Source organism: Ornithodoros turicata, chromosome 7 (genome assembly GCF_037126465.1).
Source record: "Ornithodoros turicata isolate Travis chromosome 7, ASM3712646v1, whole genome shotgun sequence".
NCBI classification, from domain to species: domain Eukaryota; kingdom Metazoa; phylum Arthropoda; class Arachnida; order Ixodida; family Argasidae; genus Ornithodoros; species Ornithodoros turicata.
Window position 1 is genome coordinate 23,136,816 of NC_088207.1, and position 288,358 is coordinate 23,425,173.

Sequence of the window (288,358 nt, forward strand, 5' to 3'; positions counted from 1 at the left end):
ATATACTTTGGGAATTACGAGTGTCATGTACGCGTTCATATAGTGCTTGTGTAATGATGCTGCGGGGTTGTGGGCCCCTAAATATGGCTATGATAGCTCGCACCGCGTGGTACCCCGACAGAGGCACCTTCGCGGTCGTCTCTCGTCGGTAAGTATGTCGGACACTAGGCTACGACTACCATGGGAATCTGTGGGAATGGAAGGCCCGCCACGGTTGATACCGGGCTCGTCCGCTGGGTTGGGTAGGTGTAGGCGGGAACCGCTGGGACGGGCGTATATTTCTGGCAGCCGTTTAGGGCAGGGTCTGGACACATACTTAGGTAGACGGGAAAGCGGACGGGTGCGTACTGCGACCGGTTAGCTGTTATGATTGTACATAAAGACAGCCGTGGCCGTGGCGGTCCTGGGGTGTCTTCTGTTCGGGAGTACGTAGGGAGTAAAAGTGGTTGTCGTTAGGCAGTAAAATTTCGTCCCTGGTTTTTCTGAGAGTGTTGTGTGTACAGGTGTTATAAATGATAGGGGAATGACAGGAAAAGCGAGACAATGGAAGGAGATGGTTATGAGTGGAAATTATTAGTTTATTCTGTAGCAAAAAATCTGCAAAGTGTTGCTTTGACTTCGTAATGTGACAATTAGTAATATAATGAATTAATATAGACACAATTCCACCCGTATACTATCTCCTTCGAGGAACACTGGTCAATCGGCCACTGGGAAACTCAACAGTAAGTTGTACCGCCGTGGGACATTTCGCCGCGGACGTGGCGGCGCTGGATGGAAGTATGGACCTCCCGCCGCTGGAAATCGCTAGCTCGGTCTCGGTCAGTGGTTATCGGTGAGAGTCCACACCAGCGCGAGTGAGCACATCTGCTGTGCGCGTGTCTTGGATTCGTACCTTCGGGACGAGTCTCTGGCTGTGGATGATCCCTCCGTATAGCTGCTGATCGCCACACACATGCACACATATCTCATTTATATCTGCGTATGCGGTCGAGCCTCGATCCTCTCCAAACATGCGCGTGCGTGTGTTAGGCGGTGGAGTTGGACTGCTCGGCATAGATGCTCGCCCGTGGTAGGCTTAGCTCGCGTACGTTCTCTTTCAGTGCGAACATAGCGATTGAACAGAAATAAAATTTGAAGTGTGTTTAAATGTGTGATGTTCGAAAAAAAAATGTGTGTCTGTCAATTATTGTGTCCGTGTCTCTTTACTCGTCTTATGTATTGCTGGGGGGGGGGGGGATATATTACGAAAGAAAGGAAAGGGGGATATGTTTAATGCATAATCAATATATATATCCATAATAATATATACAAAATAACAATACATAAGATATCTATATATACATATATATCGAATCGCCAGTCCTCGGCGAAGGATTGACGGAGCGCGTGCTAGTCAGCTTATCGCTATAGCTTATCTCGATTATTGTGGCTGCTGTTCTAACCTCGTCCTGCTTTTCAGCATTTCCACATCGTTCCGATGTGGTACACTAATCGTTCTGCTTGTATATTTCAGGTTCTCACCATACATTTCCCCGTGTTATGTTTTTATTTATCCGCTATGTTTCGGTGGAACTGTCTCCCATGCCATTGGTTGCCCATCAAGAATATTATTGTGGCAAGGGCACAGGAATTGGAATAACTGTTTATTCAGGTTCTAGAGCTAGAACAGAGAGAGCAATGGAACGAACGAGACACGATGATAACGATAGCACCTCTTCTGTCTCACAATATCAACGATTCAGAGCTTTTATTTATTGAGATATATATTTAACCACAGGAAGTACCTGGGACCAGAGGAAGAAGAAACTCGCTTAAATCGTTTTTATAATTGATAATGATGAGAAGGTTAGATATGGGTGTGGTGTTCCTTTTTGGTTTTTCTTTTTCGTCTTAGAGAGTGATGGTTCCATCAGCCCATGGTCTCGGAAGACACCTGACTATGCAGTGCAGCTGTTGGTTCTATAACATCAACAGATGTGGTGATATTTTTATCTTTCTTTCGTAAGATTAGATGGCAGCCAAGATTCTATACTGAAACGGCTGAGGCTTCTGGAAGAAAATGATTGCTGCATCTTTAGGATAGGTTGAACTCTCATGCAATTGGTTGCCCATCAAGAGCAATATTGTGGCAAGGACGCAGAGATAGGAGGAACTGATTATTGAGATCATAGAGTATATAGAAGCGAAGAGACCAAGGGAACAAATGAGATGACTACCAGGATAGCAGCTCTTCTGTCTCAGAATATCAACGATTCAGAGCTTTTATTTATTGAGAGATACATTCAACCACAGGAAGTACTTGGGACCAGAGGAAGAAGAAACTCGCTTAGAAAATCATTTTCAAATTGATTACGATAAGTAGGTTAGATATCAGTGCGGTGTTCTTCTGTGGTTTTTCTTTTTTGTCTTCCAGAGTGACAGTTCCACCACGAGCAACCTGCATAGGCCCATAGTCTCTGAAGATCCCTGCCAGCTCTGGAATGCAGCCTCAACAGATGTGGTGATATTTTTACCTTTCTTTCGTAAGATTAGAAGGCAGCAAAGATTCTATACTGAAACGGCTCTGAGGCTTCTGGAAGAAAATGATTGCTGCATCTGCTGGATAGGTTGAACTCCCATGCAATTGGTTGCCCATCACGAGCAATATTGTGGCAAGGACACAGATCGGAGGAACTGTTCATTGAGATCATAGAGTAGCTAGAAGCGAAGGGACCAATGGAACAAACGAGAGATGACGACCACGATAGCACCTATTCTGTCTCACAATATCAACGATTCCGAGCTTTTATTTATTGAGATATATATTTAACCACAGGAAGTACCTGGGACCAGAGGAAGAAGAAACTTGCTTAAATAATTTTTATAATTGATAATGATAAGGTGGTTAGATATGGGTGTGGTGTTCCTTTTTGGTTTTTCTTTTTCGTCTTCCAGAGTGATGGTTCCACCAGCCCATGGTCTTAGAAGATACCGGACTATGGAGTGCAGCTGTTAGTTCTATAACATCAACAGATGTGGTGATATATTTACCTTTCTTTCGTAAGATTAGAAGGCAACCAAGATTCTTTACTGAAACGCCTCTGAGGCTTCTGGAAGAAAATGCTCCATGGAAGAAAATGATTGCTGCATCTTTAGGATAGGTTGAACTCTCACGCAATTGGTTGCCCATCACGAGCAATATTGTGGCAAGGACACAGAGATCGGAGGAACTGTTTATTGAGATCGAGTAGCTAGAAGAAGCGATCAAGGAAACAAACGAGATATGACGACCACGCAAGCACCTGTCTCCCAATATCAACGATTCAGAGCTTTTAGTGAGATATATTCAACCACAGGAAGTACTTGGGACCAGAGGAAGAAACTCGCTTAAGAAATTATTTTTAGAATTGATTGCGATAAGTAGGTTAGATATGAGTGTGGTGTTCTTCTGTGGTTTTTCTTTTTTGTCTCCGAGAGTGACTGTTTCACCACGGACAACATGCATAGGCCCATAGTCTCTGAAGATCCCTGCCAGCTCTGGAACGCAGCCTCAACAGATATTTTTTTCTTTTCTTCCGTAAGATCAACGATTCAGAGCTTTTATTTATTGAGATATATTCAACCACAGGAAGTACTTGGGACCAGAGGAAGAAACTCGCTTAAATCATTTTTATAATCATTGATATATCATTGATTCATATTCATTGATTCATATAATCATTGATAATGATGAGTAGGTTACATTTGAGTGTGGTGTTCCAACTCTGCGGCATTGACAGATGTGGCGATATTGTTTCATACATCTAGAAGACTGGCAAAACAGGGCAGACTGCTCTGCATAATTTCCGCCAGAAGAATGATCACTTAGTGAATAGCAATGATGAACAACATAAAATAAGGCGAGCTAGCTGGCGTGTAGATGAAATAGGCATCATTTTCTCGAGCCTGAAAAGCAAAGGGCACTGACGGAACGAACTGGACACTGGGAATGAATGGATTGAACTGACCATTGAGGGCAATTTTATGGCTGCCACTTCACAGTTCATAGATGAATGAGCATTCTTGAAGGCTGGGCATTTTAAAATGCTTTTTGTTTCGCTGTTCCTTTCTCACCTTTTTCTATTTCAGAAGCAGATACAACCGGGGCGATATCAAGCATGTCTAGCATCTTCCCTGCTACGCTTAACTGCCCTTGGAAGCTTTGGACACAGGGGCGACTAGCTCGGACTTCCCAGGGCAAATCGAAGTATCTCTGTGGGAGTGCAGCCAAAGGAGACAGTGCGACGTGAGTGATGCTCGTGAGTGAACTATAGGCTCGCGAGAATACAGTGGAATCCCGTTAATTTGAACTGGTGCCATGGTCCCGGCAAAGCTGTTTATTTCAGTTGGCGAAAACTAGCTCAGTAATTTGAATACAAGAAAGTGCACAGCAGTTTAGTCGAACGAGTAGCGGGCTGCGCCCGGCTTGGGTAGGGAATCCCGGGCCACTTCTGCAGTTTCTTCGCGATTGCAGATTTGCATTTTGCAGATTGCAGATTTGCAGATTGCAGATTTGCAGATTGCAGATTGCAGATTTGCAGATTGCGATTGCAGATTTTTCGCGACCATGCTCGGGATCCCAGGACAGGATTCTGGTATTGGTAACAGCCTTTGTCACGATTTTTTGTCTCCCTACTAGGCATTCCGTAACTTCGCGCTAATCAAAACTTCAGTTTTAATGAGACACTTTTTATCCAAATTGCGGTGCTGATGCAAATGATGCAAATGCTGATGCAAATGACGGTGCTGATGGAAGTGATTGCCGTAGTCGGCCACGCTCAGGCAGGAAATGTCACGGTTGTCGCAAGGTGAGGGTGTCCTGGGCAGACTTCACAGGCAACGGTGTCGGCAACTGCCTAAAAGCATCTGAGGAAAACTCAAACTGATAATGCCCGTTTGATGATCTCCAATAAAAGGCTCGTTTTTATTCGCAGTTGTCACAGATGCATAGTAGAGCCGGGCGAATAGCAAAATTTCCATTTTGTATAGTTTACGAATATTTCACTTGCACTGCGAATGGAGTCCGAATAATTTCTTAAGATGGCGAATCGAATTCAAAAAATCAGAAAACGCCAAATTCGAATAAGTTTATGAACATACCGCATGATGAAATATTTTGTGGGGTTTCATTGATTAAATGGTGTTCTGCTCCGAACATGTGAGCCTTTTCACCCAGCATAACACATCGTAAGAGAAGTGCATTAGTGGGATGAACTACATTGAATGTCATGTTCCACGCAGACTGCTTTGTGTGAATCTCTTCGTTTCTGCACATATTTCCATCTGTTTGAACATAATTCTGAAAGCTGGGAGCACATTTACTGGAATCTGCTGTGTCAAGAGTACAGTGTTGACCATGAGCTCACAAAATTTGTCGACTTTCATGCCAGAAAATCGTTAACAGTGTAAAGCGGGGTTCACCTAACGCTAGAGTGTAATGAGGTCAAACAGACTTGCAGAATGGAGTCGCACACCGAAATAACAATTGCGGTAACGTGAAGTGGGCTTCACCTAACTCTTGGATATAATAAGGCGAAGCAGAATTGCTATTTCGATACCTCGCTTCAGAACTATTGGAAAAATATTCGAAAATTTTGAATACGGAAACTAGGTTGCGAATAGCATATTCGAATGGCCCCGTCAGATGTTCGTCTCATGTACGAAATTCCGAATAGCTCTAATATACAGGGTGTCCCAGAAAACGTGTCATTGAATTATAATAAAAAAAACTACGCCACCTAGAATCATGCGGTCAACAGCATTTGTTCTTATTAGCTTTTTGCCACCTCCTAATGCGAATGTCATGTACTCGAAGTTTAATTATGTAAATATTTGCGAACTGAACTCGGAAATTTGCCAAGTAAAGGTCACTTTTTTACCCCACCAATATGAAGAGCGTGCCGAATTCACTCAAATTCATGATAATTCACAGTGATATTCACGAGCTATCCCATCGGAAAATAGCCGAATATCATGTTTTTCGGAGCACCGGACCATAGCGCGCGATGACTTCTTGAGCGCAATCGCTCTCCACAGAGCCACATGCCAGCCCACAGAGCGATAGTAGAAAAAGAAACAGTTCCTAAAATTGGGAGAGGGAAAGCATTATCCCAGTCGGACGTGATAAGCCGTTCCTGTTTTATCTCTTTCTGCGATGTCGGGGAGGGCTGGGTTTCCAACCTCCTTTCGTCGGACTGACAAAGATTGCGCTGAAAAATTCATCGTGCGCTATTCTGTGCGACCTCCGTAGAGCATGATGTTCGGCTATTTTTCTCCGATGGGATAGCTCCTGAATACCCCTGTCAATTATCATTAATTTGACTAAATTAGACACGCTCTTCACATTGGTGGGGTAAGAAAGTAACCTTTACTAGGCAAATTTCCGACTTAAGCTCGCAAAAATGTACATAATTAAACTTACGTTACACGACATTCACATGAGGAGGTTGCAAAAACCCAGTAAGAACAAATGCCATTGACCGCATGACTCTAGGTGGTGTAGTTTTTTTAGTATAATTCAATGACACGTTTTCTGGGACACCCTGTATAGTGCCCACCGATTTATTTCATACTGACTTGAGTGCAAAACAGGTTCGACTTCTAAAGATAAATCACTGAAGTTTCAAAAATTGTCAAGCAGCATGAAGTGAATGCCCCCGGCTGCTCATTTTTGAAGAGGCTGGTTTTCGAAAACACTTGTTTTATATTCCCAGTTTGGCCTGTTCACGTGCGCTGCCCTCACCCCTGCAGTCACCCCTCAAACGAGATGAACGGAGGGAGCTCTGGCGCGTGTCACAGGTGTCAACAGCGGAAGCCTGCTTACGGTACCCTGTAAGGATGCACTGCCATTCAATTTGTCATCCAAAGTGCATGCGCCGGCAGGCGCTGCTGCCGTGTCACGGCACTTGTTGCGGTATTGCACTGAGTGGAATTTCAATATGATGGCGAGATTGAAGCAAATTATTTTCTGCAAATAGTCATGTTGAATTATGACAATTCTAGGCCCTGTGGTGGTCCATATAAACACATCATAAGCAACCACATTGACAGTGTTGACTGGGTTTTATTACTAGTGCAGGTCCTTGCGAAGAGCCACGAGCTACCAAACTGTGTGAACTGTGCAGCTACCAAGTGTGGACCTCCGGTGAACATGTACTTCTGGATATTGTCTTTGTGCTTCAAGCACCTTCAGTCAGCAACTACGTGTCATCCCACAGGGCATAACGCCCAGGGCTTAGCACCCTATGGACAACATATTGTTAGATATTATTGTGTAGCTCAGGTTTATTGTGTGTGTGACAAGTACGCAATTGTTTTGTATCATGAACAAACTGACCAGCAGAGACTGGGAGGTATGGGGCATTGCTCTGTACCGGCTGCACCTTCTGCAGGTTTTCCTGGGTTTTCCTCGCCGACAGACAAATGTGGGTGCAGTTCCCATGAAGTCGGCCCAGGACGCACTTCCCCCCCCCCCCATGGCGGCACCGAATGCCACTACTTCCATCCTTGGACGAAATCCTGCTTCAAATATTGCTAACGCATCTTTTGCGTTCCCTTTAAGCTTCACTGCAACATGGCTCGTCTTCGCGCAGATGACATTTGACCATTTTGTATGTTGCATGGATGTTAATGTGTGTGCATGTCACGTGCACAAGCTGTACATACCAAACCAGGACCTACACCAAGTTCAAGTCAGGAAACAAACAAACGCATCATTACTTTTAGCCAGTACAAATTTGTTTAATCATCAATTCAACTCAAAGATCCTGGTATGGTATTGCAACATGCACGTGCCTGTGTGTGCATGTGCGTACGTACGCAAATGTTGATGTGTCTGTTTTTAACGCTACTAAACTTCAGTGGTTGAATGTCATTTGCCGGGCGGACTTTGCTGCAGTGAAGCCATTATTCGGTTTGGTTATTTCAAATGGTCAGGTTGGATCCGCCTGGTTATTTGAGAAGAAATTTTAAAATTATACCCTTGGGTGCGGTGTGTGCCTTCAGATACACCATTATTGATATGGTTAAATGTGAAAGGAGTTTTCTGATACTGAATAGTTGATTGTGAGTATTTATGATGTGCATTTTGTACATGCTGGTGCTATCTGATTATTGCATGATATTTTTGCGTATTAAATAGTTCATTTTGTATGTGCTGAGGCTATCTAATTAATGTATGATTTACTTGTTCCTGCGTATTAAATAGTTAATCGTGAGTAGTTTAATGTCTTCACTTTGATTTGTATGTAGTTATGCTATGTGATTAAATGTGATTTTCATCTTTCTGTACATTAAATTTCAAGTGCTTTGATGATGTGCGACAACGATTCAAGGACCAACACTGCGTTTTTTCACTACCCACTCGATGACAGGCAAGTCACTACCTATTCCATTCTGCCGCTTAGCATAGCATAGCACCACACCTGTGGCACATACGCAGCGTTTTGGCGGGAAGAATTTTTGTTTTTTGAGTCCCATCTTTCTTGTTCATGTATAAGCACTCAACTCTCATCTGCTTCAGAAAAGCATCTGCATGGATACAGTAGAATGGATAATGGAGAGTGGTTGGAGAATCAGTTTTTGGCATAGCAGCTGCACAAGTTCTTTTGTGAAGGGTCAACCAGACGCCTACACAAGCAGCACAGGGATATGGACATGTACTCTGTCACGCCGGGTCCCTGAATGTGTGTGCTTGTGCTGTGCCGCCAATATACCGTTGTTCTACTCCCTTCTCCACTTCCACTTGAGACATCAGCTATCAGTGAATGTAAAGTTACTTCGGCATATCACTCGAACTTCAGAAACAATGTTCATATGTTCGTGTTTTGCGCAGCTAGAGCAGAATGCAGTTCGTGATTTTTAAATACCTATCCCGAAAAATAAAAGCACTGCGTAACAAACAGCCAACGCTTCCGCATTTTGTTATGTTTCACTCGACGCGAATGCAAATCCACAACCATCCAAAACCCCGAAAGTGGGGGAGAGAACAGATGAGAAAGGGAAAGCACCGCCAGCGTCACAGGTCATCCAGGGAGGCAAAAAAAAAAGCAAAACAAAAAGCTACTCAACCGTCGTCCAACGATTGGCCGAATGCTTGAGGTCGCGTGAGTTTCTCCCGACAATATAGAATATACTACACGTTCATCCTCCTGGTCAAACCGCAAAGGTTACCCCAGTTTTCGCGCGCTTTTGCATCGATGGTTATCCGCAGGTTTGTTTGATCTCGTTACTTTCTTTGGAACAGAGAACCACAGAACAAGCATCGGAATAGCGATGGTGCCTAGAGTGCTACCAACGTAGTGGACTTTGTGTACATAGGCCTTTAAAATCGATACGGCGTCGAAGGGCTTTTCCTCCTAAGACAAACGTTGCTTCAGGAGTATTTTGGACGTCGTGCTTCATTCCACGTCCCTGGCTCAAGAAACAGTATATGCGGCTGGACTCTATGTCGAGGACGACGAACATTTAAAGAACGATTACGACGTCTCGTCTCGCGGTCTGAAACAACGTTACGAAGCGACGAAGGGAGGAAAATACTTTAACCTGGTCGGTCAGACCAATACCGACCTATTTCAACAGCCGCGCCTGATGGTATCTGCCGTCGAAATTCGCGTCGTTTTCCTGTTAAACAACGACGAATTTAAACTCATATCGGTCCCCAACGACAAGAAAACGTACAATTACGAGGTGGACATTAAAGAAATGATGTTACACTTGAAAAAGGTGACGCTAGCGCCTTCCCTGTTTTTGGAATACGAGCGGGGGCTTCAGACCACGCCCGCCATCTACGTCTTACGCAGATTGGAAACCAAAGTGCGGAGCTTGAGTGCCAGGAGCTTGGACGCTCACTTTGAAAACGTTTATCCCGAAAGGGTGCCACCCAAATTATGCGTCGTCCTGCTCGCCACGTCCGACTTTCTCGGCGACATCCAATCGAACCCCTACAAATTCCGCCATTACGACCTGTCTCATTCGATGCTCTCCGTGGACGGCCAGCAATTGCGAGCCGAGTACGACTTTAAGAACGACCTCGTCAAAATTCCCTGCTTTTAATTTCTTGCAAGAACTGGGTGAAAAACATTTCAAGTACACTTACGACCAATTTAAAACGAGCGGGTTCCTTCTCTACTTCAACTTGGACGTGGACAAGTATTCTTCGCCTTCGCATTTGAACGAGTGGCGAAAAGGAAACGTTCGCCTGCAATTACGCTTCGCTAAAGCCCTTCCACACGCGGTCACCGTCCTCCTGATTTCCGAGTGTCCCAAGCTGATGTGCGTTGACAAGGACCATACGGTCACCTTCCCATAGAACAAATGTACGAGAGCAAAATCTTGGAACTCGTGTCCCTGAACCTCCTCGCTTCTTCCATGCTGACGGGCATTTGCGCTTCCGACGAAGCCTACGTTTTACGCAAGCCCGGCTACTTAATCATCAATACCGAAGAGCGAAGAAAGAGCGGCCAGCTCTGGGTGCTCTACCTGAAAAACTACGATGGGTCTGCCGTGTTTTTCGACAGTTACGAACTTCCCCCATCGAAGCAAACCTTCGAAAGACTGGACGAATACAACGACCAGTGTATTCAATCTCCTTTTTCGCCTTACTGCGGTCTTTTTTGTATCTACGTAGCCACGCCCATGTCGAAACACTACAACTTGAAAAATTGTGTATCCATGTTTTCCTGTAACCTCGAAGAGAATGACGAAACAATAAAACGACTCTTCGTGAGTGAACTAGTTTCGTAAAATAGTCGTATTTATTTTTTCACGACATACACAAGACGCTTGCGAGACGATCTTCCAACGTGCTGACCCGACGCTCGTCGTCGCCGGTCACCGTGACGTCGAGGGATGTGTGGAGAAGCCAGTAGCGACGGACGATAGGTCGGTTGAAACCCGCGTTGATGAGACACGGGTCGACTGTCTCTCCTCGTCTATACTTTTCCAACAGCTCGAGCTTGTAATCTACGAAACGTTTCATTCTTTTTGCAATCTTCCCACTGACGGTGAACAGACGTAAGGGTATCGTCTTGAGAATCGAGCGAATGTCACCCTCGCAGCTATTGCCATGAATATCATCGCGTAATCGCAGCAAGTCCCGACACATTCGCGTTTGCACAAAGGTTGCAAACCGCTGCTCGGGCGTCATGACAGACGGAATGAGAGTAGACAACCCTTTTTTTATTGATCGTGAGGGGTTATGCATGAATCAGGCTCCAGCTTCGGTTTCGTAGCCGGGAAGACAGCCCAAATACGGACGAAGGCTCGAGTCCAACCAATGGCTGGGGTTTCTCGACCAGAGTCCACCGCAACGACAGGTGGTCAGTCGATCGCCGATCCGCAAAAAGAAGGTGTTCGGAGGAGGCTTGAAGGTTAGGACCAGGGGTAGATCTCCAGTCAGTAGCCATTCGTAATCTGCAAGAAAGGAACGTGGGAAGCACGCGTTTTTTATCTCAAGCACACGTACAATCTTCTTCAGTCACAGAGTGACACTGATGGTCTATCTTCTCCATCTTCCTTCAATAGTCGAAGTCCTTCGCAACGTACGTCGAACGGTACCGTCTGACAGCCGAGAAATGGGCGAATCAAGCGGTCCGTCCAATGCTTTTGCTCTAAAAAAAAAGTGATCAATTAGACGTATTAAAAATAACGAGGAAGCGTACCTTTGGACCACAATCCTCCTCAATTGGTGCAGAAGAAGCGGGTGCTGCCAAATATGTGAGGCGGGAAAAACACTTCACGCGCAGCAAAAGTGTTGTACACTGGAAATGAAACTCTTGACGATGATGACGTCATGGGTATTACTTAAGAGGACCTACCAAGCTGAGCATGATGGTACGAGAATGACGATCAAACGTTCGCTTCGACATTTATAGTAAAGCTTTTCCTCTCCCTCTCTATAACGTCGTTGAACGTGTTTGGACGTGTTCAGACACGCGCGGCGAACTGTCGAAGTCGCCCCTGGACACACTAGTTCCTCTCTCTCTCCCTCTTTATGACGTCATTGAACATGTTTGAACATGTTTGGACGTGTGTAGACACGAACCCTGCAATACGAAAAACGTCACGCAGTACGAATTAGACTGGTGTTTAGTGTGTCGCGTCCAGTGGTTCCTGGGTTCGAATCCCACACTGGGTCTTCTCGTCGTCATATACAAGTCGTCCCAGAGTGTTAGTTAGACATTAGTGTAATGTTTTATTCAACGTCGATGGTATCATTGTCACATGCGACATCGCAAAGAAAAAAGGCGCGAAAGACGGAAGGCGGAGTGGTCAAAGTACAGACGACACCGTCGCAATGCGAGGAGGAGGAGAGCGGTGTAGCGACTATAAAAGGTGCGCTGGTTGTACGACGATTGATGGAATGCCCACGAGGGGCATCCATCCATCCACGACGTGAGTTGTTTCGTGGACCAAAATGTAAGTTGACCGCCTCTGCTGTGAGAGTGTATTCTATGTATGACATTGTTTTTCAGGAACCAATAGCCGCTGTCTCCGCATGATACTGAACACACACACACAGCGACTCATCCCATCCTCTCTCATCATCATCAATCTCAAGCGTTCCTCAACTGAAGGGAAAAGTGACCATTGTTTCGTGAGGGGAAATCTCGTACTGATTTTGTTTGACCACAGTGCCACGCTGTCTCGTATGTCAGTGCGACCCCATCGATGCCATGCTCATGGCCGTAGAAAGAGAGCACGAAGCTAGAATAGAGAATCTCTGTAACAGCCCAGTCGTCCTTTCAGATGACAACGACGACGACAGAGTCAGTAGTCCACCTTTCGTAATACCTGAAACGGACGACGACGAACCCCTAGATGGGCACGACAATGCAGACGAATTGCTCATGTGGGAAGAAGATCAGTCGTATGCAGATTTCATTCCTCTGTCTGGTAGGGTTAGAGATGAATCACCAGATGCAAGCCCAGAATTTCAAAACGAAGCTGAGCCTGTCCAGGGTCGTAGAATCGTTGAATTACGAGAACACGTCGTAGGGAATCGTCCCTCCGTCACGGAGAGACGATTCCTGCCTTTTTTTTGTCACAGATGAGGCATTTGACGGAACGGCTACTAGGTACACGCTTCTTTGTCGCCCGCACGACGACAACGTCGACGATTTGCGACTCTATCTACCGAGCATAGCTCCAGTAATCACGCGCGTCCTCGAAGCTTATCGCATGCCTTTCAAATTTTGTCTGTGCTCGAAGGCGCTCATGGTTAAGGATGGAGCCGACGGGTTGACTTCTCATCTCTTTCACGTGAACCTTCACATGAGAGTGGTTCATAACTGTCAAGAAATCGAAGGCGCAATAAATGCTGCCATCGCAGAGTCTGGTTTCGATTACCTCGAACGACGTCCAATGTGTCGACTTAAAACTAACGCGCTTAAAACCGAAGCGGATTCGGTGCACGGTCGAGCTTCCAGAAATGTTGAAAAGAAAAACAAGAACTCTCACAAACGTCAAACCCCCCACAAACGTCAAACTCCCACCGAATCACGAAAACGAGTGTTTCAAGTATAGCGTGCTGGCACTCTTGCATCCGTCGAGGAACAAACCGAACGATTATGCCAGATACCACAAACACATGAATCCTTCAAATCCGGAGACATGCGTAACGTACTGGCCGCCCTGCTTCCCAGTCACTTATGAAGGCATTACCCTGTGGGAGAGAAAAAACAAAATCTCCGTGTACATCTACGTGTTCGACGAGCAGACGAGTTCGATATCTACCGGACGGGATCCCTGCACGCTCAATAAAGATAAAGTTCATTTGCTCGAGGTTAGGCAGCATTTCTATGGCATTAAAAAATTTAGCACTTTCATGGGACGAAGTGACTATTTTTATTGCGAGAAATGCATGTCCGTTTACGGGACGAGAGATGCATTGCAGCAACACGAACGTCTGTGTCGAGACGTAAATGAAGTGATTCTCGAAATTCCAAAAGCGGGGGAGAGTGTCTCCTTCAACAAGATACAGTACATGCATCCCTATCCCTATTTTGCGGTGTTGGACACGAAGAGCGTCTTGGAAAAGGACGCACTCGTTAAGGACGCCGTGAGTGTGCACAGGATGAGCTCGTACTGCATCGTTGTAGTGAGAAGTTGGGACGGAAAAGTACTAGGCCTAGATGGCTATTTGGGGCTCAACGCGGCAGAGAAATGCTTTCTCTCGCTCAAGCCATTTAGCGATCAAATCGATAGGTTGAACCGTTGTCCCTTACCCTTGGTTATGAGTATGGAAGACCACTTGCAACACGCGAGCACTACACACTGCGAATTTTGTGGAATCGAATTTAAACGACATACGCGAAAGGTGTCGCATCACGACCACACCCGCTTCGTAGAACTCGGTTCTTCCAATTTTGTCACGACGCTGAGTGATACGTGTAACCTTACGCGTCGGAACATTAAAGAACTCGTCCTGTGCGTGCACAACCTGCAGTACGATTTCAGCTCCCTTCTCCGCCACAAGCACGTTCTAAATCTGGGCGAATCGTGGATCTTAGCTTCGAGCTCGGAAAAGATAAGAGGGTTCAACATTGGCGATCCCCCTTCCCGCGATACTACGCGGTTTTTCAACCTGTCCTTGTCGAACCTGGTGTCGCCAGCGGTGGCGAGAGCGCGTTTCATTGTATCCGTCAAATGTATGGTGACCGTTTCCGGCGCCTTCTCAGCAAGGGCATTTGCCCGTACACCTTCGTCGTCAGTTTCGAAGCGTACAATTTGCCCATACTACCGCCAAAGGAAGCTTACAAAAGTGACCTGAATGACAAAAAGATCACCTTACGGACGAGGACTATCAGGACGCCCTCGAGATTTTCGAATTGTTCGAATGTAAGAACCTCGGCGGTTACACGCGTCTCTACGTCACGCTCGATGCTTGTCAGCTCTGCAACGTCGTACTGTATTTCAGGAAGTGTCCATGTGTCCACCATGTCCCTCGCCAGTTACGCGTGGAGCAGCGCTTGAAGCTCACAAATGTCAAACTCGAGCTCATGAGCGATCGCGAGATGTACGAAACGATCAAGAGGGGAATCAGGGGAGGCATTTGTAACAGCTTCCACAGATACTGTCGGGCTAATCACGAGGGGTGTGACGATTACGATCCCCAGCAAGAAAAGACGTTTATCCAGTACCTCGACGTGAACAGTTTGTACCCGTACGCGGTGACTTTCCATCTCCCGACAGGTGGTTTTGAGTGGGTCGATCCTTGGAGGTGGAGCGAGATCAATTTTCTCAACATTCCTCACGATTCGGAAGTGGGTTACGTCTACGTGGTAGACTTGTCGTATCTTGAAGAACTGCACGCGCTCACCAGGGATTTTCCCCTAGCACCCGCACACAGCTGCGTGGACGAGAACGAACTCTCCCCCTACCAGCAGCGCTTGAAACACGCGTTGGCGCTAAACGCCCCTCCCACAAAGAAACTCTTGCTGACGTGCTGCGACAAGGAACGCTACATCGTTGATTATGCATTGCTCGCTCTGTACGTGAGGTTGGGAATGAAAATAAAATGTGTTCACAGCATCCTCTCATTCCGCCAAGACAATTTTTTGCGAACCTTCGTGCAGAGAAACGTCGCGTTGAGGAATGCCGCGACCACGAAATTCGAGTGACTTCTGTACAAAACCATGTCAAACAGTACGGTCGATAAGTCGATACAAAATGTGAGATGCATGAAAAGGTACGCTATAGCCTACGACAAAGAAAGCGCGCTCCGAAAAACTAGCTCCGTCGACAGTCAGCATTTTCACATTCTGAGTGACAAGTGCATCTTGTACAAGATGAAACAATGCCGCATTAAATGCACACACCCCCTTTATGTGGGCTTTGCCATTCTAGAGATATCTAGAGCTTCATCTACGAGTCTCTTTTCTCGCTTGACGTGTCCAGTGCAATTGACCTTTAGCGACACGGACTGCATAATTTTTTCTCTCACGTGTGAAAGCCTGGAAGAGCAGCTGATGAAGATTGAGAGTGAGTTAGATCTGTCTTCCTATCTGCCGGACCACCCGCTTTTCAACGACGAGCACGCGAATCAGATGGGGTACTTCAAAGATGAGATGGGAGGTGGTGTTATTCAGGAAGTCGTAGCCATCCGAGCGAAAATGTACAGCATTCTCTTGGCTGGGTCACACAAACGGATGGCGAGAGCGAAAGGAGTTAAGAAAGACGTGGTGAGGAAACATTTATTGCACGAAGTGTACCGAGATTCTCTGTTCGATGAAAAGACAGTCTCTAAGAAGCAGTGCACCAGCCAGACTATAAAGCAAACCATGTACACCATTTCGAGACTCAAGAAGAGCTTGGTCCCCTACGACGACAAACGCTATCTCGTGGATGCCGTACACTCCTTCCCTTACGGAAGTTGCGAATACGGTAAGCTTTCCTAGTGTTTTGACGCGTATAGGATTACGATAGTGCTCTCTCTCTTTGTGTAGCATCGGAAAACCCGGAAGAGAGCCCGAGAGCGTTGTTGTCAGGCATCGAGTGACCGTGGAACAAAGAGCAAGTCCTTGGTGCGCGCGCATATAATCGAGAATAAAAGTTCTAGTCGAGATATGCTTCTCTTTCTCTCTTTCTCTCGCAGACAGGAGAAGCACGGGTAATCGTGGCAGTGTGGTAGCGGAATGGGTGTACAAAAAGAATGACCATTCCGTCATCGTGCTGGTGCAGTGACCCGTGCAGTGACGACGCTGCGATGAAGATTCCCTGTTCTTTTCTGGCACGTCTGATCATCTCGTAATGCTCCGTTCGTGAGATCAGACATGTCAGGGAGGGTGCAGGCATCTATCAACCAACTCTTTTGTATGTATTCAATAAACATGTTTCAGTGAAAGAAAACACAGAGTCTCGTCAAGGTTAATCGGACTGTTTAATGCGCTGCATGTCAATAACCAAGCGGTATTTCAATAAATTAATGAAGTTCACGATGTAGACTGCTTGCAAATGTCGCTGGTTCCGCAGGTCGTGCTTAATATGAGCGATGGCACGAGCGAGAAGGTCCACAATGTCTGCAGCGATGTAGTTGAATTCTGCATTGGCCAGACTCACAAATTCACTCATCAGTCCCAGGGGTCCGTCAGGAACCATTATGCCGACGTTCTTGTAACGGGCGTAGGTCCGATGCACCATCTCCTGCAGCGGCCCCGGCGAGATCTCTCCTATATTGCCACAGCCTACCATGTCTATCACGTAGCGAAAAGCAGTGATGACGAGCTCGTTGCGGGGACTTTCGCTGCTGAAACATTCCTTCTCCACTTCTTCCCAAGAAGCGTGGGTGCGGGAACAATTTTGTAACGAGTGGTAGCTGTACATCTTGACGAGCGCGGTGCGCGCTGCCTTTATACAGATAAATGCGCGCGCAAAGAAAGGAGGGCCAAACCGAAACTGAGAAGCCACCCGTCGCCGCTAGGTGCGCGCAGCGGGAGGAGCGGAGAGCCGAAACCGAAACAGTCCGCGGTCGGGCGGCGCAGAGGCCGCTAGGAGCGCGCGCATGCGTATCTGCCGCGTCGCGTCGCCCCAGTCAGTTGCTCGGTTGCTCTGGAGTCCCCGCAACCGCTCAGTTTCTGCCTGCCTCTCGGATGGAGCAGTCACACCTTTCGCAGGTGAGTGATTTGCCGCATTGTTTTACCGCGCTCCTTTTCTCGCATGCTTGCCATGCCCCCCCCCATGTTTTGACTTGTTTAGCGGTGACCAACGAGTGATTTGATGATGTTTGACCGCGCTCGTGTTAAGCCTTTTCTCGCCATACGCGCATATTTAGACTTGTTTAGCGGTGAGCAAGCCATTTGTTCGTGTTGACGCATGTTTAGCGATGTGTGCCCAGTGGTTCCCGCCTTGTGTTAGCTGAATAGTGTTGTGACGCTGTGGCTGGCCTAACCGATCAGCCCCGCAAGCCTTTTCCCCCGATGTGTACTGTTTTCTCAGTGCTGTGTAGCAGTATAGCGGTTAGACCTTTTCTATCGCATGCCTAGACTTGTTTATCAGTGCTACCATTTTTACCTGCCGCTAGTATCTTGTTGTTCTGTCTTTCTCGCAGAGAACTATGATGGTGGCACCATCTGGTGTGATGCCTTGAAACTAAGTGGCCACCTGTCGTCAATCTCTGCAACTGCCCGTCGCTAACTACCAACATGGCGGGCGCTGGTCACTCGGACGTTTCGGAGCAGTTTCTTCGTCACGGCGTCGTTGGTTTTCGAATAAATTGTTTCTCTCCACTCTATTTCTATCTATTTTTTTCTTTTTTATGGACACAGGTTGCCAACAACTCACAGCTTGGTCTGGACACGAGATAGTAGCTCCCCAATTACTGTGGTGACCCCCTGGAGGGTGCTGATTAATGCGGGGGGTCCCAATTAGCTCTAATGGCTAATTAAATCGTGTTTAGACGAAGTTGTGAGTTGCAGACAGTCTGTGTCCAGTCATTACTACTGGAAAGATGAGCACTGGCACAGAGTTCTAGTAATAGGTTCTCTACGGTATCTTCATGTGGATCAACGTAGCTTTGATTGCTCATTTTAGCTATCGCTCCATCTTCCGTGACGGTGACGCAAACAAACGACTCGTAGCCATAAGGTTTTTATACGACTTGGCCAAATTGCCGAACATTTAATGTCCGGCTTACACCTTCAGCCTGACACCGAACGCAAGCCTTGAATTTCCCAGCCGTACGGGTGAAATCCGGACAGATGGCAACCCTAAATTGATACGCACGCACGCACACAAGAGCGCACGCCCGCCCTCGGCACAGACAGCATGCATCTATACATGTCTCCACATAGTTAACAGCTGCTGTGATGCGGTCTCCATATTTACGTTTCTACTCCTCTTGTGTTTGCTGTCGTACAACATGTAGCGCTGCTGCATTGTGTCACACTACTTGCCACTCCTAACATCCACGAATATCCCGAAGGCCCACGTTTCCACAGAATGACGGTTATCACTCCCTATTAATGAAAAACGTATAGTTTTCGACAAATCGGGGATAAGGAATCGAGATTATGGAGGGTTAGAGGCGTAGAACGGTCATAATAACCAACCAACCAAGCCAGCGAAGGTGGCCATATCAACATGTGAGCTGCCATGATCGATGCACTGAAAAATGCACCTCGGAACGAGGACTCGCGTTTCAGTTTTGAGTCAAAGTGAACACGTGTGTGCGAAAAGCACTTTGACGCATCCTACATCGTCAGAGCGGACGAATTTCTCGTGACACGGGAAGCTCTGAATGGCACCGTAAGCAAAGAGAAGGTCGCCATGCCTCGCGACGGGCCATAGCTGCGTCCTGTGGCTGTGCCACGAATTTTTGACGGGTGTCCGCAATACTTGAGCACCCCAAAGCTTAAAAGTCGTGCAACGAGGTGGTTGCTAGCAGCGAAACCGTCCTCGAAAAGAAAACAGACGAGTACTGGTGGTACTCGGCTGGTAAGTTCGGCACCTCTCATCGACGTTGGAACAGGATAACACTGCTTTCAAGAGCGGCAGCTAGCCAGATCAAACAGATCATCAGAATATTCATAGAAACCCGCTGAAACGTGTCTCCTTTGTAACACATGACTGCAATGCAGCCTTCATGAGGCCATAATAAGACCCATTCATGAATTTATCTATTCTAGCCTGCAGTGAAGACTGCAACAGGTCATGTCAGGTGTCATGATTCACGTGTCTGCAAAAAATCAGAACTTGACCGAATAAAGCGGAAGCTGCGGGACACACAAAAGAAGCTGTACTCCGTGCAGAGAAAGTTGGCACAGGTCCGTGCAAGGTGTCATGTGTACCTCACATGTATGTCACATGTCCGGGTGCTAGCGTTGGATGCAGTGCGCACTACATCCAGAAAACAGCTCAAGTGCGCATTTTTTGTGAGATGTCGGCTGCACTTCTTTTCCCGCGAAAAGAACAAGAAGCTTAACCTGGCTACTCCCAGATTGCGACCAGCTACAGGAGGCAGGAAAGATTCACCACTATCGGTGAACAGCGCAAATAAGTCTTGCCATCGAAGGCCGTAACCCAGGCAGCACAGCGCGACGACCCAACGTCGGTGCGCCGGCGGCGACCGACCCGACCGGGTCGGCTCCCGACCGTGGTCCGGCATACGGTTTGCAACAGGGGGGTGTTAATGGTCCGTTATCGGCAGCCTGTATCGTACCCCAACGATTTCCCGAGGTGCAGTCAATGCACACTTACGGGTACCTCCTACCCCAGATGATCAACATTGGTAAAATTAATCATTCGAATACTTTCCGTGCAAAAAATATTGAAATCCAGCCCTGAATTCGATTGTTGCAATTTTGCCGTGTTTGCACGTGTATACATCCTGAGTTTTAAAAGATACCGTGGTGCAATTTTTTTTGTGCTTTAGTATACCTACCTGCCAGCACTCCGAGCGCAACTTTAGGCGCACAGATGGAACACTGTATCGTATAAAAAACGGCGAACATGCTCTGTCGCGCAGTTTTGTTCAGACTTCGACGCTTCTTGCTCTTGCTGTAGATATCTCCGCTCGTACGCAGTGGGGCCGCGTTTTAACGCGCTAATCAGCAGTATACGCCTTTGGAGAAGAAGTTTTTGCGTTAGATGAAAGGCCTATCATCGAGCCATATCCTGGCAAAATATATACGAAATCAAGTGGGACCTTTTTGAGAAATACACGCTCAAAATCCATGTTTATTTCGAAATATGCCTAAACGTTCGCGTATTTCAGCACATGCCGCTAGGAAGTATATGCAGAATAGATATATCAGATGAAAAAGCATTAAAAGCTTAGTGAGCTGATACCAAGTATTGCGACCAGGAACATCCATAGCCAGAGATATCAGGCGTCGAAGTGCGCGAGAGGGCATGTTCGCCATTTTTTTATAGCGCACAGCGTTGCACCTGCGCGCTAACATTCGATCTCTGACAGCTGGCCTGTAGGCATAATAAAGCAGCATCAAAACCTTTCACAACGATATGTCTTAACACTCGGGAGGTTATAGGCGTGCAAACACGGCAAAATTGAAACATTCGAATTCAGGGCCGGATTTTCTCGATTTTTTGCACGAAAGCTATTCGGCAAAAATGTTGATCATAATATACGATGAGCTTATAAACATAAAAAATACTGAAGACCCAGGAGGTCGATGGGACCTCCCTGCCTGAACTGACGTGAAACCGGCCCGTAACTAAATTTCAAACGCAGTTACACGTAATAAAATGTAATGAAAATTGACGTGAAGTTCCTAAGCTACTTTAGAAATGTAACAGGTTACCTTCAAGTTATTTTCTACTCCATATATATATATTTTTCAGCTCTTGACCTGTCTATATGGTTAATTCAGACCTTGCTGTCACAATCGGCGATTCAAGACGTTTCAAAATGGGCTTGATATACAAAAATTATATCAGTATCTGCTACGACAAAAGAAGCCTACATTTATAGGCTTCTTTAGGGATGGATTTGATGACTTTAATCTCGTAATAAGGCACATGAAAAAGGAGCACAAAGCAAGTTTATGCTCTACGAGTTGTCCCCTACATACATATCGTAGAACAGTGCCAAGTTTTAATCCTGCTACTCAATGCCCTCTATCATTACCAATACACTGCTTATCGTTAAGATGCGCGATACCTGAGCTTCCTAATGCTCGGCTAGAACATAATTTGTAACATTCACAACATTCATTGTGTAGCAACGGGAGTTAGTCGAGCCGTGCACGTGTCAGCTTTCATCTCAAGTCATGGGGGAGGACTCAACCTGAGATGTTTGTAGAGAATCGAACAAAAGGAACTTTGAACTTTCTTCAAGTTACTTTGACGAACTTAACCCCACACCCCCGAAACAAAAGAAAAAGGGAAAGGAACGAGCTCCTCAAGAAGTTAAGAAGGGTTTGTGCTGCCTGGGAAGCTTTTTAGTCATTCCATGAGGTGCCCCGGAACATTGTTTTTGTCGATTATCATATGTAAGGCCACATTCATGGCCATTGAAGTTCTGTGATATAAAGTCCTCATTACTATAGTGCCGCTGATTGTGATCACTGTTGTTTCGCGATCCATAAAATGTATAATACAATCATAAAATGTAGTTAATTAAAACCTCCATGGCGTTGGAACCACAGTGGAATAGTAGCATGGTGGAGTTCTGCTATACCTAAAATAGTAAATCTGCCATAAATGGCGATTGGTTGCATTGCTGTAGCGCAAGTGGAGTCCTCATTTTTTTCAGACATCAAACGCGATCAAAACACGTACACTAAAGCGTGCCGGAGAGACAACGTGCCGATGAGATAACTGCCTAAATGCAGCGTTAAGCCATTGCTCGCTGGAAGTTCTCCTGCGTCCGCAGCCGATTATACTGCTCAGAGAGCTATATATCGCTGCACGCCCGTAAAATAAAACAAAATTCAAATACGCTGAATAACGTTTAGTTGTGCCCAAAACCACCCAAAGTGGCAAGCTCAGCGCACGCGCGAACATACGGCTACGATGTGCCACACGCGATCGTCACCTCGTGCTGCTTATGCGCGCGCCGCCGCGCGGCAGCTCCGGTCCCTAGGCCAACTTTCCGGAGGAGTTTCGTGACCAGAGAGAGTATCAAAGGACCGTGGTATCAGCTAAGCTAAACGGGTATTTAAGAAACACATACATCAGTACAGTAGCATCTACATCCACATCGAGAGTTTATGGGTTTATAACACTATGTATACCTGCAATGGTTAAATCTAAACGTCCTCACCCTTAAGGCCGGTACCCCAATGCGGTAGAGATATGCGCAACCGCCTGCCGCTTGCCGCGCGTATGCATGCCTCTGCCCGCGAGTCTCCACAGCGAGATCTCTTCGAACGCGAGAGCTTCTGAGGCAGGGGCGGATTTAAGGGTCTGTCAGTCTGTCATTGGAGGGGGGGGGGGGTCTTAAGGAAATTTCATTCTTTGGGGCGCAGCATCATCCAGGAGATAGGGTTTTTACATAGGGAACTCGGCCGTATGGGGGCGGTCGCCCCCCCCCCCCCCCCCCCGCCCACTTAAATCCGCCCTTGTTCTGAGGCAGTGTTCGACAAGATGGGGAGTGACAGAGATGTGGAGTTATTGGCTGTAGTGAACGCTTTCGTTCTTACATCTGAGCTTTTGCGAAATCAACATCACATACACACGAAACGCAGACTTTGGGTTCACTCACTGTGGCGATGGCGCATTTTTTGTTGTTGTGAACATTGTCTAGCTTTCAACTTCCTGACACTACGGCAGGCTTTGCACTTACTACTGCTACACTGCCTACACTTTACTTACCTGCACTCACAAATTTTATTCCAGTGTCGGCTCAAAAAAGTCACTTTAATGACGTTTCGTTTCCTTTATTTCCGTTTTACATGTCGCAGCACAAGGTTTAAACCGTAACATACTCGTCCCCTACGGAATCGAAGCGCACAGGTGATGGCAGACAAAAGAAACCCACTTCGCAAACGGCATGGCACACGGAGCCCAGCGGAAGCGACTTGCATTGGATTGAATATCATTCCGCCGAACGCGCCTAGAATTCACACGTGGAAAGGCTGTGGTCGAATCCGGCCGAATCCACAATATCGAGATGGTCTTGCCTCCGTACAACTCCTTTGCTCTCCCCCATCACTTTCTATCCCAGCTTTTCTTCTAGCCTGCCTACTGAGTCTTAGATTTATATGGTTAGAGGTATGGTATCCGTTTTTAGAGCGTGTTATCTCTTTGGCGCAGCATCCTGTGGGCAACCGGACGACGTAAAAACTGCATCGATCTATAACAGTTTTGTCTTCCAGTTCTGCTTCAGAGACTCCCACTGATTTTCGTGGCTGGTTTTCATATGGTCAAGGATTATACAAGCGAGCTGGTGTAAGCATGAGGCAGGCAACATATCCCTGATGAAACAAGGAAAATTGTGAATGCTAAGCTGTTGTAGATCCATGAAGGTCACCGAGAGACGCGGACGGAGAGGACGACACACACAAGTTCTCACTTGCGTGTGCCGTCCTCTCTGTCCGCGTCTTGTCTTATGTCCATGTATTTCGGTCTTCCTCATGAATATATCCCTGAATTTAAGGTAGACAAAGGGACTAGCCATGTGCTATATGCTTTGTCCACGTACAAAAATGTGTCAGCAGCGTTGACCATTGTTGAAGATCGTAGTCGTTGGCCACACAAGGGAGATTTCCAGTCATACAGTACAACATGCATCAACGCGATATGGCGATTTTTTTTTATTGAAACTGTGCAATAATATCGAAAGTGCAACAAATGGCGCTTTCGTGACACAGTTCTCTAGCGCTCACAGAGACATATCCGCAACCACGTGGGTCAAACGGGAACTTGAGCACAGTCTGCTCCTCCGAACGTTCTAGTTCTCAGAGTCCTAATGTAGTGCACGTTGGCATATTTGCCTTTTATCACGGTGCCGTTCTCCAACTTGATTGGGTTACAACGCTCAGCAGCAGCGTACTCGGCGTTAAAGACGCTGTATCCTCCTTGGAACTGGTGTCGTTGGGCAGCCAGGCACGCCTACGAATACATTCGAAATAATGTGGATATGGTGCTGGTTCCCAACCATTGCACAGAAGACAGTCTTCAAGTCTGAGAAAGCGCCGGACGTACAAAATCTTTCAGACAATTAAGATGGGTGACAAAGGGGCAGGGCTGCCCTTTTCAACAAATCAGGGGAGAGAACAGTGTCATTCAGAAGACTAGTGGATGGTGTTATGCAATGATGTTGGTTTGAAAGGAGCGCGGAAAGCTATAATCAAGGACGCGTTAAGTAGCGGCTACGGGGGCCCGATATTCAACTTTCCGTTATACCATAACACGCGTTAAACCCGTAACTTTGGCCCGCGATTCGCCACGAGCTCTCGCTCGAGCCGATCAAAGCGGCTTTCGTGCGCGCGAACATTAAAGGGACCATGAAAGGATATTTGACAAGCCCGCCATCATTTTTAATTTGTTCCCCTGCACTAAAGCATTCACTTTGTAAAATACGAAGTTCAAAATGGTTCAATTAGCGAAGATATTCTTCAGGGTGACCCAGAAAACGTGTCATTGAATTATAATTAAAAGACTACACCAGCTAGAGTCATGCGGTCAACGGCATTTGTTCTTACTAGGTTTTTGCCACCTCCTGATCTGAAGGTCGTGTAACATAAGTTTCATTATGTAAATTTTCGCGAACTGAACTCGGAAATTTGCCAAGTAAAGGTCACTTTTTTACCCCAACAATGTGAAGATCGTGTCTAATGTATTCAAATTAATGATAATTGACAGGGATATTCAGGGCCTAACCCATGAGAAAAAATAGCCGAACATCATGCTCTACAGAGCTAGCGCGAGGACAAAATTTTCAGCACAATCCTTGTCAGTCCGACGAAAGGAGGTTGGAAACCCGGCCTACACCTACCTTGTTTCGTCTTGTGTTTTTTGAAAAATAAAATATTCCGTAAGAAGAAGGAGAACTGTTACTTTTTCTACGAGGGGCGTAAGTCAAATCGGGACCTTCTGTCTCCTGAGTGCACAAATGGCTCCTGCTACTTCTTTTTCATCATTTTCACACGCGACAGGCCTCCGCATTCACCACGTAGTGGTCCAAAGCTTGTGCAAAACAGAACACACGTGCTAGACAAGATGGCTGACAACGAGGTGAGCGCGCACATCGAACAGCGAATTGTCATGAAGTTTCTCGTGAATGAAGGCGTAAAGTCATCTGAAATTCATAGGCGACTTCAGGTTCAGTATGGCCACGATACACTTAGCTGCAGCAAAGTGTTTGAGTGGTGCAAACTGTTCCGAGACGGCCGTACATCAGTGTAGGACGATCCCGGCCTGGCGGCCCAGAGCCCAGTGCCAGTGTTCCTGAGAACACCCACTTGTGGAGAGCCTGATCTTCAAGGACAGACGGATAACATGTCTCGAACTGGATCGAAAGACGGACCTTTCTGTGGGAACGTTGAACACTATCATTCATGAACACATCCAGTTTCGAAAAGCCGGGCCTCATCACCAAAGGAGTGCTCCTCCTACCGGACAATGCACGCCCGCATACCGCGCATCTCACGACACGCACTTTACAGGAAATTGCTGGGAGTTGCTGCCACATCCCCCTTACAGTCCAGACCTCGCCCCCAGCGATTTCCATCTCTTCGGGCCACTGAAGGCGTTCCTTGGGGGCCGCCACTTCAGCTGCGACGACGAGGTCAAGAATGCGGTCCGACCATGGCTGCTACGCGTCGGTAAGGATTTCTACGCTACTGGCATCCAAGCCCTTGTGAAACGCTGGGACAAGTGCATTAGTGCAGCTGGAGATTACATAAAAAAAAAAGAATTTCTCGCCTACCCTTTTCGCGAAAAATTGCGAAAAATGAAAAGTCCCGGTTTGACTTGAACGCCCCTCGTACTCCATGGGCTGGGTTTGGAACCTCCTTTCGTCGGACTGCGAGCGATTGGGCTCAAAAAGTCGTCGCGCGTTATGGTTCGGTGCTACGAAAAGCATGATGTTCGGCTATATTTTCCGACGGGATAGCTCGCGAATATCACTGCCAATTATCATGAACTTGAGTGAATTCGGCACGCTCTTCATATTGGTGGGGTAAAAAAGTGACCTTTGCTTGGCAAATTTCCGAGTTCAGTTCGCAAATATTTACATAATTAAACTTACGATACAGGGCATTCACATCAGGAGGTGGCAAAAACCTAGTAAGAACAAATGCCGTTGACCGCATGATTCTAGCTGGCTGGCATTGTCAATGCGACACGTGCTATGTAGGGGAAACTGCGAGGAAGAAGGTCACCAGAATGAAGGAGCACAAGGCACAATTGACAAAACCACCAGCAAAGAATCAACGCACCGAACGCACACTTGACGATCACGTGTTAAGAACAGGACATATTTTCAATTTTGACAACGCGACAACATTGACCTTTGAACACAGATGGGGGGTGAGAAAATTCCTTGAATCTTGGCACACTCACAGCGAGATAAATGCCTGTAACAGTCACAAGGGGCCCTTACCAGTCTGTTACATTCCCGTTTTAAGCCCCCGTTTCATTTTCCTGTGCTGATGATGACGCCCGAATAGGTGTCGAAACGTTCACGATTTTTTCTTTTGTCACTTGTTATGCAAGCCAGTGTTACTCCATACTATTAAAGAAACATGTCCCCTGGCTTTTGGTCCATCTTCAGATAAGGTCTTAAAAAAATAATGAGTTAAAAATGAAACCAGATTTTCAGGATTTGTTTGCACTATTACTCAGCATAGTATTGCCCCCGTCCATATTATGCCGCACATACATATGTGAGTACTTTTTGGGCTAATGAACTGCAAGTTACGGCAACAGAAACCTCATATTCGCGTGCACCTTGATAAGGTAACATTGTAATGTGCAACCAATTTGATGAGTAAGATTTGTGCTCATCTCACAAAGTTCTCGCGCTATGGTGGCCACTTCTGTATTGTGCTTAGAAATTAGCAACAGTAATTACTTCGTTGAATCATATCTTATACCCTTGTCGTACGGGCTAATTTAGTATCATTTTCGTGATGTGCACTCGTCCAATCGAATGTCACTTTCACTACATGCCTGCCACAAGGCCCAAGTAAATTTCTACTCCCTTAAGATTCCAACAAATTGTCAACAAATATGTTCCACAAGAAATGTGGCCGCGTCCAGATCGCTACCCAGGGCAGCTTTTACAGGCTGTTAACGAAAGTTATTGCATTTTCTTGTCGCAGAATATTGTGTTGCACTTAAATCGAATAAGCCCGCCGTTGTTTAAAAATCCAGGGCGATTACCAGGTTGTTTTGTTATTCCGCAGTATTTTTACCAGTGTACCTCAAAGCGTGCCGTGGAGGCTACGCCCTCGATACGCCCAACTCACTAAATCCGTTAGCTCATTTCTGCAGAGTGACGAAAAGATGCCGTGTGACAGCACACGGATGACACTAAGTGCAAGTGTCACTCATTGTCTCGGGGGCGCTATCCCTCACAAGATGGTCCGAAGAAAGGGCTTTCCCATCAGCTGCATGGAACGTCCTTTCTCGGCGATGAACAAAAGAAATGAAGAACGAGACGAGCACAGACCGTCCGAAGGAAGTAAAGAGCGTGGTAGCACTTATTATTTGGAAATAAAGATGACCCGTTTTGCCTCCGCCATTTCTTTGTGTCCTCTCCTCTCCGGTGGAGAATAGCAATGTTACAAGCGGTTACGTACCTTAGATGCGAAATTTTGAGGCGTGTCGATTGTATACAGCGCCGTATCGTTCAATCTTTGAAAGTACGTCGACACTGTTTCGTTATCCACACGAGATGACGTACCGGCAGACTGGTAGTAATAGCACGCCTGCAAAGCATAAGAAGTCACACAAGTAAGCAGTGGAGGTCATCATAGAGAGCGCGCACCTAATAGCGCGTGTGCTAGGAGTGACACCCCCAAGAACACACTGTCATCCCAGGGCTATCCTAAGGTTGTCAGATGGGGACAGGTATGGCATCCCTAGGATGTCAAAATCTGATCCTCAAAATGTCATAATACTGCAACTTTGGCATATGAGATGACATCCCCGAGGCTGTCCCTCGCCCATCCTCAGGGACAAATTTAGGACAGTTTAACTACACATGGAGGACAATGCTTTCCCTCAATTCCCTGTTTTGATTTGTGTTCCCATGCAACGCGTTTGCGCTAGCATACGTCTAAAAGATGTCTAAATGTAGACTTTGGGAATGTCTATTAGACGTCTAACGAAGTAGCTCTATTGCTTCGTATCCGTCCCCTAGTCCAGCTAACGTTACGCTAAAATACAGCTAATAGCCGGATAATTGTTCGATCCATTTAGACCATTTTAGACCAAACGTCTAAGATGGGACGGTACTTATCTATCCACTGAGCCGTCATATAGACATGCATTAGCCATGACATCTAAAATTATACATATTTTATACCTAAATTTTGGCACTAGTGGCCCATGTATTGGTTCGTCCAGGTATATGTCACTGACATGCACATGCATTCATATGTGATTCATGCACAAAGGCAACATGGATGTTGGTACAAGATTTATTTCTATGGACATACCGGGCAAACACTGACTTCCAAACATGTCGACAAGTCAGCAGACATTGTGAGCGCTTCTCCTTATTGCAAAGTCACATACCAGCAAATCTTGGTACTCTTCCAAAGCAGATAGTAATGTACATGTACACAAATCGCAGCAATTATATCACTGGTAGCTGCAAGTATTGCCTCTGTCTCTGGGTCCGTGCTTGAGTGCTCCAAATGCAAGCAGGGTAGTTTCATTTTAAATCGAACAACGTGTGAAAGTCGTATTTTTTAATTCGCCCAGAAAAAATATATGTTAGAGGACTGTTCAAACGACGCAAATCGCGACACGTGCGACGCTCGTGCGTGGAGTAGTTTCCGCGTAAGAGAGGGGGAAAGTCTGAGGCTGCTTGAGCACGCTTTCTTCTGGACCGACTTTGACGGGATCTAGCACCGCTAATTTTATTTGTAGGAACTGGAGGTTTTTTTGTGATTATAGGCTACACCATAGACATGGTCGACAGTCACCCACAGAACTCTGAGAGCCACAGATTTTCTGTTAAAAAATGCCAAACTTGGCGTAAACGTTCAAAAAGGCCAAACTTTGTTACCAATTTTCTTCATGACGGAACGTCTGAGAACATCGAGCTTGGTGCCATTCGATAGGACATTTAAAGAGCTTCCGTGCTGTATAGAATTCCTGTTTCTCAGCCCAGTTGTTTTTGTGTTATTAGCTTGAGAATCACACATGGTAGGCGAAAATTGCCAATGTTGCATCTCAATTTTCTCAAAAATGCCATCTTCGATTTCCTTGGTTATTTTTCAAAAGGTGGTGTCATGTCTGTACTTTAGACGCCAAGCGAGACAATCTTATTTTTGCCTGAGAGACGCGCAGCGATTTTTTTTGTCAGGCAGGGTGCACGAGGCTGCGGCCTTGCGCGCCCCACCCACGAGCACGCGACCTTCAACCTCTTCTTTGCTACATGTGTCCCGCTGACGGAGAAATCAATGGCCACACTGCGTGAGCTTGTTGTAGTGTCCCCGGAGCATCACTTCACGTTTACCCAATGGCCTTCCAGTTCCGTCAGGCTCATTCAAACCGTGGGAGAGTACATGAGTTGCCTGTGCGCCCTTGACGAGAAGCCCCAGTTCGACGAACATACCGACAAAGCAATGAGAAGAAACGAAGCGCTTCGTAGAGATCTTTATCCACTGGTAACATCTTAGCTTTTGTTTCAGGTTGCTGCCAGTTCCCCAGGAAGTGTGAAAGTCACATCCTTTTCATTGGTAAAAGAACGAAAAGCGGAAGTTTCCAACAACGTAAAATGTGCCCGTTGCGAGATCCCTGCAGGTGGTGGCTGCTACCATTAAATTAGCATCATCCGATAGCTTTACACGTGTCCTTTCACATGATATAAAGTGAGTGGGTTCAAGTGCATGGATGCCAGAAGGACTACTGAAGACCACACCGAGGGTTTAAGGTACCTACGGCTACCGGAAACGAGGGATTTTAGTTGTACGTTGTTCTGTCGGCAATTTTGATTCCCACGGCGACACTGACACATCTCGGTGAGGGCGAACGGTTATACTTGAGAGCAGCAACTGCCATCACAGCTGTCTTACGGGTTTTGTACCACTCGTCGTGGTTCCGAAATAACGCTACGGAGCATAAAACTAATTAAAGCGAGCACGCACACCTTCGGAACTATCACTTATTGCGCCCAAGTTAAGAGGCGACTGCAACCATGCGACCACAAATTTGTATTCTCAGGTGTTGTAACTTTCTGTCCCCTGTGGCCGTAGTTCTGCCTTCTTAATATTAACTCGCACGACAGCCTCATAGCGTGCGTATGTGCATTGCCTCAAGCACATGTGCGGGAGAATAGTGAATATGCGCACATGCGTATACGCACACGTCGTGCGTGCGACTCCCATGAAAGTGCGTAATAGCAAATTCAAGTCGCCCACGAAAGTATTGCTCTGCGTCTCCAAAGGAAAAAATAAACATACGTACGATAAGTGCAAAATAAGTACATAACGCAACATCTGGGCATTAAATTACAAAGCAAAGACTACGAAGCAAAACGCGCTCGTAAACATACGAGAGAAAGCAAAGAGAGCCTTTGTGTGGAAAAATCGCTCCGCGGAAAGGTAGCCCTACGTCTCAATCAAAAAGAGAAAAAGGTACTTTACCAGCAGCGCAAAGTACCGGCATAATTCTGCCCCTGTGGAATAAATCGTGAAAAATATTCCGGCTTTTTAGAACTAATTAAGATCGAACATGCAAAATTTTCGCGTACCACTCGTGGTTTTGCGATACTAGGCGGACAAAGAATGCGTTTAAACCCAGTCACTTTACATCATGTGAAAGGTCATGTCTAAAGCTATCGGATGATGCTAATCCAATGGTGGCAGCCACCACGTGCAGGGGTCTCGCAATAGGCCCATTTTACGTTTTTCGAAACGTTCGGTTTTCGTTCTTTTACCAATGAAAAGGATGTGCCTTTCACACTAACTGAGGGACTGGCAGCAACCTGAAACAAAAGCTAAGATGTTACCAGTGGGTAAAGATCTCTACGAAGCGCTTCGTTTCTTCTCATTGCTTTGTCGGTATGTTCGTCGAACTGGGGCTTCTCGTCAAGGGCGCACAGGCAACTCATGTACTCTCCCACGGTTTGAATGAGCCTGACGGAACTGAGAGACCATTGGGTAAACGTAAAGTGATGTAAACAAGCTCACGCCGTGTGGTCATTCATTTCTCTGTCAACGGGACACATGTAGCAAAGAAGAGGTTGAAGGTCGCGTGCTCGTGGGTGGGGCGCGCAAGGCCGCAGCCTCGTGCACCATGCCTGACGAAAAAAATCGCTGCGCGTCTCTCAGGCAAAAATAAAAGATTGTCACACTTGGCGTCTAAAGTACAGACATGACACCACATTTTGAAAAATAACCAAGGAAATCGAAGATGGCATTTTTGAGAAAATTGAGATGCAACATTGGCAATTCTCGCCTACCATGTGTGATTCTCAAGCTAATAACACAAAAACAACTGGGCTGAGAAACAGGAATTCTATACAGCACGAAAGCTCTTTAAATGTCCTATCGAATGGCACCAAGCTCGATGTTCTCAGACGTTCCGTCATGAAGAAAATTGGTAACAAAGTTTGGCCTTTTTGAACATTTACGCCAAGTTTGGCATTTTTTAGCAGAAAATCTGTGGCTCTCAGAGTTCTGTGGGTGACGGTCGATAATGTCCATGGTGTAGCCTATAATCACAAAAAACTTCCAGTTCCTAGAGATAAAATTAGCTGTGCTAGATCCCGTCAAAGTCGGTCCAGAAGAAAGCGTGCTCAAGCAGCCTCAGACTTTCCTCCTCTCCTACGCGGAAACAACTCCACGCGCGAGCGTCGCACGTGGCGCGATTTGCGTCGTTTGAACAGTCCTCTAACATATATTTTTTCTGGGCGAATTAAAAAATACGACTTTCACATGTTGTTCGATTTAAAATGAAACTACCCAGCAGTACTTTACACACGTGTGGGGTGGTAGACGGCTGTGGGTAGCAGGAAGGAACGTTTCCGAGGTACACTGAAAATAGAAAAGACAATGTGTGATATCACTATAAATGCCTGTATGTAAAAATGTTGCATGCTGCTTGTTTACTGCAGAACTGCAATTTATGCATATTTTTTATTCAGGCACTATGCAAGTGTCAAGCATTTCCCTATCCATACATGTCGGATCATAGTTGCTCGCGGAGAACCCATTTGATTCCCGACTGACAATTCGAAGTCGAACGATGAGGTTACTAAAGGGACCGTGAAGTGACACATCCTACTCGGCAAATCACAATCTGCACACGTTAAAAAGAAAATTGTGTGACTGAATCTGAAAAATAATCATTCTGACAGGCTGCACGTACATGGCATCAATGACATGAATCAGACGCAGTTCAGACAATCCAACTGTAACTGAAGCTCTTTGGCAACAAAGTATTTACAAGAGACTCACAGAGCATCAGATTAGCGAACTCTTAGAAATCCAGCGATATTGAACAACAGCACAGTCAGATTAGAAAAGGTAATAGTTTGTGTTTACCTAAAATATGATCGTAGCTCCAGCCCAGCTGAAGTGCCACCGAATGGCTTACAGGCCAGGCGTAGTAATCGTGACCTTCATTTCGTGACTCTGCCAGCACCTATAAAGATAATAAAGACGTAAATCCAAGAGGTACCCGAGCCAACAACGTATCCAAACGATTGAATCTTAAAGGGACTGTCGCATCCGGAACCGTGGTTACGAATCCAATACCAATGTGTTCGGAACACTACCACGAGCTATTTGCCAAATTTTCTCCTTCCAAAACGGACCGGGTGATGAGGAATCGAATTTAAAAGATCCGGTTTCGTTTTGATCCACGAAAGCGCCAGCGCCAACAACATCGCGTGACGCAAGGTCGAATCTGGCTAATCCGCTGTGAAGGACGCTGTCGTCTGCCGCAAAGTCTGGGGCTGCTTTGTTTTTTTTTTTTCGGCACGTCGCCCGTATTCACATGTGACACTTTCTGGTGGCGCGGATACTATCGCTACGCTTGCATCCTTCGCGTGAGATGTCGTTTGGAAACTGACGCAGCGTTCCCGACTCCAGGAAAACTTCCTTCGAAAACCTCGATGTTTGATTTCGCACGCCAAGGATACAGCTACAGCAAGACCCCAGACGAAGCGAAAGTTGGAAGCAGCTACATCACTAGAGGGTATCCTGGATGAGAACATCGTGCAAGTGCAACTTGGATTGACACAAAAAAAGGAACGAATTGAAACTTGATGCCGTTCCGACAGTGTTCCACGAACGAAGCGAGCCAGCAACTTCGACAGTAAGTCACAATATCTATATGTAGTTTCCCAATCGGGTCTGTCACCCTTGCGCGTGAGTAACTTAGCAGCAAAAAGACGAAATAAAATACAATAAACAAGTAAAAGAACATGTCATTCATATGAACGTGATTGGCTTTTCTCGTTGTCGGACGCGTTATCATGAAACTTTCCCTGTTACTGAACCTGCGACTTTTGTGGAATGTGGTAGACATGATTGGTTTTCACTGTGATTGTCGCTGCAATACTGCGGTGGATACACCACCAGAAGTTCTGGCCGATGACAGAGAGCTGGGAACAAAGTGTGATGCGTGCGTGTGGTGCGTGCCGTCATTGCACAACTCTGCCGCTTCACCAGCACTGCAGCATATAGGTACTCATCCGGTTCTTGGGCCGCACAAACACTTGGATTGTTTCCTGCGTCGTAGTGTGAATGTCACACTCCGTGGTCATGAGGCTCGTTCTGTTGCGCTAACGCAGCTGCGGCACGTACATCACCAGCGACTTGCAGAAGAAGCGGATCTGTCGAATATTGGCCGTCATCAAACATATATATTCGTCACGGGAGCTATTACTAAAGGCATTTGAACAGCACGATTCGCCACTTCCGCGTTCCGAGTCCGCCATCTCCGTATGTGCCTTCGCCTTCGTCTCCCTGACCTTGCTCTTGCAAGCTGCAAGCTGCGGGGACTCCTCTGGCTCGCCGCGTTCTTATTGGTCAGATTCCATGTGACGTTGCCAAAGATTCTCAGGAGGGAGTTCCGCTTGACGCCCGCATCCGTCGTCTGCTGTAGCGCCGCTTACACACGAATTATGCAAAAAGTATTCCGTCGATCGGGATGGGACTTTCGGAGTCATGGTCAGTGAAGGACGGGGAATCTCATTTCACTGTGGTTTCGAAATCGATCTGTGGTCGATGCAACTGTCCCTTTAACACACACATACGTCAGTCCCATATCTCCATATTGTTCGTCGCCAGTACACTGAACAGACAGCATCGAACGTAACCAAACGACAATCATGTTAACACATTTAGGTCAGTCCCACTGACCAGTGCTCAGAGCACTGGTCAGTGCTCGTCACTCATTCGCAACATCATTCTGCAGAGAAAGAAAACCATATTCAGCTGCTGTGCTCCAGAGCTCTATCGCATGCGATTGTGAACACAAGCAGGCACAAATCTGAAAGCAGATGACAAGAAAGAAAGCAAACTCACCCCTCAAACCTGAAGTACAGAGAACAAATAAAGGATGTCGCCTCCCCGCTACAGCAGCGCTCGTTGTTACGCTTAAGGATATCGCTCATTGCGTATTGGACAGGATGCCGGAACTGTCCAGTTGACCGACAGATTGCAAGAAAACATACGCACGACGCTGGACAAGAAATAAACTTACTGAACTTCGAAACACTACAGTAGCGAGCGTCAGCAGGCTCCAACAGCTCCCCAAGAGCCCATAGTTTGAGATAATTCACACAACACTGGGTACACGACCAATGAGAGTGCAACGTTGTAGAAATTATGCAATGCCAGTCGGCCAATCAGGAGCCTTAACTTTGGCTGACCTTTCGACCGGTTCTGGCTACCATCGACTTCTACCGGATTTCACGCCTACCGCCGTTACCCGATATTCAAAATAACTGAAGCTCCTTTTGGCTAAAAGAAATATTTATTTGACACAAAGCACTGATTCAAAGACCTGATACATGGGTGCACTGTGAATACAAAGTCCACCCCGTTGCAGACGCACTGTAACTAAGTTCGAACTTGAAGCAAAACGAACACAGCTCTTGAAATCCGACGGGGCCCGCGCTTGTTCTTCACACTCCAACTCACGAAGCATTCCAGTTCTGGAGTTGATAGACTGTTCGTGGAATAGTCGTCTCCAGGAACAGCACAACACACGTTGAATCACATCGACGCATGAATAAACCACCGAGCACTTCTACAAACTCTTCTGCCGATTGACATCACCGAAACACGGAACACAAGAGGACGGACGCCGTGCCGACCGATGCGAGCTATTTCGAAACTATGCTGAAACTGCTGAAACAACGGCCGCCGGGACGCTGCACACACATACGCGCGTAAAAAATGCGATTTCAAAACGTTGTCGACCAATCGGAGCGCGCACGCAGTCTGGGCCAATGAGCTTGCAACGTTGCAGATTGGCGCAGTGGTACATACTCTACAGCCGCATCCTCGGTTACCTGAGGAGGACTGGCGTCAGCTCCAGCAACTTAGCAAACAAGTATGAACGCTGACCGTTGCGCTGCGTCGCTGGCGGCGCGCTCTGCCGATGCCGTTTCCAAACTGGCGCCCGAGGGAGTCTTCGCGCTGTCTGTTTTCGTCTCATTGCAGCACTCTTCCGCAGTCACATTTTCTTTTGCCTGCTTGGAACTTTATTCAGACTAGGTTGTTCATGGGGTCAGTACGTGCCAATAACAGTTGAATCTAATCACGTTGAGCCTCACGGTTGCAAGACACACGGTTTCTAGTCGCTCTGTCGTGACAGCAGCAAGAACAAACTATACTTTGATAATATTTCGCAGAACACAGAGGCAACGTTGTGTTATAGCTCCAGCGAAAACGGTTGCATGAATTTGTGATGCAAGTCTAAATGTGGTCAACGTGTGACATGCTTTTAGACGTCTAACGGTAGACGTCTACTGCGAAATATCTCAGCCATGTCTCGTGACCGCCCGTTCTTAGACGTCTAAAGAATGTATAGCGCTATGGACAGGTTGTAGACGTCTAAATTTATCGGTACCCGTAAAGTCTCAAGTTAGCCCATTTTTAAACGTATACTAGCGCACCACGTGTTACCTGGATTATTTTGGTATTTCTGGCACGCACATCCGCCAAGTGCTTACAGAAGTTACATCAAATTGCAATGACACCAAAGTTAAGGCAGCATTTTTATTGTTCCACTGAGAAACAGAATCTTGTCAAGGACACTAAGTCTGAGAAATCCTCGTACTGCCAACTGTAGGGTGGGATAAGCTTAAGCTTGCCCACTCCGTAACCAACTCCGAAAATTCTCTCCCGAAGCCCACACAGATACTGTTAGTTGCTTATAACGTGACCCTCCATAAATTCGAGAGTCCTGCTCGCCTGCTACGCAAAACGAAGGGCGCGCTGTCCATGTTTCTTTCGATTACGCAAAGAACAATACCCAAAGCGAAAAATTGATTGAAGTAGTGCTCTGCTTCATTCTAAAGTCTGTTTCTTACTTCCTTTGATTTGAGACATTCAGGTAGAACCTTTGAAAGTCAAAACAAGTGCCACAGAATCGCGCGTTTTGTTCTTTCCAGGAGAAATCCTTCATGTATCATAGACAGTCATTCCTTTTGGCGGCTGGGAATTTTACGCTGGGCCACGTACCCTATATTTAAGAAAAATGTCAGTCAGGTCCGAGGATCGGCCCAAAAACAAAACAAATGTGCATAGGGAGCAGGTAAACTAAACAATATAATAGTTCTCGTCCTCCTAGCTACCCACAGGGACGGGCACAGGACGTGCCTGAATGACTCTTCACGGACAGTCCGCGAGTGTTGTCCTCAGGATTTCTTGGGGATACACCTCGAAGGACGAGGACACGATGACACTGTAGGGACATCCTGAGGTCCATGTACAACTCAAGTTTTCCTGGGGAACAGTTCGACGATGAGAATAATGAATTTATAACATATAGTATCCATCGAAACTTTGCATTTTGAAGGAACAATTCAATGATATTTTTTGGCTGGTCGCCCCGACCTGCTGACGTTTACTTTGATGATGATGAGATGGGGAGATTCACTAGGGGCAACAAACTCTACCACATTGCCGGTGGTGATGGGGTGAAATATAATGAGCCACCTCACAGTGAGAACCGATGTCCTGCGGAGTCCAAAAAGTTTAGGCGTGTTTCTTGTTTTTAGAGCAATGCGTTGGTGGGCAGTCATGTCATGGATCGGACAGTTTTGTCCTCGTGAGTGGACGAAACTCACAGGCAAAAATTGGAGAAGTCTAGCACTCGCAAGCGAATAAAATAAGTACTTAAAGAGACAAACATTTATTTTACTGAAAAAGTTTTCGGACTCAGTCCGTCCTTCATCGGGTGCGATCGCACCTGATGAAGGACGGACTCAGTCCGAAAGCTTGTTCTTCAGTAAAATAAATGTTTCAATCTCTTTAAATGCTTATTTGAGTGGGTGAACGTCCAGCTAAGTGAGTGAAAGTGTGGTTCTGAAATATTGGCAGTGAGGGCAATGAAGGAGGATCCAGATCACTGCAGTCGCACGCGCTAACGCTTGAGAGGAAGCGTTTCGTCGCATTCAGAAAGCGAGCGCTGTATAATCTCTGGCAAGCATAGATGGGGGATGTCAGTTGCCCATTGATAGGAAGACAGCAGTGCGACAAAACGTCAAACAGTGGAACGACGACGTTCTCTAAGCAGTGGAATGCTTGTCCCTCTCCCGAGCTGCTTCTGCCGTGCTATCAGAGCCCCCCGGCCTCGAGGTCAAAGCGAATGTCCCCAGGGGGAAAATAGGTTGTTTTTTGACGGCAGCGACACTTAGTTCGAAGCTAATCGAGTTTTGTACATGAAATAGTTTCATGACTTCGCCGCAACAACAATACATTGAAGCGATTGTGCTGCAGTCGCTGCTCGAGAAAAAAAAACGCAGATCTTAGGAACAATGTTCGGAACCGGCTCTTCCGGAAACACGTCCGGGCTTCCGGTCTCCGGCTCTGGTGCACTTGTGTCCCGTTGGTGAAGTTTTTGTGTGCGTGTGTGTTTTTTTATGCCTTTTGCTGTTCCCTTCTTATTGAAATCATTGCGGAGAGTGGCGTGGAAGGCCGTGGGCCGTTACCGCGCCGCGAAATGGTGCAACAACAGCAACAAAGCCTTCTGGAATTTCACTTTTCTACTTCCCAACCGCCGATGACGAGAGGTACGTGTGTTTCTCACACTGTCAACTGCATTTGTTGCTGGCGCTGTTGTGCACTTTCGAAATTGCTCTGATTATTAATTCAATGTGGTTTCTGGGGAAACGTACGCCAACTTGTCTGAAACTGGCGAGCACCGGGCAAAGGACAGTTGGCAATGCTGCATACATTTAACCGAAAACCAGTTCGCTGGAGCAACGGAAAAGCGCTTACGCGCAAACGCTCGCCCGTCTAAACGAGTGACGGATTGTCGGCTCCCGTCTCCGATAGGTATGCTGGTTCCGCAAGGTAGGCATGATGGTGCCGAAACTGTAATATAGGTCGGGAAAACTTTAGAATATCGCTAAGAAGAGCCATTAGAGAATACCGTTCTGCAGTTTGTGACATTACATTTAATGTTGCGACCAAATTGTTTTATAGACATACCTAGTGACGAGCACGTGACATCCGTGTCAGCCCCATATACCTCAGGAATTCTTGCCTCTAGGTAACATGTTTTGCATTATATTTCATGCTATGCGCTATAGCCTTTTATAGTGCTATTATAGTTTTACTGGTCATTCAGATACTCAATTGGCTGTTGTGAGAAAACCCACTTTGGATCAAGCCACAAAGAGTTCGGGGAGCTTCAGATAGATAAATACATGTAGGGGGAAAATGTAGAAATGTAGATCTGACTGGTGCGACCAGCTGTTCTTTTTGTTGGCGAACTTCGATTCACTGTATTTCGCAGTTCTTGAGTGTAGTACAAAGAACTGAATGCTACTTTGTGGCAATCAAAAACACACAAACACAAATAAAAACAACAAACAAACCCATCTTACAAATACGGTTTCCTGGTGATTTGACGAGACGTTACACTCAGACCAAACATGAAATATGCCTCCCGTTTCCTAGCAGTGAGTAGTAAGCATTCAACCCAAGTTCTGCACAGAAAATCCACGGCAAGTATTCCACTTTTTACTTTAAAATTATTTTTCAATTATAAATTATAAATATAATATAAACAAATTATAAAAAAAATTTAAATTTTAATTTTGTAAGATTTTTAAAATTTTAAAATAGTGCATAATTTGACTCAATGCAATACTTGTCGTGGATTTTCTATGTAAAACTCAGGTTGTAGAAAAAAAAACTAAACAGAAAGGGTGCAGACAGAGAGAAACAATTTATCTGAAAATTAACGACGCCATCTTGAAAAACGCACTCCACGCATAACGTCATCACCCAAGAATGCATCTGTACGGTTCTAGGGCGTGTACGGTCTATACAGGAGCCGTATTATTTTTGAATCACCATCCCAAGATTCTTTCATTTTTACAACTATAATGATTGCATAAAAATAGGAAACCTACTGCAGAAGAGCACCATGCATGAAAACTGATTCTAGGAATTCCAATGTCTTACTAAATGAGACTTGCAAAAGAACAAGATATCCTAACACGTAACTCCATCAATGGCTAATAAGAGGACTAAGCACTCAACAAATCAACACAGAGTACGGGTAACAAGGAGTGCAGAACGATACATCCATTATCATCCATTACACATCTGATAGCCAGGCATGGAACTGAATCGTAATGCTTTTGTCTCCTGTATGAAGTCGCGCATCTGCACCCTCTAGCGGTTACATTCTCAACTAATCTTGCGACAAAATTATTAAGATTCACGCCAGCACTACTCTTGTTCCCAAGGCAGAAGATAGAAAATGGCTGGGATTCCCGGACAACAGCAACCAGCGCCCGACGTGGGGCATGAAAATCATAAAAAAAGGGGGAAAGTTATCACGTGCGAAAGAATTAGTTACACAACAAATCAGCCCACCACAACAGGAGCGCAGAACGATGCGACTGCTCCATCCAACAGCCAGGCACAGAACTGACTCGTAGTGCTTTTTCTCTTCAAAAAAGTTACACATCAGCAGCCCCCTAGTGGTTCCTTTCTCAACTAATTTCATGGCAAAATTATTAAGAATCACGCCAGCACTACTCTAGTTCTCAAGGCAGAAGAAGATAGAAAATGGCGGGGATGCCCAGACAACAGCAACCAGCGCCCGACATGCACGGGCATGAAAATGGGGACAAACAAAGTGGGGACAAAGTTGGCGAAAGAATTAGTTACACAACACATCAGTCACAAGGAGCGCAGAACGACACGTCCATTCCGTCCGACAGCCAGGCGCAGAACTGAATCATAATGCTTTTTACTCCTCTATAAAGTCATGCATCTGTCCCTCTTGTGGTTGATTTCTGAACTAATTTAATCACAAAATTATTACAAATTGTTTTAGCACTATTCCTATTTAGGGCAGCACTATTGCCACGAATCATCTTCGAGAAACTTCCGGGGCAGGCATGAAACGGTACATCTCTTCCCGGCGCGTACTGAAGAAGAAGCAAGAAGAATCCAGACACATCGCCTGCTCTCTGGCAAATGCACATGCTGTTTCTAGACTTTTCGGCACGACGCTTAAATGCTTGTGCGCTCCAGGCTGGGGCATTCATTCTTTGGACTCAGTTGTGTTCAGAGAGCTATCTCTCTTGTGCTTTTGCTACCAAGTAGCTTAATAATCCGTTTGCTGTTTATTCGACGATTCGCCGGCCCATTTCGCTTCGTGACATTTCTGGTGGAGGTCCGGGGCATCCCTTGTTCAACGGCCTGGAAGACCAACTGTGACAAAGGAGAAGACAGCTTGGCCTGCCTGCAGAATTCTTGGTCCACTAGAACCCCCTAAACGCAAGATGATGATGACTGTGGAGACCACCACACAAGTGGCGCATCCTGTTGCCACGCCCATAACCCCTGCACATTCCCATAGCCCTGAAGACATTCAGTGGGGAATATTACGACGACGTGGACGATTGGGTCGACCACTACGAGCGGATCGCCAGGTTCAACAACTGGAGTGACGACCAGAAGCTCGTCAACGTCTATTTCTCCCTGGAAGGCACCACAAAGACATGGTTCGAGAACCAGGAGACTTCGCTCGCGTCCTGGGACGTCTTTAAAAGCAAACTCCGCAAGGCGTTCGCTTTTCAACAACGAGCTGAACGCGCCGAACATCTGCTCCAGAGACGAATCCAGCTGCCGAACGAAAGCGTTACTGGCTTTGTCGAAGATGTGTTGCGCTCTTCCGGCGAGCTGACCCCAAAGCATCCGAGGAGAAGAAGGTTCAGCGACTCATGAGGGGTGTGAAAGAAGAAATTTTTCGCGCCCTGTCCCGGGATCCACCCGCCACGACCGACGCTTTTCTGGACGAAGCCATCCGCATTGAGAGAGCCCTGCTCTCTCGCGCTACCGTCGACCAACGACACCAGGACTACGAGGCTTTCTCCACGACCGCTGGCCTTGACGTCTGATTGCTCAGACAGCTGATTCGAGAGGTGGTACGCGAAGTAAGAGCTCTCCTCTGTCCTGATAAGGCCCAAGACCGTTTGTCTTCGATCGGTGCGATCATCAAGGACGAGGTTCAGCAGGCAATCCAGACGTCGTCAACCACCAACCCTGACGCCGGAGTACAGAGACCTACCTACGCCACCGTTCTGAGACAGGTGCCACCTACTCGTCCGCCGTACTACGGAAATCGTTGGACACCCCCTCGGCCTGTCCAACCTACTCTGAGCCTCCCGCCACACTCTGAGCCATTCCGTAAAACGGACGTTTGGCGGACTCCCGACTTCAGGCCGCTCTGCTACCACTGTGGAGAGGCCAACCACGTCTATCGCCGATGTTCCTACCGACGCCTTGGCCTTCCCGGTTTTTCACCCGACGCCCCTTGCCACCAGCGCGGTAGTCGCCCCGCCGCAATTGAAGACTATCTACGGCAGCGGAATGCTTCTGCTGGCTCACGACGCGACCTCTCCCCGAGCGTCCCCCACCGCAGCAGGTCGCCAGGGAGAGCACGTTCGCTGTGACCGGCAAGACGACCTGTAGGGCGCAGCCCTAACCGGGAAAACTGAAGACTGCAGCTCCGGGAGGTGAAGCTGCGGACCGATGGCAAGTTACAATTCCTCCAACTCGACGAACAGCAACGCAGCACTGCCACGACGTTCGAAATATTACCAATAACCTGAAAATACTCATCGACGGCCATGAGATGATTGCGTTAATCGATACCGGAGCCGACGACTCCGTTATAAGTGGTACGTTGGCTAAGAAGCTTCGCAAGGTGCAAACGAAGTGGGATGAGCCTGACATCAGGACTGCTGGTGGACACGTCTAAACACCGACTGCAGTCATACACGTGCGTGACATCCAGTACGTCGTCAGCTTCGTCGTCCTGCCGAACTGCCCACGGGATGTAATACTCGTAATCGACTTTCTAGACGAAAATGAAGCACTCATCGACTTCACAGAGGGAGTTCTCTTTCAAAATGCCGGAAACTGCGGAAGACAAGTGGTGGGCACTAATAACCCCGGAGAAGCGCCCAAACGCGGACGTAACCGCCGTGACGAGTCAGCACGTCAACCTGCCTCCCTTGTCGTCAGTTCTTGTGACCGCTACGTGTGACAGAGCACAAACTGGCTGTTTGTTGGCTGAAGGCAACACACAACTTCTCCTCGAACAAGGAATTGGGATAGCAAGAGGAATTGTGTGCCCGTAAGAAACGGAATAGTCGAACTCCTGGTCACAAATTTTCTCCCGGAGCCACAACACTTCGCAAACGGCACGAAGCTAGCCGTCATCGTAGACCAATACTCCACCACGGATGTTTGCCTGATGGATACTGCTCTCATCACGATCACCACGGAACACGAGGCCGAACATTTCGACGTAAACCCTCAACTCAATACAACTCAAAAGCAAACCCTTCTCCAGATGCTCAACGATTTCAGTGACTGTTTCGCTGTATCGTCGAAAGTAAGACAAACACCCATTGCGAAGCACCGCATCATCCCCGAGGAAAAGGCCCGTCCTATTCACCGCATGCCGTACCGGGTCTCCTGCAAAGAGCGAGAAACGATCCGAACGCAAGTAGAAGAGATGCTAAGAGATGACATTATCCAGCCGTCGACCAGTCCATGGGCATTGCCGGTGGTACTAGTGAAGAAGAAGGACGGAACACTCAGGTTCTGCGTCGACTACCGGAAACTCAATGAGATAATGAAGAAGGACATCTACCCGTTACCGCGCATCGACGACACGCTCGATCGCCTTCAAAACGCAAAATTTTTCTCTTCCATGGATCTTAAGACAGGGTACTGGCAAATCGAAGTCGACGAACGGGACCGTGAGAAGACTGCCTTCGTCACTACGGATGGTCTTTTCGAATTCAAGGTTATGCCTTTCAGCCTTTGCACAGCACCAGTGACGTTCCAGCGAGTTATGGATATAGTTCCCGCCGGGTTAAAGTGGCAAACCTGCCTGGTGTACCTCGACGATGTTTTGACGTCTTCGCAAGAACTTTCGAAGAGCATGTTGAACGACTGAAGCAAGTCCTCGAGGCTATCAGAACTGCAGGGCTGACGTTGAAGCCTCAGAAGTGTCGATTTGGCTACGAGGAACTCAGATTTCTCGGCCATCTCGTGAGCAGCGACGGCGTACGCCCCGACCCTGAGAAGATGGCGGCCATCGCAAATTACCCTGTTCCTTCTAACGTGAAAGACGTTCGAAGCTTTCTTGGCCTTTACACCTACTACCGACGGTTCATTCCGAACTTTTCAAGAATTGCGTCACCCCTGAATGCCCTCATGAAGGACGGATTCACGTTTATCTGGACTGAAGCCCAGCAACAGGCGTTTGATGAATTGCACACGCGTCTACAGACTGCACCCATGCTTCGATCCAAACGCCGAAACAGAAATACACACCGACGCAAGCAACGATGGTCGAGCAGCGGTGCTCGTTCAACTTCACGATGGCGTCGAACGTGTCATCGCTTACGCAAGCAGAACGCTAACCAAGGTAGAGAAGAACTATTCGACGATCGAAGGAGAGTGCCTTGCACTTATATCATCCATCGGCCATCACAAAGTTGTGTCCCTACCTGTATGGACGGCCGTTCAAGGTGGTAACAGACCACCATCCTCTGTGCTGGCTGGCTGGTTTAAGGGACCCCTCAGGACGCCTAGCGAGATGGAGCCTCCGATTACAGGAGTATGACGTAACCGTCACTTACAAGTCAGCAAGAAAACAATGACGCCGACTGCCTGTCCCGAGCACCACTCCAGCGACAGGACAACGGTCTCGAGGACGACGACGCCTTCCTCGGTCTAATGAGCGCGACTACCATGTCTACCAAGCAGTACAACGACCCCGAATTGAAGACACTCGTCGACTATCTGCAGGGCCGCGCCGACAATGTTCCTTCCATCTTAAGAAGATCACTCCTAAGTTTTTCCCTATGTAATGGTGTCCTCTACAAAGAAAACCACGCACCACAAGGCGCTACGTGGCTTCTCGTTGCGCCTGGGGACATGCGCATCGAGATTCTTCAATCCTGCCACGACGAACCGTCATCAGGTCATTTGGGATAGAGCCAGACAGTGGCCCGTATAAGGGAAAAGTACTACTGGCCAAAACTGGCCAAGACCGTACACCACTACGTAAGGACCTGCCGGGAATTTCAACGACGAAAAACGCCGCCGGTGAAACGCGCCGTTCGAGCAGATTGGGATGGATCTACTCGGGCCCTTCCCACGTTCGTCTTCCGGAAATCGTTGGATAATTGTCGCCACCGACTACCTGACACGCTATGCTGAGACTGAGGCACTTCCACAGGGCACAGCAACAGAAGTGGTGAAGTTCTTCATTCAGAACATCGTACTACAGCACGGAGCTCATACCGCCTTAATCACCGATAGGGGAACGACATTTACAAGCAGGCTAACACAAGAAATCCTTCGACTCAGCCACACTGGAGGACAACGGCGTACCATCCGCAGACGAACGGGCTCACCGAACGCCTAAACAAAACCCTTGCCGACATGATTTCGATGTACGTCGACGTCGAGTACAAGCCATGGGACGAAATACTGCCTTACGTCACGTTCGCCTATAACATAGCTGTCCAGCAAACAACGGGATTCACACCGTTCCACCGTGCACACGGCCATGACCCATCGACTATGCTGGACGCGATGCTGCCCCACGAACCCAGTGATGAGGAAAACGACGCTCTGGACTTCACGCAGCGAGCACAAGAAGCCCGCCAGCTGGCCAGACTACGCATTGGTCAACAGCAACGCGTCGACGAAAGAAGATACAATTTGCGCCGTCGAGATGTACGCTTCAGTCTACGCGACTTGGTATGGATTTGGACGCCGATTCGACGACGAGGCCTTAGCGAGAAGCTACTCAAGCGCTACTTCGGTCCCTACAAAGTACTTTGACGCATTGGAGACCTGGATTACGAAGTGGCACCTGAGGGCAGCGCTCCCTCTGGACGACCCCCGAGGACTGAAATACTTCACGTCGTTCGACTGAAGCCGTACTACAGCAGGTAGGGCTGTAGACTGGCCGGAAGGAGACAACATGACAAGAAAAAAACAATAAGAAGAAACGGCATCGAGACGATGCCACGTCTACGGAGGGGGCACGATCATTTTCGAGAAACTTCCAGGGCAGGCATGGTACATCTCATCCCGGCGCGTGCTGAAGAAGCAAGATTATTCCAGACACATCGCCTGCTCTCTGGCAAACGCACGTGCTGTTTCTAGACTTTTTGGCGCGACGCTTAACTGCTTGTGCGCTCCAGGCTGGGGCATTCATTCTTTGTACTCAGTTGTGTTCAGAGAGCTATCTCTCTTGTGCTTTTGCTACCAAGTAGTTTAATAAACCGTTTGCTGTTTATTCGACGATTCGCCGGCCCATTTCGCTTTGTGACACTATCAACATGTCAAGACAAGAATGTTCTTTGTCAAAAAAGAAAATATACAAAGCGTCAACAGAGGAAAGCATGCATGTCGGGGCATGTCAGGAGCGCTATTACACGAGGACAAATCGCACGACTGCTGGGCAACAGGAGGAAAGCAAACACAGAAAATAACTTGAACAGAGTGAAAAAGACACTGGCCATCATCGGACACGTACACTACACTCTCTCATTGTAAATCCGCTCGTCACAAAATCCACCATTCACCAGTGACGAACCACACATCCGCACCCCATCAGAGGCAGACGGAACCCCACTGAAGCTACGCTCTTCCACTAACGGCCAACGCAATTGCTAGTAGCAGAATTAACGTATCCACACCTGCCAGTGTCCAAGATACAAGTGAATCCTTGCGCCCCCTGCAGGCTTTGCTCATTGGCCGCGACGTCATCCTATTGTCTCAGGCTACACAGTTTTTCTCCACTAATGTCCAACCTATCGCCTCTGAACAAGGTCCACCTGAAACAATAGAGTCGCGGTATGACGTCATCATGCAGCTGCGTGGCTCAAGGACGCATACCCTCTAGACAGGGGACCTGTTATTTATTGAATCACCATCCCAAGATTATTTCCTTTATTCTACTATAATGATTGCATGGGGAACTATTGCAGAAAAACACCATACATGAGAGGTGATTGTAGGAATTAAGCATTTCATTCCCAAAGTCTTACTAAATGAGACTTATGAGTACAGGAAAAAACAAAATAATGGTTCAGCAAGACATGTCCATCCCATCCGAGAACCAGGCAGATAACTGAATAATGACGCTTTGTTCCTCTTGAACAAAGTCACACACCTGTCCCCCTTGCAGTTACTCTCTGAACTAAATGAATCACAAAATTATTAAGAATCGTTCTAGCTCTACTCCCATTCAAGGCAGCACTATCGACATCGTCAAGAATGTTTCGTTTCGAAAAGAAAAAAAACTACATGTAGAAGGAAAGCATGTCAGAACAGGTCTGCGCATGTCAGCGCACGTTTGTCAGACAACAAGAGGAAAAAAGCGAAAAGAAACACTAACAAAGCAGAAAACCAGCATTAAACTATTTCTAAGCACACGCACTCCTCTGCACAATACACACCATTTTTCTATTGCTACACTTTTTTCCAGTAACGGTCAATGCATTACTACAGACTGCGTGACGTCATCACATCCTGTCTGAAGAAGACAGCGGCAAAGACAAACACTCCTAATATTTATTGAATTGCAAGGTTATTTCCTTTGTCCGACTCCTAATGACGTTCACATTTACAATAAAATTCAACAAAAAAAGCACCATGCATATTTGCCCCAAAGGCTCATCATAGTCATTAGAATCACAACATCAGTAAACTACCACTGCTCTTTTAAAATAAGTGAAACCACTCAACATCATCACCAGGCTTATGTAATACATGACCCTTTCTGTACCCGTATACTCGTTGTCTGAGGCTACACCTGCCAGCAAAAAGGTGCGAAAGCCTGGGGGCAAAGTTTCATTCGCGCACCACAAAGCACAAGACAGAACGCCTTTACGGGAACATGATTGCATTCCCACTATATTAATGAATTTCTATCTTGCATTGCAGTTTAGAAAAACTACTACAAAACAATAATTTTAGGAGCCTATTAAAATTCTACTTTCTATGTGTTGGGTAAGAAGAACTAGCCTCCGTTCTGGTTGAGAGACAGATAACGAATGACCGACCTCGTTTATTGCTCAGCGCGAGCTCCCCGTCCCTTCCGTCTTCCTCCTCCAATGAGCAACATCCTCTTCCGCGGCGCTGGTTGCGTCTGCCTCCAAAGGGTACAGTCGCTGTATCGGGCGCGGGATCCGCTGTCCACTCGGAAGGAGGACCCAGAAGCATCGCGCAACACCGTCATTCCTAGGTATAGACTCGACGACGCGGCGAGTTTTCCAAGTGAGGGAAGGTAAATTGTCGTCCTCTACCACCACGACATCTCCGACCTGCAGTGTGGATCTTGGGGCTGGTGCGGCGTGATGACCTGACCGGAGCAAGAGGAGATACTCCCTTTTCCAGCGTACCGAGAATCGCTTTAAAAATGTGTGTCTGAGTTGAAATCTGCGTCACAGGTGGATGGGAGTAGAGTTCGCTGCAGGTACCTCTATTCTGGGTCGTAGCCTGACTGCGCATCTTCCCAACATGAAGTGTGAAGGAGTCAAAACCTCCCTGTCTTTGATGTCGTAGTGAGGGGTGTAAGGGGCCGACTGTTAACTGCTGCTTCCACCTCTAGTACTACGGTAAATAGCTCTTCATAGCTCAGGCTGGAACGCCCTAGAGAACACCTAAGCGCCTCCTTTATCGTACGAATAACACGTTCCCAGAAGCCTCCCCACCACGGGGCGCATTCCGCAATGAAGTTCCAGTGTATGCGATGAGTACTCGCGTGGGCTAGGATGTCTTCGTTTGTTGCTCTGCGCAGTAGCCTCGAGCAGCACCGGAACGTCTTGGCGTTGTCTGAATATACCGTTGACGGCACCCCGCGCCGAGCTACGAAACGGCTGAAGGCTTGTAGAAACATTTGTGCGGACATGTCCATTGTGAGCTCCAGGTGGACCGCTCTAGTTACCGCACAGAAGAACACCAATATGTATACCTTGGAGTACGTGTCCTCTGGCGCTTTACAATAAAGCGGCCCACAGAAATCGACTCCACTAACCGCGAAGGCGTAGTCTCAGTGATCCGGTCTCTTGGTAGTGGCGCGACAGGGGCACACTCCAGACGGAGCTTCCTGTGTCGACACGGTAGACAAGAATTCAGGACGCGCTTGACGGTCCGTCGTCCCTTCAAGATCCAAAGCCTTGAGCGCAGCTCCGCCAGTATAAGCGGCGCTCCACCATGAATAAGGCGAACATGTGTAGCTTCGATCAGGAGCTCGGTGAACCGATGGCCACTTGGGAGCATGATTGGGTGTCTCACATCCTCTGGCTTGTTAAGCTGCTGGAGTAGACCGCCTACTCTAAGTAGTCCATAATGGTCCAAGAAAGGCTGGAGAGTTAGAACCGCGGAGTCTCGCGGAACTGCACGTCCCAACTTCAACGCGGCAACTTCCTGCGTAAATGATATTGTTTGGACGTTCCTGAGCCAGTAAAGCTCCGCATCATTCAGTTCCGCCGCTGAGAGCGGTCCTGATAGGGGTGTTCCTTATACCCCGGCGTTCCACAAAAACCTTTTGATCCAAGCTGTAATTCGCAGTAACCTGAGAAGGCGCTCGTAGTGCGTAACCTGGAGCAGGGGTTCGGGACTAGGCGAGGGCACCGGTGCTGTCGGACAGGCAGTCAGGTGAGCATTGCTTCCGTTGTCGGTTTTTGGAGTCACGGCCCTAGGTGGCCAGTTCGGTTCTGGAAGCGACAACCATGACGGACCTGACCACCAGGCTAACTTCTGCTGGGCAAACGAGGCTGGTGCTCCGCGCGTGATTAGGTCTGCCGGATTATCGTGACTTCGGCAGTGTTGCCAGGTAGACGTCTCTGTCAACCGACGTAATTCCGACGAGCGGTTCCTGACGAAGGTCTCTTGCCGGTCATTGCCACCAGTGATCCGCTGTAATGCAATGGCGGAGTCCGTCCAAAACCAAGCCATGTAGCTGGAAAACTCTGGAATCTGCCTGATGTAGTCCCAGAGCCTGGCTGCGAGTAAACAAGCAAGCAACTCCAGCCGAGGCAACGACACAGGCTTGACGGGAGCGACGCGGCATTTGCTCATCAGGAGACGTACGGAGTACTGGCCATTGGAACGGGGAGGATGGGTAATCAGGGAGTAGGCGCCTCGCGCCGTCCAATCGAATACGGTTTCTACTGCGCACATATGCTCACTGAGACGGTCGACGCAACCGGTCACGACGGTCCAGTACAGGTCCGAGCCAATCAGTACGCTGATCACAGAATCCAAACCTCCGCTAAGCGACGGCTCATGAGCGAGCTGCATCTCTTTCGTGTGGAGACTGGTTCTTAACTCCGCAGTCATGTCTGCGCTCCTCACAGTGCAGACCTCTGGAACTTCTAGCGCATCAAACGCAACAGACTTGTCCCCGAACAGGCTGCGAAGCTCTACCCTCACCTTGCGGCAATGACAGCGCTGAGGGCGTGCCGAATTCCCAAAGGTGAATACGGTTAGATCCTCTTCGTCGATGCAGGGAAGGCCAAGCTTCAGGGAGATGTCCCTTCGTATGAAGGTTCGGTGACTCCCAGTATCGAAGAGTGCACGCACCTTTATGCCCTCGTTACCTCCCGCTGTCCAAACCGTTGGTGTCTGAAGTAGCGTTGGTGATGGCGAGTCGCTACTGGCCGGGACTGATGTGATGGGTTGCTCATCGCCAGCCGAGGCGCTGAGCACACTTCTAGTAGTGGGACTCTGGTCCGTAGCGGCGTCATCGTTTCTCGTCCAGATATCACATAACACAGACAGGTGACGTCTCGAACAGTGGCGGCACCTCAACCACGTAGCACTGCGATAGCTGCGAGCGAAGTGGCCGTGCTTGCCGCACTTGAAACAGCAGTTCTTGGCTGTCAATCTTCTTCTCTTGTCATCCGTCGAGATGACAGCATGGCATTCCTGAACAGTGTGACTTGCCAAGTTGCAGAGCGGACAAGGGGGACGAGGATGCGATGAAGATGCGGCCAAAGCCAGTGCTGTCGGTAAGGTGGACAACACTACGGGAGCTTGGGAGGAACGATCCATAGTACCAGGAACGGTCGAAGCAAGCCTTGCACGACCCGCCGTGTGTCCTCCCTGCTTTCAACTTGTACTTGTAAGAATTGCATAATGTTCTTAACCTGCGCCGCCCGGGACGCCGCAGGTTTACGGGACGCAGAAGCATCAGTAGCCGCTCGTGACGCTGCAGCTTCAGTAGCCGCAACGTCCTCGTCCATGCGTTGACGGTACAGCACGGCTATATCCTCCGGCGACGATCGCATGAGAACCCTATGCAGCACAATAGCATACTCTGCAGGGGACACGCCAAGGGTCTCGAGGCAACTAGTATGGAAGAGAATATGCTCGTAGAGCTCGCGGAGTCGGGAAAGTCGGGCCGGAGTTCTGGATCGGCGTAATTGCAAGCAGACTGTCGATGTGGTCATCTACAAGCGCGTCCGTACGACCGAAGCGCTGGGTTAGGACATTGACTGCAGTGGCGTGGTTGTCCTCGGTAAGCCTGATCCATTCCACGGCGCGCTTCGTCAGGTCAGGATTCGTATGGATTGTGGCTTCTTCGTGGATGTATAGCGAACATACGATAATTATTGACCTGAGGAATATGGATTTATGCGGTTGTGAAAATAGACTGTTTGTGAGTGCGAAAATGTGAGTGTGTGTCTGTGTGTGCGCGCGCGTGCGCGCGCTTTTCTGAACCAGGGACCCCACTTGAGTAAGTGCTATCTGTGCATTTTCGTGTGACACGAGTGATACATTTACGTACTATTGCGTGAAATAGTGGTTGCATTGCTATCTGTAGGATAGGACGAGCGTTTTTAATGGAATTGCCTCGCGAACCTGGTGATGTTTGTTTTGGGCAGGGTATTTTATGAGTGCCCGACGCCGGTCCTGCTGTTGTTTGTTTGTTAGTATGTATCTGTCACGTTCGTAGCGCTGTTCAAGCCTTGTTTTCTTTGCGAAAATTCAGGCTTTATGGTATTAAGCTGTCCGAGTAGAAGTGACTTTCCCTGCTCGCTGAAGATAAATTGTGTGTCATTTTTCTGTGCTTTCTTCACGCAGGGACAATGCAAATGAGTATTTAGCATTATGCAATAATTATCTGATAGCAGAAATGGGTGTCTTTGTCACAGTTTATGAGCGTGTGCATCGTTATTTTATTTTTTACTTTTATAGCTATGCGAGCAAAAGTGCGTGTAATTTTTCGCTGCTCTTTTCTTATTTTCTCTACTTTTACGCAGAAGAAAGCCTCCTGGTAAAAGCTGAATAGTGTTCTATCAGTGAAAGTGGGGTTGCTTGTTTGATTTTGTTGGGTGTTCGATATATTGATTTAGTAAGCAGTGAATTTTGCAGTCATGGGTTTTTGAGCAGAAATGCTGGTATCTGAGCACGGAGTAGAAATTCCTATATTTCTCTCCTCCGTAAGAAATTTGTGCGTCGTTTTCCAAGCAGACCGCGTTTAGTTTACACGAAATAGAAAAATGAAGTTGTGTATGCTCTATGATTTTCTGTCGCAGGCTTAGGCCTTTTCCCCGATGAGCAGTATGCGATACAATATGCGATGTCGCATGTCTGGACTTGTTCAGTAGCGTCTTTCTTGCTGCAACTTTTACCCTTCGCTAATATCTTGTTGCTGTCATGTTGTGCTAGCCGTTGAGTTTCGTAGCGGTAAGCGGTGATTCTCCGATTATTCCTGAGCGGTTCGACTTAAGCCTTTTCTCTGTTCACTTAGGGAAATTTGTGTATCCCTGTCCTGTGCTTCCTTTATGCAAAGGCAATGCGACTGTGTATGTGGCATTATGCAAGAATTATCTGGTGGCAGAAATGCTTGTCTTTTTCTCAGTTTATTAGCGTGCGCTACGGTTTCTTGCAGTTACAGCTATTGGGGCACAAATGCGTGTAATTTTTTGCGGTTCTTTTCTTCTTTCACTGCTTTTACTCAGAATGTAGGTGAGGGGAAAAAATCAGCATCCAGGTAGAGCAGGAGAAAGCCGCTCCATTCTCATGTTGTTGAGTGTCAGTATTCACTTTGCTTGATATGTTGATGGAGTAAGCTGTATGCAGTTATAAGTATTTGCGCAGAAATGCTGGTATGTGAGCGTGGAGGAAAAATTCCAATAAAGCACCTCTCCTTGTGCATTCCTGAGCTGCTGTGTGCTTTTTCCTGGTTTGCGACATCATCATGGCATGTTGGGGCTTGTTTAGCAGTGTTACAATTTTACCCGCCGCTATTGTCTTGTTGTTATCTTGTGTTAGCCGCGTAGCGATGTCCGGCGACTCTGCTATCCTTCCTCAGGTCTTAAGCCTTTTCCCTTCTCGCTTAAAGGAATTTGTGTGCCCTTGTCCTGTGCTTTCTTTACGAAGTTAAAATGCGGCTGTGTATGTAGCATTATGCAAGAATTATCTGATACCAGACATAGGTGTCTTTTTCTTAGTTTACTAGCATATGCTTCAGTTTTTGAAGCCATAGCAATTCCAGCACAAGTGCGCGCAATATTTGCTGCTCTATCCTCAAATCACTGCTTTTGTGTAGAGGAAAGTCGCATGGTAAAGCTGAATTCATGAGAAGTGGGTTTCTCTGTTTGTTTGTTAGATGTTGTTAGGAGCTCGGTATGTTGAGGAAGTCAGCTGTTATAGGTATTCGTGCAGAAACGCTTGCATCTGAGCGCAGGATACGAATTCCTGAAGCACGGCACCCTCAGTGTAAATTAATCAATAATGAGTCTGCTTCACTGCATGACAAGGCTGAAATGGGAAGAGAAAAAATTGGAGCGCTTGATTAATAGCGATCGAAGTAACAGGCTCCTAAAATTATAGTTTTGCAGTAGTTTTTCTAAACTGCAATGAAATATAGAAAATCATTAATATAGTGGGAATGCAATCATGTTCCCGTTAAGGCGTTCTGTCTTGTGCGTTGTGGTGCGCGAAGGGAACTTTGCCCCCAGGCTTTCGCGCCTTTTTGCTCGCAGGTGTAGCCTCGGACAACGAGTATAAGAGCATACAAAGGGTAATGTATTACATAAGCATAGTGATGATGTTAAGTCATCTCACTTATTATTTTAAAAGAGCAATGGCAGTTTACTGATGTTGTGATTCTAATGACCATGATGAGCCTTTGGGGCTAATATGCACGGTGCTTTTTTTGTTGAATTTTATTGTAAATGTGAACGTCATTAGGAGTCGGACAAATGAAATAACCTTGCGATTCAATAAATATTAGGAGTGTTTGTCTTTGCCGCTGTCTTCTTCAGACAGGATGTGATGTCACGCAGTCTGTAGTAATGCATTGACCATTACTGGAAAAAAGTGTAGCAATAGAAAAATGGTGTGTATTGTGCAGAGGAGTGCGTGTGCTTAGAAATAGTTTGATGCTGGTTTTCTGCTTTGTTAGTGTTTCTTTTCGCTTTTTTCCTCTTGTGACAAACGTGCGCTGACATGCGCAGACCTGTTCTGACATGCTTTCCTTCTACATGTAGTTTTTTCTTTTTGAAAAGAAACATTCTTGACGATGTCGATAGTGCTGCCTTGAATGGGAGTAGAGCTAGAACGATTCTTAATAATTTTGTGATTCATTTAGTTCAGAGAGTAACCGCAAGGGGGACAGGTGTGTGACTTTATTCATGAGGAACAAAGCGTCACTATTCAGTTATCTGCCTGGCTCTTGGATGGGATGGACATGTCTTGCTGAACCATTACGTTGTTTTTTCCTGTATTCATAAGTCTCATTTAGTAAGACTTTGGGAATGAAATGCTTAGTTCCTACAATCACCTCTCATATGGTGTTTTTCTGCAATAGTTCCCCATGCAATCATTATAGTAGAATAAAGGCAATAATCTTGGGATGGTTATTCAATAAATAACAGGTCCCCTGTCTGGAGGGTACGCGTCCTCGAGCCACGCAGCTGCATGATGACGTCATACCGCGACTCTATTGTTTCAGGTGGACCTTGTCCAGAGTCGATAGGTTGGACATTAGTGGAAAAAAACAGTGTAGCCCTGAGACAATAGGATGACATCACGACCAATCAGCAAGGCCTGCAGGGGGCGCAAGGATTCACTTATCTCTTGGACACTGGCGGGTGTGAACATGTTAATTCTGCTCCTAGCAATTGCGTTGGCCGTTAGTGGAAGAGCGTAGCTTCAGTGGGGTTCCGTCTGCCTCTGGTGGGGTGCGGATGTGTAGTTCATCACTGGTGAATGGTGGATTTTGTGACGAGTGGATTTACAATGAGGGATTGTAGTGTACGTGTCCGATGATGGCGAGTGTCTTTTTCACTCTGTTCAAGTGTTTTTCTGTGTTTGCTTTCCTTTTGTCCTCGTGTAATAGCACTCCTGACTGCCCCGACATGCATGCTTTCCTCTGTTCACGTTTTGTATATTTTCTTTTTTGACAAGAAACGTTCTTGTCTTGACGATGGCGATAGTGCTGCCCTGAATGGGAATAGTGGGAATGGGAACAATTCTTAATAATTTTGCGATTAAATTAGTTCAGAAATCAACCGCAAGAGGGACAGATGCATGACTTTATATAGAGCCGTATATTAAAAGGGAGTCTGGCCATTGGGAGGAGTCACAAAAAGAGGCTCGACCTGTCAATCACAGTTTCGCTCCTCTGATTGGTTTGCTTTTTACCAAGGGGGTCGCCATGACACCATACTGCCACCCAAAATGGCGACGAAAACGAACACAATGAAGCGGGGATTTCGTGACAAAAAAATTTCACAGACTAACCTGATTTTATGCTGCAAATGTACATCCTAATATAAATTTCTCGGAAATCAGTTTCAACTTATGCTCATCCATCGATATCTAACTGAAAATAATACGTTTTGTCGCCGGTGTTAGGCCTAGTGAACACGGCGATCACAACGAAATCATAACAAAAACGGCGCTGTGCTGTACAATCTTATGTTTAACAGCTGGATTTCATGGATATAAACATTGCCTCTTATATTCCAACTATTCATGTAGATTTGTTTAAAAATCATACCGACAACAGAACGTGTCCCAGCAGGTGGTTCTGCCGGCAGCGGTACAACGACAGAAGCAGACGACAATTCCCGACGTGCCTTACGCACCCTAGGTGGCGCTTATCAAATTTGCACCAACAATTCACTACTTTTGCAGATCGCGAGTGGTATCCATTTCAATCCCATCCAATCCACTTGCCACCCAAAATGGCGCTGCCCATGCTGGATAGGGGGAAAATAGTGAGGATAGGCTGATTGAGAGCGCCCCATATTTCAAGACTTCACTGGTCGGAAAGCTGAAAAAGTGGGTGGAGCTTCAGGTATAGGCATGACCCATTAATGGCCAGACTCCCTTTTAATATACGGCTCTGACTTTATAGAGGAGTAAAAAGCATTACGATTCAGTTCTGTGCCTGGATGTCGGACGGAATGGACGTGTCGTTCTGCACTCCTCATGACTGATATGTTGTGTAACTAATTCTTTCGCCAACTTTGTCTCCGCTTTGTTTGCGATTTTCATGCCCATGCATGTCGGGCGCTGGTTGCTGTTGTCCGGGCATCCCCGCCATTTTCTATCTTCTTCTGCCTTGGGAACGAGAGCAGCGCTGGCGTGATTCTTAATAATTTTGCCATGAAATTAGTTGATAAAGTAACCGCTAGGGGACTGCTGATGCATAACTTTATAGAAGAGAAAAAAGCATTATGAGTCAGTTCTGTGCCTGGCTGTCGGATGAAGCAGTCACATCGTTCTGCGCTGCTGTTGTGGTGGGCTGATTTGTTGTGTAACTAATTCTTTCGCACGTGATAACTTTGTCCCCCTTTTTTATGATTTTCATGCCTGTGCACGTCGAGCGCTGGTTGCTGTTGTCTGGGAATTCCTGCCATTTTCTACCTTCTTCTGCCTTGGGAACGAGAGTAGCGCTGGCGTAATTCTTAATAATTTTGTCGCAAGATTAGTTGAGAATGTTCGCTCGAGGGTGCAGATGCGCGACTTTATACAGGAGAAAAAAGCATTACGATTCAGTTCAGTGCTTGGCTGTCGGACGGAATGAACGTATCGTTCTGCGCTCCTTGTTACCCGTACTCTGTGTTGATTTGTTGAGTGCCTAGTCCTCTTATTAGCCATTGATGGAGCTACGTGTTAGGATATCTTGTTTTACAAGTCTCATTTAGTAAGACTTTGGAATTCCTACGATCAGTTTTCATGCACGGTGCTCTTCTGCAGTAAGTTTTTTTTATTTTTATGCAATCATTATAGTTGTAAAAATGAAAGAATCTTGGGATGGTGATTCAATCAATAATAGGTCTCCTGTATAGAGCGTACACGCCCTAGAACCGTACAGATGCATTCTTGGGTGATGACGTCATGCTGCGGCTCTATTGTTTCAGCAGGACCTTGTCCAGTTGAGCATTAGTGGAAAAAAAAACAGTGTAGCCCTGTAGGTCGATGTCACGAGCAAGGCAAGGAGAGGGCGCAGGAATTCAGTTCTCTCTTAGCCTGTCGCAGGTGGCGCTAGGAGCGCGCAGAGGGCGCTACGAGCGCACGCATAGCGGTCGCGGAGAGGTGCCTGCATCAGTCGGCCGCTGGCTCTCGTCGGGAGAAGATGTGCAGTCTGTCGCTCCGTCGTCCCCGCTCGGCGTCACTTGATCCCTGGCTGTGGTTGGGATCGGACGCTCCGTCGCCGCGGGGGAAAAGGTGGGTATTTGCTGATGTTTGCACGTTGTTTTACCGCGCTCGTGTCAAGCCTTTTCTCGCCTGTTTGCCGCACCCGTACGCGCATGTTTAGACTTGTTTAGCAGTGACCAATCCTTTTGTTCATGTTGTCGCATGTTTAGCATTGTGTGGCTAGTGGTTCCCGCCCTGTGTTAGCTGTTGAATTCTGTAGGTGATGACGCTGTGGTTAGGCCTAGTCGATTTCCTTAAGACTTTTCCCCGATGTGTAGTGTTTTCTCTGTGCTGTTTAGCAGTAGTGGTTAGGCCTTTTCCCTGCACTCTGGCATGCTTAGACTTGTTGAACAGTGTTGCCATTTTTACCTGATGCTAGTATCTTGTTGTTCTGTCTCTCTCTCTCTTACACGCATATCCACATGACGGAGGTGCCATCTCGTCTGGTGTCTGATGCTTGCCACCTGCCTCTGCAACAGTCCTGCCCCAGCCGCCCGCACCGGAGTGCGTTTTTCAAGATGGCGTCGTTAATTTTCAAATAAATTGTTTCTATCTGTCTGCTCCCTTTCTGTTCAGTTATTTTTTTTTCTACAACCCGAGTTTTACATAGAAAATCCACGACAAGTATTGCATTGAGTCAGATTATGCACTATTTCAAAATTTTAAAACTTTTAAAATTTAAAAATTATTTTAAAGTAAAAAGTGCAATACTTGCCGTGGATTTTCTGTGCAAAACTTGGGTTGAATACTTACTACTGCAGTGTACTCTGCAGCAAATCCTATGCACCTGAAACATGCCACTGAACTGCCATCTGCTTCTGTGACGGCTGTGCAGGGTTGCTTTTTGTTCACCTCTGCCCCACATAACTTGTGACATGCCACAATGTGTATATAGCTGTCTTTACCACAAAAGTGTTGTGCATGACATTGCTTATGTGAGGCAGCAATGAGCTCTAATGAGCAGGTAGCAAGGAGCAATAATTGTTATAGCTACCGCTTAGGTTCTTCGTGTGCCGTGTATACAGCATTGAAGTGCATTTTTGCTTGTAGGTGGCACACAACCTTAGGAGCCTCAAAAGCTGCTGCATCATCCTGTGTCGTCGCTTGTGAGCACTGAACATGAACAGAGCAGCGACGTGCTGAGTGTGGATTCAGGCACTACAGAATACTCTTGCAGGACAGTGCTCACTACTACATAGCTGGTCGTCTTGTTCACCTTTTCCTGAAGGAATCATCATGTACACCTGTTCACAAGTAACGGTTTCCGAAAACCACAGCCTTGTTTCGCACAACCAGTTTCTTGCCTCGTTTGTTGCCGATGGTGTACCTGGGGAACTACTTACAGGCGTCGCGTTACTTTCAGCAAACTGTCTCAAGTGTGCTTCAAGACTGGAGGTACTCTTTCAGCAATATATGAAGGAAGTGCTAGACGAAAAGGGTGCTTTCATGCTGGTTTCTGCACTCTGTGTGATGAGAGCTTCGGCATTCCATCCTGCAGTGATACATGTAAGGACAAGTTGGTGCTGATGTTCTGCCCTCTTCCTTTACTATGGCATCTACAGCTTCGAAACTTGTAAAGAACTTGCTAACGGAGAACTTGTAAATGTGTCCACTTGCAAGCGAACAGTTGCTGCAAGAAAGGCTCAGAAACTTTAGATATACCACATGCAGCAGTGACGCAAAATGTGTGCTCCTTGAATACTTGTTGTGCTGCTCAGACCCTTGTGCTGCTTCTGTTTTCTACCACAGTCAACATTATGACGTGCTGCTTCCACCTTCTGATAGGGATGATGGTAACGAAATGTAAGGATATAATGCAAAGGTTCAAACTTCATACGAGATCCTCGTACTGTGATATGTGACATCACGATACCACAAAATAAACTTGGAAGTGCTACACATTACTTACAGAGCAACTAGCATTTGCACGTACGCATTGTTTTTCGCTTATAAATGTGTAAACTTGTTGCTCAACGCACTTTGTACATTACAGTCTTTCCAATGATACAGAGAATTGTTGCTGTTTGCCATTTTTATATTTTCGATTAATTTCATTGTTCTATTGCCTTGCACACTCTCCGACGTTTTTTGATTCGCAAATTACATATGCGATATTCTTTGCTGTGTATTCGTGTAAATGAGAAAATAAGCAAATCCTTTCGTGCAAGCAATCGTGATTATACTTCTGCATTTGTCGCCACTTGCTATCAGGGTTAACAACCGCTTTCCCCCTTTTTTCGTAGTCAGTTGTCAAGTTCATTAGCTCTTGCGCCTTTATTCTCTGTTCTCGTTTTTTGTTCCCTTTAAGTTTACCTTGGATAGCGTTTAGGGATTAAGGTAAGTTGCCCTCCTCTTCGTCTGTGCAATACAGCAGGAAGTATTTCATTTCCGTGACTACGTCGCAGGAGGAGTTTGTCTAGGCTACCTTTGGTTTCCCAGGGCATGTTGGGGGACGCAGTGAGTTGCGATTTCGCCTGCCGTCAAATCAGTTGCATTTTCCTTGACGAACAGTTATACTGTTTTAGGATGTCAAGGGCCGGACGGCCACACTTGAACACGCCGACAGCCACGCTGAGGTCGGATGGCTGTGATCGCGGGCTGAGTATATATGTAAATTTAATTGTTTTCGGATGTCAAGGGCCGGACGGCCACACTTGAACACACCGTCAGCCACGCTGAGGCCGGATGGCCGTGATCGCGGGCTGAGTGCATGTATATAGTTACTGTTTTCGGGCGCCAAGGGCCGGATGTCCACACTGGAACAAACGGATAGTCACGTCGAGGCCAGATATGGCCGTGATCGGGCTGTGTAATCACTGAATTTGGGTGTCAGGGGCCGGACAGCTGCACTTGAACACGCCGACAGTCACACTTTTTATTCTCTTATTTATTCATTCATTTATAATACGTCTCAGGCCCCCACAGGGGCAGTATGGCGGAGTGGTGAGTTCACAAAAAAAAGAAAAAAAAGAAGGCCACAAGTTATCAAAATACCACTCATTAGGCAAGAAGATGTAACAATAATACCTGGCCACAGTCAATACCTTAAGAGCAAAGTGAACTGTAAGTTGTCACCATTTAATATAGGCGAGGCGGAGGGGTTCTCATTGCCGTCAAACCCTGTATCGCATCATCGATTATTAACACAACATCCTGCTTAGAGATACTATGGCTAAGTGTTCAGTGTGTACGCACCAGTTCTGTGTTTGGGATTTGTTATCGGTCTCCCAGTGATCGGTCTGATTTTGTTACTCACCTACGCAGTGATATATCGTTCATCTCAACCCACTTCCCTAACCACTGCATTACTCTCATGGGTGATTTTAATTTACCTAGCATCACATGGTCCAATAAAGGTGCTATACCTAGTTCAGCTACCATTGACAAAGATTTCATCGATGTGTGTCGTGACTTCAACCTCACCCAGGTCGTAACGTTTCCTACAAGAGTCACTGCCTCTACATTAAATACCCTCGACCTCGTATTATCATCTGCGCCTGACACCATTGAATCTATCTCAACAGTGGGCGAGCTTAGTGATCACAAAGTCCTGCATTTCTTCTACCGCATAAACACTTCTCGCCAGCGTATTGCAAGAAAGGTAATAAGCTTGTATGATAAAGCCAATTTCGAAGCCATCAATCAGGAGCTAAACAACTCAATTTCTTCTTTCATAACCAACAGCGCTCTACACTCAGTCGAAGAAAACTGGACGCTCTTTAAAACAACGCTACTTAATCTAGCCGGCGCCCACATACCCAAGATATCGATTCCTTCTTGTTCCTCTGCACCATGGTTCACCCATACGCTAAAATCATTGTTCAACAAGAAGAAACGATTATTTAGAAATGCTAAGCGCTCAGGCACCGATAGCGCCTGGAGCAGATATCGTTCATGCTTATCACAGTACAAGCGATCGCTGAGGTTAGCGAAGCACAAATACTTTCAGATTGACATTCTTTCTATCCTCCGTACTGACCCCCGCAAGTTTTGGAATACAATCAACCCGCGCTACAGTTCGGACGTCCAACTTACTAACGAGAACGGCCTGGTGGTTGAACCACCTGAATGTTGCAACGTTTTTAATCGTACCTTCGCCAGCGTCTTCACGATCGAAGACCCCTTGGCCTTTCCCTTACCTCCACCATCCCCATACCCTCCCATGGAACCTTTAGTCATTACGGTACCCAGTATTATCAAAATAATTGACTCTTTAAAGCTCACGTCCTCAGCAAGCTTTGACAGTATTGGTGCTAAACTACTGAAAGGCACTAAAGAGACTTCCGCCATCTACCTATCACTCATCTTTTCACAATCCGTCAGCACAGGTCAGGTACCATTAGACTGGCGATTAGGCAAAGTCATCCCCGTTCACAAGAAAGGCAATAAGTGCTCCCCAGATAACTATCGACCTATTTCACTTACAAGTGTGCCACGCAAGATCTTCATCACACACATAACACACATAATCTACTCTCACATCATCAATCACTTAGACAGCCTAAACATAATTTATCAGCACCAACATGGTTTCCGTAAGGGTAATTCATGCGAATCACAACTTACGGAGTTTGTACATGACCTACATGATCACCTTGACATAGGCTATCAGACTGACGCTATCTTTTTAGATTTTTCTCGCGCCTTCGACCGTGTTCCTCACAATCGGCTGCTACTAAAACTGCAATGCATGTCCATTGACCCGTCCATCCTAACCTGGATCTCCAAATTTCTCACTACGCGCTCACAGTCAGTCGCAGCTAATAACCACACTTCCGGATTCGTCAACGTTGCGTCAGGCATTCCGCAAGGCACTGTTCTTGGTCCACTACGCTTTATGATCTACATTAACGACCTCCCGTCTCACATCACTTCAAATATAAGGTTGTTTGCTGACGATTGTGTAGTTTATAGACGCATAACCACTACTAATGACCTCACTAACCTCCAACAAGATCTTCTAATAATACATCAGTGGTGTAAGAAATGGCTTATGCCACTAAGCATAGATAAATGCTGTCACGTCCCATTTTGCAGGAACAAACCGAAATTTCCTCATACGTACCGATTCGACACTGCTATTATCCCCTCTAATACATCTTACAAATACTTAGGCGTCACTTTACAATCTAATCTGTCGTGGAATCTGCATATCGCTAACATTACTGCCAAGGCTACTCGTACTTTAGGGTACCTGCGACGTAACCTCCATTTAGCTTCAGTTGACATCAAGCGGCTTTCCTATCTATCCCTTGTCCGCCCCCAGCTGGAATATGCTTCCGTCGTTTGGGATCCTCAACCCTTGTTTTTATCTGACGAGATTGAGAAGATTCAAAACAGGGCTGCACGATTCATTACAACATTAACGTCAGTTTCTTTAATCAGGAGACTTCCCGTTCCAGAGCCTTCAACAAGGAAATGACCTCGGAGACAACTATAGTCAGATGGTGAGAATGTGCCAGAGCATGCTACATCGTTCTGGTCTACGATCTGGGATCCAATATGGCTTAATGAATCTAACGGTGGAGGAGCGCCTCGCCTCGACTTACCCTTGCCAGCACTGCCCAAATTATAATTGCACAGAAGAAACGTCCGTTCGGTACACAAGACACCCTGTCCATGATGTGTGGTTATACAGTCCAGAGTATATAGCCATGCATGCGGCTCTGAGAGAGTGGCTATCCAGCATATATTGTATGGGGGGCCTCGGCCCAGCGAATATTTCATTTCATTTATTCATAACCCAAAGCCCCTAAAAGGGCATTACATGAGTGAGTAGGTGAGGCAGCAATACAACGATAATAAAACATTGAAAGAAGAATACATGTTATAACAAATACAGGGTGACATAAATACTGCATAATCGCTTTAGTAGTCGTGGAGTAACTAACAATTCAACAATTAACAAGGATGGTCGAGAAGGTGGAAGAGCAAAACCCTGTTTCGAATGATTATGAGGTGGCCTGATCCCAAAACGTGCATGTGGGATGAGATTTGTGAACGCTAGCTTGCCAGAGTGAGTATGCGATTGCATTGAGGGTTCGAACAACCTAGAAGCGTTCCACGTCGGTGTATTATTTCAGACTTGTCTAGTGCTGAAGGTTATCGTCCAAGTTGTAGCGCTGGAATATTTTTTTATGTAGATACAGTGGCGCGTACACTTGCGCATTGCGCATGGGCGAAACGCATTGGACGTTTTCTCAGCGTCAAAACGTCGCGCGTACGCCATGGCCTTGCACACGCGGCCAAGAAACGCCAGCGAGGCGACCACCCGAAACGCATGGGACGCATACGGAGCGAGTGACGCGTCACTGTTGCTAAATTCGTCGATCAAAAATATCTGTTAGAACGTGTCTTTCCTGTGGTTCCTGCGTTCCTTCATTCTAGATACCATTAAAATGTTCACGTAAATTTAGTGTGATGGATAATGCCCCCAAAATTTGTGCGAGCTGCTCATACGCCACCTTGTCTGCCGCATGCACGACGGCCATGGTTCTGTCTACTTCTCGGAAAACGCGCCCAAACGCGCGCGAATATCTGTAGACGACAGATTCCGGCGTACGCCCTCCGCGCGCGTTGAAAAACGCGCGTTTTTACGAGGTCACACGCACGCCAAGCGCGCGCGCATCCTGAAAACGTCGGAAAAACGCTCCATGCGTTTAGCCCTTTAACCAGCGGATCGCTTGTCATCGGGTGCTGATAGACAGCTGGAAAGGAGATTGGGATAGTGGATCATCCGAACCTCGCTTCCAGCTGCCTAACAGCGCCCAATGACACGCGCTCCGCTGGCGCCAATGTACAAGACTGCGCCAATGTACAGGTCTCCGCAACCTTAACTTGAACGCCGTTTCGAGTGGCGGTGAAGGAGGAGAGACACCCTAGTGGGATTAGAGCGCGTTTCGGGCTGTTCCACTCGCGTGTAGGGGTGTTTGGTTGTTGCTCAAACGCCTCGAAGGCAGGCGGGCGTTTGTTTCAGAAGACGCCGTTATCGGGATAGCGATTGTTTGTGTTGCTTATGTGAGATGATATGCTGGATGATATCGGTAATATCGGAGATATTCGAGGCGTGGCCGCGTTGACAGCTAATAATCATTGTGTGCACCCGAACGGAATGCAATGCAATGATGCTGTATCAACTCCAGGCGAAATAAACAAGGACAAAACAACATTATTTTGTGATTGCGATTGGAAAGTTTCATCTCCTTGTGTGGCGACGCTCTACACCATTGCTGATGGTAACACGGTGAAATAAGGATAGAAGTTCATCATATATTTACTTGACTCAGTGAATAATGAACTTAAGTCAGCCGTAGTAGGTGGCAATTGAAACAGGACAACTTTCGCCTTTCCTTTTCATGTCGCTACATTTGCAAGTGTTCCTGATGGTCAATACATCCTCGTACATATTCGGACTGTCCCGGGACTAGCCCATGCCTTGAGATGCTGCCGAGCAGTTTGGGGCGTTCAGCCGCCGCCGGGTGAAGAGCTTGGAGTCCTTTGGAACTATATGTGTTACTTTCCTCTCTGAAGTCTCATGTTATAGCAGTTTGTGCAGACAACAGGTTATATCTATGCAGATCTTCTTTATGCAACGGTGTATTGACTGTCAAGAACACCCGCAAGTCTAGAGACATGAAAATGCACAAGATGCCCTGTTTCACGTGCCATTCGGTACCCTATGTCATAATGCGGAGATCATCGCTCACACCTACTACGTCTCACTTAGTTTCATTATTTTCTGAGTCAAATAAATCTATGATGCAATTCTATCCGTATTTCACCATTTTACCATCAGCAATGGTGTAGAACATCGCCACACAAAGAGATGAATCTTCCTAATCTCAATCACAAAATAAAGTTGTTTTGTCCTTGTTTATTTCCTCTCCAGTTGATACAGCATCATTGCTAATCCATTCAGATGCACACAATCATTCTTAGCTGTCAACGTGGGCCATGCCTCGCATATCGCCGATATTACCGATATCATCCAGCGTTCATCTCACATAAGCAACACAAACAATTGCCATCCCGATAACGGCGTCTCCAGAAAGCAGCGCCCACCTGCCTTCGAGGCGTTTGAGCAAAACCCAAACACCCCTACACGCAGGTGGAACAGCCCGAAACGCGCTCTCCCAATAGTTCAGCTGAATCCCACTAGAGTGTGTCGCCTCCGCCACGCGAAGCGGCGTTCAAGTTAAAGGGACTATGAAACGATTTTTTTCTTCGTTTCGTTCGAAAGAAGACATTTTTCTGAGTCTAGAACCGAATTTTTACTTTCGTCGCGCGAGCGGACTTCTCGGGAGCGAATTTAAACGGAGCGGCGAAGGGAGGACAGCTGGCGCCGCGCCGTGGGGAGCTGCCGAGCGGAGACACAACGGGTAACTTGACGCGACCACGGCCGGCTCAGCAACACGTCATCGTGACGTGTTGCCGAGCCGAGGAATCCCGCCAGGAGCATGCGCCGTAGGATCCAGCGTATGCGTTCATCGGGAGTGGAAATCTCCATGACAGCAGCTTTCGCGCGATCGGCAGATTTCGGCAGTGGCGGCAGCCACAGCGCGAGCTCGCGGCATTACTTGTCATTGTGCAACACCGGTGACGTAACGGGGAGTCGAAGTGCGGTCCGTACAGTTACACCATCGGCAGGGAAATATGCGCGAGAGAGGAGGAACGCGGAAGAGACATTTCCAGCGCGCGCTCCTCGCAGAGTGGAGCGATTTCGTCCGGAAAAATTTGTGGCATATTAGTTTCTCTGCGGGAAGAACAGTTTCCACCGAAAAAAAGTATGGGGGTTCGGGAAATTTCATAGTCCCTTTAAGGTTGCGGGGAGCTGTACTTCCCGTAATAACGAACACTACTACCCCATGGGATGGCCACCTCCAATGGATTCTTTCGAATCCAGCTCTCCGAGTAAGCAATAAAATTATAATTCTATACTGGAGGGAAATCTGATAGCCTTGATACATTTGCTTTGCTGTAAAGTCAGGCACCAAGAGTAGCCAGTCGGCAAAACACCCATGGGTCAGAATGACGTCTTCACTTAACTGCGTATGCGATGTAGTTTGTCATGTTACTATATGTAGTTTGTCAACACTAATTATTCATACGATCGAAATAAATCAAGCGAAGTGATCGGTTTTGTTATTGCTCAAGCCGACAGTGTAGTTTTATCTCTATAATATCTAAACTTCATTTGTTTCTCATCTGATACTGGAATTCGACGTCAGACTCCGCAAAAGCTTTGATAAAGCAGTGGTGGACGATGTTCGTCGATGTGGACGTATTCTTACGTCAAAAAAAATTCCAAGTATGACCTGATATCAACGCTATGTGGACTGCTTCCCTTGTTTGAGACAAATCTTTTGGAAGGCACAAACACAAACTAATCGCGGCGTTCCTCTCCAGACCGTCCCCGAAGAGGTAGTCTCTCCGGGACCCAAAACTCTTTTTCGGGCAGGAGGGCAGGAGAGCCTTGTTTGGTGTAGTGACGGAGAGGCGTGCAGCTGGAACCGTCGGACTTGCTATGAGTTTGTGCTGCTCTGCTGCTTGAGTTCACTGCATACAAAACTTGACATACCCAGCTGCTTTTGGCCAGTCGTTAGGCCTGCTGCAAATATAAGTTGTGGGCGACAACGAATTCTCGAAGCTGTACAGAAAGCCACGGCTTTCGCTGCTGCTGAAATCGCTGAAGGTCAAATAAAGTGCGGTTTAGTATTTAGATCGCCTTTTGTCTTTGTCCCGCATATGCTTGCAGCACGTTGGTCGCCTTCGCGTACCAGCTCCGGTGGCGCAGCGGTAACGCGTGCGCTTGGAGACTGGGAGGTCCGCAGTTCGAATCCGCGGGCCGGCTGTGCCGTCTGGGGTTTTTCCTCGGTTTCCCTCAGATGTGTAATAGGCGTATGCCGGCACAGTTCCCCTGAAGTCGGCCCATGAACGCAGCTATCCTATCTTCCACCCTTCACCCTTTCATCTCCTCCTCTCCACCACCTTTCCCTTCCCGAGAAACATGCCGCCTAATGAGGCAGGCAGACCTCTCGGGTTCCTCCCAACGACACTCCTCCTCCTCCTCCGCCTTCGCGTACGTCACAGATGCACACTTCTGCGAATGTGTATTACCACTACCGATACCAAAGCATGAACGCACAATACATGATGGGAGTCGTGCATTTTGCTGTGCGTGCCATATGAAACTTGTTCTGGACCGATTTGAACCTGTGGGTGTGTTCCAAATATACACATACAACATTTTGCATTTCACGCAAATTTTATCTGTAAAGGCATAATGTCATACAGTGAGTGCGCAGGTCGGAACATCGATCTATCTCTCTCGCATGATATGTTGCCGAGTCCCTTCTCATTGTATTTTTTTTTTTTAAGACGGCTGTACATCCTAGCTGGCACACCACTAACCCCGCGAAAGCGTCGTCGTATAGCAGCATATCTTCAAATCATTAGCGCATTGAGGTTAAGAAACAGATGTTCTCACTTACCTCGGGCAGTGGCATACTGAGTAGTTATCTTTGTTCAGTGAATATTAACAACTCAAACGCTTTCTTTTTACTGGAATTCCTAGGCGCCTGTGTGGGTGTGCACAGGAGGTTGCTTCGTCTCGCGGTCCCTCGGCTTGTGAAACATCACCTCTGGGATAGCGATGGACTACTTCATACTGTCAGGGACGTAACAACGTGCACCGCCTGACATGATCACTTCGGAGCTTCCGGAAGTGACAGAAATGTCAGACGAACTTGGAGACAATAACAACGCGGTCGACAGCTCGCACAGCCTGAGCGCAGCCCTCTGGTTCGCTTAGATAAATACGTCACGTTGATGTCGGTCTCGCTACAGAGGTACTTTCCAGTCGTGAAGGTTGGTGAAGTAGACTGTAGCGGGCCGCCCAAGCTGCAACGCCATCAGCGCTCGTTCGCATTGGTCGCGTTAATAAATGCATGGGCCGCTCGGCCAGTGGTTCCCGTGGATTAGTCAGAACGCCCCAACAACACCGAATATCCTCTGGGTGTACGAAGAAGCTACTTGGCGGAAGGCACCAGGAAGTTCAGTCTACTCGAATGTGGACGAGCCCCTGTCACGCATTGTTAGTGGCGGTGCTGTTCGAGAGCTACTGTCAAAACCGGCATATGTGGAAAATGCCAGGGAAATATAGGCACCATATAAGCCGCACCGGTGGATAAGCTGCAAAGCGCCCGTGAAAAAAAAAAATCGCGCATAAGCCGCGGCTAACACAAGTGAAATTGCGGTGCTCAGGTTTCCCCAGGGAGGCCGTTCGACAGCGTTTACTCACATGACGAGATCCGCGGCACTGTCGCTACCAGATTTTCTGCCATAACGTAGGTTCATATAGGTTAACTGTCCATGCCTTTACCCACTTCGTATTCACAGTACGGTTGATGTTTCAAAGTCACCGTACTGTGTGAATATTATTTGTACCACAATCCAAGTAATTTTCATGTTCTCCACGTAACTAGCCATCTAAAAAGCACATGGCAGTGAATGAAAACCGGAGCCAAACTTAGGGGGGAGGGAGCTATATCATTGCGGCGATATAGACGTTTCAAGGCAATAGTGCTCTCTGGAAGGAATTGCGGCCTAGGCTGCAATTACTCCCTATTTTAGTTCACTAGCCCCAACATTTACTCCCCATGACTGCAAGTTGGCGCTGCACTTCACAAATGTCTTCCGAATGCAGCAGTATACGTAAATATATGCTCGTGGTCCATTTGACGGCATAAGGCTGGTATAACTCAGCCAACTTCAGTTTTCCACCCACACAGAGTAAGAAACAGTCAGCGCTTCTTTCTTCGCAAATTGTGCCATATGCATGTCACAAGATTTTATATCGCTCAATATATCACGGTTGACGGTTTGATTCGAGGTATTTTCATGCATGCACACAAATTATGTACCTGGGACTCTTAGAACAGAGCGTGAAATGCCGTCTCCATTGTGTAACATTCATTTACTCCCGTGCATTTGCTCCGGAAAGGGGCTATTTTTTGTGGCAATGCATTTAGTGCCCGAAAGGAGTATTTTTTTTTTCCTTCGAGTGAAGCAGTATTCGCAGTCCATGCATGCAATCGCGAAGGCGACGCGTTGGGAAACCTTCATGAAGACTTACCACACTTCGAGTGTAATCGAACCGCCATTTTGACTTTGCGCCGTCTCTGGTGTCTGCCGTGAATGGAATGTTAGTGGCCGATGAAAACTGTGACGCCCTTGCAACAAATGTGAGGAAAGTGTAAGGTTTCACGGGTGGCATGTTCAAGCTCGCGAGAAGAGTCAGTACGCCTTCCTGAAAATAATCAAGGAACAGGAGACTCAAGAATGAAAACTGACAGCAAAATATTGCCGGCATACGCAACACGGTTCAGGTAAATTCTGCGTCTCAGTCCCGAACATAAGCGCGACATTACTCACATAATTTGGGCACCTGATGGTGGGTTCGGTACTCCAAGGCGCCACTGAAGTTACGAGGTGCTTTCCTCCACTTTGCACGGCAATATGTGTGGCGGGGCTGAGCACGAGTCCGTCTACGAGGCCGGTACTGCAGAAATATTTTGTTGTTGTTGTTGTTAGACCATGCAGCATCCACAACCAATCAATGAAGTGTACGGTCATCGCTCTACTACGTCACCCGTGGTGAGAAAATGGAAAAGCGAGGTACTCTGTATTCTCAAACGACAAAACCGGGGCGGGTTGACATAAGAGCATGTGTTCCGGAGAGAAATAATAATGGCAGTAGGAAGAAACGATAACGATAAAATGACCGCATATCTATTTATAAGAACAGGAGAAGTGCGTTAATTGAGGAGAGGCGCACAATTGTGGATCGTGCTACTTGCGCACAACAGCGTCGTGGCCAGATGGTGGGTTTGGGGTGTTCGTGCCCCTACCAAAACCGTACCTTTGGTAGTGCATTTGGGAGAGAGAAAATACGGCCAAGTCTTTCTCCCGCATCTAAAGTTCCCGTCGTACCCCTCCCGAAAGATTTTTTGGACTACGCTACTGGCGCTACTGTGACAGTAACCGCTACCTAACTATACGTGCTGCCATATTGTCTCCACGTCGGCAAAGGCATGGCATAAAAATAATTCAGGAGAAACTCGTGTAATCGTTTGAGACCTGCGGTTGAGACCTGCGACGTCTAGCCGAAACTCCGTGGCGGCAATATTCTTCGGCCAACTGGTATGAATTAAGAAAGAATTGAAGTCACTGAAGAGGTTAGCCAGCTGGAGGACTCGAACCCACATCTTGTTCACCGAACCCGTTCATTGTTCATATAGGTAACTGAGGCTTTGTGTGTTTGTCCATTCTTCTGTGTTCCAGCCTCAGAACAACAATTTCCATCGTGGTATGAATATTAGGTTAATTAAGGCGAAGGCGATATTTTATTGTGACATATTCTATTCCAAATGACTTTGCTTGCTCGTAACGCAAAACTGTTCCACCTTCTGGGTAAAGATAATTTACATTTGCCGAGCTCTCACTTTCCTCTGCTGTAGCGCTCCGAAACAGGCAGACACAGCAATGAAGTCCCCTGAGTACCCTGCACATCTACTGCTATGGAAACAGCCAATAAAATGCGACGTCATCTTACATCGAGTAGGAACGGAAAGCGGTGCGTACGCTGACGTTTTCGCCAATTTTGCGCTCTGTAGCCATGAAACTCGAGCAGAGCGCTCCTCAACGCCACTATACAGGGTGTCCCAGAAAACGTCTCATTGAATTATAATAAAAAAACTACGGCACCTAGAATCATGCGGTCAGCAGTATTTATTCTTATTAGGTGTTTGCCACTTCCTAATGTGAATATCATGTACTCCAAGTTTAATTATGTAAATATTTGCGAACTGAACTCGGAAATTTGCCAACTAAAGGTCACTTTTTTACCCCACCAAAATGAAGAGCGTGCCGAATTCACTCAAATTGATGATAATTCACAGTGATGTTCACGAGTTATCCCATCGGAAAAAAATAGCCGAACATCATGCTTTTCGGAGCACCGGGCCATAGCGCGCGATGACTTTTTGAGCGCAATCGCTCTCAGTGCGACGAAAGGAGGTTCCGAAGCCAGCCCACGGAGTGATGGAGAGGGACAGCATTATCCCAGCGAAAGTCGGACGTGATAAGCCGTGCCTGTTTTATCTCCTTCTGCGATATCGGGGAGGGCTGGGTTTCCAACCTCCTTTCGTCGGACTGACAAAGACTGCGCTGAAAAATTCATCGTGCGCTATTCTGTGCGACCTCCGTAGAGCATGATGTTCGGCTATTTTTTTCGATGGGATAGCCCCTGAATATCCCCGTCAATTATCATTAATTTGAGTAAATTAGACACGCTCTTCACATTGGTGGGGTAAAAAAAAGTGACCGTTACTAGGCAAATTTCCGACTTAAGCTCGCAAAAATTTACATAATTAAACTAACGTTACACGACATTCACATGAGGAGGTGGCAAAAACCCATTAAAAACAAATCCCGTTGACCGCATGACTCTAGGTGGTGTAGTTTTTTTATTATAATTCAATGACACGTATTCTGGTACAGCCTGTATATCTGAGTGCCAGGTTGCTTTCTGTTGCTCGTCAAATGTAACGCTCTCGATCTGCCCAGTTCACTGACGCTCACATTAAATAACATAGTTGTGCAGACAACAGTAGTGGACGAAAATCAAGTTTTAGTAGCCGGTCGCTCTCAGTGAGGCACAGCAGTGAGGCTATTATATCCAGGTGGCTACATCAGAAGACACCATGGCCAGATCTGGCCGCGGCTACGCGAACGCAGGCACGGATAACGTTAGGCCGGAGTCACTCTGGTTATCCACGTGCTCCAGACATGTATGACATGTCTGCAAACGTGTGTGGCGCATGTATAATGATCAGTCACACTGGTTATAACAATTCCTATTTGGCAATATCGTTTGGTCCAAACGCTTGTATGATTATAACCGCCTCGAACATCTATTGCTCAAAACATCGGTCACACTAGTTATACAACTTAACTAAAGGAACAGTGGGAGTGGCTTAAACCCTGATGTACGGCACACGTCACGTGATGTATGGTCAGAGTAACCAACCGAGGAGTTCATATACTCTCCATTTGCCACCATCGCTATTCAAAATGTCCAAACACGACGCAGACTGGGCTGCACCTGCTAATTCTCTATTGTATCCTGTTCCATGCGCGCAGGCAAAGAGCTCGCCCTTTTTAACACTCGTGCAACACAACGTCGCTGACACTGATTGTGCAAAATATAACGCGCATCACGAAAGTCATTGACACTGACTGACGTTGACACTGGCGAACGAAAACTGTCGTGGCGAATATACGCCCGTTTTTCGGCAGTGTGCAAATACATAGCACTGTGTTTGACACCACGTTGTCAAACATGTTTTGCCGGTGTATAAGCAGTGTGACGAGCACTGCATGATCATACATATTTAGGGGACGTTTGTTATAGGAAGAACCCGTCATACATATGACAGGATGTCCGTGTATAATGTGTAACCTATGTGACTCTGGCCGAAGTCACACTGGTTATACACTCCACTGGTTATACACACACTGGTTATGCTCCAAACATGAATGACATGTCTTAAAACGTGTTTGGTGTATATATTGCCCGGTCACACTGGTTATACCAATCTTGTTTGACAACCTCAGCAGATGCAGCCCCGTCTTCGTACATTTTGAGTAGTGATGGCGGCGAATAGGAAGTATGTAAACTCTGTTGGTTACAGTGGCACTGCCGTGTGCCATATATCAGGGTTTAAGCCACTCCCACTGTTCCCCCAGTTAAGTTGTACAACCAGTGGTGTGGCCGATGTTTGAACAACACATGTTTGAGACCGTGTATAATCATACAAGCGTTTGGACCAAACATGAAGGAAGGAAGCACTGGAGCAGGGGCGGATCCAGGGAAGATCCTCGGGGGGGGGGGGGGGGCACTAAAAAAAAGAGAGAAAGCGGGGGGGGGTCGCCATGTAGCAGGAAAATTCGCCGGAATGGGGGGTAGAGGTATGTCTCGGGGGGGGGGGGATCCCTGGATCCGCCCCTGCACTGGAGGGGCCGTTTCGAACAGATTTCCGTGGGACCCCTCTGGCGGTCGCTCCTGTCAAACCCGCCATTCCATGCTGTCAGTTTCGGTTTAGCAACGCTTTGTTGCTCGCATTGCTTTCCGGGCTTTGATGTCTATCCAAAGTCATTTTACTCTTGAAGGTCAGCTACGCCGATTTCCCGATGTGTTAAAATGGTTGTGATATTCAAAACGGGCACGTCCAACTGCACCCGAAACGAACCTCCGTTTCTCAATTTTGTCTTCCTATTACGAAAATTAATTAATCAAAGAAACCAAAACAAGCCATGGGCACAGCCATTTTTGTGACGTAGATGGGAAAAAACCCGCTCCATCTGCGTAGATAGAGAATCGTGCTTCTCATTGGATGAAAGCTGAGGCTTTCTCCGGCTTCCCCGGCGGCTTCTCCCGTTTGCGAGGAAATCCAGTTATGGCGGCCGGCTACGATGAGCGTTTCGTCCGAGGTAATCCGAGAACTATTGAACGATGGAAACAACAACTGCGAACTCACCTCAACAACATTTTCGGCGTGAAATTGTGATTATGTGCTAGAGAACTTCGCAGTTCAACCGTTCAGCTGCCATTCACGTCGACCCGTTTACTGCTTTTACTACAAGTGCAGGGATGAGAGCGATTGAGTAACAACGTGAGCCTTGGTGGTCGTTTGAGCATATACCTGCAGAGGACTGGTCTTCAAAGAAAGAAGACTATTTCTGCCCATGCACATCGTGCTACTTCCAGGCTTGTTACACTGGCGAATCATAGCGTGGCCGCAATAAACGACGTAGGAATGTATCGTGACCATTCGAACTGCATTCTTTCAACCATTCGTGGGTTATATGAAAGTGGTCATTAGGGTTGCCGCGCACAAAAAGTGTTGGATATAGTTTTGTAGTGCGCATCGCGGCATGTAGATCGAGAGCTCGTATACGTATTTTTTGCATGTCTACTTGGGTGTGCGCATTGCTCTATACCACACAGGCCATATTTCATTCAGAATAGTTTCGCAAATAAACACGTGCGGGTCGATCTCATACTGCTTTTGAGGTAGGCATAGTGTCTTCAAATCAGGGTATATGTATCCTGTTTGCTGCGCCCAACAGATGTGTTATTAAGGGTAGTGCAACATTTTCCACTTCTTGAACCATGCCAACATTTGCAGAATAAGGAACATTACACTGTGCTGTGTGTTCCATACTCATTTGTCTCGCGACGTAAACCCCCAATTATTATTGTGTACTCCACATGTTCAACCAGGCAGCACTTCCCATACCCTAATTTTTTTTAACATGTGCTTAAAATTGCACAACTGCCACTCAAGTAACTTTGCCACCAAATTAATCGGTGACAAAAGGTATATGTACTTTATCACAAATTTAATAACCTTGGTGGAAATGGTTGATGCTGTCCTCTGCCTTGTACGGTGCACTTCGTAGCAAAATACACAGAGTCCAAATGTTTTCCTTGTCCACAAATTCCCTGTCAAAGCTGAAAGGCCCTTATAAAAATGGGGAAGCCCGGGCTTGCTTGTCCAGAGAAACAAATATGAAACTGCAGTGCTCAACGTAAATAACTGCATGCTCAGCAACTAAGGCTGGTGATGCCGAAGACCTAATATTTCTAGGTTTAAAGGAACAAATGAGAAAAGACCACTGAGGCGTATTAATGTTGTTTCAAAAGTATAACACTACAATATTTGTGAGAGTCAGTTGGTGTATTTAGTTATGTTGGTCACCTCCTCCACCAATTTTTAATAAGGTTCAATTGCGTTGCTACTAACCAGTACCTAAGCCTGACGTATGATGTAATAACAATAATAATAATAATAATAGTAGTATCTATCTATGACCTATATGGACCTTCAACACTAGTTTGGTCTAGGTTTCACACGCAGCTTCTAGTGAAATTCGAAGCTGCTCTGTAGAGCTGACAGGAGACTTGAGAGTAGATAATTTTTTTATTTATATCTTCCAAAGAACGTGTAAAAAACAATGTGCTGCACCAACTGTATTCAAAGGAATATAAATATACTTTGTTTTAGCTATGTGCAGATTACAGGTGACCAATGACACAGAATTGGTGTCAAGGGTGAGAACACAAAAATATTACCACTGCAGGCACTGTCCTGAAATTCTAAGTCACCATTTGTCAGAAGGCAATGACCACGCAGAACCTAAGGATCATATTGAACTCCTTCCATTATTTTTATTGACAGCATGTTGGCTGCCATCCAGTTCATGAAAGTGACGTTTATCGTTGAAAGAACGGTGCAACAGTAAGCGAGCTAGGGATAGTGTCCATGATTGCGAGACCTGAAGAGGAGATACAAGAAGGGACATACACGCACTATGTTGAGACATTGTGTATGTCGCTTCCTATCCTTCGTCTCAAGATTTTTCGCTATGTACCTTCATGATGTTTCCTTCCGGAAACTTTACTACAAGTTTTTATGTAGAATTGTGAAGGTACAGCCAGGCGCTGTTAGCAAATCACACAGTACTTTTCTTAAAACAAGAATCCATAAAAGTTACACAGTCATCTTCAGCATTGCACACATCATGGGACATGTTAATCACTTTGGAATGTCACAGACATGTCATGCAGGCCGGCACATGATTAGTGGTGTTGAACAGACGACTGTTTGTCATAATTTAGGCACAAAAAGCAGTTTTTGCACCTGTATGTTGAGACAGATGCATCTCTACATACTTTGCCATTACATAAATATATGAAGTAACAAATGTACTCTATACTTTATTCTGATTATTAGTCAACACTGCCAAGAATGGGGGAACATAGTCTTGTACCACCTAAACTCTTCAAAATCACTTTCACACACGACACATTGTAGGTCAACGAGAGTCCAGAATGATGTCCTCTCCCTCCCCATTAGCTGAAAACATTTTTGTACTACTTTGCATAAGGGGAAGTTAGTACAAGAAACGCACACATCCTTTTTTGAGCAAATCAGTATTCAGAGCAGTGGTGGGCCTGGAGTGCATTACGTTGTACAACACACGCTGTAAAAAATTTCACCGTAGAGCATGTCCCCCGTTAATGACAGTCTTGTCCAGTTTTTCAAACTGCCATTTCCCATAGTCCTTTGTGGTATGACACAGTATTTCGAAATCTTTACTGTAGTTTACCGGTTGTAGCAGAAAAAGGTTACCACTGTTTCCGATCAAGGACGCAAGCCATAAATGCTATACGGCAACAGTACATGCTGCTGTCTAGCAGTTGTTCGTGTTTGGATGGTATGGCGCGTATGGAGTAAATTTCATGGTTAAAATATCCAAACGTGAACAACTGTTGATGTAGAATGCTGTATGGTACAGTAAAACCTCCAAAGTCAGACACCTCCCTACCTCGGACAACTCCCCATGTCGGACAAGATCTCATTGCACGGGCAGGCTCCCATTGAAACTACATGGGGACGAAATTCCCTATGTCCGACACCTCCCTATCTCGGAAGTAGGACAGGGTTTTCCCTGCTAAGTCGGACAAAACCGTAGCCAAATTACCTCAATGTCGGCCCATCTTTGCACCAAAAAGACCCAAAATGAGCCAGTGGCCTTGACTTTCGCCCCCCTTTTCCCCTATGCTGGTCTCAGCATTTTGTTGCTTTAGTTTTTAGTTTTTTTAGGCCAAAAACAAGTGCTGTCAGTCTACATTGTAATTCTTTATGTGAGCACTTGTCTTCGGTTTGTCCAGAGCCTTTGAACGCGCACTGCACCAAAGCAATGAAAAGCGGGCTGACGCTTCAGAGACAAGTCCTCCCTGCTCGAAAAGCTCCAGAGGTAATGCCATTGAGTGGAATCTGAACGGAATTGAATCTACTGAAATCAGTAATAATTATCAGTGAAGAGTGGGTAGAGTTACCACTACCAGGCACCACCACCAGGTACCACTAAGGACAATAAATTGAAGAAGGGGGACATTTCTGGCAACACAGCTGTGATCTTTTCCATTTTTGTTTCCGTCATATTCTGTAACTCGGACACCTCTATAAGTAGGACACGCTTCGGCTGCACCGCGGGTGTCCAACATAGGAAGGTTTCACTGTATTTATGTCCCGTGTCGTGTGACCAAAAACAATATGCACTTTTGCTCATGCTGCACAGCACAGGCGAAATGAGCTGCATGTGAGGATAACAACATGAAACCCGAAAGCCCGGAAGAAAAGGCATGACTTTACGATCTCTGTGTCATTTGTTTCATGTTGTAATTGCATACGAGCTCGCCTGTACCTGAGAATAGGTTTGATGCATTGTACACGCACCTTAGACATGCAGTGTGTGTTGTGTTGTGATTGTGATACTAGTGCTACTGCCAATTGAAAACTAGTGCTCCAGGTGGATTGTTTCAGTACAATCTTGAACTATGCATACGAAGGGGCAGGGCATCTGCGTGACAGGTTTACCTGGAAGTTAGAATGTAAATGTTAGCTGAAGTCATTGAATAATTAACATTATCAATATACTGCTGCAGATCATACCAACAATAGCACACAAGATGACCCGATATGTTCTGCAGGAATGTCTCTGTACTCACAATATTAGTACAGCAGCTACAGAAAGGCATAAAACAAGTTTTTGTATACAAGTTACCACTTGAATGTGACACAAGCTTCTGCTGCATTGCCAGAACACAACAGCGGACAGATATACCTTACTTCACCTGAGAAGAAGTATGTACTGTTGCACAGATGATGCTGTTTGAATGGAATCCTGAAACGTCTCGAAAAACGTAATTTATGACCGAAACACATCAACTGGAAGATTTCGATTTACCTTACTCAAAACTGAGACAAGGCTTGTGCTGTTGCACACATGCAACTGCCTGAACTGCCCTTGAGCGCTCTGGAAGAACACCTTATTTGTGACAATACAACAGCTGAGCCAACATTTAAATTTATACCTTACTCAAAATACACACGATGTGCTGCCGTGCATATGATACGATGATACTGCTTAAATGTACTCTGAAAGCGCTGGAGTAAGAACACAAACACCTCAGGCTTGGTTGTTCTAAGCTAGCGAGCAACAGCAAGGGTATACGAACACAAGAAGTCGAGCACAAGTGATGAATTGCACTTGATTCATCAGAAAATGAAATGTCTCAGTACCAGGCGTCGCTGTTCCGCCAACAAAAACAGGGGCGTCTGGTTGGCACTGGTGACAGCCTTCAGCTTGAAACCCCGACGGTGATAGTTGAGACGTGGAGTGAAAGCTCTTCAGTGGTGCGATAAAGCCTGCGAAATCATTTAACAAATAAGGCAATTCCAAATCTGTACTGAGAATACACCCGCTGGGGCCGAATCTCTAAAGGATGAACTCAGTAACTGACACATAACGTATTTTTCTTTTCTATGTGATGGCATTTGCACCGCATGACTGACTTGTATAACATTACGCGTCTTACCTTTATCTGCTGCCTAGTCCTGCCCCTGCAATCTCCTGCTGCAGATAAGGTTGGCACAGCATCCCGGACGAGACATCTTCGGCTTCTTGTGAAACAAGTTGCGCATTGCTTCCGTAACATTCGTATGAGCCCAATGAACAGATCAAATCGCTGCTTTCGAAGGTGGCACCAAGTCGGAGTTGTAACCGATTGTTGCAGTCAATAGCTTTCTCTCGCGCCTTTCGGAACGTTGTGGTTTGAAACATTGGAACTGCATGCTAAAGTGTTCTTGCAGACGGGAGCAAAACGCTCACGCATTCTCGGCACGCAGCACAGAACACGAAACGTACCAGGAAGTCTGTACTGGCCTAGCAAATGCTTTGCAGTCGAAGGAAGCAAAACTCACGTTCCTCGTGGGTTCAGTGAAGTCCTGAAATATACTGGCTTCCTAATAGCGAACTGTTTATCGCTTCCCCAATGTCAATCTGCGCAGCAGACGGCTCGGCAGAAGAAACCAAGCCAAAAATCATGCCAAGCCGGAGCACGGGCAGACCACGAACGTGTCGTCGACACAGGGTTTGCGGGCCACAAGACGGAATGTCGGTGAAACTAAAAATTCACTGTTTCGGAAAACCGCGAGTAGTTTGGGATAACTATTTTGCACACATAATCAGTGTTCCCTTATGAACACATCGTGCGAGTACCATTCTATTCTGTAACACCCGAAAATCGGCGTAGCTGAGCTTTAAATGGCGTTACTTCAGTGCGTGCACTGCCGTGAAAAATTGTTTGCAAATGCATTCGTCTACCTAAATTTTGGAGATCGTTTAGAATGTCAAATTCATCAACATCGTGAGGAGTGGGGACAAAGCTCAGTCCTTCGAATAAAACGATAGTTTCAACTTTGGATATTATCACGACAAGCTTTCTTATACTTCGTACGCTGTACTTGGGAGAGCTTATCGGAAGAAAAACGATTGAGTGTGAGCACCTCTTCTGGCGTCAGAGCGTGAGCTAGTTGACGGAGCTGGTTGTATATATCTGTGATTATGAAAGAACTTTCTGTTCTCAAAATTCTGATCAGTTTTATGGAAGCATGCGTTAATATGTTACGCCATGTCTTGGAACTCCGCGGGGAGTGGAAATTTGGGTGAACGTCAACCATGACCAACCAGACGTCAACGTCAACCACAATACGTGTCTGAAAAGGCTGGTCCGTCGACTAAGTGAAAACGAAGAGTTAAGAGTACGACAAAGCCATACGTAGCTATATACATGGTGGGCATGCTGAACAAGTCCCCATGAGGAGTGCAGAATGACGTATTTACTACATGCCGCATCGCGAAGTTATCGAGAAGCAGTCGTCGTCGACCGAAATTCGGACAGTTGTCGACGCGTCGTCCCACGCCCGCGCTTCCACTTCACTGAACGACCACTTAGAAAAGGGTCCTAAAGCAGATCTCCTAGTCGTTCTCGTGCGCTTCCGGATGAAGTCCATAGGAATGATCGGAGATATCCAGAAAGCTTATCCACAGATAGGAGTAAACCAAGAGGATAGAGACGCACTCCGTTTCCTAAGGTTCGAGGAAATTTATTTTTTTATTTTATTTAGAACATATACTATCAGCCCAAGGGCTACAATAGGAGTGGCAGCAGAACAATGATACAACGAAAACAGAGACAGAGAGAAGATACAATGCAATGTAATTCTACTCAAAAAATCTATCTAATGCTGACATGAAAGTGTCAACGGTAGCACAGTTTATCACAAGTAAAGGTAACCGGTTCCACTCGCGAATGGTACGAGGGAAAAATGAATAACGGAAGCAATCAGAGTGAAAACTGAACTCAGTGAAAAGTTTATCATGAGCTCGCCGAAGTGAGCGACCGACCAGCAGTTGCAGATACTTTGACCTGTCGATACTTAACATACCACTGTGAATTTTATAGAAAAATTTCAGTCGGTTCATGTCGAACCGTTTAGACATAGTTGGAATACCAGCCCTAATACGTAATCCAGAAACAAACACTGTCGAACGATACTCATTGGAGATGAAGCGCAAAGCTCTATTCTGTATTTTTTCAAATTTCTGCATTGCGGACTTAGTGTACGGATGCCAGACAGGGCTTGCGTACGCCACAATGGGTAATACTAACATTTTGTATGCAATAAGTTTCCTGCCCGATGTAGCGTGTCTTAGCGACCGCTTAAGAAAACGAAGCTTTTTGAATGCTTTTTCAGCTACCATGTCCACATGTAAATTATATGACATACTTGACTCAATATGGACACCGAGGTACTTGAAATTACTGACGCGATTCAATAGGACACCATTAATAGAGTAATCGTAGATGGACATCCGCTTTCTACGACAGACACTCATCACAACACTTTTTGCAATATTAAAAGACATTTGCCATTCGTCACACCACTTAGCAACATCTGCGATACAACTGTTAAGTTTTATTTGACCTGCAGCGTCCATTATCTCGGTATAAATTACTGCATCATCAGCATAAAGGCTAATATGAATCCCTTTGTCACATAGACTTGTCAGGTCATCAACATAAAGAAGAAAAAACAACCCGCACCCAGCTAAATGAAACAAATTTCATCGCACCCAGCTAAATGAAACAAATTTCATCGCACCCAGCTAACACAGGAAATATTGTAGAGTGGGCCATGACAAGTGTGCCGTTTGGTACCTCACCGAGGGAACTTCTGCTTTCTGCCAGTTTCAGTCACCATTTGGCAAATACAGAGAAGCGTTTCAAACAAGACTGCAGAAATGATGATGAAGTCATTTTATGTGGATGATCGTGCCTTCGGAGACGATTCCAATCTAATTATTTATCTATCTTCTACCTGTCTTGAGCAGTGCGAAATGGTCGTCAAATTGTCCAGGGCTACAAGGAAAGTTCCAACAAGACGGGGTAAGCGCCCTTACTCAGCCATTCAGTTCCAAAAAAGAGGTCCTCGGAATCGTGTGGAATACACAGGACGATTGTGTGGCGGTCGACATCGAGGGCGCCCTAAATTCTACTTTAAAAAACAAAACACACACAAAAAGAAAAAGAAACGGCCAAACAAAGAGGGCGGTGCTACAAGCGTGTCTTGCAAGGATTTTCGACCCTCTGGGACTTCTGAATTTATTCAGCACAGGAGCGAATTTTCAGCAGAGGAGGATATTTCAAGACCTGTGGAAACGTGAAATGGATTGGGACGAGAAGATACCAGAAGTCTGGGAGAGCTGGTGTCAACAGATTTCGAGCATACCGAATGTGGAGGTTCCTCGCTGCATTTCCTCCCCAGGAGAGAGTTACTGTCAAGTTCATGCATTCTACGATGCGAGCAAACGTGCTTACGATTGTGCGCCCTATTTACGCTGGGTGGATGACAAAGGTGATTCTACAACTAGAATCATTTGCTCTAACGCAAGGGTCTCACCCTTGAGAGAGTTATTAGCACCCCGGCTGGAACTGATGGCTGCTGTGATTGGAATCAGAATGCTGACACACCTCCAGAGGATATTCGCTTTCCACTTTGAGTATCGCATGTGGAGTGATTCATCGATCGTTCGAAAACGGGTTAAAAGTTCCAGTAGGGATTGGAAGACACTCGTTGCAAATCGGATTCAAGAAATTCAGTTCAGCAACGACGCCCGTTCGTGGAGTCATTGTCCCAGTGCTGATAATCCCGCAGACTTATTAACACGCGGGATAAGTTTGCATCATCCGCCCTGTGGTGGAGATGCCCGCCATGGCTGTCTGAGGGTACGGCATGCTGGCATGACTTCCTTGAAGAGCCAGAGGACGAAGTCGTTCTCAAGGAAAGGCGGCCGTCCACTGCTAACGTATTCATGTCAACAAAGTGCTTCCTATCCTCGACTTTGAACATTTTAATAGATTATCTAAAGTGTTTCGGATCACTGCATGGGTCCAACGCGGTTCATAAAGAATTCTCGTGGACGTAACGGAGTATCGGCGATTGCACTCACTGCAGAGGAGATAGACTATGCAGAGCTTATCTGGTTCAAAGTATAGTGCAAGAATCGGGGAAGCGATCTCGATTCTCCAACGTAAAAAAGAAATGCCACCTACATCTGGAATACAGCAGTTGCATCCATACTTCGATGACGAGTCTGTGCTACGCCTTCAAGGACGCCTGCAAGGAACCGATCCACATAACCATCGCTTCGTAGATTTGTTCGCAATGGAAATCCACCTTCGTCTGATACACATGGGGTTGAACGACATGCTTGTGGAACTGCGAGAGCATTACTAGATAGTTCGCGCACGACCGTTGCTCAAGGGGGTCGTTCATCGATTAGGACGGTTTAAAGCCGTTGTCCGCGCCTGTTGCTCCCCTTCCTAAAGATCGTGTCTGTAAAACAAGTACATTTGGCATCGTCGTTGTTGATTTTGCCGGGCCACTCTAGCAAAAGAAAAGGCTGGAAATGTGAAAGTGCATATCTCGCTTTTCACGTGCTTGATAACTAGAGCAGTGTGCTTGGAACCAGTACACTAGTGCACTTGGAAACTATGTGAACTTCGTCCTTTTAGTTGCATTGCGCCGTTTCATCGACCGCAAGGGGATTCCCGAAGTGATTCGGACCCTTGATGCGGATCCCCGATTCGGAGAATGCTGCGAGCTTCAAGCGAGCAAGAACTTCGAGGTCTTTCGAAAGTGGCCGCTCAACCACAGGTACAAGACCACACTGCATCCCACCGTATCCGCTTGAAATTCATTATCGAGCGAGCGGCTCGGTGGGGAGGCTGGTGGGAACGAGTCATTGGAGGCGTTAAAGCAGTATTTCGCAGAACTTTACTCTTTACAGGTGTACACCTGTATGGGCTTGCTTACGGTTGACCTGTTTCCCTTATTCCTCAGCATCGATGCCTTCTGTTGCTAACTACAGTGGGTCATTACCGACGCAGAAGGAAGTATCACCAGCATCTGATCAACATTTTTTAGTAGAAGTGCTTATCTTTCTGACTTCACTTAAGGGCAAGACTTACGCTGAACGTAATTACGTTCAGCGTAAGTCTCCACAGAAGAAGGGGAACATAGTAAAGGAGGGTGCCGTAGTGATGGTGCACGATGAGCGACGCCCCAAGTACTTTTGGAAGTTGGAAGTAGTACTTTGAATGTAGTTGGAAAAAGGCGAAGACAATGGAGTAAAAGGTGCGAGGGACTGTTTCTTCTTCTTCACCAGGAAAAGGCCTTGGTGTATGAAGGAATGCTCCTTTGGTGTGTAGACACGTTGGGAATTAAACAATGAGGTTTCTTTTGGGGGTTTTCGTTTCGTCCAATTGATTTGCCTTCCCCATAGAAGACGCCCGCTGAAAAAATTGCCGTGGCGTCGACTGCTCTGACGTACCGTTACCGGTTGGCAAGCGTAAGGCTTGACGTCGTGGACGGCAGGGGAGTTGCGCCATGACACGTCACGGATGTGGTGCATGGAATGTGACGTTCACGAATGAGTGAAGTCGCCTGTGTGCCAGTGGGATCTGCTTAGCGGTATGACGTGAACGGTACAGGGGTCAACTTGACGAGTGGATGAATCCGTCATAAAACGTACACAGGTCAGCAAAGTGACTGAGGAAACGTCTTAGCATGTACCCAGGTCAAGGCGCGAGAATAAGCAGGTTTGAAGGGAGACGGACGGATGCAAGAGGGAAGAGCTCGAACGGTCGCTGTAGGGGAATTGTGGATTATTGTCATGTCGTGGCTTGGGCACAGGGCGTCGTTGAGTTCGGTGCTCTATACCGTACTATCGAAATTAGCGTGAAATTTTGAACACCCATGATAGAATTTATACATAGAATTTATATATATAATAATTTATACATCGGTCTGAGATGTGCACTTCCTGGGTCACCAAAATGTGGGAGTGGTATTCCTCTACACGAGTTTCAACCCATGAATTATCTGCCTGCAAGCGTCGAGAGAGTCACAACAAGCCATAGGCACGTCACGTCATTACTGGGGGAACTGAGTGATAGAAATGCGAAGCGTGGTGCACGACAGATCATGTCATCAGTTCCTTGCGTGGAAGCCGACCGAATCTCTGTGCTGTAGAGTGTTCTTTGTCAAATACTATAAAGAAAACATTCATGGACTTCGCAAGGTCTTTTTCCGAAACGTTTTTCTAACCATCTTCACTGCACTGCACAACACTAAAATTGGCCCCCAGATTTGACAAATAGAAGACCACGAGGTCACATGCACTGGTGGAATAGTGCAATGGTGCGCAAATCGATATGCAACCGTGTGGGACACTTACTTGAGTAATGTCTGTATGACCTCATTCCACTCTTGAACGTCATCTACACCACTCTTGAAATATGGGTTCACCATTACCACTAGGTAACTGGGGTACACGGAGTATTCTGGGACAGCGTTGTTGAAATCTTTCGTTATGTCGTTCATGCCCTGTAAGCAAATAAACGGTTATCAGATTGCAGCTTGAACAACATGCATTATTGTTTACTCGATGCAAAATTGCACTGACGTGAGTGGTGAACAGATATTATGCAGTATCGTAGCCAGACAACTATTTTGGGAGGGGTTCTGGGGAAGGAAGTAGGATTTCATCCCCCTTTCTTAAATGCACTACCGGAGTACGGTGCGACATCGGAACTGGGCTGCAACCATCGCCCTGCCCTCTGCTATATCGTGTCCACCACAATTTTACCCACCACTGACGAAGACGACGCATAGCATACATCCAGAGATGGAGACTTCACTGCGTATATTTGTCTATATGGGGTGCCATAAAAGCGTATCTAAGCCGTGAAATGATGTTTTCTCCAGTTGCCAGCTCTTTCCTACGCGGTTCGTACGTACATGCTTCAAAATGCCTCATTTTTCGCTGTTCCAGCTCGTGATATTTTTACGAAATGTGTTTCAACCGAAGACATTTTTGCAACCAGGAATACGACTCGGGACATCCCAAGCCGCAAAATATATTGGCCCAAAATTGGGCCAAGGTTGCTTGGGATAGCAACCGTGTTTGGCTTCACCTCTCGCTCATGACTTTCTTCCGCCTCCTAACTCGTCACCGCGCTGGACAGCGAGCGAGCGGCTCACTGTACGTACGACGTTCGCCGTAAGGCTTGTGGCGGCTCGTGGAAGACGACGGCGACGCGCCTCTGCTGCCACGCGCTACGGCGCTGGCACGGCAGTTCTACCGGCACCGTCCTAGCGTGAGGCCACGACCACCTGCCCGCTGGGACATTCCATCATCGCCGGTCAGGACTCATGTAGAGGAACACCACCTCCTCTACATTTGGTGACCCGAACAACGAACACCATGTTCGGCGTAATTCGGCCACTCAACATCCTAAATTTTTCGTCGGCAAACCAGCAGCGAACCACCCTCTAGCAGGCAAGGCGCACCGGGACCACTGTTCCACCGGGGACCCGCAGGGAGACCACAGCAAGCTCAGTCTACGGCCTCCACCTGCTTCGCGATGGTCTTCCCCGGCACTTCTCTGGCGGCAACCGGCATTCACGCTGTCGTACCGGTCGCGGTACTGTCGCCCACTCAGCAACTCAACACAATCAGCAACAAACAGCTCTCAACAACGATCACTCAACACACTCCCTCAGCAACAAGCAACGCAGCAACTCAACGCCACACAACGCACTCGAGCACCCAACCACTCAGCACTCACAACTCATCTCTGGAACCCGCCCGGATCCAGCGCCCTTGTTCCCGCCATCCCGCTGCTGCATCAACAGCCACAATCGCAAGCCGTATCTCCAATCGTCCACCGTCCACGAGTCGTCCTCATTCTCCTCTTCATGGTATCGACGCGGACCTCAACCGCATGCACCGCTCCGCGTCTGAGGGGGGGAGTGATGTGGCGGCTCGTGGAAGACGACGGCGACGCGCCTCTGCTGCCACGCGCTACGGCGCTGGCACGGCAGTTCTACCGGCACCGTCCTAGCGTGAGGCCACGACCACCTGCCCGCTGGGACATTCCATCATCGCCGGTCAGGACTCATGTAGAGGAACACCACCTCCTCTACAGGCTTAACCCGTGTGACTTGAACTATACTCGAACAGAAGGCGGCTAGTCACCATTCGGGTTTTAAGGGCGGATCCCGGGACGGGATCGCGATTTTCGCTTAATATTTAACGAGCCGTCGCACAACACATCTGCAATCTCATTATGGCTCCAGATGTTGCGGAGTGATACTTTTCCGCCCTTCGACGCCCTTCGCTTTCTAGAACGCGATGAACACGACAAAAGACAATGTAATCCTTTATTGTCTCTTGGTAAAGAGCGATCACAAACATCAAACTTTGATTACAAGAATGATCAAAGTTCTTCGGGTCACTTCTCGGTCCTCACTTCCTTTGTTGTTGAAAGAACGACCTTAGGACACAAGGCGTGCCCAGGGTGCTGTCATGCAGGTGAGATCGCACCTTTGTGCAAAGCGCGCCCACAGAGCTGAAAACTCTCTCTGCTTCCACACTCGTCGGAACGACTGTTCGCAGGGTATGCCGTGGTTTCCTCGAGCAGGGCGTCTCTACCACCAACATGGCGGTTTAATCCAATTTCCCTCCTCAGGCGGGACGCCAGCGTGCAGCGACCCGGTGGACCTTTTGTTTCTTCCCAGGACTTGATGGCCTTCTGTATTGCGTTGTTCAGTTTTTTTCTGGTTTCAGTTTTCAGATATATCAGCGTGCGGAAATGCAGTTTCGTGACGGCTTCCTTCGCTCTTCTCTGTATCCGATGAACTAGAGAGTGGCCGAACCTCTGCCTGAGGATGATGAAGCTCCAAGAGCTGAGAAGAAACGCACGCAAACCATGTGCTGCAAATGACTTGAAATTACTGTCCAAGATACGCTCAGTGCAGTAGTTGTAGTTAGGATCTTGCAGGAACTGGAGAATGGTCGATGCCATCGTGCGCCGTTCGCGCAAACGAGCTTGCACATGGGGTGTTCATTCAAGCAATCGGAAAAAAATTTTATGGTTGCGTCCGCTGTTATTAGGCTGGCATCTCGCCTACAAAGGGTCTCCACTGCAAGCTGGAGAGGCTTGAGACACGAGACTACTTGGGATATCTTGGGAATACTGATCTGTCATCCCCAAATGGATTAGCACTCTTGACGCTTGAATGTACGTTCAAAAAGCGCTCAAGCATAAGTACGAGGGAGTACCACCGTTCGCGAACATGATTACACACTTCGAGGAGGGTTGGCGTAGGCGCAGTGGCTTCTTTGCACTTTCACTCGCACTGCCTGTTCCGGGTTGGAAAGATGGCGGCGATGACAGCGGTCCGCACGAAGAAAACAACATCGACAAACGCCGAAACAGATAAAATCACGTTTGTATTAACGTGAATTTCTTTTGTAGCAGCAGCGTCATAATCATCACCAGCACCGCCATCGGTTACGCGCAGCACTGCGCGTGACCCGAGCTTTCGTTTTCGGTTCATCGCCATTAACCGTTATTAAACCCATCAACCTCAGTAGAGCCTGGTCGCCTCATTTCTCGCTCTACAACTGGTAGCCATCATGTACATGCCATCATGTACAGCGTACATGGCCATCATGAACGGTGACCAGCACTCCACCAGCTCTTCGCCTCCCAGCCGGCCACCGCCACTTCCACCGCTCGAGGCTTCTGTGGCACCGCTCCGCCTGCCGCCTTTCTCCATCTCCGATCCTCAGCTGTGGTTCTTCACGGACGCCGACGTCCGCCGCGTCGACGGACTTCGACGGACTTCGGACTTCGGAAAACGAACCTCTACGTCAAAACTTCTCACCAACTTCTTCTGAGAAACAAGTATTTTGAAATGTCACGGTTGCCGAGTTACTAAATAAGCTTTGCTTCAGAGTATCGACACTGAGTTCCGAGAGCGAGCATGCGCCATCTTGTTTCCCCGGCTCGCTAGCCGCACGCATACACACTTTAGCACACGATGCCATCTATCGTGCGCGGGCAAAAAATGTTCCTTTCTCTTCAAAGCAGCTCATCAAGGTTCCCGACCTTGAGCTCACCTCGACATCGTCAAGGCGCCCTGGTCGACAATACATGGATTATCGCACAACAATCGTGCACGCTTATCTATCCCAACCATTATGTTAGTCATCTATCTTCAAATCGGGATGGCACCGGTGTTGTGTAGAAACAAGATGGCGCTCCTGCTCTCCCTTACACCTCAGTGTCCATAGTCTGACGAGAAGCTTATTTAGTAAATCTAGCTTTCCGAGTCACAATCCGTAAGATGTGCGGGTGGGCCAATACGCCGACGAAGCATATTCCTCGCGGTTTTTTTTTCTTTCTTTCTTTTTTTTTTTTACAGCCGGAAAACAGGAGACTTCTCGGAACATTTAGTAGAGAAGATGATCCCCCAAGAGAAAGAAGGCATATACGGATAAAGATGCAGTCGAAACAACTTACTTGCAGCCAGGATTTGGCGCGTCCGGTTTCGGCCTGAGTGTATTTTGCTATCATTATGAGGTTGGCTCCATAATGGCGAACCCAGCTTTCCCACCCCGTACGCAGAAGGGCCTTCACGGTATCGTTTCCGATAATCCCGGCGGAATCCTCATAGCGGACTGTGCTGGAATTATACACAAATACAAGCAAATGTAAAGTAAGTGTTGATGCAACAATTGTTGAAAGTGAACGCAAATTCACAGATGCTAAGCGAACGAAGAAAACAGGTGAAACTTCGAATGTGTCCTGTCTTCAAGAAAGGACAACGAGACCAGCCCGATAGTTATGGCGAATTCGTGTGATAATTTCATTTGAACTTACTTCTTTTTTTTTTTTTTTGCCACATCAAAGCGAATCAATGTTGTGAAGAAAAGAAAAGCATCTTCAGAAAAGCATCTGCATGGACGCAATAGAATGGATATACCACTCCGAGTGGTTGGAACATCATCTTTCGGCTTAGCAGCTGCACAGGTTCCTTTGTGACGGGTCAGCCTTGAGATGTGACACTACACAAGCAGCAAAGGGATATGGATGTTTTCTGTCATGCTGGATTTGTGAATGTGTGTGCCTCTGCAGTGAATTTACTGATCCACTGTGAAATCTTCCACGTGAGACATCATCAGCTAACAGTGAATGCGAAGTTACTTTGGCATATTACTCGAACTTCAGAAATAATGTTCGTGTGAAGTTTGTGTTTGGCGCAGATACAGATATGTGATTTGGAAATACCAACCCCGAAAAATAAAGCACCTTGTGCAACAGAAAGAGCCAACGCTTCCGAGGTTTATTTATTTCACTGGATGCGAACGAAAATCCAGAACCGCCAAAGGGGGGGAGAAAACAGAGGGGAAAGGGAAAAAGAACGCTTCGGCAGTGACGCTTTACGTCACCCGTCACCCAGGGAGACAAAATAAAACAAAGCAAAAGCTACTCGACCGAGGCCCAACGATTGGCCCGACGTCAGAGGTCACGTGAGTTTTTCCCAACAGTAGAAATATACTACACGTTCATTCCCCTGGTGATGTGCCGACGGCGGAACACGTTTTCTCCCCACGAGAGCCAGCGCGACAGACGCACGAGTGCAACGTATGCGTGCGTGCGCTCCTAGCTCCCTCTGCGCCGACGCGCGCTCCTAGCGCCACTTACGGCGACCGCCAGTGAGAAGTAACATATTCGTACCTGCGAGAGGCTACGAGAGAAGTGAATTCCTGCACCCTCTGCGGGCCTTGTTCATTGGTCGTAACGTTATCCCATTGACCCAAGGCTACAGTGCTTTTTTTCACACGGTCGACGCAAGTCCCAGGGACAAGGGGGACTATTATTTATTGAATCACTATCTCAAGACTTTCTTTATCGCACTATAATGACTGCATAAAAACGAAAACTATTGCAGAAAAGCACTACCATGCACCAGAAAACACCATGCATGAAATCTGATCATAGCAATTTTAGCAAGCATTTTTATTTCAATGACTTACTAAATGCAACTTACCAAAATCAAGGAAGATCAAAATATCCTAACATGAACACCATCAATAACTAATAACAAGAACTAGGTACACAACTAACCAACCCAGAACATCGCTAACGAGGAGCGCAGAACGATGTGTCCGTTCCATCCGAGAGTCAGGCAGAGAACTGAATAATGATGCTTTCCTCCTTCCGCCTGAATAAAGTCAGACATCAGTCCCCCTTGCGGTCACTTTCTGAACTACCGTATTTTCACGCGTATTAGCCGCGGCTTATGTGCGGATTTTTTTTTTCGCGGACGCTCAGCGGCTTATCTACGGGTGCGGCTTATCTAATGGCTATTTTTCACTGGTATTTTCCCCATACCCCGGATTAAACGAAAGGGCTGACAGTTCCGCATGTTTTTCGGAACAGGACCGCCATGCCAGTGCACGAACAATACCGAACAGGGGCGGCTCTACATTCGAATGGACTGAGCTTCCGAATACGTTCCCCCATGCAGCTTTAACGAAAGGGGTTACAGTGATTAATGTCTCCTGGAACACCACTAACTCGTCAATCCACAAAAAACACCCAACAAGGGCACAATCCGATCTTAGTAGAACACTAGAACTGACCTCCTTTGTTATACATCATGCCGATACCAGAATGTAGACCACGGGATTTATGGCCTTCCCTACGGTCTCCTTTGTCGGCAGACCCACAGGAAGTGTTCAATACACCTGACATCGGGATAAAACGTGGTCAGCTAAGCGTCAGTTCTCATTTGACCTGAGCAGCAGCATTTGTGGACACGGCAGTTATAGGTAAGGCATGGCTCCATCGCGGAGGCACAGCTACGACAGCGGCTTCATACTAAAAGTCGTCGACTTCGCGGACCAGTACAGGAACAGGGCAGCTGGCAGGGAGTACAGCGTCGACGCGCGTTGAGAGTCTCTATTGATTTTGTTTGTGCATCACTCGTTTAGCGCACAAAGCGGTCGCGTCGTATTACCCGCGGCTTATCTGCGAGTGCGGCTTATCTGCAAAAACATTTGCAAAATGTGTCGAAAAACGAGTCCTGCGGCTTATCTGCGGTGCGGCTAATACGCGTGAAAATACGGTAATTTAATCACAAAATTGTTAAGAATCATGCCAGTGCTACTCACGTCCAGATCAGACAAGAATGATCAACAAGAATCTTTCTTGTCAAAAAAGAAAAATACAGAGCACCAATATAAAGAAAGCATACACCATAAGACAGAACACGTCTGGGCATATCAGGATATTGCTCAAGGGGCACTGTCACACGATGAAAAATTGCATGACTGCTAGCCAACAAAGGAAAGCAAGTACAGAGAAAGCACAGATAACACACTCTCTAGCTTCAAACTATTTCTAGACACACACACTTTACTTATTCATAAAGTCTTCATCGAAAATCCGTCCACGGAAGCGCACACCACCCACCAGTGACGAGCCACACATCCGTACCACGTGAGGGGTAAACTGAATTTCACTGGGGCTACACATTTCCATTAACAACCAACACAACAGTTGCCAACAGAATCAACGCTTGCCAACCACCAGCAACACATCTGTACCTACGAGAGTCCAAGAGAGAAGTGAATCCTTGCGCCCTCTGGTGGCTTTGCTCATTGGTCGTGACGTCATCTCATTGTCTCAAGGTACATTGTCTTTTCCCACTAATGCCCAACTACTATAGACAAGGTTCACCTGAAAAAATAGAGCCATGGCGTGACGTCATCAGGCATGCACGCTTACGGCTGCGCTCTGGATAGGAGACCTGTTGTTTGTTGAAACACTACCCCCAAGATTATTTTCTTTATTCTACTATAGTGACTGCAGAGAAACAAGACACCATGCATGAAATCTGAACATAGCAATTAGGCATTTTAACGCCAAAGACTTACTAAATGAGACCTACTAAAAACAAGAAAAAACAAAATATCCTAGGAAGGATCTCTCCGTTCCATTCGAGAGCAGGCAGAGAACTGAATAATGACGCTTTTTTCCTTCTGAATAAATCCACCCATCTGTCCCCCTTGCAGTTACTTCCTGAACTAATTTAATCGCTAATTTATTAAGAATCGCGGACCCCAGGTGTTCTCAAGCTACAGAAATGTAGCTCTTTTCCTGGGGCCACCGCCATTTTGTGGATGGGAAACGGACAATAAAGAAAGAATGAATCATGCCAGCGCTACTCCTGTTCAGATCAAGGCCGTGGGAGCACTATCATCATCATCAAGACAGTGCTTCAACAATGTGCTTCAACAAAGCAAAAATACTGAACTACATCAACAACAAAAGGAAAACATGCATGAATCAAAAGACAGAACAGATGTGAGCATGTCAGGACATTGCTCAACGAGCATTGTCGCACAGGAAAAAATCGCACGACTGTTAGACAACAAAGGAAAGCAAGCAAAGATAAACACTTGAACAAAGTGGAAAACACACTCTTCAGGATCAAACTATTTCTAAACACACGCTCCTCTTATTCAAAAACAGTACGCATCGTAAATCCATCCTGGGAAATGCGCACCATCGACCAACCTCCCATTCTCTGAGCCTACACTTTTGCTCTACTAATGGCAAACGCAATGCTACAGACACCTGAAACATAGTGCCACCCCATGACGTCACCACATCCTCTCTGAAGGCGTCTATAGCAACGCTAGACAGCAGCAAAGACAAACCCTTTTACTATTTATTGAATCGCAAGATTACTTCCTTTGTCTTACACTTAATGAAATTCACCCTTATGTTACCAAAAACACAAACCAGAATGCATGACCTAGTGAATAAGCATTTTCACCCATACTTATCACAAAACACCCTTGCTACTTTCAGTCATTAGAATCACAGCAGCAGTAAACTACCACCACTCCCTAAGATAATACTTGGGACCCTGGAACACTCGACATCATCACTGGGCTTATGTAATGTAAGGCGCACAAACTTTTCTTTGCTCATATACTCATTGTCTGAGGCTACACCTGCAAGACTGCGAGCAAAAAGGCACGAAAGCCGGGGGTCAGAGTTCCATTCGCGCACGACGAAGGACTAGACAAAACGCTGTCACGGGAATTGATATATGACGTGATTGCATTCCTACTGTATTAATGATTTCCACCCTTGCGTTGCAGTTTACAAAAACTATCACAAAAGGCCCATACTACTCTTAAATTCTGCTACAATTTTAGGAACCTTAAAATTCTACTCATTATCGAAACTGCTCTATAATTGCTCTATTTCTTAGATTAAAAGGGCCGTAAACATATACAAAAGATACAGGTTATATTATTGAAACTTGAAACGTGAAAACCCCTTGCAATTACTAACGCTAAAAAACAAAAGTCGCTTGCATACGGATGAAATATTCACTGCACTCTTTCGCATTTTAGCTCCGCCCCGCGCTCTAACCTTGTCATTTTGACGTAGCGCTTTCCTCACCAATTACGATCGAGTGTTCCACGTATGATTTTATTTCAAATGCGGAATTGGACTAGATGAACGTGAATCCTATTCAAAATAGCCTCAGCCTCAGTTACAGCCTCAAATTAAAAAAAAAAGCGTTTAATTTAGGTATCATACGCGCACTACGTTTTCTGGGCAGTAGCATGCAGCACACCACGAGCGCGAATGAATATCCGTGACTACAGTTCCGGAATCTTAGGTAGGTGCGCGATGGAACATCTTCGTCATCTTCGAATGGTTCCGACAACTGGGCTGCCGTACTTTGGTTTGAGTCACGCGGCATCGCGTCACCAGCTCACGTGGTACAGTGGATAGCGTGCTGGCCATGTCACGTCGTTACTGGGAGGAACCCGGGTTCCAATCGTGTCATGTGATAGCAGCCCAACTGTTGACGTTTGCGCCAGCCGGAGATGAAGATGTCATGACGTTGAATTTCGGACCCACGGAGCGCAAAACGTCGTTTCACACAAACAAACTGAGCGCTCAGACTCACAGCTGATAACGAAGTATGCTTATTGGCTGGTAATTTGAAACGCCATGTACGCAGCTCGGCCCCCCGACTGGACGGCAAAACGGTACGTAGCAGATGCGTGGTGGAGAGAGGCTGGCTGGTTAACTCATCTTTAAAAGCAGTTATATGGGTCAATAAGCTGGCACGAGCCGAACGACATGTATATTTCGGCATTATGATTTGCGTTCTTTCATGGGGTATCATTATTTCAGAAATGTTTGGGAACCTGTTTACGGCCCCTTTAAGCGCTCCAAGTTTTTTTCACTTCCCATTTCAGCATATCGCGTCCTATCATGCGGTGAAGCAGACTCACATCCAAAATAATTTACCAAACACCACTGAGGGTGCCGTGCTTCATAGGAATGTCTGCCCTGCACGCGGATACCAGAATTTCTGCACGAATACCAATAACTCGAAACAGCTTACTTCATCAATATCGGGCAAAGTGTCAAGCAACAACATCAAACAAACAAACTCACTTCTCCTGATAGAACACTATTCAGCTGTACCAAGCGGCTTTCTTCTGCGTTAGATTACTACCAATTAAGCGCTCCAAGTTTTTGTAACTTCCTATTTCAGCCTATCGCGTCCTGTCATGCGGTGAAGCAGACTCACATCCAAAATAATTTACCAAATACCACTGAGGGTGCCGCGCTTCATTTCTGCACTGCACTCGGATACCAGCCTTTCTGCACCAATACCAATAACTGCAAATTGCTTACTTCATCAACATCGAGCAAAGTGTCAAGAACGTACAAATACAAATTACGTTTGGTCATTTACATCAAGGTGTAGTGGCAGTTAGAACATACAGCAGAAATACACAATTTGTTGCAAATGGTATTCTACGTTTTTGACAAGCTACTGAATGGTTCCAGACTATAGGCTTAAGATAAGAGATTTTTATTGCTTTGACAATTAGCACTCCTTTGAGACAAGAAAGCAGCAATAGGCCGCAGTTACTAAGTTACACATGCTTTGCTCTTTGGATTAAAACACCTGAACCACCTGCTTAACTTTGACGTTGTCCACAGCTCTGCACAAATCTGATGATCCACATCAATTAAGAACTTGCACTTGCTGAGCGTAGTGGCTATTGACTGTCCTGTACTTCTTTAAACCAGTTTCATCCAGTTAAGAGTGAACAGCTGAATTATTCAATTTTTGAACAGGATGATTTTTTTTTTTTCATTTGCGGTCCACCAGTCTGATATTTCCTGTACTGCAGATGCGGAAATGGTACCTGTGGATTTCCGAAGAGAAAGAGAATCAATTCTCATTACAGCAGAGAACAATTGGGATGTGATTCGATATGAGAAGTTGCCTAACAAATGCGCAAAGTAGAATGCAAAAAGGTTTCTAGCAACAGCACGAACATATTGGTGATGTGCAGGCTGGTGATGCTACCGCACAATTCAAGTAACACTTGCATACTTTCTGTTGATGCTGCCATTGTTACGGTATAAGAAGTTTGCTAGTAACACTTACGCGCGGTCTTCAAAATCTTTTTGTATGCTGTTTCATACATTCGAGTAATATTTTACTGCTATTCCAAATTAATTCCCAGTTTGCACCCGATGACAAGAACAGGTGTTGTGTCCTTGTAATCTCAGAGGCGTTTTTCACACAGGTGGAGCACGCAAAAAACTGAATAAAGGTTGGCTTTCCGGGGCAACCCCTTCTACAATGGAGGGTTACATGAAAATTAATGTAGCACAGCAACTTGTTATGGCAACTAGTAGTAGCAGTGATTCCACTTTAATATTACCGTTAATTAGTTAAGCTCTGGGACTGTACACAACGTTAACGGTAAGGAAGGTAGGATGCCCGACCATGAACCCTTCGGTCGAAACAGAGGATGCAGAAATTTGCAGGTCATCAGCTGCGTGATGTATGATGGTAGGATACACATGGGCCTCTTCCGGCTTTGCAAGTAAAGTATTTTACGAGTGAAATTTCGAAGAGTGCCAGGAAAACAATACCACATTATTCATAATATAATTTCATAAGTTGTATCTATTCCGCAGAAAATCCATACGATAATTCAGCGGTTAAAATTGAGTTGGTACTTGCTGTTGGTATTTGAATGAAATAAGTTAAAATGAGGATGTTTCTCATCAGCACTGCAGTGATGTGATTGACCCAAGCCATTTTCGAGAACCTACTGCAGCGGGAAAAAAACCTTTCGAAGCAAAAAATGGCGCTTTTGAGCAGATATGCTGCACACTATACACGTACACACTATATATTTTATTTTTAATATACTTTCAAAAGAGGGACGTACATGTGGTCATGGAACCTGAAGCCCATCTCCTTGTAGCGATGGTCATGTACTGGAATCAGTTGAAGTAGGTTACCTGTAATGACAAAAAAATAGACCAGTTTTCGACCAAAGCGGTGTCAAAATTCTAAAATTCGAAAAGTGGAGTACAGTAAACACTAGAATATAGATAACTGCTAATAATTTTCCATTAGTCATTTTCTGCCGATATGTTGCAGCCACAATGCCAAATATAAACGAAATAGTCAAAGAAAATGCCAAAGGTGGCTTTCTGTCGAAAAAGTACTATGTGTTTTCTCTGCACACCACGCCATCTTCTGTAGTTTTTTTGGCACTCATTTTGTGCTAGAATCACATAGGCTGAACATGTCTAATATTCATTTCGAGCCTGTCATACCGCAACACCAATTAATTGAACGCCAATTACGAGCGTTCTCACAAATATTTTGCGTTACTGCGTTAGAAACGCCATGTGACATCTGCGATAAGTAGCCGAAACACAGCACGGAAACAGCAACGACTTCATTAACTCTCGCTTAACTATTGCCCTGAACCAACAGGGAGGAGACAAACTCATACGCAGTTTCACGCTTTAAACGACACGTGTCAGGAAAGGGTTTCCTAACGGCACGATACCGGACTAACGTTCGCAAAACAGAAACGAAACTGTACAAATAGGACACGCGACTTCTGTTCAGCGATGACTTGCGCTACCTAAAGCAGCGCTACCCAGTGACTATAGTCACTGCATAGGCAGGGGCTACACACGCAGAGGGCCCTTAGCTGGAGGGTTCCTTTCGCTATTAACAGCGCAAATGGATGTTTGGGCAGGCCTTGGCGCGGATTCCTGATATTTTGCGACAATGTGGTACGATGTAGCAGGATTGGCTGTATGTCGCCATTGGCGGAGCAGTCACTTCACTGGACTGCAGCCCGCAGCAGCGACGTACTCGCTGGATTATTGTGCTAATTTCGGAAATTACCTTCTGGAAACTTCTGCCACCATTCAGGAAGGCTTTGAACAATTTTGATTTGTAGGAAACTTTGTTTTTCAACTAGGAAGGGAGTTGCCTCAGGACAGGAGGTCAACACCAACGAAACCATAGCTCCAGCTACCCTCCTACCGTGTTATGGGTGTTGGCGCACGCGTGCTATGCTTCCATTTCAAAGGCATGGAGCTGGAAAAAAACACATTCTTAATGCATAAAGATATAATACGCAATCTCAGCTCATGCGGTGTTCTGAAGTACAGCTCACATGAAGCTGTATACTGAGCAGACATGCATGCTTCACACACACAAAAAAAAAGAAAGAAAGAAAGGAGAGCTTCCCATAAGAACAAAACGTGCACAAAATCATACCTGTATAAACTGCCATAACGGTGTGACGCCAAATTATGCAAATGACAAATACCATAATACAAACATAAAATACTGACCGTGGGAACAGCAGGGAATTCAACCATCTCAGGGAAAAGAGGTGCAGGGATACGGGCGGAGATGTACGGGACCGGCAGGGATGCAGGTGCCATTCTAAGTAGTAATCATGTAGTACTGTCATGTATAATTTTTATAAAATACACACATACTGTGAAGTCGAGGGGGAAGTTTGCCTGCATTTTATCGATAGGAATACAATATTGGAGAGATAGTCTATCTCTGTCTTATTACACCAGGTGACATTCTATAAGTTGAGATACTCTGTGCGAGTTTGTAGTAGTACATAACGCACAAGTCTTATATTCTGGGCGCGAACCTCTGAACGTGGTGAATCACTCAATCTTCACATTAATATTTTGCTATTCTAGAAACTGTATTACATAAAAATCAGACATTATGTGAAAATTCCGTCCTGCATTGCACTGCGCAAATTCCCCAACCGCCCTGCCTTTCACCTGAATAATGCAAAGGTAGACCATGGGCAGACCAGCACGTTCGCATTCGAAAAACGGGAGAAGAAAAAAAAAAACACTGACTTGTATGGCTCAATGGCAACATGCAGGAAGACGCGACACTGTTTCAAGATCTTCTAAGCCTGTGCGTTTGTACGATCGACGTGTACGTGCACTTTTGTGCGGGTGGCGAACGCCACAGACCTCGTGAATCACGTATCTTCAACGACAAAGTATTCCGAAAGCACATCAAACGTAAAGCGTATACCCTTAGATGCACACACTCCCTCACATAGCACGACTGTACCTCTATTCGTTGTGCGAAGAAGCCCAGAAATCGCATGCAATACAACGAAATCAGATCAAATTACCTGCATCAGGAGTTTGTCCGTTACGGTACCGAAAGCTTGAGTCCCGTAATGCATCCTTCACGTCATCGACACGGTGGTCGCCTCCCACTGTGAGTTTGCTTCGTCGACGACTTGTATTTCACAAACAGAGTGACACTGGTGCTATCCTCACGCAAACGTCCCGTGAAAATGATGAACGAAAAGCTACAAAACTAGAAAGAAGAGTCTTACAGCCTCAGAACATCAGTTCTCTCTTGTAGAAAGACTATGTGCAAGGACCCTCGCGAGTTTCAAATTCGTTGACGGGACCGAAAATGTGAAGCAGCAAATCCCGGAGCCTTGAATGAGAGTTGGGAGGCACAATATGCGTGTATGTGTATTTACTTTACGTTTTACTTTTTAATTGTTTAAGCGGTGCACAATCATTGTTTGTACATGGCACATTAGCAGAGCAAAGGTTTGACCTATGCGTTTTACCGCATGCGAGCAGCCGTTTCACGCAATCACGTTTTGGGGGCATTGCTGGCGGCTCCACCACGGGTCCACTCTCCTCCCGTTCTCGCACGCAACAGATTCCGCTCGAAGGAGTGCGAGAAGGAAGGGTGAAGTCATTGTTGGAGAAACGGCGAATGGGGGTAAAGTGCGCATTTGACGCCTCGCCACTCCCTTTTTTTCTGAGAGTGAAGTGAAAAATTACACGCACTTTTGCTCGAATAGCTATAACTCAAAAAACCCGAAAGAAAACCCGAGACACTCACTAATAAACTGAGAAAAAGACACCATTTTCTGCTATCAGATAGTTCTTGCATGCTGCTACATTCACAATCGCATTGTCCCTGCGTAAAACAAGCACAGAACAAGGGTACACAAATTCCCTTAAGCAAGCAGGGAAAATCACTTCTGCTCGGACAGCATAATACGATAAAGACTGAGTTTTTGCCAAGAAAACTACGCTTGAACACCGCTAACAGTGTGACAGACGCATACTAACGAACAACAAGAAACAAACACACACTCCTATTCACTTCTACTGATAGAATTGGAGCTAATCTAACCCTTATGCATATAGGCTATGAACATTTTATACCTGTGTATAAAATTCTACTATATACGCTGTATACATTTTGCGTATACAATTGAAACACCTTTTTGGACATTCTGTATATCCAGTGTGTAAGGCTTTAGCTATACAAAATGTAGAGAAAACCGTGTATACAAAAGGCTACAAAGCACAGTAGTCTTGTGCACGCTCTTGCACGGCAAGTCTCTTACAATCGTTGGAGGAATGTCCGGACGCTCTGCTTGATTTTCGAGAACTCTGTACCGAGGCACGCTGCACGGCACTAATCTGTAATCGCAATGGTAATGTATGTCTATGGAAAACACAATAGTAAAATTAGTGCTTACCAAAAATTGCTCGCATGCGGACCGGGTCTATCTTTTCTTTTGGAGGCGCATCTTTGTGTGCGTTGCTTGGGCTTCCAGTGATGGGCTTGCCCACAAACTCCTCTTCAGTGAAAAGGAGACGCAACAAATCTCGAGCTAATCTTGTCCGGTTGCCTCACTCATGGTCTTTGCGTGGTCATCTTGTAGTTTGTGAATCGGGTGTACATCCCACATCTGCGCCCCACACCACTTGACAAGGATATAAACCGATCACTGCTGAGACGACTCTGACGGCCGCGGCATCCCCCGTGCCCAGTTCAACCGTTGAAACTTCGAAACGTCTCAGTTCAAACGCGGCGTCCTTTCCGCTCACGACCGTGACTCACACTGGCCCAAGTGCCGGGGCAAAAGTGAAAAGGCGAAGGAGACGTCCGAATCGCAACGTCGTGCAGTTAGAAAGCATGACCTATAATCACTGATGAAATTCAAATACAATATAGGACTTTTGCTAATGATATTTTCGAAATTTAAAACACTCAGTCACTCAGGATCCAATTACAGAACATAATCTGATAAATAATAGGAGTGTTGTTCTTTGCCGCTGCCTTGCGCCGCTCTTCACGCCTTCAGACAGGATGTGATGACGTCAAGCTGTGACACAATGTTTCAGGTGTCTGTAGCATTGCGTTGGCCGTTAGTGGATCAAAAGTGAAGGCTCAGAGTATGGGAGGTTGGTCGATGGTGAGCATTTCCCGGGATGGATTTACAATGAGGACTGTTTCTGAATAAGAGAAGCGTGTGTGTTTAGAAATAGTTTGATGCTGAAGATTGTGTTGTCCACTTTGTTCAAGTGTTTCTCTTTGTCGTGCCTTTTTTCCCTGTGTGACAGTGCTCGTTGAGCAATGTCCTGACATGCCCACATCTGTTCTGTCTTTTGATACATGCATGTTTTCCTTTTGTTGATGCATGTAGTTCAGTATTTTTCTCTTTCACAAGAAACATTGTTTGTTGAAGCAGTGTCTTGATGATGATGATAGTGCTCCCACGCCCTTAATCTGAACAGTAGTAGCGCTGGCATGATTCTGAATAACTTAGTGATTAAATTAGTTCAGGAAGTAACCGCAAGGGGGGCAGATGGGTGGCTTTACTCAGGAGGAAAAAAGCGTCATTATTCAGTTCTCTGCGTGCTCTCGAATGGAACGGAGACGCCTCACTGAGCTCTTCAAATGTAGCCATTAATGATGATCCTTCTTAGGATATTGTTTTTTCTTGTTTTTGGTAGGTCTCATTTAGTAAGTCGTTGGCATTAAAATGCCTAATTGCTACGATCAACTCTCATGCATGGTGTTTTTCTGAAATAGTTTTTCTGTTTCTTATACAATCATTATAGTTGAATAAAGGATAATCTTGAGGTAGCGATTCTGCCGTACACAGCCGTACACGTTCTTGAACGATTCAGGGCATGTCTGGGTGATGACATGCCACGGCTCTATTGTTTCAGGTGGACCTTGTTCATAGTAGTTGCGTCGGGCATTAGTGAAAAAAAAGTGGCCTTGAGGCAATGAGATGATGCCACGACCAATGAGTAAGGCCATCAGACCACACAAGGATTCACTTCTCGCTTGGACTCTCGCAGGTACGGGCGTGTTGCTGGTGGATGGCACGCGTTGATTCTGTTGGCATCTGTTGTGTTGGCTGGTAGTGGAATTGTGTAACCTCAGTGGGATTCAGTTTACCTCCCACGGGGTACGGACATGTGGCTCATCACTGGTGGCTGGTGTGTGCTTCCGTGGACGGATTTACGATGAGGACTTGATGAATAAGTAAGGTGTGTGTCTAGAAAGAATTTGAAAGCTGGAGGGTGTGTTTTCCACTTGGTTTAAGTGCTTTCTCTGTGCTTGCTTTCCTTTGTCGTCTAGCAGTCGTGCAATCTTTCGTCGTTTTTGACATGCCCAGACTTGTTTTGTCTTATGATGCATGCCTTTTTTGTTGCTCTGTATTTTTCTTTGTTGACAAGAAAGATTCTTGTCTTGTCGATCACGATAGTGCTGCCACACGCTTGATCTGGACGCGAGTAGCACTGGCATGATTCTTAATAATTTTGCGATTAAATTAGTTCCGAAGTAACCGCAAGGGGGATAGATGTGACTTTATTCAGGAGGAAGCAAGAATGTATCATTATTTAGTTCTCTGCGTGACTCTTGAATACGGACATGTCGTTCTGCGCTCCTGGTTACCGATGTTTTGGGTTGGTTTGTTGGTCGATCACGATAGTGCTGCCACACGCTTGATCTCGACGCGAGTAGCACTGGCATGATTCTTAATAATTTTGCGATTAAATTAGTCCCGAAGTAACCGCAAGGGGGATAGATGTGACTTTATTCAGGAGGAAGGAAGAATGCATCATTATTTAGTTCTCTGCGTGACTCTTGAATACGGACATGTCGTTCTGCGCTCCTGGTTACCGATGTTTTGGGTTGGTTTGTTGTGTAGCTAGTCCTTGTTATTAGTTATTGATGGTATTTGTATTGAGATGTTAGGATATTTTGTTCTTTCTTGTTTTTGGTAAGTCGCATTTAGTAAGTCATTGGGATAAAAATGCTTAATTGCTATGCATGGTGTGCTGTGCTTTTGTGCCACAGTTTTTTGTTTCTTATGCAATCATTATTGTGGGATAAAGAAAAGAATGTTGGGATAGTGATTCAATAAATAATGGTCCTCCTGTCTAGAGCACAGCTGTACGCATTCTTGAACCATGCAGCTGCAGGCCTGGGACAGGAAGAAATGACGTCACGTTGCGGTCCCATTGCAGATGGAGCTTGTCCCTTGGAGTTGTATCCTGTGTGAAAAAATAAGCACTGTAGCCTTGGAAAAATGGGATGACGTTACGACCAATGAGCAAGGCCCGCAGGGAGTACAGGAATTCACTTCTCTTTTAACCTCTCGCAGGTAGCCTCTCAATGGTGGTCGCTGCAAGTGGCGCTAGGAGCGTGCGTTGGCGCAGAAGGAGCTAGGAGCGCACACATTCGACCAGCGCTTGCGTCAGTCTGAGAGCTGGCTCTCATGGGGAGAAGACGTGCGGTCGGTCGCTCCGCCATCGCGTCAGTTGAGCCCTGGCTGTCGATAAGAGCGGACGCGTCGTCGCCATGGGGGAAAGGTGAGTGATTTGCTGTAGCCATTAGGCCTTTCCCCTGATGTGTCTGGTTTCGATGTACTTCTACCTAGTTCTTCGCTCGTCTTAAGCCTTTTCCCCACATGCCCAGTGTATGCACTGCCACATATTTAGAGTTGATTAGCAGTGCCTTGTTGCATTTTTACCCACAGCTAGTACTTTTTCTGTGTTCCACGTAAGCAGACATGAGACCAAACACTGCGGTTAGGCCTAAGCACCCCGATGTCTAGCTCAGCGCTCTTCTTAAGCCTTTTCGCTCCTGTTGAGCAGTGTTTTGTATATGATCTCACATGTTTAGACTTGTTTAGCAGTGTTGCCATTCTTACCCACCACTAGTATTTTGTTGTTCTCTCTCTCTTTCACGCATATCGATGTGACAGTGGCACCATCTGGAGTGATGCCTTGCAACTTGCTTGCCACCTGTCTCTGCAACAGTCGTGGCCAACGATTCCCAGCCGCCCGCACCAGAGTGATTTTTCAAGATGGCGTCGTTATTTTCAAGTAAATCTGTCTGCTCTCTTCTTGTTTAGTTATTTTTTTCTACAACCAGAGTTCTACGCAAAAAATCCACGGCAAATGTTGCATTGTGTCAGATTATGCACTATTTTAAACTCAGCGCTATTTTATATATGCACTATTTTAGAAACAAAAGGTAAGTTTAAAGTAAAAAGTTCAATACTTGCCGTGAATTTTCTTCGTAAAACTTGGGTTGTATAATTACTACTTACGCACACACACAAAAAGCTACGGATAGCGACAACACGACAACGGAAGCGCTAGCTATACAACTCTGACTATGAGCGGCGTACATGTGGACAGATGGAGGGAGGACAGCAGGAATGATGAGAGAACTGATGTTCTGAGGCTGGAACAACAAAGAAGGGACAATCACATACAAGGCCTCAAGTTGTCTAAGAAATTAACAATGAAAGTTGAAAGTCATTGAAAAGGTTAGCCAGCTGTAGGACTCGAACCCACATCTTCTGAATTACCGGTACAGGGCTCTACCAATTGGGCTATGTTAACACGCCTTCTCAGCGACTTCCAGGGTGCGTCATCTGAAGGGCTGGCTGAGCTTTTCAGTGACTTTCAACTTTCATCGTTAATCTCTTAGGCAAATTGAGGCTTTGTATGTATTTGTCCCTTCTATGTTGTTCCAGCCTCAGAATATCAGTTCTTTCATGTTCAACAGTTGACGCCTGCGCCGATCCCGTCGTATGAATGTGTGTATGAGTGAGCAAAAATGTAAGAGTGAATGGAGGATGAGATAGAGAGAGTGGTTGGTTTGCCCCTTCAGATGACGCACCCTGGAAGTCGCTGAGAAGGCGTGCTAGCTTAGCTCAATTGGTAGAGCCCTGGACCGGTAATCCAGAAGATGTGGGTTCGAGTCCTACAGCTGGCTAACCTTTTCAGTGACTCTCAACTTTCATCAGCAGGAATGAATGGGAGACAGGGGGGTCAATATGCGTCCTGGGCCGACTTCAGGGTGAACTGCGCCGACATTCCTCTGGAAAGTATTCGTAAAACGCAGGGAAAACCTGAGACAAAAGAGCCGGTGGGTGGATTGGAAACCCACGAACTCCCATTCAATCGAGAATTTAGTGTGGACTATTTTTACAGAGACGGGGAACATCAAAACGCGCTCGGTTTTTGAACTTTGCTTGGGTTTCAGACTGGCTTTTTAACATCTTGAGGCGCTCAGGAGAGCTTACGTCAGAGGTATATTACCGTTATGAAAAAAGAGTGTTATAGAAACTAGAAGGGTCAGGGCAGTTAGGCTCCACGCCTTTTGTAACAAACGTTCTGGGTGAGTTGGTGGAAGATCTTACTCTGAAGCGAAGAACAAACCGTAGAGGGTGTTTGGTTTCCCTCGAGACTCCTTGTACAACCTCTCCAGTAATCCTCGATTCTTTGTTGCGTCTACGATGTCCGTATCGAGATACACCATGTCACAGACGCCGTCCTGGGGAAACTGAGATCCTGCCTCCGTTAGACTCGACATTATGCAGATCAAAGAATGGTCATCCAACCGAAAGACTGCAAGGGAAGATGATGCATTGGGTAGTTCATAAACAATGACACATTCCGCGCGTGAACTCAGTAGCAGTGAAAACTGGTCGGAGGCTGTTGTTTGACTCGACATTAAGCAGATCAAAGAATGGTCATGCAACCGAAAGACTGCAAGGGAAGATGTAAAAGCGATAAAACCCCAGTGCAGGGGACACAAAGCGACGACACAGACGAAGCACTGACTGACAAACAACTTTAATGGCAGGGACACATCTTAAATACACCAACTGCACACCCGACCCCTAGTGGCAGCCAAGGCCGTCATGCTGTAATCACAAATTATCACAAAGTGATAATTTGACGGCATGACGGCCTTGGCTGCCACTAGGGGTCGGGTGTGCAGTTGGTGTATTTAAGATGTGTACCACCAAACAGCCCGGTTTTTATCGCTTTTTAAGGGAAGATGATGTATTGGGTAGTTCATAAACAATGACACATTCCGCGCGTGAACTCAGTAGCAGTGAGAACTGATCGGATTGACCGGAAAACACTGATATACCTCATCGCGACCCTCAATCTGCGATTCGTTATGTCACCCGAAATAACGCTCCTATTCCATAAAGTGACCAGACGTCCCGAATTATGCGAGTCCCGTCCCGCATTTTCAGTCGTTCTGTCGTCGTTCCACCACCCTGCCTGGGGACGGCTTTTTGGTACCGCTTTGGCAGCGATCAGCTCCGTGTGGAAGAAATCAGCAGAAGCGCTTTCAGCTTTAACGCTGCTCCCATGTTCCTACGAATAGTTCACAATTTCAAGACCCTGTCACAATGCCGAGGCGGATGTTGCCCAGTAAACCAGAAATATCCCAGGTACGTCCCACAACGGTTGCACAGGTCGCCTATGTCGGCTACGTCTATGCGACGGTACCTAGACGTCCACAATGTGACTTCGAAAAGTGTCTTACTTTCTATATCCCTGGACATCTGGTAAAAAGAAAGGAGCTAGCGGGCATTATTTTTCGGAGACATCCCGGACGCGTGAGCGTTACTGGCATGACTTAATGAAACGGGGAAAATTTCTGGGTTTACTACTTTATATACCAAGCAGCCACATTATAGCAGGGACCGGAACCGGAACCGGTACTTTTTTTTGTCCGGTTCGGGTTCAGGCATATATTGGTTCGGTTCGGGTTTAGCTCCGCCGAACCGATATTATCAGCTTGAACCGGTTCAGGTATATCGGTTCGGTTCGGGTACGCCTCAGGGAGAACCCCCTCCCCCCCCCCCCTCCCGAGCACGCACAGACCAATAATAATCGGTCAGCGGTCGGAACACTTACAGGGATTGGAACCGTTACTGTTTTCGGTCCCGGTTTAACTTGTTCATGGACACCATGTCAATTTTTTGACATCAAAGCCATCTTACACTCACCGTACAGGGTTTAAGAGAAAGGTGCGAGTTAACTGTTACAGGTGACAAACCTTTCAGGAAAGCAGGTGAAAACACAACAAAAATAATAAACACATTTATTATTTACCTGATGTTTTACTGCATTGTAGTCTCGTGCTCGTCTGCTGGAAACGAAAAGCGAAGTGCTGGAATCTTTTTTGCAGAATCCCGTCAGCGCCCTATTTTGCTGCGGTAAAAAACTAGCGCTACAGTCTTTTACTACTACTTTTACTCGCATCTGGCGTCGTACAAAAAATGAACAAACAAACAAAAAAGGTCGGTCAGTAGTACAATTATTTCACCTCTGAACCGCTTCCCGAACCGGTAACCGTATGATTTTTTTTTCGGTTCAGTTCGGGCTCAGTTCAGTACAAGCAAAAAAAAATCTTCGTGTTCGGTTCGGTTCGGCTTTGTCAGCAAATAACCTTTTTTTTTTATTTTGGTTCTGGTCCAGTTTCGGTTCCGATCCCTGCATTTAGACGGTAGCTTGAGTTAAAGACACGATACTTGACAGGATGGGGTGTCAGGAGCGTTCGCAGGTATACGCTGACGTTAAAGGAGCATTAAAGAGGTGTCCAACATGGCCAAAAACTGCTGTCATCTTGTAAAGCAGTATGTGAAAAGCATTCCCACAAAAGATTTCTGTCCAAAGTTGTTTCACCATGACAGGCCGGAGCGCTCGAACTGCAGACCACACCCACTCCACTGTGACGTTGGTGGTAGAGAGCCCCTCATTCGTTCGTAGGAAAAACCGTCTGCTACGAACATTGCGAGCGTTTCTTGTTGACTTCTGTTCTTTATATGATTTATATCAAGTTTTCGAAAAAAAAAACATATATGCAGTACGAGAAAATAAGATTACGATCACAAGAGTAATATATCCGTGGCTTCTATGCAATCTCAGAATTCACAGTAGCAGAAAGCAAGCGATGGCGGCGGTATTGTGGCGCCACCTGGTAGCCACTGAACCAACTGCGCGGTGAAAACGGTCGGACGGGCTGCACGGCTGCACACTGTCGAGACCGAGGGAACCATGCAGTGACCCCACTTCTGTTGCAATGTGTCCGGGGGCTGCGTCACCCTATAGAAGGAACATGCATATTGCATGCAGGTGCAGGGACAACCTGCAATAACGTCACTCTCCGGGTGCGACATTGTGCTTTGCTCAAATGTTACATGTGATATCTGCAAAGACTAGGAGCAGAAGTGCAGTAGATGTTTCGCCTGATCAATTAATGAGGAGATGAGAGGATGAGGATGAGGAGGATGAGATAATGATGATTAATGATGAGAGGAGCTATGCAGACACGATGTACTGGGAGAAGGAGATGTTGCCTGGCCTTTTTGATGGCTTTTATGGTCCACAGACATGCAGTTCTTCCTAAACTTCTCACTACGCGAGTTAAATGGAAAGGTCGCCTTCACCTAAGCGGCCCAGGCTAAGTCCCATATGAAAGAGCAGAGAAGGGTGGGTTATTAAGTTTGTGTGCCTTCATCAGCAGGGCTAGTAATGAACATCAGGGAAAGTAACGACACACCCCAGGCAGCACAAACCCTCGGGAAAAGAATGGGAACGCAATGGGAGCTTCGGGCGATATTGCCCGACTGGTTCCCAGCGGTGTGGGAACTGAGGAGGTAGAACCTAAGGTAGGATAGTCCCCCGACGGTGCCCTGATCATTTCCCGCTCTGGTCTCCTTTTGGTCATGTAAACAATAATATAGGATCGCTCCCCGATGCTGATCTGATCACTTCACGATAATCAGTTACATGACGGGGGTGCAGCAACGGATTTCTCTTCCCAGACTGTCAGGCGCCGAGTGATGCAATCACGTAACCGACAGTTTCGAATCTGGCCAATGATGTTCCTCGATCATCCAGCCGTGTTTACACTGTCGGAGTCCCCGTCGCTCTCGCTGCGAGAAACGAATGCATCCAGCCGTGCTCCCGAAACTTTCGAAGAATTCCAACAGTTTTAAGCGACTCATCGAGTGGTAAGTGCTATTTCTTTTTGTGGTATTCCTCGCATTGATAAACGTTACTCATAGATGCTTTTCAACATGAGTGACACCGTTCCAGAAGGCTTCTCTCGAAACTTAGCAGCGCAGCATCGCATAGTTTCGATTTCAGTGATCCATTGTGGTTTATGCGTTGCTTTTAGGATAATGGACTCCGTTTTGGTGAAAACATGGTTCAGTAAAGTGTGGAATCGTATGTATTGTGTATTTGACATCAAACGTTAATAGAACCATTTCTTAGGACGACTGCGTGCTGCAGCTGTGCTTTCCATCTCCTGCGTGCGTACAAAAGTGGAATGCTGGAGGACTTCAGCTTAAGGTTCGGTTTTGTAGTCATTCTAAATATAAAGAAAAGAAAAAAAGGAACCTCCGAAGTGAATAAATTATTCTGATTTAATCCGTTTGCGTAATGTGATCGACGCATGATATGTCAATTTGTTTGAAACTGAGTGAATGAAAGCTATCCTCATCTTTCATTCAGAATGTCATGCTGGACCCCTACCAGCGCGTGCTTCAAGAAATCAATGCCTTGATGAAGGTATCACCGAAGTGCCCACCGCCAGATCTCTGCTTCAGAGCCAGCGATGATGGTCAAGATTTTTCTAGCGGATCTTGTCATGTCATGCTGAAAACTGTAAGTCTAGCTATTTGGTCTGTATTCAATAACGTGTGCATATTGTGGTGTGGTATACGTTTCTCAGTGTAACCCTGACCTCAAGCTATCTTCCACTTTCAGAATCCACCCTGCACTTCGGTTACGACACTATGAACCTATTGCGCTGTGATGCTTGCTTGAAAGGAATACAATCTGGTATGTTGTGTTGTTTTTCTTTTAAAAGGACTTCAGGTATCCATAATAAGAGGCCTTGGTAGCAAGAAAGCCATAGGAAAAGGCATCTTCTTGATACATTAGTATTTCTCCTTTAGACAACGGTACAAGTCACACTACATGTGTCATACTGCACTCTCTAAAAAAAAAGGTGGAGCAATTAGACCTTTTAGGAGGTAATAGTTGTCGCATATGTTGTGCCTAAAAGGTTGCAAAGTTCTACCTGCTACCTCACTCTCTGCCACGAATAATAGGGTTACCGCTTCTGATTCGGTGAGCGAGGGAGGCGTACACCTTTTTGTTGTAATTTGGATGGATGATAATTTCTTTTACCACCTTTTTACACACCTTATCAGACGCTATGTTGACTTAGGAGGTAACTATGGAAGTTACCACCTTCTCACACCTTTTTTCTTAGATTGTGGTTCCCAAATTGTGTGTTTGTTGCCCTCGTATTAGCAAAGGTGCGAAAATATTTCTTCTATTTTCTTAAAGAAGGTATAGAACGATCATGACACATGTAGTACGGATTCTCATTAAGTTGTTCACGTGTTCCATGTTGTTGGGCGTAACTCGTTACCAGTAACTCGATACTGTAGCTAGGCTACTCGGCTTAGCTATTTTCAGTAACTTTTTCAGTAACTGTTGAATCTAATTCGGAAAGAAGTTTTTGTCTGACCCACGTATTGGGCCCGGCATGTGTTGCATTGGATTGTCGCTGTAACTCATGCAACGTTATCTATGTCTGTAATTCATGCAACGTTATCTATGTCTGTAACTCATGCAACGTTATCTGTGTAATCCAATGCAACACATGCCGGGCCCAATACGTGGGTCAGACAAAAACTTATTTCCGAATTACGTTCAACAATCACCGATCCGATGTTACCAAGAACCCTAATCTTCCAGTCTCACGCCATTTGAAACAACCAGAACATTCAATCAACGAAGCCTCAGTTTTTATTCTCCAGTTGAACTTTATCTCCGACCGCTCCCGGAAACAACGGGAATCCTACCTAGTTTACAAATTCCGATCGGCCATTAACGAGGACCCTGGCATGCTGTCAACAATAAGAAGTTTAACAACCTAGATAAGACTCTGTTGCCTTTTCTCGTTTCTGCCGGATCAAAATCCCCACTGACCCAGGAGGACGATGACCCCACTCCTGGACCTGACACAAAAGCACTCTGGAATTTCCCCAATTGACAACCGGCAGGTGGCGGGAATTTCCCCCAACCGCCCATGACGTCATTCTCAAGCCCCTTATCAGCCTCGTGGCCACAGTTAACTCTTTCGTCCCGAAGAAGGCGGAGCTTCCGCTGTAACGTAGACATCCTCCCTAACTTTTATAATTTTTAAGTTTTAATAAACCCCTTTTTTGGTACTTCCCCTACTTTCGTCTTCTGTCTCCCATTTACTTCAACTATATATATATATACTTTTGTCGTAGCAGATATTGATATCATTTTTGTATATCAAGACTATTTTGAAACGTCTTGAATCGCCCATTGTGACTGCAAGGTCTGAATTAACCATATAGACAGGTCAAGAGCTGAAAAGTATATATATCGAGTAGAAAATAACTTGAAGGTAACCTGTTACATTTCTAAAGTAGCTTACGAACTTCACGTCAATTTACATTACATTTTATTACGTGTAACTGCGTTTGAAATTTAGGTACGGGCCGGTTTCACGTCATTTCATGCAGGGAGGTCCCATCGACCTCCTGGGTCTTCAGTATTTTTTATATTTATAAGCTCATCGTATATTATGATCAACATTTTTGCCGAATAGCTTTCGTGCAAAAAAGATAGAGAAAATCCGGCTCTGAATTCGGATGTTTCAGTTTTGCCGTTATTGCACGCGAATACCTCCCGAGTGTTAAGAGATATTGTTGTGAAATATTTTGATGCTACTTTATTATGCTTACAGGCCAGCTGTCAGAGAGCAAATTTTAGCGCTCAGGTGCAACGCTGTGTGCTATAAAAAATGGCGAACATGCCCTCTCGCGCACTTTTGTCCTAATGTCGACGCCTGGTACCTCTGGCTATAGATGACCCTGATCGCAATATTTGGTATTAGCTCACTCAGCTTTTAATGCTCTTTCATCTGATATATCTATCCTGCATATACTTCCTAGCGGCCTGTGCTGAAATAGGCAAATGTTTAGGCATATTTCGAAATAATTTCGCGCGTGTATTTATCGAAAAGGTCCCACTTGATTTCGTATATATTTTGCCAGGATATGGCCCTTGTTAGGCCTTTCATCTAACGCAAAAACTTCTTCTCCAAAGGCGTATACTGCTGATTATCGCGTCAAAACGCGGCCCCACTGCGTACGAACGTGTCGGAGATATCTACAGCCACAGCAAGAAGCGTCGAAGTTTGAACAAAACTGCGCGACAGAGCGTGTTCGCCGCTTTTTATACGATACAGTGTTGCACCTGTGCGCCTAAATTTGCGCTCGGAGTGCTGGCAGGTAGGTATACTAAAGCACAAAAAAATGCACTACGATGTCTTTTAAAACTCAGGATGTATACACGTGCAAACACGGCAAAATTGTAACAATCGAATTCCGGGCTGGATTTCTCGATATTTTGCCCGGAAATTATCCGAATGATTAATTTTACCAATGTTGATCATCATGTGCGATGAGCGTCTCAATATATATAAAAAATCACGAAAATTTAGGAGGTCCATGGGACGTCCCTGTCTGAGCTAACGTGGAACCGGCCTACAATTATGTTCTGGCTAACCTTTTCAGTGACTTCCATCTTTCAACAGTCTAACTTAACTGGCAACGAGTTCCAACTTCTATATCTATAACCTGTGTTAAGTGAATATTTGTGAAGTAAATAGTACATACGCGGGGCTGGTGGCTATATACTTTCAATGTAACACTCTTTTTTTTTTTTTTCATTGCTGGTGAAGTGATGCATTAAGGAACCCATGTATCTTGTGATTGTGATGCAATAAAGATTTTCTACAGTGACATTTAATTTTGTTTTTAAAAATCGCGCAAATTAACTCTTGTTTGGGGGGTAGGAGGTACCCGTAAGTGTGCATTGGCTGCACCTCGGGAAATCCTTGGGGTACGATACACGCTACCGATAACGGACCATTAACATCCCCGTGTTGCAAACCGTATGCCGGACCATGGTCGGGAGCCGACCCGGTCGGGTCGGTCGCCGCCGGCGCAGCGACGTTGGGTCGTCGCGCTGTGCTGCCCGGGACTGAACGAAGGACTGATGTGGACTTTCCTGGAGCTTTGCATCACAGATATGTGCTTGACATGAAAAATGTGTTTGAAGTTTTGCTGTGTGTTCCTCTATGATGCCGTCGAGTGATCCAATAACCGCCTAGCCAAAATAACAAGAGTGCAATATTTTATTACAAGAGACAAACAAGAAAGCCCTCAGTGATAGTGCACCAAATTAGGCATTGCACGACGCACCTCCGAATGCAAAAAAATGGTGCCAACGTATTTGGTGCACACTTTATAGTGTGATAAATAAAATGCTAGAACACCACTCAGCCCTTTTGTGTGCCCTTTCGCATCCTTTGCCTCCGTATCGTACATCACTCGGAAAAATTGCACTTTTGGTACATCACATTCCACATCCCAAAGGCAGGTATTGCACGATAGCAAACCACTCATGCAAGCCTCACAAGATGCTGTTCGGAACACAGCAGCGGTCGAATAGGGCAGACGGGAATGGTATCGAGAGTGACATTTACTCCTTGTCTGCCTTTTTGACGGACCCTGTGCGAGGCCGAATGTCTGTGGTCGAATACAATATCTACAAAAAAGATTCGAATACCGAATATTGACCGAAAATATGCGTTATGTTTGTCGGGGTGGCTCATTCTATGGGCAGAAACATAGCATTACCAGTAGTCAAGCAAGAAGCACTTCAAATTTTATTCTATTTATCAAAGGCTACACTCTTAAAAATGAACTTCACCACATAGCACTCTCCTAGCCAACCATCATTCCGAATGACAACGTTCTCGCCCCTGATTTGTTGAAAACGGGAGGAGGAGCCTATTTTGTGCCCACGGCACAAAATAGGCTCCTCCTCCCGTGCTATGAGGAGAGTGCTATGTGGTGAAGTTCGTTTTTAAGAGTGTAGGGCACTGCCTACTTTGAATAATCTAAGTTATAGTCTACTTTCATGTTCACGTCCTCAGCAAAAGCTCATTACTATTCAAGGTGTGCAAACTGAAAGGCAAAATGGCCAGCATTTGCAAAGAACTTTATATGTTGTTATGGAGAAAAAGATTATGTTCGACGCGCTCGTGACTAAGGTCTTTGCCGCCGAGCTGTTTTCAGTGCTGCCGGCAGCAGGAAAAAGGCCATTCGCTTGATACTGACTGGCCAGCCCATCCAGATACCGCTAAGAAATGATGGATGCTCAATTCAAATTCACACAGGTCTACTTTTTAATCGCCGCAGTGTTTCCAGAAGCATTTGCATATATCTACAACACTCTGAAGCAGCAATGAGGGGGTGGGGGGGCCATGTCCGATGTCGGAATAGCTGTTTAGCAATGTCCGCCTTGTTCAGAGGTAGTGGTCAGTCACGTCTTATTACACGCTCAATATGGATATGAGCACTTCTTTCTTTGTCATGTGTATAGACATCCTGAATGGAGGCATTCGCACATGTCAGATAGTACCTACAGTTTAAACACTATCTACCATTAGAGCATCTCCAGTCAACAGGGCCTAAAGGAATCCGCTTCTCTACAGTTTTACCGTTACTGACCTGCTCCCCCCCCCCCCCCAGAAGTTTGACACAAAACACGCATATCCATCAGTTGTTGCACCTACAAGCACTTTGAATGTGTTATAATGCTTGTAAAATGAAAATGTGCCCCACTGGGATTTTAAGCTGGAGGGATTCTGAATTCGAACATCAGCACAGTCTATGACCACCCTGGTGGTCATGGACAGGGACGAGAACGTGGTCATTCGGATGGCGGCTGTTTAGGAGCGGGCAATGGGGTGAAGCTCATATTTAAGGGTGTACAATGTGAAGTGTTTGCAGAGCACCACACCCTCCGAACTCTCCTCTACGGTGGACATGTAAAGGAAAATATGTAAATGGTCCCTCTGGTTTGACAAAGCTGATATAGACGATTCGAGTATTTTTCCACAGCGTGTGCACAACTAGGTTTATCGATACATTATGTCAACTTCTTCGGGGATCTGTGTGTGTGTGTGTATGTGTGTGATGGTGGTGGTGGTGGTGGGGGGGGCGTGCACTATTCTTACAGAACTTCACCACAGACCAAACTGCGTAGATGCAGGCTAGCTCGTGGATGAACTCCTGAGACTCGAGTTTTTGCATTATGTTGTTCACCACAGAGAACACTCCTCCAACCAACCATCGTCCCGAATGACACCGCACTGTCCTCTAGTTTGTTGAACGCGGTAGGCGATACGCATTTCTTTTTGTGACAGTTACGTGCTGGCGAGCACCCCCCTGTTCAACAAATCGGGGGCGAGAACGGTGTCATTCAGGACGATGGTTGGCGAGGAGGTGCTACACGGTGAAATACGACTTAAGACGGTGGTGGTCTTAAGTGTGGTGCATGTGCTGAAGCTCTGGGCTGAGCCGCACCATTCACACGGAGGTCGTACCTCGGTCGTCCAACGGATACTATGTATAAGATTGCAACTTTGCCTACTTGCAACCCTCCCCCACCCCCTCCCCGCGACTCCGGTTACGCCAATCAATAAAACTAACCAGGTGAGATAAGTGGATCGCGTGGCCTCACAAGATAGACGCCGGGACTATACCTGATATGATTTTCATTGATGAATTTGTCTCTTAAAGAGACTATAAAAATGATTTTTATCTCGCTTTCATAAGAAAGAAAACATTTTTCTGAGTCTAGAACGAAAAGTTTACCTTCATCATGCGAGGAGTATTCTCGGGAGCGAATTTAAACAAAGCGGCGAGGGGAATACGCAGCGAGCAACTTGGCGGGACCACGGCGCGGTCCGTCGCGGTCCCGAAAGGAGCATGCGCCATAGGCATGCATCCCGCATATGCGTTCATCGGGAGTGGAAATCTCCATGGCACCAGCTCCCGGGCGATCGTCGCAGCGTCGCAGTCGCATCCTGTGGTTTTCGCTGACATGCCGAGACAATGTGGGATGGTTGGTTGCCGTAATTCACGTAAATATTCGCCGGGCATCCAATGTCATATGCTCCCCGTGACGAGACGGACAGCTTCTGACGCCACGAGGCAATCGGACCGCCGGAATGGAAAGACGGTGCGGTGCCATCGACTCCTCGTGTTTGTAGCGATCATTTGCATGATTGCGATTACGAAGGGGACGCTGAATCTACGTGCTGTATAACTTTTGAATCAAGGTGTAGCACCATCACAATACGTGTCCTCGCCGGGGAAAGAACATCCACCGCAACGGCGCAAAAGTGTGAGTACTTTTCGTTATTGGGGCTAACAAAGATCTCTCAGTCCGTATGGTCCAAATGCTATCACATATTTCAGGAATGCGTAAATGTGTTAATTCTCATCTGCGTGACTTGGAATCTTGCGGTCGATTACGGCACACAAGATGGAGAGAGAGGGTAAAAGAAAGACAAAATACAAGTTACCGAATCTAGTCAGTAAACTCAGGTGGTACACTGTTGATAAAAAGAGACTGTGTTTAACATGGTCTTAGAAACCATACTTTAACAGAATATTAATGTAATATATTGAACATGTGTATCCGTTCTCTTCTCTTCACTCATCGGCTTTCATGTTCATGTTTACAGGTAACTTCCTCAGCGGAGCCTGAAACCCCCAAGGTGAGACAGCATGATCACTGCAACCCACTATTCAGAGCAGACCAATGTTTCGCGTACTCCTCCAGATTCCTCTTTGCAGCATTGTCTTGCCTACCATTCGGGCTCTGTGTGTTGTTGACAAGATTTTTTTTATTATTATTTGATTTCAGTTTGCTTCAGCATGTGCACAAATATGATATTGAGGGGACATTTTCTTGTTTACACCTGAATAAGCTAGGATGCTTTTAAGAGGTGCACATTTTTTTCCCTTATTTTATAATCATTACTCAGGTGGATTACTACATCCATTTACATTCACCCGAACTGGAGTTGCATACTGTGTTATTCATTTTCTTCTCTGAAACCAGGGCGACCCATTTGTATGGCAGCTGAAGTCTTTCACCAGAGTAACATGCCAGAAAAACTACAGCAAGTGCTCTGCAGTTCACCTCTAAAATAAATAAACCTAAGTTTGATGCACTATGTCCTCAGGAGATTTTGTTCCTGCTACGACTCTGCACTTTGTTTTACATTACCAAAAATAACCCTACCAACCATTACCATACCAGTGGTGCTCTGCTGTGTTCAACCAGTTCAACGTTCTCCGCGCATCCTGTAAAGCCTGTGCAGCTACTTCAGCCCTTATTTGATGGTAACATTGGTGCAAATACGGCTATGTGACAGTGTAAAACAGAATACAACCTGTGTTTGCATATGCATAAAAATTATGCATGTGTAGCATATAAAGTGTATATATAGATGTTACAGTTATTAGGTCTTATGTATATTAGTTATGGTACTATTTGAACTAAATGCCGACATTTCAGCTGATTGAGGCTGGTGCCCTCATCCTTGACTCATATAGAAGTGGGCCCACAGCCTCGGCGGAGCCTGCACAGCTGAGGACACTGTCCAGGTGGCAAATTGAACAGTTCTTTTACAAAGAAGGCAGATTTCTGCCAGCAGACCAAAAAGCAGTTTATTTGAAATAGTACCAATTTCTTCTCGTTTCTAATTGCAAAATATAGGACATGTTACTTCACTACTGGGGCCTTTGCTTTTTTCCAGGTACCTCAACTGGTGACTTCAAGCGTATGTAACACGTACGTTGATGACCGCTGCGGTCATGCTCCGCTATTTCTGCGTGGTGGTAATTACGCCCACGGTGCACTGAATATGGTTAAAAGTCGATGTGTGTATGACATTGAGGGATCATGATCGAGGACCGTTTCCGGCAGAGTACTCAGAATTCGCGAAAATCATTTCATGGAATGAAATTCGATCATTCGACCTGGTTTGATTAGCCGTGCAAAACGTAATCTCGAAACGCTGGTACAACCCAACCACGCACTCTTAAAAAATGAACTACACTAAATAGCACGCCCCTAGCCAATCATCCCGAATAACAACGTTCTATCCCTAATTCGATGCAAATTGGAGGAAGACGCCTTTTTTTGTGCCAATAATGCTGTACATAATTGGTACGAAAACGCCCTGGCCCCAGTTTTCAGCAAATCAGGGGGCGAGAACGTTGTCATTCGGGATGATGGTTGGCTATGAGCGTGCTATGTGGTGAAGCTCATCTTTAAGAGTGCGCAATGTGAAAAGTTTGCAGAGCACCACACCCTCCGAACTCTCCCTGACGGTGGGCATCTAACGGAAAATATGTAAGCGGTCCCGCTTGCGTTTGACAATGCCGGTATAGGCGATTCGAGTATTTTTCTACAGCGTGGCGCAACTAGGTTTATCATTATTTGCAGCTTCTTCGGGGATCGTGCGGGGTTTCGGGCACTATTCTTTCAGATCTTCACCACAGACAAAATTCCGTGGATGCAGGGTAGCTGGTGTATGCGCGTACGCCACCCCTTTTCAACAAATCAGGGCAAATAGCGATATCATTCGAGATGATGGTTGGCTAGGAGCGTGCTAAGCTGGTGAAGTTCCAAAATATCTCTTCCCCCCCCTCCCCCCAGACCCCGGTTACACCAACCAGTAAAACTAACCAGCTGGCATGGGTGGACCGCATGGCCCCACAGGATACACATCCGACTTATACCCGGTATGATTTTCATTGATTAATATATCTTAAGAACAGCATGCACGCTCAGAACCTTATGAATCTGGTGACTCGTCAAAAAATAAGCGAAAGCTGAAAACCTCAGATTTTAATTGCAGCCACTTTGGGATAGGACACCTGGTTCTTTACAGGACCTTTGACGCTAGGAGAACCAGATTATTGCGCTACCTTATTAACGAAAGGAACATTTCATAAAGGATGATTGCGGATGAACAGAAATTTTACTGGCGCTATATAAAGTCATTAATCGCAGTACAGAAACACCGAGCTTTGATCGATTTGTTAGTATATTGACACAGGCTCAGTTTAAGAAATGAGCTGCTAGAGGTGTGTCTGATCTGAGGGACGTAGTAGCTCTGAGGGATGTCTGAGGAATATAGTGCTATTTGTATAGCGCCAACTTCTCACGCAACTGCCGTCAGGGTGGTGGATGGAACACTGGTTGGAAGTTGGAACACAACCCTTCACAATGAGCTATCAAAGCTACCGCTCATGCACGGAGAATTTTTTTCTATTTGCTCGCTTGTGTACTCCAGTACACAAACAAGCAAATACTTTTCGTTATGTTACTTCTTACTTCGCTACGTAGGACACGTGTCCTGCCTGGATGGTTTAGCGTATTTCAGAAAATCACCTGGCTCTCCGAAAAATTCCTGGTCAAGCACATTGAAAAAAGAAAGAAAGACAAGGAAACTCGACTCAAGAAATAGTTTGACTCGCTTACTTGGACGTGGCAGCCGGGTTGTAGTCGTTGTTGTTGTAGTCGTTGTTGTAGTCGTCGTTGTTGTAGTCGTCGTTGTTGTAGTCGTCGTTGTTGTAGTCGTCGTTGTTGTAGTCGTTGTTGTCGTTGTCGTCGTTGTCGTCGTACTTGTCGTCGTTGTCGTTGGAGTCGTACTTGTCGTCGTTGCTGAGGAGGACTTTGTTGTTCTCCTTGTAGGCGCCGGTGCTGTGCCGATCGTGCGAAGGACATTAACACCTTCAGTCATATGCACCAGCTTTTTGTACCTGAAAATCACTCTAAGTACATACCTGGGTGGGGAACAGGATTGACAGGGTAATCGAATCCAGCATCGGGCGTAGTATCCGCCTTAGAATCTGAAGCTGCGAATTGCACCAAATACACCCAGCGGTCATTCAATCCCATAAAGCACACTTCTTCCGCATTTTACTTTGGACTCTTGGACGTCGCACGATATCTACAATCTGTTCAGAAATAATTTGAAGGAGCACTGAGGTGACCCCAAAACTGTTTTTTTTTTCGCTCTCCAGCGCAGAGTGTTCCCCAAACAATGAAGCCGAAGAACGATGGGCGTAGGTTACCTACAGAGCGAGCGCGAGGGCTGTGTTCCGCACACATTTGAAAATCATTTTCCTCGTGGAAGGAGCACATCGCAGAAAAAGAGGACGTCGTGACGTAAGCTACTACCCTCACGTGACCAGTGACGTACAGCAGCACAGCTCAAGCATGTAGAAGCCGCGCGTCAACTGCGAAGAAAAAACAAAGAAACAAAGCACTGAGCCTTCCCCACGTCACGATCACATCGTGTTGGCCGTCTGGGGCTTTCTCTGTTTTTCTTTTCTTGTTTTTTTTGTTGTAAATTTGATTGCACGGCTATAACGCCCCGCAGAGCGAATATATTTTGCACGGTGACTCCTGGTGGACAGTTTGACACACGAGGCAGGATTTCGAGTGATGTTCAATGTCGCCTCATTGCTCCTTCAAAAGTCTATACTATCGCTTCTGTTCGCCGTGCATAACGTCTGCATGAGAAAGATACAAGAAAGTTCAAGCGACCGAAAGTACAAAACCTTTCACAAAATCTTCCCAAACGGAACCACGCATCACGTGAATTATTTGCTTATTTGCTTCATTACCGTATGGAGTAGGTAGCGGTATGCCTACTAAACTTTAGGCTGCCTCTCTCTTGTCTCTGTGTACGTGACTAAGGTCAACAATGTAAGCAGTTTTTTTTTTTTTCTCCACCACCCGTTTCTCTTGACCTGGAGGCGCTGTTCGCTGCAACAACGCCATCTCCGTCAAAATTCCGTCTCAGAGGGAGATACAGCCCATGAAACCAGATCCGCATTTTTTACAGCTTAAAGACTTCCTGAACGAATCGAACTAAAAAATAAATAAATAGAATAGAATAGCATAGAACTAGTCAAGGAACTGAATATATGTTAGCACGCCTGTTTTCGAGTCAAGTTGTGTTTTACAGGGTGTTCCAGCTAAGTCGGATATATGACGGATATTCTCTTCAGGAGGTATGGAAGATTTGATTGGCTCCGAAATTGGAGAGGATGAGCAGAGACGAAACCAAAATAACAAGACGTTATTTTGGTACCTGGGCGCGCTGTTCTGGCCCGCATTCGGTCGCACGTCCACGCTTATCAGAGTCTGCTAATCTATCGCTGAATGATAGGGCAGTGTCGCCTCTCCTCTGGAAAGATAAAAATGTGGAAGGGACGGGCTCGAGTGCTCGAACGACTGAAAGCATTTCAATTAAGGAAAAGTCCTTTTCCAGTCATGTGCCCACCGCGAGGTTCCTTCTACCATTACTTGGAATGGACATGTTGTATTGGTCGTGCCGGGCGGAGAGTGGAATATACTTGAAAAATAAAATTAATGACAGAGAGTCACACTTGAGCAAGACAATAAATGTGACCCCTGGGCTCATTTAAGGTGTGCCCTTGAGCATTCTGCATTTGTTGTGGTGGCTTAAATGAGGTTCCTGCGCGACACAAGCAGCACGAGAATAATATATGCAACGCATGCAGGGATGAAGGCTTAGGAGGGTATGCGTCCCCTCGTCATAGTCCTGGGTACTTCCCTTCCTGGGTTCCTTGTCGACACGTGCGCTTGGTGTCCCATGTTGGAAAATAGACACCTTCACTCTTCTACAGTCCAGCCCAGCTTAAACCTTCACCAGGAACAACAAAAAAGTATGCATTTCACGTGTGCGAACTTCGAACGATAAACGCAATGAGAATGCGACAACATTTAATGTTCATCTGTGGACAGTAACACCCGACCAAAATCTGAGGTATATCTTTTATGAGTCGGTTATTTCTGCGCCTTTTTCACTTTGGTGCAAAACGTCCTTCATACGACCCTACACAACGCTAACGCAAGACAGGATCCGGAGCCAAACCAGCCTTTCGGGCTTGTTCTGACTCAGCTTGGCGGCGCCGTGCAGCCAGGCGCCAACAGCTCCCCATAGTTGAGATGCACTGTTAGAAGAAACGGTATAGAAGAGGTATAACGGAGGTATAAACCAGGACTACCATATTTATACCTCATCACCAACCACTATACCACGTTTAAACCATGTGGGAGGTACCTTCCACGCCAGTTGAGGGTATAATAATGTAATTCTCTCTTGAGTTTATACCTTCGGTATTTTGTATACCTTTAGATATGAACCTCTGGTACCACATCAGTTTGTGGTGGAGACAGTATACCATCTCGGCTAAGCAGTAATTTAATTAGAAAACAAAGTCAGTAATACGGTTGCATCGTAATTAATAGGGAGAGTGGTTTATTGAAGCGTGACTATTTCTTCCTGAAATGACTGGATCTACGGGGCCGTATACTCATATAGTTGCTCGCCATGCGAAGGTGCCCCACATTTTGCGGAGCCATATTATACCAGTATCTCTTCTCCATCAAATCTTCCAACGTTGCTTCTTGCGTGGCGAGTAATCTGCACGTGCTCTCCTCTACGATGTACACCTGTACTTTGTGAATATGATTTTGTGGGTACGTTCGTGTGCCCGCGTGTACAGGTATTTTCTTTCCTTCTCGCGATTGTCGTTATTGAAGCACTGTCGCTCCATATTATTTTGTTCTAATTTTGTAACGAGCTGGACTGGGAAAGTGCCACTCTTATATAGCGCTGAAAGAAGAAGAAGAAAGAAAAAGGAAGCCGAATATTCCAATTCTTCAAGATTACACCCCGGGTGCGAAAATATACCTTCAGGGAGGTGTAGATTTTATACCTCAAAAGGTATGCCCCTGAGTGTAATTCAGGCAACACTGGGCATGCGGCCAAAATGCGTCGTGATGCCTAGCAGCCAGCCAGTCAAGAGCCTCTCAGTTTGGCTCGCCTCTCTGCCGGTCCTGGCTACCATGGACTTGATTGTTTTCATGACATTTTTGAGAGGCGAAATACACATTTGATGCAACGTATTGACTCATATATTCGCCGTGCGTACAGGACGTTTCGTTCTTTGAACAGACTGCAACCAAACCAAATTCGAACTTGCAAAATACATACACTGTCTACTTCTGGAAGCGAACGAGGCTCACGAGTACGAGCCATTGCACAAATGGGCACGTTCTACACGCTGACAGTGCACCGAATGTTAGACCGTCACAGGAAATACTTGTGTCGTTCGGAATCCTGTCTTCTTTGTCACTGTGTTTGAAAATGGGACAACGCTCGAAGGTGTTCCTCAGGAGTCAGATCACCACAGCATTCCAGTTCCGAACCGGCTAGACTGTTCGTAGGATGATACTTGTTTCGGGAAACGGTACATGGACAGAGTCACTATAACTCACGTGCGAATCTGCGAACACACTTGCGCTTCGCTCGTTGTGGTCAACCGACATCGGCGAGACGCGGAGACGCTGCGACCCTGCTTGCACGTGTCCGCCTGACCGCCCGCCCGCGAGCTGTCAGCTATTTCGAAACTTTCTCAACCAATCCCGGAGTGCGCAACGACCTTCGGCCAATGGGCATCCGTGATGATGCCTCACACAGTAATACCACGTGACTATGACGCGGAAACATTTTTCTACTGCCGCGAATACGGGGAGCTATTGAGGCCTGGCGCAGCCTCTGCCTTCTTTCGCCGGTGCTCCTAAGCGACCATAGGGAGGTTCAGCTAGAGTTTGGCACGGGGACACCAGCGCCGACTTTCTCTCCTGGTGTCGGACGGATGAAAAACTTTCAATTATATTCTACAGGCGTTTGAAGATTTACACACGTCGTGACGTGAATTAAGTCTTGTTAACGATGAAAGATGAAACGTTAGATGAACGAAAGATGAAACGTTAATTTCTTAGGCAATTTGAGGCTTTGTATGTATTTGTCCTTTCCATGTTGTTCCAGCCTCAGAACATCAGTTCTCTCTTATGTCTCATGTTCGACTTGGGGCGAAAACCTGGGCACAGTTAGCCAGGGTGTTTAACGCTCAGGGAATAGCGTCTTACTTAATAATATTCTATTTTTCCAGCACAAGTTTACAATGCAGTAACGCCTGCTTGAGCCAATGTACTTGTTTGCAGGTTGCAGACAACGAATGCAGGCAAAGAATACTAGGTATGATGCTGTACAGCATACCTAGTATTCTTTGCCAGATTCTTCTGACATAACTAAAAATAAATAAATAACTAGAAAGATACAGATCACAGGAACAATAAACTAACGTACAAGCTGGATGTAACACAAATAGAGCACTGGCAACACACACACCACTACTACAACCACACCTCTACAACTACATACCAGTAGTATCTACCACTAATAACATGCAAACTAACAACTAACTTATACACAACCGCCGAAAACTTATGGTAGCGAACATAAATAGGGCTAGGGGCGTCTTACGTATTCACCAGCCACTTTTTTGTTTCTCTTTTCATGCTAGACATAGATTTCAGTTTTTTGAGTTCATCAGATAGTTCATCGGGAACAGTATAGTTCCTAGCATACGGGGTTACGGGGCCCATCCGCACCCCTAGTCACAGATGTGTTAATGGCTTACCACACTGTCTACGCAGCAGGCCACAGGCTCGTTCTCCAGTGGGTTCCAGCCCATTGTGGTATCGTGGGGAACGAGCAGACAGACAGCGCCGCAGAAGCAGCACGCTCGTATCGGAAACGGACCAGTATTGTTCTGCTGAGAGGAGACCGTCGTTCCATTCTGCGACGCCTCGTGACACCGCTGGCTTCCTGCCAATGGACAACCGACATTCTCCCCCCATCTATGTTGAGCAGAGTTGATCCAACGCTCGCTTTCCGCATGCCACGAAACACCTCTCGTCAAGATGCTGCATTAATCCACCGAATGCGCCTCGATGTGGCCTTTACAGCTGAGTGGCGTTACTGCTTGAGACAAGTTGACTCTCCCACCTGCTGCCACTGTGGTGCTCTTGAGGAACTAAAGCAGATTTTTCTTCATTGACCCCGCTACCAACCTTCCCGAACCGCACTCTCCGAGTCTCTTCGTCAGCTGGACTCTCGCCCCTTCTCCCTATCGAAATTGCTTGGTCCCTGCCCAATCGAGACCAGCAACGATCTGCGCTCAAAGCTCTTTTGACATTTCTGGACACCATCGGACTTCGTTATTGTGGAGGGACTCGTTATTTTATTCCCCACACACCCACCAACAATGGGGTAGAGTATCGCCTCTGGCGATGAACCTCCCCACCCTCCAAAGTCAAAATAAAGTTGTTGTTACCGTATTCTGCTTTACAAAAGGGAATTTTATAATGTGTACCAGATCTTAACGTTATGCCTCTTTCTTCCAATGTCTTAAATTGGGTTGAAAAGTAATGCTTGCACAAAATATTGTATGTAAATAAATCGCTGGACTTTAATATTCCTGACACTGCATATACATTCCGAGCTGCGTCGTTGTAACCGTGTATTTCTTAAGTATTGCGCACAATTCCCGTAGAAGGTTAATTCTTAGTTTAATGACGACATACCCAGTGCAAAATAGATGGATCTTCTAATACTGAATGGTGCATTTCTTTTAATGAAGTATATTTGTGCCAAAACGGAGCGAAGTTTCTTACAAACCTTATCAACTTCCGCGTACCATTTTATATTGTAGTCTAGGGGCAGTCCAAGGTACTTTATACTATCTACATACTCGATCAAGAAACACCACCTTAGTTTTTTCTACATTCACCGCAACTTTATTTTCTCTGTACCATTCCATTAATTTTTGTAGTTCGACTTTAATAACAGTCGTTGCCTTTTGATAACCATGATTTGCTACCATTAGCGCTGTATCATCGGTAAACTGATGTAATGTCCCCTGCAACGGTACCTTGGGAATTTCACTAGCATATGTAATAAATAAGAGCAGTCCAAGCACAGAGCCTTGCGGGGCACCATGTGACAAAAGTTACTTAGGACTAGAAAAGTTTATTTAAAAGTATAAATTATAATTAGTTAAATAAATAAATAAATTAAAGATTATATTTTCACGGATTGACATCCGTTTTCTAAGTGATTCCTAAATCAATCATACATATATTTCCTCGTATTCCAACAGAATATAACCTACCCTGCAAAATTTTATGATTTATAGTTTCAAATGCTCTTGAGAAATCTATACAAGAGATAGCAACCCATCCACGATCTAAAAATCTATTGACATCATCATTAAAGTCTTGTAGTCAACAGATGAATTGTACTTTTCTATTTTACTGATATACTACTTCTCCATGATATAACATAGGGTTCGCAAAACAGAGACAGGTCTATAACTTAAAATATGATCTTTAGGCCATTTCTTGTAAATGGGTCTTAACATCAGGTACCTTACCAGTTTTGAAAATACCATTGAACAAGTGAAGCAGGAAATCTAAAAGGGCATCTATGTTTTTGGTTAATATCACGAGGTCTAATGTCATCATAACCAACGGCTTTATCATTTTTCATAATTTTCATTATGTGCCAGATATCTCTCGAGCTATTTCAGGAAAATGGATTGAATTACAAATTGACGTAATTCACTGTAGCTACTATAGGGCAGTTAAAGAGGCTTTCAGAAAACACAAAAGCCAAAGCAAAGAATGACAAAGCGGAAGATGTGCGATCCTGGAGGGACACCAGCGGCGCGGGGCAGCAAGCTTCTCAATTGCGACCCAATATCGGAGAGGGCATTGCAGGTCATGCCACATCTGAACCTCCGCATACCGAATCTTTTAAGCAAAATTTGTTCAACTGTTGCGTACTGTGGATATGATTTATATCCAAGAAGCAAGATCGCAATAATAGCTGGATGGGCGGAAAAGGGCAGCCACGATTGCCCATGCTCTTCCTGACGTCGAGTAGTCGGTAGAGTTCATGAACGGTATCTTTCTTTGAATTCACATGTGTCGTAACTCTCAAGGTGGTTTTCCCAGTCCCGCATTCATCGCACGTCAGCACGGGAACAACACCGCAATGGTAACTCTTCAATCATTCGACGCGATCTACGAAATCGCACACGTCTTCCACGTTTGTTTCGGGGCGAGCGTCCCACACGGAGTTCGCGAGCTCACTTGGCTTGGCTCACTTCGTTGGCTGGCGCGCAACGGGGGCTATGGGAAACAATGTTCTCAGGGCTAGCGCTTACATAGGGAGCGGTTAATCGGGAATACGACCCATAGTGTTCGCTGGGTGCCTACGTTGTGTGTCACTGCTCATTGAGAACCATTACTCTATTCGAGACTCATCTATGCTTCTATGGATGCAGAACGAACTTGTTTCATATGCGGAGTGTATCGCCCATGGCGAGGAAATTGCTGAATCAACCTCATTAATAAAGTTGTTTTCCTACATGTGTATATGCGCACACATCAGGCTGAATCAGGTTTGACAGAGGTTGTACATGTGGATCATGCGACCCAAGCGGCGGCTACATGAAGCCGAATGAAACGGGTCAAGCTGACTTATCGCACCTCCTCTCATCAATCCTCCCTAGACGATTGGTAGAAACAGCCTGATGGGAAAGGATTTGCTGTGATAAATCAACTCGACCCGGTTTTGTAGAGTTCATGGAAACACGGCTCCACATGTATGACCTGTGTCACACCTGATTCAACCTGATTTCGTACCTAAAGTGGTACGAAAGTGTAGAAATCAGCGAATGGAGTGTAGAAATCAGCGAATGATTCTGTTTTCCAACAATTCTGTTTCCCAAGCAGCACAATGTACTGAAAGTCGAGTGCAACAGGGGTGGACGGGTAGGTGGAAGAACTTGAACAGACTGGGGAAACTAAAGAACATTGATAAGACACATACCGTCCACCCCTATTGTGCTCGACTTTCGGTACATTGTGCTGTTTGGGAAGGGACACCAAGCGCACATGGCAACAAGGAAGTTGAGGACCTTACGAAACGAATTGGCGGGAACTAACACAAGGAGATACATCCCTTCCCTAAGCCTTCATCTCTGCGTAACACACATTTTACTCGTGGTGCTTGTGTCGCATGCTTACTGCCTCAGCATGTGAGGGTGTTGCGAAAATGCGGGCGAGGGGGACAAGATCCCCACTTTGTAGGGAGTGCACAGATAAAAAGTTAGGGGTGTGGCGCCAAACGTAGGGGGGGTGTTGAGGGTGCAGGGTGTTCGTGATAAAACAATGGACTCCTCGACTTCTCATGCTTCATGATCCCAAACAGTCGTGATGAGGTAACAGAAATTCATGAGAAATAGAATGTCTGTTGGGATTTGCGTCATCAGGTGCTTTATTATTATACGCTCCGCAAGTACGTTTCTGCGCAGCAGAAGAGGGTGAGGGTGTAAAATGACGTACGCGGCGGCGTGCCGCGCTCCCATTCGCCAAGGCCCCTGTCGCCTCCACGTGCGAACCAGAGAAAGGTAAACAGCAGGGAACCCGCCATACGTTTTGTGTGTTTTACGCTTGTGATACGGTGTTAAACACCTGCTGCATTTATGACTGTATTTCGTCGCATTTGGATGTAGTGTCACTTATTTATTTCCAAAGCGCACACGGATTCGCTGACGGTGGGAGAACGCGATTAACTGTTGCTGGCGGGTTCAAACGGCATTCTACGACCGGGGGAGTGTTTGTGTGCGTGTGTGTTGTGCAGTGTTTTACGTTGACTACAGAAAATGTTCAAACACGGTACACACCCAAGGCTCTGCTTTCGTGGCAGTGGCGAAGACCGCCGCGGCAGGTCACAGTTTAATGTGCTCTTTTGAGTGGTCTCATAGTAGTTCTAACGTCTAATAACAGTGGAGTCTCACACTTTACCAGGAACGGGCATGATCATTGTCCGTTCGGGTGCAACTGCACCAGGCTCCATTTGCTTCACCGTGGAAGACGAGAGTTCGTACGCGTGCTGAGGCACGGTTGTCGTCGTCCTGTCGTTCACGGTAGTTTAGACCATTGTAGCTGTCACGTGACTAAATTTACCATGTCTACGAGGACACTCGCTGTTCGCGCTGGATAGCTGACAACTCCGCGAGACCGTAATTTGAACAAAATGGTGAAAATGTTTGCAGGGTGCTCGCACGAGCGAACTTAAACGAGAGCCGAATTGTTGAAACTTCAGCAAATATATTGCGTTAACCAATTCGTTTGTCTTTCGTCGATAAACCAAGATCATGCACAACGAAAAGTGGGACCTCTAATACAGAAACCAGAGCTGTTTTGGCCCTCCCAGGGGCACTTCGTGCATCGAATGTGCCTTTGTTTACCTTCTTGAAGCGCGCACATGGTTCCTTCGGCCAATCGGGAGCGTCCTAGAAACGTCACCGTGACGTCATGCGCACTAAACTCCAGTGAACTAGTGAAGCCATTTTCATCTGAATATCTTTGTCCAGGTTCGGGAACCCGGCTACGTCGAGTTTTGATTTCATGCGCCTCTGATGTAGCAGTTCTGAAGGGAATAACCCTGTTGCTGCGTGAGGCATAGCCCTGTAGATCCCCAGGAACGCCTTCACGTCTTGCGACACAATCCTCCTCCCAGTGAGTGAAATCGTTTGGATGAAGCCCTTCAGAACTCTATTGAAGCGTTCCAACTGTCCGTTTGCTTCAGGATGGTATATTGCCGACTGTCGGTGCAGCATGCCCCTCTCGGCAAGAAAATTCTTGAACTGTAGAGCTTCGAATTGAGGCAGTGGTCCAAAACCAAAATTTCAGGGTATCCCTCACGAACAAAAATGTCAATTAAAAACTCAAGGATAACCTCTGTGCGAAACAAACGCTACCTCCGGCCACTGAAATAATCCACAGCTGTGATAGCGAAACGGCAGCGTGCTGGAAGGCTGCCGAATGGACCTACGATATCTATCCCCAACTGCTTCTACGGACCACAAGAGGAAGGTACTGGTTGTAGAGGTCCTTTGTGCGTCACTGCAGTCTTGTCCGCTTCACGACATATATAACAGTCTCGTACATACATCTCAATTTCAACGTCCATACAAGACCACCAATAACGCTCACGTATACGTTGCTTCGTCCGGACGATCCCCGAATGTGACTCATGAGCGATGTCGACGATTCGTTTCCTTAGCCAAGAAGGAGGGATTATCCTTGACCCTCTGAGTAGGATATCTCCCACCGAAGTGATCTCGTCGCGAAGTTTGAGATATGGAGAACGTTGTTCTTGCTGCTGCTCTTCCAGTTGAGGGTCATGCTCCAAGCAACTTAAACCCCTGACAGAGTCCGACGTCATCGTCCATAGCCCGCAGCAGCTCTTGCATGCAAGTAATGCAGGATAGCGCCTGCTGAACAGAGAACACTAACTCGTCTTCATCTTCATCTCCGGTTGTAGCCAGCTTGTAAGGTAGGGGAAGTCGTGACAGGGCGTCGGCGACGAAGTTATATGCTCTCCTTTCTTGTGTACAATGGTGTAATTGTACTGAAGGAGACGTGCAGCCCATCTTGCAACACGCATCGGTTGCTGTCCAGTACTTTGGGTTGACAAAAGCGTGACCAAGGCTTGAAGGTCGGTGCAAAGCGTAAATTTGTGTCCAAAAAGTAATACGTGCCACTTCTCGCACGCCCACAAGCATGCCAAAGCTTCCTTCTCCCCAGTTGAGTACCGGTACTCTGTCGCTGTCACAGCCCTTGAGGCGAAGCAGACGGTACGTAGACCGTCAGGATGCTCCTGCTGCAGCACAGCCCCCAGGCCGAATTTGATGCATCCGCCGTGACAATTGTAGGAAGCGAAGCATCGAAGAGAGCCAGAGGTACGCACTCTTGATGAGAAATTTGACTTTGCTGAATGCAGTTTCTTGCTCTTCCGTCCATAGAAATCGTTTCTCTTTGCGAAGCAGTCGCCGAAGCGGCTCCACCACCGTGGCGAAGTGGGGTACGAACTTGAGGTAGTACGATGCAAGGCCAAGAAGTGAGCGCAAGGATACGACATCCTGCGGAGATGGCGCATCACGAATGGCTTCCAATGTATCCTACAGCGGACTCATCCCATCCGGCGATAAAGAATGTCCCAGAAACTGTAACTGGCGTGTGGCAAAGACAGATTTATTCTTGTTCAACCTCAGCCCAGCGGCATCCAGGGCGAAGAGCACCCGATGCAATCTAAGGTTGTGCTCCCCCATTGTAGTACCGTATACCAAGATATCATCGAGGTAGTGAAGAACACCTTTTAAACCCTTTAGGACCATCGCCAACATTTTCTGGAATGCAGCAGCCGCTGATGCCAACCCAAAGCATACACGCTTGTAGCGAAAGAGGCCGTCGTGAATAATGAACGCAGTTAAATTACGACTTTCTTCTGCAAGCTCCATCTGATGATACGCGGAAGAGAGGTCCAGTTTTGAAAAGTACGAAGCGCCAGCAAGGTGATGAAAGATGTCCTTCATGTGAGGCAAGGGGTGGCTATCAATGACGATGGCTGTATTTGGCTTTCTGAGGTCCACGCATAATCTGAGCTCTCCAGTCTTCTTCCAGACAGCTACAATTGGGGACACCCATTCAGAGGCATCTACGCGTTCTATAATGTCCGACCGCTCCAGCTCCTGCAGTTCCTCCGAGACTATTTGAGGAAACTCCAACGGAAGGCGGCGAAGTTTTTGCTGTACCGGTTCTAGCGATGTCCTTATCGTTACTTTGTGTCTGTAACGCTTCGCTAGTCTCAATTCCTCGGATAAAAGAGTAGGGTATTTCGTCAGGCACGGAGGTACCTGTACTGCAGGTGTAGCCGACACTTTCCGGCAACGCTGCTGAGCAGGTACAATGGCGATGTCCAAGGCGCGCAACATATCCATGCCAGCAATGGCAGCACCTTTGCGCACCTCATGAAATCTACAAGTGGCAGTCCTGTTGCCGAAACATACTGTAGCAGAGAATACCCCTTCCGTGGAGATGATTGCTTTAGAGTAGTCATGAGATAACTTCTCATGGTAGACGCTAGAAGGTAAAAGGGAGACAGACCGCTGAGACTGTGTCGACCAGAAGACATAAGGGAACGCCCGCAGCCTGTATTTCACAGAAAATTGCGTTTGTGTTGGACGTCGATGTTACATAGGCGTCTACGTCCCCCTCCTTGACCGAGGTTGCTTGTACCGAGGACTTCTGACGGCACACTGACTCAAAGTTCTTTTCCTCTTACATAACCGGCAAGTTTTGTTCCTAGCAGGACAACTGGGACCGTTTCGTCGACCCACATCTATAGCATGCATTCGACGTTTTCTTCTCATGGAGAGCTACAGCTGAAACGGTAGCGTGGTGTTGCTGACTAGCCAGGAGAGCAGATTCTTTTTGCGCTTGCTCCACTTGCTTTGCAATTGCCAGAGCAGTGTCCAAGGTCAGGTCGGGCTCTAGTAGAAGGCGATCCCTGACAACCTGACTCGATGTCTTTTCCAAAAAGTGGTCACAAATGATGTCCTCAGCCATGACCTCGAACTTGCAGTTCGCACTCAGGGTCCGCAGCCCCGTAATAAATTCATCAATCGATTCACCTGGATGCTGTAGGCTCTGCACCGCGGCAGCATACACGTCTTCCGTCTCATCGACGGTCGAGGAGACTGCCGTAGCAGGAAAGTATTCCGCAAAGTATTCCGTAAACGGTATTCCGTAAAGTACGGAATATCCGTTGTCCATCCACTCCAAGACAGTTCAGTAAAATAGACATCTTACGTGTAGATGCATATCCCGTTCCACCGCAGGCTTCCATGTAGGTCGTGAAGAGCTGCATCCACTCCTCCCAAGGAATGGGCGGTTTGCCAGGGGAAGGCAGAAATACTGGTGGGGGATGCAGGTTCATTGTAGTCGACTTAGCCAGGCTGTTATGTCTTTATTGACATCAAGCACAACTGTCCTGAACTAATGCCCGAAACCGAATGCCACGAATGTCAGTCCGCTCCGCGTCAGCTACCCTCCTCTTCTTCACTCTCGTTCTTCTCCACCTTGCATCGACACAACAGAGTGCATCGCGATGAACACAAGCACCGCTCAATATGGATGTAATGACATTTACAAATGCATAATGTAGAAAAAATATGGTGCATAGAATGAATGTGCAACGATGGCATATCGAGACCATAGGTTTCATTTCTGCATACGATTGGGACAAAATGATCTTTTGGTCTTTTGTAATGAAAGCTCTTCAAAGTGTTTCTAGAGCATTGACTTTTCTGTTGCTTGGGCCTTCGGCAGCAATGGATGAAAAAACAAAACAAAAAACACCACTTTCTACTTACATGACGAGCCTCCGCCGCCTCCGCCGCCGCCGCCTCCGCCGCCTCCGCCGCCTCCGCCGCCGCCGCCTCCGCCGCCTCCGCCGCCTCCGCCGCCGCCGCCGCCGCCTCTGCCTGTTGCGTCATTTTCCTCTTCGCCCCCTTCAAGATAATAGAAACAGATTGATAGCAGCTTGTGCACTGGCTGTGCAGCGGCTTAATGTGTTAAGAGCATGGTATTGAAAAAGCCCGTATAAGACGCATATGGTTCCTATATCAGTTTGTACGGTTCCCGTACAGATTCGTATGGGTCCTATATTAATACATATGGGCCGCGTATGAAGTCATATATAGGCAATATGGCATTCTTATGGGTACCGTACGGAGTCATATGGAGTCAATATGATACTTATGTGGGCCTCGTATGAAGTGGTATGGGACCGTATACCACATACCTTTCACCCGTATGAAGTGATGTGGCAGCAATATGGGTTCCATACGTCTTCGTATGTGACAGCAATAGTACACATATGGCGCCGTATGATGCACATTAGGATAGTTTGGGGGACAGGAATCTCACATGACACATAATCCGAAACGTTGATTCTGCCACATAGTTATGATTACAATTATGCCAAACTTTTTGAAATGGGCCACTTAATTGCGTCACGCACTTACCTTATAAAAATGGATTGTGCGAACCAAATTTGTGTCACTGCCCAGGAGGAATGTGCAGGTAAATAAACTCACTTCTACGTTCCTGTGTTAGGGACTAAATAGTAACGAACGGACGGAAACGATGCAGAAATAGGATACACGCTCCGAACGACACGTGAGGTGACACACATGACTAGGTTAGGTCAGGTTGGATGATAATACAATTAGTTATACCCTAACATGGATTTGTCCTGGTTTCTAACCTGCTCCCGTACTCAAAGTATCGATTCTTCAGGTGTTTATCTGGAGTACACGGATAGCCTGCTCAAGACTCTTGGGGACCCTAGTGGTTGATGGCAGTAGTGAGTCTCTTTCGACTGACGGTGGTGTCGCTTGATGGGGTTGTGCGTCTAATATAGAGGCCTAAAATGGTCCTACCAAGACGCTATTTGTTGTGACGGATTCCGCATTCCTCCCCCTTCACGAGCACGCCCGAAGTTTGTGAGAAATCCTAACGGTAGCCGACAAATGCGGAAATTTTTGGCTTCCATCAGCACATCAACGACACGTTCGGAGCGCCGTCACTCCCGCAGTGTTTGTCGGATTCACGCCAAAATTTGCGTCCAAATAGGTCTCGAATAGTTCTATGATCAGCCAAATCACACCGCGGTCCGGTCTTTAGCGGTTCGGAAATTGCGGGTGAAGACGCGTTCGCGTCATTTTTCGGAAGGAAGCTCGCGTCCAACGATGTTCATTTTTTGGGAACCTACTCTACATGACGTACCAAACGTGACAAAATCGATCGCAGCTCTGTAACTTTAGCGGTTCTCCAGTTATCGGTTTCCGTGTTTGCACTTCTCACAATGCATGGGATAGGCGGCCGCATTTTCCTAAAACTGCCCCAGTTGCAGCTACATAGTCGTGTGTAACATAGTTTTGAAGGTCTCGACGTGCTCTTTTCAATCCAGTGTGCCCTGTAGGCCCGCAAAGTTTCGTTCTCCAAGATAACATATTGGCTTTGCAGTTTTTCGACGCCGGCGTGTCTGGGTAACGACCACCGGAAACGCTTCCCGCTGTTCAGTGTTGTAACTTGCTTACCTAACGTCCAATTTACACGAAACTTTGTGTGTGCATGCTCCGTACCCTGCACTACAACTTTGCTTCTCGGATCGCCCGTCAATTTCCAGCTGCTAGGGCGTCATACCAACAATTTCTGACGCCAACCCCCGTTCCGCGACATTTGTCCCAGTGTTTGGGTTCGAACCCCACGGCAGATCCGAACCTCCCTCTGACGGGCACACGCACTCAAAGCGGGCAAGGCGTAGGAACTTGTGACACCTTTCTATCTCTCTTCGTTCTCGAGTCAGCATCCCGTGGCAACGGCGGCTTCCTTATACATGGGGCGAGGGGCATTTTTTTCGATATCGGGCGTTTCTTGGCGTACAAAGGTGAATGAGGCCTCGTTTCGACGGGGAAAACGTCCTCTTTCCGATAGCATTGCTGTCGTGCTCGCGCCGCTTTCCGTTCTTTTGATATAGCACGAAGAACGTTGCGACAGTGGCGCCCCCGACGCCAACTCCACACTCTAAATCGTTTCACACCTTTACAGGTGTAAAATAGGTGTATTAACAAAGATGACACCCCTTTCACACCCTACAACTTTGTTTTGGAAGTTCCTGAGGGTGTAACAATGGTGTACTACACCCTCAGGTGAAATATGGTGATAAGTGTGTCGCCTGGGTGTATAAAGGGAGTATGGTTATTTTCGTTCAGATGAACAAAAGTAAATATATACAACAACAGGGAACGGGAAGTTACATTACAAAGGTGCATGGCGTGGATTTACAACAGGTCTACCATTTGATAATGTATGCAGATTTAGAAGATCCGTTGAGATAGTGCTTAAATTTCTTAAAACACGTTGCTCCTCATTGCAAAACAGAACAAATACATGATAGTGCGCATCATACTCAACTGCAGTTAATGTTTGCATGAGAAAAATGGTATCAGAGTTAATAACATATATGCCTGCAATCCCAACGAACATGGGTAAGTCCTCTTCGGAAGGTTCTTTTGCAACAACACAGCCAACAGCAAATGTGTTATCATTACCAACTGCACTTTTCACACAGACTATAGATTCTGCGTGAATATCACGGTCGTGAATGTAACTCTGAATTGCTTCTGGGGCATGTTGAAGTAGTATCTCCTTGGAACCATCAGTAGATCTGGCATTTCTGATGAAGGGCTGCGACCACACATACATTTGATAAAATTGATGTCTTCTTGCTAGTGAAAGGGTTATGTTCTTAAAATTTCGAGTTTTTCCAGCAACATCTTTAAAATGCTAGTGTTTCCCTTCGAAACGCATACACCATAGAGCTAGGAGAGGACCAAACATCCTGATGAGTAGCGGATAATGAACAATGTAATCCATTTTACAGGGGTTAGATATTTGTGGGTACCACACTGCAAATCCTTAAAGAAACGAATAAAGGCAACGTTCTAAGTAATGAACATGCATATGGGGGAGGTAGCTGCTCATGAGAAGGTCTACAATTTCGCGAAAGATTATATACAGCTGCCATGCTTCATTGCCATGCACAGCTGCCATGCCATACATGATTGTCTGTTTGTCGGCTGTGCATGTTTACGCACATATTTAATCACCTTGATGTGCATACATATATGGACCTCAATGTGATTATATGCAATATGCTGGTAATCGTGAATACACAGTTACCAGCATATTGCCACGAACCCAGCAATTTTATTCAGCGTTACACCCTTTACACCCCAATTGCCATGAGGGTGTTAAAATACACCTTAAAATGTGTGCGCCATGAACATTTTGATTTACACCCTTTAAGGTGTAAAACGATTTAGAGTGCACATCCGCCACGCTCAGTCGACGTTGGAGCACCGAAGGTGAGTGGTCGCGTGTTGTCGTCGCTCCTGTTTCGGGTGTTTCGTCGTGTCGTTGGTGGCTCGGACTGTTCTGACTGTGTGTTTGTGCCTTGCTAGTGATGTCTGGACCTGTTTCTGTGTGTGTACACCTTGGAAGATACGCCCAGAAGCCGTTGGATTTCGTGAATGGAAGGTTAGTTGTGATGCTGTTGTGCCATGATTCATGCACCTTTTGCTTGGTAACATTCCTAGCATGTGGGTTCCTATTACTTTATGTACTCAACGTGATTGCTACCCTCTTGATGCCTTATGCTCAACTCAGTGTGCTCGTTGCCGTAGTCGTTAACCGATATCGTCACTTAACATCGGGTGAAGATGCCACATGTGATGCTCCAGTGAACTGCTACTAATGTGGAATCTTTGAATTTCAGACGCTTTTGACAGATTTCTTTCTGTGCACAACACAAATGGGCAGTCGCACTCCCGACGTGGGAAATGAACACAGATATCGCTGAGATCTTAAAAGACATGAAGTAAGTTAAGCTACAGGTCATCGCAAATCTTTTTACTGAGTTGTGTTTACTGCGAAACAGGTACGGTGTGCACTTCACCCATGCAACTCCAACACCTGCTTCATGGCAGTGCAAGCTTTTACAACCGTGCCCTTGAATGTAACAAGCCAAATAAACAAGTTTCCTGGTTCGTTTGCCACTATGGTCGCGCAAAGATGTTCAGCTTATCATACCTACATTTTTCTAATATCTGTACTGCATTCACATTGTAACCTCCCATTTGGTGCTTTGTGTAAAGGTGGATTTTGGTTCCCCACTATGTGTCACTGGATGCACCCTGTATAATCTTAACTCCGCATCATCATGCGACCGCTACCCAACCAGCAGCTTCTTCAACGTGGTACATAACATTATGCTCTGTGGGCCCCGCATAAGCGGTCTCATAATTCCATTGTGGCTCACACAATCATGTGGATATATGAATCACATGAGAATTGTATGGGACACGTTTAGACGGGATTGTTGGATATGGAGATTCTCGTATGGGTCATACGGGTCATATGAGGACCCCGTATGGTCTATATAACCCACATGTCCATATGACACATAACCCCATGTTCAATAATGCCATATATATGGGACCCGTATATATTAGATATGGTTTTTTTTCAATAGGGTCAGGAAATGATGATGAATGTTTTTCTTTTCTTAATTATTCCATCAAAGGACTTTGTAGGCCATTACATGAGGGTTTGAGTATATACCGCAAAACAACAGTAAAAACCCAGCTGTCGGCTGCCGTTTCGCCCTTCTTGGGCTTCATCGGCACAACTCACGGACAAGGTTAAACCGGGGTCAGAAACACCTATGGAGGCCACATCAAAGCCAGAACGTTCACCCTCGGCCTATATGTCTGCTTATTAGTCCACTTATCCTAGACGACTTGGCTTCAATATTATCTACATGCCAATACCAGGACAATTTGTTTTCACTTTAAAACAATGGTGTGGTTTCATGGAGTGGAAAGACGAGACCAATAAAGGCGGACTTACTTCTTGAGAAAGCCTATTGGGGATTTTTGTTCGCATGGTTCCCGTAAACCACGCTAAATTTCTACACGGAACAGGTACAGGCGTTCCCCTCTACTCTAGGGAATGAAATTTTTGAAGGCCTGACGTGATCCACGGACTTTTGATGAATTAAAGTTTGCCAAATTTTCAATACATTGGAGTGTACAGGAGATGCAAGAAAATCGCTTCTCTCGGCACGCCCGCCCGCGATATTTGAGCCAAAATGATTTCATTCCCTACAGTAACAGTCCCGGAGTTGATTGCAATCCGACAGGCTCACTGCAGTTTTCCTGATCCCCGCGAATGAAAATTATGGTTTTGTCGTTTGCTAGCATGTGCTGCACGCTCGCGCCGATTACATCACTTCATCAACGCGCGCGAGGAAAGCAAAGCCAAGAAAATAATTTTGCGACGGTGTAGCCCCCTGTCTCCGGAAGCGAGGAAAGAGACACTATCACAGGAGCAGCTTGAACGATGGGGCTAGTATTCAGCCGCCTAGCGGGAAGTTTTGTGTGATCTTTAGACTGACTTTGGACTCTCAGAGGCTGCGATGGATCTTGATGTGCCCATCCAACTCAAGGGCTTCTCCCACATCACTGGAGTCAAACGTCGAAGAAACCGAAATGACGGAGTTGCCATCTACGCTAAGCGTGGCATCAGCGTTACACCTCGATAGATCCGTAGCAACGTTCACGAATACGGTAAGTCTTGTGCCGAACGCCTTTGCGCAGATCTCAACGTCGTTACTGCGTACCGCTAGCCAGAGATAACACACAGGCAAGCGGCAGCCGCTGTAAAACAACACGATGGCCTGCGTTATGCTTACTCAGGAGTGGGTCGTCATGGGAGGAGGCTTAAACCAAGACTATGTGAAAGACACTACATTGTGAAAGACCACACTGCAAAGGCAGAGCAAACTACGCACACTGATTTTTGTGTGTTTTTGTTGCTATAATGCGCAAATTAAGCGCCAACAGCGCCAACCTTGAACCGTGTCCGGGGACCAATGTTCTTTTACCGTATCTGAAAGAAACTTCTTCCAGCGCTGCGGTTTACGGCGTCGTTCAGTGTGAAAAATAGCAGACGACAATTCGACGGCAGACGAACCACCGGCGATACCGTAGTGACGTTAAAATGACACGCGCGATTGGACGGCTCGTTCCGGGCATTGCTACAGTTGCGGACGATCGCAATTTTTAAACTCAAATTCTATTATATTTGCACGCATGTCGAACGAATCCTCTTCGCAGGGTGCATTTTAATAGACAGGTTGGTGGATTCACGTGAAAAAATAATTGTAATTTGAAGTGCTTTCGGAACTCCTTTAAAATCAACTCCTGAAATAAGCCCCAGATTACAGTCATAACACTAAGAAGCGATTAAGAAACTAAAAACAGCAACTCAGATCGCGTTGCGTAGCCCATAACACTGCCTATAGCAGTGCGACATATACGACTTGTTAAACTGCTACACCAGTCCGCTTAACAGTTCGCACGCTCTCTCCCCCCACTGCCGTTGGTTATATCCGCTGGAAAAGGAGTTGTCGTAACCACAAGGCATCTCTACATCCATAGCCTCCTCGATGTTTCACTTGACTCCATGATATAAAAATTCCATTCGTATTTGTTAAACTCTATTGTTAAACTCTAAACTAAATTCTTTCAGTTCTCGTAAATATGTTCAATGGATCATGAAACGCAACGATCTCGTTATGGATGTCTGCTGGTTCTCAACGTACTATACGCTCAAGCTCTGTTTTTGCAGTGTATCTTTCAGGCATCAACAAGAAAGTCTGAGGTTTCCGAGGGTTCACTTACCTAACAGCATTGGGACAAAAAACACCACAGCGACAATTGTCCCAAGTATGAGGAGGGCCAATGCCATAAGCACAACCATCGAGCAATCGAACCTGTGTAAATAGGGCAGGTTGTCATGACAGACACGGAATAGTTATCGACAGCTTCTGACAATCTGGATACTTTTGAAATGTCGGGATGAATCACAAACAACGGGTCAGTTCCATTTCCTTCATCTTCACTCACACTTCCAACACCCTTGCGAACGTACAACGAACGACACCTATTGCCAAATCTCTGCCTCGTCCTTAAGCTATGAGGGTATTTCACGAAAAATGTGCCGAGGCTTAACAATAGAATAAACGTGTTACACAAATAAGCTAGACGAGCCCAGGCTCACGATGACCGACTAGAACAACCTTTAGTCAAAAAAAGAAAAGAAAAGGAAAAGACGAGCCAGGGGTCGCGCGCTCGTTCTGATCCCATGCACCTGGAGGCCCGCCGTCCTTCTCTTATGCAACATCATCCCGGGCCGGGACTTGGGGCACGTCAACTTGGAGGTGGCAAAGAATTTGTATTGCTCAGACGACTGACGACCCGTTAGCCAGACGCAGCGAGCGCGCCCGTACGACGACGTCTCGCCGCTTGACACGTAAGCCAACTTCCGAAAAGGTGGACGGACGTTGTTCTTCTTGAACGTGAACAACGTCGCGTTCCTTTAAGAAGGGAGTTGCCTCAGGACAGAAGCCGCCGATATTTCGAACAGAGACTGTTCTTCTTCTGGGCACCGTCCTCATCATTGGCATGGTATTTTAAAGGGTTAGGTGTGACGTGTTTAAAGGTTCATGCGAATTGTGGGTCAACAGCCCGGAGGGAAGAAAGAGTCCGTACGGGCTTCTACGGCCGGAGTGAATGACTGCTTTGTAAGAGTGTGGAGGGGATTATGTGAACGTAGTGATCTAGGCTACAGACCGGTTTCAGAAAAATGGAAGGTTCACGAACACGCGGACGAAACGGGACAACAGGCAAGAATTGGCAAGCATGGCGAAAGATAAGGAGGTTAGTGATTACGTGGGAAAAATTCCAGAACGAGCAAAATTTTTTTTTCTTTTTTCTTCTCATATTTGTAACACAAAGTTGTGGCATGCAATAAAGAAAGCAGAAAGCAGTGGCCATGCAGAAGATAACAGATGATAATGGAGGTAGAAGGGAAAAGCATATTTTATTTGTGAAGTGTTTCTAGGGTTCCTTGTGATTTGTTGATACCGGACGGGTGAATGGCGTTGAACTTGTATATGAGATAAGACTCCCTATCACGTCTGTCACGTGAGGATCTAAACCCGGTTTCTAGAATATATAGTTTAATGTTGTCAAAATTGTGACCAGGAACGTTAAAGTGTTCGGCGACTGCTTTGGGGAGTTTGTTGGACGTGGCGGTTCTGTGTCCGGTAAGGTGGTTGTTCATTTGTTGGCCAGTTTCACCAATGTATTGCATAGAGCAGTCGCCGCATTCAATGCAGTATATGACATTGGAGCTTGTGAATGCGTGGTTAACGGGGTGGGTGTAATTGCTCGCAGTGCGTGATGGAGTTAGCGTGTTGAACGTGCTTGCATGTTTTGCAGCGAGGGAGGTTGCAGGGTCGTGTTCCCGTGTACGGGGTGCTCGTTTTGCTGATTTTCGCATTGACCAAGGAGTCTGCTAGGTTTTTTGCGCGTCGGTATGTCACCTGTATGGGATCTGTGAATATATTGCTAAGTTGGTCACTGCTTTGGAGGAGGGGCTCGTGCTTCTAAAGAATGGCTTTGATGTTTGGAAGTGCGTTGGAATATCTTGTGATGAAGCTTATTTGGCACGCGTCAGGATTTTTTCAGTTTTCCAGAACCTCGTTTCGATCGAGTGTGAGTGCCTTGCGACGAAATTCGGTTAGGAGGGAGTCTGGATAGTCCCTTTGGGCAAGTGTACTGCAGAGTTCATCAAGCTTCTCAGCGTAATCTGTGTCGTTTGAGCAAATTCTGCGTAGTTTTACACTCTGCCCATTAGGGATTCCAACCTTACAGTGTTCCTACATATCTACCGGTTCGCTGGATTTCTACCCATCTACGTCGCCTCCCTTTAGTTGTGTCTCGGATGCTGCTGGTGAGGGGGTTGCGTGTGCTGACCGCAGCTGAAGCAGGCATTCGCGTGTCCAGCGCTTTCAGAATTGGCGCTTTGCCTGTTGAATGGCTTGAAAACTACGTTGTACCTGGTTATGGCAGAATGGGTCGGAAGCTCGTTTCACGAGCAAAAGGTGCGATGGGGTATTATGGGCTCTCCGGGATTAGTCCCGATGTGCGTGAATGGGCGGCGATTAACGATCGCTTCTTCAAAGATGAGGCGCTCTCTTCCGAGGCAGCTTCTTAGGGCTTTCTTCACAGTTCGGATGAGCTGTTCCCACCAGCCTCCCCAAGGCGATACGATGCTGTGCGGCAAAGTCCACGACTTCCCTTGCAGCAACGAGGGGGAGGAGGGACGAGCACTTGCTACATGTTCGAGCGTTGTCGAAAAAAAAAATGACGAATGGTACCCCACGCATAGAGACTAAACGTCGGAAAGCAAGCAAGAAATCGGGAACGCTCACAAGTTCGAGGTGGACGGCTCTTGTGACGCTGCATGTGACAAGGGCGATGTATGTTTTGGGAGAAGTTGCATGTGTTATGTACAGCGGTCCAGCGAAGTTCACGTCGACAACTGTGAAATCATTTGCTGGTGTTATGCGCTCCCGAGGCAGGGGGACGCAGGGGATGTTTTACGGAGTGCCCTTAGTCTGCTGCAGGTCAAGCATGAGCGTAGGACACATCTTGTGGTTTGCCGTCGGCGGAAAACGCTTGCTTCGGACATCCGTGATGGTGTCTTGCACGCCGGCGTGTAACAGGCGTTGGTGGGCGTCCAGTATGACGAGCTAGGTGAATCGATGCTTCGCGGGAAGGAGGATGGGGCCTTTGAGGTGGTACGAATCCTGAAATTGGCGAAGACAACTACCGACGCGCAGTATGCTGGAGGCGTCGAGAAATGGCTGGAGAACCCATATCGACAAAGATGCAGCGGTGGTGCTGCGTGTGTGCGCGCCAAAAGGCTCCATTTTGGAGATTTATGGCCCTGATGCCTTTGGCGTAACGAAGCTCTTCTGACCTGCTACGGACGTTTGGAGGGGACTGCTGTTGTGGGCGAACCTGACTCATCAGGCCGTAATGCGTAGAACTCGCGAGAAGGTGCCGTACACTGTAAACTTTTTCACACCTTTAAAGGTGTGCGCTATGAACATTCAATCTGGTTGCGTAACATTGCATCTCCAGGATGACATTTAACAAAATTCGGAAAGCATTACTAAAGATCAAGTGTCAGCGCAAATCTTGCTTTCATTATGTCTTGGATATCGTAGGTACGAGCTAATGCATATATGCATCGCTATCGATAATCGAGCACGCGCAAGTGTCTACAATACTGTTGAACAATGTTGAGATGTTGCAAGACTGAATTTTTGGAGGACAGACAACACTCGAGTAAAGAAAATTTGTGCGAAACCGTGCTCCATTATGATGTTACCAAAATTACACCTAAAAAGGCGTGCGCCATGCACGCTATTACACCTTTAAAGGTGTGAAAAGATTTAGAGTGTAGGCTGAGGTCCATCCAGTTCTGCCGGGCTGATACTGGGTGAACGAACACTTCGGTATCAGGGGCTTCTGGTGCAGGACGCACCACCATACAGATGGGAGAGTAGGAGGGCTGAAATCGCCTGCGGACAACAGGAAGGACCACTCCAGCAGAACCGGCTGTTCTGTAGGCATCTGGCGGAGATGCCGCCGGTCACTGGGTCTGCGGGGTTGTCCCGGCCTTCGCCGTGCCGCCATTGTTCGGGTCCGAAAAATGGCCACTACTGGCGCCATAAATTTTGAAACAGGATCTTGACGGTTGTGATAAAAGCCGCCACGCTCTCGCATAACACTGACTGTCGTGGTATTCAATGGTGCAGCAACAACGGGATAGCTAGAGGTCAGCGACGCTGAGAGTTGTCAAGTCGACGATCGAAGAGGGACTCAAGGCGCACCGTGACCCGTGCGCAGTGGTAATGCTTGGGTTTTTTCGAAGCAAACAAGGACATCACCGCCGCCCTCGACTTCACAACGTAGCTGCTGCAGAAGATCACGTCGGACGAACGTCTGCAGGTGTTGTCCTATGGTTCATCGTAGGCAGTCCGCTTTAGTCGTGACGCACCACCTCATTTTTGTCTCCTATCCATCCCCACCAGAATGGTTCATTGAACACCAAAAGGACGGACTGCATAAGGGTTAGAACCAAAATGTAAAAGAGAAAGTTGTAGCGGACGATACGACGACACGAAACCCGTAGATTGCAACTTTGTATCTCTAACGGATCCTTTTTTTTTGCCGGCTCCAAAGACTGACTCAGAAAAAAAGGAAACTGAAGGCAAGTGTCGGAGGACGTTAGTCATACTGCCCAGCCCGCTAGGGAGCTGCACGTGAACGTGTTCACCAAGGCAGCATGTGTAACACCGGTCGACAGTTAATTAGAAGCCTAATAATACCAGTCTTTCGTTTAGGCCCGTTGGATGGGTAGTGTTCAGATAATGTACCAGGCGACTCTCTCCCCGTTTTCGCGCGTTTGCGGAATGGAAACCGGAGCGGGACGCCTGATACATTACCTGAACACTACACATCGAGCGGGCAGAAACGAAAGTGTTTTAGGCTGTCGACCGTTGCTACACATGCTGCCCTAGTTAACACGCTCACGTGCAGCCCCCTAGCGGGCTTTGCAGTATGTTTAACATCCCCTTTTCCCAATTTCCCCTTTTTCTGATGAACGACCGCTCGAAACGTCAAGCATGTTAAGTATAGTTTTCCCACTTCTTTGCCACTTGTTGGGTACACTAATCTCAGTTTTTACTCTCGTGGTTTGTGTACCTGCAGTCCTTTCTATCATTCCAAAGACTAACTTTCGGGTTTGCGAAAAATCAACGCGAGAGCTGTCGCAGATGGGCCAGGAGTCAATGTCAAGCCAAAATGTCAATGGGAACCGGAAAACCTCTTCGTTCAATAACAGGACGCTCGAGAGTGCTGTAATCCGGCGCTCCTCTCGCGTCCTTGGAGCGGAAAGAAAGGCAAAAAGGGACCAAAAAGGGATCAGTTGCAATCGACGACGCTGTCGACGTTGTCGTCCTTCGTGTTGTTGTATTGCCCACTACAATCTTCTGAATGGTGTTACTGGCTCTAATCCTTATCATCAAAATTACAATTACAAAATTACAAAACAAAAATTGTTTGAGTGCCCTCACTCTTGTGATAACACTATATGTAGTCTGCCTTTTCAGTGTGCGATGTACCATTCTATGTTTAAACTTTTGCTCATTTTTCGTGAAACACCTTTTATAGTAAATGGTCTGCTTTATTGTTGCGAGGCTATCTTCTTACAGTTCGCTGTTGTACGCTGAGGAGCGTCGATGTACGTAAGATTTTCGTGTCACAGATTCTATGGAACTTCCAATTGCCTCCAAAACCACCAGGCACATTATCGCCTTCCTTTCTTTGAAGGAACGTGCCGGTAGTCCGTTAGCTTAGAAAGGAAGTATCGATACCGGTTTTTCTCAGGTACCGAGTACCAGCAACGCAATTTCGGTAACGGGTACAACACTGCCGCTACCCTTACATCAAATGAAATTTAATGTTGAGGAACACTGCATGATTTATTCCATACCAACACATAGAGCGCAGGAATGACCTGACGCAGATTCGTGTGGTGGTTAAAGTCCCGGGTCAGATTTTCTCCTTAGGAGGCAAGGAAGATTTGGTTGGCTTCGAAGTCGGAAAGGTTGATCAATAACGAAACCAAAATAACAAGAAAATGAGCGCGCTGTCACCCTTGGTCGCGTGCCCGTGCTTATTATAGTCTGCTGATCTATTGTCCCCGTCTCGAAAAAGAAAAATGATGTGTCAGCGACGTGCTCGAATAACTGAGAGCATTTCAACTCAGGAAAGGTTCTTTTCCAGCATGCGTTCACTGCGAGGACCCTTCGATAATTATTTCGGATGGGGCTTGTTGTATTGGTCGTACCAGTACCGGCGGGGAGTGGAACATGCTCGTATAACAAAGTGAATGAGAAAGAATACACTATAGATGAGACACTTGAGCAAGAAAATAAATGTTCTTTATAAGGGGACCTGTGGGTTCCTCCACAGTATGCCATTGACCGCTCCCTCCTAGGACAGTTATAATGAGGCTCTGATGACGCTAATCCCAACAGGGGGTCTATTTGTCATGAATTTATTACCTCAGAATGTCTATAACCTAAGTATGAGAAGTCGACGACCAGTGATTTATCCAGAGCCAACTGCACCGCCCCCCCCTTTAACTTTTTACCTGTACACTCCCTACGCTCTTAAAAATAAACTTGACCGCATAGCACGCTCCTAGCCAACCATTTTCTCGAGTGATTTCGTTACCTGCCCTGATTTTTTTATTTTTTTAACCGGAAGGCGTATGACGACTATGAACAGCAAGTGCCACAAAAGGCCGTACACGTCTCCCGTTTCCAACAAATCAGGGCAGATACCGATTATACTCTAGGCGATGGTTTTCTAGGAGCGAGCCATGCGGTGAAGACCATTTCTAAGAGCGTACAAGGTAGGAAGTTTGCTATTCGCCCGTCAATGTTTTCCAACACCCCTATACATGCTGGGAATCCTGGATGAACCACTGTAGGCGACGGTAAGCACGTGACACAAGCATCACGAGTAAAATACGTGCTACGCTGAGATGAAGGCTTAGGAGGGGATGCGTCCCCTACAGCATACACAGAACAACATAGTCAACGCCCATTGTGTTCCTGAGTTCCCCAACTTCCTTGTCGACATGTGCAGATGGTGCCCCGTGTTGGAAAATACGAAATAGACACATTCACTTATTTCTATACTCCTGCTCAGCTTCAGCCTTCATCAGGAACAACAAAAACGTGTTCATTTCACGTGCGCTTGCTTCGAATAATACGCACTGAGACCGCACATGTTTGCTTTACGTATCAAATCAGGTTCCGACAGAGGTGTGTTTCACCTGTTTCAGGTGTTTCACCTAAGGTGATAAAAAATACTAACTGGTGTCGTACTCGCCGGAGGATTGGTGCACGTTCGGCAATTACCTTCTAGAAATTTTTGCCACCATTGAGGAAGGCTTTGGACAATTTTTAGTTGTGGGAAATTAATTTTTGTCAATTGAACTTCGAAAATTGCCTTGCGAACCTCACTTTTTTTCCAGAAATGTGAAGTCCTCCACCGATAACCGCGGACCCAACGAGAACTATGCACAGTATTGCAACAGAAATAGTTAACCTAATTAGTTACCTAATAGTTACCTAATTATCTACTAGTTTTCTTTATGCGGATGACATGGACATATTTATTGAATCTGACAATCTTTCAACACTGTTTCATCCTGTGGAAGTGTGTTGCCGCGTACCCGTCAGGTGGCGGAAAAGAAAGAAGTGGGAGCGCGGAGGAAGAGAGAGCGAAGGACATCAGGACAGTCTGTAGCCAGCACTAGACGGCTAAGTGGTCTTAATAAACTACTGGCAACTTTCACCACCACCACCACTGGTAACTGACTACGTTACATCTTGGCGCCGGAACTTCAAGCCGTCTTAGTCGCTACCTTGCATGTGGGGTCGTAGGTCCTTGCGTCATCCATTAGCATCTGCTTCTACAGCCCGGACAATTCGTTCTCCTACACATCACATCGAACGAGACGGGAGTTCCATTGGAGCCTTCAGCGACATGGTGAAGAAGCGAAGGCCGAAGCTTATCGGACAGCTCTGAACACTATTTCCCAGATGACCGACAGAATCAACGCTCTTGAACAGCGGCTTGCTGATAGACCAGACAGTCATTGTGTGGAGCAACCACAGCCTTCGGTTGATTCAGCTCCTGTATCTGATGACGCCCCTGATGCGCAGAATGTGCAACAAGCTATTCACGATCTCATCTGCGGGCTCTTGGCACCCATCATAGAGCGCATGTATAAACTGGAATCCACGCTATCCAGCCGAGAAAAACCAGATAAGTCATCGGGAATTATTCCAGGAGGAGTCCGGCCGGCGTGCGGGCTCTCGACTCTGACGCCGATTAAAAGCAAGAATGACGGGGAAGAAACATCGGCACACACGCATCTTTCTTCGGCTGCGCTCTACCGATGTTCTCGAAAGATATCCTCACCTGGATACACCACACAGAGTACTGGCTGAAGATATACCGCGTTCCAAACGACGTTACTGTACCATTAATTATCCATCCATTAAAGATGCCATTCCAAATTGCATCCATCCATTATCCATGCATTATCCATGCATTATCCATCCATTAAAGATGCGTTCCAAACGACGTTACTGTAACATTAAAGATGCCATCCAGAGACTTCGCATGGATGCGACATGAGCTGGTAACCAAGAAGCTGTTCACGTGAAACGAGGAGAAATCAGCTGTTAAGAGACGCTATCATTTAGACAAACCCCTGGAAACTGCACAAAAGATGTTCTCTGGAGCTCAACGTCAAGGTGAATCCTGCGTGGATTACGCAATACAGAAGCTCGAGCTTATGGACGAATGCGAGTACTCGGGAAGCGAACAGGAGAAATGCGACGTCATTCTCGCTTCTGTATCCAGCTGGACCAAGCGTCGTTATTTCGACCGATCGTTCACCACTCTGGACGACTTATTTGACTCGTTCCTGCTGTACGACAGGGTTACTACGGTTCAGGAGACGTCAGAGGACAAGCTGCAGAACCAGCTACCGTTCGCCGCCTCACAGAAACTCCTTCGACCGCCGCACCGCGTACACAGGAGAAGTCAAAGCTCGATTCTCCCGTGCACAAACCTGGGCCGCAAAGCAGACAGAGCCGAGCCGCTTCTAACAAATGTTCTCGCCAGAAGACTCTCTCTGTTTACAGGCGTGCCCGTCAAGAAGCCAGTCCAACATATTGAACATGTGTTTGAACTTCAAGAAGCAGGGACACTTCGTCACCATGTGCCCGGAACCGTTGTCTCGGCAATTTGTCGACTGGCAGGAGAGCTTCCTGGTGTCTCCTTTGTTGCCACCGAAACGTCAGGGAAACTGAAGACTGATGCCTCCTATACCTGCGGGGAGTCATCAGTAGCTCAGCGTGTTTGCTGTAAAGAACCAGTGGGTACCAAAAAAGTAGATGTAAAAATTTTGCAACAGCATCTCACAGCAGTCCTCGACTCGGGATCTACAAAGAGCCTAATGAACTGAAAGTTGGCGTCGGACCTTGGACTTACACCTCAACCTTCTCAAGTTTAGTTGGCGCAAACGGCATTGACCTTGTCAATTTAGGGGAAGTCCTGGCTCAAGTTGAAGTAGATGGAGAAGAGTTTCAACAGAGGTTCATCGTCGTCCCTCATCTCGAAGACGACAGGCTGGTTCTTGGCGATGACTTCTTGAAATCTTCCAAGGCCGTCATAAATTGGGCTACAAACTCTTTCGCCATACAGTGTACCCGATCAGAGAAAGTAGTTCTGCCTTTGACTTGGAAGTTCGTTGAAGTTCGCTTCGATAACCTACGGGAGCCTTTGAGCAAGACTTCTACGAAGTCATCGGCTCTGCGACACTCCCCGATCGCTTCCTTTTTCAAATGGAGCCCTCATGCGTCCAGGCTACGGAAGTCACGTTTAAAGTCCTTTGTATTAACGCAACGCTTCGACCAGCTCGGACAGAGGAAGGGGCCTCCCTGGGCCTGGCTGACAGAGTTCTGTGCACTGAAGAAATTGAACTGAGCAAAGAGGATATAGAGTTGGTCGACAGAGCTCGCGATCTGGAATCTTCGGAAGACTCTGGCCGTCAGCCAACTGTTCTTTCGTCTCACCAGGAGGTTAAAGTCAAAGACGTGATCTACAATGTCGGGACATCCCTTTCAAATGGGGAACTAGAAATGGTCAAGTCGCTGTTACTCGATAATGCAGCCGCCTTAGCAACGAATCCTTCAGACTTGGGCCATTGCAAGCTCGGACACCACTACGTGCCGACGGGGAACATCCGTCCAGTTTCACAGTGCCCTAGGAGGTTGTTGCCGGCCCAGCAAGATCCGTTAAGGCCATGATCAAGGACTATTTGGATGCCAACATTAGTAAGCCTTCTAGAAGTCCTTGGGCATCACCTCTTGTCCTTGTAAAGCAGAAAGGTGGCACCACCAGAATGTGCATTGATTACCGCAAGCTCAACGCATTGACCGAGGACGACGTGTACCCGCTTCCAAGGATAGACGACGCCTTGGCTGCTCTGAGCGGAAGCAAATTTTTTTCAACACTAGATTTGCTCTCCAAATTTCACCAAGTTCAGATGAACCCTGAAGGTACCCCGAAAACTGCATTCGTAAGGCAGTGGGGCCTGTATGAGTATCTTCACTTGCCTTTTCGGTTGAAAAGAGCGCCATCTACTTGCCAGCGGCCCGTCGACAACGTCATTGCTGGGATAAAGTACCGCAGTGCCCTAGTATACATGAACGACTGCATAGTGTATAGCAAGACACTTCTGCAGCACATCCAAGACCTCCAGGAAGTATTCGACCGCTTTATCAAGGCAGACCTCAAATTCAAACTAAAGAAGTGCTACTTCTTCTGCTCTTCCGTCGCGTACCTGGGCCACATAGTCTAAGAGGATGGGATTCTGCCGGACCCTACGAAGCTCGAAGCAGTAGCCTCGTTTCCTGCACCCCGCAACGTCTCCAAACTTCAATCATACTTGGGTTTAACGTCTTACTTCAGGAAGCGCGCAATCGCAGCCCCTTGCGTCGACTGTTGAGGAAGAACGTGCCGTTTCAACGGGGAAATGAGCAGGATCGAGCCTTCAGGGAGCTCAAACAGGCGCTGTGTGAACCGCCCGTCCTGACGCACTTCCCTGAGGATACTTGGTTCGCGGTACAAGTTCACACAGACGCATCGTACCAGGGCCTCGGGGCAATTCTTTTGCAAGAAGATGAAAGTTAAGAGTTTCGCCCGGTCGTCTACTTGAGCCGTTTCCTTCACTCCGCAGAGGAAAACTATGCATCTACAGAGTTGGAAGCGCTTGCTGTTAAATGGGCACTTGACCACCTGCGTCCATTCCTCGCTGGGAGAAAATTCCAAGTAGTTACGGACCATCATGCCATATGTTGGGTACATCGCTACAAGGAGGGGAACCAAAGGCTGTTGCGATGGTCATTGGCACTCCAAGAGTACGACTTCGAGGTTATTTACAAGTCTGGAGCGTCTCACAAAGGTCCAGATTGCCTGTCACGTACTCCACCTTCAGCGCCTGAAACAAAAGATGTTATCCTTGCTGTCTCCTGTGAGATAATGCAGGCTACATCAACGGACATCAAGCATCATCAGCATAGCGATCCGTTTTGCAAGCAATACCTCGACATTCTTGCAGAGAAGATAGGTACCAAAAAGGTGCAGAAGAGAGTTAGCAAGAGATCAGTCTTGTAACGGCGTCCTATACAAAAAAAGATACCGGCCCTTTCCACCGCCTTTTGTGTCTTCCAAGCAGTAAACGGTCTGAGGTCCTAGACGAGTTCCACAGTGGGAGGTTCGGCGGTCAGATGGGCATTCGCCGCTCTTTTTAGCATATTTGTGAAAAGTACTTCTGGCTGAAGATGTACAACGACGTCATGCGCTTCGTTCAGAGGATGAAGGTTACGTCGTCGGCCCCTTTCGGTCTGGTCGAGCCTGTGGATGTGGATACCGCATTCCACACAGTCGGGCTTGACATCTTAGGTCCACTGCAAGCGGCTGGTCGATGCAGACACATCATTGTCGCCATCGACTACCTCACGAAGTTTGTCGAAGCAAAGGCGGTCACGAACATTGAGGAGAGGACGTTCCAGAAATTCCCCGAGCGTCGCATCATTCTGATGCACGGCTGCCCAATGGTGCTTATAACCGACCGGAGAACACAAATGATGGCCAGGTGCACCGAGAAGTACCCTGAACATCGTGGGATTCGTCAGTCACTGACAACCGCTTATCATCCGGCAGGCAACGGTTTAGTTGAGAGAGCCAACAAGACAGTCAAGACTATGATCCGTATGTTGGAGGCGGACACCACAGAAAAGTGGCCTGACATACTGCCGTACGTCGTGTTCTGCTACAACACCGGCTACCAGGACACTGTGCGTCGGACTCCATTCTATTTAGTGTACGGCCGGTATGCTGTGCTTCCACGAGACGTCATCTACAATCGCAGGCAGCTCGTTGACCTGGAGCAAGCGTCCGATTATGCTGCCGTCGTCCGATCCAATCTAGCGGAAGCTCGGAAGTTGCCTTCGAAGCATATGAAGTTGACTCAGCAGAAGCAAAGCGACTCTTTTCTTTCTCGTTTCTTTCGAAAAAGGTCAACAAGTGTTGCTGAGGACTCCGCCAACTGGTCTGAAGAAGGCAATCCTTTTCGAGGGACCACACCGCGTCTTGTCGCGTGTCTCCGGTCGTGTACGAGATCGAGTACAGCGACAGCAGAGGGACAGATCTTGTTCACGTTGAGAAACTCAAACCTTATCTAGAACCTGTTACGGACTTCGTCCAGACTTAAGCGCCTCACTTCGTTCACCGCATGTAGATACTCATTATGTATATAGCTCTTGTCATGGATTGTGCATATAGACACCGGGACGTTGTCTTTCTTGGCGCCGGCATGTGGCGGAAGTGTGTTGCCGCGTACCCGTCAGGTGGAGGAAAAGAAAGAAGTGGGACCGAGGTGAAGAGGAATAGGAAGAGGGAGAGAAGGACATCAAGACAGTCTGTAGCCAGCGCTGGACGGTTTAAGTGGTCTTAATATACTACTGGTAACTTTCAACAACACCACCTCTGGTAACCGTCCCGACACTGGTTACTGTGCAATAGGCTTGTTATTATTTCACAGAAGACGCCATACATCGTTTTTCACCTTTCCGAGAAGAGTCTTAACTTTTGTTGAAAACAAGCTCCTTTTCGGAGACCATGTCTTTACGCGTGCTACTTCTGTGCGCTTCTTACGTGTAACTTTACAAGAAAATCTCAACTGGCAACTACATATTGAGTTCGTGGGCTTTATGTATATCTGGTGGGCTTTATGCGCTTGCAAAATTGTACCGTCTGACGTACAGCTCTCATCTCAACCCACTATTTTTACCCCAGAAACGAACACTGACAGTATGTTTTCAATGAATTCCCGGGATTCTGTGTCACTTGCGTTTCCTCTATTCGCTGTTCTTAGCATCTTTGATCTTGTGAAAGATAAAATCCCTCTACTGATACTTTCTTTTTTGGGTCCGCAGACAGATCTGAGCTACAGTTACAACCCTTACACTCACCTTACTGCCTTAGAAATGTATCACTTTCATTTCAGTGCCCTACACTTTTCGCACTGATTTTGACTTCTCAATCAGGTCTTTTGGTACTCGTCCCTGGAATGAGCTTCCTATTGCCATGCGCACCACTGATAGGTTTTCGGTATTCAAATATCTGTGTCGGACTTATTATCGGGATAACAACGTTGAAACTCGGGTCTGAAAGTGTACATGTACTGCCCTTTTTCTTTGTTTTTTTTTCTTCTTCTCTTCTTTCTTCTTATGTGTTGGATTATGCTCTTAGTGTGACAGGAGCGTATCACAGGGCTCGCCCTCACTGTCCAATTGAATTTGGTTTTTTGCCTGACACAAATAAAGGAAATCTTGACACACAACCTAGGCACTTAGCCAACAGTATATATCCAATATCCCTAAGACAGATAACGATAATGATGCGATGTTTACGTGCGTCGCGAGTCACAAGAGGTGGCTTTGCAACGGCATTCGAAGGTGGTGACCAAATCAGGTGTCGTGGAGCCACAATGATGCGGCCTGCGTCTGCGTCTGTGTATCCTAAGGCAAACCAAGACGGCATTCTCACCTCGTTCGGCAGCGAAAGAGGCGTACAAATGGCTAATTCCTAAAAGAAATACCTCATTATTTTGGTCGCTTATTACTTCCCACAGAGGAACATTCAATGCTGTTGCATTGCCATTGTGTTTATCCTGCGAAGTATCGTCCGAAGTTCGCACACGTGAAATGAATACGTTTTTCTTGTTCGTGATGAAGGTTGAAGCTGAGCGGGAGTGTAGAAATAAGTAAAATGTGTACATCTTCCAATACGGGACACAAACCCACGTGGCGACAAGGAAGTTGAGGAACTCAGGAAGGGAAGTGACCGGGGACTAATACAAGGAGGACGTGTCCCCTTCCAAGCCTTCATCTCTGCGTTGCACATATTTTGCTCCTGCTGCTTGTGTGGCGTGCTTGCCGTACCCGACTTCTCATACTTTAGGGTCCGAAACACACGTTCATGATAACAAATTCATGAGGGACAGCATACTATTGAGGTTAGCCAAAACCCTCGTTATAGCCATCAGAGGGAACGCTCAAGGGCACACTGTAAATGGACCCAGGGGTCACCTTTGCTTGTTGAAGTGAAGGAGACACCTCACAGTGGGCTCGTGCTGGAGAAGGACCCTTCCTGAATTAAAATGCCATCGAGCATGCCGCTGGCACATTTTTATCTTTCCAGATATGGAGGAGACCTCTGCTCTACACTAGAAAAACAGAGCTTCACCGCATAGCACGCTGTGCACCAACGATTGCCACGAATGATATAGTTATCGCTTCTGATTCGAGGAGAGAGAGGGCGTACACCTTTTTGTGGCAATTTGGATATATGGCAATAGCCACAAAAGGGCGTACGCCTCCCTCTCTCCACGAACCAAAGTTCTGTTTTTTTTTGTTTTTTTTGTTATAGTCGTGACGATGCCCACTTGAGTGCGGCCAACAACGGCAAGCTACCTCGAACCCCCCCCCCTCTGTTTGTTTTTAGAGTGTGTGGTTCTGCAACACATGAGCAGATGATAAGCGCGAACGCGCGACCAAATGCGGTCCGGAACAGCGCGCTCATTTTTTTTTTGTTATTTTAGTTTCGTCACCGATCGTCCTGTCGCATTATAGAGCCAATTACATCTTCCTTACCTCCTGAAGAGAAAGTCTGTCCTGTACTCCTGTTGTTCTGAAGGCCAACCACTGTACCGAGTGATACCTCTCTCACTCTTGATTTGTGGAAAGCGCGGGGCGTACGTTGTTTTCGGCAATTAACATCTCCGCACAATCTGAAAACAGAATTTCACCGCATAGCACGCTCTGCGCCAACCATTGAATGAATGTTAGGCTGATCGCTTCCAATACGCTCTGCAAGTAACCGAGCGTTCTGCGCATATCTTCTCTCCCGGTTACCCCACTCGGGAAGCCCCATTGGCTACGGCGGCGCCCTCCCTCTTTCCTCTCACTGCCTCCTCTCATGCGCAGAGACGCACTTGTACAGCGTATTCGAAGAGAGTCGGGGACGTTTTTGTGGTCAGTTTGGATACACGATAATTGACACAGAAAGGCGTACGCCGCATCTCTTTTCGAATCAGAAGCGACAACACTATCATTCGTGGCAATGGGGGTACCAGGACCCTGAGGGTACCGAACTAAATAAATAAATGGTTGACGCACAGCGTGCTATGCGGTGAAGTTCTGTTTTTAGAGTTTCAGTGTCGCAAGAAGGCGCACGCCTCCAGTTTTCAACAAATGAGGGGAGAGAACGTTGTCATTCGGGCTGATTGTTGGCTAGGAGCGTGCTATATGTTGGGAAGTGCACTTATGAGAGTGTAGGGCTTTTAGAGGATTACGTCAGATCGCGTGACCACAGGATGGGTTTACGCCAAGTAATTAGATAATTGAGGATATTGGATTGGGTTTGATGAGCCTTAGGATTACTCTTTTCTTGTAGGCGTCTTCAACGAGGAACTGCAGCAACCGCGTCTGTCATACGCGTCGTTCCTGCGGACGCATTTAAAAACTTGTTTCCGCCTATCTTCACCGGGCAAATCCCGATGTTCTAGAGACTCTTCTTCCGTCACCTACCTCGCGAGCACTGATTGGCTACATTCTGATAAGAGTAAAGATACTTACGATTGGCTATCTGTGAAACGCAAGGATAAATGTCAACAAAAAGCGCACTACTAACAGATATCAAACTGCTATCTTACCCGTTGCAGCCGTGCCTGTACCCGATATCCCGGAGTAACCTACATGCAAATATTGGCTGGTGTTACTAAGCTGTATTTATAATTTAGGAGCCAACTGCCAAGTGTCATTTACCGCGTTAAAACAGACACCAGCTACAACAACTACACCCGCATAGAATTCATCATTCATTATTATGTGCAGCGGGGGGAGCACGTGTTTTTCTGAGGAGTGCAATTAACATAAGTTTAAGGAGAAGACGTACACCTCTCGTCTCCAACAAGTAGTTCGACTAGAGTCACTAAATAAGCCACGCTTAGGGTATCGACACCGAGTTCCAAGAGCGAGCATGCGCCACCTTGCTTTCTCGCAACGCTACCCACGCGCACGCGCACTTTAGCGCACGACGCCATCTATCGTGCGCGGGTGAAATGTTCCTTTCTCTTGCGAGCAATTCATCAAGGGTGAAGGCCTTTAGCTCACCTTGACATCCTGAAGGTGCTCTGGTGGACAATACATGGATTATCGCACAACAATCATACACTCGTCTCTATCCCACAGCGAGCATTATGTTAGCCGTCTTTGATCCTCAACTGGGGATAGTACCGGTGTGATGCGGAAACAAGATGGCGCTGCTGCTCTCGCTTGAACCTCAATGTCGATACTCTAAAGCGAAGCTTATTTACAAGCTTGTTGGACACAGCGACGTCATTCGTGACATTCAGTGTGCGGTGTAGGGACATTGCGAGTGCGGTACTTCTGCCCCGCCGTCTTTGCAAAGTGCAACCGTGAAGCGAGCAAATATAATTTCACCGATTTCGTTCAGTCCTTCAGATGATGGGGAGCAAAAGAATACGTTGCTGCCATTTCGAGCTTGAATCCAGCTATAACGAAAATTCAGCACGACCGTCCGTTGTATCAGCGATTATCATGACGCACGGACGTTCGACGCACAGCTTGGGACGAAAGTTTACCTAACACGGCGTTGGCGTATTTGTTCATCTGAGCGGCCCCCTGTTAGCTATCAGGAGGAGATCAGACGTGAGCGGATCCATCTCTCAGTATCTGCGTCCACTCCTGTTTGCTGATAGGGTGTCGATCTATTCGAGAAACGTGACACCCTCGTGTCCCGCTAGCTTTTGTCCGAAGCTGTACATAAGGCCGTTGCCAATCCATTCGAAGACAAGCAACCTTTTACTGAAGCAGTCAGTCCTGCGCGCAGCATCGAGTGCCGCTAACACGTCCGTTCACAGTCCACTTAACCAGTGATGTGCACGTGGCGTAGACGTTCTTAAGGAATCTCTTTAATAGCAGCGTTCCTACCTTTCTCAACGCATGTTATTACAGTATGTATAGGAGCAAAAGGTTTTACCTTGCTGCGTAAATCCTTGGGGCTCTGCAAAGAAAAAGGAGTAGGTTGAACCCACACGTGAAGAAACGCAGTGAGTCAAATTGTCCACTTACGCATTCCATACTGCTCTGTGCCCCAGCCTGGAGAATTCATCAGAGTAATGTCAGAAAGTCAACAAGGTGGGTGAACATTTGTGGCCTGTTTTACCTACCCTGCACGTCGTAGCCTGCAAGCGACAACCCATTCAACAACAATTCAACAATGTTAGCTGTCACATAGAAATGATGCAGCACTAAATAGCAATCGTAACTAACCTTACAATATATATAGAGGGTGTCCGGTGAGAAAGTGTCATTGAATTTCTCTAAGAACTACGCGTGGTAAAAATTTGAGACTTAATTGTTCTATGGCACTACTGAAGGTGTTCGTCACCCACATAAACGTTTTGCAAGGTTACGAGAGTCTTCGATGACGTTCTTCCCCCAGAAGCAGAGTGTTGTACAAATCGAAAAACTGAGTAAAATATCACTAGCTAAGTGGCCGAAACTAGCCAAATAGTCACGCTTATATTTTTTCCCGCCAATCGTACCAGAAACTAGCAGTTGCTACTAGTTGCAATATTTGTGACATTAAATGCGTTTTTTTTTTTTTTTCAAGCAACTGATTTCACTAAGCTTTCACCTTGTACTCTGGCAAGAGTGACATTACATCAAGATTTTCCGACGCCGTCCGCTGTTTTTTTTTTTTTTTTTTTGTCCCATGGAGCTGGTGCCGGCGAACAACTGGCGGCGGAACGCGCGTGGCAGTGTGCCGCGCGAAATTCGTTTTAAAAAAATCGCTCCATGGAAGTTGCCCTTAATGCTCCATGGAGCGAATTTTTGCGACGAGGTTCCCGCTGGACGCGACTGTGACAATTTCTTTGCATGAAGGGCGTAAGAGGCTCGGCGAACGTCGTCGTGTACTCGCTTCATGGAGGTTGGTCTTAACCCGCGCGCTTTCTCTGTTTAGTCAGGCCACTTGGGGATCAGTAAACTGCTTTGGAATCGCAAAATATGATAGAGTTTTATACACCTTTTTTTAAATATATATTTTGCATAAGATACCCGATACGTCGTTCGTCTCGTAGCGCATGCCCTTCGCTAGGGTACCGGCGGTACGGATCTCCTCGAGGAATAGCGTGCTTTGTACTCGGAGACGTCATGGGGGTTGCGGGGCTCCGCGAGGAGAAGAAGACCAGGCAAACTACACTCTTAAAAATGAACTTCACCGCAAAACACGCTCCTAGCCAACCATTATCGCGAATGATATCGTTATCTGCCCTGGTTGGAAACGAGAGGTGTACGCCTTTTCTGTAAGTGTTGCAAAAAAAGACGTTCGCCTGCCGTTTTCAAGAAATCAGGGCAGATAACGATATCATTCGAGATGACGGTTGACTAGGAGCGTGCTATGCGGTGAAGCTCATTTTTAAGAGTGTAGCAGCGTGCTATGCGGTAAAACTCTTTTCTAAGAGTGTACGCGAGAAGCAAGATGGCGGTGCGGGCTCACGTGGCATTTTTATGCTGCTCAAGGCGATTGCGAGCACCCCTCATGGATGCAACGAAATGGATTGCAATAACAAAAGACTCCAACAGCGTAACATCGAAAGGCTTCACGGGTAAGGGTCCGGGATTTGCCATGCGGAAGCGCTACGACGTACCGTCTCCTTCCACGGTATACTAAACCTTCCACAGCGTCACTCTCGCTTATCGTGATGTCGTTTCGGATTATCGTACTGTGCACTCTTCAAGATGAACTTCACCGCATAGCACGCTCCTAGCCAACCATCATCTCGAATGATATCGTTATCTTCTCTGATTTGTTGAAAACGGGAGGCGTACACCATTTTTGTGACAATTATGAACCGCAGAAGTGTCACAGAAAAGGCGTACGCCTACCGCTTTGAACAAATCAGGCCACATAGCGATATCATTCGAGATAATGGTTGGCTAAAAACGTGCTATGCGCTAAGTTCATTTTTAAGAGTGTGTATACCGTACCGGGACGTTGCAATGTGGTTTACTAAAACTCTCTAATCGCACGCAGCGGGACGCACTATTATTTCCACCGTTCAAGAGACACAAGACTATCTGCGCGACACACGAGTACGATGAAAAACATGAATCGCGCGCGGGCCTCCTCCTCGGTCGTTTTCCGCTGAGGTAATCTCTGGGTAAACAAAAAACAAAAAAAAAAAAAACAACAGAAAATTACTTTTTGGAGCTTTTTTTTTCCCTGCCTCTACGCCAACAGAACATTCAACGCATGCCCAGATTCTGCCAATGGAACAATTTTTGACAACACTTTCACAGAGTTCTGCCCATGGAATGCGTCATTACACTCAGCGGCTGACTGTTACACACTATGTTAAGGATTGTGATCTATAGTTTAGGCCCACAGAAATAATTAGGTCTCTAGGACAAGCTATAGACGCGCAGCTACAGGAACTGTAACATAAGTCATACAACTTACCGGTGCCAAATTGTTCCGTTCCATACGCTGTGCCAAATTCGTCAACACCGTAGACCTCCGTACCGTAATTGCCTGAAAGAAATTATGCATTCTCACACGACTGCACACATTCCACGGGCTTGACATTGTGACTTTCTAACACTACCAATGTGGTGTGTGGTAGGCACTACCCATATGACGCCATTCCTGAGTCGGACATGGCAGATATTGAACAGTGTTTGACTTAAATTTGAACGACCCATAATGTATACGCAGTATCATATGCACAAACGCACTACTGTGTAAGGGGACGTCATAAATCCGCCATTTTCGCGCGATCGCTGTGCGCATGCGCATCCCGCGTGTTCTGCTCTTCTGGTTGAAAACAATGGAGCCATAAGTGAAACCATAGCTGAAAACAGCCGTAGCCATTACTACGTTAACGCTCCTATGCACCATTTTCCCGTTCCTGGATTGCTTCCATCAATGAGTGAGGCTACGCTTCTCGGCACCAGAAATTTATGAAAGGACCCAGGAACGACAACGGATAGCTTTGCTGAATGACTGCAATGCACTCAACAAGCGCGAGAATCTTCTTCCTCTTCTTCAAAACAGTTGTGCACAGCTTATTGGTCTGGCATGGAATGACACGGACACGGTTTGCTCCAGGGTCCATCCTCCATCAGTGGACATCTTTTAGAGAAAAATCTGCCACCGAAGCGGGTCATTTGTTGCTGTAATTGGTTTCGGTTTACATATTTTTGTCGCGGCTGGTCGCAGTGAAGCGCAAAAGGACGCTCTTCCACTCCCTCATTCACCAATGAATTATGTCCTTACACTAGTGAATTACACCAATGAATTACGTCCTTTTGCGCTTTACCCCGACCAGACGCGACAAAATATGTAAACCGAAACCAATTAATTACGGCAACCAATGACCCGCTTCGATCAAAGGAGTCCACTGAAGGCCCCAAAAGTGGTAGTACCCATTTTAATCCCGACAGAGCCCTGCTTTAGAAATTATGTTTCTTTTACGGAACTCATTTGAATTTTTATTTAAATAATGAGCGCCTCCCACTCATTCAAACGGTGCCCAGCTTGTAGGTGGTATATCGGACACTTGTAAAAAGAAAACTTCGTCGGTTGGTGCACCCCTTCGCGAATTATTGAGCCCTGGGATTTAACTGAAACACCCGGTATATATTGTCGATATTGGCAAAGTATTGTCGCATATTTTCAACATTTTCCCCATATTGACTTCAACTTAGCAATATGTGGAAAATCTTGGCAAAACAGGTCCTATATTAGACCTGCATAAGCAATGAGCCCAATATTGTGCCTCCGGTCGCATGCCAACGAGCCGGGCAATTCGAATCTCCAGTTGCCTACTCGCCACCTAGCGGACCCCAGCAAAAGCACTCAATGAACGACAGTAACAGCAGAGGACAGGTATATTTAGGGCTGACGCGAAACTACCGCAACTTCCCTTCGTGCCCAATGGAGTTTCCCGGCTTACAGAACTTAAACAGCAACAGCACTGCTCAATTCCGCAGTGCGAAACTACTGCGAAGAAGAATATTCAACGGCGAGAAAGGGAAGGGGAAAGAGATACTATCACAGGAGCGGTGTGTGAACGAAAACAACGAAGACAGCAGGAATTACCATGCGCGAGTTATGTTATTCGTACAATTTTGGAGTTATCGTGGAAGGACGCACGCATGAAGCAGGGCGATTTATTCATCGGTAATCATTCTTTTGTCAGCCATCTTGAGGACGACGCGAGTGCCTCAATAGGTAGTTCGGGAAGCGAATAGGCTGCGGCTGCCGCACCTCTGATTACAGGTATCGACGCCGAAGAACGATTTTGAGAGACGCGCGTTGTTGCAAAGAGGCAGATGTCCGAGCTCCAAATGACGTCACCTACTCTCAGGAAATTCGAAACGATGGAGTATTGCGGCTTATTTCGAAAATTCGTGGAATCGCGTGCTGTTCAGTGGTTCTGTGGTGAGTCTAAACGAGGGTGATGTATAATACGAAGTACCGTAAAAGTCGTTGATCCCGCGAGGAACATGTTTTCACGTCTTGGGCTGACGCCATACTTGATGCGGGAACTTAAATTCGCGGAAAACGCGGGCTCATGTTTCTCGGTGACGTCAACGTATCTACTTCGCTGGTTCTGAGATTCATGCACTTTTGGCGCTCACGAAAGACGCGAAAAATCGTTCGGCGTGAAAAAAACAATAAAAAAAACAACTTTGCAGTACGTGATGTGATGTCAGATTTGGTATACGAAATAGAGAAACCTAACGCGACCGTGTTATGAAACATATGCTCGTAAGTGCAGTACAGGAGAGATCTGTCGAACGAATGGACGGAAGCGCTATGACCAACAACAGTCTGGTCGCGCACTTTGTGATCGCTTACGTTGTGTGAATATCACAGAATGCCGATTTTCACGAACAAGTATCATCGCGAGCAATTACAAACAAGAATGGGTAGCCAGACGCAATGGCTAAACCGTAAATGATGCAGCTTATTGCAGCTTAAATGTTTATTTATTTATTTATTTATTTCTATTTTTCTTGTGCCCATGAACGGCCAGAGGGCCTTCCCTACATATAGGTGGTATCGGACGGATACTTGTAAAAAGAATAGTTCGTCGATTGGTGCACCCGTTCGCGAATTATTTAGCCCGGGGATTTAACTGAAACGCCCGATATATATTGTCGATATTGGCAAAGTATTGTCGCATATTTTCAACATTTTCCCCATATTGACTCAAGCTTAGCAATATGAGGCCCATATTGCTACGTTTGAGCCAATATGGGAAAAACATTGGCAAAACGGGTCCTATATTAGACCTGCATCAGCAATGGGCCCAATATTGTGCATCCGGTCGCATACTAAATACATACATACATACATACATAGAAATACAGATACTAAATATTTGGAAGTAATATAGTCTTACCTGTGGCGTACTGTTCAGCTGCCCATGCATCTGCGTGAAGATTACAAGAACAAATCAATCCATATACGTCAAATAAAATATCATGTCCTTCTGTCTGTCACCCTGTTTTCGCGTGTAGGCATAGGGTACAAGAGGGAAATGAGATTTCAAGGTTTCGGTTATTCAGAACGAATTGAAGTTCGTTTTAAACAAATATCGAGCCGTTTACAAAATAACACGTGTTGCACATTGGTGCTTGGCGCAGTCAGATATCGCACGCCTATAAAAGGTTGCCTTTTCGACGCCCTCTACTGTACAACCTATGAATAGCTCGAGCTCGCTCCATTGAACAACACGAAAGGTCGAAGCCGCTTACGGAATGCGGGACACAATTTTGTAACCGAACCCTGTAGTTTTGTAAGGCTCAAATTTTCGAACCCCGTTCGCGTTATATAATAAAGCGAGATTGATAGTAATGGGAATGATGTGGTAGCGCCTAGACGTCTTGATTTAGGCTGGACGGTTCCCACTTTTATGTTTCGTAGTCCCGCTGGGTCACTTGCCGGTTTGTGGGACCGTGTTTTGTCCCGCTTTTTCACTGCACCGAACCCCGAATAAAAGAAAATATGCGGCTAAACTGTGGAATAAGAGCTTTCAGCTCCGACAGCCTTTCTGATTCGCACGTTTCCAGAATCTAGCCCATGGAGCTCCATAACGTGTTTGCTGAGAAGCCCTTTCCAGAGTCAAGCACGTTTGTCGAACCAATGCTCGCTTGCGAAAGGGTTGCTAATGGAACTATCTCAGTGTGAGCATGGCCTTGGGTCGATCATTGCGGTGGTGACGTTATAATGAAAAAAACGAAAGTACAAGTTGGGAGATACATAATTCGACACATATTCGATACATAAGTCGACATGCAGTTTATGTTAACTTTGTGGTTTAACTGGTTGCGTGTGAACCCATCGCAACAAGTTGCAGATGTTTCAGAGAACGCTTAATATTAACAATTCTTTTTATTAACAACACTGATTATTATTATTAATAATTAATAAATTTGTTAGCGAAACGGAGGCGAAACGGCTCGGGACGATGTGTCGTGGCAAACAATCCCCAATAAATCAAGTGATAGTGACACGGGCTGGCCCATTTAGTTGAGTAGTTGTGAGGTAATCTATTCTACTTTTAGTATTGCGGTCGAACTTGACAATGCGCGGTTGGCCACCATTTCGACACAGTGTTTCCCGTAGAATGCCTGAGGAATTGAACTGTGACAAAAATTGTGGCATAAGAGTGGTGAGTGCTCCGGCTACCGAATAGATAAGTCTTCAAAGACTGTACCTCTTATGCTACACAGACACCCTTAAAGGAACGGTCACACGAAAAAAAGAAAAAAAAGAAAGAAAACATGTTCGGCATCGGCCAACGGTCTACCAAGTTATTTTTTTCGTCCGAAGCGTGGTTGGATATTAAGTAAACGCATTTTAAAGATCAGCGTTGCCCCCGCGGCCACAGAAGCTCCAGCGGGGCGTGACGCCACTCCGTAGGCGGAGGAGTGAGAGGGTGGCTGGCAGATGAGGAAAGGCGCCGTCCAGACGCCCCGTAACGCGATGAGATGCCAGCACGGGCGTGAAACTCAACTTATTCGCGGCATTCGTTCTCTCAAATGCGTGATATCCTTGGCCGATTACAGGATGACGTTATCTCGGTTTTCCAGTGAGGGAATCCCTGCATTCTCTCAACATCCAGCGTCTACTGTTGTCTTCCACGCAGGAAAGAATAAAAGGAGGCGCCCACCGACAGAAGAGAGAAGCATGGGGCAAGTGATATAGCTATAAGAGATCAGCTGTAGTTTCTTTGGAGGCACGCGGGGGTCAGGTTACCTGAATAGCACAATGAAGCCGGTTTGCACCACTTTGGAAGCGCTACCACCACACCTCCTCAAGTATTCGGAAACTATGCGTTAGGGGCTCCCATAGAGATGTATGGAACCGAAACCGAAAAGAGAACGGTGATGTCACTGGAGTGGCCCCCAATCTCGGCTTCACTTCTCGGCACAATAGATCTCCCCCATCTCTATCCGTGCTTCATGATACCGTGGAATAACAGTGAAACTATACGCCAGTCTTTCGCGTGGGAATTTTTGATACCGTGGTCACTGGTACGCGAAGAATTAAATGGCAGTATAGTTTCGAAAAGGACTGGAACTGATGCGACCGACCCTTTCAGGAGAGACTACGGGACAAATCGAAATTCTTAGTGACTGTATAAATTAAAGTCGATACATTCTTCAGAAAGTAAGTTAGCGTTCTGTGGTCAGTGGTCCCGTAGGGGGTATCGTATCGGAGATGTCTACTAAAAAAGTCTACCTAAAATCTCTACCACATCAGGTACTATTCAGTAATTTAACCACGCTAGTTTGAAGCAAGCAATCTTCGTACTGTACTGTACAACGATATTATAAACATACTGGTTTACTAAAACTCACTGTTATCAGCAACATATAGCGTAAACAGGCGAGTCTTATTATTTCACTGACGTCAAAGGTGAGGTGATTATCTTACCGTTATCGGTTGCCATCGCGATCTGCACATAGAAAAATGGCGGATGATATTAATGATGGCATACAAAGCCCGTTTCATAAGATGGTAAATTACTCTGATAGTGACGTTAGCGACACAGCAGCTATGGTGACCTTTCCACGACAACGTGCATGTCACGATAAACTGCCTTAACACTTCGACGGAACAGTCTGATGCCGGAACCGCCTTGCGAAGGCGGGGGACCTCCACGGTCGCTCGCATCGACCACGACTGTGACAGGGAAACCTAACTTTGATCCATCGCTGACCTTAACTGAACCTGATGTAAACCGACATTGCGCATTGCCGATAGGACCGCCTCCTCCCCGCTACGGTGGAAGTGTGGTTGCGTAGTGAAGCCTGTCCTGGTGCTACGAACTGGTGCTTTCACGAGACATAACGTGCATTGACAGTCCTCGATAAACGGAGAGGTGTCCACACATTTCTCTCCTCATTACAGCTGCATCGTTCTTAAAGCGACGTAGGAATAGCGTAAGGCTCACCAACGCACTGCATCGCAACAACGCAGTGCGATGTCACATATTACACACGGCAATAGGAGTACGAAACACACATACCTTGTTGCAGGAGTCAGAAGCAAATATCAGAAGGGCTATTCCTCGCGAGATAGGTGACAGCAAGCGACGTCTGCGTTCACTTTTTCGAATTGCTTCTTCTTCAGCACTAGGTGAGACTGTTGCAAAAGGGCTGCCGAACGCCAGGAAAACGTTTCTAGAATATAGAGCATGTCATGTTTCACCTGACACGTTAAAAAGTTGTATTGAAAAATCTACTGGTCTGAAAATTGTGGGGGTCAAGTTTACTTACCTTAGGGGAACTTTTGCCGACCACTTTAATCAGTTTTCTGTTTCACGCATTGAATTTTCTGAATTGAGCTCTGCAATTCGCCAAGTCAACGTAGTGATTTATTTTTTATATTTTTGCCGGAAACAGAAAGAAGCACATGTCGGACTTAGCTGACTCTGTTACGAAATACATTGTGTTCTACACTGACAACTGCTGAAAAAAAAAAAAAAAAACGAAACCAGTCGTTTTGAAATGCGTGAAGTGCCGTGGCCACAAAGCTTCCCCAACATCACTCCCTCTCCCGATAGACTCACTGACACACAGCTATCCTCTAATCCACCCACCCATTGACCCTTTGGCAGTGCGCCACACAAGAAGATCGCGCTCGTCAATTTCTGCCGGCAATCAATCCTTGCGGCACGATTTTTCAGAACCGCAGTGTAGGTGATACATGCCTATGTATGGAAAAACCTCCGGTTAAACGACCACAAATGGCGCTGCAGAATACGGTTCGGAGTTCCCCCAAACGCCGTCAAAGAGGCCCTGCCGGGGTCCCGCAGGGATGGAAAAAGCTTGGGAAGATAGGAGACCTTACACTGTTAAAACAGAACGAATGATGCTCAAACAAAATGATATCAAGATAAAGATGACAACATTCCTTGAGATTGATCGAGGACACAAGGACGAACGAGAAGTAACAGGACAGGTCCTATTGTCTCTTCTCGTTCGTCCCTATGTCCTCCCTCAATCTCAAGGAATGTCATCCTCTTCATATTATCACCAGGACACAAGACACAGAATGATATCATTCGGAACGGTGGTTAGTTAGGAGCGTGCTATGTGGTGAAGTGCTGTTTTCACAGTGTACGAGGAGAGCCCTTCAGGTCCAAGTGCATCAGAAGCTGTCCGTGCAATTGGGCGGCCGCAGTAATGCGGATGAAATGGAGGAGAGATCTGTCATAATCAGAGCAAGGAATATATCGTAATTGACGAGCGTGATCTTTTTGTGTGGCGCACTGCCAAAGGCAATAGGCCATGGGTCAATGGGTGGGTGGATGAGAGGATAGCTGTCTGTCAGTGAGTGGGAACGGAGGAATCTCTTCTTGCTCTGGAATGGGAGAAGCGGGAACGGGAGACGGAGTGATGTTGCGGAAGATTTGTGGCAAAGGCACTTCACGCATTTCAAAACGACTGGTTTTGTTCTTTTTTTTTTCAACAGTTATTAGTGTAGAACAGAATGTATTTCGTAACAGAGTCAGCTATGTACGACATGTGCGTCTTTCTATTTCCGGCAAAAAGAAAAAAAAATCACTACGTTGATTTGGAGAATTGCGGAGTTCAATTCAGAAAATTCAATGCGTGAAACAGAAAATTCATTATTAAGTGGTCGGCAAAAGTTCGCCTAAGGTAAGTAAACTTGACCCCCATTGTTTTCAGACAAGTAGATTTTTCAATACAACTTTTTAACGTGTCAGGTGAACCACGACATGCTCTATATTCGAGAAATGTTTTCGTGGCGTGCGGCAGCCCTTTTGCAACAGTCTCACCTAGTGCTGAAGAAGAAGCAATTCGAAAAAGTGAACGCAGACGTCGCTGGCTGTCACCTATCTCGCGAGGAATAGCCCTTCTGATCTTTGCTTCTGACTCCTGCAACAAGGTTCGTACTCCCATCGCCGTGTGTAATATGTAACGTTGCAGTGCATTGTTGCGATGCAATGCGTTGGTGAGCCTTAACGATGCCGCTGTAATGAGGAGAGAAATGTGTGGGCACCTCTCCGTTTATTGAGGACTGTCTGGTGAAAGCACCAGTTCGTAGCACCAGGACAGGCTTCACAACGCAACGATACTTCTACCGTAGCGGGGTGGAGGCGGTCCTATAAGCAGTGCGCGATGTCGGTTTACATCAGGTTCAGTTAGGTCAGCGATGGATCGCAGTTAGGTTTCGCTATGGCACTCGGGGTCGATGCGAGCGACCGTGGAGGTGCCCCGCGTTCGCAAGGCGGTGCCGGCGTCAGACTGTTCCGTCGAAGTGCTGTTAAGACAGTTTATTATGACATGCACGTTGTCGTGGAAAGGTCACCGTAGCTGCTGTGTTGCCGTCGTCACTATCACAGTGATTCACCATCCTATGAAACGGGCTTTGTATGCCATCATTAATATTATCCGCCATTTTTCTCTGCGCAGATTGCGATGGCAGCCGATAACGGTAAGACAATCAACTCACCTCCGACGTCAGTGCGATAATAAGGCTCACCTGTTTACGATAGATGTTGCTGATAATAGTCAGTTTTAGTAAACCAGTTTGCAACGTCCCGGTACGGTACACGGTACCACAATCCGAAACGGTATCACGATACGCGAGGCTGACGCTGTTGACGTTTTAGTACACAGTGGAAGGAGGCGGTACGGTTAATTAACGTCGTAGCGCTTCCGCATGGCAAATCCTGAACCCTGAAGCCTTTCGATGTTACGATGTTGAAGAGCTCTGCTATTGCAATCTATTTTGTTGCATGCGCGAAAGGGTGCTCGCAATCACCTTGAGCAGCATATAAACACTACGGTAGCCCGCACCGCCATCTTACTTCTTGCGTACAGTTGGCCTAGCCTTCTTCTCCTCCTTACAGAGCCCCACAACCGCGTAACGTCTCCGACAACACGGTACGCTATTCCTCGAGGAGACACGTACCTGCGATACGAAATAAGAAGAGATGGATTTGATGAATGACATCACCCTTGCCCTCCCCTTAAACCTGGACGCCCCGCCTTGGGGTCAGAGGAATATGCCCACTTTAGGATACGGATACATTAAGGCACAACACATCAAAATCTATGGCCCCAAAACCCACATAATGCATTTGCAAAACGTCAGAAAGAATCCCGAATGACAGAACATCCACGACCACGATCTCCAGTAAAAAATGAACTCGAAAACCCATCCAACACACATCGGAATAGACAAACCGTTCCAGGTCACCAGGAAACCAGGTCACGTGCTGGTGTGTCTCATCCGCGATGAGCGTTCACGTGGCCGGGTCTTTTTTCGGATAGTATACGTCTCCACACCGGAAATGAGAGATGAATGCGATCGAGCCCGGACATAATCTGGGATGTGCGCTTGTTCTAGAAACAGCATATGCTACGCTCAGGCTCAAACCAATGTTCAGAATATCGTTGTAGAGTACGGCCAAGGAGGGCACGCATTTCAGAGAACGACTGCAGCGAATAATTTGAGTTTCACGACCTCTCACGGGCGTTTGGACGTCGCCCTTCCTCCTCTGCCAGCCACCCTCTCACTCCTCCGTCTACGGAGTGACGTCACGCTACTGGAGCTTCTGTAGCCGCGGGGGCAACTCTGATCTTTAAAATGTGTTTACCTAATATCCAACCACGCTTCGGACGAAAAAAAAAAAAACCTGGTAGACTGTTGGCCGATGCCGAAATGTTTTTTTTTTTTTTTTTTCGTGCGACCGTCCCTTTAAAGGTACTGCATAGCAGAAGAGGTACAATCTTTGAAGACTTATCTATTCGGTAGTCGGAGCACTCACCTACTCTTATGTCACTATTCAATTCATCGGGCACTCTACGGGAAACACTCTGTCGAAATGGTGGTCAACCGCGCATTGTCAAGTTCGACCGGAATACTAAAAGTAGAATAGATTAGTTCCCAACTACTCACAACTAAATGGGCCAGTCCGTGTCACTGTTGCTTGACTTATTGGGGATTGTTTGCCACCAGACATCGTCCCGAGCCGTTTTGCCTCCGTTTCGCTAATAAATTTATTAATTATTATTAATAATTAGTATAATTAATAATTATATATAATTAAAGAATTGTTAATATTAAGCGTTCTCTGAAACATTTGCAACTTGTTGCGCTGGGTTCACACGCAACCAGTTAAACCCCGAAGTTAACATAAACTGCATGTCGGCTTCTTTGGGGTGTCTTTAATTGTGTATCGCCCAACTTTCATTTTTGTCATTATATCGTCACCGCCGCGATGATCGACCCAAGGGCATGCTCACACTGAGACAGTTCCATTAGCAACCCGTTCGCAAGCGAGCTTTGGTTCGACAAAGGTGCTTGACTCTGGAAAGGGCTTCTCAACCAACACGTTATGGAGCTCCATGGGCTAGATTCTGCAAACGTGCGAATCAGAAGGGCTGTCCAAGCTGAAAGCTCTTATTCCACAGTTTAGCCGCATATTTTCTTGTATTTCGGGTTCGATGCAGCGAAAAAGTGGGACAAAACACTGTCCCAAGTGACCCAGCCGGACTACGAAACATGAAAGTGGGACCCGTCCCGCCTAAATCAAGAAGTCTGGCCGCTACCACAACATTCCCAGTACTATCAATCTTGGTATATTACATGACGCGAACGAGTTTCGAAAATTCGAGCCTTACAGAACCACAAGGTTCGGTTACAAAATTGTGTTCAGCATTCTGTAAGCGGCTTCGACCTTTGTGCTGTCTCAATGGAGCGAGCTCGAGCTATTCATAGATTGTACGGTAGAGGGCGTCGAAAAGGCAACCTTTTATAGGAGTGCGCTGTCTGACTGCGCCAAGCACCAATGTGCAACACGTGTTATTTTATTGCGTGTTAGCGCCGCGAAGTAACTGTGGCTATCAGCAGCGTGTTATTTTGTAAACGGCTCGATATTTTTGAAAACAAACTTCAATTCGTTCTGAATAACTCAAAACCCTTGAAAGCACATCTCCCTCTTGTACCCTATGCCTATACACGCGAAAACAGGGTGACAGACAGAACGACACGATATTTTATTTGATGTATATGGATTGATTTGTTTTGTAATCTTCAAACAGATACATTTGCAGCTGAACAGTACGCCACAGGTAAGACTATATTACTTCCACATATTTAAGCTGCAATAAGCTGCATCATTTGCGGTTTAGCCATTGCCTCTGACTACCCATTCTTGTTTGTAATTGCTCGCGATGATACTTGTTCGTGAAAATCGGCATTCTCTGATATTCACACAACGCAAGCGATCACAAAGTGCGCGACCGCACTGTTGTTCGTCATAGCGCTTCCGTCCATTCGTTCGACAGATCCCTCCTGTACTGCACTTACGAGCATATGTTTCATAACACGGTTGCGTTAGGTTTCCCTATTTCGTATACCTAATCTGACATCACATCATGTACGAACGATTTTTCGCGTCTTTCGAGAGCGCCAAAAATGCATGAATCTCAGAACCAGCGAAGTAGATACGCTGACGTCACCGAGAAACACGAGCCCGCGTTTTCCGCGAATTTAAGTTCCCGCATCAAGTATGGCCACAGCCAAGACGTGAAAACATGTTCCTCGCGGGATCAACGACTTTTACGGTACTTCGTATTATAAATCACCCTCGTTTAGACTCACCACAGAACCATTGAACACCACGCGATTCCAGGAATTTTCGAAATAAGCCGCAATACTCCTTGGTTCGAATGTAGGTGACGTCATTTGGAGCTTGGACATCTGTCTCTTTCCAACAATGTGCATCTCTCAAAACCGTTCTTCGACGTCGATACCTGTAGTCAGAGGTGCGGCAGCCCGGTTTACTAGTTCTCGTTGGCATGCGACTGGAGGCACAGTATTGGGCCCATTGATGATGCACGTCTAATATATAGGACCCGTTTTGCCAAGATTTTCCCCATATTGGCTCAAACGTAGCAATACGGGCCCCATATTGCCAAGTTTGAGTCAATATGGAGAAAATTTTGAAAATATGTGACAATACATATACCGGGCGTTTCCGTTAAATCCCCGGGCTAAACAATAAATAAATAAAGAGACGAACTTTTCTTTTTACACGTTTCTGTCCGATACCACCTACAAGCTGCGCACCGTTTAAATGAGTCGTAGGCGCTCATTCTTTAACTAAAAATTCAAATGAGTTTCGTTAAAAAACATAACTTCTAAAGCAGGGCGCTGTCGGCATTAAAATGGGTACTACCCCTTTTGGGACCTTCAGTGGACATCTTTTAGATAAAAATCTGTCACCGAAGCGGGTCATTTGTTGCTGTAATTAATTGGTTTCTGTTTACATGTTTGTCGCAGCTGGTCGCGGTGAAGCGCAAAACGACGTAATTCATTGGTGTAACGACATATTTCATTCGTGGATGAGGGAGTGGAAGAGCGTCCTAGCGCTGTGACGTGAACGTCACAACCAAGTACAGTCAACCCTCGATTTATGGACACCCTCGGTTCCCCGAAAAATCATTCATAAATCGAGGGATTCATAAATCGAAAATTCGGTTAAGTGAGTACTATCGAGCAAATGGAACAGCATTTATGAGTTGGGATTGTGTTTATAACGAAATATATTGTTTAATTTTGATTTCGACCATGTCTTCTGCTGTATCAATCTCACAAAGAACAGACGTTAGCGCATTCACACTCTGTTTATGCAATACTAAATTGTTTAATTTTGCTTTGGACCATGCCTTCCGCTTTGTCAATGTTGGAAAGAAGAGATGTCAGCACATTTGCACTGAATTTCCCCCGGGGTTCTTAACCTCGGTTTATTAATCTCCGGGTGACAGCAGCCACCTTATTCATGAATTGAGGTCAGGAAGACTTGGTCGCCCCTTGTGCGACCCCGGAAAACCCATTTGTTGTTTGGAGGGGTCAAGAACCGAGGGTGCAATACGCGGAAAACGTTTTGTCCGTTCAGGCGTCATTCATAAGACCACGGAACAATCCATTTGAAGGCTTCTGCTGACCTCGGAACGATCTGTTCATAAATTGACGGCAGAAACGCTGGGCAACTCCTAGTTGGTTTTCAGAAATTACATTCATTATTCGAATATCGAGGTACATAAAACGAGGGAGAAACGCATGTAAAAAGTTTGGTTCCTCGTGCTCGTGTTCGTAAAACCAGGCAATTCATAAATCGAAGGTTGACTGTGTACGAAATCAAGGACCTGTGACAAACCACTGGGACATCAAGGGTTGATAGGTCACAAAGTGTAAGAGAATAAGGAACACACGGACAGTCATCAGGAGAAGAAACTCTATTGGCAGGTCCGCACGCAAAATGTGCTGGACCCTCGTTACAAAGAAGCCCACCAGGTGCGCCATTACATTCCTGCGTATGTCCCTGTCAGTCGGCGTCGCCCGTAATGAAAAACCGTCGACCACTCAAGGGATCTAAAAGCAGTTGACTTCGCTTAGAATTTATGGCGTCCCCTAACACAGTAGTGCTGGTAGAGCGTTTGTGCATATGATACTGCGTATACATTATGGGTCCTTCAAATTTAAGTCATACCCTGCTCAATATCCGCCTTGTCCGTCTCAGGAATGGCGTCATATTGGTAGTGCCCACTACACACCAAATTGGTAGTGTTAGAAAGGCACAATGTCAAGCCTAACACGCGAAATGTTGGCAGTTGTGTGAGAAGCCATAATTTCTTTCAGATAATTATGGTACGGAGGTCTACGGCGTAGACGAATTTGGGACAGCGTATGGAACGGAACAATTTGGCACTGGTAAGTTGTGTGACTATTCCTAAACTCTTTTTTTTTTCTGTTACAGTTCCTGTAGCTGTGTGTCTATAGCTTTTCCCAGAGACCTAATTATTTCTATGGACCTAAACTACAGACCACCATACGTGAAATAGTCTAAATAGTCAGCTGTTGAGTGTAATGACGCATGCCATTGGCAGAGCTCTCTCAAAGTTTTGCTCCAGAATGGTTCAAAAATTGTTCCATTGGCGGAGAGGCAGAAAAAAATGAACATCCGAAAAGCTTGTTCTTTTTTCCTTCTTTTTTTTGTTTTTGTTTTGTTTTGTTTAAAGAGGCGATAAGTAAGGCCGTGATATTGGAGCTTTCGTTCTTTTTTTTATTTTTTATTTTCTTCTCACTCGTGCGCCTCTTGAACAGTGGAAATAATGGTACGCCCCGCTGTATGCGAATTAGTGAGTTTTAGTAAACAACGTTGCAACGTCCCGGCACGGTAAACACCGTACGATAATCCGAAACGACATAGCGATACGCGACATTAGAGAGTTTTAGCAGACCGTTGATAACGTGGCTTGCGTCGCACCGTATCATCCGGAACCAATCAGTGGATAAGATTCTGAGTCACGTATAACTGCGATTGGTTCCGATAGGCACGATAACCTTATCAACGGGATACTAAAACTCACTATTAGAGAGTTTTAGCGCGTCGTACGCTATCGCCTTTGCGTACGTAAGGGATAGCGTTGGTGGTTCTGCGCACGCGCAAAGCATAAAGAGAGCTCCGAGCATTGCGCAGAACCGTAACGCTATCCCTAACGTACGCAAAGGTGATAGCGTACGATGCACTAAAACTCACTACTGAGGCTGTTGGAGGTTTAGTACATCGTGGAAGGAGACGGTACCGTTAGTTAACGTCGTACACTCTTAAAAGAAAGCTTCACCACATGGCACGCTGTAGGGCAACCGTTACAGAATGCTATCTCTATCACTCTTGATTTGTAGAAAGCGCGGGGCGTACGCCTTTTTGTCACAATTAACAATTCTGCATAAGTGCCAGAAAAGGGCGTACGCCTTCCGTTTTCGACAAATCAGGGGAGACAACGATGTCATTCGGGGTGATGGTTGGCTAGGAGCGTGCTACGTGGTGAAGTGCATTTTTAAGAGTATAGCCAAAATATCTCCCCTCCCCCCCCCCCCCCCGACCCCGGTTACACCAACCTTGCTTGTCAACAACCTGACCCCTTCGTCAAGAAACGATTCCATTTTTTATTGCCAGGTCCCCAGGGGATTAGGTGCAAGAGAATCCGGAAGGGAGGGATTGCGAAATTTGGGGTCAGAACATGTCGCCAATGTTTACTTGAGTTCACCAATATTCACCAAATATTATTTCATGTCGTACGGCCGCGTTCGGAATACGCGTTTCACTTACGCTAATACTAAAGTGCACTATCTTAGGGTATCTTAAATAATTCTCAGAATGTTTTCTACTCTACTCAATTTTTTTAGTATTTTGTACTCTATTCTTTAAATACTTTTTACGTGGAGTATTTTGGTATCTTATTTCGAATACTTTTGCGCAGTATTTTGGAGACGTCTGAATACTAGCATACCGTTGCCAAAGCAAACCTGTTCAACACTGTTCGAAACTGGAGCTTGAGTGGCTTAGTGGTTAGGATGTCGTTGCTTTTCGACCCCTTCGGTGCATGCACGAAACCCCACCCAGCGTTGGACAAAAATCGCTCTCCCAACGGAATACACCATAAGCTGGCGTTCCAAGAAACTGCAGTTCTATCCATACCCATGCTGACAATGTAGGTCTATGGTTCGTCCTCTTAAAACCGAACTTCACCATGTAGCACACTGAAGGCAAACCATTGCCTAGAATGATAGCGTTGTCGCTCCTGATTTGTGGGGGAAGCACGTACCGTACACTCTTAAAAACGGACTTTACCACATAGCACGATGAAGTTCAACCATCGTACAGCGTGATACCTCTATCGCTTTTGATTTGCGGAAAGCGCATGGCGTGCGCCTTTTTGTGACAATTAACAACTACATAAGTGTCACGAAAAGGCGTATGTCTCCAGGTTTCAGCAAATGGGGAGAGAACGATGTCACTCGGGCTGATGGTTGGCTAGGAGCGTGCTGTCTGGTGAAGTTCATCTTTAAGACTGTATACGCTCTAAAAACAGAGCTTCACCGCATAGCACGCTGTGTGCCAACCATTGCCGGGTTATCGCTTCTGATTCGAGGAGAGAGGGCGTGCGTACGCTTTTTTGTGACAATTTGGATATATGATAATTGCCACAAAAAGGCGTACGCCCCCTCTCTCCTCAAATCAGTAGCGAATCATTCCTGAAGCCTGTCATACACTCTTAAAAATGAACTTCACCGCATAGCACGCTCCTAGCCAACCATAATCTCGAATGATATCGTTATCTGCCCTGATTTGTTGAAAACGGGAGGCGTACGCCTTTTTTGTGACACTTATGCTGTTCATAATTGTCACAAAAGAGGCGTACGCCTACCGTTTTCAACAAATCAGGGCAGATAACGATATCATTCGAGGTTATGGTTGGCTAGGAGCGTGCTATGCGGTGAAGTTCATTTTTAAGAGTGTACAGACTGATAATGGCTGGCGCACAGCATGCTTTGCGGCGAAGTTCCGTTTTTAGAGTGTAAATCTCTTTGTGAAAATTATCATAACTGCATAAGTCACAGGCACACACACACACAAAAAAAGGACTTACGCGTCCTGTTTTCCGCAAACCAGGGGAAAGAATAATATCATTCACGCCGACGGTTGGCTAGGATCGTGCTGTGCAGCGATGTTCTGCGTTACAGAACCGGATAGCACGTTGTCTGCCGTTGTCTGTTACGGCTTCTGATCCGAAGAGTGAGGGGGGCGTATGCCTTTTGGATATATGATAATTACTACAAAAAGGCAAACGCCCCCTTTTCTCTCTTCAAATCAGAAGGTTGGCGCACAGCGTGCTATGCGGTGAAGTTCTGTTCTGCGTGCAAAGCTGTGTCGTACACTACCACAGACTCCACCACATAGCATCGAATGATAGCGTTATCCTTCTGATTTATTGAAAACACGGGCGTGCGACGTTTTGTGACAATTATCATAACCCGATAAGTGTCACAACCAATCAGGGGGCAGAACGATATCATTCGTGTTGATGGTTGGGTAGCGCGATCAATGCGGTGAGGTTCTGAAGTAGTATTTGCGACATTGTCTCTATCCCAAATGTACACTGGGCTTCGCATAGCACGCTCCTGGCGAACCATCATCCCGAATGACATCATTTCTGGGCCCTGACTTGTTGAAAACTTTTGGCGTAGGCTGTTTTTGTGAGGAATATATGCGACGTAAGTGTCACAAAAAGGCGCACGCCTCCTCTTTTCAACAAATCAGGGCCCAGAGCGATATTATTCGGGTTGATGGTTGGCTAGGAGTGAGGAGTGTGCTATGCGGTGAGGTTCTGAAGTAGTATTTGCGACATTGTCTCTATCCCAAATGTACACTGTGTGGGAACCAAGGTTCCCGTCCGCTCAGCGACGTGAGAAAACCCAGCACAGCAAATGAGCAAAGGAAAAGGTTTATTACCGGAAGACAACAGCACCGGTCCTGGCGCGCACACAACAGCAACAACCCCGACAGAGCCTCCCGAAGCCCGTCACTTGATGCTCCAGTGCCCCCACTCGTTAGCACGTGTTCCACGTGTGCCGATGATACTTGTGATACGGTGGTGATAACCAGTCTTGGGTAGTAACTAAGTTACTTTTAACTTCTAACTGTAACTAGTTACTTTTGGGGGTAACTAGTTACATTTCCAAAGAAGTCGCTTTTAACTGTACACTGTTAAAACAGAACTTCCCCACATCGCACGCTCATAGCCAACCACCATTCCGAATGATATCATTCTGTGTCATGATTTGTTCAAAACAGGGGGGAGGCGCCTATCTTGGACAGATTATCTTGTCCCAGATTTTCTGTTTTAACAGTGTAGCTAGTTACTATTTCTGTGAATGTAACTGCAAAATATAACTAGTTACTCGAATAAATGTTGTTCCTTTTTTTGATTACCCTACATCCTCCCCTAACAGTGTCTTCCTTCCTTTCATCCGTAATCGGTATGTGCCCCGTGCCTTGGGCTTTTGAACAAGCAAGGGATTCCAGCTTTGCGAACAGAAATTAGTTAGTGACCCTCAACGGTCGGAATGAGTCATATGAAAGTAATAGTGTCACTGCCCTAGCACAGGATACTGCCTCCTGTGACTATGGACAAGGGAATGATTATGGTCAAACTTTCCTGTGAGCTCACTTGCGCTCCGACCAGACCAATAGCTAATACTGCTTCGGTTGCTGCTATCATAAGCTTCCGTGGCCGCTCTATGAAGCAACCTTCGAGTTTTTATCATGGAAGGACGAGAATAATTTAATTGTAAATGCAAGCTATGGAATAAGGCGTCCTCGGCAAACAAGACGTCAACTTCAAACCTGAAAAAGCATATGGAGGAGAGTTCCTTATTCTTGTGTGTGCCTTTCTATCTACACGCTACGAAACGCGTGCGTGTCACCGTGCTCTTCTTTTTAACCGCGATACGCCAGGTCGCATGCACATGTCGTATTTTTCCGTGTGGGCTAACCGCGTATTAATTTATACTGCTTCTGGTTAAGTGCAAGACAACTTTTATCGCACTTCAGTAAACGCAAATAAATGTATGTTTTTAGCAATTGTATCGCCTTCTCATGGTCATTTTCATAAAAAGTCACTGTAATGTAACTAAGTTACATTCTCTCAATAACTGTAACTAGTTATTCGACCAAGAAAGCATATGTAACTGTAACTTAGTTACTATTTTTGGCAGATAAACTGTAACTGTAACTCAGGTGCTTTTTGGGAAGTAACTTACCCAAGGCTGGTGATAACATATCACCCACGACTCTTAAGACTTCATCGCATAGCACGCTCCTGGCCAACCATCATCGCGAGTGACATCGTTCTGGGCACTGATTTGTTGAAAACGGGTAGCGTATGCCTTTTTTGTGAGAATTATGGGCGACATAAGTGGTCACAAAAAGGCGCACGTCTCCTCTTTTCAAGAAATCAAGGCCCAGAACGATATCATTCGGGTTGATGGTTGGCTAGGAGCGTGCTATGCGGTGAAGTTCTATTTTAAGAATGTAGGATAATGCAACTTTTTAACGCTCCGTTTGTTTACTTCCATACTCAATAATACTGCATTGCTATTTTAGATGCATGGTATGTTGACATATCATACGATATACAGGGTGCATTACCTAACGTGAAAAAAAAAAAAAATCGTATTAAAAATCTACTTGTCCGAACATTATGATGTCAACGCTGTTGATCACGGGGGTGATTTTGCCATTATCTACTTCTGAGCACTTTATGAAATAGAATTCCCTAGATATTGAATTTTCCCAGTTGACCTCTGAAATTTGCCATGTCAGCCTCGCGTTCTAAATTTCGTATTCTATTTATATTTTTACATTTAGAAAGCCCACGTCGGATTTGCCCCATGCCATTGTAAAATACACGCCCTACTGCCTCGGTAATAGCTCGGGGGAAAACCGAAAAACGTCCTTTCGAGGCGCACAAATTATCGGTAGAGCTGAGTTCTCCGTCAACTTAATGCAAGATATGCTGGAAGAAAAACGGTCACCCGCTTCTTCGTGTGCCGTCCTCACTCTTTCTTTGAGAATAACTTTGCGGTTGCATCCATGTTGCCCTTACCAGCAGAAGGTTGGAAAGGGGAAAATGAAACGGCAGGCACACGGCACCTTCATATCGGTTTTTTTTTCTTTTTTCTTTTCTTTTTTCGGGGGATGTGAGCACGGCTAGCACTTTGCGTTCCTCGAAACAACGGTCTTCGCAATTTTATTACATCCGGATATTACATCGTAGTAGCGAATCTAGGTTGCGATACGATTGGGTAAATCCGGCGTGCGCTTTGTTTCCGTCGAAAAAGAACTTGAGGTTGACTTGGCAGATCTCGAAGTTTAACTGGGAAGATTCAGTTTGTCACGAACTACCTTGAGTTCAAAATTTTGAGTTCAGTTAGAATAATTAGCCTAATTAATGAGGTACAATCATGCAAACTGCTTGTTTGGGTGGCAAAAACCTTCGGGAGTGTCATACAGCGAATCTCAATTTTTTACTCCGCCTACACTCTTAAAAATGAACTTCACCGCATAGCACGCTCCTATACCAACGATTATCTCGAATGATATCGTTATCTGCCCTGATTTGTTGAGAACGGGAGGCGTACGGCCTTTTTTGTGACTTATGCTGTTCATAATTGTCACAAAAATGGCGTACGCCTCCAGTTTTCAACAAATCAGGGCAGATAACGATATCATTCGAGATAATGGTTGGCTAGGAGCGTGCTCTGTGGTGAAGTTCATTTCTAAGAGTGTAGTTCAATTTTTTTTTAATCCAATGGCACTTTGTCGCCGGACATCCTGTATATATATCCTAAGGTTAGTGAGCAGTATTTAATACTGCGGGCATTTTTATGTGACACTTAGTCTCGTTGAATAAACGGTTGTCGCTTTCAGGCTACGACGTGCAAGGTAGGTAAAATAGGCCATAAATATTCACCCACCTTGTTGACTTTCTGACATTACTCTGGTGAATTCTCCAGGCTGGGGCACAGAACAGTATGGAATGCGTAAGTAGACAATTTAACTAATTGCGTTTCGTCACGTGTTGGTTGAACCTACTCATCTTTCTTTGCAGAGCCTCAAGAATTTACGCAGCAAGGTAGGACATTTTGTTCCTATACATACCGTACTAACGGGCGTTGAGAACGGTAGAAACGCTGTTATTAAGGAGATTCCTTACGGACGGCTACGCCATCGTGTACATCACTGGTTAAGTGGACTGTGAACGGACGTCTTAGCGCCACTCGTTGCTGCGCGCAGGACTGACTGCTTCAGTAAAAGGTTGCTTGACTTGGATTGGATTGGCCGTACAGCGAAGGTCTGCGGTCAAAGTTTTGCGAAACAAGAGGGTGTCACGTTTCTCGAATGGATCGACAGCCTAGCAGCAAACAGGAGCAGACACACATACTGAGAGATGGAGCCGCCCACGTGTTTCTTGTCTGATCTCTTCCTGATAGCCAGGGTTGTTTGGATTTTATCCGGCGGATTTGTTTTTTGGATTTTATTCACACCATTTTATCGGAGATTTTCTCCAGATGTGATGTGAAAGACAATCTGAATTCAACGTCGCACGGAAAACTCCCGATTTATTTTCTTCTAGAATTGGCTGTTTGCAAAAGCCCAAGTACGAGCAACATTAGCTTTTAACTTAACATTTTTAACTTACAACTTTTCAGATTTAACTTTTCACCGCTTTCTTCAGCTTCCTGTAGGCACTGTAAATGAAGTGCGCCGAAACACGACATCTAACCCAGGCGTGTAGTATCCACACCATTCAACCACGCGTGCGTGGAACTCCACTTTTCGGAGAACAATAGAAACTGATACAATGTTGCGGGGACAAGTAGTTCCGTAAACAAACTACGAGAGGTCACCCGAAATCAAGAACAACAAAGCACATTAGTTTTTAGTCTGTCACATTTCTAGCCTTGTATATATTCTGCGAAACTATCCAAAAAATATCCGGGTTTTATCCAAAGAAGCCTACTGGAGACGATCTCTTTTTTTTAATTCGGGTTTCTTTCCAACCCTGCTGATAGCTAACTCAGATGAAGACATTATGGACGGACATTATGAAGACATTCAGATGAGGAACAAATACGCCAGCGCCGTGTTTGATAAACTTTCGTCCCAAGCTGTACGTGGAACGTCCTTGCGTGATAATAAATCGCTGCTGTAACGGGCGGTCGTGCTGAATATCCGTTATGGCTGGGTTCAAACTGCAAAGGGCAGCAACGTATTCTTTTTCTTTCCCCATCATCTGAAGGACTGAATAAAATCGGTGAAATTATACTCGCTCGCCTAAGGGCTGCAAAGACAACGGGCCAGAAGTACCGCGCTCCCATGGTCACCACACAAACAGGATGTCATTATACGTGGCTCGCTCCCAGCCGAATGACATCGCTCTGTCCAACTATTTGTTGGAGACGAGAAGTGTACGTCTTCTCCTGACCCTTATGTTAATTGCACTCCTCAGAAAAACACGTGATCCCCCCCCCCCCGTACAAATCGGGTGTCATGCGGTGAAGAATGAATTCTATACGCGGGTGTAGTTGGTGTCTGTTTTAACGAAGTAAATGACACATTGCGGTTTGCTCCGAAATTAGAAATACACCTTAGTAACGACAACCAATATTTGCATGTATAGGTTACACCGGGTCATCGGCTATAGGCACGAATGCAGCGGGTAAGATGGCAGTTTGATATCTGTTTATTCTGCGCTGTTCGAATGGTGGACATTGACCCTTGCGTTTCACAGCTAGCGAATCGTAAGTATATTTACTCTTATCAGAATGTAGCCAATCAGTGCTCGGCAAGTAGGTGACGAAAGAAGAGATTGGCGAAAGCACGTTTTGAAATGCGGAACGGCGACACACACAGGAACGACGCGTGTGGTAGACGCGGTTGCTGCAGTTCCTCGTCCAAGAGGCCTGCAAGAAAGAAATCTTATGGCTCATTAAACCCAATCCAATATCCTCAATTATCTTATTACTTGGTATAAGCCCACCCTGTGGTCACGTGACCTGGCGTAATCCTATGAAAGCCCTACACTCTTACAAGTGGACTTCGACACAGAGCACGCTCTTGGCCAACCATCATTCCAAATGACATCGTTCTATCCCCTCATTTGTTGAAAACAGGAAGTGTACGCCCTTTTGTGACACTTGTGCGCTCTAGAAAACAGAACTTCAACCGCATAGCAAGTACACTCTTAAAAATGAACTTCACCACATAGCACGCTCCTAGCCAACCACCACCCCGAATGACAACGTTCTCGCCCTAGATTTGTTGAAAACGGGAGGAGGAGCCTATTTTGTGCCATTATGCACGGTACAAAATAGGCTCCTCCTCCCGTTTTCAACAAATTAGGGGCGAGAACGTTGTCATACGGGGTGGTGGTTGGCTAGGAGCGTGCTATGTGGTGAAGTTCATTTTTAAGAGTGTAGAGCGCCAACCATTGCCACGAACGATAGTGTTATCGCCTCTGATTCGAAAAGAGAGGGGGCGTACGCCTCCGTCTCTCTTCGAACGGGATGCGATAACGCTATCATTTGTGGCAATGGTTTGCGCACAGCGTGCTATGCGGTGAAGTTCTGCTTTTGAGTGCATAAGTGTACACAAAAAGGTGTACGCCCCGCGCTTTCCACAAATCAAGAGTGGTAGAGGTATCACTGTGTACAATTGTTAGCCTTCAGGACAACAGGAGCGCAGGACAGATTTTCTCTTCAGGAGGTAAGGAATATTTGATTGGCTCTGAAATGGGAGAGAATAATCTTTGCCGAAAAAAAAAAGAAGAAAATCTGAAATGAGCGCGCGTTGTTCCAGGCCGCCTTCGGTCGCGCGTCCACGCTTATCATAATCTCCTCATCTATCACGGAATCACAGTATAGAGTCTTCTCCATATCTGGAACGATAAAAATCTGCCAGCGGCGTGCTCGAAGGCATTTCAATTCAGGAAGGGTCCTTCTCCAGCATGTGACCACTGTGAAGTGTTTCCTGTCATTATTTCGGATGGGACTTGTTGTAATGGCCGTATCGGTACAAGCCGAAATTGGAACACGCTTGAAAAATGAAATGAATGAGAAGGAGCGACACCGGATGGGACAGTTAGCAACTTGAGCAAGTTAGCAAGTTGAGCAAGTTAGCAAATAAATGCTTTGAGAAGGTGATCCCTGGGTCCTGCCCTTGAACATTCCCTCTGATGGCCAAAATGAGGGTCCTTGCTAACCTCAATAGGTATGCTGTCTCTCGTGAATTTCTTACCTCAGAATGCCTTTCTTTAATTCCGTGTTAGCGCCTCGAAGCAACTGTGGCTATGTGAGCAGCGTACAGACGTGGACAGATTGAGAGAGGAAAGCATTGGCGGACAGTGAGGGGTAGTATGCGTCCTGGGCCGACTTCAGGGGAACTGTGCTGACATTCGTCTGGAAAGTCTTCGGAAAACCCACGGAAAATCTCAGACAGCACAGCCGGTGACAGAATTCGAACCCGTGTTACCTCCCAGTCTCGGCGAGGAAAGCGGTCATCCTAACCACTATGCCACGGGAGCTGTTCAGAATGTCTGTTTCGGGCCATAAAGAATGAGAAGTCCGGTACAGCAAGCACGCAGCACAAGCAGTAGGAATAAAATATGGGCAATGGAGAGATGAAGGCTTGGGGGAGTACCCTTGTATTACTTCCGACCACTTCCCTTCCTCGGTTCATCAGGTTCCGTGTCTACACGTGGTCTTGGTGTCTCGTGTAGGAAAATATACCCCTTCACTTATTTCTACACTCCCGCTCAGCTTCAACCTTCATCAGAAACAAGAAAAACGTATTCATTTCACGTGTGCTTGCTCCGAACGATAAACACAAGGACAGTGCGACAGCATTGAATGTTCATCTGTGGATAGTCACATGCGACCAAAATAATGAGGTATTTCTTTTAGGAGTCGGCCGTTTTCTACACCTCTCTCACTTCGGTGCCGAACGAGGGTGAGAGTGCAGTCTCGGTTCATCTTAGAGGATACCCAAAACGAAAAAAAGAAAGAAAGCAGACGCAGACCGCACCATCGCAGCCGATCACTCCACGACACCTAATTTGGTCACCACTTTCGAATGCCGTTGCAAAACCACCTCTTGTGTGTCTCTAGACGAACGTAAACCCCGCATCATTATATCGATCTATCTGGGGGATATTGGGTATATACTGTTGGCAAAGTGCCTAGGTTGTGTGCAAAGATTCAAGGTCTCCTTTATTTGTGTTCGGCAAAAAAGACAAAATTCAATTGGGCCACGAGGGCGAGCCCTGTGATACGGTCCTGTCACACTAAGAACATAACGCTTCGTATCGCCAATAGGAAGCTCATTCCAGAGGCGAGTACCAAAAGACATGACTGTGAAGAAGCCAAAATCATTGCGAAAAGTAGGGCACAGGAATGAAAGTGGTACATTTCTAAGGCAGTAAGGTGACTGTACATTTTGTAACTGATGTTTCTGAGATGTCTCTGCATTAATAGAGATATTTATTTCACCAGATCAAATATGCTAAGAACAGCGAATGGAGGAAAGGCAAATGACACAGAATCCCGGAGATTCATTGAAAGCATAGTTGTCAGGGTTCGTCTCTGAGCTAAAAATAGTGGATCGAGATCAGAGAATTACGTCAGACCGTACACCTCAAGACTATAGTGTATATGAGAGATTCATAAGGCATAACCAACACTTAAAAGTGTGGTAGCCGGAACTAAGTGCTTTAATTTTGCAAGCGCATAAAGCCCACCAGATATTTTATTCATTTATTTATTTACTTATGTAGTTGTTTATTTATTTACACAGTACTGCGGGTCACTGTTGCCCCAGCAGAAGTGTTGCATGTCCCACGTCATGCATGACGTTGCATGAGAGAAGCGCTGGTATTGTCGTGTGCTATAACGGCACGTTTCGACAAATTCCTCGAAAATGACTTGGTTATTCCGAATGAAACCTTTACGGTTGTATACGTACAGTACTTCTGAAGATAGTTCTGTAGAAGCTATCTTGTCACGTCCATGACTGTCTTCTTACCTCGTAGCAGGTAAACGCCTGCTACACGTGTCATGTCCTTTTTTGGTATTGTAGTTTCTGCTCAGCGCGCCGCTGCTATCTACTTAAAGAAAGGCCGAGTGTGTTTTGTTTGTTCTTTGGAGTTGTAACGTGTTGCGGCCGGACGTGTTGCCTCACCGGCTTGTGTCTTTACGGAATAAAGCCTTTTCCGTTTGTTACTTGCGCTGGGTTAAGTTCCTGAAGACACAACAAGTTCTGGCTAAGTTTCGGAATCGCCCCCGCTGTACGACACCGTCCGTTTAATGCACTTTAGTAGACTGTTAAAAAGGTTGTGCTTTAACTCCTTTTGCTGCCACATATATCAGTCCCATTTGGAGAGTACAATTACTGTCAAAAAGGAGTCCGAAGAGAAACCTGATAAAAAAAATTCTAACTGGCAACGTACTCGCCGGAGGGTTGTGGGACTTTCGGCAATTACCCTCTGGAAACTTTTGCCACCAGTGAGGAAGGCTTTGGACAATTTTTAGTTGTGTGAATTTTTTTTTCAATTGAACTTTGAAAATTGCCAAGTGAACCTCCTTTTTTTTACGTAAATGTGAAGCCCTCCACGAATAACCACAAACCCAACAAAAACTATGCACAATATCGCAACAGAAATACTCCAGAAAAAAATACTAAATGCCGGCTTTAGCCCCCTCCTGTTTGATTGCTGCAAAGAAGAGCGCACGGAAGTTGCGGGGAGAGGAGGAAGTGTTCCCGTCTCTTGATTATCTTCTTTCCCCCGCTTTGAGCTTGATGGTGGCGACAACCGTCTTATCACAAAGAAGGCTAAACAAATGAAGGCGGGGACACTTCCTCCTCTGGACGCACCAGCTCCGGTGGCGCAGCGGTAACGCGTGCGCTTGGAGACTGGGAGGTCCGCGGTTCGAATCCGCGGGGGTTTTTTCCTGGGTTTCCCTCAGATGTGTAATAGGCGTATGCCGGCACAGTTCCCCTGAAGTCGGCCCATGGACGCAGCTATCCTCCCCCCGAGCGGATTCCGCTCGGTCTTCCACTTCACCCTTTCCTCTCCTCCTCTCCACCACCTTTCCCTTCCCGAGAAACATGCCGCCTAATCAGGCAGGCAGACCTCTCGGGTTCCTCCCAACGACACTCCTCCTCCTCCTCCTCCTCCTCTGGACGCACATTTCGCACCCGCTTCTTTCGGGGATTTTTACTTTTTTGTCCGAATATTTCTGTTGCAAGACTGTGCATGGTTTTTGTTGGGGTCTGTGGTTATCCGTGGAGGACTTAATATTGCTGTAAAGAGAAGTGAGGTTCGTTTGGCAATTTTCAAAGTTCAATTAAAAAAATAAATTTCCCACAACTAAAACTTGTCCAAAGACTCCCTCAATGGCGGCAATAATTTCCAGTCTAGGTGATTACCGAAAGTCCCACAATCCTCCGGCGAGTACGTCGCCAGTTAGAATTGATCACTTTAGTTGAAGCACCCTGTATGTGGCAAGGAGTTATCGTTATCTGTTCGAGGCTGATCTGTGCTTCTGTGGATGCATAACGAACTCCATATAGATGTGTGGAGTAGGATATCGCCCCTGGCGATGAAACTCCCCAGTCATTCTCATAAAATAAGACTTTTGTTTTTCTGCATGTGGGTCTTGCCCACATATACAACCTATGTCGGTACCTGGTTTGATACGCACACATGCGCAGCCTTAGTGCCTTTTATTCGAAGCAAGGCCACGTGAAATAAACACGTTTTTATTGAACATGAGAGAGCTGATGTTCTGAGGCTGGAACAACATACACTTTTAAAACAGAACTTCACCACATAGCACGCTCCTGACCAACCATCATACCGAGTGATATCATTCTGTGTCATGATTTGTTCAAAACAGGGGGGAGGCGCCTATCTGGGACAAGATAATCTGTCCCAGATAGGCGCCTCCTCACATTTTGAACAAATCAATGCACAGAATGATATCATTCGGAATGACGGTTGGTCAGGAGCGTGCTATGCGGTGAAGTTCTGTTTTAACAGTGTAGAAAGGACAAACACATACAAAGCCTCAAACGCCTAAGAAATTAACGATGATGTTCAACAGTTGCCGCTTGCGTCGATCGCGTCGTATGATTGTGTATATGAGTGAGAAAAAATTGAAAGGGGGATGAGTGAGAGACAGTGGCTGATTTGTCCCTTACAATGACGCGCACTTGGAAGTCGCTGGGGAGGTGTGTTAGCTTAGCTCAATTGGTAGAGCCCTGGACCTGTAATCCAGAAGATGTGGGTTCGAGTCCTGCAGCTGGCTAACCTTTTCAGTGACTTCCATCTTTCAACGTTTTTGTTGTTCCTGATGAAGGCTGAAGCTGAGCCGGAGCATAGAAATAAGTGAATGTGTCTGTTTTCCAGCCCGGGGCACCAACTGCACATGTCGAGAAGGAAGTTGAGGAACTCAGGAACACAATTGGCGTGGACAACGTTGTTCTGTGAATGTTGCAGGGGACGCATCCCTTCCTAAGCCTTCATCTCAGCGTAGCACATATTTTACTCGTGATGTTTGTGTTCCGTGCTTACCGTCGCCGACAGTGCACTGCAACTGCAGTGCAACTTCGCCACACTGCACGCAGAAGGCCAAACCATTGTACAGAGTGACGCCCCTATCACGCTTGATTTACGGAAAGTGCGGGGCGTACGCCTTTTTGTGACAATTATCACAACTGCATAAATTTCATAAAAAGGCGTACGCCTCCCGTTTTCCACAAATCAGGGGAGAGAGCGATGCCATTCGGGATGGTGGTTGGCGAGGAGCGTGCTATGCGGTGAAGTTCATTTTTAAGCGTGTGGTTTATGGTCTTAGACATGGTCTTCACCGCATGGCACGCTCCTAGCCAACCATCATCTGGAGTGATATTGTTATCTGCCGTGATCTGTTGAAAACGGGAGGCGTACGCCTTCCGTTTTCAAAAAATTGGGGCAGATAACGAAATCATTCGAAAGAATGGTTGGCTAGGAACGTGTATACGCAGTCAAGTTTATTTTTAAGAGTGTAGGGAGTGTACAGGTAAAAAGTTAGGGGCAGTGGTCCTCGACTTTTCCTACTTTATGGTCCGCAATAGACGTTCTGAGGTAACAAATTCATGGCAGACAGCACCCTTGTTGGGGTTAGCGTCATCAGGAGCCTCATTATAGTCATCATACACTCTTAAAAATGAACTTCACCTCATAGCACGCTCGTAGCCAACCACTATCTCGGATGATATCGTTATCTGCCCTGATTTGTTAAAAACGGGAGGCGTACGCCTTTTTTGTGACACTTATGCGGTTCATAATTGTCACAAAAAAGGCGTACGCCTCTCGTTTTCAACGAACCAGGGCAGATAACGATATCATTTGAGATTATGGTTGGCTAGGAGCGTGCTATGCGGTGAAGTTCATTTTTAAGAGTGTAGAGAGCGGTCGGGGGCATACTGTGAATGAACCCAACGGTCCCCTTATCAAAACACGTATTTTCTTACTCAAGTGTCTCATCTATAGTGTCGCTCTTTCTCATTCATATTGTTTTTCAAGCAGGTTCCACTCCCCGCCGGTACCGGTACGACCAGTACAATAAGTCCCATCCGAAATAATTATCGAAGGATCCACGCAGTGGACGCATGCTGAAAAAGAACGTTTCCTGAATTGAAATGCTTTCAGTCGTTCGAACACGTCGCTGACACATTTTTGTCTTTCAAGACGGGGACAATACTGTGACAGTACAGCGGTACAGTGTGACGGGAGCAGTACCAGCAGACTACGAGCCAAATCTTCCATGTCTCCTGAAGAGAAAATATCATCCGGGGCTTTAACCAACGCACGAATCTGTGACGAGTAATTCCTGCGCCCTATGTGTGGATTAAATCACGCAGTGATCCTCAACATTAAATTTCAGTTTATGTAAGACTAGAGGCAGTGCTATACCCGTTACCGAAATATCGTATCGCGTTGCCGGTACTCGGTACCTGAGAAAAACCGATATCGATACTTCTACTACTACCTACCGCTTCCCTCTCAAAAAAAAAAAAAAAGGGGAAGGCGGTACTGTGTCTGGTGGTTTTGATTGAAATTGGAAGTTCCATGCAATCTGAATACCAAAATCTTACGTACATCGACGCTCCTCACCGTACAACAGCGAACTGTGAGAAGATAGCCTTGCAACAATAAAGCAGAACATTTACTATAAAAGGTGTTTCACGATAAATGAGCAAAAGTTTAAACATAGAATGGTCCATCGCACACCGAAAAGGCAGACTGCATTGCGTTACCACTAGAGTGAGGGCACAATTTTTGTTTTGCAATGAATTAATTAGTTTTTGATGGATAATGATAAGAGCCAGAAATGTCATTGAGAAAGTTGTAGCGGGCAATACAATGACACGAAGGACAACAACGTCGACAACGTCGTTGATTGCAACTGATCCCTTTTTTTTATCAATTTTTCGCCATTTTTTTCCGCTCCAAGGACGCGAGAGGAGCGCCGGATTACGCCGCTCTCGAGCGTCCTTTTATTGAACGAATTCTAGTCACAATTCTCATTTACATTTTTGACATTTTGGCTTGACATTTACTCCTGGCCTATCTGCGACAGGTCTCGCGTCGATTTTTCGCAAACCCTAAATTAGTCTTTGGAACGATAGAAAGGACTGCCAGATACACGAGACACGAGAGTAAAAATTAGGACTAGTGTATCCGAAAGGGGAAAAAAAGTGGGAAGACTATACTTAGGATGCTTGACGTTTCGAGCGGACGCTGTTCATCAGTAAAACGAGGAAACGATGTTAGCGTCGGAGGATGTTAAACATACTGCCCAGCCCGCTGCCGGGCTGGGCAGTATGTTTAACATCCTCCGACACTAGCCTTCTGTTCCCCTTTTTCTGAGTTAGTATTTGGAAAAAAGGATCCGTTAGAAATACAAAGTTGCAATCAACGGGCTTCGTGTTGTTGTATCGCTCGCTACAACTCTCTCGTTTACATTTTGGTTCTAATCCTTACGCAGTCCGTCTTTTTGGTGCGCAATTAACCATTCTGGTGGGGATGGATAGGAGACAAAAATGTGGTGGTGCGTCCCGAATAAATCGGACTGGCTACGACGAGCCATAGGACGACATCTGCATCCAGCAGACGTTCGTCCGACGTGATCTGCTGCAGCAGCTAGGTTGCGAAGTCGAGGACGAAGGTGATTCCCTGTGTCCTCATTTGCTTCGACGCATCCCAAGCTTTACCACTGCGAACGGGTCACGGTGCGCCTCAAATCACTCTTCGACTGTTACTCCGTTGTCGACTTTACAGATCTTAGCGTCGCTGTCCTCTCTCCCGTTGTTGCTTCCCCATTGAATGTCACGACAGTCAGTGTTATGCGAGAGCGCGGTTTTTAACTCATCCGCCAAGAGCATCTTTCAAGATGTATGGCGCCAGTCGTTGACATGGGACGCCGAATTCGCATCGGAAGGTCATGTGGTCTGGGAAAAATGGAAGGCTGAACTGTCAGCTCTCGATGCATTGCGCAAGTCTCCGTTGCGTCCTTCCGCAGGCAACTCCATCTTTGATGCGCATTGCTTCGCCGACGCTAGTCCCAAGTCCTGCGGCACCACGGTCTACGTTCGCAGTCGCCCTCCTTACGGAGCCACTTATACGCATTTGCTTTTAGCGAGAGCCCGTCTATAGCTTCATTGAACGTTACCGCGAACTTCTCGTTACCGCGTCTGGAGCTCTTCGTATGCCTGCTGTTCACGCGTCTTCACCGCCACGTATCGACCAGAACGCATGCGTTGCTCCCGCGCATTTCTGGACGGAGTCAAAAGTTGCGCTCCAATGGATTCAGTTCAGGTGACCAATCAACCCTCCTTTGTAAAGTCGATGGTGACGAAAATCTTATCACTTCCCGACCTGAACAGTGGCGGCACTGCAAGGGCCGGGATAACCCCGCAGACCTAGTGACCTGCGGTATCTCCGCCAGATGCCTGCAGAACAGCCGATTGTGCTGGAGTGGTCTTCCCTGTTGTCCGCAGGTGATTTGAGCCCTCCTACTCTTGCTCCTGTATGGTGGTGCCTCCTGCACCAGAAGCTCCTGATACCGAAGCGTTCGTTCACCCAGCGTCGGCACCGCAGAACTGGATGGACCTTTCAGCCTACAGCATCCACTCGCGAGTTCTACGCATTACGGCCTGGTGAGTCAAGTTCGTCCACAACAGTAGTCTTCACCAACCGCCCTTAGCAGCAGCAGTTACGTCGGAAGAGCTTCGGCACGCCGAAGGCATCTGGGTCTTAAATGTTCAAAATGAAGCCTTTCAGCACGACATCTTAGCGCACAAACATCGCAGCACCACCGCGGCATCTTCGTCCATATATGGGTTTTTCAGCCATTTCTCGACGCCTCCACCATATTGCGCGTCGGCGGTCGTCTTCATCAACATCAGGATTCCTACCAGCTCAAACGTCCCATCTTTGTTCCCGCGAAACATCGATTCACGGAGCACGTCAAACTGGACGCCCACCAACGCCTGTTACACGCCGGCGTACAAGGCACCATCACGGAGGTCAGAAGAAAATTTAAGGTTTTCCGCGGACGGCAAACCACAAGACGTGTCCTGCGCTCATGCTTCACCCGCCGCAGATTAAGGCCACACCTTAAAAGATCCCCAGTGTCACCCTGCCTCGGGAGCACATAACGCCAGCAAATTCTTTCACAGGTGTCGGCGTGGACTTCGCTGGACCGCTGCACATAACATACCCAACTTCTCCCAAAACATACATCGCCCTTGTCACGTGTAGCGTCACAAAGGCTGTCCACCTCGAACTTGTGTCCTCTATGAGCGTTCCCGATTTTTTGCTTGCCTTCCGACGTTTCGTCTCTAGGTGTGGGGTACCACCCCACATTTTTTCCGACAACGCTCAAATATTTCGCAAGTGCTCGTCACTCCTCTACCTGGTTGCTGCAAGGGATGTACTGGACTTTGTCGCCCAGCATCATTTGCCCATGCGATTCATTGTCGACCGAGCTCCATGGTGGTGAGGCTGGTGGGAACGACTTATACGAACTGCGAAGAAAGCCCTAAGACGCTTCCTCAGAAGACGAAGGACGTCCCGGGGAAGCCCATGATACCCCCCCCCCCCCCCACCGAGCACCTTTTACTCGTGAAGCGAGCAGTGGCTCTGCCTGACCAATCGGCTTCCGATTCATTGTGCCATAAAGAGGTGCGACGCAGTTTTCAAGCCAGGCAAGAACAGGCAAAGCGCCAGTTCTCGAAGCGCTGGTCACGCGAATACTTCCTCCAGCTGCGGTCAGCACACGCAAGCCCGTCACCAGCAGCGTCTGAGACGCAACTAAAGGTAGAACAACAACGTCCGTCCATCTTTCTGGAAGCTGCATGACGCTTGACACGCGAGTCGAGGGCGAGACGTCGACATACGGGCGCGCTCGCTCCGTCTGGCCAACGGGTCGTCGGTCGTTCGACCAATACAAAGGCTTTGCCCCAAGTGAAGGCCCGGGATGATGCCGCATAACTTAGAGGAGAGATGACTTAGAGTGACCCGTCACCAGGTGCATGGGATCGGAATGAACGCGCGGCTCCTTGCTCGTTTTGTTTTCGTTTTTTTTTTTTTTGTTCTGGTCAGTAGTTGATTAAAGGTCAGTGACTCATTTACGTAACACATTTATTCTATTTTTAAGCTTTGGTCATTTTTCGTGAAATACCCGTATAGCTTAGGCACTTGAGGTTTGGTAATAGGTGTCGTCCAGTGTACGTTCGCAAGGGTGTTGGAAGTGTGAGTGAAGCTGATGAAAATGGAACTGATACGTTCTTTGTGATTCATCCCGACACTGGCAAAGGAATCAAATTGTCAGGAGCTGTCGATAACTACTCCGCGTCTGTCCCGATAACATACCATATTTACACAGGTCCGACTGGTCGGTGGCTTTGCTTCTTTCATTGGTCCTCTTCATACTTGGGATAGTTTTCCTTGTGCTGTTACTCACTCCAAATCTGTTCGGTAAGTGAACCTCTAGGAAACCTCAGACTTTCCTATTGATGCCTGAACGATACACTGCAATAACGGAGCTTGAGCGGATAATATGTTGAGAACCAACAGACATTGATGATCTTTCTGTTTCATGATCCATTGAACATATTTACGAGGACTGAAATGAGTTTAGTTAAACTGAAAGTTTAAAATGTACGAATGTAATTTTTATATAATGGTGCCAAGTGAAAGAGAGTATAGGCTGTAGATGTAGAGGTGTAGGTGTAGAGTTTACGACAACTCCTTTTCCAACCCATATAACCAACGGCGGGTTGGGGGGTGGGGGTGGGGGGAAGCGTGCGAACGGTTAAGCGGACTGGTGTAGCAGTTTAACATGTCGAATATGCCGCATTGCTATACAGGCAGTGTTATGGGCTACGCAAAGCGATCTGAGTTCCTGTTTTCAGTTTCTTAATCGCTTCTTTGACTTTAAAGGAGCTCAGAAAGCACTTCAATGGCTTCGATTTTTTCAAGTGAATCCACCAACCTGCCTATTAAAGGAGCATTAAAGTGGTATCTAACATGGCCAAAAACTGCTGTCATCTTGTAAAGCAGTATGTGAAAAGCATTCCCACAAAATATTTCTGTCCAATGTTGTTTCACCACGGTGCAATTTGGAAAATTGCTGCCGCGGTGACAAGCCGGAGCGCTCCAACTGCAGACCACAGCCACTCTACTGTGACGTTGGTGGTAGAGAGCCCCTTATTCATTCGTAGAAAAAACCGTCTGCTAGGAACATTGCGAGCTGTTTGTTGACTTCTATTTATATGATTTACATCACGTTTTCTAAAAAAACAAAGCATATATGCAGCCTGAGAAAATAAGATCACAAGAGTAATATATCCGTGGCTTCTGTGCAATCTCAGAATTCACAGTAGCAGAAAGCAAGCGATGGCGGCGGTATTGTGGCGCAACCTGTTCGTTTTCACCGCGCAGTCGGACAGGCTGCACACTGTCGAGAAGCACGGGGTTTTCGCTGTACAAGCGCAGTTAATTTCGAGCTGCACCATGGTGTCTGCGGTCCCAAAAAATCGTGGTTGTGTCGTGGACAGCCTTCAAACCCTCCGTTTCGGACATCACGTAGCCGGAGAACGAATGGCGTCTCCGAAGCGGTAGCAGACGCTCCGGCCAGCGCGATGTTGCTCACCTCGATCATGTGATCCCAGGTCCAATGAGAAGCGTCCTCACCACTTGCGTCACATAGTGCGCGTGGTGGCGCTCATCACGTGCCTATCGTGAAGGCGAAGGAGGGTGTTTCGCGCACGGGAGGTTCGGGGAGCTATTGCAGGCGTCCCAATTTCGCTACGGTTGCACTAATTGTGGGAAAACTGTTTTCGGCCGCCTAACATTCCATACTGATCAAAAACAGAAACAAAGTTGTGGGCCTCTAGACTGCTCCTTTAAATATTTATTCAAATGAAATATTTCCTGGTGCGCTAAGGCACATAACATTTGCAGGCGTTCGCCGGAACCCAGTAAACCAAATATGTCCCAAGGATATCCTGGAGAACTGAATTTCACAGCTGGATGTCCCAGAGATGTTCGTGAACATCCTGTGTACGTCCGTGGGAAGTTCAGGGGAACAAACTTTCTTCCTCATTTTGCAATCCGGGGGCATCCCATGAATATCTGTGATGGGTATCTGGACGTGAATGGGATGTTTACTGTTTCGTATGAAATTAGCTTATGTACTCCGCCATTATGCATTATTATTCAGTTTCTGCTATCTGTTCACATTTTAGTAACACTTTTGAATAGTCTACATCCTGTACGGTATGCGACCAGAGTATACAACACTTATCGGGAACACCACGTAACTGCGTACCCCTTTTCGTGGGGGGGGGGGGGCAGCTTGGACACGTACACACATATACAGGGTGTCCCAGAAAACGTCATTGAATTTTAGTTAAAAACTACGCCACATATATAGAATGATGCGTTCAACGGCATTGCTTGTTACTAGGTTTTTGCCACCTCCTGATGTGCATGTCATGGGTTTCCAACCTCCTTTCGTCGAACTGACAAGCGATAACGTTCAAAACGTCCTCACGTGTTATACGCAGTGCTCCGAGAAACATGATGTTCGACTATTATTCCCGATAGGATAGATACTGAATATCAGTGCCAATTATCATGCATTTGAGTAAACTTGACATGCTGTTCATGTTGGTGGGGTAAAAAATGACATTAAATTGGCAAATTTCCGAGTTCACTTCACAAAAACGTACATAATTAAACTCAAACAAATGCCGTTGACCGCATGATTCTAGGTTGCGTAGCTTTTTATTACAATTCAGTGACACGTTTTCTGGGACACCCTGTATGTGATCCATCGAGTAAGAGCACTTCCAATGGAGGCCTATGGTACTAGAGGGACTGGCTACTAGACGGAGCGTATACTGAAATGACAGTTGTTGGAGCACGGTCATTAAGTGTACACGTGGGGTGAACTACGCTTGTAACGGTGAAGACGTCTTTGAAATTAACTCATTCGTCTGCCAACAACGCCGGAGTTTAACAGCTGATACTTCTTGCCTCTCTTCCTCATAAATATTGTTTTTAATTCAAACTAGCTTCTATGATGTGATTACTCTGTAAATAAGGTTGCGAAATCAAACCAAAATGTTTCTCTTTGCTTACGCCATTCCAGTACGCATCACGTGCCCCAGATATGTGCTAAAAATGTCACCCTCTGGGGCAATTTTTTTACATCCTGCAGATGTCCCTGGGACATACAACGTTAGACGATCTTCAACGTCACATTGTGGAGGTCCAGAGAACGTCTGGTGGACCTCTTGGACGTATGTGATCTCTGCGACATCTTTGGGATGTACCTGGGATATTTCTGGTTTACTGGGGAGCAACTGAAGGATACTAATTTAAGTACGCCTAATTAAGGGTGAACGTTCAGGCTTTGATGTGGCCTCCACAAGTGTATCTGACCACGGTTTAACCTTGTCCGTGAGTTGTGGCGATGAGGGCCAATAAGGGCGAAACGGCAGCCCACAGCTGGGTTGCGGCACACTTGCTAGATTGTTATTGTTTTTCTTCTCTTGGCTACTGTTGATATTTTCAATGCGGCATATACTTAAACCCTCATGTAATGGCCTACAAGGCCCTTTGATGGAACAATTAATGAAAGAAATTCATCATTTCCTGAAAAAGGGTATGTCTATGTGCAGAGCATGCTCTTAACACATTAAGCCACTGCACAGCCAGTGCGCAAGTTGCTATCAATCTGTTTCTATTTATCTGGAAGGGGTTGAAGAGGATAATGGCGGAAGAGGCAGTGGCAGTAGCAGCAGCGGCGCCGGCGGATCATCATGTAAGTAGCAAGCGATTTTTTCTTTTTCCGAAGGCCCAAGCAACAGAAAAGACAATGCTCTAAAAAACTTGGAGTTTTCAGAACAAAGGGAGATCTTTTTGTCCCAATCGTATGCAAAATGAAACCTCTAGTCTCGATATGCCATCGTTGCGCATTCATTCTATACGCCATATTTTTTTCTACGTGGTGCGTTTGCAAATGTCATTACGTCCACATTGGGCGTAGCTTGTGTCGGAGACATTCTCCGTCGGTTCGGTATCCCATCGCAGTGTTCATCGCGATGCACTCGTCTCCAGCAATGCCTCTGGTGGTGCCACTGCAGCGGCACTCAAGAACTACTCCTCCTCATGTATGGGTGTTCCCAGGATTTTTTCCAAGGAAGGGGGGGAGGGAAAATGCGTCCAGGGGGGCAAGCGTGCAACCCCCCCCCCCTTACGACCTTTTTTCGTGGAGGCGGACGTTGCGCACTGTGCTGTACTGGTGTGGTGTGGTGGTGAGTTTCCTATTATGGCATATGAGAATAACCATGGCGACCTATGACTAAAGAGCGCACTTTTTCACAAGCGACCTTGGAGCTGCCCCTTGCCCCCCTTCTCGGAACGCCCATGAGCAAAGGCACTCGAGAACTAGTGGGTGTCACCAGTGTTGGGCAGTACTTGAAGTACCAAATACTCAAGTAGTACTTTAAGTACATTTCTGTGTACTTGTACTTTACTTTAAGTACATTTCAAATCATGTAATTTGTACTGTACTTAAAGTACTTTTTTCTGAGTACTTTCCCATCAAGTACTCAAGTGCCCAAACTTGGACTCGAGACAAAAATCATAGTGAGTATCAAAAATGCACCCTACTAAAAGCGCTAAAATGACAAGAAGACGACGAAAACACACAGATAGGGCTATAAATCTTTTCGTCGTCTTGCCGTCATTTTAGCGCGTATAGTGGAATGCTGTACAAGATTCCCAGTATGAGATTTTACCAAAATGATTTTTGTGCGTTTAAAGAGCATATTTGTTGAAGCAAATCTATTGTTGAGAGGCTTGAAATGTTGAAAAAAGTATCAACGCTTCTATGGTTATGTAAAACGAATGGAATGCAAAGACACGCACACATTATGATACAGCAACCGGCAGCACAATAACTTGACGAATTGTCATTTCAGTTCTGCCAATGTAAGGTTCTATGTTTTTTTATATTGTTCCCTTCATTAGCAATTAATAATCAATATATATCACAGTGTGTGATTGCATTACACGATGAATACTCTGGAAGACACACATGCTTTCATTTTTACATTTTACGTTTTTTGTAATTGGTCACATGGATTACATTGCTGCATGTCACAGTCGTATAAAAATGAAAGCTTACATCATGTTTCATCGTTTTTAATTTTCTTCGTATTCTTTTTTCAACATGTATTCCAAAAAGCAGCAAGGAATGTCCATAAATGTATAATCTCTGTTGGCTTGTACTTTCCCCCCGCCTGACATTATCCAGCCTCTTATACCCGAAGATTAGTACCGGACCACCACGCTGGGTGGGTGACCTTGGATCAGCCAGGGTATAATACTATTTTGCATAATCGCACCACAGCTGACTGATTACCTCTCTACATGTAAATGCAAATTATAACATCTGATTAAGTTCATATACACGGGTTAGCACTTAACCTAGGACTTTATGGTTTCAGAGCATTTGTCAAGAATGCTCGTTGAAGTTTTGCCAAAAAAGGAAGACAAATATACTAAATAGTGAAATGCAAAGTGATAAATTAAATTGATGTAGTACTTTGTACTTTACTTGAAGTACATTTGGAATTGGGTACTTGGTACTTTACTTGAAGTACAATTTTGAGGTACTTTGCCCATCACTGGGTGTCACGCGCATCGTGGCTCCGTTGCACGGAGGGATCTTGATCCAAGCCCCACTCAGTACATAACGATCTTTAATGCTAGAATCTGAAAATTCGCGTAATGCTCCCCATCACTGTAAAAGGTGGTCTTATTTTACGGACGACTTTGCAGACAAAAGTCTGTAAAATTTTACGGCTCGTGTCTGTAATTGTCCTTTAACGCGTAAAAGTTGTTTTCCTGTTCCAATATGGCGTCTATCGCGTGAAACGACCAGTGCGCTGACCGGCCTGCTTATTGCACCGTTGAACAGACTTCTAGGTAAGACATCAGACATCTAGACTTCTCGCTTGTTGTTAAATGTCGAAACAGCATGAATTGAAACCGAAACCGAAAACAATATTGCAGGTCCCATTGTGCTCGCGACGCGCCGATGGCTGCTGCTTCGCGGGTGGCGATGTTTCGCAGACGACGCTAACCTACAACGCCTACAACTTAGAAAGTGACGTTTGGTACGGAGGCACCGCTCCTTCGAACGCAATTGCGTTGGAACGACAAATGAGTGAGTAAATCAGACAATGACTGAGTACTTTAGTGACACGTGCATCTCCCTTTGTTCTTCGGGCACGGAACATGTGTTGTGTGCCGTTGGAAATGGCACTGTGCTTGAGTTCTCGATTTGATGTCCTTTTGTAAATAATACTCACGAGGTTTTAGAATCTGGACTCTCCATCATAAGTGTAATCTTCTACCTAAGTGGGCAAACTACGTTGGCTGACGCCAACGGTATGCCCGTGTTGTGAACGCTGTTATGGATGCGAACGCTAAGTGGCGGTGAGGCACTTGCTTTGCATGATATCTGATTAGTGGGCTTAACTCCGCAGGAATAAACAAGGAAGGTAAGAAGCGCCTCATTGCAAAATGTGATTCGCGTGTGAGGTCACACTTTTTTAGCGTAGAGGGTTACGGACTTTTGTGAGGTGCTCACCACGCGTCGTACATGAACCCTGGGGCCGGTGGAGTCATGCAGCATCATACAAAGTTGACAGTACTTTATTCTCGTTCATTTTTTTCTGCAGCTGGCTGACCGTAAACATAGACCTCAAAAGTGTGAACACACAAGGAAGCACACGTTTCTTCGCGGATGACAGCATGGCCCTACACGAAAGGTGAACAAAAGAACAGCGTCGTGTCAGTCTGTGGTGCAAACTCATTCTGTATGCACCTGGTGCCTGCTTTCTCTTCTTCTCTTTCCTTTTTTTTATTTGTACGACATAATATATACATAAACGTACTGTGGGACACAGCTAGCTGTTCGGTGCTTTCTTTGTCTGTATTTTCAATGTATGCACAGAATCATAATAAAAGCCATTGTATGGATATGTGCTTGAGTATTGCCTGACCTCATCCGTCTGTTCTCTCCATGGGTTCCTCCTCATGCGAACGGCAAATAACATACACCCAGAAAATTAAGTGCAATTTATGTGGTGGTTGGGAGCTGATGTACATGATTCTAGTTGCATAGAACTACAAAACATATAGAACTGTAAAACTAAAAAAAAAAAGAAAATAGGAAAAACAATAGTAATGGTAACATCATGGATAATTGCAATAACGATTGTAAAGCAATTTGCCTTGTCAGTGTAATATCACACGAAATGTCTGCTTTTTAAAATAGGAGTGTAAACCAATTGAAAACAAACGTGTAATATAACCCAGTTTCCGTTATTTTTACAGACTAATGCTGGAGGGACTTATACCGCTTCTCTGTTATTCTACGGACGGCGTCTGGGTTATGTTTCCCTGTACGTTTTCCGTAAAACAACAGAGAAATTTTTTAAAGTGCATACTCGTAAAAGCCGAACATGACCACGAATCACGCTCGCAGCCGACAATCACCCCGAATGACATCATTCTACTCTGATCCTAATTTGTCTTAGAACGGGAACCAGACACCTTTTTTCACACGTTTGCAGTTACGATAATTGAACAAAAAGGCGTAAACTGCGTGTTCACAAACCAAGGTAACACCTCTCGAAATGGTTGGCCTCCAGCGCGCTATGTGGTGAAGTTCTGCCTTAAGACTGCAAGCCAGATCATATCATTCAGAATGGCACATTGTCAATCTGTTGGTCTGTCGAAGATCGGAATGCCCCTGCCACCTGCTACCCCGAATTGAGTGAGTTTACAAATTGCAATGAATGTATTCAAAAATGTCAGTAATCCATGTGCATGCCACTGAAGTGTGGTTGACATAATGAGTGGGCGTTGACGCGTGCAAGAAGGAATGAGGACTCTCTAACAAGGATGACATTCTAGACCAATGTTGGTGTCCCAGCTAAGCCCGACTAGAGTCACTAAATAAGCTACGCTTCAGAGTATCGACACTGAGTTCCGAGAGTGAGCATGTGCATCTTGTTTCCGCGCCACGTGCACGATGCCATCTATCGTACGCAGGTAAAATGTTCTTTTCTCTTGACATCAAGGTCTTGAGATGATCTCATCAAGGTTGACTGCCTTGAGCTCACCTTGACATATTCGAGACGCTCTGGTGGACAATATATGGATTATAGCACAACAATCCTACACGCTTATCTTTATCCCACAGCGAGCACCCTCTGCGCTCTGCTCTCGCTTGAACCACAGTGTAGATACTCTGAAGCGAAGCTTATTTAGTGCCTCTAAACCCAGAGGTCGGCATTTTGGCCCGAAAGAACTGACGATCACGATCATCTGATAAGGCGAGCGTGAGGCTGAAGCAGACCTACGCTCACGCTCAGGCTGATATGGCGTGTGATCGCTGTGCACCATGAGCGCGATACTGGATCGCACTCATCCTCGCGCCAGTGTTTATCGCAATCAGAACGTCGAACGAACGAGTTGATCGCACATGCTGCGATCACAATGAGGGTGATTGCATGAGATCACGATATCAGGCAAAGGCCGTTCGTGTGATATCTAGGTATTATCGCACTCACGCGATCACCATGTAGTTGCACTGTTGGCACATGGCACCTTGCACACAGCAAAGGCAGGGAGGGCGTGAATTTCCTCTTGTGATTGTGCTTTCGGGCCAAAAATAGGCAAATCAAAGATCGCAATGGCAATAAAAAGCTGTTCGAGCTCGGATGTGGGTCCTTTGGGCACTGCAGGCAACAGGCAACAGGCAGGTGCAGGCAACAGGTGTTGCGCCACTTCTGCAGCGAAGAACCATGTCTAATCGCGTTGACGAGCTCCACGCCATGGGTGACTTCGCTGTCCTCGATTGGCTGCAGGACCACTTCAAATTTATCGGCAGCTCTAGTGTCGGCGAGAAAACATTTATGCTGTGTCTTCACTGTAACACGTGAAAGATTGGAAAGAGAAGAGCATTGGGAAATTTCGAGCACGGTCAGAGCACGCTGTGGATCTTTCCACAGCCCTCGGCATCCACGGTATCCTTGATACGGCGTTCCTCGTGCCTGAAGTTCGGCAGACGTCTGAACTTGACGAGTATCTTGCGGAGGACTATGATGAGCAAAATGCCTGTACCTTTTGGAAACACGACACCAGTCGATATCATAAGCTGGGTCGTCTAGCGGAGGTCTGCTTTGGCATACCGGCCACTGGCAGTGGCGTCGAACGCCTTTTTTCTGTGGCCGGTGCAATACAAAATGTAATGTAAAGGGACCTCTGTGTTAATTTACAGTGTTCCCTTTACCATTCGCTGATGGCTATAATAATGCAACTCTTGGTGACGCAGATCCCAACAGCTATGCTATTTCTCATTAATTTCTGTTACATCATAATGACTCTGTCTGGCCAGAAGGTATGAGAAATCGAGGAGTCAATTGATTTATCCAGCAGCCCCTGCACCCTGAACAGCCCCACATGTTTAGCGCCAGACCCCTAACTCTCTACGCACTCCCTACGAACTGTGCATCCTGCCCCCCCCCCCCCCCCCCCGATTTTTTGCAACACCCTCACATGCTGGGTGTCAGGGACAGTAAAGCGGTAACCGCATACGACGAATTCTCGACGGAAAACCGGCCACCGCCACCGTTTTTCCGGTGAGCCGACGCAAGCAATGGGAATTTCGTGGCACCCCGCTTCGACGAAGTTGGCACCATGCTTTCTCGTGGCGCGTTTCCACGCTCTTCCTTTTTTCACGGGCTTAGCCCGCCCAAATAAACCTTCAGTTCCGATTCAGCTGTTGTAGCGAGCACTTCTTTAGCATAGCCCCTACAGTCTGGTGACCCGATAAGAACTCGACCATGGAGAACCCCGGCGATCCCTCAGGCACTGAGGAACCTAATTTTCGTACTGCCCGCTCTCCCGCATCTGCCCAAGCCATCCATCCAACATCACCAGCGATGGGCCACATCGCTGTTCGGCTGTCGCCACGTTGGCACCGGAGCCCGTTCATCTGGTTTCAGCAAGTTGAGGCTCAATTTCTCCTCGCTGGCATCACCAACCAGTTGACCCAGTGCCGGCATATAGCCATCCATGCCAACCGAGATCGCCATGGATGTCTCCGACTACATATCGGGCCCGCCCGGCACCACTCCATACGACCGCCTCAAGGCAACACCACCTAGATAACACAAGGCCTCGTCGGCCTTCCCTCTCCCTGCGTGTGACGATCCCGAGCCTGATCCCGAGTTCGATTTTGGCCTGTGCGTCGCGTACTGCATTGTCAGGTTTCTCAAGTGACAGGTACGTATGCTTTTGGAACGCTCTGTGTAGAGATAGGCAGTGTCCGTTAACCGAAACTATGTTGGTGAGTCAGTTCCACATGGGCCGGTGCTGCGTTCTTCGCCGTCGAGACAACGACGACGAGGGCAAAATAGTACATGTGTTCTCGTTTCCAAAGGATGAAGCTCTCAAAGAATCATAGCTGAAGGCGATTCCGCGCCCAGATTTTAAACCGAGCATTCGCTCCAAGGTATGTAAGTAAACTTCAAGTCACTGCCGCTCGAATGCGTTGTGGGATCTTGCTTACATGTTGATGGTTGTTGACTAACACATTGCAAACTACTAGGTATCAACTCTACTTCGGGTTTTGTTTTGTTTTCGTTTTACTTCATCTTTGTCTGTGTGTGAATAAAGGCAGAGGGAGCCAGCTAAAACGGCCCGCTCATTCTGGAACGGATCACGGACTGGGTGGTTGCTCGGGCTGAATGAACGAAGCATATGACCGAGTTAATTCAACAAAGGTTATGGGTCCAGAACTCGCTTCATATGTACTTTGAACCGTGACTGAGTTGGGACGACTGCGACTACTCTACATCGGGATGACTTCCGAAGGTACAGCGAATGTTGGACCAAGTTACGTAGAAAAAATTGGAAGGTAAAAATCATCCCATTTGGAGATTCAAGGTGAGCAAGTACGAAGACGAAGGGATGGTGGTCAGTCATAACGACGGAACGGCCAGGAGAAGAGGCAGAGAGAACAAGATGGGACACGAAGGATATGGAGGCACTGAATGCCATAGTACAGACCTTGTCTTCGTCTCAAGCGGCATACGTAATCAATCAGACAACGGCGAAAGGAGTCTGGACGAAGTTGGGAGAAGTCAACAGAGGACGCATTCTTGAACGAAGATTGTTTTTGCGCCGGCAACTAAATGGAATCAAGTGGGAGAAAGGAGACAACGCTTCCCTCTACATGCATCGTGTTGAGACTATATCTGAAGAGCTGCGCACTTTGGGGGATTCCCTGGAAGACTCCGAAATTGCCTGGGTAGCGCTCCAGGGGTTGCCAAGAAATTTTTACGGAGTTGCTCGAAGCTTCGACGTGTGCTCCATGGGAGAGGTCACACCAGAGCGCGTAAAATACGCACTCCTCCAAGAAGAATTGAGACGGGGGACGACTCCCGAAGACTCAGTGTGCAAAGCCAAGCTTGTGCATGACAAACCTGATCCCCAGAGCCGAGGTACCTTCCGGTGCTATAATTGCTGAAGGGCAGGACACATGGCACGCGAGTGCTTCATGAAGAAGGATGCAAGGCGTCACAGGGACACGCCAGGGCCAAGACCTAATCGCGACACAGGACGCGCACAAGTGAACAAACCACGAGCAAGGATCGCGAGATTTGCAGCTAACACATGTCCAGATGAGAACGACCACGAGGAATTTGCTTTTGGCGCAACTGCAGCCTTTCACAGGAATCAAGGTGTGTCCTGAGAAAACTGCCGTTCTTGGTCGTGGTCCATCGACTCGGGAGCAAGCCACCACATGACGGGACAACGAGATTTCTTAACTGGTTTTCGTGAGGAAGAACCAAGACAGGTCGTTATGGCCGACGGGAATGTCATTGATGCTCGCGGAGTCGGATGTGTCATTTTTAAGGTACGAACAGAGCACAGTGTGCATACCTTAAAGGCCAAGGATGTGCTCTACGTGCCAGGTCTGGCCGACAACCTCATCTTCGTCTCCAAACTGACCGAAAATGGAATCAAGCTAACGTTCGTGGGAGATAGTTGTACTGCATACCGAGGGGGCAGATTCGTTTTTTCCGGGTTAAGAAAATGAGGCATCTACAGACTGCAAGCTTCCCCCCAATTCACAATTAATGCTACGGTGGATTCAGCGAAAGCGGACTTCCTCCTCTGGCATCGTAGGATGTGCCATTTAAATTACGGTATTTTGACTCGCATGAGTCACCAAGGTCTGGTTCGAGGTTTGCCGAAACATCTACGTGCTGAGACTAAACCGAACTATGAAAACGCTCCATGCGTTTAGGCCTTAACGGCTGAAGAGCTCGACGACCGTACACCGAATCAGCTGCTCAGAGCCATGCAGAACCTTCTCGCTGACATAGCAGCCACTTTTGATGAATCCCTGCTCCGGGAATTGCTCCTGCATAGGCTGCCGGCTATGGTCCTCTCCACTGCCGGCGGTTTGCCACTTCCCCAGCTGACTGAGTATGCAGACAAGGTGATGGAGGTTGCTCTCCCTGGATTAAGCATAGCCGCAGACTCCGGCACCAACGAATCGTCTCGCCGTCCGGATCCCCCGCTGCACGACTGCCACTTTCCAGCTATTGTTACGATCTTGCTACTCGACTACAAATCATATCCGCAGTACGCAACAGTTGAACAAATTTTGCTTAAAAAATGCGGTATACGGAAGTTCAGATGTGGCATGACCCGCGATGCCCTCTCCGATGTTGGGTCGCAAGAGAAGCTTGCCGCCCCGCTGCCGGTGCCCCTCCAGGATTGTACATTTGGCACTTTGTTATTCATTGCTTTGACTTTTGTTTTCTAAAAGCCTCTTTAATTGACCTACAGTGAGACCCTATTCCCTGAGCGTTAAACACCCTCGCTAACTGTGCCCAGGCTTTCGCCCCAAGTGATGCGCTTCCGGATTTTTTTGTTTGTTTTCATTAACCCCTTTATGCTTCTCAACCAGGCCTAGAAGCGTCCCCCGCTCCTCTACACTGTGTTTTTCACGTGGAGCCATGGGAACACTAGACGGACATGAAGTTTGCAAGCCAAACGGAAGCAGAACAGCCGATACCTAAGTACCAGACATCAGCCGTAGGAAGCGGAAATGAAGCGCGGTCCTGCGCATGCGCTTCTGTTTCATTCTATGAGGAATCGGGTCGAATCCTTTTCGGGCCTCGCGACGCGCAGCCCTTGGCTGAGGGCGCGCTCCATTGAGGGGATGTTCGCCCTGAGGGTACCCGTAGCCCAGTTGTCCCTTGAGGGCGAAGTTGCGGGTGGTTTGGAAATACGGCTGTATGTATCGGATATTCCCCGAGATAGACAGTGATAATGATTCGTGGTTTACGTACTTCGCGGGACACACGAGAGGTGGCTTTGCAGCGGCATTCGAAAGTCGTGATCAACTCAGTGGCGTGGTGTGACCGGGTGCAATTGTGCGGCCTACGTCCCTCTTTCTCTACTTTTTATGCTTACCCATTATAGTTCTCGGTATGCAAGAATCGCCGTCTATCTCTAGTCACGACGCGGCGGGCATGCGCGGTGAGTGGTGAGCAAAGGAGGGAAGGAGGGGCGAGTGGAGAACGCGCGACGCTGCGCCAGGCTCCAACAGCTCCCAATAGAGCCGATAGTTTGAGATAATTCACACAACACTGGCCAGACGACCAATGAAACTGCAACGTGGTGGATGTTATGCATGACCAGTCTGCCAATCAGGAGCGGCATTTTCAGGAGCCGCAATCAGGAGCCGCAAGAAGTCACCGTGCAATGTTCGGCTAGCCTTTCGGCCGGTCCTGGCTACCATCGCCTTCTACTGGATTCCAGACCTGCCGCCGTTATTCGGTATTCAAAATAACTAAAGCCATTTTGGGCTAAAAGAAACATTTATTTGACACAAGGCACTGATTCACAGATCTGATACATGGGTGCACTGTGCGTACAAAGCCCGCTGCGTTGCTGACACACTGCAAGAAAGTTCGAACCTGAAGCAGAACGAACACACTGTTCAACTTCTAATACCGAGCCAGCCTCGTGAGTGCATACCATTTCATGATGTGCATCTTTTTTCGCTGCTTGCGGTTCATCATACATTACAGCGAAGCGGAAAGCGCTTCTGTGGCACGTAATCCTGACTTTGCTGTCAGTCCTCGAAATCCAACGGCGCCCTAACTTGTTATTCACGCTATAACTCATGAAGCATTACGGTCCCGCAATTGATAGACACTTCGTGGGATAATAGTTGAGTCCAGAAACAGCACAACACGTGTACACACACAATGACGCAAGAATTAACCGGTGAACATATTTCTGCAAACTGTTCTGCCGACTGACGCCACGGAAAACAGCAGGACGCCGTGCCGGTCGTGATATAATGAAACTATGCTGAAACGGCCGAGACGCTACAGGCACATGCGCGTAGAAAATGCGATTTCAAAAGATTGTCGACCAATCATTGGAGGAAGGAAACACAGGAGCGGCCCTTCCAACTTTTTGCCATTGGGACGGGCGTGCCAGCCTTCGCATTGCATTCTTGGATGCTCCTGTCTACCATGTGACCGCTCACGTAACCCCAAGAGCATGCGCAGGCCAGCTCCCAAAGCAGACGACGGGAGTCGTGATTGTCTTGCAGTTCAGACATCCGCATTGTGATGAATGCCGCGCGTCCAGTTTTATTTGTGTGTGTTCGGGGGTTTACTCTTGGTCACGAACCGGTCTTGGTGGACCAGTCACGGTCTGGAGGACAATCACGCAGGTCTAGAAACATCATTCGTGGCAGCAACGTTTGTGTGACGACGTGGCCACGTTTTGTGTGTTTGTTGCTGAAGTGGTACAGTGAAAAAGGCGCAGAAATAACTGGTTCCTAAAAGATGTACCTCAGTATTTGGTCGGGTATTACTGTCCACAGATGAACATTCAATGTTGTCGATTCTCATTGTTGTTCGAAGTTGGCACACGTGAAATGAATGCGTTTCTGTTGTTCCTGGTCACGGTTGAAGGTGAGCTGGACTTTTGAAAAGTGAAGGCGTATATTTTCCAACAGGGGACACCATGTGCACATGTCGACAAGGAAGCTGGGTGTGGTATCGGCGAGGCATCGTCATGATGGCTCGAGGCGCGTGCAATAAAAGGTTTGGGAATGGAACGATGGAGTCAGGCTGCGTAACTGGGCTCTGCCCTGTACATTCGGTGTAAGACACCACACCATATTTTGGCGACGAGCGGGAACTACTTACAACCCAGGCAACCCGCTACTATGGCAATGGGACGCATCCCCTCCTAAGCCTTCATCCCTGCGTTGCATATATTTTACTCGTGCTACTTGCTCGCGCGCTCGCCGTTCCCGACTTCTCATACTTTATGGTCCGAAACAGTCCTTCCAGGGTAAGAAGTTCATGAGAAGTAGGATGCCCATTGAGATTAGCCAGCAAGCTCATTTTTTGCCATCACAAGGAATGCTCAAGGTGACAGCTTAAATGAGCCCAGGGGTCACAATACTGAAACGCTTATTGTCTTTCTCATGTGTGTCATCCAGTGAAGCTCTTTCTCAACAATTTTATATTTCAAGCATGTTCCACTCTCCGCCCGTACTGGCATGACCAATACAACATGTTCCAATCCAAATAATGGTATAGGAGGAACCTCGCGGTGGACACATGACTGGAAAATGAATTTTTCTGAATTGAAATGCCTTCAGTCGTTCGAGCGCTCGAACACGCCGCTTCCACATTTTTGTCTTTCCAGACGATAGATTAGGAGACTGTGATAAGCGTGGACGCGCGACCGAATGCGAGCTGGAACTCCGCGCTCAGGTACCAAAATAACATCTTGTTATTTTGGTTTCGTCTCTGGTCACCCTCTCCCATTTCGGAGTCAATCAAATCTTCCGTACCTCCTGAAGAGAATATCCGTCATATATGCAACTTAGCTGGGACACTCTGTAACACACAACTTGACTCGATGGAAACAGGCGTGCTAAAAAACATTCAGTTCCTTGACTTCAGTTCGATTCGTTCAGGGAGTCTTGGAGCTGTAAAAAAATGTGGATCTGGTTCCATGGGCTGTATCTCCCTCTGCGACTGAATTTTGTAGTTTTTCGGCGGAGATGGCATTGTTGCAGCGAACAGCGCCTCCAGGTCAAGAGAGACTAGGTCATGAGTGGAGAAAAAAAAACAAAAAAAAAACTGCTTACCGTTGTTGACCTCAGTCACGTGAACAGAGACAAGGGAGAGACAAGCCTATGGTGTAGTAGACATATCCGCCACCTACTGCATACGGTAACACAGTAAATAAGCAAAGAATTCACGTGATGCGTCGTTCCGTCAGACCAGGTTTTGTGAAAGGTTTTGTACATTCGGTCGGATGAACTTTCGCGCATGGCGAACAGGAGCGGTGGTACAGGCTTTTGAAGGGGCAGTGAGGCGACATTTAACATCACTCGAAATCCTAGCTAGTCTGTCAAGCTGTCCTCCAGGAGTCACCATGCAAAATATATTCGCTCGGAGTAAGCCGCAGACGGCCAAGACGATGCGCTCGTGACGTGGTGAAGGCTCCGTGCTTTGTTTCTTTGTTTTTTCTTCGCTGCTGACGCTCCACTTCTACATGCATCAGCTGTGCTGCTGTACGTCACTGGTGACGTAAGGGGAGTAGCATACGTCACGACGTCCTCTTTTTCTGCGATGTGCTTTTTCTGCGATTTTTCAAATGTGTGCGGAACAGAGCCCTCGCGCTCGCTCGCGGTAACCTACTCGTCGTTCTTTGGCTTCATTGGCTGGACAACACTCTGCACCGAAGAACGAAAAACCTTGGGAGTCACCTCTGTGCTCCTTTAAATTATTTCTGAACAGATTGTAGATATTGTACAACAACCAAGGGTCCAGTAAAATGCGAAAGAAGTGTGTTTGATGGGATTGAATGACCACTGAGTGTATTTGATGCAATTCGCAGCTTCAGGTTCTAAGCCGGATCCTACACCCGATTCTGAACTGGATTACCCTATCAATCCTGTTCCTCTCCCAGGTATGTACCTATTAATGATTTTCAGGCGCAGCAAGCTAGTGCATATGACTGAATGTGTTAATGTCCTTGCACGATCGGCACAGCACCGACAAGTACAACGACTACGACGACAACAACGACTACAACGACCACAACGACAACAACGACAACAACGACTACGACGACAACAACGACTACGACGACAACAACGACTACGACGACAACAACGACTACAACGACAACAACGACTACAACGACAACGACTACAACGACAACCACAACCAAGCTGCCACGTCCAAGTAAACGAGTCAAACTATTTCTTTAGAGTTTTCTTTTCTTTGTTTCTTTTTTCAATGCGCCTGACCGGGAATTTTTGGGAGAGCTAGGTGATTTCCTGAAATACGTTAAACCATCCTGGCAGTATACTTATCCTACGTACCGAAGTACGAAGTTCCTTACCGTACCGTAACGAAGAGTCTTCTATTTGATCGCTTCTGTACTGGAGTACACAAGCGAGCAAATGGAAAATTCTTCGTGCATGAGCGGTAGCTTTGAAACTCATTAATTCCATCCACCACCCTGACCGCAGTGGCGTTGGAAGTGGGCCCTAGACATAGCACTACATCCTTCTCCCTGGCACACGCACCTAAAGCAGCTCATTTCTTAAACTGAGCTTGTGTCGTCAATATACTAACGAATCGATCAAATCTCGGTGTTTCTGTACTGCGATTTATGGCCAGGACCGTGATGCCAGTAAAACTTATGTCCATCTGCACTCGTAAGTTAGTTTTCATATTTCATCCTTTATGAAATCCTTCCTTCGTCAGTAAGATAGCGCAATAAACTGGTCTTCTTAACGTTAAAGGTCCTGTAAAGAACCAGGTGTCGGAGCGTGCATGAAGTTCTTAGGATACAAATTCATCAATGGAAATCATACCGAGTATAAGCCGGGCGTGTATCATTTGAGGCCACGCGATCCACCCATGCCAGCTGGTTAGTTTTATTGATTGGGGGGGGGGGTATTTTGAGGTAGGCATCTTGCAAGTAGACAAAATTGCAATCTTATACATAATATTCGTTGGAAGACCGAGGTACGAGGTTGGCTCAGCCCAGAGCTTCAACACGTGCACCACACTTAAAACCACCACCGTACTTCACCGTATAACACCTCCTCGCCAACCATCATCCCGAATGACACCGTTCGTCTCGCCCCTTGATTTGTTGAAAACGGCGGTGTGCTCCAGGACATAACTGTCACAAAAAGAAATGCGTAACGCGTACCGTTTTCAACAAATTAGACGACAGAGGGGTGTCATTAGGGATGATGGTTGGTTAGAGGAGCGTTCTCTGTGGTGAACACCGTAATGTAAAAACTTGAGTCTTGACTCCAGACTCAGGAGTTCAACCGCCAGCTAGCCTGCATCTACACAATTTGGTCTGTGGTGAAGTTCTGTAAAAATAGTGTGCGAACGCCCCCCCCCCCCCCCTCCACACACACACACGCACAGATCCCCCGAGGAAGTTGAAATAATGTACCGATAAACCTACACTCTTAAAAATGAACTTCACCACATAGCACGCTCCCAGCCAACCACCACCCCGAATGACAACGTTCTCGCCCCTGATTTGTTGAAAACGGGAGGAGGAGCCTATTTTGTGCCGTGCATAATGGTACGCCTAATGAAAGCAATAGCCAGGTCGAGGCGCTCGATAGTCTACTCCACAGCATTGTGTTATGGCTATACAGGGTGTTTATTTTTATTCCTTACAGAATTTTTATTAAACTAGCGGAACAAAATAGATGGAGCTGTTGCAGTTGAGTAATATGGCCCTGTGAACATTCACTCGAAGAAAGTTTCACTCGAAGAAAGTTCACTCGAAGAAAGTATGCAACTACAAGATCACTAATTCACAAACTCTTTATTTCGGGGATTTTCTTTAATTGCGGGCAAAAGCGAGATAACAGAAAAGCAGATGAAGCCATTCCATGTTTAAAAATCCCTGAAACGCATACGTATGTTGAAATATCCATCGCTGAATTTCGCTATGCAAATGAGCCGAAACAAGAACTACGCATCTTTCGAGAGCAGAAATGGAGCGACCTTCGCCATATCTAGGTCCGACAGCGGTCTATCTGGTCAACAGATTAGCTCCTACACTCTTGAAAATGAACTTCACCACATATCATACCTTCTGCTCCACGAATCACGCTCCAAGCCAACCATCGTCTCGAGTGACATCTTTCTTTCACATGATTTGTTGAAAACGGGGGCGTACGCCTTTTCTTGACAATTTACATTTCTGCATAAGTGTCACAAAAAGGCGTGCGCCTTCCGTTTTCTACAAATCAAGGTAGGGAACGATGTCACTCGGCATGATGGTTGGCTAGGAGCGTGCTATGTGGTGAAGTCCATGTGTACACCAATCAGCTCCATCGCTCCAAAGCACGTGACCCTCTCACGTGGATCTTGTCACAATTTCTGCGCTCGTGTGCGAAGCTCATGCGTCGGCTCATTTGCATAGGGAATTTCAGCGATGGACATTTAAGCAGAGGTGCGCGTTAAGGGGATGTCTTTCAACGAGGAATAGCTCCCGTTCTGTTGAGTTTAAATTAAAGAGTGAATTAGTGAATTTTAGGTAACTAGTGATCCTGTAGTTACATACTTTCTTAGAGAGAATGTTCGCCTGGCTATATCACTCAACTGCAAAAACGGCATCTATTTTGCTCTGCTAGTTTTTAATGAAAATTCTGTAACGAATAAAAATAAGCCTCCTGTATACCAAGGTAACGGACGAGCAGTGATGAAGATTTTCAAGCTCCGCCAATTGTTTATTGTCGTAACTAAAATGTCATTTCTGGACATGTTAGACTTGCGGTGCCCATAAGTAAGAGTAATTGGAGTACATTTACACATAAGGTGTCAGCCTATAGTGTGGCGGCATGCTGCGGATAATTCCGACCACCTGGGGTTCCTTTGACGTGCTCCAGAAAACTCGGACACACGGTGCTAGAAACGATGTCTACCTCCCCCACATCACTACCGAGTCCTCGGCCAGGGTCAAACCAGCGATCTTGAGCTCAGCAAGCCAACACGTTACCGAATGAACCACAGAGGCCGGCCTGCGCTCTACTAATCACACGCGCTCGAATAGATTCTAGGTCAAAAGAAATCCGTGCGGGTGTAGAGAAATTGAACAAATTTCTCAACACGTTTTATGACGCACGGAATATTGCATGAAAACTGTGCATTTAGTGGACATCACTGATAACTAAGGGGACCATGAAATGCTTTTGGCGAATTGCGAGTACTCTGCCGGAAACGGTCCTCATGATCCCTCGCTATCATGCACACATCGACTTTTAACCATATTCATTGCACCGGGGGCGCAATTACCACGCAAAAGCAGCAGGGCATGATCGCAGGATACATCCCTTCGGAGTGGTCTTACGTCATCAACATCACTCCTCTCAACGTCCACTCCTCAGCATTGTCAGCGACCGGGAGCACAGACCCCCCCTTGAAACTGAAGCAGGTCAGGCGTGGCGAAGTTTGCACAAGCTTGCAGATTTGGCAATTTTCTCGCAAAAGACCGTCCGCGAATCGACAACATCCGCTGTGACTGACGTCACGTGCATTGTGCCTCGTAGGCGGGTCGTTGCAGCCACCGTTCGTGGCCACGGTTAATATCGAACATTTTCGCTACTTCAACGATTTTCAACTTCATATTTCACAGGATGAATACTCTACACTCTTCAAAATGAACTTCACCGCATTGCACGCTCCAGCCAACCATCATCTCGAATGATAGTTATCTGCCCTGATTTGTTGAAAACTGTGAAAACATTTCTGTGACACTTATGAACTTCATAAGTGTCACAAAAGGGCGTGCGCCCCCCATTTTCAACAAATCAGAGCAGATAACTAGTATATCACCCGAGATGATGGTTAGCTAGGAGCGTGCTATACGGTGAAGTTCATTTTTAAGAGTGTAGTACAGAGGAACAAGTTGAAATGCCCCCACTTCGGCAGATTGACGAACAGCAGGTCATGCGTGCTTGTTTTGGTTCGACAGGGCCATGAAATTGTAGGAACATGGGAGCGGCGTGAAAGTTAAAAGCGCTTCTGCTGATTTCTTCCACACGGAGCTCATCGCTGCCAAAGCTGTTCCAAAAGCCGTCACCAGGCAGGGCGGTGGAACGACGGCAGAACAACTGAAAATGAACACGACTCGTATAATTCGGGACGTCTGGTCACTTCATAACGAATCACATTAATGGTCATGATGAAGTATGTCAGTATTGTTAGGTCAATCCAATTAGTTCTCACTGTTTCTGAGTTTATACGCGAAATGTGTCATATTGTTTATGAACTAACTACCCGATACATCATCTTCCCTTGCAGTCCTTCGGTTAGTTGACCATTCTCTGATCTGCCAACTGACGGATCACACGGACGTAAATACTATACTTCCCGAGGACGGCGTCTGTGACATGCTATATATGGATGTGAGCGTCGAACACTTATTAGTGGGATCAACATCACTGGAGAAGTACTACAAAGAATCTCAACAGAAACCAAACACCCTCTACGGATTGAGCATCAGTACATAGTAAGACCTTGCACCACCCAGAACGCTCGTTATAAAACGCATGGAGCCTAACGGCCCTCCTCCGTGTGGTTTGTATAACGCTTCTTTATATACAGGGTGTCCCAGAAAACGTGTCATTGAATTATAATAAAAAAACTACGCCACCTAGAATCATGCGGTCAACAGCATTTGTTCTTATTAGGTTTTTGCCCCCTCCTAATGTGAATGTCATGCACTCCAAGTTTAATTATGTAAATATTTGCGAACTGAACTCGGAAATTTGCCAAGTAAAGGTCACTTTTTTACCCCACCAATATGAAGAGCGTGCCGAATTCGCTCAAATTCATCATAATTCACAGTGATATTCACGAGCTATCCCATCGGAAAAAATAGCCGAATATCATGCTTTTCGGAGCACCGGACCATAGCGCGCGATGACTTTTTGAGCGCAATCGCTCTCAGTGCGACGAAAGGAGGTTCCGAAGCCAGCCCACAGAGTGATAGTAAAAAAAGAAACAGTTCCTAAAATTGGGAGAGGGAAAGCATTATCCCAGCGAAAGTCGGACGTGATAAGCCGTTCCTGTTTTATCTCTTTCTGCGATGTCGGGGGGGGCTGGGTTTCCAACCTCCTTTCGTCGGACTGACTAAGATTGCGCTGAAAAATGCATCGTGCGCTATTCTGTGCGACCTCCGTAGAGCATGATGTTCGGCTATTTTTTTCCGATGGGATAGCTCCTGAATACCCCTGTCAATTATCATTAATTTGACTAAATTAGTCACGCTCTTCACATTGGCGGCGTAAAAAAGTAACCTTTACTAGGCAAATTTCCGACTTAAGCTCGCAAAAATTTACATAATTAAACGTACGTTACACGACATTCACATGAGGAGGTGGCAAAAACCCAGTAAGAACAAATGCCATTGACCGCATGACTCTAAGTGGTGTAGTTTTTCATTATAATTCAGTGACACGTTTCCTGGGACACCCTGTATATACAGGGTGTTTCAAAAAACGTGTCATTCGGACTTTATAGAAAAACGGGGCGTCGGAAAAATACGGGGTAAACGGCATTTGTGTGGCAACTGAATTTGCCATCTTGCAAAAATATTTTCATTTGATTTTAATTAAAATAAATTGAATTTCTTTAATTGAACTCCAAAATTTTCCAAGTCAACCTAACGTTATTTTTACAGAATTAGAGAGCTCGTAGCGAACTTTGTCAGATCCACCAAGAAATCCGCTCGATATTGCAAATGGAACTGCCCAAAAAAAAAGTCCCGAAATTGAGGCTTCAAAGTTTCGGGTATTCAACGGCGCACGAAATCAGACGCAAAGATTCGTGGAGAGGAGGACTTGCTCCTGCCCCCATGAAAGATAGAAGGTCGAAAAAAAAAAAAGAACAGGGCGGGAAAAAAGAGGCGGAATCATTTTTGTTTGCCGCTTATCAACGTATGGTGGAATGTCACCCGCCTTGTTATCGGCGCGTCTTGTGCTGCACGCCGGTCCGGCGATAAACTGTTCTTCATGGGGGCAGGGACATGTCCTGCCCTCCGCGCATCTTTTTGACTGATTTGGTGCGCTGTTGAATACCCGAAACTCTGAAGCCTCAACTTCTGGACTTTTTTTGGGGAGTTCCCTTTGCAATATCGATCGGATTTCTTGGTGGTTCTGACTAAGTTCGCTACGGGCTCTCTAATTCTGTAAAAAAAATGTGAGGTTGACTTGGGAAATTTTGAAGTTCAATTAAAGAAATTCAATTTCTTTTAATTAAAATAAAATGAAAATATTTTTACAAGATGGCAAATTCAGTTGCCACACAAGTGCCGTTTACCCCGTATTTTTCCGTCGCCCCGTTTTTTTATAAAATCCGAATGACACGTTTTTTGAAACACCCTGTATATATATAGGTTAAAGAGGTTAATATATCACACGGCTACGAAGCTGAATAAAAGTGAAATAATAATACGTGGACGACAGACAGGATCTGACGAAGACAGTGCTACTGTCGAAACGTCGACCGTTCTTTTAAACGTTTCATAGCTAGCATATTATAATCTCTATGTTAAATTACCCATTAAATAAATTAACTTTCCTGTAACCTGTCGTCCACGTCTTATTATTTTACTTATATGTATATATATATATATAATGAATGGGTGAAAAGCCATTAAAGGAACAAGTAAATGACACTAGACGTATTTGAAATTCAAAATTACAGATTAAGATGGCTTCCATGGCTGCACGCACAGAAACAGACACTCATGGAACGATGCGACAGCACCAGAGGACACGTGTTTCGCCGTGTTTGCGGGTAGTCAGCTCTGGGTAGCTGCGCATCATTCGGAATTTGCAAACCAGGGGTCACTCAGCGAGCGATATACACCTGGGAGGGTGACTGAGCACTCCTCAGTGCCACAGTGCAAGCCAGTGAATTATAATGCCAGAAAAAAGGCCATTAAAGGAACAAGTAAATGACACTAGACGTGTTTGAAATTCAAAATTACAGATTAAGATGGCTTCTCTGCATGCAGATGGTTTCCCTGCGTGCAGCCATAGCAGTGCGTAGCCATTTTGAATTTCAAACACGTCTAGTGTCATTTACTTGTTCCTTTAGCGGCTTTTTCTCTCATTATATATATGTATGTATATATACATCTGTGTGTGTGTGTGTGTGTATAACCGAAGAAAAAGAAATGTCATGAAATGATCACGCGAGTTCGCCGTAACTATCGGGCTGGTCTCGTCGTCCTTTCTTGAACACAGGGCGCATTCGAAAACATTCGAAGTTGCTCGAATATCACCCCACAATTTTTCATCGCACATTCCTTCGTTCGCTTAGCATTTTTGCGTTTGCATTTACTTTCAACGCTTGAAACATCAACATTTACTTTATATTTGCTTGTATTTGTGTAATTCCAGCGAACTGACGCATACTGAGGCTAGCAGCGTTGTACAACTCAGTCTCGCGACGGACCGTCTGCGTACCGGGTGGGAAAACTGGGTTCGCCACTACGGAGCGAACATCGAACTGGATACAAAATTCGGGGACAAGTTTATAAGACTCACCAACAGCTGGCTGGAAGTAAGTTGTTTCGACTGCATCTTTATCCGTATAGCTTCCTCCTCTTGGAGGATCATCCTCTCGACTAAATTGTCCCGAGGAGTCTCCTGTCTACCGGTTGTAAACAAACCGCGTGGACTATGCTTAGTCGGCGTATTGACCCACTCGCACTTCTTACGGATTGTGACTCAGAAACCTTGAGTCACTAAATAAGCTTCGCTTCAGAGTATCGACACTGAGATCCAAGGGAGAACAAGAGCGCCATCTTGTTTTCGCACCACTCCGGCACCATCCCCTTTTGACGACCAAAAATGGCTAACATAATGCTCGCTGCGTGATAGAGAAGCGTGTACGATTGTTGGAAAGGGCGCCTTGAGGATGTCGAGGTGAGCTCAGGCCGTGAACCTGGATGAGCTGCTTTTAAGAGAAATGAACATTTTACCCGCGCACGATAAATGGCATCGTGCGCTAAAGTGCGCTCTGAACTGCGTGTGGCCAGGCTCCCACAGCTCACCATAGAGCCCATAGTTTGAGATAATTCACGCAACACTGGGCATGTAACCAATGAAACTGAACTATGATGCTTACATTCGGCCAATCAGGAGTCTCCCAGCTTGGCTCGCCTTACGGCCCGGTCCTGGCTACCATCGGCTCTTACTGGTTTTCATGTCGAACATCTTCTGGATTACCGATCCAGGGCCGGTACTCCAGAAGATGTGGGTTCGAGTCCTACAGCTGGCTAACCTTTTCAGTGACTTTCATCTTTCATCGTTACTTTCTTAGGCAAGTTGAGGCCTTGTATGTGATTGTTCCTTCTATGTTGTTCCAGCCTCAGAACATCAGTTCTCCACGTTCAACATTTGCCGCATGCGTCGATCCCTCTCGTATGAATGTGTGTACGAGTGCGCAAAAATGTAAGAGTGAAAGGAGGATGAGTGAAAGAGAGTGACTGGTTTGTCCCTTCAGATGACTCACCCTGGAAGTCGCTGAGAAGGCGTGTTAGCTTAGCTCAATTGGTAGAGCCCTGGACCGGTAATCCAAAAGATGTGGGTTCGAGTCCTACAGCTGGCTAACCTTTTCAGTGACTTTCATCTTTCATCGTTACTTTCTTAGGCAACTTGAGGCCTTGTATGTGATTGTCCCTTCTATGTTGCTCGCCTCAGAACATCAGTTCTCCATGTTCTCCACGGTTGATATCCCAAGCCACCTTGGCCCAATATTGGGCCAATATATTTTGCGCCTTGGGATGCCTTAGTCGTATACCTGGTTGCAAAAATGTTACCGAACTTCTATTGAGACATCTTTCGTAAACATGTCATGAGCTAGAACAGCGAAAAATAAGGCATTTTGAAGCGTGTACATATGAACCGCGTAGGAAAGGGCTGGCCACAGGGGAAAACATCGTTTCACGGTTTAGATACGCTTTTGTGGCACCCCATGTAGCGCATCGTCTTCATCCTCTGCATTCTCATCGGTATCGTCCGCTCGACAACCGCGCGAGCGCGGGAATTAAACATTCATTCTCATCCCGACCTTCCTTGGAATCAGTTGTCTCTTCTTTGTGGTCCTGACACTACAACTGGTGACCCGAACCGAACATTCCCTGCTTACCAATGCTTCCGACTCCCGGAGGCTCCCAGGGCACCGACGTCTCGGGCTCCACTATCGCTCGGGTTGGCGTCCGCCTTTCCCCGTTTTTCGCCGCTCATCCGGACCTATGGTTCCAGATGGCCGACAGCCAATTCGCCTTAGCCAGCGTCACTCAACAGACCACCAAATTTCATCATATCGTCAGCAACCTGCCACCAGAAATCGCGATCGAGGTCATGGATATTTTGACTGCTCCGCCCACGCCCAACCCATACGACGTTCTTCGTAAGGCTGTCACGGACCGAATAATGGCCTCGGAGCGCGAGCGTTTGCGACGACTGCTCTCGGCCGAAGAACTGGGCGATCGCAAGCCTAGCCAATTGCTCCGCCACATGCAGAGCCTTCTAGGTACGCGGCTTCCAACCTTTGATCAATCACTCCTCAAGGAACTTTTCCTTAACCGGCTGCCTCCCCAGACTCGTATGGTGCTCGCGGCCCTGCCCGACTCTACCCTCGAGGCCCTCGCTGATGTCGCAGACAGAATAACCGAGGTATCGCGAGACAGTATTGCTCATATTCCGACTACGACTTCCCCTACGCTTGCTCCTGCGCCCATCCCTGTGGTACCGGAAGTTCCCCCCTCGGGACAGGATTCCGTTACACAGCTTCGCGAGGAAGTTCAAGAGCTGCGTCACCTCATCGAAGAACGTCTCACGTGTAGGGTTTCCCAAGATCCTCGCCCTCGCCCCCCGTCCGCTCAGCGAACTTTCCGCCCTCGATTTAGGAGCCCTCGCCGCTCCCGCTCGCCATCCCCTGCGTCGAGGCGCCCCCCCCCCCCCCCCCCCCGCTGACTGCCCGTGCCAGTGGCCGCGAAACGGCGCGGGGCGTCGTTAGCGGCGACAGGCGACAACCCCAAGCCCTCACCCAGTCGCCTCTTCTACGTGACCGACCGGAACTCCAAACTCAAGATGCTTGTCGACACCGGTGCTGCGGTCAGCGTTCTTCCCGCAACAGCTGCCCAGCGTCATCAGAACCCCATTTGGTTCCTGACCGCGGTGAACAACACGAGCATCCCGGTGTTCGGACAAAAATCTCTTACCATCGATCTTGGCCTCCGGCGGCAGTTCAAATGGCTCTTCATCATCGCCTCCGTCAGCCAGCCCATCCTCGGCGCGGACTTTTTGGAGCACTTTGGCCTCTTAGTGGACCTCGCTCGGCGCCGACTTGTCGACTCGACTACCTCCCTCACGGTGCACGGGATTACTGCTCACTCAGCCCCCTTTTTTGAAGCCGAGTCTCTCTCCGCACTCGAGTCTCCTTATGCCGAGCTCCTGAAGGATTTCCCGTCCCTCACGCAGCCCACCGACTGGTCCAAGCCCGTAAAGCATGATGTAGTCCATAGCATCATACCCTCCGGCCAACCAGCCTCGTCTCGTTTCCGTCGTTTAGCCCCAGAGAAGCTGGTAATTGCCAAGGCGGAATTCCAACACATGATGGACATTGGGGCGGTGAGACCGTCCTCGAGCAACTGGTCGTCACCGTTACACATGGTTCCCAAGAAGACCGAGGACTGGAGACCATGTTGTGATTACCGCGCGCTAAACCTTACCACACTACCTGACCGCTATCCACTCCCCAACATGCAGGACTTCGCCGTTAACCTCCAGGGCTCCACCACCTTCTCCAAAATTGATTTAACAAAGGCGTACCATCAGATTCCCATGGCTCCAGAGGACATCCATAAAACAGCAGTAACGACTCCATTAGGCCTCTTCGAGTTCGTTAGGATGCCTTTTGGATTGAAAAACGCAGCCCAAACATTTCAGCGTTTTATTGATTCGGTGGTAAGGGGACTACCCTTCGTGTTTGCGTATATGGATGATCTACTCGTTGCAAGCGAAAGCCCCGAACAACTTCGCCTCCATTTACGCCAGCTCTTCGCGCGCCTCGAAGAATACGGCATCATAATCAATGTGCAAAAGTGCCAGTTCGGAGCCGCGTCCCTCGAATTCCTTGGCCACCACCTCGATTGCAACGGCATCCGACCGCTTCCTTCGAAGGTACAGGCCGTCCGCGAATTTCCAAGACCGGCTACACTGCGCCAGCTTCGACGCTACCTTGGGCTACTCAATTTCTACCGGCGCTTTATTCCGAACTGCGCGTCTGTGTTGGCGCCGATCGAGGCCCTCCTGCGTTCTCCCAAGAAGTCTCCCCATGCGGCCGGTTTTGCTTGGACGGCGGATGCCGAGGACGCTTTCCTGGCTGCCAAAGAGGCACTCGCAAACGCCGTCATGCTCATCTACCCCCGGCATGATGCGCTCACATCACTAGCAGTGGATGCGTCCGGCTCAGCCATCGGAGCCGTGCTCCAGCACCACATCAACCAGCAGTGGCAACCCATTTCCTTCTTTTCCGTCAAACTCTCGTCGGCCCAACAACGCTACAGCGCCTTCGGCGGCGAACTCCTCGCTGCGTTCGCTGCCGTCAAGTACTTCCGCTACTTTCTGGAAGGCCGATCTTTTATACTTTATACGGACCATAAGCCACTCGTCCACGCCTTTCAGGCTAGCCGTCAAAGCCACTCACTCCGGGAAATCCGGCAGCTAGCCTTCCTGGCGGAATTCCAAGTGACGTTCGCCCACATCAGCGGCCAGGCTAACGTACCCGCGGACGCATTCAGACGTATCAACGTCTTTCCGCCCGAAATCTTTTCGCTTGAACGTCTCGCATCTGAACAGCGCGCCGACGAAGAGCTCAGGGCGCTTCGAGCGTCCCAGCAAACATCGCTACAGTTGGAAGAGGTCGCTCTTCCCGGCACCGCCTCCACCATCATATGCGACGTGTCAACCGGCGTCCAGCGGCCGTTCGTTCCACCCAGTCTCCGTCGCCACCTTCCACGCCCTTCATGACGTTTCCCATCCTTGTATTCGCGCAACCAGACGCCTGATCGGTGACCGCTACGTATGGCCGCGCATGGCCAAGGTCATCCAAGTCTGGACCTCTCCCTGTATCACCTGCCAACGAACGACGATCGTCCGGCACACGCGCCCGCCGCCCGGCAAGTTCCTTCCACCGGACCGCAGATTCCAGATCATCCACATCGACTTTGTCGGTCCTCTACCTCACTCATCGGGTTTCCGCAACATCGTCACCATGGTGGATCATTTCACCAGGTGGCCAGAAGCGGTGCCCATCATCGACATGCGTGCCGAAACCGTTGCCCGCGCTCTTCTCGACGCCTGGATCTGCTGGTACGGGACCCCTGACCAAATCGTCACCGACCGCGGGGCTCAATTCGAGTCTTCCCTCTTCCATGAGCTCTGCGGTCTTCTTGGCACGACGCGCACACGCACTACTGCCTACCATCCTTGTGCCAATGGTCTGGTAGAACGTTTTCACCGGCAGATGAAAAGCTGCTTCCGTGCCCTTCGCCATCCCGAAAAGTGGACCAGCGCTCTCCCACTCATTCTGCTGCACGTACGAGCATGCCTCAAACCGGACTTAGGTTGCTCCGCCGCCGAGCTCGTTTTCGGCACACCCCTACGCCTTCCGGCCGACCTCGTCACCCAACAACCTCCCATCTCCTCTGAAAACCAGCCCCAAGCCATAAGCCACTGGGAGTACGTCTCGCTCCTCCGTGACGTCTTCAAGACCCTTAGGCCTGCTTCTCAACGGTTCCCTTCTGGCCGGAACTCTTACGTTCCACCCCCTCTCGCCGAGGCCACACACGTTTTCCTCCGGGCTCCAACACCTCGCAAGTCCCTAGACCCCCCCCCCCCCCCCTACACAGGACCCTACCGTGTCATCTCCCGGTCCGACAAGACCATGGTACTTGACCTAGGCGGCCGCCAGGACACAGTTTCGGTCGACCGCGTCAAGCCGGCCTTCGTGGAGAACGAAGACTTTCCCCTTGCCCTCCAGACCGTCGACTTTTCGCCTGTCCCTAACCCCAAGCGCGTTTCCTGGGGACCAGCTCCATCGATGCGCCTCCGTCGCATCTGACGGCGGGGGGACACCTGTAGCGCATCGTCTTCATGCTCTGCATTCTCATCGGTATCGTCCGCTCGACAACCGCGAGAGCGCGGGAATTAACATTCATTCTCATCCCGACCTTCCTTGGAATCAGTTGTCTCTTCTTTGTGGTCCTGACACCACACCCCATATAGACAAATATACACACAGTGAAATCTCCATTTCTGGATGTACGCATTCACTATAGAAGACTGAAACACGGAAGTAGTGCTTAAAGTAGCACATAATGCATTTTTAACACTGTTTTCTTTCTGTAAAGCTGTTAAGCAGGCAAGTAAAATGCACCATGACAAGTAATTCACCCCACACAGTCATAATTATCCCAGAAACTGAACTAAAACTACGCCACAAAAAGCGATCGTGCGCAACGAGAGTGGAGGGCAGGCACCATCCTCTGACCTTACGACGCCGCTGACGACATACTGTCGGCGCTCGCTAATTGGTTCAGAGAAATGTCGTCTGCTAATCAGTTGTTCAGGGCTCTGAAGGAGAATTGCCCTCAGGGAAACTCCAGCGTGACAATGAAATCCTCCATGAGCGCAGTGACCCTTTCAACCCCTAATGCCCCCCAGGGAACAGGTTTACCGACTACAAAAGGAGAAACCCTTAGAGGCAAAAGGAACACTACAGGCACTGACCTCGAATGATATGCCGTCATTAACAGTCCTCCTCCTGCTTGTTACACTAAAGGGATGGAACTCGCGAGTTCCTTTGCCGGCTAAAGTGAGGCGCTGCTAGCTTTTCACGTCATCAAACGTCATGAAACCTCAGAATTTTTATGTCTAAGCGTGACTTCTCAACCCTCACCAGCCCATTGGCTCCTGTGGCCGCTCCCCCGGTATGCGAGTGCTGATTAGTCGGTTCGAAATTATGAACTTTCCGATGCACACGCAAGGAGGTGATCCCGTGTCAAATATGGTGGGTGCAGCAGGGACGCAAGCAAAGCATATATGCCGGTACCGCTTTGGATGGTTTTTAGGGTCATTCCCTTAACATGTTGTCGATATTGACTCTGAAAACTGGGAGCCTCTTGGGTACTTCTGCAAGTCAATTCAGTGATAGATAAGTGGAAGGCGCGTCTGCTTCGCTTGTTTGGTGCGACAACGATTCAAGAAGGACCAATACTGCGTTTTTTCCGCTACCAACTCGATGACAGGTAAGTCAGTTCCTATTCCATTCTGCCGCTTAACATAACATAGCACCACACCTGTGGCATATACGCATCATTTCGGCAGGTAGAATTTTTGGTTTCACGTTTCTGATTCCTATTCTGATCTTTCTTGCTCAGGTATAAGCACTGAACTCATATCTGCTTCAGAAAAGCATCTGCATGGATAAGCCAGTCTGAGTGGTTGGAGCATCTTCATCTTTCGGCATACCAGCTGCACAAGTTCCTTTGTGACGCGTCAGCCAGACGCCTACACAAGCAGCAAAGGGATATGGACATGTTCTCTGTCATACTGGGTCTGGGAATGCATGTGCGTGTGCAATCAATATACTCTTGTTCTACTGTGAAATCTTACACGTCAGACGTCAGCTATCAGTGAATGCACAGTTGCTTCGTCATATCACACGAACTTTAGAAACAATGTTCATGTCATGTTCGTGTTTGGCGCAGCGACAGCAGACTGCATACATGTGATTTGGAAATAGCTAACCGGAAAAATAAAGCACTTTGGTGTAGCAGAAACATCCAGCGTTTCCGCGTTTAGTTATTTATTTCACTCTACACGAACGAAAATCCACAGCCACCCAGAACCGCCAGAGAGGGGGAGAGGGAGAGAACAGATGACAAAGGGAAATCCTCGCCAGCGTCACACTCTAAAAACTGAACTTCACCGCATAGCACGCTCTGCGCCAACCATTGCCACGAATGATAGGGTTATCGCTTCTGATTCGAGGAGAGAGGGAGGCGTACGCCTTTTTGTGTCAATTTGGATATATGATAATTGACACAGAAAGGCGTACACCTCCCTCTCTCCTCGAATCAGAAGTGATAACCCTATCATTCGTGGCAATGGTTGGCGCAGAGCGTGCTATGCGGTGAAGCTCAGTTTTTAGAGTGGCACACGTCACCCATGGAAGCAAAAAAAAAAAAAAAAAAAGAAAGGGCAAAAAGCTACCCAACCGTCGTCCAACGATCGGCCTGACGCCAGTGGTCACGTGAGTTTTTCCCAACAATATAATTATACTGGTTACACGGCCCGGGGCCATAGGAGAGAGAACGCGCGCTGCTGTGTCTGCATTTCATTTTAGCGGAAAACGTCGACACTTATCACTGCTTCCACACTGGATCCTGTGAGTTCTATATACGAGAAATTATGCCGAAAAAGAATTATCCGTATATCTATTAAGGCTTTTGTTCTCCCGGCATTTGAAATCTTACGCACAGTACTCAATGGGACAGTTGTAGAATTCGCGCTCCCTCGTGATTTCACAGTCTTATACATCAAAAGCTATCCGCTTTAGATAATTTTTCACTGCAGTTTCTCAATTAGGGTGACTATGTTTGGAACCTAAACTGAATGTCTTGGTTATGTACCGAGCCAAGTTCCCTATTCAATTCTATTTTGTTCCCGAGGGCATGTAAGTGCGACTAAAATGTGAGACGTCAAACTTAGGGCTTATAGCCTAACGACATTTCCAGATGTAGCAAAGCCGACTGTGCGTTTGAGCACGTGTAAAAGGGAGGAGGAATGAAACTCGAAAGGGAGGGGAATTATCAGAGTTTAACGCGCATTCGCCTCTGATAACCAGCACCGCAAGACGGCTTTCATAAAAACATTGACAAAATAAAGGTGTGCTTTCACTGAAGAACATTTCTGGTGAGTTCTGCTTCAAAAACACAACGCTGCAGATACAGCGCTCCCCTGAGGTCCGCATTTTGGGAAACCGAACCGAAAGAAAATAACTGAGAGGAGGTACATAATCATGGTAAGAGAATCGAAGACCCCCTTTCCCCTCTACAACTCCGCCATTGATCCTATAGTCCCGCTATAGTCCCTGCAGTGAAAAGGATCACCAATTAGTTTCAATTAACGAATTAATTAATAAAAGAGGAAACAAAGAATAGACTGAGAATACCTAGACCCTTACGAACATTACGCACTAGGTCTTGTTCAAATGCAGCGCACCATTTTTATAAAAAAAAGTTTGACTCATTGTAAATGAAACACCCTGCAATAATAGTGAAAACAGAAAGTGTTGGATGTATGAGAGATGTATGGTGCCATCTGTACCAGGGATACTCGTCTAAAAAGAAGTCTGGCATTTGAAAGCGATGAAATAGCGATGAATTCTTATCAAGCTCGTCATGCAATGTCCGTTATGGCCGTCAAAAGGAAGTGGCCCGTGATATGTGTTCTCTCTCCTGGCTTGAATGCTGAGCGCTGCGCAAAGAGAGTTCTAATAAAATGCTGTGTACACTATCTTCATGTGGGTCAGCGTAGCTTTGATTGCTCATTCTTGTTGTCGCTCTTTCTTTGGCGACGAGGACGCAAACGGAAAACTCAAGTCTTGGCCAATTCGCGAACATTTTATGTCCGGATTACACATTCACCCGGACACAGAACGCGAGCCTTCAATTTCCGAACTGTTCGGTTGAAATCCAGACAGGTGGCAGACCTATAGTCGGGTGGCGTCCCGACTCTCATCACTTGTCTAAGATGAGGCAGTGTGGTTGGCGCGCGGGAGATTGGGGGGCGGGGAGGTTCTGCTGTAGCAGTCGCGAGTTTGCTATGGCTGTACTGATTGTGCAGAAACTGTTTTCCGGCACCTTACATTCCTTAGCGGCCAAGAACAAACAAGGTTGCAGACATCTAGACTGCTCCTTTAAAATTATCGCTGCGGAGCTGGCGAATGGACTGGCGACCACGGTCACTGAATAAACAGAGTGGAGCGCATTGGCTGATGAGAAGATAGAGGATGAAAGAGTTGACGATTTCTTTCGATGGACGCTACTTTCTTCCGACGGGAAGCGCTGCGGTTTCAGCGTACCGGATGAGGTAGTAAATTGTGACGACGATTGCCGGCGGTGGAGAGCGGGAGCTGTCGAAAGAGGTCAATGCTGACACGCTCAAATGGGTGCGAGGACGGAGAAAGGTGGCTGTAAGCTGTAAGAGTTGTGGGCTGTGACGTGGGTTGTTTTTCTGATTGTCATCGGCGTTCATGATGCTTCGGTACCTCTTGGTACCGGAGGACGCTTTGTAGAAGCCTAGGTGTCCGGCAGCGGCATATGAGAGATTCGTAGAATGTGGTGATAACTAAGAGCAGATGATTAAAAGTACGAAAACCGGGAGACAGGGGAGATGGTCACGAAAGACGAAGCAGATGGTCGCCTTTGAGGCAGAAGCTGTTCTGGTGGAGGATGTCATTAGCGAGCTCGTACTTTCAGTCGTGTGATATGCGCATATGAGGGCGGCTAGTTTAGTCATTCACCTGATCCTCGTGCAACAGACACTATACCGCGTGCGGGGAATGTTTCGGGAAAAGTTTCATACGGGAGCAGTCAGCTGGGGGCTGACAAGGTGTCGTGATAACGTCACAATGAAGCGTGACAAGGACGTCAAGGCCTGAATTTCACGACGGTGTCGTTTTGCTGAAAGTGAAGTATCCTGCGTACCAACGCCCAGAAAGAAAGTGCTATGCCCACATTTGGTAATCGGTGGCAATAGTGAATCGCCTGCCGTAAAGGTATGAACATGTTCCTCTACAAGAGTCCTCACCGGGCGGTGACGAAATGTCCAACCTGGCAGTCGGGCACGGCAGGAGAGGCGAGTAGTCGTCGTTCACAGGCCGCAACATCACCCCCCCCCCCCTCCCCCTCCCTTAAACGCGGAGCAGTTTATGCGGTTGAGGTATGCGTCGACACCACGAGGAGGAGAATGAGGACGACACGTGAGTAATGTACGGCGGGACGAATTGGGGCACTTGATGCAGCAGCAGCGGGATGGCAGAGACTTGTGCGCTGTGAACTGACCGAGCCCCAGTGAAGAGGTGTGAGTGCGTTGAGTGCTTAAGTGCTTGTGTGCTTGAGCGGTTAAGTGATTGTTGAGCGCTCTTAAGTGCGCGGCCGTACCGCAACCGGTACTAGAGCGTAAATGCTGGTTGTGGTGGTGTAAATGCTGGGGAGAACATCGTGAAGCAGGTGGAGGCCTGAAATTGAGCTTGCTGTGATCCCACTGCGGCTCCCAGAACAGTGGTCTCGGGGTGATTCTTCTGCTGGCCTGCTGATTATAAGAACTAATAAGCAAAACCAGGTGGGAAATGCTACGAATGATTCATTGGTCGATGCAGAATCTGGGATGGTGAAGGGCCGAGTTAGCTGAACATGGCGTTCTTTGTTCGGGTCGCCAAATGTAGAGGAGATGGTGCTCCTCTACATGCGGAATTTTGCAGTAGCCCAGACGATTGCGAAACGAAATGATCTGATGGTGTAATTCTTCTCAGACTGAGTGGGCGTTCGACTTGCGAGGGCAACAACGTGCTCCATCGAGTCATCCGGAGTACTTTGAGAAAGACAACTCCAATACCGTTAGGGGAGACCAGGGAGAGTTACACGGGTCACTTATCACACACGCTGCATAAAGAAAACGAAGCAGAGAAGCTGAGGCATTTTCCCACAGTTTGTTAGCGCCCGAATTTCCTTAATGTATTAACATGTCTGGTCACGCACATTCTTTTGTAGTGTATCGATTCTGAAGTGGTGGGTAAGATTGTGGTGGACAGGTCGTAATAGAGGGCAGGGGCAGGGTTGAAACCCCGTTCCGATGTCTCACCCTATTCCGGTAGTGCATTTAGGAAGGGGGGATGAAATCCTCCTACCTTGCCCAGAACCCATCCCAAAATGGTTATCCGACTACGATGCTGAATATTATCTGTTCACCACTCACGTCAGTGCAACCTTGCAGCGAGTACACCATAATTCTTTGTTTGCAGTCACTAAGCAACTTGGCGAAACAGTTCAACAACGCCGACAAATACCCCCAATACCCCAACTACATAGTGGTACGTGTGAACCCAAGATTCAAGCGTGGTTCAAATGACACTGAAAAGTGGGCTGATGTCATGCAGAAAATACTCAAGTAAGTGTCCCACGGTTGCGTATTGGTTAGCACACTATTGCGCAGTTGCACCAGTGCATGTGACTTCGTACAGTCATCCATCTGTGAACTGAATATTTGTTTTGGACAGTGCAGTGAAGATGGCTAGAAAAAGGTTTAGTAAAAAGACTTGCGGCCGAATTCACAACTTACCTTGCGAAGTCCATGAATGTCTTCTTTATAGTATTTGACAAAATCCACTCTCACCCAAGGAACTGATCACATGCTCTGTCGTGCACCACGCTTCGCATTTCTACCACTCAGTTCTCTCGGTAATGACGTGACGTGCGGATGACGGGTTGTGACACTCTCGACGCTTGGAGGCAGATAATTCATGGGATGAAACAAAGGATGATGTAGAGGAATACCATTCCCACATTTTGTTAACTCAAACAGTGCACGCCTCAGTCTGGTGTACAAATGACCACTTCTTTCATCGCTATTCCAAATTTCACGCTATGGTATAGAGCATCGAACTCAACGACGCCCTGTGTCCACGCAATGGCACGACAATAACCTTCAATTCGCCTAGACAACGACCGTTCAAGCTCGTCCCTCTTGCAACCGTCTCGGGTCGTAACGTCGCCTGAGATCTCCACTCGCTTCAAACCTGCTTATCCAGGGCTCGAAACCGTTATTTTTTGGGGTTCGGTTCAAGTTCCGGGTCAAGGTCATCGGTTCGGTTTGGGTTCGGGTTCAGCGCAACCAAACTAACGGCTTGAACCGATATTAATCGCTTCGAGCCGATTTCCGTGTGCTGTGCTAATCAATGCTGCGCTAATGTACCACATGTGAGAGTTAATATCAGGTTCCGGCGATTGCTTGCTCCTTCTTTGTTCCTCTTACTGCCTTGCCTCTACACTTCACAGGTACAAAGAACCATGCAGTTCACAGCAGATAATCTTACTGCACCGAAGAGTGCTGGGAAATGGCGTACAGCTGGCATACCATTGAACTCCATTGCAAAAGCCTATCGCCAATTTCTAAATAAAAAAAAAGAGAAGAAAGCGGCCACGTGGTAGATATGCGTATCTCAGAGTCCCATGCGCAGGCCGACACATTGCTCCCAGTTGAAAAGAGGGCGCCGCTCCTGTGTTTCGTTCCTCCACGATCTGGGTCTGGACCACACTCCAACCTCTTTCCCGTAGTCGCTAGAGGTCTGCCTTGTTTGCGGATGTCACTCTGTGAGCTATTAATATTTACGTCGCCTTCACACTGCGACGCTGAATGAATGCAAGCAGCCCAGGCAACAATGCAAAGTTTAGCTGTCGTGTAGCACATCTTTTTCTTTCTTCTTTTTTAACTTCGAGCCAGCAAAATGTACAGGGACGTCGTGAACCTTTTGGAGGTGAGGCTGTAGGAGGTGAATGGACTCACCACTTCTTGGTTTATCAATTTGTCCGCTCTACGAACTCTGCAAGATTCCGAGCGATGCAGGATGCCGGTGCGCGGCAGTCAAGTGGGAAGTCGTTTTTGCCATCCTGCGAACCGGTTACCGCATAGGAAAAATGTTTACGGTTCGGTTCAGGTACGGTTTCGACCCCTGTGTTTATCCACGTGCCGTGATCTACATGAACCTTGGCGAACCTTGGTAGGTGCTAAGTCGTTTCCTCGGGCATGTTGCTGACCTGTGCACGTGTTACGACGGCTTCCTCCACTCGTCAAGTTCATCTCTGCACCGTTCACGTCATACCGCGAAGCAGATCCCACTCGCATACAGGCGACTTCAATCATTCGTGGACGTCACATTCCATGCACCAGATCAGTGACGTGTCATGGCGCAGCTCCCCTGCCAGCTAGAGCCCTGCGCGGATGACATTTTTGGCATCCTCATCCTCATCCGACCCGCATCCGCGCACACGTTATCCGCATCACACCCGCATCCGCAGCATTCACAACAGTTTACATCCGCATCCGATCCGCTGAGCAAAGCGCACCATCCGCATCCGATCCGTAAAATCCGCACGTTTCGAAGGACGCGTAAAGGCCGCCGGAAGCATGTTGGTATAATGTCGGATGAATCGATGCTGTCACGGAAGGTCCCACGACGACAAGCAAAGGTAAACCTTTCAACAAACGCGATATGGAGGGACTTGTGGAACGCGTGGAACGCTACCTCGCCGGTGCTCGCGTGGTTCGAGACACATAGATTGAGACGTTACCCGTCAGAAAGAACTCGTGACAAGTTAAGTTGCCGCGTGCAAAATGTAACTAAGTTAATAACGAAGTTTTTCAGCCTGAAATGTAACTCGAAGTTACTGAGTTACTTAAAAAAATGAGTTACTTCCAAGTTACTTCGGACAAAAAAACATTACGCAGGTGCAGTGCGCGTGAGCAGCTGAGTTAGACCTTGCCTGCGGAGGAGTGCAATACGCTTAGATCGTTTTTTGTTTATGTCCAACAATAGACCCCTCCCTGTTTGTAAACAAATTACGTCATAGTGATCGACAGCGCCAAAATTTGGTACACTTGAACTACGCTCGAAGCTAGAGGTGAACAAGGTTGCTCGCGAAAGCCACGGTCTTTAGGGGATTACGATATGGTCCTTCAAAGGGATGGTCTCGTACCCCTGTCTCTCTCATAAAGTGTACCATTCGATTGTGCTTTATTGAAAATGGAATACTGCGAATTTGCCCGACAAAGCACGTCACGGTTATTAAATAACCGAATTAAATTGATAAAGTTTGCGGAGCATGACACGGTCTGTGTTGGCAACAATAAGAACGGCTATACGTCGCTCTGCGGAAAAGTCCGTGATTGGATGCAGAAATCGTCTGTTTTTGCGCGCGCTAGTACCCCGTCGTCAGAAGACTTTCAGAAGTGACTGGGGGCCGCGGCAACTCTCGTACATTTTCTTTCAGTTCTCATGCGAAAAGCGCACATTCCAAGAAGTGGCCCACATGCTGGTTTAAAATAACTGTGTTAATTCTCAGAGACAAGTTAAAAATCGCAGGACAACCCCACCCACAATCACAAATCTGAAGTCACCCGCTCGCATTACAGCTCCGACCAGAAATATATTACGCGCGCTTCCATTACATTCCCCGTTGCACACTGTTCATGTTTCGAAATGAAGTGTCGCTGACGACGTACATGGAGCAGGGGTACGTGCTTCTTCGAAAACCGCATTCAATACTCGCGTAAAGAAAACACGTGACTTTCGAGTGACTTTGAGAGTGAGTTTCGTCGTCTGCTATTGCGACACATTCGACAAATTCCTCGAAAACGGCTTGGTTATTATGAATGAAATTATGAATGGTTGTATGTGTACAGTACTCGTGAAGATGGTCTTGGCTAAGTTTCGGAATCCCTCGGGCTGTACGAGACCGTCCCTTTAAAGGGACGCGAACTTCTGGCAGCGAACAAGTGCCCGTTCGTGGAACCCAGCTCTCTCCTTCTGATTTGTTTCGGTTTCAGTCTGTCTACCAATGTCATGATGGCGTTTTTCTGGTAGAGGCCTATTCGAACGCTTTGCATCTTACTCCTGTGGGCGCACAATGGTTCAGCTTCATTTCAGTGGCAGCAATTCTTACTTCCTGAATAAAATACTGTCATTGGTTGAATATCACGTTTTATGGCAAAAAATGCCATGAAGGAACGGGAGAGAAAGCAAGAAAATATATGGGCGTGAGTGAAAAGCGAGTTAAAAGTAACTTGGAACTTGTTACTTTGGGAAAGTTACCTGAAAATGGAACGAGTTCCTCTGAAAGTTACCACGGCGCAAAAGTACCGAGTTAAGTTACAAGTTACAAAAAAAAAATAAGAACTTAGTAACAGTTACGAGTTACTTGTAACGAGTTACCTCAAAGTCTGGTCCGAGACGCCAGAATGCCTCCTCTGCCGTCTTGGCCGTGCTTGGTCAAAAGTGAACCCGAGCATGCGCTCGCTGTCGGCCCGCAATGCAAATAAATTGTTGGTGGAGAAATTACACCACGCGGTATATTCGCATCCGACCCTGAGCCATCCGCATCCGATCCACACACTGGAAACAGTGCAAAATTTTCATCCGAATCCGCAAGCGGATATCCGCGGATGGTGCAGGGCTCTACTGCCGGCCACGACCCCAAGCCTTACGCTTGCCAACCTGTAATGGTACGTCAGAGCAGCCGACGCCAAGGCACTTTTTCCAGCGGGCGTTTTTATGGAGGAGGCAAACCAGACGGACGAAACGAAAACCCCCAAAACAAACCTCAATGTTTAATTGCCATCGTGTCTACACAGCAAAGGAGTGCGCCTTCAATCTAGAGCCCTGCGCGGATGAGATTTTTGGCATCCGCATCCGACCCGCATCCGCGCACACGTTACCGCACCCGATCCGCATCCGCAGCATACACAACCGTTTATATCCGCATCCGATCCGCTGAGCAAAACGCAACATCCGCATCCGAACCGCAAAATCCGCACGCTTCGAAGGACGCGTAAAGACCGCCGGAAGCGTGTTGGTATAATTTCGGATGCCTCCATTCTGTCACGGAAGGACTCACGACGACAAGCAGAGGTAAACCTTTCAACAAACGCGATATGGAGAGACTTCTGGAACGCGTGGAACGCTACGTCGCCGGTGCTCGCGTGGTTCCCAGACGCCAGAATGCCTCCTCTCCCGTCTTGGCCGTGCATGGTCAAAGGTGAACCCGAGCATGCGCTCGCTGTCGGCACACAATACAAATAAATTGCTGGTGGAAAAATTACAGTACGCGGTATACCCGCATCTGATCCGCTACCGATCCGCTGCCTTCGCATCCGCATCCGACCTCGAGCCATCCGCATCCGACCGCACACCGCAGAAAGTGCTAAAGTTTCATCCGAATCCGCAATTATCTTGCGGATATCCGCGGATATCCGCTTCCATTCGCGGATGGTGCAGGGCTCTACTTCAATCCCCAGGGCTATTTCCTGATGAAGAAGGAAACAGTCCCTCGCACCTTTTACTTCGTTGTCTTCGCTGTTTTTCCGACTACCGTATTTTCACGCGTATTAGCCGCGGCTTATGCGAGATTTTTTGTTTTCACGGACGCTCTGCGGCTTATGCGCGGGTGCGGCTTATCTGATGACTATCTTTCCCTGGGTATTTTCCCAATACCCTGGATGAAACGAAAGAGCAGACAGTGCGTCATGTTTTTCGGAACAGGACCGCCCTGCCATTGCACGAACAATACCGAACAGGGACGAGTCCATATTCGAGTGGTCTTACCTTCCGGATACATTCCCCCACGCAGCTTTAACAAAAGGGGTGACAGTGAATCATGTCTTCTGGAACATGTCTTAGTGAGCCGCTCTGTAATATTTCTGATGTTAGCCTTTTTTCTGTCGAATAAATGATACCCGTTTTCATAGCGATAAAGTCTCTATTGATTTTGTATGTGCATCACTGGTTTAGCGCACAAAGCAGTCGCGTCGTATTACCCGCGGCTTATCTGCGAGTGCGGCTTATCTGCAAAAAAAATTTCAAAATGTATCTAAAAACGACTCCTGCGGCTTATCTGCGGCGCGACTAATACGCGTGAAAATACGGTACTTGAAAATCAAGGAAAATCGAAAGTGAAGTGGAAGGTAGGAAGCGCAAGGAAGCGTTCGTGTATAATGTATAAGCAGTGTGATTCCGGCCTAAGGCCGGCATCACACTGGTTACACATTATATATTATACACGAATACCCATCACACATGTATGACGAACATGCATAACAAACGTCCCCTAAACACAATGCTGGTCACAGTGCTTCTACACCGGTAAAATATGTTTTAAAACACATTTGTATAACCAGTGTGACCGAGTATTATGCATACGCCATACACGTTTGAAGACATGTTGTCATACATGTTTTGAGCACGTGGTAACCAGTGTGGCCTAACTCCAGGTAGCACAAAAATTTGCAGCAACGTTGCCTGAATGTGTCCGACGTGAGAGCAACGTTTCCAACAAAGAATGACGTTATTGCAACGTTCTTCTGGAAACGTTACATGTTCAACAAAAAAGAGACATTGCTGGTACGTTGCTTTATAAACGTTACGTTTTCAACATAACGAAACAACACCGCTACGTTGCATCAGAAACGTTGGCTAAATATTCCCTCAGAACATTTCTGTTACGTTTCACAGAGCTCACATTGCAACATTTTAAAATGGAGGAATTGGCCTATTATGTATTAATGAGAATGGGATTTCCAATTCATTTATTGGGATCCAACATGTTGCAGAGCCACCAATACAATAAGTGGGATGCCAACGGGTGTAATGGAGACCAATGGTACATGCTATTCTCAAATTAATTTATAATATCATTAAGAAGAACGCCGTATGTCTGTATAGCAAACTAACTACTTTGGGGAACTCGTTAAATTCTAATGAAATTTCAGAATACGCATGGTATCGCAAAGTATTGCAAGTGAAAACTAAACGTAAATCTGAAATTAAAATTTATTCTCAGTTGAACAGGCCGTAACAGCTCGTTATCCGTGTGTGCGTTCGCCTAGGCTCGGCCAGATCTGACCATATCTTCCGATGTAGCCACCTGGATATGATGGGCTCGCTACTGTTCCTGGAGCGACCGGCTAATAAAACTTTTTTTTTTCGTCCACGACTGTTGACTGTAAGACTTTGTTATTTAATGTGAGCGCCAATGAACCGTTGTTACTGGGCAGATCGAGCGCGTTACATTTGACGAGCATCAAGAAGCAACCTGGCACTCAGCTATATAGTGACGTTGAGGAGTGCTCTGTCCCAGTTCCATGTCCACAGAGCTCAACTTCAACGTACACACCGCTTTCCGTTCCTACACGATGTCGGACGGCATCGCATTTTTATTGGCTGTTTCCATAGCAGTAGACGTGCAGCGTAATCAGGGGACTTCCATGAGCTACAGCAGAGAAAAGTGAGAACTCATTTTCTCGGCAATTGTAAATTATCTTTACCAACAACAACAATGTGGAACAACTATGTGGTGTTGTGGAACAATTATGCGTTACGAACAAGCCACGTCATTTGGAATAGAATCTCTAACAATAAAATATCGCCTACACTTTAAGTAACCTAATATTCATACCACGATTGAAATTGTTGTTCTGAGGCTGGAACACAGAGGAAGGGACAGACACACACAATGCCTCAAGTGCCTATATGAACAATGAACGGGTTCGATGAACAAGATGTGGGTTCGAGACCTCCAGCTGGCTAACCTTTTCAGTGACTTGCTCTTTTCTTCATTCATACCAGTTCGCGGAAGCATATTGCCGCCGCGGAGTTGCGGCTAGACGTCGCTTGTAATCTCCAACCACAGGTCTCAAAAGATTATACGAGGTTTTCCAGAATTATTTTTATGCGACGAGGAGACAATCTGGCAGCACGATAGTTACGTCGCGGTTACTGTCATAGTGGCGCCCGCACTCTAAGAAAAAAAGGAGTACTTTTACTCCTTTTGGGGACTAAATGCATTGCCACAAAAAATAGTCCCTTTCGGGAGTAAATGCACGGGAGTAAATGAATGTCACAGGGTGGAGACTGCATTTCACGCGCTGTTGTAAGAGTCCCAGGTACATAATTGGTGTGCATGCATGAAAATACTTTGAAGCAAATCGTCAACCGTGATATATCGAGTGATATAAAATATTGCGCCATAGTAGGGCACAATTTGCGAAGAAGATGCGCTAACTATTTCTTACTCTGTGTGGCTGGAAAATTGCTACATTGTCTGAGTTATACAGCCTTACGTCGTTCAAATTGACCAAGGGCACATATTTACCTAGACTATTGCATTCACGAGACCATTCGCAAAGTTTAGTGACAATTTGCAGTCCTTGGGAGTAAATGTCGGGACTAAATGTCGGGTTAGGGGACTAAAATGAGGAGTAATTGCAGACTAGGGGAGTAGACGTTGCAATTGCTCCCCGTTTTACTCCTTTTTTTTCGTGCGTGATGCGACAATGAGTGGGCCAGTAGCGCAGCCCGAGAAATATTTCGGGGGGGGGGGGTACGATGGGAACTTTACATGGGGGAGGAGGACCCTATTTTCTCTCTCCCAAATGCACTACCAAAAGTACGGTTTCAGGTGGGGTTTGAACCACCCAAACCCACCCTCTGTCCACGACACCGCAGTGTGGAAGTTACAAGATTCATGATTATGCGCCCGTCCTCAATTAGCGCACTTCTCCTGTTCTTATATATATATGCGGTTATTTTATCGTTATCATTTCTTTCTACTGTCATTATTATTTCTCTTCGGAACACATGCTCTTCTGTCAACCCATCCCAGTTTGCCGTTCGAGAGTACAGAGTACCTCGGGTTTACATTTTCCCACCACAAGTGACGTAGTAGAGCGATAAAAGTACACTTCATTGATTGGTTGCGGGTACTGCATGGTCTAACAACAACAAAACAATCTTTCTGCAGTACCGGTGTAGTAGACGCACTCGTGCTCAACCCCGTCGTAGATTCAGCCTTGAAAAGTGGAGCACAATATGTGGTAACATCAGTGGCGCCTTGGAGTAACGACATCACCTTGAGATATCCAAACTATGTAAGTGATGTCAGGCTTATATTCGGGACTGAGGCGCGGAAATTTACGTGAACCGTGTTGTGTATACCGGCACTATTTGGTTGTTCGTTTTCATTCTTGAATCTCCTTCTCCTTCATTATTTTCAGGAAGGCGTATTGAATCTTCTCACGAACTTGAACATGTTATCCGTGAAACCCTTCCTCGCATTTGATGCAAAGGCGCTACAGTTTATAGCGGACGACAAAATTCCATTGACGAAAGATACCAGAGACGGCACAGTGGCTAAAGAGCGGCACTACCAGGATCGAACTACAGTAAGTCTTTCTGAAGGTTTCACAAGGCGTCGCCTCCACCATTGCATGCATAGACTGCGCATACTTCTTCAAAAAAGGAGTAGACCTTCCTTTTGTAGACTAAATGCAGAGAGTGGAGACTGTATTTCACGCTCTGCTCTGAGAGTCCCAGGTACGTAATTCGTGTGCTTGCATGAAAACACTTTGAATGAAACCGTCAAACGTGATATATCGAGTGATATAAAAGTTTGCGACATATACATCAGCCCAATTTGCAAAGAAAGAAACGCGGTTTCTTACTCTGTGTGGGCGGGAAACTCTCAAGTTGGCTGAGTTATAGCAGCCTTATGTCATCAAATGGACCAAGAGCGCATATTTACGTAGACTGCTGCATTCGGAAGACCATTTGTGAAGTTCAGTGCCAATTTGCAGTCCTGGGCAGTAAATGTTGGTGTTTATGAACTAAAATGGAGAGTAATTGCTGTCTAGGGGACTAGAAGCTGCAATTACTCTCCATTCCACTTCTTTTTTTCTTATAGTGTTGTATAGAATATATTCACAGACGTCGTCCTATGGCACGAGGCACTATATAGCTTTGAAACGTCGATATCGCCGCCGTGGTATAGGTGGGGTGCATTGACGTGCGCTGGTTCACCAGAAAGAGGGAAAAAGCACGGGTAAAGCTATGGTGTGACGTCATATGCACGCCACCTATAGGTCCCTCCAAGTTTGGTTCCGTTTTTCGTTCACTGCCATGTGCTTTTTAGATGGCTAGTAACGTTGAGAACCTGGAAATTACTTGGATTGTGGTGCAAATAATATTTACAGTAACACCAACGCTACTGTGAATGCCAAGTGGGTAAAGGCACGGACACCTATATATGCGCGTACGTTATGGCTTGTAACGTTGAGAACTTGGAAATTACTCGGATTGTGGTACAAATAATATTCACAGTAACACCAACGGCACTGTGAATGCCAAGTGAGTAAAGGCATGGACACCTATATATGCACCTACGTTATGGCTAGTAACGTTGAGAACATCGAAATTACTCGGATTGTGGTACAAATGATATTCACAGTACCATCAACGGTACTGTGAAGGCCAAGTGGGTCAAGGCGTGGGCACCTATATACATACCTATATCTTGCACGGCAGGTCTTGCAGCCGTTGGTGGAATGTCCGGACGCTCTGCTTCATTTTCGAGAACTCTGTACCGGGGCACGCTGCGCGGCACTAATCTGTAATCGCAGTGGTAATGTACAGGGTGTTACCCTATAAAAGTCTACCCGCGCCGGCATGCCATGCTCGCCAATTACTCAATGCAGGTGGTACGATGTGTTGCCTACGTCTAAAACTCGTAAGGACATTCCATCATGGTAAATATCGAAGTGATTGAGCGCCGTAACGCAAAGTTATAGCGAAAAACGTGAGGTTCCCGTAGTCAAAACAGCCAAGATGGCGGTGTTGTGCATCGCAGTTGTGACACAGATTCCCAGACGGCGACGTGTCGCTCTGCAATCCATCCATCCGTCCATCCAGGCAGAGACGTCCCCGCGTTATGTTATTTCACTGCCTTTCAGTAAGCAAACATCTCTTTTGGGTGTCGTCTGCTGAGTACGTCGGCATTTTCGTTCCACACGTTGCTTACTTCTGAGCAAAATACGACAGTTACACGAAAGCGAAATGAAAACTGCAGTTCCATCCGGCTGGCAGGATATGCGACATGTCGCCGTCTGGGGAGCAGCATGTCAACTGCTGTTCTCAACGCCGCCATCTTGATTGTTTTGACTACGGGAATTGCACGTTTCGAGTTATAACTTCGTGCTGCGGCACTCAATCACTTCGAAATTTACCAAGATTAAATGTCCTTATGAGCTTTATATGAAGACCGCACAATGTGCCACCTGCATTGAGTAATTGCCGAGTACGGCATGGCGGCACGGGTAGACTTTTATAGGGTAACACCCTGTATGCCTATGCAAAACACAATAGTGAAATTACCGCTTACCAAAAAATTGCTCGCATGCGGACTGAGTTTACATTTTCTTTTGGAGGCGCATAACTATGTGCTGCGATCAATTTTTACAATGTGTTTGGAAAGGCACATGCACGTAAAGTCGCAGCGGCGGCTGCTTTTGTGGTGGCCACTACTAGCATGCGTACGATGCAGGACACAAGCTAGTTAGTTCTCCAGTTGGTTTGAGACCATTGTGTAGTGTCGCGAGGAATCAATAGAAACAGCGCAGTAGAAGCAGCTCCGGGCAGGGACGAGCATTCCACTGCTTAGAGAAGGTCGTCGTTCCGCTGTTCGACGTTTAGTTGCACTGCTTTCTTCTCGCCAATGGGCAACTGACATCCCCCCATCTATATATGCTTGCCAAAGGTAGAGATGCCGTTTTTGTCGGCGGCGGCGGCGACTTGAATCGGCGACCCGGCGGCAACATCGCCGGCGGCACGCTCATCCGTGCGTTAACCTTACCTCCATGGCATTAACCAACGACATTTTAGCGACAAAGCAACTAGTTCACTGTCTTCATATTTAACGAACTGTACTGTGAAATGCAGCCTAGTTATGAATTTCCAATATATGACGTACACTGCCATGCGGTTATACGTCCAGTTGAATTGTTAGAGCCTGAATAAATGAGTTTCCAAGAGCGAGTTTACCTTTGGTTTTGAGACTTAACGCCGTCCACTTGGACATCCCCTCCTAGATAGCTTCTGCTTGAAGATACGAACCATAAATCCCACACTCTTAGAAATGAACTTCACCGCATAGCACGCTCCTAGCCAACCATCATCTGGAATGATATCGTTATCTGTCCTGATTTATTGAAAACGGGAGGCGTACGCCTTTTTTGTGACGCTTATGCTGTTCATAATTGTCACAAAAAAGGCGTACGCCTCCCGTTTTCAACAAATTAGGGCAGATAACGATATCATTCGAGATGATTGTTGGCTGGTAGCGTGCAATGCGATGAAGTTCATTTTTAAGAGTGCACACATTTGATGTCAGTGCTTCAATATAACAATCTCTCCAGAATTATATATTGAAATAACACAACAAACTGGTGCAACTCGGATTTAGTGAAGGTAGAATGACTGGTAGTAAGAAAGTCCAAACAGTAAATGCAGAACGTACACAAAACAGATTACGCAGAACTCTTGCTCCAGATCACCTAAGAGTGTACACAAAATACAGAAGGCCCATTGAGTCACACTACATAATTCTGCATAACTTTGTCATGCAAAAAAAAAAGAAAAAGGAAAAAGGAAACACCATGACCAACACATACACTACTGACCTCCCTCATGAAGTCGTATTAAAACTCCATCGGGAACCATGCTCCAGATCCAACAGTGTAGGCACGCAACAAACACTCAATTGTCAAAGTATCGAAGAGCACAGGAGCCTATCCCTCTGTGGCCTTCCTGAGGCACTCTTTGCAGAAGTATGGTTATTCACGGACAGCCGTCTGCTTCGCTGTAGACAATGAAGTACCCACAAACACGGTTGGCCGACAGTGTATAGTGTCCGTCACCGTATTAGATTTCGTCGAAATGCAAGAGTATAGCTAAACGGAATGGACCTTTTTCAGTTGGATGTGCGACGCATGCGCGAGCTGCGCCGCGCCGCCGCCATCATCTTTGGTGGCTCTCGGTGGTCAGAATAGCACATCAGGGGCGCCCTTGGTTCCCGTATTCCGTGCGAAAAATGCCCCAACGATGCGCTGCCGTTGGTTGTACAAGTGCATGTAGTTCTTAGCTGCCTTATTTTAGTCTTCTTATCTTCAGCTTCATGGGTTGTTTTTGCTTGTCAACCACATAAAAGCCATCCTTGTACCGCTGAAAGGGCACACACCCTACCCATTCTGTGTAGAGAAACACTAGAGATGTTTAAGGTGCCTGGTACGACTGCTGCCTTGTAAAAGTGTACTAGGCCTTCACGGACCTCGTGTCACATTTCTTTGCCGTTATCTTAAGGAACATCCGCCGTGTGTAATCCACTTGCCCGTAAACACATTCCTCATGCTAACCCACTATTTCACGTCCAAAAAGCGGTCCAAGAGCCTGGGTTGTTCACCCTAGCCTGTTCGACAACTTGATAGGTTTTTCTGCTCTAACACATAGTGACTAAACATGCCATATGTTTTTCACCCCTAATGCCCAGCACTTTGTCAAATAATAAACATTTTTATAAATAACTCAAATAATTCTATGACATTTTTTGATGATTTATTCGCGTCGAATGTGGACAAATTTTAGCAATGTATTATTAATGTTTGTATTTAACTGACAATTGTACACTCACCTAAAAATGAACTTTACATATGAACGTTACAATGAACGTTACATACTCTCTGGTAGGTACATCTGATACACTCCTAGAAATGAACTTCACCGCATAGCACGCTCTTAGCCAACCATCATCTCGAATGATATCGTTATCTGCCCTGATTTGATGGAAACGGGAGGCGTACGCCTTTTTTGTGACACTTATGCTGTTCATAATTGTCACAGAAAAGGCGTACGCCTCCCGTTCTCAACAAATCACGTCAGATAACGATATCATTCGAGATTATGGTTGGCTAGGAGCGTACAATGAGGTGAAGTTCATTTTTAAGAGTGTATAGGAGAAAGAAGAGTTTTGGTTTATTTACGTTGTGCCTATGTTCAAGTGAATCTAAATTTGCGTCTTCCAACATACATGTTAGCGAAAAAGTCCTTCGAAACCTAGCCAATATAAGCCGGGGAGCAGATCTTTGCACTGTCTTTCCTTTTCTTCTTTTTTGATAGTGTGCATGTGTAGGGACCCTCAGTGCAGATGCATACTCTAAACAAGGTTGAACGAAGGTTTTATATGCCTGATAATTCAATACCTTTCGTTGGATCATGGCGAAATTTCCTTCTGAGCATCCACAGACTTCGAGTGGCTTTCGCGCACATATGGCTATCCCATTCCAGATCGTTCCCTTTAAATATGCCGCCAGCAATGAGAAGGGTGCCCAGAGGAAGCACGGATTATCGGCTGTGCTCAACATGAGGCCATTTTCTTGCCGGCATGAGGCCGGATTGTTCCGCACTGTTCTATTCAACTGTGCTGTTCGTAAAAGACAAAGATATGAAAATAATCAGTGGTCTCCCCTCTTCAACTGCAAAGAAAAAAGAAAAAGAAGAAAGAAAGCAGAGGACACTGGTTGCCTGCTCCGTACGCTCAGAGAGAGTACTGGGCAAAAGTTACAGAAAAATAGGTGTGGACAACACACTGAACTCCTTTTGAACTCCCTTCGAACAAAAGTATTTCGAACAATCAGTGTCGATCAACCGAGTTTCGGTCAAAAGGCTTTCGACCAAACGGAGTTCGATCAGATGTCTCGATCCAATCACACGGCGTTCGACCAAATGTGCAGACACCGTGCGGCGCGCGAGCCACCAACCGTGTTTCCGACTCCTCCCGCTAGAGGCGCTTTTCCGCTCTGGAAACGTACCTACCTCTATCAGACGACGCCCCCCCCCCCCCCCCCGTCGCCGGGGGCAAAAAGATTTGGGGTCGATATGCGTGGACGGAGGACAGATTTTTACCAAGTTTCCGTTTCAGGGATGCGTTTCAGGCATGCAAAACAGATTTCCCTTGGACAAGACCTTTACTGGTGGGGTCCCTTTGTGGTGGGGGCCCCGGGGCAAGTGCCCTGTCTGCCCTCCTCTAAATCCGCCACTGAGTGTTATTCTTATCACATATCGCATCATGGTACTCTATGTAACACACGCGCTATTACGTGCGCGTTCTCTATGTTGACCTCCACTGCTTACCTGTGTCTTTGCAAGTACGTGTTACACTTCTTATGCTTTGCAGGCGTGCGGTTTCTACCAGGCTGCGGGTACGTCATCTCGTGTGGATAGCGCAACACTGTCGACGTACTTTCAAAGACTGAACGATACTGACTTGTTTGTATTTGATACACCTCAAAATATGGCGTCTAAGGTACGTAACCGCTTGTAACGTTGCTATTCTCCATAGGAGGGGAGAGGACACGGAGGAAGAAATCGCGGAGGCAAAAGGGGTCATCTATATTTATGAGAGAACTGATGTTCTGGGGCTGGAACAACATAGAAGCGACAATCACATACAAGGCCTCAAGTTGCCTAAGAAATTAACGATGAAAGATGAAAGTCATTGAAAAGGTTGGGACAGCTGTAGGACTCGAACCCACATCTTCTGGATTACCGGTCAGCGCTCTACCAATTGAGCTAAGCTTACACGACTTCTCAGCGCCTTCCAGGGTCCGTCACCTGAAGGGACAAACCAGTCACTCTCTCTCACTCATCCTCCTTTCACTCTTACATTGTTTGCACACTCACACACACATTCATACGACAGCGATCGACGCAAGCGGCAAATGTTGAACATGAGAGAACTGATGTTCTGAGGCTGGAACAACATAGAAGGGACAATCACATACAAGGCCTCAAGTTGCCTAATGGATTAACGATGAAAGATGAAAGTCATTGAAAAGGTTAGCCAGCTGTAGGCTCTATCAATTGAGCTAAGCAAACACGCCTTCTCAGCGACTTCCAGGGTCCGTCATCTGAAGGGACAAACCAGTCACTCTCTCTCACTCATCCTCCTTTCACTCTTACATTTTTTGCATGCTCATACACACATTCATACGACAGGGAAACATAGAAGGGACAATCAGTTGAGCCCTGGACCGGTAATCCAGAAGATGTGGGTTGGAGTCCTACAGCTGGCTAACCTTTTCAGTGACTTTCATCTTTCATCGTTACTTTCTTAGGCAACTTGAGGCCTTGTATGTGATTGTCCCTTCTATGTTGACTTTCATCTTTCATCATCTTTATTTCCAAATAATAAGTGCTGCCACGCTTTTTGCTTCCTTCGGACGGTGTGTGCTCGTCTCGTTCTCCTTCTCGTGTGTTCATCGCCGAGAGAGATATTCCACGCAGTAGATGGGAAAACCCTTTCTTCGAACCTTGTTGTGAGGGATAGCACCACCGCGACAATGAGCGACACTTGTAGTTAGTATCATTCATGTGCTGTCACGCGGCATATTTTCGTCACTCTGCAGAAATGAACTAACAGATTTAGTGAGTTCCCCACAACTCACTTCACTTCACTTGGGCGTATCGAGGGCGTAGCCTCCAGAGCACGCTTTGAGGTACACGGGTAAAAATATTGCAGTGTGACGCGTACGCGCCTTAGTACTTGTCAGTGGATTCCAGCTACGGCTTTTCGTGGCTTCACGTATCTGTGCTTGAAGATGGCGGGTAGCCGGGTTTCACTGGTTCCTCGATGAGTCAACAGTGCAGCAGCTGCGAACTCATTCGTGAACCAAGCTCTGTGCGATGTTGTGACTGGAATTCGTCGTTTGCGTTTTGTGAGCTGGAACAATTTGTGTCCACTCGCGTCTCCGTTAGCCCCTTTACAGCACTTGCCCAGTGCAGTATGAAGAGAGTTGCCTCAGGACGAGAGCCTCTCTTCATACTTCCCTATACAGGTTCGCTAGATTTCTTACCGTCTATACGTTGCCCAGTGTAGGGTCAATTATCTTAGGAAATTGACTGACGCTTCGACAGCCGTTTTAGCTAGAAAATGCAGACAAGGATTTATTTTTGTTGGAAAAAAGCGTGCTATGTGTTTGAGAAACCGCATAATGTTATGGGAGAAGTTTTATGTACGATTTATCGATGTGTAACACCGTCGACGATGTTATGGAACGACGAGCGACGTAAAACAAAATACCAATCACATTTGAAACTTTTGTGGGATTCTGTGCATTTTCCAGACGCTTTCTTTCAATCACACACTCCCATGTCATGCTGAGTCCTGTAGCACGCTACAAAGTACTGCATTTCATGTTTAACATCTGGATTTTGTTTTTAATGAGTACCGTTAGCACAGAAAGATGCGCACGAAAACTCCAAAAGCTATGTGGTTGCACACCACGCAGACACAAGAAATACCAGGGCACATATACATGACTTTCTGCACCTCTTCCGGTTTGTTGCTTAAACGACATCCGGTTTCGCCGCAAACACGTTCTGCGCCAACCACTATGCTGATTGATACAGTTATCGCTTCTGATCTGAAGGGAGAGAGGGCCGTATGCGCCTTTTTGTTGTAATTCAAATTGCCATATAGAACTCCGAAGAGTTAGGGCATAGCACAGGCCCTAGAAACCAAATCAGTGGGTCCACCTTATCCCTGTGTAGAGTGCTATTTCAACTCAACTCAGCCCATGGGGTGTAAAATTGTTAGAGTCAAGTTATGTGACTGTCGTCATGGGTGACGTCACTGGTCAGCCTCTGAATTAATTCCGTACTCAGGAATTATTGCACAAATCACTTCGTATTTAATATTTATCATGTAGGACATGATAAGCAATTTGTAAGACGCAACCATGTCTGCAGCATTCTCGACTGTCACTTACCTTTATAGTTAGAGACACTTTACCAAATGATTCATAAAGGCCATTCTTAAGGGGAAGCGTGTAATGGTCGTCATGGAAGTATGCTTTAGCATAACCATCGCACATGAAGTACAGTTATATATGCTTAGACATCTATTATGTAGTGCATCATCTAATCTTCTGAACCCTGTGTGTGGCTGCATACGAAATAATTTTTTATGCACATGCTGCACCTTCCTAGTCATACATGTGCACACGAATAACAGTGAATATATGTGAAGTGGCAAAAAACAATGCTGGACTCTACCATCATTGTGCCCCTACAACCCCTTGCCTTGCAACTTATGTCTTGTGAAAAGAGAATATCTCACTAGAAAAGACTACACTTGTGTATTGTTTTGCAAGCAAATAAATCTCTATTTTCATTTTCCATCAATCAGCAATGTTAGGACCTTGTGCAAATATAAATATCAACAAGGAATGTACTTACAAACTATTCCTATATATTCAAATGGAGATATGACTCTTTTTCTACCTTAGCACAGTACAGCTTCAGAATTAACGGACTGTACAGGATCAGCAATATTTAGATATCTCAAGAGGGGAATCACATAAAACTCCAATAATAGGCTAGACAATCAAAGCTCCAAAAGGCAAAATAGTACCAGAAAAATCTGAATAATTAGTAGTCGTTGTGATCTGTACCACTATGTACAGTTTATGAAGGGAACATGTTACCTCATTGCATTCCCTCCGCGTGAACACTTGAACAGGCAGCTTTCCAGGTCGCTCTTTTCGTCTTTTCCAACGGTCTTTTCTTTTTCTTTCTGTTTCTTTTTTTTTTCTTACTTGCAGTCGCAAACAAGGCCTTAGTGAAACACAAGCAGCCAAATACAGGATGCGACAGCTACAACACAACTGTTTGCTCTCAACTGCTATATTTATTAGCGGACTCTAGAGTATACACACATATGCTGCTACAATGCAACCCACAGAATCACAGACAAGGAAAAAATGGTTATATATCTTCCCCCTCCCCCGTCATCCAATTTCACAGGGCAGCCGTGTGCCCGTGCGTCCCCCTTGAGATAACTCATCTCGGACAGAAGCAAATCCAACCGCCGACTGCTTACATATACATCTGTCTTGGATTTCTCTAACCACCTGTTGTTTAAACGCTGCCCTGATTTCTGTGTTCTGGAAATTTAGGAAGCATCCAGAGTCCCTACAATGTATTGCCAAGTTTCTCGAGAGCATCAAAAGTCTGTCCTTGGCTGTCTGTGTTTCACTATAGCTCTGAGTTACAAGCTACCCCATTACAACATAGTAGGAAACACAGATTTGTAAACAGGATCTGTTGATTTCACTGTACGTACCCCCGTACAGGGATCATAGTGGATAATAGATCTTGTGTGATAATGTCAGTAACTAAAGAAAGCTAGATAAACCACTCTTACTTCGTAGCAGTAGTAGTTTTTGTGTGAAGCTACGCAATTCCTGCCCACCAAATAATTTAAACCATATGTTTCAACTGCCAGCATAATCCCCTGAAAGACAGTTCTCACTTGGCTGGAACTACCGGGTCTAGAACCTATTCCCTAACATGGTGTAGCATCAGGGAGGAAAACCAAGGGGCACGGTGGAGGAAACACACACACACACACACACGAGCTATGTTCTCACTGTGTAACGGCTGCTCTGGCTACTAAAATGAACATGTTCCAAATTAATGCAACATGGCTTGACACGATATGCTGGTGAAAGGTAAGAAATAAAATAAGTAGCGAAATGTACAATACACACCTCACGCTTGTCATAACAAGACGGTTTCCTTCCTGCATTCATGCGCTGCCATTCCCCTCCCACTTTATGGAAGAACAGAACTATGTTACTACGTTGCGTGGCATTACATGATCCTTTGTCAGTACTTGAACAGGACTATAGCACAGAATAAACCAGTGAATATAATTTGTGGCTTTCCACGCTTAATAGCCGCTTAATAATAATGCTTAATAATAAGTTGTGTTGAGAAACACCGCTTCCTGTTTGCCATGTCTAAATGAAATGTACCTGACGTGATCCAAAGTAAATGTTTTGAGTCGAACACACAAACAGAAAAACACAACACAAGCCGTAACATTAACAGATAGCAAATGAGCTGTGAGGAGCTCCACCTTGGGACAAAGCCAACAAGTTAATTCACAAAAGGTCCCTGACATCCCATACTGGTAGCAGGAGGGTCCATGTTCAACTCCTGGTACTAGCACTGACTGGCCTTTTCATGAATTATTTGTTGAATTATTTGCCTGAGAACTTGAACCATTCATCAACCACTGAATCCTCATGAGGCGATGAGGGTTCGTCATCCCAAAGAGACCCCTTTCTTGCATGTGTCCTTAGGGTTGCTCACCACTGCAAGAAAAAAAAAAGATTTAATGACAAGAAATGGGTAGTCATGTTTACTGTATAATGGTTTTGCACAACAGAAAGAAGACGGTTGAGAGCAACTAAATTTTAATGAAACAAGTCTTTCGCGCAGAAGGCCGCACTTCTTCAGGTCTAACATCAAGTTACAAAATTCCAGAATATAGAAGGCATATTGTAAGGTAGACAGCGAGGGTTGGTACAAACATACAAATAAAAATACAAACATGTATAATAATATAAAAAGGGCATACGAGTCCATCAGTTGCAAAGAGACAATGGATGAGATGTGTAGCATAATACATGCCACGGCGGCCAGATCAGTATTTGGCACGAAAGGCATTCACGGGGGACACATTCAGAGAAACAGTGCTACAGTGTCTTGTCAACTCATCCCCTGCCGGCTTGGAACCAGTGGCGTAACCACGGGGGGGGGCTAGGGGGGGCTCGAGCCCCCCCTACCTGCCACGACGGACCCACGCGAATCGCGCAAATCCAATGAGAAAATAATATATGGTGTGTGTGGGGGGGGGGGGGCAGTGTGACGATCGAGAAAGTTCTTACAGTTCATGGCGTCTATCTAATCGGCACTCTTGAATGATTTTCAGAGTATGAGCTTTTCAAAATCCTTCCGATCTCGTGACACCGCCTCATTGGACATCACGTCGTATTGTGAACGCCCAAATCAATTACCCCATTTTGAGGTGCGCACAAGTATTGTGTGTTTTCGCAGCCAGGATCAGCGGGGGGGGGGGAGTTTTCCTATCGAGCCCCCCCTACCTTAGCGGTCTGGCTACGCCACTGCTTGGAACTGCTGGAGTTGTACCCCCTTTTTATTTTATTATATATGTTTGTACGAGGGGCGTTCAAGTCTCCTTTCTGTCTCCTGAGTGTACAAATGGCTCGCGCTACTTCTTTTCACACGCGACAGGCCTCCGCGTTCACCACGTGGTGGTCCAAAGTTTGTGCAAAACAGAAGACACGTGCTGGACAAGATGGCCGATAACGAGGTGAGCGCGCACATCGAACAGGGAATTGTCATGAAGTTTCTCGTGAATGAAGGCGTAAAGTCATCTGAAATTCACAGAAGACTTCAGGCTCAGTATGGCCATGATACACTTAGCCGCAGCAAAGCGTTTGAGTGGTGCAAACGGTTCCGAGACATCCGTACATCAGTGCAGGACGATCCCGGCCGGGGCGGCTCAGAGCCCAGTGTAAGAGTTCCTGAGAACATTCAACTTGTGGAGCGCCTGATCCTCAAAGACCGACGGATAACATGTCTCGAACTGGCTCGAAAGACGGACCTTTCAGTGGGAACGTTGAACACTATCATTCATGGACACCTCTAGTTTCGGAAAGTTAGTGCCCGTTGGGTCCCGAGGCAGCTCTCCGTGTTTGACCGGCAGAGAAGACTGGAAATCTCCCAAGAGCTAAGCTACCGTTTCGGCACTGAAGGACAGCCGTTCCTTGGTCGGATCATCACGTGCGATGAAACGTGGGTGCACCATTTCACTCCTGAGTAGAAACGCGCATCAAAACAGTGTAAGCATCCGGGCTCGCCAGCTCCCAAGAAGTTCCGAAGCAGCACGTCTGCGGGTAAGGTCATGGCCACGGTTTTCTGGGACAAGGCTGGCGTTGTTCATGTTGATTTTCTGCCCAGTGGTACCATCATCAATAGTGCATATTACTGCCAGGTTCTCAGGGATGTGCATAAGGCGCTGAAGCAAAAGCGGCCGAGCCTCATCACCAAGGGAGCCCTCCTCCTACAGGACAATCCACGCCCACATACCGCGCCATCTCACGACACACACCTTACAGGAGCTTGGCTGGGAGTTGCTGCCACATCCCCCTTACAGTCCAGACCTCGCCCCCAGCGATTTCCATCTCTTCGGGACACTGAAGGCGTTCCTTGGGGGCCGCCACTTCAGCTGCGACGACGAGGTCAAGAATGCGGTCCGATCATGGCTGCTACGCACTGGTAAGGATTTCTACGCTGCTGGCATCAAAGCCCTCGTGAAACGCTGGGACAAGTGCATTAGTGCAGCTGGAGATGACGTTGAAAAATAAAACTAATTTCTCGCCTGTAAGTTCATTTTACTTTTGCGAAAAATGAAAAGTCCCGGTTTGACTTGAACACCCCGCGTATATTTATTTTTATGTTTGTACAAACCCTCGCTATGTACCTTACAACACGTCTTATATATTCTGGGATTTTGTAAAATTTAGGTGCTTCCAACTGTCTTCTTTCTGTTGTGAATATCTTGGCGATTTCGGGTGATGCACCCGGTAATCCGAGCGAGAGCGCCCAGGTCCAGTGCACGCTATACACGGGAGTCGCTCGGCTCGGGGCACTCATCATGCGAATTTGTTGGAAGCTCTACCGCTCTTCTACGAGGGTCGCTGCGGTCTCTATACGCATTGTGCGTTCGTCATGTTCGTGAACTTCCGGCAGCGTCGTTGGCGTCGTCGCGCACTTTCGCCTGATCACAAGCACAGCTTGCGAGAAGCAGGTCACATCATCCTCTTTGTCATTCGCATTATCGGTGTCAATTAAACTTTCATCTCTACTACTTTCGTAAAGCTCCATGCCGTCGATGATGACGGCAACAAAGAAACAGATGACAGGCAGACAGCCGCAGGAACAATACGTAGCAGACGACACTCGCGAGGCGCATATATGCGCATGCTCGCCGTCGAGAGCGGAAGAGAGAGCTGAGGGCAGTTTTGGCTCGGCCTCTTACACAAGAGCCAAAAAGTGGTCTTGGGGCGAGCGAACTGCTCCGTAGTACATCACTCGAACACGCGGCTCTTGCTGTGACCGCACCACCCCAATTTACCGCGCGAGTTCGGGGCAGAAAAATGCATCACCCGAAATCGACATGTATCAAGGGATACTGGCACATTGCTCTGCCACGTACTATGATTTTGCAGTAAGATTATGGACTTTGGATACAAAGACTACACAGCGCTGCTCAGGTACTTTTGCCTAGTGAATAGCATGCATGCAGTATGCACACAGTATTTGTGCAGTAGACCCACTAAAAATGTAATTAATGTGGCATTGCCCACAGTAATGCACCAAGTGCAACACAAGTATTGTAGAATGCAGGTATTTTAGCTTACATGCCAATCCAGTACCACTATCCAGTGTGAAGTTGTGACAAATAAACAGCTGCCATTTTTCGTCGCTCTCAGGACACAGACAGTGAATTAATAAGAGTAGACAATATTAACATGAATTCTGGGCTATTCTTCAATCAAACCTTCACAGATAGTAAAGACACCTTCCTCAATGGACGTGGGTGACAGTGAAAATTCTAAAACGTTATCGGAGACGATATCAGCTTCTGCGTGTCAAACGATTGTCTTTCCAACAGTAATGCAGCTAACAGTAGCAAAAATCTGCAAAAGGCAAATTAAATGAAACTAATGTAACGTACCTTCTATCTCAGACAGTGAAGCTTGTACGACCCCATCCACAGGAACCAGTGTTTGGACAGCAAAAGTGCTTGAACTGGGAGATAGCAGTTAATCAGAATGGCGACCTTTGTTATCCACCGTGAAAGCAGAGGGTTTAATGTTGAGGACAGATTTAAGAGTGGCGCCAAGATGTCTGCATGAGAGCGCCCATGAAAAGTGGAATATAGGCGAATACTCAAATTCTAACATCACATTGTCATACCTGTTGGTGGCAGCTAGACTGCAACTAACGTGTTAGCAATTTCTTCATGCACCAGATGCAAGCCAGGCCCTGCTTAATTCCCGCCTTCAGCTCCGTGGCACGTTCAAAATTATTTGTGTGTCGGGTATCTCACTCCAGACGATTTCGTGCCGAGATTCCAAACTGCCTCTGGAGTCGCACATAATAACATTCGTGGACGAAATCCTTGGAGTGAAACTCAGCCCGCACGACTGTCGCTGCCAGCCAAGAGCTTCGCACGCCTTGTTCTTTTGGCGACTTACAATAAGTAACACTTAAATGCTCCGATGAATTGTTCTAACAGCGTGGCACTGTCGCATTCTCGACAACTTCGCCGTCGCATATCACGTATCATATCGCTTCAGCTCATAAAAGGCAAGGTGAGCACAAGGAAGTGCGCTTTACAAACGACGTTGTGCCAAGGAAATGATCATATGCTTTGTTTCCGGCTTAGCAATAACATAACAGCTGTTTGCTAGTGTAAGATGCACAGACACACTCTGAACGAAACCAAAGAAGCCAAGCGGTCAAGCCCAAGCATTGAAACCACCAAAAACCGATTCAAACCAAACAAGCCAAGCGGCCAGGCCCAAGCATTGTCCATGCCAAGCCAAAGACAGATAAACCTAGAGCAGTGACGTCGGTGCGCCCGTGCGCAGGATTTGCCGATGGTCTGACGGGCGGGCGGGGAAACTGAAAAAAAAAAAAAAGTTTTATAGAAAACTACAAACAGCTGGACCAGTATATTTAGCACACATATTTAGTGTTCGATAATGAACACACAGCGCGAGTATCGGTCAGTTCTGCGGTCATATCTGTCCTTTAAGGCAGAATTGCGGCACAGGCGTAGAAGTCTTGCCATCATAGTGGCATTTACTTGGGCTGTGTGGCAGGCATGTAGTGAAAGTGACATGCGATTGGGACGAGTGCACAAAACAAAAATGCCATTACATTATCCCGTATGACAGGGGTGTAACATTTGATTCAACGTTCTAATTACTGTGGTTAATATCTAAGCACAATGCGCAAGTGGCCACCATAGTGTGCGAGCTTTGTGAAAGGAGCAGAATCTTGGTTACACATTACAATTACACATTACACATTACAATGTTACCTTATCAAGGTGCACGCGAATATGAGGTTGCCGTTGCCGTAACTTGAAGTTCATGAGTTGAAAAAAAGTACTTACATATGAATGCGCTGCCTAATATGGACGAGTAAGAGTGCAAACAAATTCTGAAAATGTGGGTGCATTCCTAACTCATTATTAGTAGTAGTATCTTCCCCAGCTTCCCTCTGCTCTGTGGTCGAGAGGCCACAGAATAGCAACTGTGGACCGCGCGTATCAGAGACATCAGGGCGCGCACACCGCAGGGAGAAACGTCATAGCGGGCCGGTGCTTTCTCGCGCGGGGTCATATTGCGAACAATGCTCGAAATTTCGTGAATTTGAAAAAGATTCGACTATTTTCTTTTGCCCGCAATGGATTTGCTCTTTCTTACAATGTGTGGACTGCACAGGACCCCGCATTCACGAACAAGCGCAAATCTCCCCTGCGACCACCTGGACACAATATACGTCCATTCTTAAAGGTAAAGCCGTAAACAGGTATACAAGGTGCGCATTTCTCTGCTTTATATCATTGCAACGTAGGCAGTGAAAGCTTCTTGTAATTGCTAGAACTCAACTTCAAAAGGCGCTTGCATACGGATGAAATATTCACTGCACTCTTTCGCTTTTTAGCTCCGACCTGCATGTGCTGTGACTTAATTCTGACGTCATTTTGACGTTGCGCTTTTCCCACCAATTACGATCAAGGGATCCACGTGTGATTTTACTTCACTTGGGGAAATTGACTAGACGAGTGTGGGTAATTATTCTCTCGCCCCTCTCTCACACAAAATTGCTTGGTCCCTGGCCACGTCCAACCCACCAACGCTCTGCCCCCAAGAAACTCTCTTGACCTTTCTGGATACAATAGGACTTCGGTCCTTATTGTGAAGGGGCTCATTATTTCATTCCCTGCATCACCACCAGCAATGGGGTAGAGTATCGCCCCAGGCGATGAAACTGTCCATTCATCATCTCACAATGAAGTTGTTGTTGTTATTATTATTCTGTTCAAAATCTAGGCCGTTACAACCTCAAGCTAGTAAAGAAATGCGCTCAATTTTGATATCACACGCGCACTACGTGTTCCGCGCAATAGCACGCAGCACAGCGCGAGCGCGAATGGTTCCGGAAGCTCAGGTGCGCGATGGGTCATCTTAGTCAATGGTTCCGACGACTGGACTGCCGTACTTGAGTTACGTCGTATCGCATCACCAGCTCGCGTGGCTCAGTGGTTAGCGTGCTGGCCATGTCACGTCATGAAGTTCACGTTCAGAATTAGTCGTTCAGTATTACTTAGCCCAACCGAGCATGTGGGAGGTGAGGTGTCATGATGCTGAATTTCGGAACCACGGAGCGCAAAATGTTATTCCACAGAAACAAATGGAGCACTCCGCCTCATAGCTGATAACGCAGCCTGTTTATTGGTTCGAAATTTGTCACGTCCCTCCAGAGCGTGGAGCTCGGCCCCCTGATTGGACGGCAAAAGGCTACGTAGCCATGTGACATTTGCCTGGTGGAGAGAGGCGCGCGGGTTACTCATCTTTGAAAGCATTTATATGAGACACTGAGCTGGCACGAGCAGAACGAAATGTATATTTGGGTATTATGACATGCGTTATTCCATGGGGTACCATTATTTGTGAGGTCTTTGACGGCCTGTTTACGGCCCCTTTAATATTCACTTGGGTCGGAGTAGCCTGGTGAGGCCATCCATACCGTTTCGAATGCATACTTCACTTAAGTCACAGCCCAAAGACATGGCAAAGCGTGAAATTTCTGCTGTAGAGCGTGCCCTACACCGACCGTCCTCCTGAACTTCAAGCTAGTCCAGTTACGTACCATAACAGCCCTGCACAGCACACACGAGCGGCATAAGGGGGACATATGCTGCTTGCCCATGCAGGGTGACAATTGGTGAAAAATAACCAATAGGGTGAAACCAGGGTGAAAAATAACCAATAGTGTATTTCATTATTCATTTTCCACATGCCGATGACCCGTTTTGCAAACGCATATTTTCTTTTGCACTTGAACAAATTTCTTGGCCGTACTGTGCAAAGGCGTTGCTTTGAAGCGTAACCCGTGTCGTCTTGTTCTTCCCGTGCCTTCTTATTCACTCTCAAAACAGCGCTTCACCGCATGGCGGCGCGCTCCTAGCCAACCACCATCCCGAATGACAACGTTCTTTCCCTTGATTTGACGAAAGCGGTACGCGTACGCCATTTTTCTGGCAATTGTCAACTGCATAATGCCGCAAAAATAGCGTACGCTCCCAGATTTTCAGCAAATCAGGGGAAATGACGATGTCACGCGGGGTGGCTATGTGGTGAAGTTAATTTTTAAGAGTGTAAGTGGCGTACGCAGATGTGCACGGCCACTGATCACAACCACCGGTGCAGCAAATGGCCCGTTACGGCCACCTCCTCCCCTATATTGACCACGTAAAAAGCATGGAAAGCATGTGCCGTCCGCTCTTTATAACTATCATAACTACATAAGTGTGCAAAAGGGCCTCTAGATTTCAACAAATCAGGGGAGAGAACGATGTTTCTGTTTTACCGTACAATGTTAAAACAGAACTTCACCACATAGCACGCTCCTAGTCAACCGTCATTCCGAGTGATATTATTCTGTGTCCATATTTGCTGAAAATGGGAGGAGGCGCTTTTCTGTGACATTATGTTTGTCCCAGATAGGCTCCCCGTGTTTTCAACAAATCATGACACGGGATGATATCATTCGGTATGGTGGTTGGCTAAGAGCGTGCTATGTGGTAAAGTTCTGTTTTAAGTGTGTATCTGCTGTAAGATCGTCTCAACGATAGAGTCGCGCTCTTAAAGCAGGACGCGCAGGACCCCCCTGACTTGCTGACAGCGGGTGGTGTGTACGCCTCGCGTTTTCACTGCGGGGTGTTGATGTTTAGCCTTTACAGAATTTTTATTAAAAAACGTATGAGAACAGCATAGATTTTCTTTTTGCAGTTGAGCTCTACGACGTTACATACTCTCTGGTAGGTACATCTGATACACTCTTAGAAATGAACTTCACCGCACAGCACGCTACTAGCCAACCATCATGCCGAATGATATCGATATCTGACCTGATTTGTTGAAAACGGGAGGCGTACGCCTTTTTTTGTGACAATTATGAACACCATAAGTGTCACAACCAAGGCGTACGCCTCCCGCTTTCGACAAATCAGGGCACATAACGATATCATTCGAGGTAACGGTTGGCATGGAGCGTGCTATGCGGTGAAGTTCATTTTTAGAGTGTAGTTACATATTCTCTTCCAAAGGATCCCGCCTGGACGTAGAACTGAACTGCGAAAACATCTGTGCTGCTTTCATATCTTTTTTAATAAAAATTCTATAGAGGAAAAAAAATCCTGTATAACGGTATCATCCTGTGCGTTGGTTGGCCTTCATCTTGTAAAGGTGCGTCCTGACTATGCCGATCGGCATAGTGAGTCATAGGCAAAACACACCGTGAAGCGCATCGGCCTTGCTGATCGGCATATAGTGAGGACGCACCATGGGGACACAGAGGAGAGATATGGGTCTGGTTAAGTAGCCACTCTGCAGAGCGCACTCTCGGCACTCTGTCCCTCTCGCTCGGAAGCCTCTGCTAAACGGGTTTAAGCCATGAGAGCGTTGCCTGTGCACGTGATCTATGCACGCAGCGTGTGCAAGCTTTTGTGTGTGTCACTGAATGCTCTTTTCCGACGAGCCGTCTTCCGCTGTCTGCAGCCTTCAAAAGAATGTAGAGGAGGCTCGATAGCGCGAGAAGATGTCTGATCTGTGGGTAGGAGTGCGGTATCGCCCTGCTCCAGAGACGGAGAAACGCCGCTCAGTAAAAAGGAGCCGGCTCCATGCACTCTGAACCCCGATCTTCAACTTGGCTATCGTTATTATATTTAAAGTTGGTGCACTCAAAAGCCGCTGTGGTAGGCTCGTACATGACCTCGTGGCGAATCACGCGTCAAAGTGATGCCTTAGCGCACGTTATGGGATAACGGCAAGTTGAAGAGCGGGCCCCTGCGCTCCTTTAAAAGCTAACGTCATTGTGTAACACCCCCCGCTACCATTCTGAATGACATTGTTCTCTCCCCTGATTTGTTGGAAAGGGGAGCCCTGCGCCTTTTTCACCCATCTTAATTGTCTGAAAACGTTTGTACGCCGGGCGCTTTCTCAGTAAAGAAGACTGTCTTCTGGCAATGTTTGGGGATCAGCACCATCTCCACAATATTTCGAATGTATTCGTAGGCGTGCATGGCTGCCCAACGACACCAGTTCCAAGGAGGATACAGCGTCTTCACCACCGAGTACGCTGAGGGTGAAAAATGTGACCCAATCAAGTTAGAGAACGGCACCGAGATCAAAGGCAAACATGCCATCATGCGCTACATTAGGACTCTGACAACTAGAACGTTCGGAGGAGCAGACTGTGCTCAAGTTCCCGTTTGATCCACATGGCTGCTGATATGTCTGTGTGAATGCCACAGGCGCGAACTGTGTCACTAGAGCGGCATTTGTTGCGATATTATTGCACTGTTTCAATAATAAAAAAAATCGCCATATCGCGTAGGTGCATGTTGTACCGTATGACTGGAAATCTCCCTTGTGTGGCAAACGACTACGATCTTCAGCAATGATCAACGCTGGTGACACATTTTTGTTCGTGGACAAAGCTTATGACACATGACAAGTCCCCTTGTCTACCTTAAATTCAGGGATATATACATGAGGAAGACCGAGAGACATGGACATAGATGGGGGCACACACAAGTTCTCATTTGCGTGTGTTGCCTTCTGTGTCCGCGTCTCTCGGTGGTCCTTGTTTGATCAGGGATATGTTGCCTTATGTTGTGTACACCGGATCGCTTGTACAGTCGTTGACCATATGAAAACTGGCCACGAAAATCAGCGTGCGTCTCTGAAACAAAACTGGAAGACACAAAAGGGTTATAGGTCGATGCAATTTTTACGTCGTCGGGCTACCCACCGGATGCTGCGCCATAACGCGCTCTAAAAACGGATGGCATACCTTTAACCATAGAAATCAGGAATCAGTAGGCAGGCAGGCAGGCTAGAAGAAAAGAAGAGAGAGAGTGATGGGGGAGAGCAAGGGAGCTGTACGGAGGGAAGACCCTCTCGCAATGTCCGAGGCGCCGTGAAGTCCGTGAGGTGCCATGATCGATATCGTGGATTCGGCAGGATTAGACCCCAGCCTTTCCACGTGTGAAGACTATGCGCGTTCGCAATGGCATCCAATCCAATGCAAGTTGCTTCCGCTGGGCTCCGCGTGCCATGCCGATTTCGTAGTGTGTTTCTTTTGTCTGCCATCACCTGTGCGCTTGCATTCCGTAGGGGGGGATAGAGCTAGAAAAATCACATTTGATGGGAAGAAAAACAAAAAACAGACACGCGCAAAGTAGCAAAACTCGTGCACATTACTCCCAAAGTAAGAAAAAATAAATAAATGTGGAATTAAAAACAAAACCAAATTTCAAAGAGGAATGCCGTTCGGTGAGTTTGGCAGTGCGTAGTCACCAGAGGTAGACATTTACAGGGCAATAAATACTGATAAATAGCGCTGGCGACGTGACAAATTTTACAGCAGCCTTTGCCTGGTAAGCGACCCAATGCAGAGAATTTGTGTGGAAACCCGGAGGCGTCGCGGTAAATTCTTGCCACTGAACGGAAAAAGCCACCTCCGCTTTCCGCTCTTTGGCGACCGCGCAGTGCAAGATTTTTAGCGGCATCCGCACATGAACGGCCAATCAGGAAGTAAACGGAAGTTGCGCGACGTTCTTGTTTTCTTCCGGCCTCACGCACGGAGGACATTGACGACGTCATTGGCTGGAAGGTAGGTCGCAGCGGTGCTCACGTTTTTCACCCGGCGGATTTAGGAAGGAAATAAAATGTCATTGCTGCTTCCATTATAGAGTGTTGCATTAAAACGACTTTTTTTGAGCCGGCACTGGAATTACATTTGTGAGTGCAGGTAAGTAAAGTGTAGGATATTCAAAACGTGGAATTGGGCCTGTTGGTACCGCATAGATGTGTCAGCTGTCCGACCATTCAAATAAATTGTTGTTAGTGCGCCTTCCGTGTCTGTTGTCCTTGTCTGATTTTAGCGCTTTTAATTCGGTATGTAGGATATTGTCTGCCATAGTGTCAGGAAGTTGACAGCTAGACAGTGTTCACAAGAAAAGAATGCGCTATCGCCACAGTAAGTGAACCCAAAGTGTTGTGTATGTGATGATTTCGCAAAAGCTCAGATGTAAGAACGAAAACGTTCATTACAGTCACCCTATCTGTCTTTCGGCATCTTGTCGAACACGGCCTCAGAAGCTCTCGCGCTGGAAGAGATCTCTCTGTGGACACTCGCGGGTGGAGGCAGTATAACTGGGACGGCATGCATACGCGAGGCAAGCGGCATGCGGTTGCGCATATCTCTACCGTATGTGGGTACCGGCCCTAAGTGTAAGGACATTTAGATTTAATCATTGCAGGTATACATAGTGTAACCCATAAACTCCGATGTGGATCCAGATACTACTGTACTGATGTATGTGTTTCTTAAATATCCGTTTGACTTGGCTTATACCATCTCAAGAAAACAAAAATAATGATGTGATACAGTACGTTCTTGAAGTAAAGGTATAAAAAGCATAAGGATATAAAAACACTGAAGAGCTTCGGTGATCTATACATGGTACCGGGTATAAACGCGTGGTGATGAGGTATAAATATGTTACGTTAGCCCTCCTTTGTTTGTACCTCTTCTATACCCTTCATAGGTATACATTTGAAGCAAAGGGTATCGATCATGGCGGCTCACATGTTGAGATGGCCCCCTTCGCTGGCTTGGTTTCTAGTTATGAGAATTCTACGCCTCTAGCCCTCCATAATCTCGATTCCTTGCCCCTATTTGTTGACACTTTTTTCATTAATAGGGAGTGATAATTGTGTCATTCTGTGGAAACGTTGGCCGTCGGGATCTTCGTGGGTGTTAGGAGTGGAAGGTGCGTGACAAGATAATGATGGTGCAAAACAAGCACCTCTTAAAGGGGTAGAGAAACCACATGGATAAAACGTTGTTTTTGGCAGGGTCTGCAAACCTCGCTCCACGCACTTCGTACACAAAGTCACACCTCCCACATCCTATTATTTTTATGCTACCGAGTTTTAAAAATCTCCCATTTCCGAGGCCCCCGCCGTCCGTGACGCCAAGTGGTGCCGGGCAACTCTCTTGAAATAGGCTGTAGTTCACGGCGTTCGCAGCTTTCGATGATGTAGTCTGAAGATAGGATTAGCAAAATATGCGAGCTCAGAGTGGAGAACGGGTCGCTAGGAGGCCTGTTTTCTCAACTATACCCTATTTTTGCCATACTGCATTCAACGCGGGCGCAGTTCACGCGAAACAAAAAAAAAAAAAAAAAAGAGAAAAAGAAACGCCGAACGGTCGCCAGACAAGTGGCCTGACGGGACTTACATCCTTCGCTCACTCCAAGGTTGCACCAAGCTAGCACGGCACTGGCCAGGGTCGACTGCTTTTGACGTCAAAGCCGGTTTCCCCGACGTGCCGGCAGCGGAGGACAGTCGCGTTTTTTGCCGTTATTCTAACCAATGTCGAGTTCATGCTCCACATGGTGATTGGGTTAGCAGCTAGGAATGAATACATATGCATGCAGAGGTTTTTGAAATGTCTTCATGGTCTCTTGAATAAACTCCACTGACAATGCACTGCACTGTCCATAGAACTGCAGCAACAACGATGAATACGTGAGAAAGTTTGTTTGCTCGTTACTTAATGTATTTTCCGGTGTACAGCGCGCATCGATGTCGTTGCACCCGCACGCGCACCCCGTAAAATTAGCAGAAATGAGAGAAAGTTCGATGTATAACGACAACGTGCACCACAGTCCCGAATATACCAACGCTGTACTATTGGGTATGAACTCAGCTGTACATCGCCCTTAATGAACGCAGTACCCTAAACCTGTACGTCGCATACAAGTCGTTTATTGTGTCTCAGACAAAATCGAACCCGTTCCTGACCCTAGGCTGGCTCACGCGTGCCATGTCGCCGCTGCAGAGAAAGGTCACCACGTCGTCGCTATCCATCCACCACCTGGGAAGCCTAGTGTCCTTTTTTCCACGAGGTCAACCCCCTCATAATCTTCCAAGAGATTGCCGCATTGGAACCCTCACGAAGGTATACTTAATGAATTCACAGGATGCCCGGCATCTTCCCGAAAAAAAAAAAAAAGGGAAGAGAAAAGAACTCGGATGTCTCTTTGGAGAACTCTTTGGTAACACTTTTGTCAATGTGTAATTGTTCTCGCGTAATTGTGTAATTTGCGTATTTGCGTAATTGTGTTCACGTGTAATTGTTCGCGCATTGTTCACCGGAAAATACGGTAAATGGTATGCTGTTATCCGTAGCCCATCTTGGACCGTTGATTCCTTATCTTCTCTTGGCGTAGTAGTCTTCCAGAATCATCGCAGCTCCTTTCACGGCAATCATCTGAACCGGTACGTGAGTGTTCGCGGACACGATCTCCGGCATCACCGAAGCATCCACCACACGTAGTCCAGTAATGCAATTGACCCTGCGTGTCAACAAATAATTGGTTGCTTGTAATATTTTCTCCCAACGGCATACAGAGTCGCCCAAAACAGTCAACACCGGGCATGAAAAGTACGGATTACGTGTCTCATCATGGGCTACATTTTTTTGTTTCTGACAGTACTGTATCTTCAAGTACCATCGTATGTAACCACCTCACTCTTGAGAGAGAAATTCGCTGAACGCAATACACTCCAAATGACGCCGTGAAAAGCGCGAGCAAGTCACATGAGCGCACGCATTTTTTCTGATTATTATTAAATATTATATTGATGTGATCACGGTACTATTCTGTGCAACGGTTGGTGGTCAATGTGCTATGTTGAGAAGTCAACAAAATCGAGGCCGACAACGGCGAGCCTTTTCACCACCACCACCAACAACAACAACAACAACAACAACAAAATTGCACAGACATTCTGTGTATTCAAGACGCATTGTAGCAGCGACCTATGCCTGCTATTCCTTGGTTGGTGGTAGCTCCAGACCGTATACTGGAGACTCATAGGTGATGGGTTCGAATCTTTTCACTGACTGTGCTGTCAGAAGTTTTCCTTGGGATTTCCGAATTTTCTGGACGGATGTCGGCACTGTACTCTCACTCTCGCCGTCAGAGCTGAGCGAGACGTCAGCACACTTATGGCGAATTCGGCTGGCAAATCTTGGCTCATGCTATGCTCAGGTCTCCCTTCAACTCGGCTCAACTCCCTTCGTCAAGCTGCTTCTTGCAGCATTTTGCTCTGGGCCTCCCGCATTGTGCCTGCTACAATGTGAAATAAAGTTTCAATTCAATTCAATTCGACTCCCCGGAAGTGGTGTAGGGACGTGAAAGGGAGCCGGTCCCTCATATTGTAGAGAATGGCCCTTTGATATCGCGGTCCGCCCCCGGATGGGCCGTGTGTTTGAAGGCGCGGCCTATCAGACGGTCGTCGGGGCAGCATCGCTTGCGGTGCTGTCCTGCTTTCGGGGAAGACTTTTCCTACACTCTAAGAAAAAAAGGTATGATTTTCTGCCCATTTCGGTAGAGCTGCATTGCAACCAGATTTCTACTCCAACCAGTTTTACCTTTTGGGTATAACTGCAGAGTAGAAACAAACTACAGACTAGAACCTGTCGTTCTACCAGCTTGGGTAGGAAATTCTACCATTTTCTCTTAGAGCAAATATGAGAGAGAGGAGCATGGGAAAGCGATGCCGTCGCTTATACCCGCGGGGGAGAAGTCGAGTGTGGATTCGCACAAAATGGTAGAAGTATACTGTCTTGCTGCAACTTGGGGTAGGAAATTCTACCTTTTTTTCTTAGAGTGTACAATCTGGGCCGGCTTTTTTGCTTTCGCGCGGTGGAGGATGCGTACTTCATTGGTCGGTCCGGATTGGATTCTCACGGTTTCCTGGTCGTTTCTGATCAACTCGCAGCAGGACGGAGCGCTCCTTCTTGTTCTCCCGACGTAGCTCCGGATTCAGCCGGGACATCAACAAATTACTTTCGCCCCTTCCAGACGTTGACAAGCCGAAGAACAACGCGCGTTGGGACTTCGACCGGATTTTGATGCACGATAGCGGCTTGGGCTGCGCGCTAAATTTTCCGAAGTCGAATTCGCATCAGCTAAAACTGCCCAAAAACCGGTGTCTGATTTTTCTTTATTGCATGATGGCAGTTGAAAAAAGATTGCCTTTATGTCTGGTCCCTGCAAATGCATCTGAAGATATACATTCTCTACAAATGAGATATTTATCGTGTCGTTGCTTGGCAGCAGATAAAAAATATGTATAGTACCTGAGACGCGGCGTTACTACAGCCTCCGTTCCGTTCCCCATGCGACAGGTTCCCGACTGGTGCCACACGCTGACCGTCAAGTGGGTGCACAGACACGCCATATAGCTGTCGGACCATAGCTTGTGTTGCTTGCAAGAAGGGAAAGGAATGTCCCACATTTTGGCTCCAAGATCTTCCTTCAACGCTTTCGCCGTCACGAGGTCGACGGCAGCTTTCACGGCTGGAAAATAGAAAGAGAAATGAAAATCTCATATACGGATCAGGGCAAACGTGGTTAGAATGCCAGGATAATGGGGAGCTCTAGTATTCATTGTAGCCTCTTAACGAAAACGATACTGCACAGATAGCAGTCGAATGATAATAAAAAAAGCAACGTGGTGTCAGCCACTTCAAAGGAACCAGGCGATTGGCTTATCATGTTTTCGAAACCATTATCGTGGACATATTTTGACCCAGTAAAATTCGTAAGTGGCATCTTCGACCGGCAGCCACCGATCGCTCTGGGGCGCACGCTGTATCTTCAGCAGGTCAAAACGGAGTGCTCTGATAACAGCCTTCTTCCTTCCATCTTCCGCCTTTCTTCCTTCTTCCTTCAGCACGGAGTGCGAAGATACCAATGGTGAATTGTGGTGGTCATTTCATGGCAACTTTCTTTGCCAGATCCCGAGCAGTCATGTTTGCTTGGTCAAAGCCAATCAATTTCGCATGTTCGCGTGCGCTTTCCGAGCGCCCGGAATTTGCCAGCTAGCACTTTTATTTTTTTCGCGCGGTCTCGAAACGACCAAGCAGCGGGATGCCCAACTATTAGCGAATTCAGGTGGTCATTTCATGGCAATACGTCCTAGCGCTCGGAAATTGCGAGGTCGGCGCCCGAGCTGAATCACGTGTTGCCACCCGAACATGACTGCAAGCACTCTAGCGGTTTTAGTCACTTGAATCACGCTAGGGGCACCGCGGTCGCCCGTCTTCGGGTTCCGCCCTCTGCTAAACCACGTGAACTTTGACGTGCGGGCCAAGTTCCGCCGCACGTCGTTATTATGACCCGAAGATAGGAGTCGGTTGTATGTTGCGACTATCATGGTCTAGGCCGCCGATTGTTCTGGGACGATGATTTGCAGGGCCTCGAGGGCCGCCTGACTGTCCGTGAACAGCCTACGCGCCAGGCGCGGATACCGCAATGTGGTTCAAGGCGGTCAGTATGGCGAAGAGCTCTGACTCGGTAGATGACGTTTCGTAGGGGAGTTTCTGCGACATTTCAAAGTTTTCATGTGGGATGTAAAAAGCTGCTGTTGAACCACCTTCGGACAATGATTCATAGGTGTACACAGGGAGTCGTTGATAGTAAGTTGATCTGAGGTGCTCCACAGTAAGTTGATGAGCAACAACGGGAGGCACAGAGGTTTTCTTCAGAAGACCAGGAATGTGATCACATACAGGAGTGGTCCCCCATGTACCTGGAGAGGGGCCGGAGAGATAACGCGGTCCGCCTCCGGGTGGGCCGTGTCTTTGAATGGCGCGGCCGATAACAAGGTTGTGGGGGCAGTATCGCTTGCGGTACTGTTTCCGGGAAAGAATTTTTCTTTCGCATACAGGAGGCCTGCGAACAGTCCACGTTGGCGGGACATAGGAACACACTGGTGGTGTGGTGGGGAGGCTCAGTTTCAGGCGGTCAACAGCGCTGCCAACGCAAGAGTCCGGACAGTAAATATCGATTAGCCCAAGATAATGGTAGGGGCGCTGTGTGAAGTTTTGAGAAGGTAGGGCCATAATGCTATCGCGTTAAAAAAATAACGGAGATTTCTGAATAAAGCCATATTTTTAAGCATTGTTTTACCCTTTCCCAGTTACGGACGCTACAAGCTGGCCTTCGGGTGCGCTTTCGTAAACTACTAGAGCAACTAACTTGAGGGTTAAGATGGGGGCACCTTAATTCTAGGTAAAACCGTGACACGCACAAAAAAAGAGACGAAAGAGTTATGTGCAGACGCCATTGCAAAGTAGCAAACCTGAAGCCATCCGTTGTCAATAATGTCAACTAGCTGTTTCTCCCTCCTTTTACTACTTCATTGAAACTGTGAGCAAAGGTTACAACACAGTGTGCAAACAGGATATAATTTATTTCAGCGCTCCCGAAACGCAGCTTATTTTTGACCATTTCTGGGTACGCATATGCATATGCCCCGCGACTTCTGGGGGGCGACCGCCATATCTGTTTTATATGAAAACATGCTGAAGGCTGTGATGCGACTTGAAGCTTTTTCTTGCAATGCCTTGTACTCTGTTGCGTCGTCGACTGCCGAAACATTCCAGGCGTAAATGTTGTACGATTCTTCCGCTTGCCGCCGGAATAGCATCACCGAAAGAAGCCTGAGCTTTGGATCCGCGTCGTTGGGCTCATGAAGAAAGATGGTTCCGCGTAGGTGCCGACATAGATCTATAGAACTCACAAGGCACGCTCTCTGTACCCAACCTCTTCCTCTCTGCCGGTGTTTGCGCAGGCGGTTTGAAGGTTCTCGCAACGCCTGTAACCATGAACTGAGCCCGAACCCGAACCGAAAACCGCTCCCGAACCGTTATTTCTGCCAAAACCGAACCTGACCGGGAGCAGAACAGGAAAAAATAATAGCGGTAACTGGTTCACAACGAGACTGTTGGACATACAAGAAGTCAGCATAAGATTTCAAGTGCCTCTCAAAGCCCGAAAGAGGACATACTGGTCTCTATATCGTGGATTTCGCAAATTTTCTCCTAGCACTCAAAACGAGGACATATAGTAAGTGTACTTTCGGCGTCTTTTTTAACAGACTAACACGTTTTTGGCGCGGCCGAATCGGAACTGAACCTGAACAAAATCCAAGCAAGACAAATCCAAACCGAACCCGTATTTTTTTTTTTTGATTCGACATCCTTCCTAAACGGTGTTGCGCCATACTGTACGAGCGTCGGATGATCGTTGGAATGAAAACATCGCATGTTATAAATATGCCTTAACAAGTTTTCATTAGGTTTTTTGGGTGTATCACGTGTTGTTTGTTTCCACAGGTGCAGGCTATGCCATTCTAAACAAATGTTATCCTGCACTAGAGCCTCCAACAATGTTAGCAAGGTGCACGTGGCGTTACTTCGTTATTCCGCCGCCAGGAGCGACGCGTACAGGGAAAAGTTCCACCGCTCTTTTTGCCTGTGTACGTTTTTATTGTATGGTACTTTCGGCATTTCATGGAAGTTAGGTCGTCATTTCTTGTCTGTGTGGTCCTCGTTGATGTGGTCGACGAGTAGGGTCACTGCGGCCCGCGACTAGATTTGAGTGTGAGGCCCCCGCTCTAGGGTAATATACGGCATGTATTGACCTACCTGCAACGCAGGTCTTTATGTCATCGGGATGAGTGTAATAGCGTGGGTCTATGAGTGGAAAGTCGTGGAGGTCCGGGCTAGCCAGCCTTATAAGTCCCTTGGATTTTGGTTTGAGTATAAAAGGGTACATCTGGAAGCCTGGTTCCCCTTGGTGCGGACCAATGAAGGCATCGTAGTCCTGCATGAAGGAATGAAGTCTCTTAAAAAAGTGAAAGTAGCTCTTCTATCCAAGGAAATATCTGGGGAAGCGCACAGCTATACGGCCTGGACTGCCGAGCTTTAGGTTCGTACGGGCTGATCAGGTGATGACGAGGAATAGAGTAGAATCGAAGTTCCTTTAAGTTGCCTTGCCCCACTGTCGTCACAGCTTTTCCATCAGGGGCGTCAGAAGCGCATGGCTACAAGGAGCGGGCTCAAGCTCGGAGTACTAGTACACTAAGAACTTCCTGTGTTTAATAAGATGGCGCAATAGAAAGAAGAGATTAGGAAGTGAATAGACTTTCACTGTGCCAATATTCAAAGCTCTTTTGACCTGTTTGGACACTGTAGGACATCGATCATTGTTGTGGAGGGGCTTATTATTTCATCCCTCACATTTCCACCAGCAATGGGATAGAGTGCCGCCCCCGGCGATGAAATTCCCCATTCATCATCTTTGTTGTTGTTCTCTGCCAATATGTGAGGTCCTTATGCCTTATCCCTGTCTAGGAAAGGGAGAAGGAAGGCTACCACAGCCTAAGATTGGGGGGTTTCCTCCTTGTCGTCACGTTCTGACTCCCCTGTTGTTCGCGCGTTCCCGTCATGGCTACTACGATGTTCGATACGATATCGTTCCCCGCAAAAAGTATCCAGCGTACCTCTCCCCGAATTCCAATGTCCGTGTACAGTGTTCTTATCTCTGGTATGGTCGGTCGAACGGAAATCATGGGTATTTCTGCATCCGCATGGCCAGGAGTAGGGCCATATTTTGTCCGGGGAAAGAGGATGAATTCTATTCCCCCTCCAACACTGTAGGGACCTGCATGAAACCGATGTTAGCATCTCAATAATATAAAAATTTGAATCATCTACGGGCATTAAGGAGTCTATCACATCCGTCCTGGTCAATTCCGAAACTATAGTTCAGTTTTACTCCGCGTTCATCACTGATAATAAATGCCGAAAACGCTACGCGAATTGGTGGCGCTGGTCATGGCGCAGTATGATGTAACACATGGAAAGAGCAGACGCGGCATATTGAGAGTATCCAGGGATTCCATCTCTGGAAACGTCACCCGGATAAGGTCAATCAGTGAGCGCCCTTTGGCACTAACTATCTCGCAGATACAGCTTCCCTCTCCTCAGTGTGTACAGGGTCACATATAGGGTAAAGATTAAGGCAAAGAAACTGGAGATGACCCACCCGTCAAGCACGCAAGTTGGGATTATACTGATTGCACTGGTGGCAGTTGGTCCAGCATAGACGGGTCCGGGATTGTGCCTCGCCAAATGTGCATCGTGTCGACGAAGAGCCGACCAATATACAACGGATTGCGGGATAGATGTATGCCTCACAGAATACATGTATATCTCATATCTCACCTGAACTATTGGTGATGTATTCGAGGACGGTAGAGACCTGTCTGCCAGGCAAATCAGCGTCAACCTTCATTCTGGTTATGACTCCTCCAACAGTAACGTGATCCATAAGGTTGTCGCCTACTGGTAGGTCAGCTATGACGGGAATCTATGACATTGAAGAGAAAAGAACCACTGTTAGATTGTTTTCCTTTCTTCCATATCAACCGGAAGGGATGTCAAACTTATAAAATGACGCACAAAGAAGTTCAACCTCGTCTTTTATACCCGGCATTGGTAGAGAAAGGCACGAGTTTGGCAACAATAGGTGGCGGTGCCGTCATCTCATTTTCCTTGCACTTGCGAGCTGTCCTTGTCGCTCGCTCTGTGTTCCAATGCTGTACTTTCGAATAGTTGCGAATTTATAATTGGTTAAGGTTTACTAAGGGCGTGAAGGGTGCTTATTAAAGGTGCAATGAGGTGACATTTAACATGACTCGAAACACTGCCCGTCCGTCAAGCTGTTCGCAAGGAGTCACCATGTAAATATTTTCGCTCTGGGGTGTGTTTAGTTGCGAAATGGAATTTATAAAAACAGTCGGAGAAAGCAACCGCGAACGGCCGATGTGATCCTCGCGTGCGTTTTTTTCTTTGTTTTGTTGCATCAGCTCACGCGCCGCATATACATGCTTGAACTGTTGCCCCCTATCTGCCACGGTTCGATCCACGCAAATCGTGCAAATTCGAGGAGAAAATATATGGGGAGGACCAGTGTGACGATCGCGAAACTTCTTCCTGTTCCTGGCATCTACCATACTCTTGAATGGTTAAGCTTTTAAAAAGAATTCCAATCTAGTGACACAGCCACACTGGTCATGATAGCCTACATGTAATCGCATTGGAAACGTTCAAATCAATCATTCTAGATTTGCATCTCTTCTCTTGTGCCGTGCACAAGTATATGTGTGTGTTGGCGCAACCAGGATCAGAGGGAGGCGAAAGTGAAGTGGGTTTTCGTATTGAGCCTCCCCTGCCTTGGAGGTCTGGCTACGCTACGCTGGTCACGTGCAGGAGTGTAAAAAGCCCTCTCGTTCTGCATTGCGCTCTTCTTACGAGAATATTTTGGAAAGGTGTGTGGAACAGAAGCCTCGCGCACAGGTCAACAGCACTCATCGCTTTTTCGCAGGAGCTCATTTTATTTGTTGCAGAACACGCCAGAACGAAACACACACAAAATATTTCAGAGGTCACCTGAGTGCTCCTATAAGGATGTAAAGGTAAAGGTCCTTAAGGATGTAAAGTGCTAGTAGTTGAGGCAATGAAACAAATCTTTACCGAAATGTGCAATGGGGCTTTATAACGTCATAACGTTATAAAACACCTTGCATATTTTTGTTAAAGAAGGGCTGTTGATGAAGAGGTGCCAGCATTGGAATTCGGATAGGACGAACCTAAATGAACCAAGTGTTCATTGCTGGTTTTTCTGTTTGCTTTCTACTTCGATCCGTCTATGTCCTTCGTCTCCTCGAACCCGAGTAAACATTGACATCCTCAGATGCATTCCAGCCAGCTTGCATTCGTCTATATTATCCTATTTTGTTCATACACCTGTTTCTCAACAGTGTAATGCATAAAAAAACTGCAGTATTTTCACGAAAGCGCATGTAAACATTTCGTATCCAGCATCGTAGACCCGACGTGCTCTGTCACTCTGAAGCGGTCACTCTACGAAGAAATGTTCACCCTGTCAGCGTTCCCCAAGCTGAGATTCGAGAGCATTTGAGTAATTGCCAGTAGTATGGCATTGAGGTCGCATTGACGCCACATCGCAATGAGGCCAGATCTGTGGGCTGTTGCAGACGCCTGCCAGGACAGGCAGGTGTCTCAAAACGCGTCAGGAAGGTAGAGCGACACTTTGTATCTTTAGGGGGAGCTGGGCGGGGTATCTTACATTTGGGATGTTGGTTGATAGTATACAGGGTGTCCCAGCTAAGTGTATACAGATTTAAAAAAATATATAACACTTTTTCCAAGATGAAATCAATTGCAATACAGCATATGCTGAAGGGCACTCCCTAGGAGGGCATTAGCAAAGTCCAAAGGCAATGTTTTAATTAACTTTCATTAATTAACTTGTTAATTATAAAAGCTACAAAGTTGTCCCAATGAGAACACCTGTTCCTTTCGGTCACCTGATATCGTAGCCGTTTTCAGAACAAAAATCCGTTCTATAGATCGCCCGCAAAAAATTAGTGAAGGAACGCCATTTTTTCTTTATTTGTTCATTGCGCATCTTCGCAGACGCGTATTTCCTTCATCCCCAACGTGAGAGGGGGAAGGAGCACACTGCCGTCTCATGCGTCGAAGATGAGCTTTAACTTGCGGAAACAAAACAAAAACAAATGTATCCGGTGACTCTATCGGAACTGGCCTTATCTTGGGTTGCATGTTCTGTTGCCTTTTAATCTTTTTCCAGGACGCGAGAGGCGATAGTGTGCTCTTTCTCCCTCTCACATCGGGGATGAAGGAAAGACGCGTCTTCTAAGAAGCGCAATGAACAAAATAAAGAAAAAAATGGCGTTCTTTCACGCGTTTTTTGCGGGCGATCTATCGAACGGATTTTTGTTCTGGAAAGGGCTACGATATCAGGTGACCGAAAGGAACAGATGTTCTCATTGGGACAACTTTGTAGCTTTTATAATTAACAAGTTAATTAATGAAAGTTAATTAAGACATTGCCTTTGGACTTTGCTAATGCCCTCCTAGAGAGTGCCCTTCAGCATATGCTGTATTGCAATTGATTTCATCTTGGAAAAAGTGTTATATGTATTTTTAAAAAATCTGTATACACTTAGCTGGGACACCCTGTATATATTACCCTTTGTTGGTATATATTACCATCATGAGACACATCTTGAAGTGGTCTAAACATTGTGTGTTTTGAATCTTACTGGATTTCTTTCATTGCAATCTGCATGTCTTACACTGTGCTTCCCAAAATTCTTCTCTATGTGAAGCAGAAGCATCATCACACTAATTTATAGTTTTTAGTAGGATGACGCCATAGGGTGCGTGGTTATTAATACCTCCTATAGACAAAGCCCGGTCGCTTGAGCAACGTGGTGAAACCATTGAGAATCACCTGACACCTGCACTTCTTGCACCAGGTGTAAGAGGCCAGCACCTATGCATTCTGTTTGAAGAGTTGCAACTAGTACCACTGAACTTTTGCATTCATTTCATGGTACAAATGTTCCAAACCCTAAAACCTCCACACAGTCAGTAGAGTAGGTTCCAAGGGTAGAGTGCAGGACAAGCAGATGACCCACACACAGTAGCTGTTGAAAGTGAACACATGCTCATGAAAATGCGGAAGCCTTGCCAATGATGAGCAAAGTCCGTTAAAAATATAGCGGTTTCTTTCAGCACGTAAGACTGTAAAAGCAGTTTCTTTCTTGCATCAACTTTTTCTGCAATTTTATTAATACGTCAGCATTAGAAGCCCCACTCTGAAGAATAGCGCGCGTCGTAGCGGGGTAAGTGTGGTGCCCGTCATGTAAAGAAGAAAAGGAGGCGCCCCAACGGCTCTTCCGAGAGAAGAGAGAAGCGTGGGGAAAGTGACGTAAGGATAGGAGATTAACTGTAGCTTCTTTGGAGCCACACGGAGGTGACGTTACCTGAATAGCCCAATGAGGTCACTTTTCACACGCCACTTTGGGGACCACTTTGGTGCGCTAACACCACACCACTCCAATTATTCCGAAACTGTGCGTTCTGGGCTCCCATAGAGACGTATGAACCTGAAACTCGAATGCCAGCGGTCACGTCACAGGAGTGGCCCTCGATCTTGGCTTCACTTCTCGTGGTGATAGGGCCTTTCCTCTCTTTCCTTCCTTCATGGGTGTCCATGTACAGCGCGGCACATGAAGAAGAGCGAATCGAGCTGTGCTTCATGAACCGATTCGCTGTACTCGGTCTCGTGGAAGCGCGGAAGGGCGGAGTGACGGAGCAGCCGTCGCGCAGGTCATCCGCTGGAGCTGGAGCCGTCGTGGGTTGCGCCTCACCTCTGGATATGTTCAGACATGTCTCATGCGTTCTCTGAGAGTTTCGCGAGTGGCTGAGTTTGTGTCCCATGTCGTGTGGCAGCTTCAACTGCAACATTCTCTGATGGATCCCAGACCTTCTACTAGTCAAAATACTAGTCAAAGTATATAAAAATATAAGAAGCAGAACAGTAGCGTAAGAGAAGCAATTAGAAGCAAGACGGACGTCTAATGCTAACGCATTGTCATCGCATCAGTTACATTAATCGCCCTCTAGTTTTATTGTCATATCACTCGCTTTGGTTTTGGACAAAATATTAGAGATTCAAACATTGTTGAGATTGATTTAACGAGGCAAGGTGGCAGAAGCAACAAGAGCTTGCATTTGGTCAGTGTAGTTTCATGTGGTGCTTTCGTACACTGTTAAAACAGAACTTCACCACATAGCACGCTCCTAGCCAACCATCATTCCGAATGATATCATTCTGTGCATTGATCTGTTGAAAATGAGAGGAGGCGCCTATCTGGGACAGATTATCTTGTCCCAGATAGGCGCCTCCCCCCTGTTTTGAACAAATCATGACACAGAATGATATCATTTGGTATGATGGTTGGTTAGGAGCGTGCTATGTGGTGAAGTTCTGTTTTAACAGTGTAGTATGCTGCAGAACCCGCATCCATTTGCAAAGTTTTCCGACTGCAGTTGCTGCGACCTTTCCGAATCTGTATTAAGGAGTCGAAGCACCCCAACTGCAGTATATGCTGCCATAGCGACACAAACAATGTACAAATAACGTGTGAACTGCAATAGAACTGCACTCAGTGGAAGAGGACGCAGCAGACGGCATCAGATGGTGAAGGTGAAAGGACTAGCCATTGTCGGCCTCACAGAGGTGGGCAACGTCACGACCGATGCCTTGGGGAATGTGTGTCTGGCCGGTGTGAATGGGCCAACTTCTAGAGGAACTGTGCCGACATCTGTCTGAAAGCGTCTGAGGAAAGCCCAAGGAAAACCCCAGACAGCACAGATGGCACCGCGATTCGAACCCGGGTACCTCCCACTCTCGACGTGACATGGCCAGCACGCTAACCACTTACATTCTCGCATTTTTTTTTTCAGTCAGAAGGGTGGCTGCACTGGTCAGAAACTTTTCCATCACTTCCGCTGCACTCTTGGTGAAAAAGGTAAAATTGGGACAGCACCTTTTATGGCGAAAATAATATACCTTATGTCTACGTGTGAAGGAGTGAGAGGAGGCATTAAACATGCCTTCTGTATCTAGGTGGCGTTGGCCTGCAATGCGTCTGGCAACATTTCTCTTGGAAGGGCGATTTCCGTCTTCTCACCATAGCCGCTGGCAGACATGCAGCGTCTGCTGAAGGGTGGAAACCCTCGCGCCGTGGTTAGGAGAGAGAATACCAACTCCGTGTTGTCACCCTGCTCTAAGAGAATGTTGGAGAAGTCTTGAGGCTTCTTTACAAAGAAGTCAGGAAAGTTCACTAATGTTATTTTTTACCTCGCGTACATAATTTTTGAGGAGTGTTGACTTAAAATACGAAATTAAATAGAAATGATTTTTCAAGTCCACAGCGGCACTTGAAGTACGTATACACATCCCTAACTTGCAGTTCATGGCAAAAACTAATGCCATATATTTTGTAGGAAATAGCAACAACACTCGGGAGCTGTTTGCTCCTCCACTATTTTGCTATGTAAAATTCTCAGATCGTCACAGGGATGATATACATCGCATGAAGTAATTCTTATGTATAAAAAAACATGAGTAAAATTTTGTACATTGAATGTTTATCATTTAAATAACATCATGTGGCTGACTCTGCAATTTTGATTCCTGGAAAATGTTAGCATAGTCTGCTATGCCTGTGCAGCGTAGCATTAGTTTGCGCTACTATCAATAGCTGCAATTAAACCTCGCACACCTAGCAGAGCCACCTTTGTGCTTTTTCATGCAAACTTTTCTGGCTTCCAACCTACCCCTAAGCTTTCGAGGTGTTCTCTTGGGCCGATACCTGACACCATTAGTAATTGTGGAGACCTCACTGTACCAGCAGACAGGATGACCTCTTGGTTAGCATTCACGGTGTAAGTTTGTCCTTGCTTTTCGAACGTCACACCAGTGGCATCCAATCCATTGAGGATAATCTACAAGTACAAAGTAAGTAAGTCGCTGACCACAGCATTAGGGACTTAATCTGCCTCCTGCAAGAAAATATGAATTGACAATGATACAGTTCTCCAAAGACAGATAGGAGGAAGCCAACAGCTCAAGATGACAAGGAGACAGTCAACTCGCGGAACTCGCGCGCCCCCTACCGCTTATACCATCACTATTTCCATAACCTTCACTATATACTTTCACGACGAGATGTAACAGACCATGTGCACATGCCAGACTTAACTCTTCAACTGCAATTTGTTCAGCGTGACTAAAAATGCTTACTTTTGTTGCGAAGCTGTTCAATGAGATATGAAGGTTAGGCCTTTCATCAACGATAGGTAAAACCCACGCCTTGCTTACACTCACACGTCGTCCGTTCAAAATATTGTTCTGGACACGGGAATAGCCTGAGGAAGGAACAAAGCGTTAGAATGCAGAGCAGCATATAACTAGAGGAGTTGTTCCCGCCCCTCCATGTTTCTGTGTAAGAACGTGGTGTTCACATATGCACCAGTATATGCAATGTAACACTCGAGGTGCGATAAACTGCAATTTCTGGGCTGCGTGCGTTGTGTAGGCCAACGAAACATTGTTTGAATTGAATAGAGATGTCTCCTGTATATTTGGTTACCATTAATATCCTTCAGTTGTTGTGAACGCGGCGTTAGTTTTTGGAACATATCCACCAAATCCATAGTACCCACAACCTCGGGAATGGTCTCCAACGATAAACGACAGATGATCAATCTCTCCCTATTAATATTTTTTGCCAACATCAACATCAACTCTGGCATCCAAAACGTATGGTGCCTATTCATATCCAGCACGTCTTCCTTGAGAACGGGGCACGAATCAGTTGCTGGAAGTAGCATAAGGTTGTGAAACGATACGATTTCAACATAGTGGAAAAACCGCTTAAAGTAGCCTGAAGAACTCGAGAAGAAAGCGCCTTCTTTTTTCTTTAGTTCTTTTTTCTGGGCGCCGCACGTCCCGCGTCTCGACTGGTTGCTCTTGCTAGCAGATGATTCGCAGAGGCCAATGAAAGACGCTGTGCCACCTGAGACCCGAATAGCCGCCAGGCGCGTGCTCGCTCGCAAAGCAACGTTCTCAGTAACTTTACACTTCCCAAATGAAATATTTAGTGTGACAGTTCCTGAAGGTAGTATGCTCATAAGACACCGAAAGAAGACAGATGTTCCAAGTGCCTTCCATGTTCCTTTAAAGCAACCGCAGCGCTTTTCTGTCAAGCAGCTTTACCGATTGGATTCACGCTACCGGAGGCTGCCCATGAAATGGGAAGTGGACAGTGGGAGCCTTGGATATACATATGCTCCTGGGCTTCAAGAGGACGGTTCGCTCTCCAAGCATATATTTCTGTTTTCATGTGCAGGGATTCTTGAAATTCCTGCTTAACTTTTTGCTGACTTAAAGGGACAGTCTGGACCCCAGATGTGAAGTAAATAGGCATTATCAGATGGTTCCTTATATCTTTGCGAGCCACCATGTAAAATATTTCGTTTATATTCAGCTCCGAGAATTTGTAATGCGATTTTCAAAATGCAGCTTTTGCCCCCGACTGAAAGCCGCACTTCGAACAGTCCTGACGCCAGGAGCGTTCTCTTCCGGCCTTTTTGATGTCTGCTCCGAACCTCTCGACAGGTTGTGTGTTGTGCATCACCGTTCCTGGTTCCCATACTTTCATTAGCGACTTTCGTCAAGCACATCCAGCTATCGAATTCACCAATTCTTACTCGGCTCTAACTGTTAACTGCCTGGGTGTCCAAGTAAAGTTATCTGACCGGGTCGTAACTACGGACCTGTTCCGTAAACCTAGATTCCCGGCAGTACCGAGCGCTCAATAGTTGCCACCCGCGGCACACTAAACTTGCCATCCCCTACAGTCAGGCACTTCGTTATAGACGCATCTGTTCCATCGACAGTGATATGGACACATATTTGAACCAACTTAAGCAAACATTCATCAGTCGTGAATTCCCATCCAATTTAGTAGAGGACGAAGGCTCGCAGGACAGATCGCAAAGCTCTGTCCCAAAACCGCATCCGCAAATCAGCGGACAGTGGTTCCGTTAACCTCATTTTAGCATTCAATAATAATATTTCAAACATCAACAGTATACTTAATCGCCGCCGCAGTATTCTTCAGTCAGAGCGCATGGGCCAAATCTTCCCGGAACCCCCACGGGTGACCTACAGGCGCACGCAAAACCTCTATGATAATCTACGTAGTCAGCTCCAGGGTCAACCGACCAGCAAGTCCGACAGCATGCTGCCATCCGTGCAATTGCTGCAGGTGTCAAATATATAAACTAATGCAAACTGCCGACGTGCCGACGAGCATAAATTCTAGTTTCTTCGTCCAAATTCATGGTGACTTTGACTGTAATTCATGCAAGGTCATTTATGCCATTCAGTGCAACGCATGTCAAGCACAATTATGTAGGTGAAACAAAAACATCTTCTCAGATCAGATTCAACAACCACCGGTCGGACGTTAACAAAAAGCCAACTCTCCTTGTTTCTCTTCATTTCAAACAGCCTGATTATTCAATAAATGATGTCGCCCTTTTTATGCTCCAATCAAACTTTACTTCAGATAGAGGCAGGAAACCACGCCCGTCTTACCTCATTTACAAGTTCCACTCAATCATTAACGAAGATCCCGGTGTATTTTCAACAGTAAGGAATCTGGTTGCCTAGATGGGATATATGCTAATTTTTTCTTCGCGATGAAACTCCCCACTCTCCATCTCAAAATAGAGTTGCTGTTTTTTTCCTTTTGCTTCTTTCCTTTTTTTTCTTTTCAGCTACGGCCTAAGCACAGCTAAACCTGAGCTGGCTCCTCACCAAGAATGACATCACCACCTGGACTTGACCTTGTGGAATGTTCCAGAATGTGACTCACCGAGGACCTCCACGTGGCGTACTTGCACCGACTATGACATCACTTACCGAACCTATTTAAGCCATATGCAACCACTGTACCCCTTTTGTCCTGACGAAGACGGTGCCAATGGGGAAACGTCGACCGTCTTTTAAACGTTTCATAGTACATTATAGTCTTTGAGTTAAATTACCCACTAAATAAACTAGTTTTTGTTAACTTTCCTGTAATCTGTCGTCCACGTCTTATAATTTTACTTATATACATATAGTGAACGTTGAGGTAAATGGGAGACAGATGACAAAAGTAGGGGAAGTAACAAAGAGGGGTTTACTAAAAGTTATAAAAGCTAGGGGCGACGTCTACGTAACGCCGGAAGCTCCGCCTTCGTCAGGACAAAAATAGCTAAATGTGGCCACGAGGCTAATAAGGGACTTTGCAATCACGTCACGACCGGTTGACGGAAATTCCCGCCACCACGCGGTAGTCAATGCGGTGAATTCCGGAATGCTTTTGTGTTAGGTCCAGGGGTGAGGTCATCGTCCTTGTGGGTCAGCGGGGACGAAGGCGGAGCTTCCGCCGTAACGTAGACGTCGCCCCTAGCTTTTATAACTTTCTTTTGTTATTTCCCCTACTTCTGTCTTCTGTCTCCCACTTATCTCAATGTTCACTATAATTATGTAGCTGTCCGATCCAAACTTTTCAAGACATATGTAGGTTTACACTGAGCTCCTGACTATGCCGTGAGAAGTGGAACATGCTGTGATACCTTCTTGAGTGGGTCCGTTATAATCAATCCGCTTATATCCTTTCTGAGCGGAGGCTTCCAAGAACTTTTCGCTCAGTAAGGACTGGTAGGAATTCCGAGTAACAGGAAGGTTCCCCTTTGTGCCGTGATAACCTGTTTATAAGACACATTGAAAATTATCGTCAGAAATGCACACTTGTGATAATCAATGGTGGCAGTTTTCATTGTTTTTGGTAACGATATGAGAACACGGAACAACAACTAATACATGACGGCGATAACATCGGATGTTGCACCGTCGAGTGTAGTTCCACACCGCGTCACATGGGAGATATTAGGGAGTTTTAGTGCATTGTACGCTATCGGCTTTGCGTACGTAAGGGATAGCGTGGTGGTTCCGCGCAATCTGCGAAGCTGAGTTTATATGTTGCGCGTGCGCAGAACCACTAAGTCCATTCCTTACGTATGAAAAGGTGACAGCGTACGATATACTAAAACTCACTATTAGATTAGCGATATGAGAATGAAGTGAAAGTGCAACGGCAAACGGTTCAGTAGCTCGCTGAACAAATTGCTTCTCAGGCCCGGTTTCACCAACGTTGCTTAACTTTGAACCGAGATCAAAGGTTGCCAAAACTTGAAATTAACACTCAATTCTTTCTTTTGCAAACGTTAGTTGTTGACGTGATAAATGTTTCAGTGACAAGAACTCCCTCTCTAGTGAAGCAGATTTAAACGTTAAATTCAAAAGTAACAACAAAAATATAAAACACTGAAGCTTTCCTTTAATGGGTACAAGCTTTCATGCAGTTATGGTGAGCTATAATGCAGTGGACTGCATGAAGCTTGTATCCATTAAAGGAAATCGTTAGTGTTTTATATTTTTGTTGTTACTTTTGCCAAGTGGATCATGACCCCAACCCTCTACATTCTTCAACCGTTAAATTCAAGTTAAGGGACCGTTGATCTCGGTTCAAATGTTAATGTGCGTTGGTGAAACCCGTCCTCGGTATCGTATAAGCAGGCCTCCACAGCTCCCCGCCGAGGGACGTTGCGGACATTGGCCAAAAGGACATTGCGCGCTCGGCGATTGGCTGGATTCGAAATAGCATTCGTTCGCGGGCAGCCGCTATTGCGTGCAATTAGGAGAAGGGAAGAGTGACAGCGTCACGACGATGTCGGTTGACAGCACCGTAGGTCCGTATTGTTCAAAGAGAAGTGTGTTCGCGGACTTGTTCCTGTACGAAGTGACTCTGCGCATGTTGTGATGTTTCCCGGCACAAATTCAGAACTGGAATGCAGTGGTAAGCTGACATCTAAGGAACACTTTTGAGCGCCGTCGCCTTTTCAAATGCAGCGACATCGGAGACAGGATTCGGTGTCGGTGCGACAGAAGCATTCCCGTTTTGTTGTGACTTCTGATGGACTGCAAGCAACGAAAGAAGATGCTCGCCGCGACATCGCATGCACTCATGTGAGCGCGTCGCTCGCTTCTAGGAGTAGACTTTTGCGAGCTCGAACTTGGTTTGATAGTCAACGAACGCAACCATTTGGGCTCTGTACGCACGGTGGATATTTGTGTCAGACTTTTGGGTGAATACGATGCACCAAATGAAAGTGTATTTTGTCCAAAATTTGCCTTAGTTGTTTTGGAATACGGAATAACGAGCGTCAGGCATGAAAAACGGTAAAAGTAACAGCCGATGGTATCCAGGACTGGCCGAAAGGGGAGCCAAACTGAGAGACACCTGATTGTCTGAATGATAGTCATCACAGTTCATTTTCATTGATCGCATGCTCAGCGTTTCCTGAATTATCTTAAAATATGGGTTCTATGGGGAGCTGTGGGGGCCTGGTGTAAGTAGCTCACATACTTCACCACTTCTGCAGAGACCACCATGCAATTAGTGCTATATCCCATATAGCAGGACCCAGGGACTGGGTCCTGCTGAAGGAAGAAGCTGACACAATACCAACTTCATTTATTATGAAGTTATCCTTCATCCATCTTATCCTTCATTCATTTATTATTATTTATTATGTGTTACCAAAATGTTGTGACTACCACGACGTGAAAAAATTCTGTGTACCCGCTTAGAACGTTTGAAGAATAAGTATATTAGATAATCATATACAGGGCTTCGTTGTCATATAGATATACCTCTTATAAGAAAGATACGTTACGATAGATACGATGCGAAAGATGCGTACAGCACAGAAGTCGTTTTTGCAGTTGAGGTATCCGACCAGGCGGATATCCTATCGAAGAGAGTATGTACCTGTAACATGACTAATCGACCAGTCGAGAGGATTTTGCACCCAGGTCTTGTTTCTACGGTTTGCACTGTCCTACTTTGTTGTTATTCTTTGCTACAGGGATGACATCCGAAGGTCGTTACCGGCTGTGGGAGATGACGCCATCGTTTTTGAACGCACCTGGAACTAGAGCTCTGTACTGCCAACTTTTCCGGGCCCGACGCGGTCCGAGCGCATCGAAAAATGGCCCGACCCGGCCTGGGCCTTCCTGTTTCTATGCGGCGCGGCCCAGTGACTCAGCGAATAGTGCCCCGCCTAGCATTCCCAGTCGTGACTTACGCGTTTCTAGCGCGTATCAAACAAATTTATAAGTATATTTATAAGAAGAGGGGCAACTGCAACAAATATATAAGAACTGTCGATTTAACACCGCAAAAGCACGAAACCAAGTTAAACTTGGAACGCACGCGGGCAAGCGCGTTATCGTTAAGCTACAAGTTTTTCTGGAGGTCGAGGATGTTGTCGGCAAACTCCTGCTGCCAATTCCTGCCCGTCTCGCCGATCTTTCGAACGTGATTGTGAATTATATGAGGAGTCAGGAGCAATGTCAAGTGGCTTTGAGAAGGTTGCAGAGGGTCGAATCATACGTATAATGCAGTGTATTCCTCCTGTTTTTGAAAATATATGCCCAGGAGTACCGCCACCACGTGATGATATGAACCAAGAGAACCTCCGTTGTGTGCAATTATATGCGTGACCCTGCCGAGCCAGGCCCTCAGAAACTTATTTGTCGGCATCGGCTCGACCCACAAGTCCGATAAAAATCCCGGCCCGGCCCGCGTGCCGGGTCGGGGGCCTGTGCACGTGCAGGGCTCTATATAGCTGGAACGATTGTTATTATCTTGATCTTACCAGCATTGATGTTGGTCTCCGCTGAGCGACTCGAAATTATCTAACGATCCAACCTGGAAGGACGATGGGATCGGTAGCTTACCGTTGTTGACATGTTCTGGAATCATGAAGTTTTCCACATCCTTGAAGTATGGTAAGACATCCTTGAATGCCCATCCGTTTGCACCCAGCTCCTCCCAACGGTCGTAGTCCTTGGAGTTACCACGTATGACGATCATGAAGTTGAAAACACTAGTTCCTCCGAGAGCTTTTCCACTAATCCAGCGAGATTTCTGAAATATATTCTTTGAAATGACCTTTTTGTCGTGAGAATGCACACGTTCGGAGAATGTCAAACAACAGGGACTTTCCAAGCGGCACAACATCTTGCCCTAATATTGGACCGATATTGCCAGTATTTGTACAAGATCGAGCCAGGATGTTGTGCTGCTTCTACTTGGGTTTATTTGAATGATGATGAGTGTGGAGTTTCATCGCCAAGGGCAATACTCTACCCCATTGCGGGCGGTAATGTGCTAAGATGGAATAACGAATCGTCTCACAGCTTCTACCGAAGTCCTACGATGTCCAACAATATTTGGATGCACTCGGTAAACAGCCCATTAGCGGGCTAATTTGGCCATGGACCAATCAATTTTGACACAGTGAGAGGGCGCGAGTCTGCCCGTTTTAAAGGCGCTGAAAGCGCCGATATGACAGGTTCATAATGGGGGCAATGAAGATCGATGTGCTCTAAATCTTCAAGATCACCACAGTGACGGCGTCTGTAGTCAACTTGCCGAGCCAACTTGTAGCAAGCGGTATCGTCGCTGAGCTGCAAAAGCCACATTGGGTCGCATCCGATGAAGTAAAGCTGATTTACAGTACGACGGTGCCTGCTAGACGACATGTGACTGGTCGCAGCGCAGGGCCGTCGTTAAATTTCTAACGACTGCGTCTGCCAGCGACAAACGAGTAGAGCGCGTCTTTACTCCTGGCGATGGCTGGACATAGCGTCGTGTGTGTATTGTCAGCAAGCAAGGAACCTGTCTACGGAGGTAGGTCCCTTTGCACGCGCTGCAATTCTAGCCTACAATCTGGAGAACAACTGGAGGCGTCGACCACAACGTCGAAGCCGCAAACGATCATCAGAATCTCCACGAAACACGTCTGGTGAATGACAAAGATAAAATAATGGAAGAAGCCCAAAAAAACAAACAAAAAAACCGTTTCGATAAGGTGACTCCTGGGCTCATTTAAAGTGTGTCCTTGAGCATTCCTTGTGAGGACTGAAGTGAGGTTCCTGGCTTATCTCAAGAGGTATCCTATTTCTCATGAATTTGTTAGGAATGAATGTTTCGGACCATTAAGTGTGAGAAGTCGGGGACAGCAAGCACGCGACACAAGGAGCACGAGTAAAATGTACGCCACGCAGAGATGGAGGCTTAGGAGGGGATGCGTTCCCTCGTCATAGTCTCGGGCACTTCCCTTCCTGGGTTCCGCAGCTTCTTTGTGGACACGTGCTAGCCTTGGTCTATTTGGGTAGCTGAGGTGCACCAAACGCTTGGTGCCCCGCGTTTTTACTTACACTTTTACGAAAAAAAAAAAGAAAAACGAAGAAAAACAACAAAGGTAGAATTTGATACCTTTAGACTTTATAACAAAGGTATATCTTTTGGAATCAGTCATTTCTGCGCCTGTTTCACCTTGGTGGCGAAGGTAGGTGAGAACGCGGTCTCGGTTCATGAGGGTACCCAAATGGACAAAAAGAAAGAGAGAGAAAAGACGGAAAGACAGAGAGAGAGAGAGTCCTATGTTGCACTTTAAGCCCGGTCACTCCACGACACTTGGTCACCACTTCTGAATGCCGCTGCAAAGCCACCTCTCGTGTGTGTCGCGTACCCCCTCCCGTGCGTACCCCCCCCTCATTATCATTATATATATATCTGGGGAATATTGGATACGTAGTGTTGGGCTGAGTGCCTATGTAGTGTGTCACTGTTCATTGAGGACCATTACTCCGTTCGAAACTGATCTATTCTTCCGTAGATGCCGAACAAACTTTCTACATTGGCGAAGTAGAGTGTCGCCCCAGGAGAAGCAGTCACCAAATCAACACCATAAAATAAAGTTGTTGTCTTTCTACATATGTATATGCGTACACATCATGTGTAAACACCAGGTTGAATCATTTTTTTGCACAGGTTGTACATGTGGGTCGTTGTCGTGGTCGTTGTACATGTTGTCGTGGGTTGTGTTTGTGGGTCGTACGGTTACTGAACCCGACATAAACGGGTCGAGTTGACTTATCGCACCGCCTCACATCAATCATCCCTAGAGGAATGCGTGACGCGTTCTGGTGGGAGAGGATTTTCTGCGATAAACCAGCTCGACCCGCTTTTGTCGAGTTCATGTAAACGGGGCCAACCTGTACAAACCATGTACAACCTGTGTCGAACCTGATTCCACGCGTATGCGGTCCCAGTGCCTGTTGTGATTCCAAGCAAGCACACGTGAAATAAACACGTTTTTGTTGTTCCCAATGAAGGTTGTTAAATCTGAGATGGAGTGTAGAAATAAGTGAATGCGTCTATTAGCCAGCAAGGGACAGCAACTGCACATGGCGACGAGGAAGCTGAGGAACATGGGAAAGGAATTGGCGGGGACTAATACCCTAGTCAGACGGCAAACCTAAGTCCTTTAGCGGAAAGGCCGTTACTTCACCTGGAGTCCAATCATCATTCGGAGTGACATCGTTCTCTGCCCTGATTTGTTGAAAATGGGAGGCGTACACCTTTTTTATTACAATTATGCTGTTCATAATTGCCACAAAAAAGGCGTACGCCTCCTGTTTTCAACAAATCAGGGCGGAGAACGATGTCATTCGAAATCATGATTGGACTCCAGGTGAAGTAACGGCCTTTCCGCTAAAGGACTTAGGTTTGCCGTCTGACTAGGGTATTAGTCCCCGCCAATTCCTTTCCTCCTTTGAGTTAACGCAAGCACTTCCCGGCTTGTTGTGCATCGCTCACAGCTGAAAAGCAGAAGGGTGCGCTTAGATTTTATAGTATTAGCCTCTTCCAGAATGCCAAAAAATGTTTCCAATTTCGCAAGTTTGTGAACGATTAAGGTAGTCTTGAAATGCAAGTAGTAATAGGAAGTTTCGTGAAGTGATAATACAGACGGGTAGAAGCTAGTCTGAATAATGAAACATAAAAAAAAAAACTTTATCAGCGTTCTTTAACGGTGTTCTTAACTGTTTTTTTAACAATACGAAAACAGATACCATATTGGTACCATTTTGTTCGAGAATGTGTGGAGGAGCCGTGACTGGCATGGCGTCCCGCAGCTTGTTTTGGCATGCAGTGTAGAGTAAGAACTGCGACCATTCTCAAGCATTCGGGATGTAGGAGACAATCAGCACTCACCTTGCCTTCGAGGGAAAGGCAGCTTTTTTTCTGCGGCACTGTCCTGTACTTCCAGTCGAAATGTTCATTGAAATGCAAAAAGTTGAACAGGGGAATCTCTGTTGTGGCGTCTTCAGCTTTTCCAGCTTCGATTACGAGGACTGTGATGTTGGGGTCTTCTGATAATTTGTTAGCCAGGACACATCCTGCAGTTCCTCCTCCCACTGCAAAGAATGTACTCGGTGTGCGAGGGAATAATCAGGCGAAAGGGGCTTCCAGTTGTAAGATGACGTTCATTGCGAAAGAGTGAGGAGTGGATGCTCCTGACAGTTCAAAGCACCTGTAAAGTTTAGTTGAGCTTCGTAGAGTTCCGAGACATTATGACTGCTGACACGATTAACGTAAGACGGGTCTTTTTGGTTAGAGCTGGGTGGAAAGATTGATTTCCATATATTCCTTCCATTACGTAAAGCTGGCCATGGCTGCGCAACGCGAACCTTCTTTGAGCTAGTAGGACAGCGCCCTTTGAAGAGGAAGTGGAATTAAATTGTGAGAAAAAAAAAGAGAAATTAAATGCATCATTCGACAATTCACTACTCGAAGACTGGAACTGCCTCTCACCTCCTCAGAAAGGAAGTTGCAACCTACACTCACGCTGCGCCCGCCCACATACACACGTACATACTATTCCCCGAACAGTTGCAATATCAACGAAACGCCATGACGAAAAGAAAGATGCGAAAAACAGAACAATGAACTCTATACTCTGCGCACAGACACACCTAGCACTACAGCCTAACACACTGTCTCCATAGCACGATTCATGAAGTTTATATACGCCGGAGACTTGCAGTGTCTCCCTCCTTGCACTCCAAGGAAAAGAAAAAAAGAAAAAAGTAGACTTTCAGCGGTTTTGGGTAGAAGTGTTTTGCAACAGATTCCAAACCCATATGGACTCCTAGCCCGAATTGAGCACGAAAGGTACGGTTACCTTCACAGCTACGTAAAAGGAACGGACTCGTCCGTTGCGTCGTTTGTGGTTTATGCACGAACGAAACCGCTATTTACGCTCTCCTCTCTTTCTCAAGAGGCACACGGCAATGCTGAGGGGCATGTCATTGGTCTCCTCAAATGGTTTCGTCTAATCATCGTGGGATACCCATGAGAAACCGCTCCGCATTGCCGAGCGTCTTGAGAAAGAGAAAACTTGGAGTGCGTAAATTGCGGTTTCGTTGGCGCATAAATCAGAAGCGACGCAACGGGCGAGTCCCTTTCCTTTTGCGTTGCTGTGAAGGTAACCGTATCTTTCATTCTGCGAGGAGAAATGTTTTTCTTCACATAAATGTCCTACGGTTGGAAAGGAAAGTCACATCGATTCATAATTTATTTTTTTATCTTCTGTGCTGTGGTCCCTTAATGAGGCGACGATTTTGGTGCTACTTTTCAGTTTCGCACAGATTATGCGCCCCTCCGAATCTGTCAGCGCCTTACTCCTTTATAGCGTTACCTTTAAGTAAACGTCTTTCGACACTTTTTACTGGGGTGTATACTGGGGTAGTCAGTTCGACTTCCGCCGAAACTCACCTCCCCATTTTTTTTCTTTATCACATTACATCACATTACATTACACTCTTTAGTTC

General features: G+C 46.6%; 4 protein-coding genes, 2 long non-coding RNA genes and 1 other non-coding gene across 7 annotated transcripts in view; 3 read left to right on the forward strand and 4 right to left on the reverse strand.

Annotated features, from left to right (window-relative positions):
* Positions 1-1,295: 1,295 nt before the first annotated feature.
* Positions 1,296-8,181, forward strand: LOC135399693 (uncharacterized). Its single transcript, XR_010424391.1, has 3 exons — positions 1,296-4,267; positions 6,735-6,852; positions 7,095-8,181. It is a non-coding gene; the product is annotated as an uncharacterized LOC135399693 (long non-coding RNA).
* A 16,028-nt stretch (positions 8,182-24,209) lies between these two features.
* LOC135399694 (uncharacterized) lies at positions 24,210-134,136 on the reverse strand. Its single transcript, XM_064631428.1, has 10 exons — positions 134,106-134,136; positions 120,717-120,788; positions 120,412-120,633; positions 106,332-106,539; positions 89,923-90,085; positions 85,788-85,936; positions 70,446-70,572; positions 70,147-70,320; positions 28,227-28,355; positions 24,210-24,531 (listed from the first exon to the last, which is right to left on the reverse strand). The coding sequence occupies exons 4-10, from the start codon at positions 106,502-106,504 to the stop codon at positions 24,331-24,333; spliced, it is 1,116 nt and encodes a 371-aa protein (XP_064487498.1). The 5' UTR covers positions 106,505-106,539; positions 120,412-120,633; positions 120,717-120,788; positions 134,106-134,136; the 3' UTR covers positions 24,210-24,330.
* Positions 105,832-105,904, forward strand: Trnat-ggu (transfer RNA threonine (anticodon GGU)). The gene has a single exon. It is a non-coding gene; the product is annotated as a tRNA-Thr (tRNA).
* LOC135400527 (uncharacterized protein K02A2.6-like) lies at positions 131,853-133,669 on the reverse strand. The gene is made up of 3 exons (XM_064632360.1): positions 133,543-133,669; positions 133,184-133,430; positions 131,853-132,813 (listed from the first exon to the last, which is right to left on the reverse strand). The coding sequence occupies exons 1-3, from the start codon at positions 133,667-133,669 to the stop codon at positions 131,853-131,855; spliced, it is 1,335 nt and encodes a 444-aa protein (XP_064488430.1).
* Positions 134,137-157,155: 23,019 nt separating the features above from the next.
* On the reverse strand, positions 157,156-167,159 carry LOC135399696 (uncharacterized). The gene is made up of 8 exons (XR_010424392.1): positions 167,074-167,159; positions 166,479-166,500; positions 163,939-163,968; positions 160,989-161,060; positions 158,692-158,706; positions 158,594-158,620; positions 158,502-158,525; positions 157,156-157,191 (listed from the first exon to the last, which is right to left on the reverse strand). It is a non-coding gene; the product is annotated as an uncharacterized LOC135399696 (long non-coding RNA).
* A 27,270-nt stretch (positions 167,160-194,429) lies between these two features.
* Positions 194,430-259,525, forward strand: LOC135399697 (uncharacterized). The gene is made up of 11 exons (XM_064631429.1): positions 194,430-194,515; positions 197,805-197,870; positions 211,091-211,162; positions 211,246-211,440; positions 215,545-215,752; positions 218,652-218,814; positions 230,353-230,498; positions 238,901-239,027; positions 239,154-239,321; positions 245,159-245,287; positions 259,233-259,525. Exons 5-11 carry the CDS (start codon positions 215,634-215,636, stop codon positions 259,431-259,433), a joined length of 1,053 nt encoding a protein of 350 aa, XP_064487499.1. The 5' UTR covers positions 194,430-194,515; positions 197,805-197,870; positions 211,091-211,162; positions 211,246-211,440; positions 215,545-215,633; the 3' UTR covers positions 259,434-259,525.
* A 3,917-nt stretch (positions 259,526-263,442) lies between these two features.
* Positions 263,443-288,358, reverse strand: part of LOC135400528 (glucose dehydrogenase [FAD, quinone]-like) — a 30,954-nt gene continuing 6,038 nt past the window's right edge. The window contains exons 2-7 of the mRNA XM_064632361.1: positions 286,740-286,942; positions 276,331-276,498; positions 269,592-269,639; positions 268,735-268,912; positions 265,381-265,600; positions 263,443-263,587 (exon numbers count right to left, since the gene is read on the reverse strand). Of these exons, the coding sequence (XP_064488431.1) occupies positions 263,443-263,587; positions 265,381-265,600; positions 268,735-268,912; positions 269,592-269,639; positions 276,331-276,498; positions 286,740-286,942 (962 nt within the window). The remainder of the gene's footprint in view (positions 263,588-265,380; positions 265,601-268,734; positions 268,913-269,591; positions 269,640-276,330; positions 276,499-286,739; positions 286,943-288,358) is intronic.

What these genes read in the sequence shown, in the direction of transcription:
- LOC135399694 (XM_064631428.1), bottom strand. Translation starts at nt 106,504, where the DNA reads ATGTCGAGTCTAACGGAGGCAGGATCTCAGTTTCCCCAGGACGGCGTC. An exon ending in CCATCAGGTGCCCAAATTAT is followed by an intron (nt 70,321 to 70,445) that starts GTGAGTAATGTC and finishes GATTATTTTCAG; the next exon opens with GAAGGCGTACTGACTCTTCT. An exon ending in CTCAAAATTTCGCATCTAAG is followed by an intron (nt 24,532 to 28,226) that starts GTACGTAACCGC and finishes ATGTATTCGTAG; the next exon opens with GCGTGCCTGGCTGCCCAACG.
- LOC135400527 (XM_064632360.1), bottom strand. Translation starts at nt 133,669, where the DNA reads ATGAACCTGCATCCCCCACCAGTATTTCTGCCTTCCCCTGGCAAACCG. An exon ending in AACGGGATATGCATCTACAC is followed by an intron (nt 133,431 to 133,542) that starts GTAAGATGTCTA and finishes CTGCTACGGCAG; the next exon opens with TCTCCTCGACCGTCGATGAG. An exon ending in ACTGCTCTGGCAATTGCAAA is followed by an intron (nt 132,814 to 133,183) that starts GCAAGTGGAGCA and finishes TTTACCTTCTAG; the next exon opens with CGTCTACCATGAGAAGTTAT.
- LOC135399697 (XM_064631429.1), top strand. Translation starts at nt 215,634, where the DNA reads ATGCTATATATGGATGTGAGCGTCGAACACTTATTAGTGGGATCAACA. An exon ending in CCTTGAGATATCCAAACTAT is followed by an intron (nt 239,028 to 239,153) that starts GTAAGTGATGTC and finishes CATTATTTTCAG; the next exon opens with GAAGGCGTATTGAATCTTCT. An exon ending in ACTACCAGGATCGAACTACA is followed by an intron (nt 239,322 to 245,158) that starts GTAAGTCTTTCT and finishes TATGCTTTGCAG; the next exon opens with GCGTGCGGTTTCTACCAGGC.